This window comes from Coloeus monedula, assembly GCF_965178545.1.
Source record: "Coloeus monedula genome assembly, chromosome: 6".
In the NCBI taxonomy this organism is placed as follows: domain Eukaryota; kingdom Metazoa; phylum Chordata; class Aves; order Passeriformes; family Corvidae; genus Coloeus; species Coloeus monedula.
In genome coordinates this window covers 47,505,037-47,793,394 of record NC_138786.1, presented here as the reverse complement: position 1 = coordinate 47,793,394, position 288,358 = coordinate 47,505,037, and the positions used below count along the sequence as shown (strand labels likewise).

At 42.0% G+C, this 288,358-nt stretch overlaps 1 protein-coding gene across 9 annotated transcripts; it reads left to right on the top strand.

Annotated features, from left to right (window-relative positions):
• Positions 1–62,649: 62,649 nt before the first annotated feature.
• On the top strand, positions 62,650–274,900 carry FOXN3 (forkhead box N3). Of its 9 annotated transcripts, none has more exons than XM_082284249.1 (9): positions 62,653–62,779; positions 100,841–100,965; positions 138,507–139,063; positions 167,320–167,456; positions 198,485–198,549; positions 246,223–246,285; positions 257,237–257,345; positions 264,844–264,867; positions 267,479–274,900. In XM_082284249.1, exons 3-9 carry the CDS (start codon positions 138,521–138,523, stop codon positions 268,026–268,028), a joined length of 1,491 nt encoding a protein of 496 aa, XP_082140375.1. In that variant the 5' UTR covers positions 62,653–62,779; positions 100,841–100,965; positions 138,507–138,520; the 3' UTR covers positions 268,029–274,900. The 9 variants fall into 9 exon arrangements, with proteins under 9 accessions (XP_082140374.1, XP_082140375.1, XP_082140371.1 ...); XM_082284245.1 differs by having other exon boundaries at positions 246,223–246,288; XM_082284246.1 differs by lacking the exon at positions 62,653–62,779 and adding an exon at positions 65,203–65,221 and having other exon boundaries at positions 246,223–246,288.
• The last annotated feature ends 13,458 nt before the right edge of the window (positions 274,901–288,358 follow it).

Here is a 288,358-nt window from a genome sequence, read left to right as displayed (position 1 = left end):
CTAGATATAATCAATTTTTAATTCTGGATGTAAACTTTATTCTTAAACCATTGAGATTATACATGTGGTCAATTTCTGCAGTCTCTAGCAATTGTTTTCAGGTTATTTGGTGGTGGTATTTGTTTTCTGAATAGTTTTCATGTCATGAGTTTCTTAGAGTAATTCAAAACTGAAATACAATATTTTAGGTCTGTGTCATCATTGTACAGTTTAATGTATATTCAAGTGATGTTTCTGTTTACTCTCTGGAATTGCATTGCAACAATATGGAATATTTTTATGAATCTGTTTGTTTCACAGGCTGCTGCTTTGAAAGTCTGAGAAAACGTTCTGATCTTTTGATTGCTGTTTCCATAAGCAGTTTTCATATGAGGTTAAGAACAACAGAGGTGTAGGGGGTGTGGGTTTCCAGTTAATATTATTTATTTTATAAAAAGTCAGTAAAGCAGTCATCTCTGACTCATGGCAGGCAGACAACATGTTATTCTACAGACACTTCGGCATTGGTCAAGTCATAAGGAATAAGTTAAAACAAGAACCAACAGTATGAGAGCCAAGTATCATGTATCTGTATTACTCTGAAGCTTGGTGCATCAAGGAGAGCAGGGAGAGTGTTGTAGCAAGTGGCTCTATAGAGCAAATGAATATTGAAGAAAAGGATGTCAGTACAAGGGTTAAATAGAGTTTGCATACAGTAGACAAACATGATTTGGAAAATTTTATCACTGGGCCACATACAATAGATGATAAAGTTTTAACAGAAAAGCTGGTTTCCTTGGAAATTGAATCCAAACTTTCTGACTGAAGCAGAGGAAAGATAGTGTCAAAAATGTAGAGAAGCAGTAAAGGAAAATTGCTGAATCACAAGGTAAGTAGCATTTCTTCAGTACTTTAGCTTCCTTGAAAACACAAGTTAGATCAAAATGTAACATAATTTGAAATTAGTGAAAAAGGCAGTGGGATTCTTAGGTCCTTTCTCCCTGTGAAATCACCATGGGTTTTCTGAGTAGGCTGCTCCCTATGACATTCAATTCAGATTGCATTAAATTATACAATGAGAAAAGTTATTTTAATGGAAAATGGGCTTTGGATTATCACAGACATATCAGAAGAGTGAAAGGGAGACATCATTATACTTGAAATTAAGCATTAAAGAACTATGACCAGAATCATATAATCACAGAATGGTTTGGGTTGAAAGGAACGTTAAAGATCATCTTGTGCTAACCCCTTGGACAGGCGCAGGGACATCTTCCACTAGACCAGGTTGCTCAATGTCCCAACCAACCAGGCCTTGAACATATCCAGAGATGCAACATCCACAACCTCCCTTGGCAACCTGTTCCAGTGTCTCGCCACCCTCACAGTAAAGAATTTCTTCCATATATATAAATTTCTCCTCTTTCAGTTCGAAACCATTACTACCTGTCCTATCACTACGGTTCCTGACACTGAGTTCACCTCTGGCTTCCCTGTAGGCCCCCTTCAGTACTGGAAGGTTGCTGTGAGGTCTCCACACAACCTCCTCTTCTCCAGGCTGAACAGCCCCAGCTTTCCCAGCCTGTCTTCTTAGGGGAGGGGCTCCAGTCCTCTTATCAGTTTCTCTGGACTTGATCCAACAGTTCCATGTCCTTCTTATTTGGGGGTACCAGAAGCAGAAACACTTGCAAAAAGGACTCCAGGCCTAAATCATCCATAGCATTTGAAATGTAGGAAATATTTAATGAGACAATAAAGGTATTGTGAGAGCAGCAAGGCAGTACTGCTGAACGGCTCACAGTACTCAAAAGCAGTTCAGATACAATCTAGCATGTTAATTCAGGAAACTGCACTCCTTAGCAGTTTCCTGAAATAATTTAAAGAAAATGCACAACTTTTCTTTACTCGCAGTATACACCTAAATAATGAGATAGCAGGGAACCTGATTATTGTGGATTTTGGAGAGTTATGATAGAAATATTTATGAATGCTTAATCTCATTTACATGACTAGAATAAATAGTGAAAAAATTCTGCTATTCATGGCATGTCCTAAAACCAGGGAAATGTAAGTTGCAGGGAAATCATGATTTGAAGACCCAGCCTGTGTGCCTGGCATGCTTCTGTCTCTAAATCAGGAGGACTAGTATATAATATTACTGAGTCTTTCAGTGTGGAAGAAAAAATATGGACAATCAAGAAAATCACTGTAGTTCATGGACTATAGCAGAAATAATTTACTTATACATATGGTGTATATCTCATTATACCTTCCCCTGCTTAAAAAGATAGTTGTTAAATAGCAGAACTTAAAAGGCCATGTATTATGCCTTCACATGTAGGCATTTGATAAATTGCACTGTGTGTGGAAGGTAGGAGCCTCTGTAACTTGTTGTTTCTCATGATACCTCAGTTAACTAGAAACCAAAAGTTTTTAGAAACAAGCATATAAAATTTCCTCAGATTTCAAACTCTATGACTTTTAAAGAGAAATGGTAACTTTTAATGCTGTTTTACCCAAGTTTAAATGTATAATTACTGGTTTTAAGTCATACATTAGAGAAGAATTTATTTGGAAAGTCAAGTAGCCATTTCTAGGACTTTTATAGTTTTTTCTTTGATTTTTTGGGTTTTTTTGAGCAGTAACCAAAATGAACCCCTCCTCATGTAGAAATGCTGTGAGAAGGAACCTGGACATTTTCATTCTCAGTGGTACATCCATTATGTTATATTTGTCTTCCTGTATTTAATTTATATGATATATCTGACATTTTCTCCTCATTGGTCTCTATGAAAACTTCTGCCTGCTAAAACAGATTAAATGAAAACTCCCTTCCCAAGGTCAGCTTCAGTTTCTTTAAAGTCAAAGTGAGGACCATCTATCTTTAGTAGTAAAATTAATAATTGCTAAGAATGTTGGCATAGTGGAGAAATATAAGATAATTTGAAGTTACCTTCTTACTTATAAATATCTGGTGTATGGCTATGGCATCAGAGATCTGAGCACAGTTTAATTTATCCTGGCTCTTACTCAGCTTTACAGACTTGTCCTACTGAGCAAACCTGTTGAAAACCAACTCAATGGCAGTCTCTGCTGGCTCTGCAGTGCATTCACTACTCTCCTTTTTAAGTAATATAAAAGATTGCTTAATTCTCTGATTACCATTTAGGACAGATACTGAATTATCCAGATAAATACAGGGTAGAATTGCAATCTCTACTGTATATTTTGGCATGTTTTATGGATTAATGAAAAAAATATTATTTACCAGATAAATACAGTCTATTTCTAACTGCATGACTACTTTAAGAGATAGGGCCTATGAGAGAGTCTTTCCATACAAAAAGAAGAAATATTATGGCCAAATTCTGTATTTATGCTTTTATTTCAGGAACTTCAAGATCTGACTATATCTAAATTGTTGTGGGGTTAGTTGGAAAAAAGCTGAAGTGACTGATGAATATATGTAGCCGTTTATAAAATAAAAAAGCTAGGCTGTATTTTAATGTGTATTCCTTTCTCAGAAGTACTTATTTCAGTGAACTAATAAACATAAAACTTCAAAAGGCAGCTTATATTAAACATCAGTCTTTCAGGTTATTCATTTACTCCATTCGGATTTATGGTTAAAATATTCCTGTCACAAGTGTAAAGTACCATTTATTTAATCCAGTTTCCTATGAAAATACACTTAGGTGATTTTGGAAGACTTCAATTACCTAATTGTATAAGAGAATAATTTATATCTCACAGTCAGTAGCTTGAGATGCTGATTATTACTCAATTTTCGGTGAAAGATCAGACAACCTACCCGAGGCACTACTACATACCTTGAAATATCTCTTATATTTTGCTTAGAGTGTCAAATGAATAAGTGACCTGTGAAATAAAGATCAATATGCCGTGACATAGTATTTTCATAATCACAAGTATGAATTCATCGTTTGCTTCAGCTAAATGAAAATAAAAATTTAACACTCCAAGGCTATCTCACTTTCAGATTACTTTTGGCAAGATTCCAAAAATCCGTAACTTCTAAATAGACGTAGCGTTTCTTTAGATTACCACAGCTAAATACTTACCCGTTTATTTGTCATTTATTTACAACATATTTTGCTAATCTCTGCTGAAAGGCAGTTCAGAAAGTGACTCTTAATTCAGAGTCAGTTAGTGGCTTTCAGGGTGTTGAACAAATACCATGTAAAGTTGGGGGCCATCTTTCAAGAGCAGCTTCCAAACATTAAAGGTGTGATTTATGCCTGTAACTCAGATATTTTGGGTGAAATCTTTGGCTTCTGAAAATTAATAGCAAAGCTCCCAATAACTTCAGTTTAGCCAGATATCAGCATTAACTTCTAAAACACTCATGAAGTGATCTTCCAGCACTGAATTCTGAGAACTCATCATAATATTAAAAAACTCCAAATTTCGCTATTTGGTTATTATGCAATCTCTCACGCATTTAAATCTGTAATTTTTCTTTGAATGGTCTGAATTACTTGCAAATAGCATAGATTATAACAATAATTACTGTCTGTAAAATATTTTTTTTGTTAAAAAGTTTTTCAGTGGTTGGTCTTTAAACTAAGATCCAGTTTATGCACTCTTTGATACATGGAGTCACTGAGAAGGGTACTTCAGCTATAAAGAGCATCAAATGACTTGCAGGTTCAAAAGAAATAAGAGGCGATACTTAATCATAGAGCAGGTGTTCACACCTTGGGCTTCACAACAGTTCAAAAAGCTGTTAGACAAATCCATGCCATAAATATACATCATCATGACATGCAGACATACATGTGTGGTTTAGAGACTCCTGAATGTGCCAAGGGAAGGTAAGTAAAGGAATTATCACTTCCTATGTCCCTTGGTAAGTTACCTTAATAGCCCATCAACCTCTTTTTTAAAAAACCCTCTTATTTAAGTTCAGAGTTTTCCTAGCTTTGGCTTCAATTTGCACCTATGTGTATGTCATTCCTTGTAAGCACAAAAAGGTATTCACTATCCAAAATACATTTCCTAGAGAAATATTTGTAGTCTTGATTTGAATGGATCAGTTCTCTAATCTCTTAATTATCTTTTTTTTTTCCCCCACAGAGTATTTTAATGTCTTGTTATAAGGCATGCTAGGCATGTTTTTTGGAACTTGTATAGTTACTGTTAATTTTGTTTCTCAATTCTTTTAAGTTCCTCAGTATCCTTCTTGAAGTACAGGCACTAGAAAATAGACACAGTATTTCCTTCCTAATTTTCCTAACACTGTATTCTGAAATAAAATCAGTATTGCATTAGATTTAGATATTATCCTGCTTATACATTCAAGGATTGTACTCACACTCTTAGGTAAAGCATTGCAGTAAAAGATGATCTTCATTTGATTACTTTCTATGACTCCTCAGCCTTTTCAGTTCCTGCTTCCAGGACAGCATCTCCATCTTGTAATTATGACCTGCATTTATCCTTCACTCGTGAATAAGCTTACATTTCTTTGATATGTGGTATTTAAAAGGATCCTTTTAATCAAGAAACTGTCTGGTCTATCTCCAGCTATCACGTTGTCCCTAAAGACTTGATTAAGGGTGACCATATCTCAAAACGTGTCCTTACCTGAAAAGCAATAGATTGTCTTCATGTTTTAGTCTTACACCAGAGCCAAAAATGAGCTGAAGGAATTTAGTTTAGGCATTTCCATAATGTCAGGCTGTCGTTTCATATGTTTATGGGCATGTAAGGTTCATCATTGCACCATGAGGCTTGAACATTGTCTGATCAAGTCTACTTCACAAGAGGTTAATAGTTCATTGATAGTGAAATTAAGCACTAGTACAGGTTGCTTATTGTCAACAGATGAGAGGAATCTTACCAAACTATGTTAAAATTTCCAAAAAGTTTGGAAGTTGGTAGTCTGAGAGATTCTTGAAATAAATGAAGTTTAAAAATATTTATTGAAAGGGAGAAAAAAAAATTTAATCTAAGTAGAACTTCTTCAGAGAAAAGGGAAGGACAAAGTGCAAACTGAATTTCTGTATTTGAGGCTGTTGTATATAGATTATTTTCCTTAACCTTTACTAGGTTTTTCTCAAGGGTTTTTTTAGAATAAGAGTCAAACAGGACATCCTATCCCTTTGTGTAAGACTTTCTTGAAAACTGAATTACCAAACAACTTCTTCACTATAGAATTTCTTTGAAATTTCCAGTGCATCCAAAGGATAACAGAATGTCCCTCTGCTAAAGAGCATGGACCATTTTGGAATTTTCAGTTTTGTCTATGTAGAAGTTACGTCCCATTTTGCATGCTGCAAGGTGGCACAAATACTACCATTGAATGTTAATGGTGATGGCAAAGTTTGCAGCACTATAATTCCAGCAATCTTTTTGTCATCTGTAATTGTTGACAGTACTAATAAATTTTGAATTAAATTATTAATAAAATCAAATTATTAATTAAATTAATTGAATTATTAATAATTAGATTAGGAATAAAGCTATGGTCTGGACATTGGTATAAACCAATGAAATATTTTTCTAAATGATGAATGAATGTTGAAATCCAACAATTAATCAGTTTTTTAATTATTTAACTTTTGTTAAGTGCATTTCTAGTAAGAAAGCTATGGAGAACTAAGACAAATACTTTACAGAATACCATTAATATCATTTTGTCAGCCTAATTTATCACTGCATCAAATGATTTTGCCAAGTGTATTCAATAAAACTTAGCCCTGTGTGTTAATGTCATTAATTGAATTGCTGTCTTCTACCAGCTTCTGTCTCAAAAAATAAATATTGACAGCTTTCACTTTTCAGAGACCTTTTTTGACTATTGGAATATTCACTTTAGGATATAATAACATACAAATTAGCTTATTTTTCTTACAGTCACAAGGAGCAGTTCTTCTGTTAACATAATCTTTGTTTCAACATAAGCTTGCAGCATTTGAAAGGTCATGGGGCACTCAGGGAAATTTTAAATGTCAACTTGCACTATCTTAAGGCCTAGAGGTCTTGGGTTGCATGTTGTACTATGAAACTTTGCCACAGGTGATTGAATTTGGGGAATTAGGCATGAGGTGTAGGATCTAAATTAGTGCTAAATTAGCACAGGTCATACTGTAATTAACTTTTAACTCCTGTTGAATATATATCATGATACTTGTTCTTCTTTTTAAAAAACTGAGCTCCTCATATAGATGCACTATAAAAAACAGTAGAAAACATTTTTTACTTCATTATTTCTTTGTACAGAATTCAAGTTTTAGGACTTGAGCTCTTCAGAAACAATATGGTGTTGGATATCTACAGCTAAGTATAATGTCTGTTTTACATAGTCTTTTGGGTTTTGAATACCAAATCTCTTCCCTTACAGAGAAGTCAATCAGGATTCTGATGGCTGCATCAGCTTCAAAGAATTCGAATCTGCAATGAAGTACGGGCGAGATGAAGTATCACCAATGTACTTTGCCTAAGGAATATTTTCTGGTAAAAAGACAAAGTGAAAACTTCAGATCTCAAGATATTTAAAAATCAATGAAACTTCATTTGTTCCAGCCAGCATTTTAAGAACTTTGACTGTAAGTGTAGCTCTGAAGAACAGCCTTTGAAGATTTACTGTTGACAAGCTGGGTGTATTAATTTACATGTGTATATGTGTGTAGAATGCTTAAAATATTTGAAATCTCAATTGATTCATAATCACCCCACTTAGGAACTGTAACTCTGTACTTTCTCGTTTTGACTTCACAGACAAAAAAGGAGCAATTCTGATTTCCAGTTACTGTGAAATTTACTTGTTCACTTTTTCAACAGCCCTTTGTTGACAGACCAAAATATCTCACACATATAGAAACATGTAGATTAAATTTATTTACAGCAGATTTAAATGCCTGTTGGTTTGGGGTTTTTTATCAATAGTGTATTTGTCTTCCCTTTACTGTTTTACTTACATATATTGTTCTTTTTTATACATTGAACATTGTTTTTAATTTAACATTTAATAGTTAACTGGCTATATGATTTAGTTCTGAACAATTACCAAGAACTTTTTATGTAAGGAAGCAAGCATAAATACTCAGCTTTTAAAAAAAATTTTAATAAAGTTAAAAATAAAATTTTTTAATGTGCATCATGGACCTCAGTCTCGCAGGCTGAAAATTCTGTGTATTCAAACCTTCAGCTGACTTTTAGGCAAGAATTTGGAGATGTACATATGTATATACACTAGCAAGATCACAGAACTTCCCAATAGTTGAGGGACAGTATAAGGTAGAAGCTGTCATTGTCTACAAAGTTGTCTTACCCTCTCTCTCTCTCTCTCTCTCTTTCTCGCTCTCTTTTGTCCAGTAACTGGGAGATGTTCTTACCTGCTGTAACTTTATATACATCCATCCAAGCTGTGCTATAATGAGAGAAATATTTTTTATTCAATTTATTTTATCTGTGATCACTTCCTACTGTCTTCTTGTGTTCATATTAATAGTGACAGAAAATAGGGATTTCTTTATAGGCACTGTCTCTGATCATATGCCCCACTCCATGGCTTCATTTCTGTTTTCCTGCCAGTTTTTATGTTGCTTACAGTAGAGATTATTTTCTTTTTAAACTGTCCAGAAACAATCCTCTCCTAAAGAGAGCCTAAAGACTGTAGCATATACTTAATACTGCTGAAAATAAATAGCAAAATAACAAATAATAATAACAATCAGTAAGAGGAAGACAGTACCAATTTTACCCTTAAGTCAAGAGTCTCCAATTTCTTTCAGATTTCAGTGAGACATTATAGAGTACAATTTACAGGTGAAGTATTTATAAAATGATATCTATGTTTTCTGTTCCTGTTACATGTATGTTTCTCTCTAGGTACAATCAAAGTGAAGTCTTTCTCTTTTTTAATTCCAAGGCAGGTAATATATAAGTAATGAGAGGAAGTTGGTAACATTGAGTGTATCAGCCGATATACCTGATTCTGTATATAAGAACCAGGTATCTGCTAGATGACATGAGTTGTAATTCAAATATCATGCTTTATTTGCTAATCAGTGGGAGCAAACTGGTGTTGCCTTTGAAAGGTGATGGTAAGACATGCTAATAGTTTGGAGCTTTGCCTTAGGAATGCCATTCCCCAATAGATTAATGTTTTCATAAGAGAATCATCATCATAGATGTTAATTAGCAATATCATCACATGCTCTTCTGAGATGCAGGAGATTGAATTATTATCCCACAGGGATAGTTGGTACAGGTCTATGCACAGCCGTGAGAAAATGTAAGACAGTTTGCTGTGTTACTACTTAGACTGTATTTTTTTGTTCAGTAGACCTCAGTTTTCTTGGTGCCTAGACCCTGTACCCTTTCTAAACACTAAATCCATGCACTATTATTTTATTGTGATAGATTATTTTATCATTATTTATTATTTACTTATTTTAAAAAAAATTATTTAGTTCATAAGGAGCAGTTAAAAACACAATGGCCTCCTTTTTTATTTCTAGTATACCTATGATTTGTTGTCTAAATAGTTGACAATGTATATGCTATATTGTACAAGTACAATATTCCCTTAAATATTTTACCAAACAGAAAGATCTTTATATGCTTTTAATAGTAAGAAATTTACATATCTTGTCTATGTGGGAAGGAACTCTAGAGAGGAAAGTGCTCTTATCTCCTTTATTTCCATATGTTCTCAATCCTCATTTTCTCAAGGACTTGAAAAGGTGCTGTGAACTTGAATTGCTGAGTCAACATAAACTCCAGGAGAGGCCAATGAAATTTTTTTAAGATGTTGGAATTTTTTTTAGAAAAGAGCAGATCTGTATTAAAGGATGATAAGTACTCTCATTTCTCCTTCCATGGGGACTGACAGAAAGAAACTGCTGATGACCACAGTGAAGTGGAACTGAGTAGGCCATGGTGACACTCTTTCTCTTGAATACTTGAATGGAAATTAATTAGTAGTTACTACTTGTCTGGGTTTTGGCTAGCAAACTGCAGAAACACTTCCGCCATGGCTAAAAACAGGTAAAATCAGGAGTGACATTTACTAGGTGGTGGCCTATTCTCACTAATGGTTTGGGAAAATAACAAAAGCAATAGCTACCCAGCTGTTGGTTGAATGAGGCTACATGCTCTTCAGTTTTGTTTTCTGCTGGTATTAGAGCTCAACATCAAAGGTCAGCATGGAAGGATTGGCAGAGCCAAGAGTGACGATCAACCACAGCCTACCAGCTGCAACTCTGGCAACTCAGTTTAACTTTGGAGTGACATAAAATGAGACTATTCACTCATTAGCAGGTGACGTTCTTATCTGCAACATTTCCAAGAGTGTAAGGACATCAATGATAAAAGTGATATGAGCTGAGATAATAAAGTTTTTTTGTTTGATCACTGCCATCTTTACCCCTAGGAGCCAGAACTGTCTGAACCTCCAGAACTGAAAAAAAATGAGTTGCAGTAGCTAAAGAGCCATAGCTCTCTACCAAATAGTTATTCATGTGCCTTATGGAACAGGGGATGTTCAGGATTTACTTACCAGAATGTTATACAATCTTTTCAAAGTTAATGAGTACATTTGCTTTCTTACTACATAAACTTTTTCTTGTTTTCTGACACCTCATTTACTTAACAAACAAGATTTCCTTGTTAAAAGTATCCATTAGAAAATATTTACTTTCCAAGTGAGTGATCATCTGTTTAAATTATTTTCAAATGTATCCTTTACATGCTTAGCCAATTGCCACCATCTTATAGCAAATAGATTATATAACCATAAATGTTATCAAAGTATATTTGTTTTGTTCTCCTGGGGCTTCTGTAATTCCCTATAGCTGATGAAATCTACTATTCTGTAATTTCCTTTTAAAGGATTTGAATGGTTGACTTTTTATCATGGTCTGTAAAGACAGCAAAAAGGGCAACCGTTTTAAACTGAACGAGAGTAGGCTTAGTTTGGACAAGTTCAGAAAAGCTGTGAATGCTCCATCATTGGAAGTATTCAAGGTCAGTCTGGATGGGGCTTTGAGTGACCTGATCTTGTGAAAGATGTCTCTGTTCATGGCAGAGGGATGGACTAGATGACCTATAAATATCCTTCCCAACCAATCCCATTCTATGTTTCTATTACTTTATTTATAGAATGAACAATTGTAAAACTGTGGTCTTTGGGCAACATGACATTCCTGATGGCCTGCCCAGTGTAGTATACTGAAATGTGGGAGAGTTTTCACTGAAAAATAATTCAGACAATTAAGCCCAATATCAAGATTGGCCACACATAAATATATTTTTTACCATTTACTTTTTTCCCCCGTCAAGTAATATTTCACCCATTTATTCATTAATCAGAAGAATAATAAATAAATAAATATGTGCAGTACATCATAGAATAGGCAGTATTTCCCTGTAAGGTTCCCAAAATAAAACTTTGTGTAATGCTAGTACATTAAGTTTGTGGCAGTGTTACTGTGTCTTCTATCTTTAATCAGCTGTGTGGGTGGTGGCTGACTAGTCAGAGTAACTAGCTGACACATGAAATGTCACAGTTCAAAGAAAAGCTTTGGCATGACTCTCATTTACTATAATATATCAGCTTTACACTTCTCTGGCAATGAAATGCCATCTTAAAATCAGGATGAATTACAAATGCATTCTGCATTCCTGCTTTGATTCCTTACACTATTCTTTGGGAAGGCTGCCCAAATATAAAAAAAGAGTCAGGCCTGTTTGTTTAACATTTTGTGTAGAGATTTCCAATAACAAATTGAGAAAATACATTGCGCCATTGTCTAAAAGAAATAGCAATAACAACTGGGGGTTTAAATCATAGTTATTTTAGGATACATATTTGAGCCTCTTATTTGCAAGAAGTAAAAAATTGGTGATGAATTTTAAAAGAGCCCAGAGGTTGCACATGCATTAACATTTTGTCTCAAAGCAGTGCAGTTCTGAAGTGAATCTCCTGATCTTCCCCACTTTCTGTGTATTGGCTTGGTTTGCAGAGTCATTATGGTGCATGCAAATCAAGATTCATTCTGGAGGACAATAAGCTAGAAGACCATTCTGGGCTCACATGAAACATGTGGCAATACCTAATAGAGACGTGAGTCTGAACAATGACTACATTGCACCCCCATGAAGTTCTCCAAGCCTTCCTGCCTATGTCAAGCAGTCCAGCTGACCATCAGCAACAAGGCATCCCATTCTCTGTGTCTGGTTTTTCATGTCACTGCCATCACTGTGTCCTCTTGGATTTTTTTCATAGCTCAAGACCTTTCTTAGTCCTTTCAATGGAACCTTCGGATGTTGATCAAAGTTAGAGTGGGGGCAGAGTTTGGCAACCTGTTCCAGTGTCTCACCACTCTCACAATATAGAATTTCTTCCTAATATCTAATCTAAACCTACTTTCTTTCAGTGTGAGACCATTCCCCCTTGTCCTGTCATTCCATTGTCTTGTAAGAAGTCCCTTTCCAGCTTTCTTGTAGGATCCCTTCAGGTACTGGAAGGCAGCAATTAGGTCACCCCAAAGCCTTCTCTTTTCCAGACTGAACAAACCCAATTGTCTCAGCCTTTCCTACTAAATTACTGGTTTTGCAATTAAGTATTTGCTAATGTAGTGAGGGAGTCTGGTGTTTAAAATTGGTTTGATACCCATGCTGTGGAGAAGATCTCAGCCTTAGTCAAATGTTATCCCTCACTGACATGAGGGAGGCCTATTTCTTTTTGTGCCCCAGTCAAGTTTGCATTTGTTTATAAAATTCTTTTAAAGAGTCATTCTAATTTATATAAATTTAATTTACCATTGGCTTTACTATATAAAGCAAAAAGTTGAATAATGTGGACAAAGATGGCTTACAAACTAGCTATGAAAATTAAGACACCTACAATGGCACATCTTAGAATGAGTTACTGTGTTAAAAGACCTGAGATATGTCTCCTGAGAAAAGCCTAGTAGCTGCAGAACATTTGTGCTAGAAAGGAAAAAAACTTTTAAATACTTAATCCTTCTTGGAGAGGAAAGCTGTGATAGATGTTAAATAATTGTGAAATATTCAGTGACATATTGAGATGTAACAGATGCTATGGAATCATGTTATAGTCAAATATTGTACTAATTTTGTAAGTGTCATATATTTGTTAGCATTCCTATTTCTGGCTAAGGGCAATCTTGAGAGTTAGTAATATGAAATCTAGTGATAAAAGAGTACAAATAATGAGACATTTGAAGTTCTGCTTACCCACTCTGTTGGGAAGGCAGCATACAGACATATGTATCTATCTCAAAAGGCCTCTGAAGTTGAATCACATGAAATTCTGACATTTGACAGCACTGTCTTGGAAGAGGAAAGCCCTATTCCAGAACTGATATCCCATGCCAAAAGAAAGCAACCCTGAGATAGGATCGCAAGTATCCTAGATTTTTCAAGTCCTCATTTGGAAGACAGGTAAACCTGACCTGATAAACTAGCATATATATTAAGAACATGTTTAAAGATTTCTTTTTTTTCTGAGAGGGTCTTGGTCTGAATCAATACATTTAATTAAATGTTTTGGGAGGGGAAGTGTTACTTGGTTTTTTTCATAGTTAGCTTTGTGAAATGAAGACTTTTTACTGGATATTTTAATAATACCCTGAAGTAAGACCTGCGTGGAAAATTACAGAACAGTATAAATGATGGAGCCCAGAGACTTTTCTGTACAGAGACAGAATTTCTCCACATGAAAGATCAAAAGCAGAGTCCTGAAATTTAAGATAAATGCAAGAAAATTGTAATTGTACTATGAGACAGATCTGGGATCCACCTCTTCCAAAGTGCAGTCTCCGACAGTTGGTAGAAGTGGTGATGTAGCAACAGGGGTGCAGAAGAGTGATGCCTCCCTAACATGCTCTGTGTGTCCAGCAGCCAGAGGCTCACATCTCCCTTCCATCCTGTACTGTTCTGTAGACGTGATTCTGCTCTCAATCACACTTGCTCCTTTCTCTGTGTCTTTTTTTCAGTCCTTCTACAGTCTTTTTGAGATGATCAGAAGTATGCTCACTACTGAGGTTGTGGAAATAACTGTGGCTTTATATACCAGCATAATAATGTTTCCCATTTTATGTTCTATAGCTTTCATATTAAGAATTTAAGATTCAGTAGTGAAATGGATGTAAGAGTTAATTCAGAAAAAATGTTAGGAAGCAGTTAGATTTCTCTTTATTTTTGCCATGATCTTCATTCATACATGATATATAATTCTACTATCATAAACAAAAATACATATATACAATATAATAAATAAGAAATAAAAATTAGGAGTCAGACTATTTATAATATTTAAGCACCTGAACAAATAGGAAAGTGGATCTTGTAATCTGCAAAATGATTGAGGCAGCAAAGTGCTAGCTTGTACTGAAATCTAATAGTACATCACTTTGAAAACCCTGCAGGATTTAGCCTGCAGTTTAAGGTCTCTTTTTAAAATTAGACACTTCATATGAATAAATAGGAAAAAGAAGAATTTTAAAAATCAGACACCTATCATAGAAAGCCTCAGTCATGCAGTTCACTGAGAACATGAGGTAGATCCTCAAACTGGTACTTGACCACTGGTGGATTTATAAACTATGGAGCAATATAATGCAGAATGCTGCCTAGAAACAAGGTTTGAGTTCCATGCTCTGCTGTGCTGATACAGCTATGCTGCCCTGAGTGGCAGATAAGTCCTCCCAGCATCTGCTGAGAACCCTCTGCTCTCCCATGCTCCATCTGCCCTGTTAGGCAAGGAGTGTTCAAACCTCTATGCAGTGCTACAACCTGGGTGTATTATGATCAGACAGAGTCTGCTTCATAGAGAGGTTTGCTCTGTTCACAATGATCATGAGAACAGCTGCAGACTTCTAAACTTAGCAAATCACCTAAATTTATTGGACCTTAAGAAAAGTGAGTCATACAGATTTATTTAAAAATCATTTAATACTGAAACTTATTAAGTGCTTTGACCAAGACTGGTCAGAAACGATGTTAAAATTGTTGCTATAATTATAATGTTTTGCTCCTTATTGTGAAAACTGTAATGATCTACAATTTGGGATGATGTGTTATAATTTAGATCAGTAAAAGACCAATTTTTAGACATACAGAACTGAGGGCTGTATATCAAGGGTGAGAAATCATGTTGGATCTCTACTTGAGAGTTCGTCATGGCACAAAGAACAGTAGAATCACAAAAAAAAGAAAATTTTGTAACTCTCTGATTTGTACCCATTTGTTCTCCATTGCAGTGATTCATCACTGCAGTTCTTTGTTCTCCATGGCAATTCTCTACCTATAATATGGAACAAAAAAATTTAGAAATGGTGTACATAGGACAAGGGACATAAAGACATTTAGGCACCTTTGTCCTCCTGAAGTAATATGAACTTCAGAAATGCCCTATGGGTCAGGTCTGTAGTCTGTTAAATTCAATAGCCTGCCTCCAATGGTGCTCGTGGGAAACACTGTTTGGAAAGGGCACAGAAGCCAGGGTTCAGTCCCCTCATACTGCTTCAGCCCTGCAGTTCAGTCCCCTCATACTGCTTCAGCATCCACAGACACCAGATTAAGAAAGCTGGAGGGCACTCTGATAGTCTTAAAGACTTATGAGGCAAAAACCCCAAACATTTACTTTTACCAGAATTGCTAAACACAGGCTAAGCTAAACTTGAAATGGCTGGGACCCTTCCAATCATTGTTGAAAAAATAAAACCTAGACTCTGTCATAAGAAAATGTAAACAGTCAAAGACTTTCAAAGTATATTTGTGATCTTTTATATAGATATATCATTCAGTATTGTTTTACAGCATGCTCCTTTCTCCTAGGAAGCGTAAAAATGAGATTATATTTTAGCTGCTAATTAATAGTGTTCCACAGCCTTCTGACAACAGAGGAAATTCTTCAGTGTCAGCTTTGCTCTCCCTTGCACCTACTTTCTTTGAAATTACTTTTATCATGCTTTCAGCAAGACTATAGCTCTTAACAGGGGTCTTGGTATCAAAGATGGAAAGATTCAAAGATGGACTTGCACACAAAAATCCTTCAGTTATATTTTACTTCAAAACTTCTATTTGGGCTAAAAATGAGAAAATTATTTCTCTCAATGACATACCCCCGTATTTCTCAAAGATGTTCCCAATGCAGTTTGTGTATTGCATTAAGTGTTCAAATGTGGTAAAAATAATGAGCTGTCCACTCAATTATTTGCAGGTCTTCAATAATCTGCAAACTAACACAATCATTAAAATGTAACATAATAATAAAACAAGAGAACAACGATGTAAGTCTCCTATAAAACCATTCAGGAATGATTCCTCATAAATTTCTGAATAAAGGTATGCTGCATTACTTTTATACAGTAATTTCAAAATCCGAATGCCACTTGTATGGGATCAAATCCCTCACAGAGGCTGTCATAGCCAAACAACATTAATAGTTGGACTTGGTGACCTTAAAGGCCTCTTCCAAAGTAAATGCTCTCACAATTCTATGATTAATACAGCAGACTCATAATTCCAAGTTTATTTCACGAGGTCTGATTTTTAAAAATGTGTTGATTGACATAAGTATAGTACCATCTTGTGATTTCATATTGACTGGGTATAGTATTCTTTCATGCATTGTCTTCATTTATTATTTATATTTGGTCCTTTTAATGTCATTCTTGCACTGTAAAGGGACGTTAGAATGAGGATGAATGTGCTTTATACTCCATTTATATTCCTAAAATGGAATAAAATGAACAAATGAAGACCATAAGCAAGGTTATTTTATGTAACTTTGTATGTGTTTAAAGGTGTGGGCTTCTCTGTGAGATTGTACAGAGAATCTCAGATTCCAGGAAATACTACATCTTCCCAAGTGAATGGCAATAATTGAAGTACCTATCTTCCATCTCTCACTTTAGAGGTTTTCTTCACTCCCTGTGTTACACAATCGTTATAGATGTGACATCCTGTTATTACATGAAAAAGTGGAGATTTCCAGTAGATAAAATCTCAATTAATACAAGGACCCTTTGAGCGTACATCGCTGGGAAGTGTAGCTAAAAATTCTTCTGAAGGAGAATTTGAAGCCAAGACAAATGTTAAATAGATTGCATTTCAGTGTTTTCCAGAGGTAGCCTGAATCTTCATACTCTTACATTAATGACTTCAAATTAATTTCTACTTTATTTTCTATTTACTTTTCGACAGCATGAATTTAGTTTACAATATTTTAAACAAGATTTAGACTTCTGTTGACAAAGTTGTTATATACAAAGAGGAGGTTTAAACAGTCCTGCTGATTGTATAGGAGGAATGCTGATGGAGACTCACTAAAGGCGCTGCTTTGAAGAATAAAACTGAAAAGGACCCAGAAACAAAGTAGACCAAGACTGCCAGTGTCATGTCAGGCTGGCCAGAGCATCTCAGGACAATTGAGAAACCTTGGAATATGACATTAGAAATGCATTTCAGGTATTGAGGGAGATACACAAACAATTAATTTGTGGGTTTAATATGAAAGGAACTATACTATTATAAAACTATTTTGGGTTTAGACATGATTGTAATAGTATTATTGTAACTGTAATATTTGTAATATTATTTGTGTCTGCTGATTTGCATTTCATTTCACCCAATGTAAATCCAACACTAGCAGGACTACATAGGCACCAGTGAAGGTAAATGTGGAATTTTTAAAAGTATGAAACTTAGAACTGTGACTCACTGAAGTTACATACAACACATTTCTGAAGCCCTTAGGGTGTGACTTGGGACAAGAAGATACACATGAGCTAATTTATGTCAGTGAAAAGTAACTGAAACTAGGATGCTTTCAAATATCTGAGTTAATTATTCTCTTGCTAATTGTAGATGTCTCTATGTTGTGCTCCACAGCAGAGAAATACCCCTGCACATTTTTCAATATCCCATCCATAGCCAGTGGAATCAGAAGTATCAGAGAAGATTTTATTTTGTCAGCATAATCTCGAATGCTGATGATATGTATGAAAACAGTAATCTAGTTACATGTCAACTGTTGGAAGTTTTGTTGGAAGATTTGCAACTACACAAAACATCTTTTTACTTACAACTTATATTTCATTCAAAAACCATTGCTGCCCAATAAACAAGAAATACCATTATGCCATTTTGTAGTCACTTTTCAGAGCACAGCAGTTAATCTAACTCTGCAGTTACACTGTTAGTGTATATTAGAAAATATATGTGATGTTCACTTACCTGCAATCTAGGGCTAGGGTTATCTTAAACTAGGCATTTTTATGCCTTTTAAAGCCGTCATGCTGTAAACTGCATGCAATCCAGTAAAAAACCACTTTTCTTTCCTTTGAATACAGTTGATCACTATTTCAGGAATATTTATCACATCAGCATCTATCCTTGCACAGGATACCAGTAGGCAAAGTACTCCGCAAACACGTCTAAGGGTCTCTGCCTCTCAGAATTGGGTACATAGTTCATCTTTCGTGCTGGTGAGATAAAATACTTACTCCACTGTTTTATGACTGATTTTACTTATCTCCAGCTATGCAAATACTACATTTTTGCATGTTTTGCAAAACCTGTTAACACCCCTTCCTGAATCAATCAACAGCAAACCTGAATATTTCACCTCTGTGAAATAGTCTCTGTTATTATCATAAAAATCACATGGGCAACAGTAGGTTGGCAATATATGTTTGATGTTTCTCCTCCCTGCAGCAGATAATATATGTGCATAATTGCTCAAGTGCCATCTGTTTGCAACTTAAGATGTGTTGCTCATTGATAATGAAAGCACTGATTCGGTCCCACACATAAAATGGAAGTCTGTTTAATACAAGTTTGCATTATTTTATAGGGCCCTGATATAAAAAAAGAGCAATGCCTTGTCAAAACCTTTTAAGAAATGTGTATTTAATAATAATTTTTCTAAATAGAATGAAAATATGTCTGAAAAAGACCTTATTGTTTTGGAATTGAAAAATTTAATTGTTGCTATGAGCATGGAGTGGCATGCTCAGCCCATTTAATCACACTATAGGCCTCCCATAGGGCTTCCCTAGCACAGAGGAAAGGAGAAGGAAGAGTGAGGTTAAAAGGTGGTTGGGGCTCAGGCCAGAGTGCACTGCAGTAAATGGCAAAACTCTCTTTGACACCTGCATATATGGCACTGCCCTTGTCTGCTCAAAGCACGTGGTGGTGTCAGAGCAATTGGAAAAAAACACAGGAAGAAGTGACAACTGAGCAAAAATATTATTTGAATGCACAAAAGACTTGCAGATATGAAAAAAATCCCCTGATAATCCTTTTCTTCATGTCCATTGATACTGCAAAAAGTAATGTGATTAAACTGTGGCAAGTGAGATTTACTTTAAAGCAGGGAAAATTCTTTAATGAACAGGGAGCGACTGGCAGGGATCTCTTCCCTGAAGCAGTTGTCAAATGCCCATTAACAGGGAGGCTCTAGAAGAGGTTGAACACATACCTGCCAAGATAAGCTTAGCCCATTCTGCCATGGGGCAGGGAGATGAAAGAATGACCCCTGAGATCCTTCCACCCCCTGCTGTGGTCCTCTATATTCTGCATGGAGACTCCTCATCTCCAATGCCTTTGTAGCAACATTTGTGCATAACTCGTCATATCAAGGAGCAATGCCCTTAGCAGCTCTTCCCTTTGACCTGTATTTGAGACGAGACAAAGGTGTAGCATTATATATTTAGGTTTTTTAAATCAGTTTTAAAATTTTCTTGTCTATCTGATAATGTTTGTTTTAAACACAGATTATTGCCATTTCAAATGTGTGCAAAAGCAGTGAGGGAGGTGACTAGCAGCTTATTTTTAATTTGCTGCTTTTATTTTCGGGATATTAACATTCTGGCAAGAAATTTAATTGGACTTTTGTTAATTCTCACAGTGATGCTTTGGTTTTTCCTTTTGGGTCTGGAGAGAAAAGCCAGCATCTGGTGTTTGAGGATGCTAGGGACTTACACCATATTATGTCTAATATCTCCACTGTAAATAAACAAAATGAATAATTAAGTGAATAATGAGGTGTCCTGAATGAAGACTTCTCTGACGGTATCTATGGAATGTTTGTACTCCTGTCATTTGTTCTCTGTTGGGTGTCTTGGGCAGCACATTGCCCATATGGATATTTACAATGTATTTTTTTCAAGCAGAACCCAGAAATAATATTAACGAAGGTTGTCAGATATGCAGAGAGGCTTTTGTTCTTCAGAGCTCTATCTGTCTGTAGGAAAGGGGAAAACATAAGAATAGTAGATTTTGTGTCATGGCCCCAAGGACACTGACAGGCCTGACTGCCCCTGCCTGGCTTCCCCCAGGGCCACCCCCACCCTGCTTATGGCTCAGGACCCCATGTCAGCCCCCTGGGCCATCAGCCCCTGCTCCAGCAATGCCACAGCAGGGCTGGTCTCCAGCTGCCCACAGCTTTGCCCAGCCATGGGCTCCGACAAGCCTGGCATAGCTCTGGACCCGTGTTCCCAGGTGGTGTCCGGCCTGAGCCTGGCCTTTTCCCCAATGATGCGCCTGATGCCCATGGCTAGTGCTGCCCCTGCTGGCACCAGCCTGCCCTGCCACCCTGGGGCTGTCCCCAGTGCCCTCAGCCTGCCCTGCCATATCCTGGGGCTGTCCCCAGTGCCCTCAGCCTGCCCTGCCATCCTGGAGCTCTCCCCAGTGCCCTCAGCCTGCCCTGCCATCCTGGGGCTATCCCCAGTGTCCCCATCCCGCCTGCTGCCCCAGGTAGCTCCCATGGCCCACAGAGAGCCACCAGCGCCTTCTGCTGCACAGCTTTTGAGGTGGTTTAACCTCAGACAAAATGCAGACAAGCTACATTAGAGGTGATGTGTAGTCTGTCCTGATAAAAAACAATTCTGTAAATTGTTGGGATATTTTACTGTTCTTGCTGCAGGGACAGACCTGGGGTTTTGTTCGCCTCCTGGATGCAGATGGTTTCCCCCACTGGGTCCCCCTGTCCTGCTTGGCCACCTGAGACAACACCAGGCCTCCTCTGGGGTGGAAAGATGCAAGTCCCCATCTTTATATTTTCAGGACTCCTGAGGGAATGGTGCCATTCCCTCATCAGCTCCTCCCGAAACACCAAGACTTGGCAGCTTGTTGAACTCACATGTAACTACTAGACGGAACTAAGAGACCACAGTCTTGTGAAGAGCAGCTGAGGGAGATGTCATTGCTTAGCCTGGAGAAAAGGAGCCTCAGGGGAGACCTTAATACTCTCTACAGCTATCTGAAAGTTCTATCCTGGTGGATGTTGGTCTCTTTTCCTAGGTAACAAATGACAGGACAATAGGAAATGGCCTCAACTTGTGCAGAGGAGGTTTAAATTGGATATTAGGAAAACTTTCTTTATGGAAAGGGTGGTCAGGCACTGAAACAGGCTGTCCAGGGAAGTGGTGGAGTCACCATCCTTGGAAGTGTTCAAACGGTGTGTGCATGTGGCACTTAGGAACATGTTTAGTGGTAAAGATGGTCATATGAGGTTAATGTTGGACTCTATGATCTTAGAGGTCTTTTCCAACCGTAATGATTCTATGGTTCATGACTCTATACTTGTTGGATGCAGATGGTATCTTCCATACATAACAATTTTGCTATGGATGGAAATATTCGAATCAGTGGTACATCAGTGGCACAAAGGGCAACTCTTCTCACAGTCCATGGAGCAACTAAGGACAGAGCAAGGGGCAGGAGCCGCTGGGTTCAGCCACAGATCTGCCTCAGCCATTGATAAACAATTGCTTATTTTGTCTGTTCATCACGTTTTTAAAATATAAATTGGAAGTAATCTGGTTTGTTGATTTCATTTGCTTTTACAAAAAAAAGGTGACAACGTGAGTGGCTACTTGGTACCTCTGTAAATATGTGGTATCAGGCAAAGTGAAGGTATGTTTGGTTTTTTTCCCTTTGAATACTTTATTAACATTCCTGTGATTAGCACTGAGCAAACTGAGAGCTGAATTTCTGCTGCTGTGCTGAGGCATCAGGAGACATCTCCCTCAGCCAAATTTCTAGTGAACTTTCTGAATACAACAATGGGGCAAGAGCCACAAGATTCCACAGGGGAACACCACCATCTCCTGACCATCCTTTAGACAGATTACTGGGGAAGCCTGACACTGAGGCAGCTGGATTCTTTGTCTGGAATTAACATTATCTCAACTTCAGCTTTCCACCTTGAATGTAGCTGTATTTAAAGAGAATACAAAGTGATTTTTTTTTTTTTTTGTATATGTAATACGACAAAGTTAGCATTTTCTCAGCACTTACTATTCTGAACTGTAAAGGAAAGCTAAATGAATTGTCAAGGAAACATAGTGGAAATTAATGATGGGGATAGAACTCAGAAGGGCTCTGGACATCTGGGCTCAGTGCTCTGCTGAACACCAGTAATTGGTTAAAATCTGTTACTATCACCTTAGGTGAGTGTCCTAAGCTTTTCCCTGACAACTCCACTGGCTGCCAGCTATGCTTTTGTGCCTTCATTTCCAGCCCAAGGCCAGACACGCTCTTTTCTATCTTCTTGGGAAGAAGACTGAGTGGAATTTGCAGATGTCTGCTACAACTGTATCACCTCTTTGCTCCGTCCCTTGTAGCCTGTGCTTACTGCCACTTAGTTACCTGGTTTAGGTGTGTAGTCCCTCAGCTTCCTATCATCTGCTTAGGGAGGAAACTTTAACACCTGTGCTGGAAAACATGTAAAATTGTAAGAAATATTGCCCCTGTCAGTGTTGGAAAACTGCAAAAATCTCACTCTGAACCACAAATGTAGAAAAACAAGTTAAAAGACACCAGTACTCTGCCACGACATCACTAAGATTTGATGAAATGACAGTTCTTAAGAAAAAAAAACAAAAAAAGATTTTTATGTCTGCCTTCAAAAAGAATCTTGAATAACAACTCATATTCCCAGTATCATGGCATGAAACCCTAGACACTGCAACTACACAAAGTATATCTGGTCCAATGTTAAACCACCAGCAAGGACAAACTATTTTTAGAGTTGTCATATATTATTGCACCTGAGCTTTATTGGTCTTCAGATTAAAAGAGGTTTTTCTTCAGAGAAGTTCACTTGAATTTTACACTCATTTACTAAGCCTTATGTTACTATTCAATTTATTTTAAAGCAGATTCTTTGGGGAAAATTAGAAAGCTAATTTGAATTGACTCTTTGGAGATTCAGGCTTAAATGAAGTGCCATAAAATTGGCAGTCAAAGTCAAAAAATAGAATTGAATTCTATACTTGTACTACTCAATGGACACAGGCACCTTGCTCTTTGCTGCTGCTGCTGAGGGTTTTGACACAGTATATTTGAGACAATTGAAACACACCTAAGCATGAAACTTCATGGAAGTTTTGGTCACTAAGGAACCACAGAGTATTGCTTGTTCAAATGATTTTTCTCAGATTATAAATTTATGGCTGCCAGGTTCATAAAATTTGTCATTCTCTCCAGGTTTTCAAAACTAATTTTATAAACTCCTAGTGGCACTAATCCTAATATTGGGTAAGTAATGGTACTTTAGCATCTAGCTGTGGACTTGTCAGAGGAATGTTCCTCACCAACAACCTCCCCTTTCTCCATTTCTAAGTGCACCAGCTCACATTTGGGTAAGAATGTTTTGGGTGTCCAGCAGTTTTAACTCCCAATTTAAAACGTTCTGTGACAGTGTTGAGGTTTAGGTAGCAGATGGGTGGTTTGGGTTTTTTTAAAAACAACGTAATTTCTATATTTTACTATCCCTTGTTACAGGGCATCTAAAATTGTTAACATTTTCAGACAATTTAGGCCACCATGGTAATTCATTATCAAAGTAGTAAACATTTGGTTTACAGGTTTTCGGTCAACAGGTCAAGCCTGTAGACAAAACATTTCAGCCATCTAGAGACATTTTTCTCTAGAAAAATGAGACTGTCTGCTTAACAGAATTTATATTTTTCTGTAACTGTTTGATGCATTTACAGCTTGGGAAATTCACAGAAATAATGGCTGAGGAGATGGTTGTTCAATTTCCTGTCACATAAATTACTGAGTAGATGTTCATTATTCCATCCCAGCACTGTGCTTCCAACCTAATCAGAAGAATAAGTGAGGATATGAAAAGATATGCTGGAGAAAACTCCAGTACCTGCTATTATTTGCTCTGCACATATGGTCCCATATTAGAAATGACTGTTATTTTGTATGAGTAAATATGTGAAGAAATATTTAAACTGGGGGAAAAAAAAATTGCTTTGTTCTTATAAACTTTATGTGAAAACTATTTTACTGAAAGAAACCTTCCTTCTCAGGATTATTTTCTGGTGTGCCTGGCTTTCCAAACAGTATTAGTCAGGAGCAGACATGCTCGTTTGCTTTAGTTCCCATTGTAAGTGTTGGACACCTGAAGTCAGACACCAAAGTTGATATTTAAATGTGGAAACTAAAATCCCACAATCTTTCACACATGCTGTTTTGCTACAACCCTCAGCGATCTCAGTGGGAGCTGTGGCTGCTCAACATTTTGAAAATTTGGCAGTTTAAAGTGACGTGCTTAGTGAAGGAGAGAGGTGTCTCTGCCTTGATCCAACTCAAATGCTCCTTGGAACCAGCTGGAAATGAGGGGGGTGTGCTGCTTCCCTTGTTTGCTGCACTGCTGAGCTGACGGAAACCTATGGACTGCTCTCCTCTGTGCCCCTGGCTTTCTGAAAGCAGAGCTTGCTGTTCAGAAACTTTCAGGCACCTGCTATTCAGAAACTTTCTTCTACCCCTTTTGCTTAAGACATTAAGCAGAATTTGCCAACATGCTGGCAGCCACAAGCATGTCAAGCTGTTTGGCTCTGGGAAGTGGCATGTGGTGCGTACTCTCATTTGTAGGGCAGTATTTTGACAGAGCTGATTGCTGGATCCCTGGAAATCCTTTAGCATCTGTCATGATTACATAAGGAATAACATTTGCTCAAAGCCAGAGACCTGTCCTTAGTGTATCTCAAAGGCTGAGAATCTGAAATTTCCCTCTCTTGAAAATGGAATTGTTTCTGAATGCTTCATGCAACAAGAATATAACAACATGAAGGATAAAGAAAAAATTTAAAAAGTAAATTTCCTTCAGTTGTCTCTGCTTTATACTTCTGTTCTTAATCCACCAGAAGCCTGAGTCTTTCCTGTCTGTGCAGAGCAGTGCTTTGGGAACAAGCACTCACCCATGATGCAACCCTGAGCCAGGCATGTCCCTCTCTTTCTTCGAAATGAGCATGTGAAAAGATATCAGCACTGTCCAGTCCTTAGATCACTGTCTTATTTATATGCTATAATATTGAAATAACCCAGGATAACATTTTCCATAGATAAGCATAGCTTTCTGACACAAAATGAAGTACAAGGTTTGGAAACCTGCCTCCTCCCTGCTCCCATCTCCCTGCAGGGTATGTCCTTCCCTCAAGCTTGGCTTTTCCAAACTGTGGCTTTCAGTGGCTTCTTGGGCTGAGCAAGTCCATGAAACTCTTGCAGTACCCTGGGGAAACCTGCTGCTCTCTGTGTCCCCACAGCTCCAGGTCTGCTTCCTTCTGCCAGCTTCCTGGTGTACCCTGAGGCCTCCCCCATGGCCCCAGCCGATGCTCCCAAGCTGAAGAGGCTCTCAGCAACCTCTCCTACCAACTTGTATAAGGATAAGCAATGATTTGTTAAGAATCCTCTTTTGATCCTGTTGAATTAAGGGTAAACTACAAGCTTTCTCTTTTACCCATTGATCTCATTGGTGATTTTTTTTCTTGGAGAAGGAAATTGGCTGGCAGTTTTGTTACTCAGTTGTAAATAATGATGTAAACTGTTAATTACATGATAGTTGTTTATTTGCTGAAGATTAGTATAGGCCTTTTAAGAACCCCAGGAGCTTTGGGGGGATTATTAAATCATACAGTAAAAGGATGGATCCACACCTGATTCTAAGTGGCAAATTGATTCCAGGTAAGGTCTAGAGAAAGTACGCAAAGAAAATGAAAGACACTTCTTATTTTTTGGAAAAAAAAAGCTGCATGAGAACAGGAACTCACTGCAAACCATTTAAATAATTTAAGCTTTTTTTTCTAATTAGACTGTTATAATTGCAGTGGATTGTCTCTTTTTCATAACTGTGTTTGAGTCCCTTTGCTGATCTGAGCACTGTCCCTCAAACAGGGGGTCTTGTGTCTCATTCTTATTAAGATGGAAACTCATAGTTTTCTCAGGCTTATATCAGAGTTTAGTTATAATGATGACTATCTTCTAATTATAGTTTTAAATAGACCTGATTTTATTTAGTTATTTATTTTATCTTTTCACCAGAAACAGTAACATAGTAAAACCAGATTTGATTATTACCTAAACCTTTGACAATATAACTCAAACAATAGATAAGTTTTCTCTTTGAGTTAAAGAACAGAAGATGCAATTTCCATTCTTTTAGCCAGCACAATAATTTTCTTTAGAAAACCTTTTGGAAATGTTCTTTTACAAGATTCTGACCTTTTTTATTCTCCTATCTTTTAGGGCAATGTGAAAGAAGTAAAGGAGGAAATTCAAGTGCAGGAAGCAAAAAGAGGACGAAACTCAGTAGAGGGTTTTCTTTTCAGAAAAATGAAAATGGAAAGAATTTAACAAACCTTTTTACGGGAAGCTGAGTAAGTACACATTGTTTATTTCAAAACTTCCTATAGAAATAGTAGTATAAGTGAAAATATTCACCATCATTACAAGCTGCCCTTAGGCAGTCTTACTGTAATTATTTTACTCCATGTCTAATGCTAAAGTGTCACATCATGGAGATAAGTGCTTTAGAGATGCCAATAGATAGACTTTTGATACTAAACCTCATGGTATTATCACATAGTATTCAAAGTGATAAAGAGTACAATGGCAAGGGAATTATCTTTATTTGACAGCTGGGAGCACATGTCCATAGCAGAGCTGAGGGCAAAGCAGAACATGTGTGCATAGTCCGTGTGTCCTTCCTGCCCATGAGCAAAGCAGAGAGCCTGGCTGAGGTGCTGCTGCACCCAGATGCAGTGCCCCACACCTCTGTGGGTGTATCAACACCTGACATCCTGTGCAGACAGGGCACTTTGCTCTCTGATGCTTTCCACATATAATTTCAATGGGACATCAATATACAGTTCCACCAACAACTGCCTTTGCTCTCTTTTAATTATCTGATGACCTTGGTAACTCCATTTATTTTATAATATTTTCAAGCTATCTATCAGAAAAGTAAAATCTAAAAGATATGTCCAAAGAACCAGAAAATGTACAGCATAGACATCTTTATAAAGCTGTATTTGTGAAATGACTACAGAAAATTATCTATCACAACATTTACACAACAAGGCTTGAAACAAGTAAATTAATACTGAAAGACTGTACTAGCCTCACAGTAAATCTTTTTTTCCAATATACATAGGAAACATAAAAGCATTGTCATGCCAAGTAACAAATTTCCTTTTCCTCATCTCATAGCAAGACCTCTGACTTGAGCTGTCCCCCAGAATAGTCTGATTTTATCTTTGCTTGTTGTTCACATTAAATCCAGCACATCATTTTTTGACTTTTAGAATCAGGTTGACATTTTATTAGTAGTGTTAGTAAGCAGAAAATATTGTCAATGGAGTTTCCCTTAACAGTTACTTCCTTACATTGTCCTACATGATAATGAAGACATAAATTTTTAAATATCTATGCGTAAGTGTATTCCAAGAAACAGAACATTTGTAGTTCCAGAACTCTGTTCCCTTTCTTAAGGCTAATACATGTAGATGAACAAACTGATCTCCAAAAAAGCCAAGTCACTTCAATGGTTTTACAGTAAAGGTAAGTTACAGCTGCTTCTAATCTGATACATCCTCTAAAAGGCTGAGAAGATGGAAGACCTTTCACTAGACTAAGGTAAGTGCTCCAAGGAATGTGAAACTCAAAAAATGTACACATTTCTGTGACAAAATGCTACACACTTTGTATTTGCTAAATTAATAATAATAGCGTAATTATTAGATAGATTTTATTAGATATACAATAGAATAAATTTTTTTTAATCACCATGTTTAATATGCTTCATTCACAGAACTAAATATAAGCTGTGCTTAGGCATGTTTCAAAACGTACCCTGTAATTATGATATATGGAGGATGCAGGAGGATTGCTAACACAGGTGCCATCCCCCTTAAATTGCCTGGCCACTGCACCATGTAATTGAGGGCAGAAATGGACCAGGATCCATCTGCTTGTGTATGTCAGCAAGGAATTATCTATAATGATTCTTTTCCCATTTATCATTTGGTAGAAGATTTTGCAATAATTTCTTCAGCTCTCATGTGTGCCCACTCTACAGCCATGTTTGCACTGTGTTTCTTTGGCATGTGTTGAAAACAATTATTAGCACATGCTGAAGACTATCAAATGGGATGTTTGCAGCTGTCATTTCCCAGATTATCTTTTGCCTCCCATTTGGGCTGATTATGTCTGTTGTCAGCACACTGTTGGAGGATCATGTAACAGGGGCCAAATACAAGACTCTTCTCACCAGACAGCACTTAAGGGTAGGAAACCCGAGGGAAATTAATTCAGGGGACATAAAAAGAGAAAATAAGCATAGAGAAGGAATAACAGAGTTTTGTTCATAGCTGAGTGATATTTGATAACTTCAGCATAATTTTGCTTTTTGATTAAGCTAATGTTTCATTCAATGCAATTTTATTCTTAAATTACCTACAAATTCAAAACAATCTTCTGACTACATCATCTGGTCTGACTCAGACATGGCAAATACACTATGAGCAACTCCACATTGCTAAGGCACTGGAGCCTGCAGCTGGGGAAGCCTGAGGCATTTCCTCAAATTCCCATTGACGTTGCTAGAAGGTTTTCTTAAATAAAGGAAGTGAAGTGTCTGTGATCAGACTATGTTCCTCATAGGATGGGGATGTGCTGGGAAAAATTCACTGTATCTGAAGGCTTGTCAAAAATACAACCCCCAGCACATGCAGCATTTCACAGCTGAGAGCCACATGGATGGTGGATACCCTTCACCCAGTCCTCTTTCTCTACCTTTTCTTTTTGCATATGTTTAAGGCAGAGAGAAGTAGTTAACAATATGTGGGCTGGGAGAAGTATAGGGTATTACACTCTGAGAGTTAAAATGCTCACAGGCACTTGATGCCTTGCTGCACTGAGAACTAGTCACAAGTTGCTGCTCCTTAAGTCCAGCCGTATGTACTAGTGTGAAGTTTTAATGTGCAAGTAGATAGTTAGACACGCACATTAATATTTCATGGAGAATTGTTAGACTCAGATAAATATGCAAGAGGCTTTTATTCAGATCCAAATTTGCCTTTCTCGGGCATTTAATTAAGTAGACAAGAGGTTCAATATTTGACGCTTGAGTGTAGGTATCCATATGAATTGATACTTCTCAGATAGTGGGTGTTTCTTTAAAATAAATTCTCAATCAAATAAAGGATAAATGAAGTCAGTAGCACACAGGATGTGTCTCAGGTAGGAGAGCAACAAGACAGGTATGGCTCCGCATAACATGCATTTTTTATATTGTGCTCTTCAGAGAGGAGTCTCTGCAGGAGGAGTTTGATGCAATCAGTCACAGCTCTTACAGGAAAACAGGAATTCATTGACACTAATTATGTGCCTTAAGACAGATCTTTATACCACTTCTTCGTCATCTCCCCCTCCTTGTCTGGCAAAATGAGAGTGAACATCAGTTCAGGGTCCTGCGGGGAGTTGTTTTGGCTGGAGCCTGGCAGGCACAGATGGACAACAGGCTGCAGTCCCTGGTCCTCCTTGGCTGAACAACCACACTGGGTCATCTAATGGATACTCAGAGCCATGAGGGCACTCGTTTGCTCTGAACTGCAGCTCCCCTCATTTCCTTGAGGTGACAACTGGCATACTGTAGTCCCCTTCAAAAAAAATTCTCTCTGCTGCCCATTTTAGGTTTGTGACAAGCCTCATGGCCTACTTCTCCTCTTCCTTCACCCACACACAGAGCCATGAGAAAGCCTCTACCCTTTGTACCCACTGCTCATTTTCCAGGTACTGGTGCTCTATACAGAACATGGGTCATTAGGCTCATTCCTGAGCCTCCAGCTGATGATAGGGCCTGGTCCTAAGAAGCCAGAATTGGCAGCACAGGCAAATGACATGGTCAATGCAGGTGGGCTTCCAGCCCACCAGATCTCCCTGTTAACCCGTGGCTAGGTGAGGGTGGCTAGAAAGGAAAAGCCATGGGACAAGGGCAACATAGAGAAACGCAGGGCTCCTGTAGAATTAGCAGGATGAGAGGAATGTTGGCACTGTGGTGAGGCCTTGAGTATGGGCAACTGATGACAGGAAGAGGAACAGCTGGAGAGAAGGGCAGCAAGGCCATTTAGAGCATGGGACATCTGAGCACAGGGAAGGCCTCTGCTGTATCTGCTCCTGGTGCCCTCTGCTGCTGTCCCAATGGCCACACAAGCCTGCTGGTGTCCTGCAGGCTCCAGATGGGCCCCTTTTTTACCCTTCTTCCTGGTGCCAAATCCCTGCTTCAGCCCTTCCTGTAGACAGTCCTTGGACCCTGCTGGGCCAAGCTCTTTTCCTTTCATTCATTCCTGCAATCCCAATTGTTGTATGAACTGAGACTATTTTCCCTACTAGCCCCCATGAAACCAGCAATGCTGCATCCATCTCTCTCTTCCTTGCAATCTCTGGTCCCCTCCAGACTGACAACATGGCTTCAACTTATCTGGATTTCTTCTGTGTACTCTGACACCAGGGTGTTAGATGACTTGCTGGGAAGACAGGCTTCCCACTGCCAATGCCCTGAAGAAAGCTGGTCTGAGGGTACTTCTTTCAAGTATGTGGTGTGGCTCCTTTAAAACCTATGATAACCATGTGTAGTCAAAGCAATCACACCTAGACAGTGGCTAACATTGCAGATGCTTGGGCTCTTTCACTGCATTCCTTTTTTCCCCCTATAGTTTTTTTCTCCCTCCCTCTATTTTGTACTTATCTCCCCACCATATCCAGCCCTTCAGTCTCCTTGCCCATACTAGAAAAATGAGGAATCTATGATAATAGTACAAGAGTGTCTTGTGACTATGACACAGTGGTAGATGGCTCTGACAGCACGATTATGTCAAAGCCAGTGGATTTGAGCCTTTTTTATCCCACAGCTAAGAATCTGACTCCTATTTTCAAAAGAGTAATTCTTTTCAGATTTACAGAAGTCAGCCAATGTCTACTTCTTGCTGCTCCTTCTTCTTGTCAAAGCACTTTACTTTTCTGTTCTCACAACAATCTATTTATTGGAAACAATGAAGGAATTTTATAAGAATAATCTTGTGTGTGAAGCTCAATCAATCCAATTTTCAAGCCTCTTCAAAGTTTGCCAAGCTCTACACTTAAAAATCCACACTTCAGCTTCTCACAGCAAGTGTGAGATGCTTCTTAAATTCCTGGGCAGTTGGAGCATTTGCTGTCCTCAGGCAACATCAATTTGTCCATTACCACAATGAGCCCAAATTGCTCTCTGTGGTTTGATTCAGTTCCAGAGGCAAATTATAAGATTTAGGCACAACTGAGAAAATATAGGTGGGAATTTCAAAAGTTCCTTCCAGCACATACAAGCTCAGCTTCCTTAAAACTGCTAGCACTTGTGCTCCAGGTCAGTCAGTATCAACGTCTGCTCACATAACACTTTATTATACCTCTGTTAAGGTGTGTTAGGAGAGCCCAGCAGGCATACTACTTATTTCTGAATTGACTGCAAGCTAGCGAACAGATGTGATTCCCTCCCTCTACCCTCCTGAAAAGCCATGCGGGTAATTTCACCTGCAGACATGCAGATGAATATTTACTCAGTGCAGGCAAACTACTTACATCTGCTACATTATTTCTCTTGGTTATTTTTCTGACATTGTCAGGAAGGCCTTTACATTTTTTGGCCGAAGCACCTCAAACAATAACTCTGTGAATAAGCTGAGAATGGACAATGAACTCATCTGAGTGATTCATGACCATGGCATCAGTCAGACTAATGAGAGTGCACATTTCTGCCATGTGGCCATTGCTCATGTATGTATACATTCTTCAGAGGCACTCAAAACCCGGGTTTTGCAATAAAAAACCTGACAACATTTTGGCATAAAACACACTAAAAGGAACAATTCCTTAAGGTTTATGCAATGAAAATAATAATTTTTAAAAAGGTACAAAACAAAAAATAAGAGTACGTATGAAAAGAGAAGTTAAAAAATAAGTTGCTACTGTTAAGCAGAAGGATGGAGTACTGAATTTTAATCTAATGAATTCTAAAATAGAGATTTCTCTGTATTTCTGCGCTATGAGAAATAATCATATCAGACAACATATTTTAGAGTTCCTATTCTCTTTTTTTGTGACACTGAGCCTTAGAAAACTGAGATCAGGTCTTTTACTTAACCCTTTTTTTTAGTTTTTACATTTTCGCACTTGGTAATATTGAACTTCTGTATGTATCTGTTCCTTGTCAATGTTACTTCTAGGCTTTGATGTTTCAATAAAATAATGTTTTCATGTTCAATTAGAAAATGCTATCAGGACATACTTGTGTTTAAACACATTTCAGTGGAAGGAATTATAAAATAAAGTCCCTAAAAACATGCTTGTTGATCTCTGACTGTGTGAAGCATCTTTTATCGTGATTATTTTCTAGATTTGTCTCTCTAACATTCTTTTTACAGGAACAGGAAACAATATTATTCAAAACACATTAAAGAGTAGAAAAAGAGCTGATATTTTCTCTTATTGTTCAAATGACATCTCAAGCATAAAACAGAAGGTGAACAGTGAGTGAATATCTCGAAAGCACAAAGCCACAGACTCAATCTTTTTATTTAAAGTGGTTCCATGTGTTGAGCTGAAGTGGGAGTCCCAGATACTTTCCACTTACGAAAATCAGACCAGATCAGTTTAACCTAAATACCCAGAAGTGGATTTGGTAGCTTGACATCTTTGAAAGCTCAGCAGTAAAGTTCAGCCATTTATCCCCAGAAGTTTCCCTGGAGGAGCAGCACTAATTAAGGCCTTGTCACCCTGTGCTTTTGCTCTTCCTTGTTCTTGTGCATGTCTTTGCCTTGGGGACAAGGCTGAGATTTGGTGCATTGAGCACATTTCATCCCTTGGCCAGCAGCACCATGGGTCATGTGCCAGTGTCTGCAGGTCCCTGCTCAGGGTGGGGAGGAAGCAAAGCTGGACCTAGCCATGTAAGGACTGAATTGCAGGACATGCTGCATGGTCTGGGAGCCCCACAGAAGCTCCCTAGCACCCCAGAACCCAGGAGAGGTCTTTCTCCTTGCCAAGGAAGGCTTGTCATGAGGTCCTCCTTCTAATCCAGCTTGTAGATGTCCACTGTAGAGAAAGGTGCAGGAAAAAGGTATCCCAAGACACACCTAACACTGATGGCAGTGATGCTGAGCTTATGGAGCATGACCTGGATGCCCTGCAGAAGCTCTGCCCATGCTTTTAGGACTGAACAGACTGAAGCAGCTGCCTTGTGATACCCATGCACTGGCCCTCAATAGGTGACACTAAAGCAAACATACTCCTATCTCTCCATGAACCACCTGTAAAAAACTCCCTTCTTTATTCATTTCCCTGGGCAAACCAATTTTTCTGCTCTCTTATTGTCCATAATATTATGTATGGGTAAGCACAAGTCTGAACTCTGCTGTAATAGGTTCCCTCACCTTTATGTACCTCCACATGCTGCTCTGTGAAATAGGCCCAGCAGCACCTCCCCACCCCGGACACTGTGCCACTGTTTCTGAAGTGCTTCTTGCACAGGTGATTTTGTAAGGGGCAGTTTTAGAGTGACCAAGAAACATGCCCATTAAGGAATATAGATCCATGAACTTGATGTTCTTAGAGATTTTTTTCCAACCTTAATGATTCTATGATTCAAGTTTTGCATATCAATTACGAATCTGAATACTGAACTGTTTCTGTCTTTATGGTGTTTCTGTAGCTCTAGAAATAGCCTGAGTCAAGAGGCCAGCATCTTGTGTATTCCACGCCCCTATGGCTGGCCCACTGAACTACAGCTGTGTCTGCTGTGAGAACCATGTGAGCCCCAGGCACAGGTACAAGCTGCAGATTGAACACTTCCTCCTCCCTCACATACTACTTTCAATGCAAAGAAAACTGGGCATATAAAAGGCTAGAGAAGGTTGTGGAGAACCACCCCAGTAAACCAGGGACCAGATGAAAGGGCTCACTGCAAAGTGCTTATGCCCACAGTGTAGAGACTGCCTTGGCACTTAGTGTCCTTGAGAACCAATAATTTTTTTTTTCCAAATTTAATTTGTTAATTTATTTAACTTCCAATTTAATTTCTTTGTCAAAATTATAAGGCATACTTGTGTGTAGTATGCTATTTCTTCAAGTAAAGGCATTAGCCCTGGGTTCACAGGGAAGTTCATGTGTGGCAGGCCTGACAGAGTGGGGCTATGGCTTCAGCACACGGTCCAAACATCTTGTGCACATTGTCATAACTTGACCTTTTCATGTGACCAAGGTACTCAGGTTTGGAAAATTACCTCTGAGCATGCAGAATATGTCATTCCATGCACTTTGTATATGCAGTGGTGTGCACATGCTAACTGCAATAAAAGAGATCTTCACACACTACTACCAAACCCTTCAGGAATTTATGAACCATGTGCTTTGCCTTGAAAAGGTTAAGCAGATGAACTCTGACTACCTTTGCACTTTCTTATCATCTTGAAGTTGTTCCCGCCCTTTCTCAAAAAGCAGCCCACTTGCATTTGCCATTTCCGCATGTTGGGATGTTCATTGTAGTATGTTCGCAAGCAGCTAAACCTGTACTGGTGTGGGGAAGACGGACAGTGCCCAAGCCTCAGTCCTAAGGGTGATACAGGTACCAGAAGCACCAAGCTGGCTTCATCCAACTCATCCACACCTTACAAATGTGCCATCAGAGGCAACGAGAAACACCTGCCCTGTTTGTGAGGTGTTGAATGCTCCTGCTAATGTGCTGCCTCTTTAGCAGAGTACTGAGGATTGAGCTCCAGTTAAGGTGACTGTGAGCACCTTGTACACTTTTGTTATTAATGTTGTTGCTGTTACTGTTCATTTTCTTATTTCATTGCTGTTTCCAGTAAATTGTTCTTATTTCAATCCATGATCTTTGCCTTTTGTGACTCCAGTTCTCCTTTCCAGCCCCAACAGGGAAAGGAGAGGGGAAGGAGGGTGTGAACGAGTGGCACATTGATTGGAGTGTTTCGGTAGGAACACTTAATGGGAGAATACCATTCCTAAACCATGACAACATAGCACTGGACTCCTCTGGGCAGAATATAACAGGCCACTGATAAGTGCATGCTGCTGCTAATGGAGTTTGCAAAGCTGTAATCAGTGTAAACACTTTGTGTCTGGCAATTGCCTACACTGGGTAGATTTATGTGTCCCAGACTTTCAAAAGCATCTTCTGCAATTGTGATGGCGTTCTTCTCTCCGTGCTGGGTTTTGCCAAGTTGAGGGGAGCTGTGTTGTCTAGGACAATAATGGAGTCCTGTCTAGAGGAGACATACAGGAATGGCTTGAATGCTGAACCTTGTTCAGGAAAATTGCTCTGAGCTGACCTGTCAGTTGGGTACCTTTGTGTAATAGGGTACCTGTTTGTATGGAAAGGGCCATCTGTGCAATGAGAGCCCAAAGTGAACAGGATGCTTGTCAGAGGCTATGCTGGAGATTTGGGGCACTACACATGCTGGCTGCATGTCTTCCAAGGTTCCTGCATGCAGAGACAAGAGGTATGGGAGATGGGAGCCAGCCTGTCAGAATACTGAATGCACCAGCTGCCAGAGTGTGTGGCTGCCATGGGCTTGGGCCCTGTGACCCAGTGACCCTGAGTTTGAACTTGGATGATTTTTATAGCCAAAAGAGATGTAACCTGTGGTGTTTCTGGGCAGAGCTATTTGCTGATTAACCTTGATGACCTTGGATTCTAATAATGCAGTAATTTTAAGGCTAATGTAGCAAATTTAAGCAGTGAAAACCTTTCAGGTGATACTTGTGTAAAGATTCCACTTTAAAAATAAAGTAGGATTAGAAAGAACATATTAGCTAAAACATTTTGCAGCTATTTTGGACTTGACATCCTAATTCTTGTAAATTAATGAGAGTTATCTGTAATATTCTGGCAAACCTTTCCTTCTCTGTTCCTTGTTTATCAGCTCTATTATCCCTTGTCATGTTTTTAGTCTAAGCTAAGAGACTAATCAGAAGCCAGATGAAATAGCCTGAAAGATCTCTGCTGATTTCAGACATCTCTGGAGCAGACTCTAATGCTAGTAATCTCTTAGAATATGAACCCAATTTTGATGGCATTTATACTGATGGAATAACTGCTTGCTCCAGGAAGTTACCCTGCATTTCCATCATTTAAACTTTTCTCCTTTTATTCACCTGTGCACCACCAGACAAAGCTACTGTGCTTTATAAGCAACAGTGAGTAACAGACAGTGACTGTATCCTCATACCCTCTTTTTATTAAGTTCTAAGCAGATTTGGATGGATAAAAGCTTAATGCTTCAGATTTGCCTTTTATTTGTGCCACTTGTATTTTTCATCTCTATAAAGTAATTTTCCTTCTTCAGTCCTTCCCTGTCCTTTCCTGCGTCTGGCTGCTCCTCAGCATTTTAGTCAACAGGAGCTTCAATTGGTGCAAGCACATTAGGAATTAGCCCAAGAGAAAGTGTGTTATGAGAAAGTTTCCTATTATTTCCTAAGAGAAGATAAAAGCAAAGGAAAGAACCAAGTATACTGAGCAAAACAAGGACAACAGACAAATACAGGAGCAAGGAGGGAAGATCTATTAAACTTGCATTCAACTCGGTGCAAAGAGAAAGGGCCAAGGCATATAGCGTGTCTGCAATTATCATACAGTGCTTTGGGACAGTGATTTCCAGTCTGCTATTTCCCATTTTGTTTAATTTTTAATTCAAATTGTGTACTAAAAATAGGGAGCATTTTGGAGCTGAAAAGATGTGAATGGCATAGGAATAAAAACCAGAAACTGCAAGAGGAATGCTGCTGTAGCTGAAACAGCCCTGCTGGGATTTTTAGCTTTGTGTCTCAGTCAGTTAGAGTTACAAAATGCAGATTTGCCTTATCTGGGTCACTTTGGCTGAGAGAACACATGGTAGTCCCTTTGTGAAATAAACAATTAGCCAGAGCAAGTGGTCATCTGTCTAACTCTCTTTCTGTAGCTACTGCTATTCCCTTCTCTTGTGTGAATTTATTTGTACAGCTGATTATTAATAGCAAGAAGCTTTTAATTTTTGCAAGTTTTATTAAAAATGCTGGAGCCTCTAGTTTTCAATTTGTATCACTGCAACATGGCTTGTTTGTCCAGAAACAGGAGGTCAAAAGACTTTTAGCTAGATATAATTATGAAACCTTATGCTTATGCATTAGCTGCCTCTCCAGGGAAGACTGGAGGATTTTTTGCCTGAAGTCCCAATTCAGCAACTGCTCTGAAGAGATCCCTTTAAAAAGCAGAGCTATTCCTTCTCTAGGCTAAGCAAAAAAAAAAAAAAAAAAAAAAAAAAGCTGAAAAATCAGACAGCAGTTTCATCCAATTCTTAAGCAGCTGTGCTTTACAAGGCTCTGAAGTCCTCCACCATGACTGTGTACATGTGGTGTAGGCACCACTCTTCCCGGCAGCCACTGGAGGTGGTGCTGCCACCTCTGCCTTTGGATGTTCATTATGCTGAGACTGGCATTGGTGACCTTTCCTGAAACAGCCGACTTGGTGTGATAAAGACAAACCTGGAAACTTCCACTTCAGCTTTTGTTTTTTGTCCAAGTTACATGTTTTGTGAATTATAATATTGGTAACATCGCGTCATATCTTTGTCTAGATTTCTTTTTACTTTTGTTTGAAGGATGAAATGCATTTTCCTAATTTGCATATTAAGCCTTGCACCCAGGGAAGCTGAGAAAGAATAATTACCCTGAATTTTACAAAATTGCATCCTTCTTTCCAGAGCTTTTCTAAGGTTCTCCAACCATGTCCAACTGGAAGGATTGTTACAACCTAATAAACCAGCTTCTCCTTTAGAAAATACGGGTTCATCCAACCAGAGCAGAGGGTATTTTAGAAAAAAAATTATTCATATGTTTAATTCTCTGCCATTTTTAAATCTAATAATCAATTGTGGTTCAGAGTAGACAAGAACAGCTAAAGGGGTTTAAGTCAAGGGGGGACTGTAGTTTTCTGACAATGGTATTGGTAGACATTTCCCAGAAGCTGCTTCACAGAGGTGTCTGTTTGCACTAATACAGCATGCTGTTGCTGTGGAAAAGGAAGGCAGGGCTAGGTGTCCTGCATCTGCTTTCCTTGGCAACCCAGCAGTGTGATTTCTCCTGCAGTAAAGTGTGTTGGAAAGCTTAAATAAATCTTTTAGGAGCACGGCTCATGACACAGGCGTGGGACAGTGGGGACATGGCCCTTGTGAGTGCAGGGAGCCTGGGGTGAGAAAGAAGACTCTTGCATCTTTCACTGAAATAATTCCCCAATCAAGTTTTAACTTTAGAACAAGTGGGGAAAAAATAGCTTGCTGTGTGGGATCACCTGAATGAGTGTGCCTTGCAGAGCAGGATATCCTTGATATCCTGATGACACATCAGGACAACAATTCTTTAACACTTACGGAGTATATTTTATCTTCAAAGCTTCATGAACATTAGCTAATTAATCCTCATAAAGCCTGAGGGAGTTACATACATATTGTTAAAATCCACGGACCAACAAAGGACTTCACAGTTGTCACCATGCCTCAAGCTGTGGCTACTGCTGGCATCATCCAGGGCAGGAATTAAGATGATCTTACTAAAAAGCATTCCCCTTCCCACCTCGGACAAGTGGCAGTTCAGTGAGACTCTCGACAGTGATTTAGAAGTTGTGATTCAAAATGAAGCTGGACTACTTCTATCTACCACAGTGCAGTATAGCCATTCACAGCTAATGCCTTTAACCAAGCAGGCTGTGGGCTGCAGCCCAGGGAACTGGGGTGTAGGGCATCCAGGGGTGTACACAGCCAAAATCCCATCAAGCCAGTGCCAGTTCTTGCACTGCTGGAGCCATGCTGTAGCCCTGAATGTTCATCTTCACACCTCAGGGAAATGAAGAGGTAGATTCATAGCATACATGCAGAGAGAAAGTGAGCAGCATTTTAACTCTGCACAAACTGTCTGTAGCTTTATATATCTGTATACATATGTATATTTTGTCCTGCTTCTCTTGCTGCTTCTTCTAGAGCTATGATACCAGGGGTGAAGCAACTGCCTTGAAGCATCTTGCTGCTTGGTTAGAAAGAGTTGCTCCTCCTTAGCATAGATAAGGGCCATCTGTGCACAGCTGAGGCGAGAGAACATTTAGGAGCCTTCCAGGGTACTAAAGACTGCACTTCCTTTGACATCTTTTGCTGTTCTAGCTCATGGCAGTGCTCCCTTTGAACTTGCTGTGTTACGTACTTACAAAAATTAAAGTAGAATGCAATAATTTGTGTAAATAATATGGCCCAGGGAGGGTACATGTAACAGAATCCATGCTGGTAGGAGCCAGCTGATGCTTGGACATCACAGGTCTCTCCACTATGTATCAGTAGGTTTGACATCTGTGTTGTTACATCCATCAGTCAATAAAGTTCACGCTGCCCACCTTTAGAGGGTGAGTTACATGTGAAAAACTGTTTCTCTGTAGTTACCTGAAACTACAGAGAAAGAGAGCACTGGGATTGTGGGGACCTGGGTGGAAACTGCTGTGGTAGATATGCCTGACAGAACAGAGGTAGATGTGGCTACAAGGCAGCAGTTTTCTGCTTGACTGTAAGTCAGACTATGCACCCTGAAGGATGTTTGCTTTTGGCCTGTTGTTAAAGACCTACTATAATAGCAATTCCACTGCCACCTCAGTGAATCTCTTCTAGTGAGTCTCTATCCTCTCTGTGGTTTTCCTAGTATCTAACCTAAAATCTTTCAAATTGTTACTGTTGCTATTACATTCTCATCTGTTACTTCTCCACAATTACTTCCTGTCCAGCCCATCATGGACATGGAAATTATTTCCTTTCTCTGTGTGACAGCTTGGTTGTTCTTAAAGGATGCTGTTGTGTCCCAGCTGGGACTTTTCTTTGATTTAAACAAGCTGGGTTCATTCAGCCTGTACTTGCAGACTGTGGTTTCTAGAGAGCTGATCTATTTTGATCCTTCCATCTGGTATGTCCCTGGTTGTTCCAGGTCCTCCATGGGACATACTGGGGATGTGACCTCACCAGTGCTGAACCAACAAGCAAGAATTACTTCATATGTTTTTAATGTTACCCAGTGAGAGAACTCTGCTTTTTGGGTGTGTCAGTGTTTACTGGGGGCCCAGGATAGGAACAGACCCAGGTGTCAAGGAGGGACAGCATTTCCCAGTAGTCCAGAAAACATTTAAATTATATATTTACCATCCGATTTTCACTTCTTCCCTTTTTCATTGTACCAAGAGTAGTAGTAAAGGAAACTTACCTCTGTTAAGAAATTTCTTCTCTTATAACTTCCTAATTTAGGAATGCTAAAACGCAGCAGCACTAGTGATACCACAGCTGCACTAGAAAATTCATTCTAAAATTAACATACCCAAGACTCAACCAAGTGAAGCAAACTAACTGTAATGAGTGAGTCATGATAAACTGTAGAAAAAAAGAAGTTCAGAAAACTTAGCAGAAATACCAAAGGTCACATGAGAAAGACAAAAAGTTCAGTATGGGAATTATGTTATTAACATCTTAAGTTTTGCTCCTTCAGAAACCAAGTAATGTAATCCTAATTGAAAGTGAAATACAACTATTCTTGTGGAGAAAGACAAAACAAACCAACTAGTAAGCCACAAGTACGCAGAAATACATACATTTTACCAAAATCCTGAATGTGGCCAAGGGGTGTTGGCCCAGATGAGTGGCTGCAACTTGACCAATGGTGATTTCCATGTGAAATGGAAGCACATTTTGACTGGGAAATGTAAAAAGGAAAATAAACATCACTGTAAGAGAGAGGGGATTGTGTTTCATCAAAAGTGAAGTGGTATTTTGGTGACCAGAAAATTTTCTACTTTGGAAAAAGTAGAGGGCATCTTAACAATAGCTGAATGACATTCATGTTTCAGCTACTTCTTCCACTTCCCCAGTCTTGACAAAGAAGCTGATGAACAATCCTCCCTACATTTGTCACTATATGCTGCAGGAAATAAACATAACAAAATTTTATGCAAGGCCTTGTGAAGATGAAAGGTGATTTTATTTTATACAAATCTGTTTCCAGTCCTTCATGTTCATTCTTGCAGATTGTTCATGTATGCACACACACGCATTTCTCGTATGTTTTCACACTCACTCAAGAACCTTGTGCTGTGTGCCCAGAGAGGGAGGGACAAGAGATGCTGAGCCTTGACCACTTACCACATCTCAGCTTTTTTCTTTTCTGGCAGTGACAAACTCCTCTTTGGGTAATCCTTTCATACTCTCTAGGAATTGAGAAATTACTGTAGTGTTAATAGGTTGACCTCAAATCTTGCTCAGTCCTTGCTCCAAGGATGTAAAGCAAGGTTACTCCCCTTTGTATTTGTTTCCTCATTCTAAGAATATAATCCTATGTCCTGTTGAGACAAAAGGAGGACAGTGGCAAAACAGTTGAGGTACATCCTTGTTCCCATCTTGCTGCTACCAAAGTGCAAGATTTCTGCTGATGAGCCATCTCTAATGGGCTTTATTGCAGAGTAGCCAACTGGTCTTCATGGGAATGCACTCCCCAGCATCTACAGCTCAATTTCTGCCATTCACATCCTTGGTAATCAGCATGGGTTATTCTTCTAAACCTTGCTCTCATTTCTTATGGTGCTCTGACACACAGGCATTTCTACTCATAAGTCAGCTAGGTTGATCTTAATAAATATGTCACAAATGTCCACACAGATGATAGTCTGCAGCCAGAACCTTGTAACTTGAGAAGTATTTCTCCAGACTCCCAGAAGCTCCTAATTCAGCAGAGGCTGCCAGATGGAGAGAGCAGCCTGATGCAGCCCAAACACACCTCTCATACCAGAGAGGAAGGGGATTATTGCTGCCATAGTACTTGCTGTTTGCCTTTGCATAAGATCAGATAGGAAGGGCATAGGTTTATTTTATTTAGATAAAACAAGGGCCAAAAATGTAGGCAGGCAACAGTGAAAGCTCTTCCTAAAGAAAAGAGCTATAGGAGAAAAGACCTTCTTAAATTGTTTCACCATTTCCTGGCGCAGAAGATTTGCCCCTGCAGCATCCCACACTGCCCAAGGATGGATGTATCCTGGGGCTTTCTCAAGGCCAGAGCTGTCCCCTCCCCTGCTGGGGGTACCTCACCCCAGGCAGGCAGGTGAAGAGCTGTCCCTCTCTTGTCTTCCCCTCCTGCAAGCCAGGCTATTATGTCTTTTCTCTAGACTTCCAGGCTTGCTGTGTTAAGGATACACAGGCAAAACTTTATAAATTGCAGCCCTTGAAAAAAAATACATTTTATAATCACTTTATTAGAGTTACACTATCCATCCTACACTGAGCTTTTCTTAAAGATCAAATATAATGTGGCTGTTGGATTAAGCATCCATCTCTGTATACCTATATAGTTGGTTTTAGGATGACACCCTTAGTCAGGTTCGTGAAGAGGAAAAGGGCAATACACTAATAAAGTTACAACTACTATATTAGGTCAAAAATATAAATCCATGTGCCAGTTGTTATAACCTAGCTAAAGAGGGGGTAGGAATCCATCAAACTATTTTCCCGGACTTTTATATGGCTACTCATAAGAGTTAAATTAAATGAATGTGTGCGTGTGTGTGTGTACTAGCTAGATTTATAGACTCTCCTTAAAATGTAAGTATTTCAGGTCCTGCTGACGGAGCACAGTAACAGAAGCCAGGATTGTTTCACCCACATAGTTGGCTTCAGCTCTCATGTATTTAGATGCATTTGGCAGTACGAGAGGGGCTCATGCATGCTTCAAACAGCCATCTCTTGGGACACTTGTGAAAATTTGGGGATTTGAGCCTTGAAGCAGCATGAAGGAGGAAGGAAGCTAACGCTGCATAAAGCATTTCCTTTGGCAAGTGCTACCTCTTCCCATGCCAGGACCCCTCAGTGAACCAGAGCCTTCAGGCCACCTCCTAGCTACCACACAAAGCCCTGCTTAATATCTGTGTATTTTTCATTCATTTTTTTTCCTCTGTTAGATATTTTTTGCTAGATCTCTAGCCAGGCCAAGCTAATATAGCTTTGCTGGTTTGGGATACTTGAGGATGTAACCCTCAGTCAACAGAAATTAAGTCCCTTATTCATCTGCCAGTACATTATTCAAGCTGCAGGACTGTGTATACCTGTAAGTATGCACAAGTAAAATAAATTATAAATGCATCAAACTTCATTATCTGGGGTGGCAGAGAGGGAAAGGGGAGATTTTGGCCAGTGTCCAGTCTGACCAGGGTCTGCAGCGGGGTAGGCATTGCAGAAGCATTTCTGTCCCTTTGCAGGAAGCCATTGTGAGCTCTGCAGGGCTTGCAGCTCTGCCTCGGGCACCGCAGCCTCTGTGCCATGTGCCACCTCCCAGCCTGCACAGACACCCTCTCTGGGGTGCTGCTGCCTGCGACGCTCCTGTGCACCCTCCCTGTGGGACGTGAAGTCTGCTTGGGCTCAGCGAGCCCCATCCTGAAGGGCTTTTCCTGCCTCCTAGTCATGCAGCCCTGCTGGGTCTGGGTGTCTTTACCTCCAGCACTGACCCATGCATGACTGATTTACTTTAATATAATGAGTTCTTTTAGCGCCTTCATATTTCACTTCCTTGCCAGGTTCACTCCTCCCAGCCTTGCCTTTCTCTAAGCAAACCAGCTCCTTCTCCTCTGGACTCCCCATGCAGGACACGCAGTCCTTTGGGCCTGGCAGAAATCCTTTCCCATCTGTTCAGGTTTGAATTCTTCTCGTGTGACACCCGCTAGCTGAACAGCACAGAGGTCCACAGGGGGCCCTTCTCAGTGGCTGCAATGGTATGGATGTTTCTTTGAGGAAAGGAAAAAGCATTTCTGAATTCATTTACCACAGTCTAGGAGTGCGTATGATCATCTTTTAGAAGTACTCACCCTGCAGCTGAGTACCCTGTGATTTTATCTTCTTTAATTAATTTTTAGCTTTCCATCTAACTACAGCAGTTTTGTTACCAGCCTTTGCTTTTCCAGATAAATTCAGCCTCTTTCTGTTTGTCTAAGTAATCTAGGTCTTCCTGCATGACATTCCAATCCTTTGCTGTACTAGCACTACTTCCTAAATTTGTGACATCAGAACATTTACTGATATAAATAAATATTTTAAAATTATATATTGATATAGCTTTCTCTTTTTTCTAAATTCCTCTGATGAAATTATTGTACAGGAGCAGTCCATGGACATTACTCCCAGCACCTGCCTCAGCAGAAACCTCTTTCAGCACAGTCCTTCCTCCTTCAGAAGAATATATTATTCAGTAAGATCAGGTTATATTTTATCTCATTTACTTTCATGTCCTCAACTTTTGTTTTATTTAGAAATTGTCCTAACAAATTGCATAGTACTGATCTCAGGAAAAAATTACATAAAATTGTCCAGATTACTTTTCATTTCCTTTCTAGAGGTGCTACCAGTGCTGTTATCCAGGGAGACAGTGCCCCTAGACAGTGTCATTTGGTGTCCTGGTTACTGTGCTGCATCACTCAGAACTGGGGAGGGACATCATCTCCTCTTGTTCCCTCCTTCTCCGCTGAACACACATTTAGGTTTGGAACCATCCTTGAATTACCTTTAATCTTCACATCGTTCCCATTTCAGAGCAGATCCATTTTTCCATTGTTTTCTTTTTATTTATATAGCTGAGGAGCTATTTGTTATTTTAATTTTCTTCACAACTGTATTTCTAAACTCTGACCTTCAAGTCATTTTTCTTTGCTGATCTGTCTCTTTTTCCATTTCATCTAAGTGCTTTGATTCCTTAGACTTCAGGTGATTAACTTTGCTTTGTTTTAAAAGGGACATGGGGTGTTGTGGCAAGAGACATGTCCCTTGCATTGGGATGTGTGACCTGGCAAGGGGCCAAAGCTGTCCCAGTCTTTCTGTTGCAGTGGTATTGGGAACAGGGTCTCTCTTGCTGCCTGGAGTGGGGAGAGGGAAAATCCAGAGCTCCACAGTGCCTCAGGGATTTTTTGGCAGGACATGTATAGGATGGTCCCTACATTTCAGGATGGCTGTGGTAATCTGGGATATCTGATCTCTCTATGAGCAGCAGTCATTTTGAAGTTATTATTCATCCTGTTAGATCTGAAGCATTTCATTAAAAGTTGTTGCTTTTTTCCCCAACTTACTAAATTTCAAGCCCTCTCTAAGGCCACATCCCTGAGTTACTTGGTCAGTTTACTTTCACTAGTTGTTTCCTGGTAGTTAGTTCAATAAATAGTAACAGGTCTATTTTTGTTCATTATTTGATTTAACTGAGCCATCCCATGCCCACTCACTGCAAAATTCTGTCTGTGATTAGCTCTTGTGAGATGCATTCCCCTGCTCACCACTGCATCTTGACTCAGTGTCTCTTTGAAGAAATTTGAGTCTCTGATCCACAAGTATTTAGGCCATAATACTGATGATGGTGTTTGTTCTGCAATTGAGGCATGGAATGTGACATTTCTGTGACAGCATTGTTAGGTATTAGAACCTTTCCTGATGCTGTTCCTGGGGGCTGCCAAAGACGAAGTAGAACCAATCTTTACTGTCATTCCTAGGGTTTACTTTAGTCCCAGCAGATTGCCTCTCATCCATGCTGCCTATTCTCTTTCCTGTATGAACTACCACATCATGTTAATCTGCCATGATAATCTCTATTTCCATGTTTCCTGAACAGCATGTACCTTCCAAGGACTTGTGAAATTTAAGTGATTAAATCAAGTCATTGTTAGGATAGCGTTTTCCTTAGGCCTTTCAAGTCCTTTAATCTGCACTAGTAAAGACTAAGTAGCTCTTTCACTAAATTTTCTTAGCTTATCTTCTGCCTTAGGCTGACAAAAGCACATACTTTCATCTGTGAATCATGCAGTGTTTCAGTTACACCCTTTCTTTTTCTTCTTGCACTGAAGTTTACTGGGAGATCTCAACAAAAACAACATTAATCATTTCCTCTCAGCCCCGCCTCGCTTTAAAGCTTGTTTTACAGATTAAAAAAAAAAAAAAAAGCAGTAAAGTCCTCCCTTGGAAACCTGTTTGCCTTGTGTGAGGAACAGGTATTTCTGGGTCTTTATTGGGAATATCTGAGCTGTACAAATACTATGCTAATGACCACCACCCCTTTGGAGAAAAGGAGTGGTCTTAGCACCTTTATCACGTCATCCCTGCCTGAGGCATGCCAGAGACACCAGCCTCCTTGGTTTTTCCTTGTCCTTTATTATATACTCCACTATCCATCTACTATGAGTCACTCATAAACCTAACCTAATCATGACCAACATGTGAAGAACTAATCTTCCGTTCATAAGATGAACTGAAGTGGATTAAATAATGAAGGCATTGATGCCACTAACTTGTTTTGATTTGTATGTTTAGACACATTTTGAAGTCAACAGGGAGGTATATACAACTTGTTGAGATCAAATATTTCCTGGTTATTATATTTTTTTTTCTAATAAACAAATTCATTTGCAAGTAACCACAATCAAGCAACCCAAGAAGAAAATATTTATAGCATGTTGGCAGTTGAAACAGCTATTTAATTTGCAGTGTGTGTGTCTGTTGTCAGGTAGATCCTTGATAGTGTTTCTCATTTTCAGATCTACTTATTTATGTAATCTTTAGGATTTACCGTGTCATAGAGAAGAATCCATTACAGCTTCTGCAAGTATGTGAGATGCTACATTAGATAACCAAGTTTCCTGAAGCTATTAGCCATATATATTCTAGAATAATTGTTTTTCTTGTGTTGTGAAGGCAAAATAAACCTGCTAAAACAATAGCAGTATAAGTCACTATCCTAAATTTCCCATTAAGTTCTCTTTGCCTGTAGCTCCTCCAGCTGGGGGGAGACTGGTTTGAATGGCTTGAGAAAGTAACATTTCTACCACCCTAATACAAAACAGTACAGGGCCATACTGTGAAAGCAAAGCTCGTGTGTCATGAAGAAAGTAATGTTTTATTGAATCAAGAACTTGATGTGAATTGTGATTTTCAGTTGTGGGAGCCTGTTGTTTATTGCAGCACCACATTTTGTGTAAGTTCCTTCCTGATTTACAGTAATTCACATTGATAGACTTCTAGACTGACACTGTCACCACAAATGATAATTTACAACAGCTTCAGCTCTTCAGTGTTGGTTTTTAAGGACTAAAGCTAAGATCTATTCACCATAAGTAAATCTGGGAGGAAGTTTACTTACTATGAATATTAATTAATGTTTATCTACTATGGGTTAATTAGTTAAGCAGAGTTTTGGGGTTCTGATAACAGGTCAATTTACATGACACCAAGCCTGCTGGCAACAGATGGAGTAAACCTGTCTCAAATGGGCAAAAGGACAAGAAAGACATTGAGTTGCTGGAGTGTTGCCCAGAGAAGGGCAACAGTGCTCTGCTCGTGAAAGTTCTGGAGCACATGAGGAGTGGCTGAGGGAACTGGGATTGTTTAGCCTGGAGAAAAGGAGACTCAGGGGAGACCTTATCTCTATGACTCTTGATGACTACTTGAAAGGAGGCTGTAGCCAGGTGGGGGTTGGTCTCTTCTCCCATGCAACAAGCAATAAGACAAGCGGAAATGGCCTCAAATTATGCCAGGGGTGGTTTAGATTGGACATTAGGAAACTTTTATTCACAGAAAGGGTGGTCAAGCATTGGAACAGGCTGTCCAAGGAAGTGTGACATCACCATCCCTGGAAGTGTTAAAAAAAATGTGTAAATGTGGCACCTGGGGGTTTTAGTAGTGTTAGGTTAATGATTATACTTGATAATCTTAGAGGCCTTTTCCAACGTTAAGGATTCAATGATTCTATTACTTAATTCAGAACACTGAAAATGGTGCTATATGGGTGAAAAGAAACAGCAGTCATGTGCTCAGTTAATTTCAGAGATAAACTTGGTTCTTTACGATGAAACCTGAAAACAAGTAAACATGGCAGAATGGAAAGTGCATAAACCAATTACAAGTGGTGCTTCTCTGTTCTCTCTAATGATGCAACAAAGAGATGTTCAGCTTCACTCTGAAGTTCTTCTCCTGCATTGGTCTTCCTATGCTATAGAGTGAACCTCTTCAATTCGCTACTTTCTTTTTATTCTGACTAATGAGGAGATACTAGTAGAAGTGATTGAGACTAAAGGGTGGAGCAGCGTCTTGTCGCTGAAGAGCATTCATGGAAGCTGAGGGCATGACTCCCCAGCAGAATGAGAAAATACACAGCCGATCATATTTTTCTTTGAGTGTACGAAGAACAGGAATAGCCAAGTCATTACAGATTGCTAACATGCTTGCATTTTTCATGTTATGGCATAAAAAGTTATTATTTTGTTTTATATTTTGTTAACACAAAGCCTGCACTACTCTTGTTTGTGATCCCTGAAAAACATCTGGTTTGTGAGATTATCTCTCAAAAACACTCACATAAATTTATTATATGAGCAGCAGCACCATTGGTGGAGTGGTAACCTCAGCAAGTCTCTTTTCTGGCACCAGCTCTTCCCTCCCTGAAAGTATAACCTAAAAGGCCAGTACTCCTCCTCGAAGAGGGCTGAGTGCGAGTGGGTGATGCTGCTACCCCCTGCACCAGCTGCCTGTGCTGCCTTTGCAGCTGGGTTGCACCTCCCAAGCAGCACAGCTGGTGCTTTCCTAACATTCACTGTGGAGAGGTGTGGCAATGCTGCTGTAGAACCTCCCTCTCTCATGTACCACCAGGTGTGGCTGGCTCTCCCTTTCCTCAGGCTGCTCCACAGTCACCTCCTTGCTGGACCAGCACAAAAACTCTGCGCTCACACAGTGCAAATAGGCCTTCAGCCTAGCCCCTGTCCTCCTTCACAAGCCAGCCCCAAGTACAGTCTGTTCCACACCAGATAGTTCCCAAGGCAGGCCAGTCAGTAGTGCCTGTTGGGCTCAGCCTTCTGCACAAGAGGGTGAAGCAGCTGTTGTCCCCAGTAGGTGAGGACCGCTGTGCTGGGATGCCTCTCTTCCCACCAGTGCCCACGTGCAGAGCACAGCCCCTCCTCAGCCACCCTTTTACAACAGGTTTTTCAAAGGGCCTCTTGCTTGCTGCTGCTCTGTGAAGCTGGTGCTGCTGGCTGCCCTCGCCCAGCAGGCACAGCAGCCTAGTGAGACCTTTCCTTGCAATTTTCATGCAATGGTGTATGTTAGATAAGCCTTGAATAGACTGCACCCACTTCAATTAGTAGCTTGAAAGTGTAGCATACCACAGAAAATAAAACCCTTTTTTCATTAAATTAGGTGTTAGGCACAATGTGAGCAGCTTTCTCCTTCATCTACACCCAGATTTCATCACTGAAGTCAAGTGGAGCTGCATCTTTAGGATTAAGAAAATAATTTGACCCAGTTAGGTGTCACATAACAGACTTCAGTAGATTGCACAGACTGAAGAGAGAGCAGAATGTTACCCATTGAATTTACTATCATGTTTGTTTTGGGAGCTAAATTATTCTTCCCAATTCTGCTAGCAGCGTAATATGCTGTCTCAGTAATGGAAAGCATATGAAAGCAAGCAGATGGTGAAAGCAGAAAAAAATCCCAGCATGTCCTGATAATGTAGTAAGCAAGTTCATTTTTTTGGCATTAGGCTTTCATAACCAAGGCATGGTGATAACAAGTACAGACACATTTTTAGAGCATAGTTCATCAAAAAAATACAGCCAGTTTCATTGCAGGGCAATGGAAGATTACTTTTTGAGACTTCTATATAGATAAAACCTAGATGTGAATGTTGTTGAATTAGACCCATCATTTATTATTGCTAGAAGATGAGTGACAGAACCGATACTGGTCAAAGTGATTCCATCACAGCTCCTGTATTCTCTTATATCATTGCAAATGTAGAGTCTTTTGCCCATTGATTTGCAAATAGGCAGCCATTCTGCATTACAGAAATACCACAGACCCTTCAATATGGGTTGTTATCACAGAGGGCAGTATTGGAAATTCAAAATATTTTATTTTCCTTTAAAAGTATGCACCCTCCAGGTTGAAATTTTGAAGTATGAGGTTGTTGCTTCTTGGATATTTGTGTATATCTGCAGTACATGAAGCTCCCAGTCAGACTCCAGCAGCCTCCTGCGTCTCCTACCCACATGTCCTATTCTTCCAGAACAGAAGGCAGAACAGCCTCAGAGGGAAAAACACCCATTTGTTTAGCAAGTCTGAGAAAATTGAGACAGCCTTGACTGAGCAAAAGGCCCTGGAATGTGGTTTCTGAGGAGGGCACTATCCAGCCTGATGACCTTCAAACTACATTTTTAAGTCTCAGGACAAAATATGGGAAGAAACAATGCCAGATTTGCCACTTATCATGTTAAGATTCATCAAAGAAGGGGTAAATTAATCTTAGTTATGATTTTCATTTGAAGCAATGAGGCCACATCTTCATGTAGCTACAACCTCGACCAACCTCCAGCTTAGAGGAGTTTGTTTCAGACAGAACAAGGAAGGAGGAGACATGAAAACCACTGCTGCAATGCTGAGTTCAAATGCCAGTGTACAGTTGAGGGAATAAACCCAGATCTGACCTCACTGATCTCTTCTGTGGAAAAAAGGGGTGAGGAGAGACAGCCCCATTTCTCATTAAAGTATCTAGTTGGTTACAAGACTTTGTTTTTTCCCCACCTTGTACTAGTACAGCACACTAAGTAATGTGAAGGTTTCGTTTCTAAAAAATATTTCATAAGCACTGCTTCATTCTTGACTTGAAGAAAAAAAGGCAAATGAGTGGTTTTGATTGTTTGATCCATCTGAGGACCCTGTGTTTTCTGCTTCCTGAGGAAAGTCTTCTCCCTTTATAGTTTTAGTAATGGCTTGCTGATTTAACCTCCCCGGAGGTTTCTTCCAGACTTTTAGTATCTTTGGGATGTGGTGGAGACATCATTCAGATTTCTTTGTCATTCCTATGTCCCCTTCATTTCATTACTTGGCAGGACATGGAGCAGGGAAGAAATGGAATTGACAATCATGTCCTCAGGTTGCAGCTGTTTCCCTGCTCCTTTGCCTGTGGCACCATTTTTCCTGATGTCACCTCCCCTTTCCAGGTGTTGGAGACATGGTAGAGCAAGCAGGTGACCTTTTCTGCCAGGGTCAAGTGGCTTTGACAGCCTGAGCTGGGGCAAAGCCTGAGCATTTCTCCCGGCAGAGCCTTGGGCAGGGACTGAGCTGGGGATGGGCCCCAAAACACCTGCTCAGACCCCCAAGCCAGGGCAGGGACAGGCTGGGCAGAGCCCCTGGCTGAAATAGCTGTTGGGCCACTGGCAGCAGGTCATGTCAGAGTATCACCTTCCTCTGCTGTGCTGCCCTTCTGTAATCCCTGAATCTCTTACAGGACAAGAGCCTGAGGTCCCTCCTGCAGAGAATTGAGACCTTGATCCCAAATTGCTTAGGCTGAGCTCAGCAAGCCTGTTTTCAAAGCAAAGCCTGCTCTCTCTGAGTAAATTTCCCTTTCAATTTTTCCTTGAAAATCCTGCAGCAAATGGCTTTAAATGCAGTGTCTGTGTGTAACTGCTCTTTTTGGTGCGTTTCCCATAATGAGCCATAACATATGTGTGTGTCTTTACACACCTCGGAACAATGCTATGCAAGCATTAGGGGATTTTTCTAACAACTAGTGAATGTGCTGCTTTTCACAGCTCACCCAAACACTCCTGCCTGATAAGCCTGCCTGCAGAGGGACGTTATCTGTATTTCTAGGATCAGTGGAAAAGAGAAAAAAAAAGGTGGGAGGCATATCTGAATATTTTAAACTGCTAATTCTGATGCAAGCAAGTCGAACAGAGGACATTTCTTGGATGGGGAAGCCTGAGGAGCTGTGTTTGTGGAGCTGTAACACTGTCCAGAGAAGGAAATTCAGTGAGAAGTGCAGAGCCTTGAACTCTTTGCTGTTTCCTATCTCTGTGCATCCTTGAGTGCTGTTCAGTTTCTCCCTCTGGCAAGCACAACGCCGGTATATCCTCCAGTATAGCCATCCTCAGACATTCTAATGCACAGTAAGTGAATTAAAACCACAGCAGAACCACATGTACTTTGCACATGTGTATAACAGGGCAGGAGCGGTGTTTTCCCCAGTGATGTCCTGTCCTCAATAGCACAGTGAAGTGCAGCACACAGATGGACAAGAGCCATCACTCACCATAGCACGAGCAGCACCTCCAGAGCTGTGCAGGCAGGGTGCTTTCCCTGAGCCTGATTTCCCCTGGGCCCCTGACTCCTGGACTACCCTAGTCAGAAAACACCTTTCTGAAGAATAAGAATTTTGCTGCATTTCTGATTTTTACCTGAAGCAACCCAGCCTGCACTAGCTAGCAGGCACTTTTTAAAAGGATCTTTAGGCCAAGTCCTTCGTATTTCAGTATAGAGCTGCACTGTTATTCAACACATTGCATTTTCCAGGAACAGACATTTCCAGGAAAATGTAGCTGAATATTTTTGCCCAGTGGTGGTTCTTCCATCTTTGGTTACTGTCAAAAGCAAAAGATCTTGCTGTAATCCACCTTCCTGGTGAGGATGAGCCTCTGAGACAACTGTGTTCCTGCAGGAGAAGTGAGGCAGGAAGCAACACTTGAGAGCAGAGGACTGCATGGCTGGAAGGCATGCTTGCTGGGGAAAATATCATGTGCATCTTCTTTTGGAAGATCATCTAAGTCCAATTCTAGCTTCAGCAGGCTCACAGCACCAACCTCCTGATCATGCCCAATGCTGTCACCAACTCCACAGCCCTGTCCCTCTCTCACCTGGACCATGTTATCTGTGCAGAGATTTTTGTCTGCAGCAAAGTCAGGAAAATCATAGTTGTAGTTCCCACAACAATAAACCCAGGTATTCTGAACAAATACTGTAAAAACCCTGAAGTTATTTGCACAAGTGTTTCTCAGTAGACACGTGAGAGACCCAAAGGTATAGTAGGCTTGGAGATGCTGCCTGCAGCCTCCACACCTGCTCCTGCAAAACCTGAGCATACAGGAAAGAGGGGCTTGGGGGTAAAACCTTTAGACAGCTGATGCCAGGCACCAGATGTTCTGGGGAGCTGTGGAGTTTCTGGTGACTTGAGGCCATAATCCTGGTATTGGAGAAAGTGGCAACCACACTCTATGTCAGAGCCAGTGAGCAGCAGGTGTCTGCTGAACTCCACAGCAATGCAGGCTAACCAGCATCCTTACACAACACTGTGTCTTCTGCTTAATTTACTGCCCTTAAGTGGACTTCATCACTTTGGTAGCTGAGGGCTTCACACTTGTTAATGTTTATCTCTGCAGAGGCTGTGTGAAGTAAGGAAGAACTGTTATCCCCATTTCACAGAAGACTGAACCAGCAAGAGCCCATACATCCACCCCAAAGTCTCAGAGTCTGCAGCAGAGACTGTGCCTCCCAAGTCTAAGGTCATAACCTCATTTCCCAGTAGTGACAGAAAAGATACAGAACCAAAATTTCACGGGTAAATAAGTGCCAGGACCTGCTGTCTGGAGTCCACAGGCTGTGGCCTCCCGTCTACAGCAGCATTTGTATTTTCCTCTGTTATTTCAAATATTTTACTGTAGTGTTATCTTGTCTAGTCTAAACAATGGTCCCACTTGCTCCTGAGAGTTGTACTCTGTGAGGGAAAACATTGAAATATGTTATTATCCCCCATGTTTGGTTGCAGACACAGAGGAGTGGATGCTCCACAGTCAGGACCCTACCAGCCCTTTGCCACCCCAGCCTCCACTCTCTGCCTGCAGTCGCACAGTGCAAGAGCCACCACCAGCCCCACAGTCCCTTCCCACATGTTCCAAGGGTGTGCTCCTTCCCCAACCCCAAGCACAGGAACATTGATATCTCTGGAGTGATAAGGACATGTGTGGCGTCAGTGGCATCAGTACAGATACATATTAATGGCAGAAGAGGGAAAAACTGTGTCCCACATTCTGAGATGACCAACCCACTGTAGAGAAAGATCCGAGCTGTGATGTTCCTGCCTCTGGATATGCTCTCTTAAAGCAGGCAGGAGCTCAAATCTCCAGCTCTGTTTCAGTCCTATCCACTAATAAAAACCCCAGGTGTTACTGGAAGAACTATCAGTGTCTGCTTTGGCATGTGAAGTGTGCATCACTTGCCTCATTGCCTTAAAAGCAATAAATCTCTGTTTATCTTGATGGTTACTTAGTAATGAAAACCAGTGGCCAAATCAGTTATCTGAAAGAGGCTAAATGACAACTTGCTCCACACCCTATATAAGTCAGGCAGATAGCTTCAAAGCCCTTATCAGTTCCACATGAATGGGTCTATCCAGAGTGGTTGAAACAAGCCAGCATACAGAGCTTTGTCATCCTGGCACGTCCAAGCCATCCTGCTGCTGACCAACCAAGGACACATGGGTATTTCTTAAGTTTCCAATGTGATTAGACATAGCATCCTGTAACAGTTTATGAACAAACAGCAACTCTATTCAGTCATGCCTTAAAATTTGGTAAATCTCCTACCCAGCTATCTCAAAGCATTTCACAAACCTGGTCCTTCTCTTGACTCAGGAATTCATTGCAGTGGGTAAGACGCCTTCATAGCAATTTGTTTGTGTTTTCCTTTTTCCACCTGCAAATTGGGAAGAAGGCTGTTCAGCCCCCTTTGTGAAGGGATTTGGGAACTCTGCAAGGAGAGTGCTACTTAGGTATCAGATATCAATAGCAGCCTGTCACACTGAATTCAGCAAGGGAACCACTGGCTCTGTTGTTGCAGCACTCGTTGAGGACTCAACTCCCAGATGAATTAAGACTCTCTGTGTGACTGAGTCTTTTTGCATCTTCCTGCCTCACCTGTGAAATGGAGACCATAATGTTTCACTGCATGAATGTTGAGAGGTAGTACATTAATGGTACTGGGACCATCACAACACAACACCGTGCAACAAATAATTCTGCGATAGCCGCACACAGAGCATTCATTTGCATTTGTGTTCAGCAGACTATGGAAGAAACCACACTCTTAACACCTCTACTCTAGGGCAAAATGCTTGGAGACCACATCCAGACATCCAGGTGTCTGCTGAACTTCATGGGGTGTGGTGTCCAAGTTTGGGCTTGAATGCACAGCTAATTCCTACTTAATTTACAATAGCCTGAACTTTAGCATGAATGCCAACCACTGACTTCCTAGGAACCTGAAACAGCTGCCCATTTTGTGCCTTGGGTCTATGTCTTAAAATTACTTTATTGACTGCTGCAATCTACTCTGAAGCTGGAGATTTATTTCTAAAGGAGGCAGGGAAACATTATGTCACCAAACTACTTCCAGTCTTTTCCAGGATTACAAGTCAGGGAATGGTGGGTAGGTCTTGTGATTTCCATCCTACAATTTAAACCAGATGGGCTACTCTTGCAGCATAAACATTTAAGCAAGAAAAGCAAAAAAAAATGGCAGAAGAAGTTCTGTTTCCTGATTAACTGTGTTATTATGACTATTATTATTTATGCACATAAAGCTAGTTTACAAGATAATTTGATCACTATTTTTGATTCATCCCAACAAAATGTGGAGATTTTGTTTTTGCTGTACAATACTCCAGCCCTGTTGCTTGTAACAGGTACAGGGGCTAATATCTGTGAGCTTTCCCTCTTGAGAAAAAACAAGGTGAAGACACAAAATGGAGCAGCTCTTGCATAGCCAGAGCTACTGGGGTGTGAGTAGGACAGGAATTGTTGCAGGCAATGAGAGGGAGGATTTAACCTGAATCAAACCTCAAGACAAAAATGATGAACCCACAAGTCCACACTGTATTTTATTGTTTGTTGCCACCATGTTGTTTATTTGCAGTTCGTCCATTTTGATACAGGTATCAATACCTGAAAAGTATTGAATGTGTGGCTGGCATATTGAACTAATAGAACAGAGGTAAAAATCTCTTTCCTGTTCATTTACCCTTTAGATATGTGAAAGACAAGACACTGTCAGAAGCAGAGGAAAAAAAAAGACCCAGATAATTAGATGCCACTCATCTCAGAACTTGAAAGCCAGTGAAATAACTAAGATGCTGTGAAAAAATATCTGCCATAATTAAAATGGCTGATTGGTGAGAGCTGCAGTGAAGGCCAGTGTATGGGGCCTTGCTAAAAACACTGGAAGGAGGCAGATCGACTTACCTGGGAAACTCAAAGCCAGATAAAGTTACATGGGAATTTCAAATCACAGGCTTGCAGGATGAATGCTTAGCTTCAGTGGCACACAGCAAATTAGCACAACACCAGAGAAGACCTGAAGCTGTTCCTCCACAGCCCTGGGCACCAGAAGATCTAAAATTGACATCATTTGCCCAAGCCATGTCTTGGGAAGCTGTCAGGAATAGCCATCATGGCAGGTAAAGCCCCAAATTTTGACAAATACCAAAGTAATAGAGATTAAGAGATTAATAGTCTGGTTTTCACTCTTTTGACTTTAATGCATGTACTGTTCTACCCAGGTCTGAGGCACTGTGGCAGCCCAAAGCCTCTGAAGCAGATTTGGGGATGGAGTGGCTGAATTTGCTGAGCTGGCAAAGAGCACTGGGAGATCTGTCAGGACAGTTGCAGAAGCCGCTTGGAGCAGCATTTTTAGCACTTTCTGACTGTTCCTCAGCCACAGCAAACTGGGATGCTCTGTATTTTTAATCCATCTCTATGTTAAATATTTGCTTGAACCACCTAAGGAAGTGGTCTGTGCTGAGCGGGGTTACTTTTTGCTGAAGGAGACTGGTGCTGTCACACAGGGCATGAAAATGGTTCAGCAGCATCACTTCAGAGGCAGAGCAGAGCTACATCAGGGAGCAAAATCCTTAACCCTGCCCAAGTCAGACGTAGGGAAGTGCAACTGCCTGTGCTCAGCAGCATGGTGGGAGGGCAGCATGGAGGGTGCCATACTGAGAAGGATGAGAAGTGGGAGAACCATGGAGAAGGGAAAAGGCCTGGGAAGCAGATGCTAATGTGAATGAGGAAGCATAGTGAGCATCCCTTCGTCTCAGGAGAGACCTAGAACAGCCAGAAAAACTGATTGAATATTTGTGGTTGCAACCAAAGTAACAACCTGTAACTACTGTGTAAATTCCAGGATGACTGATCAAAGAATTGAAAAGGAAAACTAATTTTACAAAGCATTGAAAACTACCATGCTTCCTAATGATTCCTTCAGAGAGACAGCTAGGACTAACTTTGGAAGTAGCAGAACAGCTTCATAAATGTTTTCTGGTGGTTTTACATTATTCTAAATTCTGCTTCTCAATACTCATCAGGTTTTTTTTTCCCACTAACCATAAAGCATATGCTGTCTTGGATCCTGGTTACATGAGATTAACAGATAACCTTATTTTTCAGTCAATCTTTCAGCATTTCTGCCACTGGAGATCCTCTTCTACAGCTTCAAGTTGAAAAATCTTTGTGGCAGATTTGGCATTGCCTGTAATAATTTATGAATGTGATGTGTTGACATGTTTATTGTGTGCATACATTGAACTACTTCAACAGCTGGATTGTCAAGACTTGTACCCAGGAGAGAGAAGATGGATCCAGGCATACATTTTTGAGGAAACACTTGGGAAACAAAGCAAGTGCTCCTCACTGTGATGTTTTGGCTGGGCCCGTTAGGCTCACTGGAGAGATTTCCTGGGAGAAATGTGGGTGCCTGCAAAGCAAGACATGAAAGACCCCAGAGAATTTACAGAGGACCAGCTAAACAGAAGTTTTTGCGAGCAATATTCCAAAAAGGGTTGAAAGTGCTCAGATCTGTAGATGTTTAATTTAGTAGACGTTGGCAAGACTACAAGAAAAAGTGCATGTGAAATATTTTTTAACCAATATGCTTTATTGCATTGGTTAAGTGGCTCTTCTGTTTCAAAAATGTTTGGGTCGTGCGGGAAGGCTGAAGGTCTCTCTTCTCAGGTATGTGTGTGAGCTTGGAACATGCATAGCATATGTAGGCTGGAGCTTGAGTTTGGTATAGTATGTGGGAATCAGATTATCCCATGCATGGAAAGTTAAAAGCTCAAGGCCTGCTACAAGCAGAAGGCAAATCAGAAAGACCACTGGCAACCAGAGATATAGCAGTAACCATAAGAACACCATCATCTTTCTTATAAGCCCTTACATACAGTTCTACTAATGACTTTCATCGAACATTTAAGCCTTAGCATTCAAGTGATTCATATTTGTTACAAAAAAGCTGTCCCATTAACACAAAGCACAAGCTGAAACAAAGCTAATGAGCCTTAATACCTGCAGGATAATTCAAAGTTTAAAGGTGGTATTAACAAAAATAAAATAAGGAAGAGTGGAAAAATCCAGTTTCACAATCACACTAGAGAACCTGAGTTTTTTCCTTTTGGATCATAAAATTAAATCTGTTGCTGAAGTGATTCTTACACTAAAGCAGTGCAAGAACACATATATGTGCATAATTAAGTACCCCTATGTGACCATAAAAGGTCTGCCAAGGGGAATGTGAGTGGGACTTGATTCAGCAGCATGAAAGAGGGAATGCCATTCCTGTAATCTCCCTGTATTTCTTTACTTTGATGGGGTTCAGCCTTATGTGGTAGAGTGATGGGGTGTACAGCACTGGCAATGGGAGTGTTCCAGTGCAGAGTCTGGGCTGTGTGCCCTGTGCATCTGAGACACAACAGCAAATTGACCTGGAACCGCACAGGTGTTTATCCTATGGAAATCATACCTCAAATCAGACACGCAAAAAACCTGAGGCAACCTGGGGCAGATATATTAGATATACCTGAAAAGTTAGGTGAATTTTTTATTTATTTGCCTTCTGGTTTTGCAATGTCAGATATGAATGGTAAATGGGTAAGTAGAAAAAAGTCACTGAGTCCTGCCCTTGGAAACATGATCTAGCTTAAAGCGCTGGCATTTCAATCTTTGTGTTCAAATGAAGGGACCAAACAAGTTCCAGAAACAAACAGGGTAAACAGCACAGCTACAAAATGACATTTTGGAAGTAACAAAGGAGCAGTTGTATGGTGACCAACCTCCTACCACAGTTATGCTCATTTTCATGTGGCCCCCATTAACCACACTACCTGTCCTGGGAGTTCCCCACACATCCCAGTCTTGATAAACAATTTTGGAAGTAAAAAAAGGGAATGGGTATCAACATAACACAATGGAGTTGTGGGGCAGGGCACACACAGGAGCAGTGTTAACATCCCATGCAACACCTAGCTCCACTCCTTGATAAATTATCACATCTTGCTACAGCAAGACCTTGAAGAGACACGAGGGGTTTTATAGACGGACTTAGAGCTACTCAGTTGATGCAGTCAAGCTCCTTTTGAGCTGCCTCCCCTGTGAGACTGAAGTCTTTCCCAAGAGGGTTCCCTGTGGCAAAAGGCCTCTCCTCTGTTTGACCCTGGAGCAAGCACCACATTGTGCTGGCAGCAGAGAGAAGGCAGCAGAGACATTTTCTCCTGAGGTAGGAGAAGAGTCACCTGCGCCCTGGGGCTGCTCTGGGGGCTGCAAACTCAGGCCAAGAGACAGAATTAACCCAGGCATTGTTAGCTGGACAGCTTCGATTTACAGACTCTCCAGAAGAACAAGGCTTAATGCAAAACTCCAAGGAAAATTAGATAAAATGGACTGATGTGGACATCAGAAAACTTCTACAGCATAAATCATAAATTCTCCCCAGTTTGGAGAAAGGTAAGAATTTCATCTCCATTAATTTAATCTGGCAGATAGAGATAACAAAGCAGTCTCTACATGGGAGAGTTAACACTGCTTGGATTGATACAGAGAGACAAGATGCACTTGCAGGCATAGGAAAAATGCATCTCTGAGAAAATTTCCACTATTAATATTTTTCCCTTGCAAATGTGGGTCTTCTAAAACACTCTTTTCTTTTGGAAGGATCTAAATGAGGAGGAGGTGGGAAGTAGAGCTACAAAGCATGTAAGAAAGCCTCAAATATATGAGTGGGAGGAAGGAGGAAGAAATGAAAGAATAATGAAGCTTGCATCACTGGAAGCAAACAACAGAAGAAGGGAAATGCACATACTTGTGGCTAAATTTTGAAGGAACTTAGGCTGAGGTTTAAAACGGCAGTGGTTAGCATAGATGTAGGCACAGAGTAATTCAGATCATCTGATCAAAGAACAAAGAAATGTTAGAACTGATTTCATTAGGAAAAATACCTGCCTCAGAGTTAGTGGGTAACCACAGGAAAAAATGCCTTGTCTGTGTTGCTGATATGAAGTAGCCCTGCACAGGGTTATCAGCACCTGTAGTATCTAGGTTCATTACGAGACTTGGGCATGGATTTGGTGGGGCCAGGATTTTGCCCTTCAGGGAGTCTCTGTTGGCATCTGTGAGATTTCCTCATGTGGTGATGATGTTGCAAACAGATACCTATATTTTTAAAAACAATTAATAGAAATCTTGTTATTAACATGGTGCCCAGGGTCCCCAGCTCTAGCTGCATCAATAGCTGAGCCCAAATGCTCAGCTACTCTTGGAGTGTTGTCACTAAAACTAAATCAGGCATTTCTACTTTGAGAGCTTCTCCAGTGGCCATCGCTCCAATGGTTACCCATCTGAACCAGGAAATAAACCTGAAAGAGGAGCCTGGGGTTGGGTTCATTCCACACCTTCTGATTTTTGTCAGTGCTTTGCTGTAAGAGCATTCAGCAAGCCAGGCTGATCTATCCTGACGCAGTCTTTAAAAATTTTGCAGAGCAGTCAGTAGAAAACTTCCAACTGAACTAAACGAGGAACCTGTGTGTCTTACACAGGAATCCTGTGGGATGGGATTGTCTCTGACTCCATGTCACCAAAACCACCTACAAAATGAAAACTGTAACTTTGCTCAGGAAACCCCAGGGTTTTATATTCACTTTGGAATAAACTGAGCCCATCCATCCATTGAAGAGGCGAGCATCAGGGAATCAACAGGAGGTTTTGCCATCTGCACAGACGAGTAATGCGCAGGGATATAACTAGGACCAACATGGGGGCAGGGAGAAGTTTCATGCCAGCAAGTTTTACAAATGGAAAGACTATGCTGCTGCTCCAACCTGTACTGGCCTTTCAAAATCAACTTAGAGACAGCAAGAAAAAAGAACAGAGGAACAATTTTTCTTTCCCTAGCAAAGCTATATTTGATACAGATGGAAAGCCCGATTCATTTTATTTTTTCAAACCAAAATTCAGAGTTGATACTTTTTGTACATTGTTGTGCAATACGCTGGTGCAAAATTTGGGTCTCCTTGTGCCATGCCCACAGCAAAGCATGTTGATATAGTGTTGGCAGTCCTGTGCAGTAGACTAGTGGAGTTTGGGTGGGCAGGAAAAAGAATTGGCAGAACACAGCTGTCGTTCTGTCCTAGGTCCAAGCTCCATGTCCAGGAAAGAATGTATCCCTTCGGGGAAAAGAAAAAATCTCATCCCATCCTGGACCAGCCAGTCCCACATTATGACAAAATAAATCTAAAAGAGTAAGTTAGGCTTTTCCTATGATCACTACAGCAATCACATATACCTCGAGTTGTCACTCTACAGGGTTGGTTAGAGAAAGCTAACTTAAAATTAATAATTAAATGGCCTTTACAGGCTTGACAGTCTCCAGGCGTATGGCAGTGCTGATGGCACCAGCTCCCTCTGAGACCCTGCCAGCCTTTGCAATTGCAGACGGGCCCCGTTCAGCTCAAAGCTCCCCCTCACCTGCCTTCACGGCAGCGAGGCAGGACAGGCAGCAGGGAGAGGCTGGGGTGAGGGCTGCAAAGAGGCAGAGGAGTGGGCAGGTGGAGGTGCACGCACCTTTGGCATTGCAGGCTCTTCTGGCATAGGGAGTTCTCTCTGTTTTCAGCCGTAAATACGATGCAAGGAGATGCCAGGCCTCGCTGAGGCTCCCGGTGGGTAAGGCGGTAAAAAATGAACAGTTTTAGTTCTGCATGTCTCGTTTTTCAACGTGTAAAAGCCCGCCTGCGGTGGCACGAAGGCCGCTCCCAGTCGCAACGAGATGGCCAAGGAGGGCAGCCGAGGTGTGTGGGCACTCACTGGGGGTCGTGCCGCGACGGGCGGCCGGTGGGACAGCGGGCCCGAGAGGGTTCCCCTGAAGGAAAAGAGACAGCACGCGTGGGACCGGCATCCTCCGCCCGAGTCTGCTGCACACCCCGAGGAAAACACCCCCGAGGGAGTAGCACCGCTCAGCCCGCCCCCGCCAGCTTCCCGCTCCCGAAGTTTCCTTCGGGAAAGCCCGACGCGGGCACCCGCCGCCAGCTCCGGGGGGCGGCCCGGCGGGGCGGGGCGGGGCGGGCGGGCGGCGCTAGGGCCCGGCGGGGCGCGGCGCCGCCGCCGGGGGCGGGGTGGGGGCGGCAGCGGCGGCGCGGGCTGCGGCTGCCTCCGGCTGCCTCCCGCCGCGGGGCGCGGAGCGGGGTGGCCGCGGGGAGCGCCCACCACCCCGCGGCGGCGCGGGAGCCCAGGACGCGGACAGAGGTAACGGCGGGGGCGTTTCGCGGTGTCATCGGGAGCGTGCGCGGCTGCCCGCCCGCCCGCCCGGGCTCGCCGCTGTCGCCGCGCCCCGTCCCTCCCGGGCCAGGGAGCCGCGGCCAAACTTTTGGGGCCTCTGGGCCGGCGGCTGCCGCGGGCGGGCAGCGGCGCCGCCCCGGGGCGTTAGTGGGAGCTGCCCCGCGCTGCTGCGCCGTCCCGCCGCCGAGCAGCCCCGCCGGCGACGGGCGGTGGGAAAGGGAAGGAAAAGGAAGGGAAGGGCGCCCTGGGGCGAGCCGGAGCCGCGTGCGGGGCGGCTGCCCGGTCGCATCCCGGGCGGGCTGTGCCCCCGACAGCGCGGCCCGCGGGCTCCGGCCCCGGCTCGGCGGGCGCCGGTGGGGCAGCGGCGCAGCCGGCGGCGGGCAGCCCCCCCACCGCTCCCTTTTGTTCCTGCGTGCCGCCGGCGCTTGGATCCCCGCCCGGGAAGAAGCCGCTCGGTACTTCCCGGGCTCCGTTTGTGCCTGCACACCCGCCTGAAGGGCATCCTCCTCTGGTAGTATTGGTCTGTCAAGAGTCGCCGGGAAAGGGATTTTCCCCTTCTCACAACAGCTCCCCGTTGCTTCCCGGTCTTCAGTGCCGGCTCTTCACTTAACTGGACTTACCGTGTGCTAATTCCTTCACAATGTATGCGGGTGTCCCTGCGCCCTGGAGAAGGATTTTCTTATTGACTTGCCGACTGTGATGCGGCCAGGTATTATTTACATCATCAGATATATGCCTGTGTAAATCTCCTCGCACGGTTACAGTACGGCTGCTCTTAGAGCCCAGTTTGCCGAAACTTTAATTACAGCAGACGATGTTGTACCGTGAATCCATTTCCGTGAGGGCGGACCGATACTCCGGTGGGATAACGGCCTCGCCGAGGCAATCGCGTGTCACGCAGGGACAGATCCTGCTGTTTCAGGAGATGAATCGGAAACAAAAATCAGCAAACAATGAAAATGAGTTTGTGTGGTTTTTGAAAAAATGTGACATGGTAACGTCTGTTAAGGGCACAGTAAATCGAGCGGCAAACCCCCAATTTTCTCTGGCACAGCCCATGAATCAGCCAGTAAACAGCATAAACTGTGATCACTTCGCAGCCGAAAATATCAGGCCTCGCAGCCCTGGCTGCCGGAGCGTTACGTGTCATTAAAGTAGCTCTCTTGGAGAAGAGGGACTGTCCCAGGAGCTGCAAAATCTATAAACACTTTTCTGATTGGTTTAAAAATTTAGACACAGGAAGCGGATGGTATCTAATAACAGACAAGTGGAGACACTGTTGTCATGGAAACTGAGAAGACTCCCCCCACCCCCCATGTATTTAAAAAAAAAAATAGGCAGAAGAAAAAAGTCTGCATATCATCAGAAATGCCTGCAGACCGCCTTGGCTGCTGTTGCCTTTCCCACAGCATCTGTTGAAACCTGAGAACATGCCTGTCAAATCAAGGTCATTTAACAATAAAACCCTGCACCGCCGCCTCCTCTCCTCCCTGGACGTTGTCCCACACTTTCCTTCCAAGGAGGAGTTGAGGAGATGCAGCCACCTGCCCCATGCCCACTGGTGTCCTGCCCCAGCCTGGCCTGCTGCTGGGGAACCTGAGAAAAGGCTCAAAGCAGGAGGACCATGGGGCTTAAAAGGCAAAAGTAACAAGGGATGACTTTTTTATAATCGAATGATCGGGCCGTGTTTCTTTCCATGGGAATCTATGGACATGGGAGAGAAAGCTGGGACTTACCTCCCTCTGTTCCTTTGTATTATGAAGTTATATTAAAATGTAATGATTCAGACTTGAATATTAAGGCTGTTTCACAAATCTGCCTCACCTATTAAAAAAAAAAAAAAGGTGGCAAATGACTCTGTGAAGCCTTGTGCAATGTTTTTAACAAAAAAAGAAAACACAGTTCTGTTATAGCATGCTATGAGGAGAAAAGCAGAGATAGGAGAACAAAATATACTTCATTGCTGCTGAATGCAGCGTGAGAAAATCAGACTATTATTGTCATAAATTAAAGTTTTACTTTGCTGGACTATTGAAAGTTTATTGTGTGTGAAAGAAGAGATCTATTTTGCTTTTGAAGCAGGAGAGAACTATTTCACAGCAAACTCACAAGAAAGGTGTTAATGTTTTTGCTTGTTTTCTTGGGCAACACCAGTTGATTTCAGATGTTTGTGATAGAGAGATGCCTTTGAGTATTCACTGCATTTTCTCCAAAATGTTTCCTTTTGTCGCTCTCTTTAATTTCCATTTTGCAGTGACCAAGCTGAGAAACAGCACTTCAGTGCTTCCCCCAGTGTATAAATCATCACTTTGAAACCTTAAATGACCGGTTTGCTTGCATATTACACTTTTTGCATTATTATTTCTGAGGAAAACCAGAGACTGGTGATCAGGTCTTGCAGATCAGAAGGTAAATCTTACAGGGCACTGGGGTGAAGATGATCAGCAACCTCTTTACCCCCACCCTTGGATCCCCAAAAAACCCAAGGCCTGACTTTAAAACTTGGTTGCAGGCAGAGCAGGCTGAAGGGATGGTAGCAGTGGCTGCTTCTGATTGAGGAGTACCTGTTGGCAGCTGGGCTGGCACCAGGGTGCAGGAGGTGGGACCCCCCTCCCTGTGCTGGGGAAACGCTTAGGGAGTCAGGCAGTTGTTTAATCCAGCTCACTTCTGATTAGACAAATGCTGCTTTTAATTGCTGTGGAGTTCAAATGGAGAAAGTTTGGCTTGGTAGCAAAAGTGTGCTTGCTTCTAGAGGCGAATTTCCTGTTGTCGGGAGCACCCTTATCAGCAGGAAGGTTCATCGGCAGGAAATGTGTCGGTTACTTGTTTTTACACATTGAAGGAAATGAGCTGGATTAGGTATCTTCTAGGTTTACCCTTCATCAGCCTCCATATCTGTGCTACCTTATTTATCTCTAATGATTTTAGTTTGTGAAAGTTTTATGATGTTAGTCATTCCCAAGGGAAATGCAAGAAGTTAAATGGTTGTGTTGTCCTGTCATTTTTTGCTGTTATAAAAACCACCCCACTGGCCTCTCTGGGCTACATTTTCAGAAGTGTCCAATTTGCAATTTCTACCTTTTGAGCCTCATTGCTCATACTCAGCTAGGCTTTTCTTTTTCTTCCCCCATTAAAATGAAAGATCAAAAAATGCACCAGTTATTTTACTAATAGAAGCAGTTCTTACAGTTCTGAACTGCCTTTCATCATGGATCATAAATCACTTTACAGAAATTAATGTTCTAATATCCACAGAAGTTGTGTGAGCATAGGAAGCTGAAACTTTGTGCAGTCCATGTGAAACGCTAAGTTGCAAGGCAAATTAAGAGCAGAGCTGGGAGTCAAATTAATTGCTCCTTAATTAGCAATTGCTAATGGATTAAAACTTTGAAAATGTGTCTGGGTTTCCCAGGCGTACTCATGCTAGCGCACCAATGCGGTGTGTACGTGTTTGGGATGTGGGGCTGGGGCTGAGAATATAAGCAGTGGTTCCAGAAAATGCCAGTCGTTTTCTGGTCCCTGCCCAGCATGGCTGGGATGCCAGGTTGGAGGCTTGTAAGATTAGACATGGCTTGGACGAAGGTCCAGACCAAAGGTGAGAGCTGTGGTTTAGGTCTGTGTGTTCTAGTAAGCAGGGAGGGCCAGGGAAATAAACATTTCTCTGTCAGGTCACAACAGGGTTTTTATGGTGTTAAGCTTTGCAGAGGGTTTTGAGGGGGAAACATGGAAAAGTTATATAAACTTGTGAGAAGCTGCCTGGCATGCTGAATAGCTTCAAGTAGTGGTTTTTGGTGTAGGAGATGTCTTGGTGTTAAGAGCTGTTCCTGGCAGGACAAGCTGCCAGGGCTGTCTGGAAGCCTTAGCTGGACTAGAACTGGACTATCCTGGCTGATGCTGGAATTTGCCAGTTTGTGACTTCAGATGTAACACAATGCAGCATGACTTTGGCCACAATTTTGGCATATTTGTAATGAAACTGCATTTGGCTTGTTACCTTCTCTCATGACCAAGCCAAAGTAAAATTGTAACAAAATAATGAAAAAAAAAAAAAAAAAAAAAGGACTCCAACAGAGCAGTGTTTCATTTAAGTATAACACTTACAGCTGTGTATTTTCAGAAGTGATCACCTGATTCTGGGAAACCAGCCTGAAGCTCTGCAAGGCAGGGTAGTTTTTGGGAAGTGATTCTCTCCTAGAGTTTTGGAAATTCTGCTCCATTTAAAATGCCTCAAGTTGAGCTGCCAATAATGAGAGCAACTCAAACCCTCCCTAACCTCACTGCAAGACTTTAGGTGCCTTTAGCATCCTTGGGACTTAAAATTGTTCTGAACTGAAGCTGGTTGTCCAGCCGAAAGTTTGTACCTTGGGAGCCAGCGTAGCCCATGAAGGAGCAAGGCTCCCTGTGTCCTGTTTGTTGCCCTTGAGGATGGACGCAGAGCAGTGGGATAGCCCTGCACTGGAGGTGGCCGGTGAAGGGGGCCTGGGGAATGGCTGAAACTTGCCACAGCTGGACACACAACTTTCAGGTTGGTTGTGTAGGACCACCCTCACATTAGCCCAGGCACTGGCGGCCACTTGTTTGCTGGGGATCAGTTTTTCCCCACCACTCTTAGGGCAATACGTAAGTGGCATGTTATGCTCTTAAAAACCTCTCCATAAAGTGCATCTATTTTATAATGTCTGCGAAAATTGGACAGGCTAAGTCTACTGGAGGTAAAGCTTCTGCTTATTTTGTTGGACAGTATTTTGTTGTTGCTCTTTTATTTCTTTAGTCTAAGAGTCTCCGCTGGAGATGGTTTTCTCTGTGTCCACACTGACTGCAGGACAGACAGATGGCAAGGCTGTGACTCCTGGTCAGGATTGGTAGGTGCCACTGAAGGGAAAGATCTGCCTAGATGTTTGACACTGGGGTTTTTTTCCCAACATTAGCAGGAATTTACATCAATGATAGCTGATACAATGAGATTTCCAACACTGAATGTTTTTACCTTTTACTGAAAATAGATTAAAGCTGACTAAGCCAGTAAATTCCAGGAGTGGGATGCATTTGGCCTACACCAGTTTCTTCCTTTGCCCATGTCCCGTGTTCTGAGTTGTGGTGGGACCCTGCACTGAACTGTTTGCTTAGGTCAAATGTGAGATTCCCTGGTGGGATCCTAATGGCAAACTGCTTACCTGCCACCAGCTTGCTGATAGACTCCACTCACCATGTCTGGACATACTTACTTTTGTTGCAAGGAGAACACTCCAGACATCCTAGCAGATGTGACTTTATGTACAAGGCAATCCAAGCTAGACTCTGGAAAGCATTTCACAGAATGGCAGCTTTACTGGAAATTGCTTCTTAATACTATTTGGCAAAGCTCTTTTTCTTTTTAGTGTGGTTCTGTGCCAGACCTTTGCCTGCCCCACTGAAATGAGCAGTGGCCTCGTGGCTCCTGTGGCCCTGCCTCTGGTCCCAGGCTCACCAAGGCTCCCCTCTCCAACCCCTGGCACCTCTGCAGCACCCCGCTACAGAGCTGCTTTCTGGTTTCTCTCTTGGGCTTTGTGGAGAGGCCAACCTTTTCCCTGGACAAAGCTGGCTTCTGGCACAGCACACAGACATGAACTCCCCAGCCCGACCCATCCGTGGTAAGCCCTGTTACTTCCCTCAGTGAGATCTTCTTTGGACAAGTCATTGCTGGCTGGGCTTGCTGTGGAGAGGAGCAGAGGCATTAGAGGGGTTACGAGAGGTTATTAGAGATGGGAGGAAGCTGTAGGTCTGACCCATGTAGATTTAACTGAATTATGTCTCATTTTACCCCCAGCTCCAACTTGTTTTGAACTGGGTTTTACAGCAGATCATTTGTAGAAGCTACGCAATTAATATGTTAATTTTAACACCAGATTTTTGTAAAGCTTTTATGTTGGAGGTGGTGAAAGGATCTAAATGTTTTGATCCTATTTTTATCATTATCTTCACTGTGTTTTTCTTACTCTGTGCTTTGCAGAGAGGAGTGAAATTTTAATAATTCACTAATATACTTTCACTTCATTAACATTTTATCATTTTGGCATGGTGCGTATGGTGAAGTCCTTAGTACTCTCGTTAAAGACCTGATCTTACCCCACATTCTTGCAGCCCTCCAGGTGTGGAAAACCCTAAATGCAGATGCTATTCTACTTTTTGGAAAGAGCTTTTCTCTATTTCAAATAGATACTAATCTGAACGAAACATGTAAGGTGTTTTTTGGTGGGTTTGGGGTTTTTTTTTGGTGTTGTTGTTTTGTTTTCTTGTTTGTTTTGGGTTTTTGTTGTTGTTGTTTTGTGGGTTTTTTTTGTTTTGTTTTGTTTTTTTTAAATAAACTGGAAACATTTATACAAAGATAGCTGCAGCGGTTAGGTCAGACCCACTAAGTGCCAAGTCTCCAGCCATTACAAAACATCACCATGTGGTCTAGAGAGTGTGAAGACACAGGGTGTTGTTGTGGTATCCATTGCATCATTTTATACTGTGGCATGTTTGGCCTAAGCAGAGATTTATACTGGTGTTAAAGTGGTTATGGAACTTTCAGCTGACTTGGGATAGCACAGTGCTTGGTATTAGGAGGGCACAAATAACATGTAACACTTGATATAATCTTGGTGATTCAGTACACATATTTGCAGGTGTGCCCACCTTGTGTTAAACATGTGCTTTTTAATTGTGTCTGAATTCGAAATTGGTGTTCAGCTTTCATGGTGGCTCTCCTTCCTTTTTAAAAATTCTATTTTTCTCTATTTTATCATAAAACTCTGAATTAGTGAATGATTTGTTACTGTTAATTAAATAGTGTTAACACACCAGATTATTTCAGGTGTATTCAGAAGGCTTAAGAAGCCAAGCACTGACTTAGGAGTGGGCAGTGGGTAGATACACAGGGCTGGAGAGTGGAAAGGAATGTTCTGGGTTGGGAGCATTGGAGAGCTAAGGGACATGTAAGAATTTCAGGAGGAGTCATGTTTTGAAAAGAGTATAGCTGTTGGGAGTCCAGAGGGCAAGAGATCATAGTAATAAATACAGGAGATGTTGAGGGAACTGGCTAAAGGTTTTTACTTGCCAAATAGAATATATTTGCTTTTAGAGGCACCAGGACAGAAACTCATCTCTTGTAAATTGGTATAATGCCATTTGAGTTAGTGGAATTACACTGACTTACACCACCTGATGGTCTGTCAGGTGGTATTACATGAAGAGTGAGGATGTGAAGAATAGTGGAACTGGAAGAGGTTATAGGCCTCGGCAACAGGGAGGGTGGAAGTTTGTTCAGAAGGGATAGAGAGGCTGGATAAGCAAAGGAAGATCACAAGGTCCATTACAGCTATATTGGATTTGATTTGATGATGAGATGCCCAGCAAGAGATGTCAAGGCAGGCTGAGAGATGGGCTTGGCTGGAGAGGAGAGTCAGTGGCAGAAAGTACATTTTGCATTGGCACAGTAGGGATTGGTGTCAGAGTGAATAAGGTCATGCGCAGGGTGTGGAGAGTATGTGGAACATACCAAGACTAAGGCCACAGCAGGAGCTGGAGGAGAGGACATGGACATACAGAACGATCGCTAGACAATGATGAAGAGGGCCAGAAGACAACATCTCACAAAGCCAAGATTGGACAAATGTCTTTCAGTCTGAAAGGAGGAATAGGAGAACCATAAAATATTATTTAGGGTTAAGAATAGAAAGGGAATTACGTTGACTTCTTTAAAGACACGAGCTGTGAATAATCTCTACTAGTTAGTAAACTTTGAAAAGCTGAACCATAAATAAGCTACATCCTCACTGGTAGGTCTAATTTTTCACTTCCTCACTTCTATTACTGCAAAGTAGTCTCATGTAATGGTGCAGCAGACCATAATGTCCTGGGGGTGGTCACAGCAGCGTCACTAATGGGCGCTGCGCTGTGGTGCTGCTGCAGCTGCGCTGTGCCGAGCTCTGTGCCGAGCTCTTCTGGGGTGACGTGGCCCGGTCAGCCCCAGCGTACCCTGGGGACCCCCAGCTGGGCGCTGTGCCTGCTGCAGCTGGGATCCCAGGGCAGGCTGCAGTCAGGCTGCAGTCATGTTGTTGCTCAGGAAATTTGGAGGTGCTGGGAAGTCACAGTGTTCTGATTAAATACACCATCATTGTAGCTGCAGTTGCTGCACCCCAGATATTAGACCCCAGGTCAGGGAGTGGGGCAGTGCTGAACCACCTGTGGGTATAGGGGAACAGGGGAGGCAGCAGGTGAGTTCCTGCTGGTCTGTCACATCTGGTAGTAGCAGGGCTGGGTTGTGATGAAGAAGGTCTGAGAGAAATATTGCAGCTTCAGTTTGTGTTGTGGCTGAACAGGACATCTCACTCAGGACGTAGTAGCTTTGTGCAAGGAGGAAGAAAAACACAGACCGGAAGAAATGAGGTAAAATGTGAGAAAAATGAGATAAAAATATAGGAAAAAGGAGAAAAAATGTAGAAGTTAGGTATGTGTATTAGGATGGTCACCCTTGTTCACGAGCCTGTCTCATTACTGGAGCAACTGTAAGCCATTCGCAGTCCTGGGACCCAGTGCAACAACTGAAAACAGCCTGACTGCAAATGGGACTGACTTAATTATACCAAGACAAGAAAAGAAGGCCCTGAACAATCCAGCACAAACAGTGAAAAATTAAGTGTGTTTTGAAAATCCTGTGGTTTTTTAAAGCCGGGGTACCATTTCTGACAGGTGGGGAAATCCTCATTCCCTGTTAATGACTCTGGTGATCTCCCAGTCCAGCACCTCAGAAGCAGCCAGCCTGGGTGGAAAAGTCAGTCTCTTTAGAAACAGAAAGCATTTTGGCTTTCCAAGTGGAATGATTTCTTTGTTTCCTAGTTGTATGGAAAGCTGCCATTGCAGCAGTTTGAGAAAAAAGTCTGAGCATCTTGAAGCCAAAATGGTTGAGAGATGACTCCTGGAGAAAGCAAGGAAAGATGTGGTGGGCTTGGAGGTACTATAACAGATGTGAAGCCTTTCACCATGGGTCACTCATGTGGGCTCTCCCCAGAAAGCCGTAGCTCCCCTGTTGCAGTTCCTGTCTGCAGCTGGGAATCCGAGGGCCCGCTCCTGTTGGGGCGCAGTCGCCAGGAGGTGGGGGACTGGTGTGTGCTCCCGCAGCAACCGTGCTCTGGTTCCCAGAGGGCTGGCAAGGAGGCCATGCACCCTCAGCTGTCACCCAGGCTGATTAGAGACCGTGGGTGTAGGATCAGGTTATCTGGTGGTTTGTGCCTGTTCCATTGAAGGAATGGAGCAGATGAGAGGGCCAGGCACAAGTATAGAGCCACCGAGCCCCTTTTTAAGGGTATGATTTTACAGTGCTAATGGCAAAGGCGCTTTTTACCAGAAAAGCAGTGTTATCTTTCCTCAAAGAGCTGCATGAAACAGCCTTTGCTATGCTGATGTTGAGAATTGTATGTCTTGCCCACTTGCCCTTTCGCCCTTCGAGGGTTATGTCCCAAGCCAGTGGACTCTGCCCACTCCCCATATGGTCTGCACTTGGTTTATTTGATCCAGGCTTCCTCCCGTCTTGCTTTTTTGCTCTCTGCTCAAATGAGGATGCCCGATCATGGTGTGATGTGGACAGTTTAGGACACGCTTTGAAATCTGGAGCAGAATTTTTTTATAGTAATTTTTATTCTGAGTTTGTGTTCAATCTTGCTTGCTGCTGTTAGCTACTGCAAGTTCTGTGGGGATACAAGCTGGGACCACAGAGCAGCAGGGATTCCAAGCACCTTGCTCTCTCAAAGACACAGTGTGGAAAAACTATTTTCTTTCTGACCCCAAAAACCTACAGTTGATGTAAGGTATTTGGAGCAAAATTTGCTCCAGTATAGAAGTCTCTATACCAATATAATTATTTGTCCTGCTTTTTGTGTTTCACATGCTTTGTTTAAGCTCCTGTCAGCCGCTAATAACATTGGGACATTGGGAAAATTTGGAAGGTATGCACAGTATTATTGGCATTTTTTAAGCCGCTGCTACTGGCCTGCTTACGTTCAGTGGATTTCTTACTGTCAAAAACACTTTTAGCACATGAATGAATGGGCAGGAAACCACCTAAATATTGATTAATGTTGACAGAAACTTCCCTCCCACCTCTCTCTCATTCAAAACAACAATGATGAAGGCAGCAGAATTCAGCTCTTGGGCTATTGGAGAGATGGGTTTATTTCAAAAGTAGGGCTTTGCTTTTATGGGGGCTCTTGAGTGCTAGTGCTGGGAATCATAGGGCATCCTGAGTCAGAAGTGACCCATGATGATCACTGGAGTCCAGCTCCGGACACTGCACAGAGTAGCTCCAAAAGTCACACCACGTGCTTGAGTGTGTTGTTCAAACACCTCTTGAACTCTGTCAGGCTTAGAGTTGTGACCACTTCCCTGGGGAGCCTGTTCCAGTGCTCAACCACCCTCTGGGTGAAGAACCTTTTTCTAATATCCAACCTAAACCTCCCCTGACACATCTTCAGGCCATTCCCTGAGCCCTGTTACTGGGCACCACAGAGATGAGATCAGTGTCTGGCCCTCCTCTTCCCCTTATGAGGATGTTACGACTGCAGTGAGGTCTCCCCTCAGTCTCCTCTTCTCATGGCTGAACCAACCAAATGACCTCAGCTGCTCCTCATATGGCTTCCCCTCGAGGCCCTTCACCGTTTTGGTGGCCCTCCTTTGAATGCTCTCAAACAGCCTGATGGCCTTTTTATATTGTGGCACCCAAAACTGGCCCCAGCACTCGAGGTGAGGCCGCCCCAGTGCAGAGCAGAGCGGGACAATCCCCTCCCTTGCCCGGCTGGAGATGCTGTGCCTGATGCCTCCAGGACACCCCAGGTTGGCCCTCCTGGCTGCCAGGGCACTGCTGACTCCTGTTCAACTTGCCATCGACCAGGACCCCCAGGGCCCTTTCCACAGCACTGCTTTCCAGCCTGTCATTCCCCAGTCTGTCTGGACATCCAGGGTTGCCCCATCCCAGGTGCAAAATCTGACATGGATTGGTTGTTTCCAAATGCAGGGGACGAGAGGTTCAGCCTAGGTGCAACAGCTGTAGGTGAGGAAGCACCTTATCTTCTACAAGTGTTGAAGTAAGCAGTATGGCACTCTGGAAAATCATTCATTCTGGTGCCAGTGTGGGCATGAATGCTGGCAAAAATTGAACCTTGTCCCTTTTCATGCCAAAATCTATTGATTGCGATAGTCCTAGCTGATTTCAGTGAAGATTTTGCCTCAGCAAATAGCTTGATATTTGATCATCTAAATAGTTTATATTTCAGCTTCATCTTTGTGTATTCAGGGGGAGCTCCCTTGGGATGCAGTGGCAGTTGCTTGTGGTTTTACGGATGCAGAATTTGATGCTCCATTGCCATCACTGATACAGTGATGGTGATAATGGTTATCACTAACTTGTATCCCAGTGGTAGGTAAAGCGTTACTATTTGGCTGTTCCTCAGACATTTTTGCTCTGTCAAGTGCATCTTCCATTGATACCAAAGGTGATTTATGTGACTGTTCCCATTCTGGCAGTGTGAGTGATGCACATATGGCTCTTTGGAGCCAGTGGATGAGACGATCTCATAATACACAGGTGTGCTGCAACATAGATTTTTTTGTTGTTGTTGTTGTAACTGTGATATCTTTATTTTGTTCTGAACAACACACAATCCATTACTTGTTTGTGCAAAATTCAGCATTTTACCAGCCAATGAAGTGAGGAGCAGAGGGCCAGACTCGGGCCCCTGGGAGCATTGTATTGGTCTTTATTGACTTGCAGACTCATAAGCCCGTGGACTGATCTCAAAGTCTTGTGACACTACAGGAGCGAGTGAAGATGGGCTGTCAGCACACTTTTCTCGTGGTGGTGAGCACTGATGTCTATGACTGAACCCAGGTAGCAGCCCTTCCCCAAAGTACTGTCATCAGGTCTCTGTCTTGACCACCATGCTGTACAGAATTGCAAGAACACAGTTGTCTTTATATCTAGTTGGCTGAATTTTTAAAGGAGGAAACAGGCAGAGGTGGACAGCAGGTTCACTGAAGACTTTTTTTTAATAGCTAGTAAAGCTAACCCCCCTAAAATGCCTAAGTATCATTCTAAAGAACTGCTTTGTCTATGAGCTTCAGAAGAAGGAAACATGGTTAAGCTATAGAAATGCATATAAGGAGTTTATTACAATATGTTAATTACCACTGCCCATAGTTATCCATTGTTAATAAAGCGATTTCCTTCAAGATAAAATAATGAAATGTACGTTTTCATATATCTTTGTCAGTCAGAAGCCCAAGAAGATATTCCTGTTCTACTTCTGTCTTGTGGTATGAAGTAATGCAGTTCCACTGAAGTCAGAGGTGGATAGCTGGGGAGAAGGCAGCTTCCTTTTCTGCTAGAGAGCTTTAATACAACATTGTTTTATTTCTACACATTAAAGTTAATAACACAGCAAGTGTATTTTGAAGTTAAGTCTTTCTAGGATCTCTATATGTTAAATATCTGCGAACAAACTTTATAGTTGCTCTATAGGCTCTCATGATATATCATTTTGGACTGCCTTCTATCTATTGCATTTTATCTGCCTGCAAAATCCATTTCTAATTCTGGCCATATCTTCTTTGCGATCACTTGCCAGGAATCTATTCCCAGGATTCTCCTTATTTTAGTGAAATATCTCTGCTTCAGCACCTTTCCCAAGGTGGCTGATCTAATCAGGGCACTATCAGTTATCATTTCTCATTTCCTTTGCTAGCTCTGTCAAATGCAATGCACAGCCTAACAGAGTGACATTCAAATATTCTCAGTGACCAAGGCTATTTCCCTCTCTTTTACCCTGCAAAACTGGATTTGTATGTGGCTTCTTAAGCACATGCCCTTTGCTCTAGGAATGTGACTTATAAAATGCACTGTGGGAAGAGTTAATGTTAAGCAGATGAAATAGCTGCCTCTTTATTCATCACAGTTAAGTTCCATTGATGGTGACCATCTGGATTTAAAATCGCGTATCCGCAACTTTGTTTTTTCAGGTAGAGAAGAGCAATGCTTCATTCCTGTCAACAGTGTAAGAGAGCCCTGTAAGAGAGCCCATCAGAGAAACGAAATTTTTACCTCCCTGTTGCAGAAATTTGTTATCTCCCTGTTGCTAACCTCCATTCTTGTCTTTTTCCATATACATGTTTCTCTTCTAAATAAGTGTGACTGTGTGCAGAGGTCAGCATACACCAAACAGGGTGCTTGTGTTTCTCAAATAAAGAGTCACCTGTGTTGTTGGATCCTCTGCTGAGGTTAAATGTGGTTTCTATAGACACAGGTCCAGCAATAGCATCCAATTTTGGCTTCTATTTTTTTTTTTACCTTGGGTGACAAACCTCCTAGCGTTATCTTAGACTGCTATCACAGACTCATGCTTGTTTTAATAAGTGTGTGGTTAACTATTCCATCCGCTCTGGAAGATAGAGGTATCCTTGTGCATCCTCATAGCCCTTCCTTCTTTGCACCATTTAACACTTGCTGTCACAAGCCCTGCTTTGTTGCAGACTCATTTCTCCAACAGTTTTTGTGAGGGCCAAAGCCTAAATCCTGCTTTTTTAGGAGGAGAGCAGGGAGCAGACATTCACCAGACTGACTGGGAGTGGGAAGAGAACTCTCCATGCACCTGTCCTGTCTGCAAAGCACCATGCAGTGCAACACTTACATGATGCTGGCAGCTTACCGTGAGTTCAGCTCTTGATTTCTTTTGAAATTCATAGAACCAGGTTTTTTGGGTCTTTTTTCCTCCCACTGTGTGAATGAAGCAAACCTGTCATGCAGTCTGCAGCAGACCATCACATGTATTTCATTTCCCCTGTAGCCTATTGCAGGTTACAGAACTTAGTTTATTAGTTTCAGACAGGAAGAGGAAAAATTAGGAAAATGGATTTTAAGCTGACAAAAAGAACCAGTCTGATTTTTTATTTATGGCCCAAGATACAACACCAACCAGGTGCTCTGTGTTCCAGCTCTTTGGCTGAGCTGTATCCTAGATTGGTGAGCTTCCAGGGCAGGGTATTTGCGGTCCCTCCAGGTTGTCCCTTGGACACTGTCCCCCTGGTTGGCTGTGGAGCTGCAAACTGGTGAGCATCTGCCCTAGCAGGGGATGGCAGTGCGAGCATCTGGGTGTCCTTGAATGGTAATTTCCAGTGTGGCTGAATAACAAGGATGGTGTCTAATGGCTTAAAAAGCTGCTCAGAGCGGCATTTTTTGTAGCTATTTCTTCACTGTAGGAAGGTAGAGAAATCTGTGTTAAAATAATAATTAAATGCTGACAGTACTAAATTTCTACCCAGTGTGAGTTGGCAGCAGTTGCAAACCAAAACATTAGGTCATTAAAGAGAAAAGAAAAACCTGATTAAATACTTCTGAATGGTTTTCTGATTAGGTATTCTTAAGCAGAACATGTGGCTGTAATAGGAGGGTGTACTTGACAGCAGCAATTGCTTTTGAGGGGAAAGGTAAAATACTCAAGTTTTAATGTGTATATATGTGTATTTCAAAGGATTTCTTGCTGATCTTAGCTATGAGCCACCACAAAATCTCCCTGCCAGGAAATATGTGAAATCCCTTCAATGTTATGTTTCTGGAAAGAACAGTTAACAGTGACTAATGTGCTTGGGGTTTTGTTTTGGTCTCTTTTTCCTCTTCTCTGGGCAGACAGAGTTGATTTTGCACTTGAGAGTCCAATAGCCATGGTGGACCTTGCTGTAGCATTGGTAGTATTGAAGCACTGTGAGGCTCAGGGCTGGCTGCAGTGTACATCCTGCAGACACAGAGGAGGGTTTCTGCCCCAAGGAGCTTGCCATGGGATGGTATGTGAAGTCAGGTGAGGATTCAAAGGGAAGAAAGAATGGTATTGGATACAGAAACCTGCATTTACTTCATGGCCAATCAAGGCCAGTGGTCCACTGCTCTTAGAGGTGGGCTGAAGGGTTTTTTGGCTGACGAGACTGCAAGTAAAACTTGTCAAAAGGTGCGTTTATAGGCTGCCACTTTGTACCTTCTGTTTCTCCCTCAGATGCTCTCTTTCATATATTTGCTTCAGTGTACTCTGTAGTGATGTTTTAAGGGCTGATACCTGCAGCACATGTCTGGAGCTCCTTTCAGATCCTCTTTAAGGAATGTTGCTGGAGATAGCAAGGAGGGAAGTAACCAGAGTTGCTGGGGAACTTTGGTCACTGTAGCAGAGTTGTGGCTGCTGGCCCTGTGGGAAGCCCTGGGACTTGAGAGGAGTCGATGGGATGCTAAACACCCCCTCTCCAAGTGCCAGGAGCATCTCTGAAAGCTGTATGACTTCCGTGGCCAAAACACACTTCCCAAGCATGGAAGCACGAGTGTGGAAGGATGTTCTGGCTCTTGTGGCTCCTGCTCCCAGTGTATCAGAGCAACTCATTGTCTGGTGGTGTATTTAAAATGCCAGCCCTGTGAGATACTACAGGGTCATCCTTCCCTCTCCCTGCCTTCTGGCCTTTCTTTGCATTCTTTGAGAAACTGAGGGGCAGGGGGTGAGACAGAGGATTCACAGATTATTTCAAACTGTTCTGTTGTTCAAAGATTCAGCATAGGGTAATGCAACTTTTTCCTGTATTATTATACTCCTGCCTGCACCCAGGTGTATATACGTATGAACAATGGTCTCACAAACATAATTTCTGCTACCTCCAAGAGGTAGGGGAAAGGTTCATCTGAAGGGGTTTGAAGAAAGCTCAGCGTCTTGTGCTTAAAATTTTACTCAGCACTTCTACTGGACTCTTTTAAGGTCAACTGGCATATTCATTTTTCCCTTGGGAGCTGTATAAGTTACACACTTTTTTTTTTTCTTCACTATGCATTCCAGAAAGGAATTTCTCGGGAAGAGTGGTTCTATAATCTTCAGATTATCTGTGGTTTATTTTTCCTCCTAGATATAGGGGCTAAGTAATCTGCTAACCGCAATTCAGGCAGAGCTGGGGTTTCTGTATGGGCGTATGTGTGTCCAGATTTGAGAACTACTGCTTTTAGCTGCAGTGTTACAGCTGTATGGCCTGAGCACATCAGTTATGTGGAGGTGAGTGCAGGTGCTCCAGTGAGCCTGGTCTCTGCTCAGTCAGGTCCTGAGCCCCCTGGATATACCCTGGATTTGGAAAGCAGAGCAAAAGGCACATTTCTGCAAATGTTAGAGCAGTGGTTTTTTGCAGTTAAATGCAGTGACCAAGAACAACGGAAAATTTTGGCTGTAATTCTCTCCTGTATGAGGATGTGCCAAGCAAAGAACAGATGGGGTCAGGGGACTGCCTGTGGTTGTCTGGGTCTTGGGCTGCCTCCTTACCAGCCCTGGTGGGAGCAGAATGACCTGCTCTCATGTCTGCTGCCTTTGCTGCCCTGAAGTTCCTGCCTCAGTCACAATCCTGCAGAGTGGCACACACCATGATATCCCTCTGCAGTGTGCTGTGGGGGAATTAAAGTCCCCCTGCTCTTCCTCATGAGAATCTTTCTCATGAGAATCGGCCACCACTACGCCTTAGTGACAGAAAGTGGCTCTGAGAGCCTGGCCCTCGTATTTCCAAGTTCATGGGTCCTTGTAGTACTAGCACTGGGTTGAGACAAACTATTTCTCTACTGACATTAATGTACTTGACCCTATAGAGTGCAAGGTAGCCAAGCAATTACAGGCCATTAATCTCCAATTGCTCTTGTCAAGTATTATATTCATTAATCTGGGGCCAAACAGTGGTTTAGTTGTCAGCATGGACTATGATAAGATTTTTTGTCTCCTGGTTAGTGCTGAGTTAGTATCTAGTTAGTAGCTTTTGCAACCCTGTAGAAAGATGCCCTTGAATTTCACCAGTCACTGCTCCAAAGCTAAAGCTCCGCATTGGTTCTTCTACTAAATGTACCTTCAGGACCAGCTCCTTTTCCTGTGCTTGCATGGCTGGTTCAGGGAAAGCTGGCCGATGCACAGGTACCTGTAGGCAGGGGCTGCCTGCTTTTAGTTCTACATGGTGCATCGCTTTAGTCCAAGACATCCAAGAGGCAGCTCCCAGACAGGCTGCTTTTTCAGCCTGTGACCTTTTTGGGCACAACTGGAAGGGAGGTGGGTTGTGTTGTTTCTGTACACATTCACACACTGATTTTATTGCTTCACTTAGCAGAGGAGGAGCACTCCAGGCATCCTGCAGCAGAAATTCCCCTTATTCTTGGACACTGCCCAAGGGTTACTCATCAGAACAATAATTGCTAAAAAATAAGAATGCTGAGCAGTAAGACTCGTGGAGTGCTTTGATAAGCCAGGCTGTGATGATTGTGTACAGAGGGGCATCCTTTTGTTACTTGAATGGCTATAAAAGGCTTCAATAGCCTTTCTCTGGCAAACTGCTGGTGCGCATAGTTGGGAGTTCATCTGAGCGAGTTTTTCAAGCTCAGTGCCAGCATACACATGCTGATCTGCGGCTGCTCCTGAGGTGAAAACTGTTTATGTTTTAATGTATTAAGTTCTGCCTGCACCCTTCTGTACAGAAGTCTTGTTTTGAAAGTATAAGAAAAACAAGAAGGAAGAACGTGGAGATGTTTTAACATAGCAAAAAGCGTTTTCTTCCTACACAGTGCCATTTCAGAGAGGGAACAGCTTCTCCTACAGTTCTGTTTTGGTCTAGGTCTCTCTCTTCAGAGATTTAAACATATGCTTATATCAGTTCCTCAGCTGGTGTGTATCTGTTGACATAGTGTATATAGTGACGTAAAGCGTGGTCTGCATTTACACCTGATGTGTTTGGCATGCATCTTCAAACTTAGCAGAGTTCTCAGGTTTTAAACGTGGTCCTTTAACAAAGCTGTAGCATGAGGGCTTTGGGCTTCTTTGTTTTTGTGAGAAGAACATTGACATTATTATCAATAGTAAAGGAAAAAGATTAGGAAGTTGCTTTTTATCCTGACATCTATAGGATTTTTTTTGTGTTTCACAAAGCAATTGCCCTTATGCAGCAGATGGGAATCATAATGCTCCAGGTGGAGCAGGCTGTGGCACGCCTGGAGCAAAATCCAGATGTGCTGCGTATTTGTGAAGAGTTGGCCCTGCAAGACTTGTCCTTCTCTCGGGGAGCTGGTTGCAGCTGGAGGCAGGTCCATGCTGGTGGGGCACACAGCATGCTCTGGTTTTCAGATCTGGGGCAAAGCAGGGATTTCCAGAAGTCCATGAGTAAAGCTGGAGCACAAACCCATTGAAAATCCATGTGTGTCCAGATAAGTGGCTGCGATCACTCACAAGCCATTGCTCTACTCAGCAGAAATGGAAAGGAGGACATTTGGGAACTGTTGGGACTGCTGTGCCAGGCCATGGGAGGTTTTGCTTTCAGGTTTTATTTGTCCATGCATTTTTTTCTAGCTGAGGTAGCATTTGAGGAGATAGGGTAGCAACTTGAACCTCTGTTCAGGCCATCTGTAAAGAAGATGGTAATTATCAGAAACTGGGATAAAATCCTGCTCCTAATGAAGGATCTCAATGGCTTTTGAGGATGCTGAGGTCATCTGTGGTAGGTTGGCCTCATCAGCTCTGTTAGATACTCTGTAAAAGACTCTGTCAGGCCACAGGAATGTAGTTTTCTAATTTTGATCTCTTGATTGCTCCTGTAGCCCTGATTTTGTTCTTGTTTTCTCCCCAAATCTAAGCAGTGTTATGTTTTTATCCTATGTCCCGTGCATGTATTCTTTTGCTAATGAAAGAAAGGAAATGATCATGCTCAGATTTCTGTCTTTAAAAAACAAGAGAATCAGTTTGATTCTGTTTTATTTTTGATCAGGTTACAAGGGATAAAGTTGACCTTGTCTGAAGATAAAGGATTAAAGTTTACTAAGTGCAAAGTGATGTGGAAATCAGCTTGGGTTTTTTTCCTGTAAAATTTAGAGGCATCAAATAAGCTGAAGTGATTTTGGATGTGGTGTTTGGGACTCTTTTTTTCCCTTCAGTTCTTCAGATTTGTGCCACAGAAGAGCAGGTTTTTGAAACTGTTGAGTGGAAATAAGTAACGCCTAAACTGTGTTGTTTGAGTGTAAGACTTCAAGCTAGTTCAGCTGTTAGGACCGCTCTTAAATAAGAGTCCTTTAGGCTGATGTAGGTGACTTCCTGCCATAAATACCGTGCAGTTTCTATTTTATGTAATTTAATTTCATTACAAAATTTCCACTCGTTCATCTGCTCTGCTGTGATTTCTTTGTGTATTGTGAAAGGAACATCCATGACAGGTTTTTTTGTGGGCCTACATGTTACCAACTTGCTCCTCAAGACCTGCCCCATGCTGCAGTTGTTCCCAGTCATAGGGTAAGGCAATCACAAAGTATTCCCATCCCATGGATGCATCCTTTGCTTCTCCAGCTTGGAGACTGCAGTCAAACAAGGTGATTTTGCCTGCCTGGATCCACAGGAGTCAATGCATTTTGGTTGCAGTACTGAGGACTATGTAATTGGCAGTTGTGGTGATGAGACTAAGACTTCAGGGTGTTCTGTCAAATCTGACAGGGAGTTGCCTGCTTGCTTTTTGTTTGGCAGTTCACTGTAAAACCACAGCTACAAAAGGCTGTTTCTTTTCTTTTTTTTTCTTTGCCTCTTCTAGGCAACCTAGGGAGAAATCGTTGATGTGCTCCTGTCTGTGGCTCATACCTGTCATCATGCTCTAGACAGACATCCTCTTTTCTTCCAAAATATGGAAGATTTCCAGTTAGTTGTGTGGAAATTGGGGAGGGGGTAGTATTTTTTTCCTAGCCTCTTCTTGTTACTCTCTCATGTAAATTGTTCATTGTTTTGTGTTCACTGTTCATACTTGAAGATTTTTAAGAGGAGGATTGATACTTTGAACCCTTAAAGAACAAAATTAGGCAAGGTAGAAATGGCTGTGATTGCTGCTTTGGTCTATGATGCTGTGCTCTTTTCACTGCACCACAGATGAAAGCCTATGTTTATTCCTAAAAAAAAATCTGATGCTCACCTGAGTTCAGTTATTTACTTGGAGGAAAAAAAGTTCCCTTAGACATGAGAAGGCTGTTTAAAAATCTGTGTTGGACATTTTAATTGCAGCAAGCTATGAAGCCTTTGAAGTTTTATTACCTATTATGTACTTGATTCAAAAGTTGCCTTTTGCAATAGCTTAAGGTTTTTTATTTGCCTGAGATTATTAACATTTCTGTTTCAAGCTTTGAAAGAGAAACTCTGAGCATGATTATGAACATTAGGTTAATACATAATCCCCACTCAAAGGTTCTCCTAGATTTCCATGTGCTTGTTTAGAGGCCATTCAAAGGTGCTTAGCTTTAATTGCCATTATGTGAGCACACAGAAATAAGGACCCAAGAGTCTTATCAATTATTCTGTTCACAAATTCGTTTTTAGATCGTCTCACAGCTGTTCTAGGTTAAATTTGCATTGACGTTACTGAGACTTTTAAATGTATTTATCCAGTTGGGCTGAAGATTCTATTGTCTCCTTATTTAGATGCTCAGTGGTTATACTTTTCTTGGTCTTTGTGCAATTGCTGAGGATTTATTTTTTGTGGCATTGTTTTGGGAGGTATTTTACCTGCATGCAGACTTTTAACTGCTGACATAGAAATTATAAGAGGCCTGTTTAGAAATGGCAAAAATGTTTGAGTTTTTGTGGCTTTCAATGAGCTGCAAGATCTTAAATACTTGAGTTGGAAAGGAAAAAGGAACCTCATCTTTTAACAGTCTTTTCAAATATTACTTGGAGGACTAGAACTGGGAAATGAAACGGAAAGGTGGCTGGACCTACATCTTCCACCATCAAAGAAAAGCCTTTTCTGTAGTCACGGCTCCTATAAAGATCTGTGAAGTTCATGGGGGAATTCAGAGTGAGTTACTGTCAAGTAAAAACTGGAAATATGTTTCTAGAATGCAGGAAAGGACTGCTGTGTGGGGAAGTCTCTTAGGTGCAGCCGGCGCAATACCAGAAGGTCACAATAAGGCTGAGAGAAAAAAAAAAAATCAACCATGTGTTACACTGCAGAACAGAGTAGAAAATATATTATGTGTTTATACTGTAAAATCGAGAACAGACATGTAGAAATCATACAGAAATACCCTGTACTTCATGCAGTGTGTTACCCAAATTATGAACAGCTTTCTGGCACTGAAGATACTAACACCAATGTCCGTAGCAGTAAAACATGACAGGCTGAATTCTGTCACATCAGAAGATTTCAAGCCATCCCTGGCCTTGCTTGTCCCAGCCACGTGCATCACTGAGCATGGGGCACTCCGGAAGTTGGGTTTGTGCTCTCTGAGCTATCCATCCTCTCATATGAATATTGAAACCAATCACATGGGCTGGCTGGGAGTACAGAAATGCTGGTTTGAGCCCTGTCTCAGCCAGATGTTAGGAGCACAAGAAATGCCCCAGTTAATTGGAATTAGTTATTTGAGCTCAACACCCAGCTGTCAGGCAGGCAGTGGGAGATGCCACCCAGCAGCCTCCAGCCCTGTCCCACTGGTGGTCCCAGGCTGGGTGGTGGGTGTGCATGTTCCCCCAGCAGTACTGTCCCTGCTACTGCCTGGGGGAGCTTGCACTGCAAGTGATGCTGATCTTGGAGAAATAAATAATGCATGTGTGGAGGGGTATCTTCATCAGATTCCTTCACTGGCCTTGCAGGTCTGAGTTTCTTGTCCTTAAAGGTACTGTGTTGTACTCAGTGTTGTACCTGCCCAAAGCCTTGTGTGTCACTGTATCCTTGGCATGGCATTCACCCGATGGCATGGCCTCTGATTCCCATTCAGCACTAAAGTCATTTTCCATTTTGCCTTTTCATATTTTTTTAAAGAACTTTTTTAAACTCAGGGGTTACTAAAACATTTTCTGTTTTATTTTTTTAACATTAATATTTTTTTTTTAGTTAAAATTCTCCTCCTTTCTGACAAAACACCATGTGTGTGTTTGGTGAAAGAAGGTTGATCAGTTTTTCAGTAAAAAAATTCTGTTAGAATAAAGCTTTTCATTTGCAAAAAATACTGAGGTTACGATTTTTTGGGTCTCAAGCCCAGTACACATTTCCAGGTTTTCATGGAAAACAGTCTCCCCCAGATTTTCTATAGGAAAGGCAAGTGCAGTTTGTCATGAATCCCAGCTAATTTATTCCCTGTTCCATAAATGTTATTCCCTACCAGTCCAAAGGCTGTCATTACGCTGCTGTCATTAACCATCTGTTTAGCATGTAGAAGTCCTCGGGGCAGGGATCGCATCTTTGCTTTGTACTGTGTAAAACTGAGCCTGTGGCTAACACTTGAGAAACAATTAATGATAATGCAGCTCAGTAGGGTACTGGGATACCAAGCTAATAAGAGTGGTATAAATGCCTGGCTGGATGGGATTAGAAGGAACTTCTGTGTCCCAGTGGTGTGTCTCCAGCAGGTGAGGGGAAATAATCTTGAAACATTGTATGACAAGGAGCAGTGAAAAAATAGACAGCATTTCTGAAGGATGTAAAAGAGAAAAGAATGAAAGAGAATCACAGTTTGGGCATGTGTTATGCTTTATTATTATTATTTTAATGAGATTTTTACAAACTAAATATATTTTTCTCTACCATAAAATAAGGGATCACTTCACAACATTGGTATCATTAGTGCCTGTGTTGGTTGTCCTTTGCATGATCTTCTGCATGCATTATAAGTCGATGCTTTATTGTATTTTCCTTTGTATCTTAATGAACCCTGTGTGTTGGGGAGAGAGAGAAAAGCTCAGTAGATTTTCATCTTATGTTAATCCATCAAAATCAAGTTTGCAAGAGATGCAAGAGATGGAGGAGGTGCGTGTGTGCGCGCAGACGTCAGCGCCCAGCCGAAAGCTTGCCAGTTGCCCAGCAACCTTCCCGGAGGAAGATGGATGTCCTGCCACCCGCTCCGCTTTTAGCTGAGCTACAATATATTCACGGCCCCGCATCCACTGCGCACGCAGGGGATGGGCACGGGCTCAGCTGCTGGGGGCATGTTGCCTTTCTCAATGGTTGGCTCTTGTGCCAGGGCTGGAGAAAATGTGTTCCATGCCATCCTCGTTAAAACTGTTAATTCGGTTGACTACATCACGTTGGTTTGGGAGCAGGTGCTGTGAGCTTGTTCACACTGATGGTATTGCACTTCCCCTCTGCCAGCTCTTAAAGCCATATTGCCAGCAGAATCTCCCTCCTTTTCAGAAAGGTCCTTGTCTGTAGTAACAAATAAAACCATGGGCTGTAGGAGCTCAGCAAATGCTTTGTGTGTCACTGACCTCTCTCTCTTTGGTAGTTTCTTTTGTTCCTGAATTGGGCTCAGCTAGCATAGCCAGGTCTGACCTCCACATTGGCTGTGTTTCCCAGTCCTGTGGTTGACCAGATTAGGACACCTGGCCACACACACAGTGGGTCAGGCACGGTTAGGTTGCAGCCTTAGAAACCTTTGGAGGAATCAGAGAGCTCTTTGAAGAGTGTTGTGCAAAGCCAGCATTTTGGTGCCAAATAGGACTTGATGGTGTCTCCTTAATTTTATGGAATATTTAAATATTATAGGATGCATTTATTCACTATATGGATTCCTTTAGAAGGTGTGTCAATCTTGTTCTCAAGGATGAATTTAAAATCCTTGCACATTTACAATGGTTGGACTAAATCCTGCTGAAAAGCTCACACAAAATCCTACCTGTGTAATCACAGATATCTTTCATGGTCTGCTTCTGGTGCCTTTATTTATGTTGACAAGCTTTTTACTTAGGGTTTGATTCAGGAAAGCAGTTACGAATGTACTTGACTTTAAATCTTTTTATAGGCCTGTTGAAACTAATGAACTTCTTGACAGGTTGAAACTTGAATGTATGCTCTGCTGGATCCGGACCTGTGTGAGTGATGTTGAGAGTGCAGGACCTAGGAGTCTGAGGAAGGCAAAAAGGGCTATGCTGGCATAGGTGCTGTTGTATCAGGTTCTTTGATCACTGCAAATTAGGGTATGGAAACATAAAAGGGTTTACCAGGGAAAGCACCAATTCACCTAAAGGGGAAAAAAATTTGCAGCCTCTTAAACTGAGAAAAATCTACCCCAACCCAAGAAACATTGCTCTGCTTCATCTGTGTTGCTCTCTCCATCGCCCCCCGGCGCAGCTGTTTGTGGGCATGCAGCTGCTGTGAAGCTGTTTCTTGCACCTGTGTCCTGGGTTGACTCAGTCCATGTGCCCCTGACCTTAGGGGAGCGGGACTGCCTCTGAGAGGTGCTCACAGCAGCAGTGAGCTACACGTGGGAGGGCAACATGGCTCTTGCTTACTCTGCTTACTCTGGGCTTCTATATGTGGCAATTATGTGTCATTTCAAATGCACTTTCTGGTGGCAAGCTATTTATCAACTGGCTATTGAACTTGTTATTTCCTGAAGCATATAGTATGTCGCTCTTGATTGAAAAGCTGCTGTTCTGTCTCTTTGTTCTTCCACCTTGCAAAGATTCTTTCTTATTCATTTTGTTGAAGTCCTTCAACTCTAGATTGATAACCTCTATCACCTGAATGGTGGAGCTTTGTTCAATGACAGCTGTTGGTTTTGTTTGTGCTGTTTCTAAAACGATTGTGTACACAGTGGCAGAGGAAAGTAGCTGGAAGTGGGGCATTGGATGCCTGAACTTCAGAAGAAGGAACATTTTCAGAATGTGAGTGTGCTTATTTGTTGGGAAACAAGTAGGGACGATGGAAAACTAGCATCTTGTTTACCAGACAGGAGCCTGGATAACAGCAAAATGCTACATACTAAGATTTTAATTGAGTGATTCACAGGTTGTTGGGGAAAAACATTTCTTGCAGTTTGAAAGTGTGATTAGGGAACAAGTGGTTTGTGTCCCAGTCTGAGCACAACTCTTGTCATATTCATTCCTGATTATGAGATTTGTGTCTTGTAATCTCTTTAGCCAAATTCAGCAGGTGTGGGTCCCACTCCTTTTGACAGAGATAATGATTTGCTGCTTATGGGTTCCCATTTCAGGAAAGGTCAAAGAAAGATTTTCCTTCCCATGGTTAAATCAACTTTTTTCTTCTCTTTTCATTGAGGAGTCAAATGGGAATGTGCCGTAAGCTGCATACGGAAAAGAATGGCAGTCAGGGTCTGCGCAGGGAAGTATGCTCACCCTTACCAGTGCTGGTCCTAATGAGTACGTCATTAATCTGTACTGTGAAGACTCCTGGTGAACACGGTTATGCCCTGTCACCCTGCCTTTACTCCATGTTCTATAAACACAAACCAAAAAGGACCGTTATCTTAAATGGATTTATATGATAAGAAACTACCTTGTAGTAGGTGCAGGTAAATGGTTAGCTTAGAGCCTTTATTACAGATGTTGGAAGTGTTCCAGCCCGGCTCTCTGTCCTGTGTGGTGGGACTCACCTGGCTGGTAGGTGTGGGTGCACGCACCCAGGCAGGCAGGCAGGCAGGCAGCACCCCTTCATAGTCCCCAGAAAGAAATGAGCACTCAGGGTACAAACTGGCTCAGCCAAAGGAGTGCTTCTGCCCAGATGATTCCCTCTGGGAATGCTGCTCTGCCTCTCTCCTGGAGCCCAGGTGACCAGTGCGGTGATAGGCAGAGGTCAACACTTCACAGCATCTTGGATTATGTGATGCAGGTCACAGGTGTAACACCAAAACAGGCTCACAGTGTCCTTTTACTAGGATATGTTCAGAGCTTTCTTCTGCTCGATGCTGGGTATTTCTGTTGTCCCATAGGATGAAAAGGAATTGAGGGCACACAATACAATCCATGACAGTGTCCTCAAGAAGTGTGGAAGGGTAGAGGAGCAAGGTAGCTGATCACAAAGAGCCACTAAAGCAGCAACAAGGATATGTTCTCTTTTTTGAGACCATTTAATCTTTTTGAATGAGTAATTCAATATTTATAATATTATAGTAGCTCTAATAACTTGCTTAAAAATTTAAAATAGTTAATGGGTGAAGTGGAATAAGCATGTTTAATGCGTCTCACTGATCTGCTGCTGTACCTCCTGCTAGAAGAGTTTTATTTAAACACGTAATTTTCTCCCATTTTAACAACACTGACTGGAGCAAGCATGCTGGTTCTGTGTTGCCTTGGATTGTATTTGTAAAGCTCCCTCTCTGGTGTGTCCCAGCTATCTGGAGCACCACCTCCTTACATCAGATGAATTATCCTTCAGCAGAGGAGGGCTTTTCAGCAAAATGCATTGATCTGTCAGGTCCTTTTTTGAAGATGCAATACTAGGATCTGTTGTGGTAGGTGAATTTTGTGTATTATTTTATGTCTTATTAGATAAGGTTCCCTTAATTCCTGGGATGTTAGCCCCAGACTCAGTCCAGCTCCCAGGGAAGTGATGTTTCCTGCACTGCTTTCCCAACTCAGTAGAAAGCTCTACTGTGCTCGAAGACTCAAACTGCTGATCACAGTCATCAGTTGGGCACTGCTGGAGATACTGTAGACAGTTTGGACCTGTTCTGTGTGGACTTGGTGAGTTGAAGACACCGGTCTGGATTTGATACAGTTGCGTGGTACAAGGCTTACAGGGACAGCCGTGTCTTGCATTGCTGAAGACATGCACTGGGACATTTTGTGGCAGTCTCCATAGCACTGAAGGCTTCATGCCTGGTGGATTGCATGGCTACTGCTGAATGAGAGGTGATAAAACAGAAAAAGTTGCAGCAAGGTCACCATCTGTTAGAACGGGGTGGAGATTCCTACCCAAAGTTGATGGCAGTATTTTCTTTCCCAGAAAGAATTCAGAAGGATTTCTGTGAGATAGTTTAGTGCTGGTGTGAAATATAAGCCTGGCTGCAGACTTCGTTGACTGACAGGGAAGGGTTGGGAGCAAGGCAGAGCATTCCTTAAAATGAAGGGACCTGCTCAGTGTGAGCAGACTCCTTGGAGTGCTGTCCTTTTTCCACCAAACTCATCTGTGCCTTCTTGGTCTTTGGCTGGTTGGTCTCTGTCCATGGACTGACCCTGCTGTGCGTGGTGAAGTCCAGGGAGAGCTACATGGTGTGTCACAGCACCCGCAGTTCAGTCTGTGCAATACGCTGAAGTGAGGTAGTGCTTAAACATTTTCTGGTGAGTGAGTGTAGATTCGTTATGGTCAAAAATCCTAAAAGAAGTTGATACAGATCGTCTCTGGTCTGCTTCTGTTAACTTCTTAAGCCTCTTGGAAATTCACAATGAGCAAATGTGCTCAAGAGGAAGATCCCAGGTAACTGCCAGCAGCTTAGCCTGACATCAATCCCAGGCAAAAGAATAGAACTGAGAGAGGATTTAGAGAATTAAAGGTAGGGAATATAATTAATGCCATTCAACATTCTTTTTTGGAGAGTGTGTCTTGTCAAACAAACCTGATTTATCTGATAAGATTGCAAGTTTGGGGGATAAGATAACTGTGTAGATATAATATACTTTAACTTCTATAAGGCGTTTGATTTTATTCCACATGACATTATTATTAAAATATTAGTACTATACACTTTTACTGAAGCATATCTTAAATGTATTAAGAACCAGGTAAGTGACAGAGCTCAAAAAGCAGTTGTCAATAGGGAATCTTTACTGAATGTGAACATTTTTTTAATGTAACTCTGCAGGGATCAGTCAGAACCCTTATGCTATTCATCATTTTTGGCAGTGATATGGAAGTAAATACAAAATTATTTCTGATAAAATTTCTGGGTGACATAAAGATTGATGAAGTGAGAACGAGGGCAGTAGGATACAGTGCTCTTGGTTAATTGTCCCTACTGAAACAAAATTCCAAAATTGCTTTAAATCTAATTAAATAAGAAAGTTTTTGTGCATCTGGAGAGGAGCACAGCACGGAGCTGTTGCCCAGCCTGGAAAGCAGAAGGTTTATGAGAAACCTTTCAGTGTGATGGCTCCTGGAGAAATGGCGCTTTCCTAGGGAAGAGGCAGTTTGTCTGCAGGATCCCATGGCCTCCCTCTGACAGTGGTGGTTGTCCATGGCTCGGCAGAGATGCTGTTAGAGGAACCTCACGGAGGAGTCTGCTGATGGGAAATGACTCTTCATCTTCAGTGCTGTGGAAGGCCTAAGAGAAATGTGGATTAGGTACTGGTTAAATTTCTGTCTTTGGTTGTGTATCTGTGAGGTCTCCAGTATGTTTTCTCATTAACCTTTGTCCATTGGAGGTTTTGAAGATGCCCTGTATCTCTATCATGGGAATCAGACTTGGCAGTAGAGTTTAGCCTGAATATGGAGCAGGGTCCATACTTGTGAGACTGGCTTGCAGTTCTCTGTTAGCACCTCCAGACATAAAGTAGGCTGCAGCAGCAAAGGGCACACAGCACTGAAATGAGAACACAGAGGTGTCGCATACCCATGGCATGGCTGTATTACTTTAGAGGCTCTTCTTGGCTGCACAAACTCACAGTAGTTGCTCACCATAGGTGCACGTGGGTGTAATCTATGTCATGCCAAGGCTTTTCCTGCTGGTGAGATGAAAAGAGAAGTTGTGTACCCAGGTGTGATGCAGTGCACCTCATTGGCAATAGTGACGTAAGGTACCCTGTTATGAGGGCCATACCAGTGCCAAGAGTCTTCAGCAGTGGCCAAGGGTAAGTTCACAGATTCTGTAAACATCTTCAGACTTGTTGCATTTTGAAGAGAGAGATTTTGAAAAGGCAGAGGAGGTGACTGCTCTTTGGCTACTGCTTTTAGCTTTGACTGAGCCAAATCTGCTTGTGCATGTAGTGCCGGAGCCTTCCTTGTTTCCAAAACCTGACCGCAGCATCGCAGCATTACAGAGTAATAATTTACACTGGAAAGGACTGCTGGTGGTCCAGCAGCCTGCTAAGGGCCAGCAAAAGCCAGCTGCTCCCAGATGGAGATTTCACAGCCTCTCTGGCTCATCTGCTCAAACACTTCACTACCCTCATTGTAGTTTTGTTGGGTTTTTATTGTTCATAATCCAACTGAAACTTTCTGTGCTCAGCTTGTGGCTGTTGTCTCTTGCCCTGTTCCTGTACTCCTCCAAGGGAAATCCACTCAGCCTCTTACACCCTCCCATACCCAGGTGGTTGTAGACAGCTCTCCCTGGAGCCTTGTCTTGTTTTGACTGAAGAAGCCCTGCTCCCTCAGCCTCTCCATGCATGTCCTGTCCTGCAGCCCTCTGACCATAGCAGCCCTCAGCAGGTCTTGCTCCAGTACTTCACTGTGTCTGCACCCAGTGCTCTGAGGTTGTCCCAGTATCACTGAGCAGAGGCAAATGGCCATTTCAGTCAACCTGCTGTTATGCTTTAAAAGGGGAGAAATGAAGGACAAAAATTGGTTTTATTGCTGTAAAGCTTAGCTTTTCTCAGCAAGATCTCAGCATGTGACTGTTTTACCACCCATGCAGGGAAAGTGTGTGGGGGGCAGTTAGACCAGAAGTATGTGTCCTTGAGGCAAACAAACCAGCAGTGAAGTGTCCCCTTTAAATGTCCACCTCAGAGTTAGTTGTGGCTCAGCCAGCCCTCTGGGATCCTCAGCTGTGTGACTGCCTAGCACCAGAGGTACAGTGAAGATGGAAAACCCTGTGATGAGACTGACAGGAACTTCAGCTCCAAATAGCAAAGTGCACCAGGCCATGGTCTGTCCTTCCCTGTGCTGCACCACTGCTTGATGTCCAGTGCACGCAAACAGCTTCTCTCCATCACTGTTTGGAGGACCGGGGGCCATTCATTAACAAACCAACTTTCAGCGTAGCTTTCCAGCCACAAGTTTCCCTAAGCTAAAAGAAAACAGTGTATCTTACTAAATAAATGATTAGACGTCAATGATTTTCTGCCTTCTAGGGCAGAGTTATTTGGAAGCATGAAAGGAAATAGCTGCAGCAGTATAAAACCGCTGCCCTTTGCACTTGCATCTTTCCCACAGAGTAATCCTTCATTCATTGTTTACTTAATGAGAAAAGAAAGAGGTTAATTTATAAAACCAATAAAAAACAGACAGAGGACTTTATTTGTGGAACAAAAAACTGAATTAAATGAACAGTGTGTCCATTAATGCTGCTAATTGTACTATGCTCCACTGTGGAAAATACGCAGGTCTGCTAGGATTCTGCTCTTGCTGGTGGAGCCCACAGTCTGTTTCCAGTGAGGGTTCAAGTCAGCACTCCATGGCAAGAGTTTCCTAAAAACTTTTCTTACTTGGTAAATTAATTTCATCTCCCAGTCTGTGATGGTCTCAGCCTCTCAGAGGTTTCTTAAATTTAATAGGTAAGTATAGGAATAATTGGCAGAGCTGGTCTTGCTGGTGAGCACTGCTGTCTGAATCATTTGCAGATTCTTGTGCATCCGTAGAGATCTGCTGCAAGGAAGAGAAAGAGGGACCACTTAATCCATTTTCCCTGCTCCAGAGAAGTCTGTAGTACCCATGCTAGAATTTAACAGTTTCTAGGCTATTTCTCTTGGCTGTAGGATATTGCAGAGGTTGGAATTAAACCCACGTGGGGGCAAAGTTTTGCATTTCATCTGTGTGTTCCCTGGTAGCTGTCTGTCCCTTTTTGCTAGTCATTGCACATCTGAAATCTCCACCATCCCAGCTGGGGGTGGAGGCAAGGTAGCTGTGCCCTGATGTAGATGGGAGAGTGTTAGATCTGCATGAATGAGGGTTACTTGGTGCTGAGACTGGCTGGAGGCTGAAGCTGCCCATCTCCCTCTCTTTCCTCAGTCAGCCTACAGATGAGGGAGGGGACAGGGGGAACTGGGCAGGAGTGGGTCTGTGATGGAAAGAGGGATCAGTACGTGAAGGCATCTATGAGTAGTTCATGAAGACTCCTAAGAATAACTTTTGATTCTCTTTGGGAAGCCGAGGATCACTGTGAAGCGTAGATGAGGAAAAACATGTCTGGAAAAAAGAGAGTTGTTTTGCTGGAATTCCCTCTAGTGATTTAGAAGATTTTGTGTTGGAAAAGACACTTTCCTCTGGGCTGTAACTGAAACTAAAAGAAATACATAAAGAAGTTTAGTCTATTTACTGAACTATACCAGCTGCCCTGTGAATGTTGAGGCTTCATGGAGCTTTGAAGTCTCCACTGCCACCCTGCTGAAAGGAGCTTGGGAGAGGTAGTTCTTCACTAACTTCTCATCACATTTGTCAGCCAGATTGATCTTCAGATTGTGGTAGCAAGAGTGAAATCTAATTTGTGAAAACAATTAGTGAAAATTTAAACCAAACTAGTACCACAGACCATGTGCAGATTTTAATGCAAAAGAAAGGCCTGGAGCAGAAGATTTTTCCATTCTTATGTCAGGCAGATTCATGACTTTTGAATTTAATCTGCAATTCGTTTTATTTCTGACATTATGGAATTCTACTTTTTACTTTAAATAAGACTTGTTCCTATATATGTGTATTTTATATGTATATAAAATACACGTATAAAGTATATGTATTTATGAATATAAATTAATACATACTTATTGTAAATGTGTATATATATGAAAAATATGTAGTTGTTGCTGCAACATAGCTTACTGGCACACAGACTTATACGCAGTCTTTGGAAAGTGGGTTTTTTGAAATGCTGCCGTCTTGTTGAATATTCAAAGAACATTGTAATTATTGCTGTCAATATATTTTAAATGCTCAGTGGAAAAAGTTGCAAACATTTTTGTTAGAACATGTATTTGTTTGTAACCTGTTCAATACATCACCTATTTGTATGCCAGCTGGCTTCTTTTCAAAAACGTACTGTTGAGAAGATATATATATATTTATCATTGTGATATATTTTTATGCTCTTGTCACACTTTAATAGAGATCTAACGCCTCCATAATATCATCTGGAAATATCTGGGAGACATAAGACTATCCCTTTTCTGGATATATTGGCAGAATTGCTCTTGGCTTCAGTTTGGGAATGCAAGTGATTTTTTTCAGTTCAAAGTAAACGTAGTTGTGCTTGCCAATGGTTACATCAACATGGTAGTGTTCATTTTGTCTGGAAGGGACTAAGCTGTGATGTCTTCATGTCTGAAACTGTGGCTGTGGAGCGGGTCTGGGTCCTGGGGGTGGACAGCCAGGCAGATGGAGTCTGTGGCTGGCGGCGGCTCACACAGGGAGCTTCGGGTTGAGGAGGTGCCTCCAGGCGCCGTGTGCTTGCTGGCTTCTCATTGTCTTCCCATGGAGCGACCTGTGGTCATGGTCCTTCACCTGATGATGCCAGAGGCTGCTTGTGCCTCGCTTGAGGTTTTGAGCATTTCAGAGTGTTATTTTTAATGTTTGTGTTTCAACACAGGACTGCAAGTTGGGAGGGAAGAGTAATTTTACAGTATAACCAATCTCTTTGTGTGAATATCACCTCAAAGGATGTCAAGGGTTGTGTTGCTGAAGCTGAGCCTTCCTTCTGCTTGGTGCCAGCTGCAGCTCATTTCGACTGCCTTCCAGCCTGTGCGGCCCCCTTCCTGCTGGGGCATGAGCCACTGCATGGGGTGGCTGGGCAAGTCCTTCTGGTGAAGCCCAAATCAAAGTTAGGATCTCTAAGAAATCTTTGCTGGCTACCCAGCCTCTGGGCCCAGGCAGTCAGTGAGTTTGTCTGCTTGATTTTGTTTTTATCTATTCTTCTTCCTTTCTGACAGCAAGGGTGATAAATGTTTTTAGTGGAAGTGGGGGCTATCCAGCACCAGAGGTCATTTGGCTGGTAGATTTTCCCTGCTCACTTAAAAAGTGAGGCTGGCACCTCTCGGAAAACATCTTTCCTATGTCAAAAATACTTACCTATGCTTTCATGCTTGTGTCCTTCAGAGCAGTTCTTCAGAGCAGTCTCTGAACAGGAATGAGAAACCCATCTCTCTGGTGGGCTCTTTCTCTCGTAAACTCTCCTTGGACTCTGTTGTGGTCTCAAGGGGGAGGCTGTGGTGTTTTATGGATGCATTAAAAGTGGCTAATTTTTTGTTGGCTATTCTGCTTAAATCTGGAAGAAAACTGTTGTAGGTTGAGATAGCTAAAAGTGGCTGTCTGTAGTTAGCGTGGCAAGGCCTGTGGGCAGGATATCTTTGGCCCCTGCCGGCCGGGCTGCGTCATCCTGCCACAGCAAGCAGCCAGAGGGAGAAGAGAAACCTGAGATGCACAACATGTAAATACTCCATAAATACTAGGAATTTGGCAAGGAGGCCAGCAGTGGCTTCCTCTCTCCCTGAAGATACCGCCATATGCCCAGAGATGAATCCAGTTATTTCAGCACTGTTGGCAAAACTAGTTTTCAACCTCCCACTGCTCCCAGGCTGTGCACGAGCACTGCCCTGTCTTCTCGGGGCCAGGGTACTGCAGGGTAGGGAGGAGACATGGAAGATCAGGGAAAACGGGAGTAGCATGACCTCTGGTGTATGAGCCAGGGTATGGGGCAGACAAGGTGGTGGAAAAGACAGCTGCCTTGGGCAGTGCATTCTCATGCACACCATCTCCATGACCTGGTTTTGGGGTGCAGGATTGAGGCCAGTGCAGGGGATGAGTGCTGGAGGCAGGGCACACATCTCCTGCTTGTGCCCTGTCCTGCCTCCTTTGGGTTTTGAGATCTGATAGCATTGTTCCACAATATGGAATAGCCAGAGGCAGATCACTTTTGTGACAAATTACTGCAATAAAATTACAAATTTATGGCAGTCAGAGATCTAGGCATGTGCCCATAATTTTTCCTTGCTGCTGTGTATTGTCTGGTCAGATGGCACGTGAACTCAACTGATCTGTAGGAGAGAGAGATAATGCGGGGAGCACTGTCCCTTCCTGCTTAGCGCCTTGGGCCTGACATTCTGCCCTGGAGCGTGGCACCGCCAAGGGTGCGGGGCTGGTGAAACACAGTGGGGGCTTTTGGGTGGGTTTGGGCAGTAGGAAACAACCTACCACTGCAGCACCTCCTCTGAAAGATCTCATTTATCAGCTTGTGGCAAACCTTGTGGTCCTGCTTGTCAGTGGTACCACTTTACTAGCCCTGTTACTGCAAAAATTGAAGGTGCAAGGTGGGTTTTGGGCTTTTTTGTGGGTTTGTTTGGGGTTTTATGTTTTGTTTTGTTTTTTGTGGGCTGTGGGGTTTGGTTTTTTTTGTTTTGGTTTTGTTTGTTTGTTGGTTTTCTTTCCTTCATTTTTAATGAGAAGAAGAGATACTTCACTGTATAGAAATGTCTGGGTCAAGAATTCACATCCAGCTCCTGGTTCCACTCTTCTGTACATAGCCCTTCTCCCTCCACACCATCCGTCTGTTGAAATTAATGCTTTAATACTCTTTGCAGGGTAGCATTGCTATTTATTTATTCCAATGTTTAAGTTTCTTTTCAACTTTTGGGACTAAGCTGGAGTGCCCATGCATCACCGTGGACTGTGAAAATCCCAAGATAGCATATGACAGGCTCTTGAAAACGGGGGAAATATGTGAAATTCTGGTTTTGCCTGTGGTTTCCTTGGCTTGCTTTCCTGGCTGTGGCTCCTGGGGGAGGGGAGGGGACCAAGGCCGTAGTTCCTGTGACCAAAAAGCAGAGAACGTTTGGTGTGCAATGCCCCAGTGGATACCACCTTGCTGCTCCTCTGCTCCTTGGAGCCCTTCCCTGCGGGCTGTACCCTGGAATTCAAGCACAGTCTCCTTGGAATAACCTTGGAACTGCTAGTCTTATGACTTGCATGGCTTTTTTCCCCTTCAGACATAGCCAGAGCCTGAGACCGTCCTACAGCAGTACTTCTTTAACAGAAGAAAGATTAGAAGTATCATAACCCAATTAGCAATCCTCCATTTCTCATCTTTATCTGCCATGGGGAGCATCTCCCAGGGTGGGCTCAGGGTTGTTTGGATCCTACCTGAACCTGCAGCACATCTTGGGAAGCCTGTTTCTTTCTATTGCCTTTCTTTGTTATATTCTATTTTCTGTCTATGCTTGGGGGGGGTGTGTTGTTTGGGTTCTTTTTTACTCCAGTTTAGCGTGTGACTCAGCACTGCTGTTTGTTTTGTTCTGCTGCTGGTTTCTGCATTCCCCAAAACCTCCTGGTGCTTTCAGCTGATAACACCAAAGTGTCTTACCCTAAATTTGTGGCTGTGATCTCCCTACCAGCCACCACCCTCCTTTGCCTGCTGAGGTCTTCCCTTGGCCGTGCCAGCCTGTGGTGGAGACCATGTTTACCTGGAGATAGCATGCACATTAGCCAGTAATTGTCACATTAATTGCATCCGTGATAACTGCATGGTATCAGGCAGGGTTCATGCAGAGAGATTCCCCTGCTTCCCCCACTGGCCTGGCTGCCCTGGCCCTCTGTGGGTGCCCACTCGGCTGCTGGGGAGCTCGCCTCCTGCAATGAGTATCTGGAGGTGGTGCTTTCTTTCCTGTGTGTCTGGATAGGATATGTCCTTTTTATTTTGCATCCTGGAGCCTTTAATTACTCTCAACAAGTCCCTTTCACACTTTGAAAATCCTGTAGCAATTTCAGTTTGAATTGCTTTCTCTGAGGCTTTGGTTTAGATGAGTGCACCTGCTCTGGGGTTCCAGTGGTAATTGGGCTGTAATAGTTATGATCCTTTAAATGCACTTAAGGTACCATGAGCTTTAAGAACTGATAACGATGCAATCTGGCATCTCAGCACCGGTTTTGTGTTGTCTCTGAGCATTTTGGTTTAAATTGTATTGTTTTTCTATTTGTGAAGATTACAAATATTCACAGGTTTTAAAACTTGGATGTATTTAATCAAATGCTGCCCTGTGTTCATGTACCCATCCCACAGATCTGGGTCCTGGGCTGCTCCTCATTTCCCACTCTGCCAAACCCCTGCTGAGCTCAGTGGGAGTTTTGCCAGAACAAGGCCCTAAAAAAGAAGTATGACTCATTTGAGCAGTTGTGCTCATTTGTGCACCAGTCCAGGCTCATGTTAAAAGGATATTAAACAAAAAATACTAAAGAACCTACTTGTCTTGTCCTTGCCTAGAGCAAACATTTATCCTGGGACTGGTCCAGCAGGTTAAGGATGCCTTTTCCTCTGGTTTGTGTGTTACTTAGGATTTTGTGGTGTGGATACCATTAGAGCTTTTAAAGTTCTCTGCTGTCTTAATTCCCCTCTAAGGGGGTGGAACAGGGAGGGGGACAAAGAAAAGAGAAAGACATCTCTCTCAGGCATGTACAGTAGCAAGAGGTGTGCAGCCTGTAGCCTGCTGCTGAACTCAGAATATAAAATTTCCAAAATTACCAGTTATGAGTGTGATAATGAACTGAAAGTAAATATGGTTCAGTTTGCTGTGAATCATTCTTGGGGGGTTTAATTGGACTTGGATGAGCTGGCATTGTTGCAGTGCAAGAATAGAGTTGTTTCAGAATTAGACAGGCATCTCTGCTTGGCAGTGCAGAGCTGCAGCATCCCAGTGGTACTGGGGAAAACTTGCCCTCAAAGAGGCTTCCCAGGATGGCTTGAGGAAGTTCTCTGCGTGGGGAAGGAGGCAGCTGCTCCCACAAGCCTCGAGATCTGGGAACTCACCTGCTGCTACCAAACGCTGTCTCACCTCTTTGAATTGCCCTCAGATGAACACTTCGAGTTAAGGTAGTCCCTGTGAGATGGAAGGTTTTCCTTCACCAAAAAAACCCTCTAAGTTCTCCTGGCAGGGAAAAGGGGCCATGAAATTATAATAATGGTAACTGCTATAATGAGATGTTGCAGTAAACAAAAACAAGCATTTTTGTGCTCTTCCTTCCAGCAGGAATTTAAATTTCCAAAGCAGAACCACCTGCTCAGAATGGCTCAAACAATGTGCTACATCCAGGCAAAGAAAATACTTTCCTTAGGAAAGTGATTGCAATTTAGCTCCATGAGAGGTATAGGTGTGGGGTGATGCCCTAGTGTGATGTTTGACTGGTGTAGCTTGGCTGTCCTGGGATGTGCAGAGAACTTGAATATGGGAACTGTCCTGTAGTGGGGAGACACAGAAATTGTGTATCGCCCTCTTTAAAGCCATGATCGTGATTATGGGATGAGGCAAAGAGATTTATATAAGCCATTCTCATTAATGCCAGTGGGAATTACTCAGAGCTATACAAGCGCGTCACAGTAAGAATGTGCCTTGGCAGTTCACTATTAATATTTGAAGATATTGCAAGCAAAGTCTCCTTCTCTGAGTCAAGCGGGCAAAAATTAGAGATTTGGCAGGGGGGTCAGGGAGGGAAAATTCTGTTATTTTAGTCTTTGGAGAGGCTATAGAAAGGTGAACCATTCGTACATACAGATCCTCAAATACAAGGAATTGCACATGTATGTGGTCTGTTAACTGTTCCAATGGTTATAACTGCAGATATTTAGCTACTGTCTGCTGGTTACTGATGGGCAAGAGCCCACCTCTCCTTTTAGGAGCTGCTGACCATCTTTGCTGACCCACTCAGGGCTAGGGCTCACCATGGGGCAAGAAAGGCTGGTCCCATTCTGCTTGCAGTTCCTTGTTGTACTGAAACAAGATGGGCAGACTCTAGGCAGCAGAAGCAAGGCATAAGCAAAATCAGAATTTGTGATTTTAGTCTTGTGAAATATCTCAGAGAGCTTGATTCTTTTGAAGCAGCCATCAAAGTGGGTAGAAAGGACTGTGTATTTATGTGAGGTACAGTGAAAGGCAGACATTGACTTCTACTTGATGTTTCTGAGTTAGTCATTATTCCTCTGTTTGGTTTGTATCAGTAACAAGCTTTCAAGTTGGTTTCTTCATAGTTTGGCTTTTTTTTTTTTGGCTCAAGTTGGCATGATGTTTCAGTCTTAAAACGTGAGTTCCAGTAGGAACTGTTATTGTGTTTATGGGTCCTGTCCTGCAATTTACCTGGTACAGCCATGCAGATGCCTTCTCCACCCTCCTTCCATGGATGGCAGGCCTGGGGCTGCAGCTGGTAGCTGTGTGGTGCTGTGGTGCTTGTCCAGTCCCTGTAAGAACTGTGGCTAGTTGCTGCCATGCTGTTTAAACTAATTTTCTTTATTATTATTAGCATTATTTACGTAACTTTTAATGGAAATCCCATTCCACCTAAACAAGATAAAGTAAAATTTACTATTCCTGACAGATGTTGACAACTTTGGAACAATGCAGGACACGCTGATTGCATCCGTGCAGTGCCACTGGCTTGGAAGAAGGTTCACCAAAGCAGACGAGTCCTGCCTGTCACCCTGTGGATGATAAATGCCGGAGGTAACCTTTATAACAGCACGTTTCAGGTGACAGTCCAGCCAGAAGCCCAGGGTTCCCTACCGACAGGTCCTTGCTCTCATGGCTGCACAAGTTGAAGTTCATCAGTTTTCACATACCCAGCAAATGAACCGGTGAGGTAGAAGTCAGTGCTGTGGATGGCTTGGTGCAAACCACTTTTATAAAAAGTCCTGGGTCCTGGAGATCATCAGCAGCTACACATAACACTGAGGATGATTGTGCGTACCCTCAGCTGAAAGCAGAGGATGAAACTAGAGGACAGCCACAGAGAAAGCGCATTTCTCTCTTTTAGCTTAGCAGTGGCCAAATCCTGACCCAGTGTCTATACCTCTTATCACCCGTATATGGCAGGAACTCTGATAGGGTTTAGCAGCACAATGGTATGTGCTGTTTTGATACTTCAACAGAGATAACAGAATGCCTAAATAAATCCCGTTTGATGCTTAAATAGGGATTTCATCCTGCTGTGTCTGTAGGCAGATACCAAACAGAGTTTATAATTCACTGTCCAAGAATGTGATCCTTCCTTTCACTTTTTTTTTTTTGCATTCCAGCTTGCAGTATTTTAACTAGGTAGAAATTATGGAAAGGAAATAAAGAACATAGTCACATAATAGTCATACAGAATAAAGTTAGCAGATAATTAGGTGTTGGAAAGCATGGACCTAAGAAGGTCCAGTTACTTCCTTAATACTGATATTTAATTGGACATTAAAAAGTAGAAATTCTTGAATGTTCACTGATTTCCTGTTACTAAAAACCAGTCAGACCATGTGAGGGTGCATGTCTCCCGTGCCTTGCTATGTGGCAACAGTTAGAGGGTAAAACTCCCTGAACACCCCGCCACTGTTACCATCTCTGCTGCTTAACAGCTGTTAGCAGCAGCTGGGCCCAGCCAGGAGCACCACACTTCTGAGGCCAGAGCAGCTTTTAGACTACAGCTAAAACTTCTACTACTTTTACTATTCCTCCTCCTCCTAGCTGGAGTGACTGAAGCCAAGCCAGGCTGCAGGAGGCTGTCTGAAGTGTGCTTCCCTCCTGAGTGCAGGCATGGGCCAGGAGTTGGAGCTGGGGACAGCTGTGAGCACCAGGGAGAGATCCCAGGCGAGGGCAGCTGGGTTGTTGGAAAAAGAAAAAGATATTTTATTCCAGCAGCTAAAACCCTTTTGTATTTTGGTTTCTCTTAGCAGCTATCCAAAACATTTGGGAGAAAAGCTGTCTCTTTATTAAATATTTAACACCCTTGCCTTCAGCTGTGGGCTGAGAAAGCTCCCAATCCACATGTGAGTCACCAAGAACTCCTCCAACAGAAGCAGAGGAATTCCAGAATGGAGATTGCTAGAAGAAAAAAAAAGTTTGTTGATCTGGAAAAAGTCCAAAAATGGTTCACATCTCTTGTATATCATAAAGTGAGCACTGCAGTCAGTCTGGTGTGTATGTGGACAAGGAGTCATGGAGTCCCAGATCTGAAGTGGAGAAGCTCTCATTATGCTAGGGAGCATCACACCCTATATAATAGAGATGAGAAGTACACTCAGTAACTGGTCTTTTATTAAATGCTGTCTGCATTTGGATCCTGACATGCCGGAGGTGACAAGGTGTTGATCACTGCTTCCTGTAGTAGTTTGTTCCATTGGTGAATTAGTGCTAGTTTTAATCAGTCTGGCTTTCACCTCCATCCATCCATTAGCACACATCTCTCGGCAAAGCCAGGAGATCCATGATTTGGAGGTGCCCAGCTCTCTCAGGATGACAGTCTGGGATTCATGTTCAGAGAGGAGGAGTGCAGGCTCCTGCAAAAAGAGCGTATGGTAACAAATGGTGTGATAAGAATGAGTTGTGATAACAAGAAAGGTCACGGCTATCCTAGCACTGCTGGTGGTGAGCACTGTGCTTACGTGTACTGTGCAGGCATGGAGCGTGTGATCAACTCTGCTTTTTATTTCTATTAAAGTGACAGGAACTGAATGAATAAAATAAGATTAAACTTTTTTAGCATGTTTCTCCCTTTGGCCAAATTATTTTGTCAACATCCCAATGAATTTTTCAGCTGCAGAGATATGTGTTGATCTCTGCCCCATAGCCAATTACAGAGGCATCTCCAGCAGTGCTTTTACACCTCTTACCACTGTGGACCACTTAAAAATTTTTACTGGTGATGTGGGTTCCTCGTATAGCAAACTTATACCTCCTGACAAGAGGTTTACTTCTCCCATTACTATTTGCAGATACTTAAATGGGGTTCACGGTATATAACAATATTTTCACTGGTTAAAAACCATTGGTCTGTGACACAGGTAGTTTCTGTGCACTCTGAGATCACTCCTACAGGGAAGACATGGCCACTAAACATTTTCTTAGGCCATAGGCTCTGAGTACTTTAAAGCAACTTCTTGTAGCTTATGTGCCTGATTCTTATTTCAAAGCAATGTTTCTATATTGTCTTGTTTTGAGCTTATGCCTGATTTAAGATTATGAAAGGGAGATCCTTTTTCTTCCAGCTGTTGAGCTTAGAAGTGCAAACCTTATAGCCTCACCACCTAGCCCTGCATGGTGCCTATTGGAAGGTGAGGGGTGACACCAGTAGCACGTGTTAATAACACATCCTCAGTTGGGCAGCACTGACTGGCCAACATAGTCTGGTAAAAGTCACTTGGCTCCCTTGACCAGAACCTCTGCCTTGTGCAGGTGGGACCTGCGCAGCCACCTTTTGTGTGGGCGTGCTTTTTGGGTAGAAAAGGTTAATAGATTTGACTCTTTCTGTAGCTGGCCTGTGCTCTGTCCCCCTATCTGGGAGGAGTAAATGAGGTTGTCGAAAGTCAGTTTGAACGTTAGAGACTGAAAGTGGTCAGATTCAATGGGCATTCTGCAAATAACTGGAGACAAGATGATCAGGAGATGGTTTGTACCAGCATTATCGAAAATATTAAGACCCTTTTAAAAACTCATTGACCAGATGTGCTGCATTGTGTACCTGGATGAACGTGTATGTAAGGACTCCTAACCAGGAAGAGCTGGTGTGGCCATCCACCTGTGCCTGAGCTGGCCGACACAGCTGGCAACCCCATTCCCTACCCATTGCTCAGATTGCCCAATACCGCAATCGCCAGCTCTTTGATGAAAGGCAGGTTCATGTATCAGATTGTTGAGCATTAGGCATAGGGGATTAGATTTGCAGTGTAATCTTTCTGTAACATGCCTCTTGATCCAGAGACTGTGCTTTATAAAAGAGCTCTTTTCTCTCTGACATTGTGGAGGCCTGCTCAGGGACGACTATCTTCTACCTTCATTTGGAGATAGTAAGGCTGCTGCTGACCTGATGTTCGTGAAGGTCACAGCTGCACCAGGCAAAATTAGTTCTGTGCAGGACAGTTAAGTAGATTGGATTTTCTCAGTTGTAGCTGATTTGCTTTCATCTGGGTTCCTCTTGCAAAACCATTTAAAGTCCATTCCCCTCTGCCCCCCACTGCCTATTTATGGGAAAAGATTGGAAGGAGGATATTCCTGCCTGGGGTCCAATTCTGCTTCAAGCCCTATTCTTATATCTTTCTAGGAAAGTGTCTACAGAGGCTGGGGCAGGCTGTGTAATCACTCTGGAGCCTTGGGTTGTATTTCATCCCATCATGAATGTTGTAGGGCCAGGCAGGATGGTCTTCCTCTGTGCCAGCTGATTGTAGCTTTGCACTGTCTGCTTTGGATCCAAAACCCCGCTGGGACTCTTCTGTAGATTTCTGGTATTGTCGCTGCAATTTTAACTGAGCCCCTTTCCAGTCCAGCTTTTTTCTGGAGCCTGATGAAGCCAGGTAATCTGGGTCAAAATGCATCAAAGCCCATGTCTTCTAATCAAGGAAAAAAAACTTCTGAATTGAGCACCAGATTTGACAGGTTACGTCTGGCCACTAGGAAACCTGTCAGCTACCTGGCTGTGCTGGTAAAACATGACATATGGTTGTGCGTGGGAAGCCCGTTCCTTGTGAGCATGGTGAGGTACAAGAGGGAGAGTGATTTTCACCTGGCTGCATTTTACTTCAGTGACTTTGCCAACGGGATGTAATTATGGTGGATCTTTGCCTGCTGCCTCAGGTTACAAAGCAACCACTGATGGAAAAGACCTCTTGTTTCCAGGCATCCTCTTCTTTTCAGTCCTTTTTATTGTAAGGTGTGGTGAAACCTGAAGTCTGCAGAAATTGTTGCCTGCTGCTTTTGGGAAGAGAGAACTGGAGGTTGTGGCGGACAACTGACAGAGTGAGGGCTCTGTGACACTGATGACAGACTGTGTGATCCCAGTTCATCTTCACAGTGTGAATGGGGAAAATTCATAGGTAGATTTGCCTGAGGGCCTGGCAGGGGCATGTGGTGTGTGAAAGGGTTATTTCCTTCTTTGCAAAGTCACCTTCAGCCTGTCAAAAATCTTTGCTGCCTGGGACTATATGGAAAAATGGGAGTATGGAGACAATTGAAGTAAAGGAGAGGTATTCTGTGGTATATTCCCGCCTCCCCAGAACTGTAGCTGATCAGAGTTTAAAGGAGATGAGCTTTAATTGCTCCCGGAGCTTCATGTCTGTCCTCTCTGGATACCAGAACAGTGCTGGCAGCACTCCTGGATCCTGAGGAGTAGGGTCCAGCCTGCCTGGGAGAACCAAGAGGGCAGGTGTGTGCCCCAGTCCATGTGTGCCAAGCAGGTCTCCTTGACCTGGTTGCTCTGATCAGCTGTATTAACACAGACTGTTACAATACAGCTGATCTGGGCCTGTGGCGTTCTGCAGACTGGCCTGGAACTGATGCAGGAGTGTCCTAGTGTACAAACTGTTGAAAAAGAGAAGCACTAAAACAAGATTTTTGTATTTCATTTTCTTTTCTGAAAGCTTTGCTCACTACCCCGTCCTGTACTGCATTGAAAACATGTGATAATCTCCATTTGTCTTTGGCATTTTCTCTTGCTTTTTATTGGCATCTCCTCTGATGTTGTGACAGTATGTCCTGTGCTGGATTACAGGTATAAATACTGCTTCGGGATTGGCTTTTTAGTCAACATGCATTTGGGAAAGGTGTTAGTGGCTGTCGAGGGGGCAGTGTGCAGCCTGTGAAGGTGCAGTAGTTGGAAACATCAGCATCCTTTGTGTCTGTGTTTCAGAATAAGTCTGAGGCATGAGGATTTTAGGTTTTCTATTCAGACAGTATTACGTTAGGAATATGAAGTATTTGACAGTTCTCTTACATTTACTCTTCTAATGTCAAAATGTGTCACATCTGGTATTAATTGGTGGAAAATTATGGCTTTACCAATTTGATTGTCTGGGAAAATTGAAGAGAGTGTAACATAATAAATGAATGCCTATTAATCTTTAAAATTTGTCTGTTTACTGTCTGCTAAAGTGCTTTCTGGTGCTTTCTGGAGGTACTATTACTCATGGAGAGGAATTCCTACCTGGGAGGGCCATGGCCAAAGTGTATCAGGGTCGCTAAGGTGAGGATACGGCTGCAGAAGTCCTGGGCCAGTGATAGCTCAGACACCCACCTGAGGAAGGGTCTCCTCCAGGGAGGCAGGAGGCTGCCATTTGTTATTAACCCTGTGGAGGTGCAGGCACACACACCATCCCTATTCCCATGTGTGTGCCAGCCTGTTCCACACAGTCCTGGGTGTGGGGCAGGAGCAGCAGCACAGGGACATGGCCTTTGCTCTTCTCTTTCCCTTCACCTGGGGCTGTTACCTCCATGTGGGTTTCTTAGCCCAAGGCACAGGCTACTGCTTCATTGATGCCCAACACAAATAGACATATTTGTCCACAGTAATTGTTTTAATCATTATTAATGAACATTAATTTCCAACCAGAGCCCTCCAAAAGCCCTGATTTTTTCAAACTTGCTGATACAGGAGCATAGGCAAAAGAAGCCAGATTGTTCTTCCTGGGGTTGCAAATGAAACAGTTTGTCTCGCAGGCGTGTGGATCAAACCCAGAGCAGAGATACACTTTGGCAAGGCACTGTCACTCTGTCCTGACAACCCCAGCTCTAATGAGACAGGCCTCCACTGTCTTTGCAACTGACAGGCGGGCAAAGCAGAGGAAGCTGGTGGCAGCATACTGTTACTTGGGTACTGTGTGTGGATGGTGACAGGCTCAATAGCTTTTCTATCAAAAGACACCCATGTGTTTGTGAAAATACATTTTTGGAGGATCAAATACCAGGTGCTTATTTTAGTAGCAGAAAGCCCTGAAACATGCCAACTCTGGAATAAGCTGATTCTGAAAGCTGACATATTCTGTATGATTATTCCAGTATACGCCATCTGTCAGTAGCATATCCAAATATTTATGTATTTTGATTATTCTAACTGTTACGAGGGTACTGAAGCTCATAAATAATTTCATTTTCAGCAATCATTTTATTACTCTTCCATGGTTTGATAATGACATTTTGCCTGTTCCCGTTCAGTCTCTGACACAAGGAAGAGTCACAGCATGGCTGTGTAAGTGACAGCCTTCTCACAAAAAGCCTGTGGCCAGGGGATGCCTGAGTCTGTGTCCTCCCTGGGTCTGTGCCAGTTCCCACTCCCTTCATCTCCTTGGGCTTCAGGCTGTGCTGCGCTTCCATTCAGCTCCATCCTGCCTTGTCAAGTGACTGTGCTTAGATTGGCAAATGATATAATATGACTAATTATGTTTAATGCAGATAATGTCTTATAATCAAAATAAAGAGTGGATTGCAAACAGATCCTTAAAGGGCACCAGGCGTAGAATTGACGCTGTATTTATTACCAATAACATCGCTGAAGTGCTAACAGCTGCTCAGCTCCAGCAAGTGCGGCCCCTTTGCAGAGTTTTCCAGAAGAAGGGCTAAGTGTATCAGAAGCACATTACTGCTGATAATAGTAATTAGTTCAGTAGAGCTCAAAATGTTTTGTAAAATATTATTATCCTGATTTTGCTGCTCTGCAAACTGTGTCAGAGAAACAGCCTCCTTGGCTCAGAGGAGTCACTGCTGGCTGTGGGGATGGCCCTGGTGCTGGTGCAGGGCTGCTGCCCTCTCCTTAGACCGCATTGCTCTCTGCAGCTGAGTCTAGAAATCTAAGGGGTGTGCCTTCTCTATCTCTGCCTTCATTTTCACCAGCGTTAGCAAAGAGCCTTCAGTAGATGGAGAAATGCACTGATGTGGAAGTAGATTTGGGTGTTAGATTTTTGAAAAGCTATTGTTAAGCTGGGAAAGGAAACCACAAGCTGTAAAGGTTGACAGAGCTCCTCTGTAAGGGACTCTTATTTTGCTGTGTACATTTGCTTTCTCTTGCTTACTAAAGGGATGAAGTGCAACCTAGGTTTCAGGGAGAGATGGCTGATTAATCTGTCTGCCAGGTACGTATGGAAATAAATTAGCAAATATTGCATCTGGGATTAGACTACAGCAGAGATGATAAATTATTGCCGTCTTCCATGGCTGTATTACTGAAGCTTCACTGGGTTCCCAGTACTCAGTTACTTGCTATTCACATGGTATTACCATGGCTGTGGGATGGAAAGCCTCTATATTTGATGCATTTTTCTGTGATAGGCTAGTTTGAGAACAGATCTGGCCAGACCTATAAGGATATGCTGTATATTTAGATTAAGTAAAAGCAAAGAGATTTGATTTAGTTCTTCTGCTCTGCATGAAATTCTGCTGGTTTCTGAGGACAGGAGTGCTCAGAAAGGAGAAAGGCAAGGACCTGCAAGAGGTTTCTCCACTATCTGCAGTCACCCTCCACCCTTTATCCCAAATAGCAGAGTTATCTATGCTAGCACAAGGTTGTGAGGCCCTGGGAGAGAACATTCTCTGGTTTAAACCTCTCCCACACCCCTGGCTTGACCCAGATGTAGTTCCAGATTGCACAACTCCAGCTTATCTCTGAGATCAAGAGTGAGATGGAACATCATGGGGGCAGGTAGCATTTGCATTGAATGCTAATACAGACTTCTCAGCTGTGTTTCTGCTTTTGCTGCATTTCTCATGTCTGTTTAAACTGATGCACAGCTGATGGGCTGGCAGCTGAGACATACCAGCACTGCCTACAACAGGACATGCAAATGGAGTAAATGTGACAGCAGACACGTGGTGTGCTGCCTTTCTGGAGGAAGAAGGGGTCATGCAGAAGTTCTCATCAAGTCTGTGGCATATAACAGCTGTGGTGCAGAGGTGCCAGATCCTGTGGCACACCAGGGAGCTGCGGGAGTGGTGGCAGCATTGCTGGAAAAGCTGCAGCTGGTCTTTTAACAGGGAGTTTGCAGCCAGTGTGGAGACCTGGTGTCTCCGGGTTGACCTGCATGGGCCTTCCAGGTCTCAAAAAACCAGTGCTCATGCAGGCTGGCTCTGGGGCACAGGGTGGAGATGAGCAGGACAGGATGTTTGTAGAGCTGCTGGGTGCTGGTTGTTTTTCAGCTCCCATCTGTGGCACTGGCGAGTGGGCACGAGCCTGGCACAGGGCACAGACAGCCATAGGACCGGTCTGCTGCACCTTCAGGCTGGGCAAGGTGAAGTGCTGGGCTTGAGGGACAGTTACTGAGTGACTGTGACCTCTGGTTTTCTTCTCCAGTCACTCCTTGCGGTGCGTGAGTCAAGCACAATTCGGATGTGTTTGTAATTGAGTAAGGCTAACAAGAACAGCGCCTTTGGTTACAAGATGCATGGGTGGATGCCGAGCTGTAAATCTGAGCTAGCGAGGACTCTGAGAGCTCTGTTCAATTAATCCAAACACAGAAATATTTACTAGAAATAGATCTATTTTCCAGTGACTTTATTTGCAAATTTTGGTTAACAACAACAGTTTACTCCTAATATGATCATGTCAAGCAGCAAGTGGGACTTACTGTTGTTCCTGGCCTTTCCCACAAAGTGTTTTGAGCAGAATGCAGAGTGAGTCAAAGGAAGCACTGGCTGATGGATGAACAGATTGCGGCACAGCCATCTATTCTATTGCGCACTTCCAGGGAGAACCCAGCAAATTAGATGTGCCGTTTTTAACTATGCAGAGAAAACTAAAGAAATTACGTTATGAATGAAAAATTAGGTGGAAATGTCTACTGTCTCATAAACAATTCAGGAATAACTCCCTCTAAAATATTCTGGTTTATGCACGCATTTAATTTGTGCTCTGGGAGCAAAATAAAGTTGCTAAGATAAAACATTCTAATAATGATTTATGTAAATTTATTTGAACAAAGCAATGATGTAGTTGCCTATAGCAAATTGTTTGGAATGTGAAATGGTATTTACGAACTGCTTCTGTCTATATGAATACAATGGATGATAGGAGAAGCTACATGAAGAAAACAAAATTTTGCATTCAAAAGGGACTCTGATGCCATGTCTAGTGAGCAGGACAGCCAGTTGAACAGATTGCTGAGAGTCTGATAAAATAATCTCTAGCTTGATTCTTCCTAGGCTATTTATAGCACGTGTTTAATTTAAAATTTAGGTATGTGCTGCAGATGACCCTAACAATTATACCAGGGCCATGTATGATAATACAAATTGTTTGCCTCGCATTGCACATATGCCAAAATCTCAAGTTGCTTTGCAAGGAGAAAATCAGGCTCCATATCCTCAAAATATGGCTGAAAATAGGAAAACAATTGTAGTCCCCAGCTGCTATGGGCATATGGGGCCAAATTTATCCCATCTGTTGAAGGTTATGGAGTTCCGCCAGGGATGACTTTGATCCCGTATGTCTAACAAAGTGGAACCAATATGTCAATATAAGACATCTTGCTGCTTCTGATGTTCTCCCAGTAAAACATCACCATTCAAAGTGGCGTGAATTTCCCAAGTGCCCGAGTCACAAACACAATCACGGGGGATATTTCAAAAGTGCTCTGATTCTTGCTGTGTTGATGTTAAAGCAGTGAACAACAAATTGGCTTTTTCCTCAATGAGGGCTCGAGCCTAGGAGCTGCTGGTATAAGCGAGTGTATATCAGCCCCAGGCACAGAAACCAAGGGCCATTTGAAGCATTTTAAGCAAAACACTGCAGGACAGAAAGCTGTTTCTGCATTCAGGTATTGCAAGGCATGTTTCACTTGAAAAGCTTTTTTCAAATCAGGAATGATAATGCCATGTAGAAATAGTGGGGTAATTTACTGTATTTGCTTTGGCATACCAGGGCATCTTTAGATACCTGGTGATGGGCAGAGACACAAAGTCTGCATTCAGCTTCAGCCATTTACAAGTTTAAGAGACATTTGAATCCCTTGCTTTGAACAGGGCTAATTTCCTAGTTCCCAGCAGCTACTCTCTTGGGGACTAGAAGGATTCAAGTAAAATGGTGCTCTGTCATCTGACTGGGTTCTGGTGACGTTTTTTACAGTTAAGTTCCTCCTCATTTATTCTGGACAAGTTCTAAGTGCCAGGTGTAGGAAAGCTATGTTTTCTGCTCAGGGCTTCACTGGTGACAACACAACGGTCTTTCCAGCACCAGGCTGGTGTATTAAAGGCAATAATGAACAGAAAGTGACACTCTTTGGTCTAATGCTTACAGTAAGGCTGTTCTTTTGGGCTCTTCATGCATATCTGAGCAAGACTGGGAAAATCATGTAAGTGCTGGCATAAGAAGCCTGCAAATTAGAATCTCTGACCAAGCTGGTGTTTATTTCCAGCAATGCTACGCTGGACTCTGTGAAAGGCAGATCTTGATAAACACTGTTCCTTAGCATAGCTGACAAAATTTTACATAAAATTATCCTGGGAGATGATTGTACAGTTTAAAATGTGACTGCAGACATTTATAATCAAATTACTTTGCCCCCATTCAGTATATGGTACCTTATAAAGAGGATTTTGAATGGCTGTGGACAGAGCCACTTCAGTCTCTGTTTAGAAAGCACATAGGTACTGTTATCCTGGAGTGAAGAGGTATGAAAGTACAGTGGACTTGCCCCACAAGCAGCAAATGGAAGATCATCTATTTTGCTCTATTTATTCCTTTGTGATCACTCTCTTCTCCCTGGGGCTTTCTCATCTGCACACTCTGCATTACTTATGGACTGCCAAGCCAAATCTCCAAAGACATCTGAGAAAACCTGACAGGTTCAGTTTCAAATCTCTATCAATGCTACATTTCCCTCCAAACCAGAATTAGCCCCTGGAAATTGGAGTGAAGCTGTATGTACCTTTTGTTTGGCTCTTTGGGAGGCCGTTCCTTTGCCGCAGCAAATCAAAACCAGGGAAATCACCAGATCATTTGCTGAGGTGGCACATCTCCCTCCATAAATATGTGGTTAATTTTAATAGCACAACTGTTTAATGTGCTGGGTTATAGCTAACACTGTCTATTACTTGTAATGAGCTAAACTGGGACACCTCTGTCACTTGAGGGTGCTACAGCTGAAAGTCGGGTTTCGTAAGAAGCTCTTGATCTGTCAGTGGCGACCACAGCTCTCGCATCCTCAGCTGAGATAAAAGCACCGTTTGCTTAACAGGATTGAATTTTCCTCAGAGAAATAATTGAAACAATAGGAGAACCACCCAAACCTGTGCCGAGCATTAGCAGATGGGCTAGTTTAAAATCGATCCATTTGGAAAGGAAATAATGTGCAGATTGGTCAAGGTAATGATGGTATCGGATGATAAAATGGACGCAGGGGTGGAGAAGGCTTGTGAGGGATATAGTGTCACCTAAAAGCTTTGCAGAAGTGCTTTTATTACCCTGAATCAGCTTGGTTTTGCACTGACACTTAGATGTTTGCAAAGAATTATACCTGCTTCTGAGATAAATACATCTGACAGTGAACTCTTAACCCCTCTTTTTCAGGCCCCTTCTGAGTAGTGGCTGTGGAGAACGAGATGCCTTCAATTTTTCCAAATACAGAGTTAGAGAAAATGGGGTGCAAAACCATGGTACATAATTTACTAGTGAGCAGAACACTTCAGGAAAATTAGAGTCATTATTGAATGTAATGAAACCTGACAAATTAGTGTTTCATAGGCCCTCCCTGAGATTAGCGTGATCCATTAAACATGCTGACTGCTAAATGGCGTTGTCCCATTTCCCCATAAGAACTTGAGAAATTCTGAGGTAACTCTGGCTAACAGCTGATTGAAAGCACCCAATCAAGAGCTCCTTAAAGTAAGAGGAGAAATTATCCTGATTAACATTATTTCCAAGAAGGTAGTCTCTAAGTAGGCTGTAAATTGTGTTAGAAGCATTTGGGTATTGCAGGGAAGGCTGAATTTGACACTGAAGTGGCCACGAAGTAATGTACGAAGTGGAGTGATCAAGGCAAGAACATTTTGTTGATTGTGGTGGGAAAATTGAATTACTCTCAGTTGCATAGCTATTCAGAATATGGTACACAGTTTAAAAGAAGAACAAGCAAATACAAAGAGCAGAAAAAGCCCCTTTCACAAATCCTTCTTGCCTCATTTATATCTTGTTTTCACAGGGAATGCTGTGGCAGGCTGGTCATGATGCCTTATCCATTATGCTAAGACATCCCACTGATGCAAACGAAATCAATACAATAGTATTCCTTAAAATAATTGCTTTTTTTTGACTGATTCTACGTTAAAAGCAACCTTTACACGACAGCCATTAGCACCTGAGACCTGGTCACTGGTGCTGACTGAGCTCTGTGAGATAAACGGTGAAGGGTCTGTGTGATAGAACTGGTACTGAATTTCACAACAAAGCGTTCAAACTGGGAGTCAGTGAGAGAGTGCATAAATTGCCAGTTTGGGATAGAGGGTTTTTATCTTGTGGAAGAGGTAGCACATGGATATTCTCTAGTGCCTGCTGCTTCAGGAACCACCTTAAACAGCTTTCTTGAGCAGAGGAGATGCTGTGTCTGTAGATGAACACAGTAACATTCCAGCACAGGTGAGCCTCTCCCTTGGTAAATTGTCTCAAAATCCAAATCCCACATCTAAAAATGTTATACAGTATATGTGTGCTCAAGCAATGCACCTGCAGTTTAGTTTTGCTTGTTCCATGTCTTGGTCAAACCCATCACCCATCCCATGTCCCAGTTTGGGAGGTCCTGCATGCTGCCAGGCACAGTCTATAGTTTCAGAAGCTTCCAGTGCAATGATGCATGACACTGAAATGCAATAAAATGTAAAACCTGGGATAATGGCAGGCATTCAAAGATATTTCTGATATTTCTGCACCAAAGATTTAAGTGAAGTGCTAAAAGGCAAATTAAAAGACCCACATGACTACAATTTAATGCTAAGAGCTGTCTAGTATGGTAATGTCATCTCATTTCATAACATCCTCAATGACCAAAGCTGATCCAGATGATTGATTTGTTGTAGCTTTTCAGGATCACTTATTAAAAATGGCTCAGCTAGTGGTGCTTTGGGTGGTGTTTCAGCCAGAGCAGTGGGTACTGGTACAGTGTTAAAGTGCCATCATGCCATGTAAAGAAGAATTAAAGGAAGAAGCTTTGGAAGGTTGAAAAGGAAAACAAGCACTTGAAATACAAATAAGATTCCTGTAATCATACCTCTGCCTAGGAGTCTATCAGCATGGCTGGTGTGGTGCAGAGCAGAACATGATGAATGTGAACATAGACCCAGAGAAGTTAAGTTTATTCCCCCCTAATCGAATTGCTTATAAACATTTATAGTGCCCATCCCTGTAATATCTGAGCTCTGTTTGACATTGTTGTTCAGGACTAGCAGCTCATGCTTGCTACCAAGAGGAGATCTTTAAGGAAGATCTCTGTTGGTTATGATGTAGCTTATACATAAAAATATTTACAGTAGCTGCTTACATCTATCCTCTTCTAAAAGATAAAGCACTTGAGTGCAGGCTGACTGCCTGCTACCTTCTCATCTCCCTGACGTTCGTTATAAACCGAGAAGACAAGTTTTTTAAAAGCTATTCAGATGTTTTGTGCCGTAACTTTCTCCAGTAGATATATTCCTATTGATTGCAATGAAGCACACAGAGTAGAACAGAACAGATCAATTGAAAAGTAAAGTTAAGACAGCAAGCACACTTCTTTTCCACTTACCATAATGGAGGCAGTTAGGGCTGGATCTATCCCAGGTGTAATGCTGCTGAAGTCAATGGAGTTGTACCAGCGATGAATTTGGCTCCCAGTGTTTTGTTTTGACCTTTTCAGAAGGTTGCTCTGCAGGAGTGAAACTATTACATACAGCCAGTGATACCTTAAGTCGAAATATAGAAGAGGCAAAGCTAGTGTGCATAGCACCTTTTTCATTAAGGAAGAAGCCTGACTTTTATAGAGTAAGGGCAAAAGAATTGATTCTAGGTAAGTGCTAAACTTAGTCTCACGTTTCCCTGGTGAATTACAATCCCAAGTTGGCCTGAGACTTGAACATCTCTGTGTTTGTGCATTGCTGTCTAGAAGGGGCTGCATTGTCTTTCTGTATACCTGTGCATCAGAATGGGTTTGAGTTGGATATCAGAGCCTGCAGAGATACTATTCATCTACCCACCAATGATCCATCTAAACCAACTGAACATACTTCTTCATTCAAGTCCTGAAATTGCCTGGCAGTGCTCAGTGTGACAATCTTTATTAGCTGGTACACTTGGATTTCGGTAGTTACCACAGGTTCTTCACACACTGCAGTGATCTCAGGAAGGCAGGGACTTCGGAGTACTTTCAGTCTCAAACCGTTCTGTTTTACATCTTTGGGTGCACTAATCCAGGCTGAGAGAGCAGCATGTTCTGTGGCAGCTGACAGGCAGCAGTGCAACTGAGAACAGGCCCTCCTACTGTGTTGCCCTCCACTGAAATTTCCAGTGGTCTCTGAGAGCAGTAACAGTGAGCACTGTCCACAGGGACAGGGGTTTTACTAACAAGGACAGAGACAGGAAAGCTCTGGCTCCTCCTCAGATAGCTGAATTAGCAAGGATGGCAGAAGTCCACAGAGGGGTATCCGAGGTGTGCTGCAGGAGGTCCCTTTGCCTGCAGTGGGATCAGGGCAGCTAGAGCAAACACTGGTGCTGCTGCTGTGGAAGGGAGAGCTGTGGGAGGGGGTGCCCAGAGATGTGCCGCACTGTCACACTGCCTTGGCCTGGAGGTGTTGCTCAACAGGTGCTCCTGGGGTGGCTGGTTGTGTGCTCCTACCCCTCTTCTCATAGCTCCTTTTTTTTCCTCTTTCTTCACGTTCAGGTCTCCCCTTCCCTTTCCTTTTATGGCCTCTTCCTTCCTCCTGGCCTTCCCAACAAAGCTCTTCCCCAGCTGACCTTAACACACTGCTGGCAGTAAACTGGCACATGCAGCATGTCAGTCTGCTGACTTCTGCAGCCCTAACACAGGCTGTGGGCCTTTTGGGGGGCAGGGTCTGATCCCACATTGCCTGGCTCAAGTGGACCAAGACATCCCCTTCCCCTTAGCTACTTGTACAGTAAATACAGTGATTTGCAACAAGTCCAGGTTTTCCTGGTGGGACAGGGAGGAGGAGTAAGTAGGTCTAAAGAGTCCTTGAGCCACTTGGACCTACCCAGCCTGCACGTGAGGTGAGAGGATTTCAACACAGACAACTCTGAGTAAGACCATTCATGTTGATGCAAAGTTTTTAGTCAAATACAATCTCACTATCCTCATTTGCCCTATTTCTTGCACCTTGTAATTCCTCTGCTAGGTGAGGTTTGAGTTCATCCCTCTCCAAGCAGGAGACCATGAAGTAGTCTCCTGCAGACTCTGTAGAGTCTACAGCACTGTGTTTACTAGTTTCTTCTAAAGTGTTATCATAAATAATTAAAGCTAAACTGTGCTTGTTAAATAAATGAGGAATGCACATGTTCAGATGCATTATCTATGTTTTAATTGCACTCATTTGTTGATGCTGTCCTTGGGTAAGGAGGCAGGAGCCTTCTGCCTGAATGAAGGACTTGGGAGCTGCAGGATCTGGGCTGAAGGAGTGGGCTCTCATTTGTTTGCCCAGGAATTTTAAAATTAATGTAATGGTGAACATCATCCAGTGCATGAGATGATGTTTGTGGTGAGAGGTGCCATCCTTCTGCTGTAGGCTTTGAAAGTGTGAAGAAACTACTTCCTGGGGTGAAATATTTACAGAGGTGGTTTCTCACATCCAGGCTGCTGTTCAGGATGTGCAGGACAACCAGGTGAATCCCAGTGTCTATCACGTTTGCAACCATGTGTGTTCGTGCTGAGGACTTTGCAGTGGGCGCTGCTCACGCCTGCCTGGCACAGCCTGCCTAGGGCTGGGCTGGCCCCAGGGCTCCCTGAGGTGTTCCCTATGCTGCTTCCTGCACCGGGGGCTCCGGTTGTTTTGTTTTCTCCTACAATGCTCTCACGTGCTGTGGGTCCTGCTGTGCCTGTGTGACACGAACAGGTCAGTGCCTGTGCTGCCTGTGACCCAGCAGGCCCCAGTCAGCTGCCGCCACACACACTGCGCCCCGCAGGGTTCACTGTCTGTGGGCTGTAGCATCCCTCCCTTCCAGAAAGCCATCCAACTTCGTCTTAGAACTGATTTTAAAACTAACTGCTGCACAGAGTCTCACAGCTGTCTTGATTAGGGATTTGAAACTTCTGGACTCAGGAACTCTATCTTCATTAGGAAGATCTGTTTTTATAATAATTGTCTCTAAAGGGGGCCTGGGGGATTATTAAGAGATGGCATTCTTTATCAGTAAAAATACCATGAAGAAATTTCATAGACAAATGTTGATGTTCTGGATGATGTAAATTTTCTTCTGCAAGGAAACAATTTTATCTAAAAAGCATAATTATCTTAATAATTATCTTGAACACTAAATGGGATTTTGAGGCTTGGTCAGGATTTTCTAGGTGCTTGACACCTGCAGTGCTGAGCAGCTGGGAAAGGTAAGGCTGGTTATTTGGGGAAAAAGCCTGAAGACAAACCAACAGAAAAAAGGATGTGGCGGAAGAGTAGTAGTAGTGTCATTGGTAGGGAAGGGCTTTGGTAGAATCTGACATTTAGAACACAGGCTAAGTTGGAGAGGGATGAACTCAGGCTGCACACACCAACTTTGGAGTTTGAGGGCTGAATGCTGATAGAATATGGCAGATGTAGAACAAATAAGTTTTGTTTTATTTATTTATTCATTTATTTATTTAACTAGGAGGTTACAAGGGGGGCTAGTAGCTATGGGATCTTCTGGACAGTGTGATGAATCAGTAACCAGCAAGAGGGCTTGCTGGCAGGAGGTGAAGGTGTAGTAAGGCTGCCCTGGATTAGGAAGAGATGGACAGAACAAGGTGATGAGGAAAAGGAGTGGGTTGCTTGCTGAATTTCTGGAGGTTTTCTAACTACAGAAAGTAAAGTGAATATCAAAAGCATTTGGTGTGTACCAAAAGCAAGAACAATGCACTGATAAAAGGCAGCTGTAAGATCAGAGTCAGATGTCTGTGTCTATGGTCACTGAAGGAACCTAGGTATCCTTAAGGTACTTCCCCACATCATCTAAACTGGGTTTTATTAAAAGACGTCTGTCTTTAGAGACTACATGCTAATAGAGCAAGAGGGAATGAATTGTTTTGCTTTTTTTTTCTGTACCTGAGCTTTGCCTTTTTGATGTTTATTTTGGTTATTGTGGCTTCTGAGGCATTTTTAATTAGTATTTCTTTCTTAAACAGAGTGCCTGTGAATGGTTCAGAGTCTCGTGTCCGAGGCTGCAGAAAATATTTTGCTGAAAAGGAATAGGAAAGTGAATTTTCTGAGGAGATAAGTTTTTGAATGTTTGTTTGTATCTGCATCTAGAAGAAGGGAAATGATTATTTCTTATGGCAGCTGAGATGGTCATGAGGAAAAGGAAGCCATTATTAATTAATCATCAATTATTATTTTAGTACTTATGTAGCACTGTGTGACTGGTGCCCCACAGGGATGGCGGATCATCTCTCTGCCTGAGGAACCTACATTCTAAATTTAGCCATGGTGATGGCTGCTCATGGAGATGATGTGTTTTCATCATTCCCTGCTCTGCCTCAGCTTTTCAGTTGAATCCCATTTTAATTCCCCATCCCCAGCAGAGGGGAGCCTGCACTAAGCAGGAATGGTGAGATCAGAGTCTAAAAGAGCACAATCAATGCAGTAAACAGAGAGGCAGGATTAGAGGTCTGATCTCAGTGTTACATCTTGCAATCCTTACCCTGAATTGCAATAATGTAAATAAAATCTTACCAGGAATAAAGAGTGCCGGATTTGGTGCCAGTTTGGAAAGACCTGCCCTTTCTGGGCCCTCAGACTGATGTCCAAGTAAAATTTTGAGGTTTTTTTCAAAGTCCTTAAATTGACACACTTAATGGTGAGACCTGGTCTCCATGGAACTGGTGGCAGCCATACTGGGTTGTTTCTCTTACTGGTGTTTTCCCTGACCTTACCTCTTGCTGAAGTCCCGTTGCTATTTCTGTGCACTGAAGCAGGTGTTTCTGGATGCTGTGCCTAATACTGCACTCTGCTTGCAGCAGTCAGTAGGGTAATAAACTCTGATAGATATGTTCTGATAAAACCCATATATTTAGATCCTGGGAATTAGCTAGTACATCGCAAGAGTTGTATAAGGTGGCAGTTCAGCAAAGTGTCAAATTGGACTCTGTGATTCAAAGAATACATTTATGTGGCAGCCACTTAGAGTGGATTTGTAAAAGCAACTGAAAATATGTAGTACTGCGAGAAGCCAGTGTTTATGTGAAGCACCTATCATTGTCAAAATGTGGTGCAGTGGCTAGAACAGAAAATGGGAGTCAAACAGTCTAGGGTTTATTTTTGGCTCCAGCATATCTGTACTGAAGTCAAATTAATTAGAGCTAAATACAGTAGTCTCTCCTTATATAGGATTTTTGATCCACTTTCAGAATTCTGTTAGAGATACGTACTATTTTGTTTTTCTAGAGGATGATCTGAAAGCATTGAAGGAAGTTGCTACATTTTGTATTAATGTATGCAGATTTTTTCCATAAGTGTGTGAGTTAGCATGAGATGTATGACTTCTGTGATGGGAGGGATAAATGCGTGGAAATCCATAGCTGTTGCCAGGTGCCAGTCTTAATCAGAAATCTGTCAGCTTCAGTGAAATTTTGCATAGATATTTTCCCCAGTCAGGTGACCTACTTAAATAGAAGAAATACTGTATAACAGTCTTACAGATGTTTCTGGGCAGAGAGTCCCTGTTCTGCAGAGTAGAAGTCCAGGATAAAAAGACAAGTTTTCATTTATTGGTACATTTTCATTCATTTAAATAAAAAATTTGAATAAAGGAAGATTAAATATTTTGAATGTGACTTTTGCTTGTTAAAAATGATTCTTTAAAGAACCAAACCGAAACAATCTGATGTCTCCAGAGGAATGCCTGCGTAGTGCTCTGCAAAAGGTATCCCAGTGAACTCCAGGGGAGCTCTCTTGAAGAAGTTCAGCCTCCTGGACAGTGAGTTTATCTTTGGGACATTGTTTACAGGACATGCCGTGGTTTGGCTGTCCCTACACTGTACTGTGCAGGGGATAGCAGATAATCCTTAGAGACTTCCACACAAGAGGATGTTGTGGTTCACTTTTGTTTCTACTTGCTTCTAAGTCTAGATGGTTGCTCAAATGTACTCCCAAGAGTGGAGGCAAGAGACAGTCTAAGCATATGGGCAGGGGATTCTGCAGAGACAAGATTTGGCAGTGGTTTGATCCCTCTGGGCTGGCTCGGGTCTCTGTTGCACTGAGTGTGCTCTCTGTCTGCATAGAGCTGGGCACATTCCCTTTGGGGATCAGTACCTCATAGAAGTAGGACATAATCACCTAATCCAGTACTTGCAAAGCACAGTCCTGAAATAATTCACAGAAAAAAACTGTATAACAGGGTGTGTTACTGATGAGAAATGAAAAGCAGAGCTATCAGAGGAGAGGGAGATACCAATCTGGTTGTCTATGTTGTCGTCTCCTGCTGGCAGCAGAGTGGGACAGGCACGGGACTAAGAGCAGCCACAGCTGGTTTGGCCATTCTGGTTTGCGTAATGGCCGAGGGCCAGAAACACCCAGGACCATGTTCATTTCTGTGCAGGATGGTGCCCCTAGGCAAGACAAGCACCTTGTAAGATGAACATTCTGCTGTGACTGCCCTCCCTTCTCACAAGCCTTGTGTCAGTGGGGAGAGAAGCAAACCTTCAGGCAGGGCTGTCAGATGGCACTTTTGAAAGTACCTGAAGGCTGAAGCAATACTAACTTCACTGAAAGTCATTTAAAAGTCAGCGGGACTTGGGCTTTTAAATCTTTCTAGTGCTTTTCTTACAAGTTACCATCAGTATTTGAAAATCTAATCTACTGGCTGTGCCTCCATTGCACAATCCATCTGCGGATCTCTAATCAAAGCTGTAAATATCTATAAATCTGTAATACCTTATGAATTTTCTATATTGACTTGAATTTTGGGATGTTTACTGTATGAGTATATTGATTTAGGTTAATAGGAAAAATAACCCAGTTAGTAATAAAAGCTGATGGTAAATCAGCCCAGTTCAGCCGAGTGACAGGCAAGGATAGAGAGATCCTGCAGGCCAAGGCCAGCAAGTCAGCATGAGTGGCTTGTGTGGCCGGTCCATCTTTTCCTCTTTCTTGGGGCAAGGAAGAGTCCAAGGGAGATCTGTTGAGGGGAGAGCAGTGTCTCCTGATACATGAATCAGCTGTAGTCATGTTACCGTCAGGTGGCACAAGATACACCTGTCTGCTCTTCTTTAACTTGCTGTTAGGCAGTTCCTTGGATTTAAAGGCACTGTCATTACGCTGTCCCAAGCCACTGACTGAAGTCCAGTGGAGTCCTCGTAGTTTGTTAGATAAATAGAGTTCATTCTCATCCTCCTTCTCATCTCAGGGTTGCCTCTCCTGGTAGGAGCAGCTGCTGGATTGTGCACTGGGAAAGAGAGTGATGCCTCGCACCCCAGAGAGGTGCAGTCAGAACAGCAGAGGTGTCACTCACCACAGCACACTTCACCAAATCCTGGGTGCATGGGGGAAGGCAACTGTAGGTTATCCAATTCAACAACTGTTACGGACCCGTACCATTTTGCCTGAAGCCATTCTGTAGACTGCAGGGAAAAATATTAGTGATCTGCAGGAAAAGCCAGACTGCCTGACATGGATGTAACGTTAGGCTTAGCTGCAAGACCAGAAGCAGTAGAATCTGTAACCCGAGTGTCTTCTTTTCTGGTCGAACTCACGTTGTTCTAACTCAGTCTTTTATCCTTGTGTTTTATAAAGCAAAAGAGCTTCTTTTCTCTGTTAATTTCCAGTATATTACTTTCTTGTTTTAAATAAAGCTCTCCTGCTCTATTTTTGAATAACTAATGAGTGAAAAATGACTTTATTCATCCTGGCAGCAGGACAGCAATTTGTTACACTGCCAGCTAGAAGACCTGGATCAGAAACAAATTTGGGTTCCCAGGCTTTATGCCAGAAGAGCTGAGACATATTTTTGAGGTGATGTACTTGGACTCTAGGGGGAAATTGTTGACTGAACTGAGCTGCTTTCACAAACATCCTGCCATCTGAGCCTTGACACACTGCTGGTCTTTGCCTCAAATGGGCAGGTCCCCTGCCTCGCACTGTGTGCTGCAGCTAGGAGCTGCTCCCAGGAGCTGCAAGCACAGGTGAAGGATTGAGGATGCTTTCAGTGGAAAGCATTCACACTTATTTATCACTTATTATTCCATTGATCCAAGCACAAGGATCGGGTGTAATGACGACTGTGGATTGTTGGAGGGGTGGTTGTTGCCCTTTCCACATGGGGCCAGAGCTGAAACTTGAGTAGAAGATGACGCAAGGCCGTTGCTTCCCACATGACCACCCTGGACTTGACCTAGCTCCACACCACCCTTTGAAAACACTCTCTCTCTGTTGCTTCCCTGTAGCCCTTCCCACCATGCTCTGTGGCCCTTCCTCATCTCCCAGACCATTTCCACCTTGGCCATGCTCTTGCTATCTTGGGCAGATGACAGGTGGAAGCTGGAGGCATGGACTTAGAGTGGAGCGGCCCTGAGAAGTTTGGTAACTCTGAAGCTGCAGCCTTTTTAAAGGACTGAACCTGCGTAGGGCCTGATCTGTTACAGTTCCTGTTTGTGTGAGGCAGCATCTTCCAGCTGCTGTTCTCTTCATGGATAAAGATATCATCAGCTGGAATGATCTGTTTCCACATTTTGTGTAGACATATTAAGTGCTTGGAAAAGCTCCAGGCACTTCAAGTGAGTCTGTAAGGGAAAAAGCTACAGGCTAAGACTACAAGGGAGAGCATTAGGACCATTTTATTGAAAAATAAATCCCTTTTATCTGGGTGGACGCAATACTGATAATTATGGCTGTATGATTAGATGGTCATTGATAGGTATGTTTATGTATTATATTCTGATGTTTATATACACCTGTAGTTATTCAGAGGGTGAAATGCAGATTATTAGTAGCACTGCTGGAGCAGTAAGAAGGCACTATAAAATCAAGAGAAGTGCATAGGCCTGAGTCATGTGTCCTAGATATATGATAATTACCATAATACACAAGAAATAGGGTTTTCAAGCAAAGCTATGAGGTGACACATTTAAAGCAAAGGAGGAGGTTTTTTTCACACAGTAGTTAAAGCATGGAACTTCTTGCTACAGGCTGTTGTTGATGCTGAAGCTTACAGGAACCTTTTTGATAGGCGGTAGAATAAAAAATATCTTTGGGTTTACAGCATAGCACAACATCTGATTGCGTTTTTAGCTTCAGCTTTTAAGCACCAGGTCTCTGGAAGTACAGGAGAATGCTGCAGAGTATTGCTGTGCATTTGCCCTGTTCTTCCTTAGGACATGGCTGGAACCAGGATATGGGCAAGAGGAGCTTTGCTCTGACTGACTTCTTCAAATCTTACAGTAAACATTAAATGGAGTTATGTGACAGGGAGGTAAGGAAGAAATAAAGGTACAGGGTTGGATGCTGATTAGCACTGGCGTGAATCCAAGGATGCAGTCAAATAGTGCACAGAGCCACAGAGCACCAGGGTACCTAAGGACAGCTTCAGCCCAGCTCCCTAAGGACTCTGCAGGCACCAGCATCACACTTCCCACTCAGTAAGGTGAGCACAGGCCTAAATTTCCACCTGGCCAGTTTCAAGATTTTATTCCATCTGCCTGAGCTATGAGAGAAGAAACTGCTCAAGTGGAACCCATTAACTTCAGTAAGGACCCCCTTTGAGTACTTGACAACTAAAAACCTAGTCTTGAACAGAGCTGAGCACACACTTGCCATGGTGTGCATTCACACACATGAATACATGTATCACCAAGGGCCCAGTTGCAGACCCACACTTGACATGTGGGTGCAGGATGTCTCTGGCACCCTAAATCTGATGTGGTGTATGAGAATTCAGAGTCAACCCTGGCTGTGTACAAAAAGCATGGAAGACCAGAGCTGTAGCAGAAGAACAGGTAGTAAGTTACTGATGGCAGTGCTTGTTTCAGTCCATTTGTTTTGCCTTCTCCAATATTGTAGAGTGTCGCTGTTGTACCAGGGATGGCGAGAATAATGACGTAAGTTCAGTCCAGGAAGAATAGAATTATTTAATAAATTACAAACTCATTTATTTAACTTGGTTCGCTTGAATGGCATGAGGCCACTTGTCCCTTGACAATCCACCTCCCAGAGTGATTGGCTAAGACCCTATAACACCCATTTCAAAATATTTTCCTCAGTCAGTATCAACAGACTGTGCATAGCAAACAACAGGTGCAAGATAGAGTCTTGGTTTACAAAAACCTCTTCACTGTTTTCAGTTAGCCTGTGTGAGAAAAGCAAGACTTTCACAGGATGGTGGCAGAAAGTTGGAGAGTTTCTCTGCTTCTAGCTTTTCAGCATCCACAGTAGAGGTTGTGACAATGGACAGAAATACATAAAAGTAAGGGTGGTACGTGTACTCTCTGGCCTCATCTGGTCAGCACTTACAGATTTTCTCACTCGGCAAAGTGGCTACCCTGTAATCACTGGAGCATATAAATCTTGGCTCTTTTTGGACTGGGACCTGTGCATGGTAATGGATGAGCAGGGAGGCAATTTCTTTTATAAGGAGGTGAGCATTATGCAATTTAAAGGTGCCACAGTTTTTCCTATTTGTTGAATCCATGAGTTTTTTGCTTTGTGAACATCTGAATTTTCTGATTGCTGGTAAGAAATACCTACAGTTTGTTGTAATAATATGACCAAGTCACAGAGTAGCCCAATGTTCCCCACTGATTGGCATACACTGGGGTCTTGAGAGCTGTGAAATTATGTTGTTTGGAGAGCTAAGAGGAAGGAGGAGTAGCAGGAGTTTTCCAGTAGAGGTAATAGCCACAGAGTGTCTTTGGATTGGGCTGCATTTGCCCTGGTACCCAGCATAATCCAGCTGCCTTTGCCTCAGCGGCATCAGCTGGCCCCAAGGTGGCGGTCAGCGTTAGCCGGTGCTGGCTGTGTGCGCTATCATGGCACGGGAGTCTCGCAGGAGTTTGCTGAGACCGGTATCTCAGGAACCCTCCCAGGTAACCTCTTAGGTCAAAGTCGTCCAGGTCACTCTCAACAAGAGTAGTGGCATTGACCAGTCGAGAGATTCACTGACACTTGTAGCCAAGTATTGACTTTGTTGCACGCAGTTAAAAGCTGTACCGCCAGTTTGTTTGCTGATCCTCCCCCAGATCTGGCATTCCTCTGATTATGTAGCCAACTGTAGTTTGTTATTATTTAGACCAAATCATGCCTTGGGCAAAACTGGCATCACTGCTGGGCCTCATTAGGGAAATGAAGAGCAGGGTGTGGGGAGCCAGCTGCAGGAAGTGCCACTGTTTCCCACTGCTGGAACTGGGAGGCGGATGCCCCTTGCCAGGCAAGTTAGTGGGGTCTGTGGTTTCAATGTAGCCCTTTGGCAACACCCTTCAGTTACAGGCGGCATAGGGATCTCACCAGGTGGAGAGATTTTGTCCTGGTGTCAGCTGGGATAGAGTTAATTTCTTTCTAGTAGCTGGTAGAGGTCTGTGTTTTGGATTTAATATGAGAGTAATATTGATAATACACTGATGTTTTAAGTGTTGCTGTGCCGTGCTTACCCTAAGTCAAGGACTTTTCAGTTTCTCATGCTCTGCCAGTGAGCAGGGCCAGAAATAAACTGGAAGGGAACACAGCCAGGACAGGTGACCCAAATGGGCCAAAGGGATATTCCATGCCATCAAACATCATGTTCAGTATGGGGGGAGATGGCTGGCAGGGGCTGATCACTGCAGGAGTGCGGGCTGGGCATCAGTTAGCAGGTGGTGAGCAATTGTATTGTGCATCAGTTGTTCATCTGTTATTTTTATTGTTGTTGTTGTTATTATCTTTATTTCAGTCATTAAATTGTGCTTAACTCTTGAGCTTTACTTTTTTCCACTTTTCCTTCCCATTCCAGTTGGGGCTGGGGGCAGTGAGCAAGTAGCTGTGTAGGACTTAGCTGCTGGCTGGGGTTAAAACACAACGGCTTTTGTTAAGTCAACGTGCATGCTATGTGGTGTAGGCTGCTCCATTGCTGTCTTGTGTTTGCGTTTTTCTAATAGCCATTTTAAAGAGCAGTACTAACAGGGCAACATGGTTTCTGTGCATCTCTGGTGATTTCAGAATCATGGATTTAAATAAGTGAAGACTAGTCACATAGTTGTTCGTAGGTGGGAAAGTCTTTGTCTTCAAACAGTGCAGAATTTCTCAGTCTGCTTAGTTACAACAGTGACAGTTTGGAAGAAAGAGAGTGATTAGTGAAATCTGCAATACTCATTTCATTTGCAAACTTCCTTTGCTAGCCATTTCTCTTTTCTTGTGTTTAAATATCACCTTGATGTTGCCTTATGTCTCCCACACTTTACCTTACTTTATACCCTACTGGACTTTAGCTATGTAATTCCTGGCTTTCCCTTTTATCTAGTTGTTCCCGACCTTTGGAGTTGATTGTGTAACCAGAGGTGCAAGTAATGTTTTCTCACTGAAGATCAGACACATCATATAAGACATTGTCTTCAGTGTCACTCTGTAGTTCACTCTGTCTTGCTAGTTCAACCCGCAACAAGTTACTAAAGTTAACTTATAAATGGTGTGAGTAATTTATCTTATGAAAAAGGTAGTAGTGTTTGAAGAGAGTAAATGCCTGTTCCAGCCACCACAGCAGCAAACTCCACCCCTCGTGCTGGTAACATCCAACCACTACCTGCCTCTTATTTCACACTAAACAGGATAACAAAAGCATTCTTACGAATGGACTGTTTCTAAACATGTCAGAAGCTTTTTTGGACCAGCACCTAAGAAATGAAACTGTTTTTTTAAGACCTGTGCTTTCATTTTGGCACAAATTATAGATGTTCACAGAAGTGTCAATAAGTGCAGGCTCTGGAGATGGGCTGCTTCTCATTAAACATGCATATGCTATTGTCTTCTTACTTCTTTAGACTTGGCCTTCATTTTGAGGTCAGACTTTAATTTCTGAAGAATGTAATTTAAAGCTATGTATAGTGCTTTGTCATTACCTGGAACTACTAAAGAAAAAGACTTGGCACTGGCAAAACAAATATGTAGGAGCTGCAGCTGCTTTAACTCTGCTAGGGGCAATGGAAAAGAAGGTCTAAACATTTGAGTGATTTTAACAAGGGGGCAGAAGCAAGTGAAGTGTCTGTTGCATTGCAAAAAGTTTTACAGGCAGAAGCTGACAACACAGGAGGCTGCTGCTCCCTGTATTTAAAGTTTGCTTTGCCATTTGTCTTGAGTGGGTTCAGTGTTGTAGTGAATAATTTATAGGCAGCATGAATGAGCTCATTAGTCACCTTTTCAGAGCTTAAGTGAGTTTTGTGGTTGTCATTACATGGGTCTTCTGTTCACAGGCACGACAGAAGGACGGCTCGGCGGCTGCCTGGTTTGTGCTGGCACAGCCCCGACTGGTCCGTCTGCTGCTGAAACCCCAACTCTGGTGCCCAGCAGTGGTCTGATAACCTGCTGGGCTTTTTCCAGGGATAGCTTATTTCTTTTTTCTTGCATGTGATGTTTGATTTGATATTGTGTTGTTTTCATGTTGGGGTTTTTTTTTTTTTTTGTTGTGGAAAAGAATACTGAAGATTATGTGACAGGTGATGTGGAACAGGTAAAACCCTCTACTTGCATACAAGCAATAAAAATGACCTTCCTCCTTGAATGTTCTTAAAAATTTTGTTATAGCCTGTCTTGATTTTGGCTGTGATGGAGTTAATTTTCTTACTAGTAGCTGTTATAATGCTGTGTTTTGGATTTATTATGAGAATGACATTGATAACATGCTGCTGGTTTAGTTGTTGCTGTGCAGTGCTTACCCTAAGTCAAGGGCTTTTTGGTTTCCCATGCTCTGCCAGCAAGCAGGTGCACAAGAAGCTGGGAGAGAGCATAGCCAGGACAGCTGACTGCAACTGGCCAAAGGGATATTCCATATCAAAGAGCATCACGCCCAGTATATAAACTGGGGGAATTGGCTGGGAAGGGCTGATCACTGCAGGGGGATGGGCTGGGCATCACTCAGCAGGTGGTGAGCAATTGTATTGTCCATCATTTGTGTGTCCATCTTGGGATTTATTTCTCTCTCTCCCTCTCTCATATCTCTCTTTTCACTACTATCATTAATATAATATTGTACTTTATTTCACTTATTAGGCTGTTCTTAACTCATAGGTTTTACCTTTTTGCAATTCTCCTTCCCGTCCCGCCGGGGGTGGGAGGAGTGAGTGAGCATGTGCATGGTACCTAGGTGCTGGCTGGGGTTAAACCACAACATAGCCATAACATTTTTTTGTCCTTGAAATGCTTATGGAACTAAACTGTGCTGGAACTAGCTGAACCCAAGAAAAGGGCTCAACTATCAATGTTTGCAAGACTGCAGATTTAAAGAGAAAAACATTCCCAAGATTATTTCATAGTGCTTTGGCAGCTGAGGCCCACCCCGTCCTTGTGGCATCCCTGTGAGAAACCTGTGGAATGTGAAATTTTCTTGCAAAAAGTCTGTGAGGTACCAGATGCAACATACCTCCCAGATCAATGCAGCTGCTCACTGAAGTTATCTGTTGCCAGAAAGACTGGGGCAGTGCCAAAAGGCCCGGCAGAAATTAATGTCCCAGTGAATAAGTCAGTCCATAATAATAACGCACTCTTGTCACCGTAGAGAAGCCAAAAGCTGCTTGCAGGGAAACCCACATCAGGACATGAATGTAGCAGCCAGAGGGGTGGTTCTCTGGCCACGGAAGTTGCTGCTGGGATGTGGGTACTTCAGCTGTGCTGTTTTTCTGTGCCAGCTTTCTTCCTTCCTCCCAAAATCTGCTTACCTGCTCTGCCTGGTGGCTGCTCTCCGGTTCAGCCTTGGAGGCCACCTCACTTGTGGCTGTGGAGGGGAGCACAGGACAACATAGAACCTGTCTGCAGATGGCACTGACTCTTTTTAGTCCTTCCACTGCAGTTTTTCATTGCTTTTCATTCCTCGCTCCCTGGTGCTTTTGGTGGGCTGGTCTGTAGCACTAAAAAACCACCAAGGATAAAAGTCTGCTTATTCATTTTATGGCACCTTGTGTGTTTCCCACAACCTGCACCCTTTCAGCATCTCTTTGCAGACACAACTGTAGGTCAGCACAGCCATGCTTGTGCTTCATCCCTGCGCCACCTCATACAGGCTCTCGTAGTTGTCTCTGTGTTGTCACAATCTGGGAATCTGCATTTGACAGGATTTCCTCCGGGAACAGTGTTCAAGAAATGTACAGGAAGAGTAGAGCCAAGTATTGAGGAGAGGAAGGGACCCTGGAATATCCTGTGCTGCAAAGAGCTGGAAATCAAGCTGGTACTCCCACAAGTGTAGTTGTGGCTAGGAAATGCACCTGGCACAAGCAAATGGTCAGAGGAGAATAATTGCTTTCTGGCTCACAGCACTAGTGATGGTAAACTATGTTTGGTGTCAGTTGCCGAGAACTTCAGTTGATGAGATGTGAACGCAGACTTCACTACCAGTGAGGTCCTGTTGCAACTTAATTTTGCATGCCTAGATACACAAATAAAGGACAAATTCATAAAATTATTGATGAAATGGACCATTTGTATTCAGGAAAGCTGAGGCAGAGTTTGAGATGTTGACTTGAAATAATTTTGTCTTAGTTTTAGAAATTCCACTTGGAAATGCAGTTCGGGAGCTTTATAAAAAGAACATGCTTCTCCATTGTAGTTTTCCCCCAAAACTTCTGATCTTTACTTGTCTGCAGTGTTAACTGCTGCTTTTCCTCCATGCTGCTTTTGAGAACAAAAATACAGTTGATTTCTGGTTCTGCTGATTACTTGTAAGTTTTTAATCTGCCAAGTGGTGAATACTGATGTTGAGATGCGCCAGGCCACATCTTGTGGCATTACACCTTTACAACAGGTAGCAGAGTCTGAGCACCAAACTCCAGAAAACAGTTCTTTCATTTTTCAGCCTCTTTGAACACTGCAACTGCACCAGAAATACTGGCTTGTTTTACAGTTAATGTACTAACTGATTTAGTTAGGTGAGTTCAGACCAATATAGCCATCATAGCAGAAGACTCCAGTAAAGATAGGTTTATCCCAGCAACATTTTGCTTTCCACTGATTAGGCTACTAAATAAGGTGCACTGGCCGAAGCTTCCCTTTCCCATTATAAGCTAGGTTTGTGCTTGGGGTCCTTGTGTGCTGGGTAATTACACTGTGAAAGCATCTCTCATATGGACCCATTTTAACAAATATATGTAGGACAAATGAGCATGCATGATGCTCTCCTCCCACCATGCTCATGTACTGAAACACAATTGCTGGTAGCTTCTCAGCTGTGTATAATTTTAGCACTAAGTATACTCATTTTCCTAGAAGCTGCAAGCAAGTGTTACTACAATAACATTGCAAATGTGCATACATTAATTTATAAAGGAGTTAGTTAATAAAAACTGTGGATTTTATTGGGAGAAATTAATTTTACTTTAGCCTGTGAAACAGAAATGCCATAGATAGTTTTGTTTGCTCACACTTCTGACAAAGCTTTGTATTGGAGCTCCTTTTCTCACAGATTCAGTTCTGTTTCCGTTGGGTTTCACTTGCTGGGGAAAATGAGAACTTGAAGAGTAATTAAATGCAAGGTTGGGAAAATGCTTTGTAAATCTGATTCCATGTTCTCGAGTGAATGAGCAAAAGATCTATTGGTTAAGCTGGAGTAAACTGGGCCTTCATTGCATGTGCAGGTTATAGCTTAGTGCTTGCTGTGGGTGAAGAAAGGGGAGTGAGTGCATGCTTGCAAAAGCCCTGGGACAGGCAGGCAGGGTACAACTGCACTCGGAGTAGCTGTGAAGCCAGAGCTGCTCTCTTTCAGGGTAGCAGGGCACTGTTTGTCAGCCCGTTAGCTGTGTTACCGCTGTACAGGGCAGAGACTCTTGACTGTTCTGGTACTGTTCCAGGAACTCAGACACGGCTGTTTCTCTGCCCCAAAAGCAGGCATAGTGCAAAAACAAAACCAGGCTGGTCTGCTGTGGTTAAAAATAAAGAAGTGTTGATATTTCAGGAGAAGAATGCTGGGAACAGGAGTTGTGAAAGAGGAAACGAATAAACACATACTGTATTCATGATTTAGTTTTTATAAGTTCTTGAAGGTGTCCAATGTGCTTGTGCTCTGTACAAGATTAAATCCATTGCCTCAGAGAAAACAGAAGATTAGAAATACCAAGACTGATGGGGACACGCCAGTCATTCTGCATGGGAGAAGAATTGACACAAAATGAGATGGTCAGTGTACAGGTGTCAGGGCCTGAGCTGTGTCCCACACTGAGGGTCTGATCACAAGTGTCAGCAGCCCTGTCCACATCTCTCTTTGAAAAGTACATCAGGACCCTTAAGAATTAGGAGGGGGTTTTTGTACAGCTGCGTGTCAAATTCTAAATCCTAATGAGCAAGCTTTGCTGGCAAATTTGCAGCAGACTTCAGGGAAGAAATCTGACTCTGATGTAGAGAGAATAAACATTGGCAGGACACCAGTCAATAAAGATATGGTAATTGGAGACCAAGTTAGGAAGAGGGGCTTAAAGGTGAGGATAAATAGTGCAGGACTGCTGAAGTGTGGCAGGTGCGGCCAGAAGGCAGAAAGTAGAAGTATTTAGCAAGGTCATGTGACATGAAGTCCTGCTTTTGACTGGGACAGTGGTGCTGTATTTTTTGATTTAATACGAGAACTCTGTTGATATCACACTGATGTTTTAGTTATTGCTGTGCAGTGCTTGCCCTAAGTCAAGGACTTTTCAGTTTCCTGTGCTCTGACATTGAGCAGGTGCACAAGAAGCTGGGAGAGAGCATGGTCAGGACAGGGGTCCTGAACTGGCTAAAGGGATATTCCATACCATAGAGCATCATGCCCTGTACATAAACTGGGGGGGAATTGGCCAGGAGGACAATCAGGGCATCAGCAGGTGGTAAGCAAATGTATTGTGCAATATTTGTTCCCCTTGGGTGTTATTCCTCTTTCTCTCTCGCGTATTATTACTATCATCATCATCATCTTTTATTTTGTTTGAATTATGAAACTATTCCTATCTTAACCCATGAGTTGAGATAAGTGGTTTTTTTTGTTTGTTTTTTTATTCTGATTCCTCTCCTCACTATGTGTGTGTGGCAGGGGAGCAAGTGACTGTGTGGTATTTAGTTGCTATCTGGGGTTAAACCATGACACATGGTCATAATACTAGCAAAGAAAGATGTTCTCAGCAGAGATGGAGATTGAGGGAGGAAGATGAGCCCGTGAGCCCATGACCCTTGCTGTGCTTGTGTGCTTGATGGCTTGTGGGAAATTTTCAGGGATTCCAATCTAGAGGAGGATAAGAGATAAAGGAGTATAGGGAGATGGCTGGAAATCCTCATTAAATAAGATACTGCAACATCTGCAGTTGGTATTCTGAAATCTGAGTGGAAAGATTAGACTGTTGTATATTAGCCCACAAGGCTAAAGTGCAGCTCTGCACTGTTGGAACTTCTAATCAGCCTTCAGTGCGGCAAGTACTTTGGTCTTGATGTACAAACAGTTTCATCTGTCAGTGTTGCAAATCTTTTGCTAACTGAATTAGTATTATTGCTGTCTCAGAAATAGGGAAATCAACACCCTAATAAATTTGGTGGCTTGCCTGAGATTACAGCAAGTATTTAGTTACTTGATGGCCATATATTAGTTGTTCTGCTGCTGCTGTAGTCGCTAACCCAGCAGTTAATGTTCTTTCAATGGTGCCGTGTGAGGCTGTGTGCTCCTTTTTTACATCAGTCGTATTAGATACTCCAGCAGTCAGAAGTTTGGGATCAGTCTTCCCAAGAGGTAAGATAGTAGTGTTTACCTTGTTGCTGGTATTTTAGTGCTCTGCAAGTCAGCAACTCCAGTTGCTGTTGAGCTCAGGGGCTAGTGGGAGCCAGCGAGAGGCTGCCCTGCACTGCTGCCTCTCACGGGGCACCAGGCAGGGTCTGCCAGCCCTCTGACCCAGCAGGCAGCCTGTCCCCCTGCTCTCGTAACCTCCACCACCTGCTGCCGGCCCCTGTGCTTGATCGTGCTGGCTTTTCTGTCTGCACAGCAGATATCTCACAGTGGCCCTTCAATGCAAGCTTTAGTGTGCACTCTGGGGAAATTCCTACCTGCCATGGAAAAACCAGAAAACTCTGAAAGTGGTCATATTCCACCAATATTGATGGGGAATTTAGCCACTGATTGTGAACAGAACTGAGCTGAATAGGATGCATACATAATACATTTAGGGTATAATTTTCTTTGCATACTACCCTGCATCTCAGGAGGCTTCCCCCTTCTCACTTCAGAAATACTTCTCATTAGCTGAATTCTTCTTGGTAGTCTTTCAAGACACTTGACTTTTACAAGTGATAATAAATGCAATAAATCTCCTTGCTTGCCAATAAAGAGGCATGTTGATTCACTCAGAAAAACGTCTGAAGCATTTGGAGTAAATTCAGGTGGGTGGAGTTATGGCTTGATAATTTAGTTTGGGTTTGAAACCAAATGGCCATGAGATAAGAATTGTGTAAACTAATGGTCTTGATGACTGTTGGAGTGTTAAGGCTGGTGGAGTCACAGGGCAGGATTGCCAGTGGGTAATGATACTCTGCTGCCTGGTAGGTATTCTTCCCATTCTGCAATTCAGCTGCTGGTGTGTCTTCTTGAAAATATGCAAGAATGTGAAATAGCAGTTCACTGGGTAGGGGAGGGAAAGCTATCGGCAAAAGAAGTCTTAGCTAGTTATGACAGGAATTTCTAGTTCCAGAGAATCAATGAAATGCTTCTTATCCCTGCACTTTGAGAATGAGGTGGTTGCCACTCTTATCTAAAACGGTGAATTTTGTGAGTGTCAGAGAGATTAAAGGAGGTAAGCCATCCATTGGGAAATAATGCAGAATTCCTGAAAGGTCTTGAGGCAGTTGTCCTAACTTTTCTAAATAAAACAGCTGAAGTGTTTTCCTTCCTGGCTTAATGACAATTTCTGTGTCCAGGGAGGACTGCAGTGGGAAGGATACCTGTATTTCTGACTTAAATGATATTGTTTCTGCATTTCTGCAGCACACATTTTCTATAGCAAAAGGAAAATCCGTATTAAAGTATGCTAAATCTGCAAGCCTTGTTTAGCCAGAGCGGAAAATGTTTGGTTTTTGTGGACCAGCTACAAAACAATTCCATGTATTTGTTTTACGGGTAGACAGCCATACTTTAATTCTCTGCTGCAAATCACTGAAGCTACTTGAGATCTGGCATGTAACATAGAGGAGACTACGTTCAACTAGTGCTGTCTAGACTGGGAAACTTCTTTATTTTTAAATCAAGTTAGTTCCTTTCCATTAATTTAACTGATGGCAAGGGGTTTTTACTCAAGTTAATACTGGTTATGTCAGGGAATGATAGCAGAGGGGAAAATGCACCATTTTTCGTAATTGAGTCAAGCCTTCTTTTAAAGCAGATTTCCTTCAGGAAATATTTTTTCCCTCCCCCGTCGTCAGGTACTGCAGATTTCTGCAACGCCGTTCTCTACTGTCCACCGGGAAGACCGACCCTCAGCAGTGGCCGCAGTTTCACGATGCCCGGAGCCAGCGGCAGAGCCGCCCTGCGGGATCCCGCGCCTGTCGCTGCCCGCACAGCCCCGCACGTCCCGGCTCCCGCTCACACAGCGGGGCAGGTGCCTGGCACCGGCCGGCGGACTCGTTCGTGTGCGCCGCCGGGCCGGCAGGTCCGCCTGTCCTCGGCAGGAGTTACCTGCCCACTGGGAAGATGTTGAAAGATACCTCCCCCGCTCCTCTTGCGGGAGAGGTACAAGCAGGGCTCCGCTGTGCTAAGCCGTGGGCTCCTGGGGCTCGTCGGTGCCCTCGGTGTCCATCGCGGTTCAGCCGGGGTCGGCCTGGCCGGGTGGGGGGAAAGGAGACTCTCACAAGTGGGAGCGCCGCGGCTGCCGATTCTCCGCGCATCGAGACTTCCCGAGCGCCTCCCGCCCGACCGCGGACACCCGCCCGCCCCCGGCCAGCCCCGCCGGCCCCGCACGACCCCGACGCCGGGCGGGCGCCCTGCGGGAGGGCACGGCCGGGTCCCCGCTGCCGGCCGGCAGGAACCACCGCCCTCCCCCACCGCCGGCGGCCCTCCCTTCCGCGGCTTCTCCCGTCGCGGCTGGCCCAGCCCACGTTTTCCCTCTCTCCCCTCCCTCCGTGGTCATGTGTCGCCTTTTTTGTTTGCAGTGGAAACAATTTCTCGCTCTCGGGCTCGCACCGAGGCGGACCGCTGCCCGTCGGGAGCGCGGGGCGGGCGTAGGGCGGGCGGGCCCCATGCAGGCTGCGGAGCCCCGTGCGCCGGGACCCCCGCGGCACCCCCGGGGCTCGGGCTGAGGCGGGGGCGCGCCATGCCCGGCTCCGTCAGATGAAACTTTGTGCCGTTGCCATGAAGGGACCGCGGTGAAACCGCCGCCCCCCGCCAGGTAAGTTATTGTTGTTGCTGTTGTTGTTGTTGTTGTTGGGGGTTGCGCGGGGCGGTGCGGACCGGCCGCGGGGAGCGGCGCGGTGCCGTCCCACCCGGCTCGGCCCGGCCCGGCCCGGCGCCACAACTTGGCCGGGAGTTGGTGCGCGGCCCGGCGTGCGCGCCGCCGTGACCTCGCCGAGCCCGGCCGTGCCCGCGCCGCGGGGCCGCGCCCGGCCCGAGCAGTTCCCGCCGGGGGTCCCGGCAGCGGCCGGGCGAGGACCTCGGGGCACGCGCGCGCACGTGCAGCGGGGCGCGCGGGGCCGCGCGGGCCGGTGACACCTGGCCGGCAGTGGCGGGGTGCGCGGCGCGCGCCGCCCGGCCCGAGCAGCTCCGGTCGCGTGGCAACGCCATTGATTGGCTGCGGCCGCGGCCAATGGGCGCGCGCCCCCCCGCGCGGCGGGTGCGGTGGGAGCGCGGGCGGGGGGCCCGCCCCGGTGCGCCCCCCCCCCGGCCGCGGCGGGCGCGTGTGCGGAGCGCGTCCGCCGGAGCTCCCGCGGGTTAAACGCCTTCGTCCGGCCGTGGGCTCGCCCGTGACCAGCGCTCTTTTGTCTGCCGGTGGGGCGCCGCTGCAGCCGCCACGGGCCTCGCCGGCAGTCCCCCCATAACCCCCACGTATGGCCCCAGTCGGGCCGCGCCGCCGCGGGGCCAGCCCCGGGCACCCCGCCTGCCCGCGGCGGCCTCGCTGGGAGCCGCTCTTCGGCCGGGCTCCGCCGGACTTCCTTGCCGGCTCTCCGTGCCGGCCCGAGGGCGCTCCGCGGGGCTGCGGCCCCCAGGTCACCCCGCTGCCTGGAGCGGGGAAAGAGAGGGGAAAAAAATCATGAAGTGATACGGCCCTTTGGGAGGATACTGGCAAATAAGGAAATTAAACAGAAAGAGAGCAGCATGTTGTCATAGCAACAGTGCAATTAAATTACTTTACTGTCAGCCATCATATAATTTTCCTGTTTAGAAGCTCATGGGACGGAACTTCCATTTGGAGTCAAAGTTGAGTGTGCGGCGTAGGTAGGCAATGCCAGTGCCCCTGCACGCTGGCGATTGCCTTGTTTACCTTCTGCTTGCGCTGGGTGCAGTTTTGAAAGCTAGGAAGTGGGGCCGACTCAAGATTGGCCTCCTGGTGTTTATGTCTGCATTAGTATTTTTTCCTTTTCCACATACTTACGTAAAACTGCACATTTTCACTGAGCATGTTGAGTGTATTGATGGGCTTCTGTGCAGAAAAGTTTTGTGTGTTTCATTTTTAGTAATGTCTGGTTTTGTGTGACTTCTTTATAGAAAGACCCAAGGAACTTAAAGTTTTCATTCTTGCTCATTTATGACAGCTAAAGTAAAGTCCATTATTCCTCTTGCCCATAATGGCTGTGTTGCTCTATTTTTCCCTGCAGATAGATAGTTTATTCTGTTGTTACCTGTAGCTTTTTTTGCCTTTCATTTATGGTATCCTTTGTGTGACTGCATGACTTCAGGTAACTGCTGAGGTTATATTTTAGGTACAGGAAGTCATTTTGTTTGTGTTCAGTGTTTGTGCAGAAAATTTTGTCCTTTTAAATTCTGTTACTAACTCTGTTCAGTTTTTGTTCCACTTCTGTTCACATCTCCAGACTTAATTCCAGGCAGTTTGACTGTATGTAGAAGCTAAGGGAGCCTGTTTCCTGCTTCTGAAGTAGAATTGCTGGGCTCATCTGCTTCTCTTGAGTTGGGCAGGGGCCCAACTTTAGTTTGCTTCTGAAACACTCAGGTCATCCCAAATATTACTGCTCACAGGTGTCCCTCCAGGGCCTGCTGGTGCAGTACCATCAGCAGCTCATCCCACCTCTCACAAGCCATTGTTGAGCATCACAGGCAGTCCTTCTGACTCGTGTTTTCTACCATGTTTGAAATACAGTTCAGCTTATGTTAAAATCTTCTCTGTTTACATACATTTTTAAAGTACTCTATTGCTCTGGCACTTGTTTCCCCATGTCTTGGCCCTGGCCCCTGAACTACTGGGTGTTGCTTTCCCCCTTGCCTTCTCCTGACTTTGCTGGTTTGCTCTCATTTCTGAGTTTTGGTACAACCAAGTCAGACAAACCAAGGATATTTGTCTGCTTCAGCCTTTAGCCAGAGTGATTATAATCATGGTGCTATTGTATTGTCCTCAAACATGAAACAGCTGAAATTAATCTGAAGCAACTGGCCTTAAATCACTCTTACTTTTTTTTTTTTAGTTCACATGCTTATTAAAGTGTTACAATTGGAGTATTCAATGGTTTGAAAACACCTCTTTATCACTAAAGAGATACGTCTTTGAGATTTGCTCTGTGGGGCTTCACATACATGAAGCAGAACTGAGGTGTATCTGGATTATCATCTTAACCCATCGACTGAAATTTCTTCCCTTGTGCTGACTTTAGATTATTTTAGTCAGCAGTTGTGGATGAGTATTATGTGAAACTGTCATGTTTAATACAGATGGCAAAAGGCCAAGTGACCAGTTAGGGAAAAGCTGTCAAAATGTTACGCAGGACCTTTTTATGAACTAACTTTTCTCTCCTTCTCCCTTTCTTTGGATTTACTCTCCCAGGAGCTGCTGTCTAAATGGGTCCAGTCATGCCTCCCAGTAAGAAGCCAGAAGGCTCAGGAATTAGTGTTCCCAGTGGATTGAGCCAGCATTATCAAGATAGCGATTTATCAAAGGCACTTCACGATGACGAGGACCTAGATTTCTCTTTGCCTGCCATCAGATTAGATAAAGGGGCCATGGAAGATGAAGAACTAACTAATTTGAACTGGTTACATGAGAGTAAGAACTTGCTGAAAAGCTTTGGGGACTCAGTGTTACGGAGCGTTAGCCCTGTTCAGGACATCGGTGATGACACACCGCCGTCTCCTGCCCACTCTGACATGCCCTACGATGCCAAGCAGAACCCCAACTGCAAACCTCCTTATTCCTTTAGCTGCCTCATATTTATGGCCATTGAGGATTCACCAACCAAAAGACTGCCCGTAAAGGATATATACAACTGGATCTTGGAACACTTTCCATATTTTGCAAATGCGCCCACTGGATGGAAAAATTCTGTGAGACATAATCTATCCTTGAATAAGTGTTTTAAGAAAGTGGACAAAGACCGAAGTCAGGTGAGTTTGGAACTATGGGAACCTATCTGGCTCTGAAAATATTCACCTGCTAATCCCAGAATATGTCCTTAACAGTGAAATACAGAATGTGCAACGCTGTGCCTGGTAACATAGTTGATTAAGTTCAGAGAGCCAGCATTTCTTTAGCATTGCGCATTCTGATTTTATTAAATTCATTGTCTAGACATCTTTAAGAAAGTGCTCAGTGTGTGTGTGTGTGTGTTTTTTCCCCCCAGCTGGTGTCTTCATGCATAATGGTTAAATACTGTTTTTAGTTATCATGCTGTGGTAATGGTTTCCAGCTATACTAGATGAATGTAATCATGTTATAAATGGGCTGCTTGCTGTTCTTGGCTTATACAAATGTATAGTGAAAGGGTATGCCTTATGTAAGAGTCCATCTCTATTGCCCTGGTCTGTGTTGTAACCCAAAAAAGCTTTTCTTTCTTTTACACAAGGAGGGTAATGCTGATGAAGCTCTGTTCCATTTCAAGCAGGTTTTAGAGAGACTCTTCAAAGAGAGGAGACAGGTCTGGCATCAAAGCTGAAGGTTACCATTCACCAAAATTCCTGGCATTCTTTGGGCTCATGTAACTTCTGCAGCTGGTGCAGAGCAGAAGCCCTGGGAGCACATCTTTGCTTTTGTATCTCTGTTGTTGTTGTCTCCTGGGTTCATTGCTGATTTCCCAGCAGCGTCTGCAGGAAGAGAGGCTGTGTGTAAGGGAATGGGGAAGCAAGCGGAGCAGTGGGGGCAGCCTTCTACTCCGTCAGTCTGCCTGGGAGCAGGAATCAATTTCTGAAGGGGACCTTCTCCAGAAGCAGTGGTCTGGATGAATCTTTGGCAAAGTATGAGTATACTGATAAAAATAACAGCTTGCAGATTAATTTCATAGGCCTTCTCACAGGTTAGGGAAATAAATAGGTAAAATCACATCACTCGTGGTCTGTCTCTAAAATTGGCTGAAGATCAGAAAGTGAACACCTCCCCCTGGCAGAAACAATAGATGCACTCAGCTTTTTTGTATCTCAGTGAGATAAATGCTGGGATTGTCTTGTAACTTGTTACCCTGAAACTAGACTTCTCTTGGTGGTGCTGTTCTCCCTATTTTGTGTGCAATTTAACTTTAAAAGCTGTGGAATAGAAGCTCAAGTAACTCTAGAGGAGGAGTCATACTCTATCCTAAACTAGCAACTTTTCATTTTAGATGAGTTAACTTTCTTTTCTATGGAGCTTTCATTTTTGAAAGGATTGACACATCTATCTTCCTTTTCTTTCTTTTTAAAAAGTATTATTACCTGGAATCCACTGTCCCCATATTGCTGATCACACACTGTTTGTTGGTATTTTTATCAATTATTTGCTGTGGAAGCTTGTGTGTGAGACTGAAAAAACCTGTTCCTGAACTGGATCTTGTTTTGTGTAAACCAGAGTTTTAAATTCTGGTTTGGAAGTGAGACTGTAATAATAAATGCCACACCAGACTTATGACCCCGTCCCAGACTGTACGAAATCTTCACACAATGCTCTTAAAAAACCACCAAAATACTGTAACTGGCAAGGCATGTGTTTCACACTGCCATTTGTGTTCTGTTCTGTCCCTCTTCCTCTGTTTACAAGTTGACTATTCAGATTTCAGCTTCCTTCCTATGAGGAACTTGTCTTCATGTCTTTCTGTGAAATATCCGGCAGTCCACTGAGCTCATCTGAACAATACCACACTGCACTGCTGCTCCGTGGGGAGGTGGCGCAGCACAATGCATGACTGGTCACCCACGTCTCAAATTCGTGGTTACAGCCATGGTTACACAGCTAGACAACAAGGTGTGGTGGGAGGCCTTGCCTGTATGAATAACAGGGTGGAGTTTTATTAATTCCTGGAAAATCTCAGATTATGTGAAAGAATTTCTTGCACTTCCCGAAGATGCTAGTAAGCAGGTAGCCAGCTTTAAGGTGAATGAGATGGGAATCTCAAATGTAAAATGCACCACAGCAGGTCATTCAAGTCCCTTGCTGGGTTTTTCCCTGTGTCCTGGCCAAGGGATGTGGCAGACAGAGTCCTGAGTTCAGAATTGGCCCTTGGTCAGAGTTGCTGAATCAGGTGCTTGACAGCTAATTGCGGACTTGGAAAGCAGTAAATGTCAACTGATGGCTTCAAAAATGCCTTAGTGTGTGTCCACGCACACTTGGGGTTGATTTGGTACCTTGCAGCAAATACCTCTGCTGTTCGGAAGGAAGGTGTCCATCTAAAGGGTTCTCTGGCTTTGGTATGGGGCTTGGGGCAGGGGAAAGAGGGGCTTTCATCTGTAAGGAATCATTTTATGCTGCTTCTCCTTTGCAGACAGTTTTTGCAAATTGCAGGTTTGGAGTCTGCCTGTTTTACTGGTTTTGCATGAAAAAATCCCCCAGCATTTAGCAAATGGCATGTTATGAAATGCTAACAAGATGGGCTCTGAAACATGTACAGTATGGAGGGAAGGAGTTAATCAGTGCTGGGAATTGCAGGCATTTCCCGGTTGATGTGCATTGACACTTTGTGAAAAGCTAGAAGCTTTTCCTCTCATAGTTGTGCTTTCCAGTGTTTGTTTATGTAGCCTTTCAGTAATCGTTTTTCTAAAAAAAGTTCTGCTGAACACTTAATTCTTTTTTGAATTCCCTCTGCATAGTAGTTTTCTCAGTCTTGAGTTTCACTAGTTTATATTCGTGGGGCTAAATATGCATCTAATAGTCTGCAGCTTTTTCTGCCTGCGTATGAATGCTTGAATTTCCTGATGCGAGATCATTGTAACACAGAGGAAAAAAAAAGACAGGCTTCATCCCCATTGTGGTTTTTGACTTGCCCTGTCCTGGTGCTTTAAGTCTGGTGTGGAATGCTGGGAAAAGAGGATTTGTTTTTACATTGCTGCTATTCCATTTCAGCTGCAGTGCCATCAGGCTTACCTGGCAAACCAAAAGCGTGGCTGTTAGTGTAACTGCGATGAGGCTGATCTGGGTTGAGACAGACAGCTGGCTGGAAGAAGGGAAAATGCTGAGCCCTTGATTGTACAAACCTCTTTGCATTGAGCTCAGCAGTTTAATAATAGTTGGCCAGAGTATGAAGTTATCACATGATGGGGAGTAGATGCGGAGTTCCCTGGCTTTGTTTGTACTGCCAGACCTGTGAATTCACTTGTTCAGATTAATCCTATTGTGAACATACAGATCTATATGTCCTGTAGTCTGTGTCCCACTTAGTACAGCCCGTTAGTCCATGACTTCCCTACCATCTGGTCCTTGGCTATAGAGAGGAATTTTTCTTGTATATGTGTCTCCATAGCAACGAGTTTGCAGTTGATATGGAAAGTAAGCAGTTGCCATAGCAACGGAGTTACTGATGTGGCAGCTTCTCTGCTTGCAGGGAAAGGGCTAAGCTAGTTCAGACCCATTATGTAGGTTTGCTGTGATTATAGCTATGCCCACTAGAGCTGTTTGAGCTAAGGGGCGGCTGAAAAATTTTGTTACAAGCCCTATTTTTGCCTCCCTTGAAAATCTGATTTATTCGTATAGAGATTCCTGCTTTGAACAAAGGCTGGTAGGATTGTCTTTCCAGGGTGTGTGATGTGTCTGCGCCTTTTATGAATTCAAACTTCCTCAGTCATCATTATCAGATGAGGGGAAATGATGTTTGACCTTGCTGGCTTCGCTGCAGTATTTTTGTCTCAGTGAACAGCCTGTGGTTATAAAGGTTGGAGTTTTTGTCCCCTTGCTCCTCTCTGCTATCCTGCTGTTTTTTCCCTGCTCTGTGCTTCTTTGGGCATCCATCCTATCAAGAGGACTCCTCTTTGTGTCTGCACTGCGTTGTCTGAGATAGGGAAGCACACACATGCTTCTGGCTGTGTGCACGCTGAAGAAATTCAAGCATCTGAAAGGTTTATTTGGCATTTATGCTGAGGGACATCTTAATAAAAATGTAATGAGGGTAAAGGATATGTTTATGGGGATGGGAGAAGAAAATTCTCCTCGCTTGATGTGGAAGTTATTCTTAGAAGTACGTGGTCCATAACTGGGTCATGGAGATCCAGCCAGGCTCCTCCTCTGTCTGGAGCAGGCTCTGAGATCTGAGGACTCCCGAGTGGTCCTTGAGCTTTGCGAGAGCTGATGTCTAACTTGTCCTCATCTAATGCACTCTCTCTCATAAGTGCTCTGCCAGGGCATCTTGACAGGAGCCGTGGGGAACCCCTTTGGGCACAGGAGACTTTTCAGGAGTGCCTCTTGCAAATGTCTCTCCTCTGATACGATAATGTCTGGGGTTTTGACAGGTAAAATCCTGTGAAAAGATCAGTACTAGACGGAGTGAGAGGAAAAGGACCCTGCTTGTTCTTTCTTAGAATCTCCTAATCCAATCTGCATATGCACAAAGGTGAGGGAGATGGGACCCTGCCCTCCCTCTTTTAATGTTGTTGAGAAGGTTTCCTGTGAAAGTTCAGTGTCACACTGGGGATAGAAATAATCTCCTCTGTTTTTAATGTTATCACCTAGACTGATCCAAATAACAGAAGTGTCAGAATTTCACTGCAATTATAATGGTTTGGGAAGCAAAAGTGAAAAAATACCAAAAACCAAACCCAACAAAACAACCCCTCAGATTCACGTTAAAGGCTTCAGGTGATACTGACTCCATTAATAAATTAATGTCCTAAATAAGCTGGTGCAACTGTTAGTTTCTTTAATTATTAAAAGGATATTTTGTGGTTTTAAACTGGAATTTGTCTAGTTTAACTTGAAATGCATTTTCTTATATTTCTGTCTGTCATACCAAAAAGCTCTCTAATATCAGAAATTTTCTCCTCAAATTGGTATGCAGAGAAACAAGGGTCATCTCTTTCTAGAGAAATCGTAGAAGTCTAGAACCATTCTGTAAATGGAGTTTCAAGATATTAGACAATTTATGGAGACCTCTTCTTGAATCCTTTCCCTTTTGTTTTTGAATTGCAAACCCCAGAATCATTCAGAATATTTAAATAATGGATTTCCTAAAGCTGTGCATGGAAATAACACTCTTCATTTCACTGGCTTCCAGCTGCTTGACTTTACATCAGAGCTAACTCTCTGCACTGGAATCTGCCTGAATTAACTGTTTTAGAGCTGTAGAAAGCATAAGCAGTTATTTTCAAGTAATGATGAAGAGCTGGCAGTATCCAGGGATTCCTCTGAACCTTATATGTAAGGTATTTGTGTTATCTTCCTCTCGGTTAAGATAGCCTGCGGGCAGGTGCCCTGCTGCGTAACTGAGGTGTTGGTTGCACAGTGACAGGCCATTGACCTACCAGAAAGATTGGCCACTTAGGTTAAATAAACTGGAGTAAGGGGCCCTGTCTGTGTTCATCACCCACAGCAAAGATGATGCAAAGTGTGTTAAGCATTGCTGAAAGAGCATGGGAAATCAGGAGTGAGCTGCTCTTTACCACTGGGCTTGGGCCGTGGTGAGGTTGATGAGTCCATTTCTCAGCTGTGTTTGCACTCCCTCACTTGGTGACTGTTTGCTCCACCACCTTCGTGGCACGTGAACTTTCTTGTTTCTGTGACAAACAACTGATCTGACTGGACTTATACCTTTCCCTCTTCTTTTAATTCTTGTGTTGCTTTTCATCTTAATTCCTCAATTCAGGTCACAGTGCAGTCCAGCTAATAGTTGTGCTGACAAGGGGAGTAGAGATGATGGGGAGGCTGGGGATTGCCAGTTGGGATTGCTGAGACAAGCCATTCCTTACCGAAGAAGGGCTGGCAGCTGCATGATGCATGACTGCTTGGTGGGGTAATGGATGTAGTCCCTGCCACAAGGTAAAGGTTAAGGCAAAATGAGAACAGAAGTTTAAATGCAATGGGAGGCTTTCTTCTGCTGGAGATGTTTGTTTTGTTCTCCCTTTAGGAGCAGGACTGTGCTGTTTGTTGTTCAAGTGGCCTGTGTTAGTGACTCTTCTTGGTGTTTTACAGTAGATTTAAAGTGATCAAAGTCTGGGCTGCCGTTCTCCTGCATGAACCCTGATGAACCTGGCTGCCTGTTCCCTTTCCTGGGAGGTGGAATTGATCTGGGGCTGTATTGCAAGCCCCTCTTCAGTTCCTACTGGCACATGTGTCACTATGTAATGAGCAGGCTGAAAACTCTTTGTATAGTTTAGTTGGGGTTATTTTTCATTGGGCTAATTTAGCTGGATTCATTTTCAGCTCCTTTTTTAGTTCATGGTTACTGTGGTCAGAGGAACACCAGTGTCAGCACAGGCCATGGGCTCAGCTCTGTTTAATTTGGCATGAAGCTGTGCCTGGGGCTTCCAGCCAGCTCAGAGTTGACCTGGTGACAGGAGGAGAAGATTGGGAAGGGAAGGGGTGAGGGATGCTCTTACATTTGAGAGCACAGGCTGCACTTAAACCAGTGGGGCTGCTTGAATACGTTCCGTCAGGTACATCCTTGGTGCTCGATTGGGTCCATAAGATATGGGTGAAATGGTTCTACAAAAGCTGCACCAGGATGTATGCACGTGTGTTTTTTCAAGATTTGTTTCTCTGTATTTCCCAAGGTTCTTAATTTTGGCAGTAGAGGTGGCTCTGTGTGAACCTGTGCTGTGCATCCTCTGAAAAGCTGTTATGGAAGAGGAAAGGATGTCTATAAAATCAATTGTCAGGCTTTATCCATGCTGCTGTCATTATGTCCTCATCACCTCCTATGTTTCTTTCCAATTGTCAGAGAGATAATGAAATGCTGTTGTCACTGCCAGCAAAAGAAGCACAGATCCTGGAGCTGCACTCTGGCTTGAGCACAGGAGGCCTTGTTGATGACGGGCTGAAGGATGTGGGCACACAGGAGCACTTTTACATATCTATTAGTGAATGTGGCAAGACATGCCCCTGAGCACCAGGCCCACGGTGGTGGCCGTGCTAACTCTGGTTGTAGCTGAACATCAGGGGTGAACTGGGCTTGCTGGTGTGGCTGAGTGTATGCACTTCTGTCTTGCACTTCAGTTCTTTGGCAAAACATAAAAGAATCCATTTTAATTACTAAATATGTGTCCCTTAGACTTACTCCTTCCTTTTCTAAAAGGGAGGTGTTGTACGTTGTCTGAAAGAGCCCAGCAATTTGTGCTGTGTGGCTTCTTTTCCTGGATGAAGACCTTGAGAAAAAACATTTAAAAGTCTTGGTCATAACTCAGCAGTTGAAAATAATTGAGGAGTTGAGAATACTCTTCAGGCAGCCTGAAGTAGCCTTTCAGTTGCGGTAGAAACTTCCTTTCTTTGCTCTGGATTCAGGCAGTTACTGTGTCTCCACTGAACCTTAGTTCAGTCCTGCACCACCTAAAGTCATTCGCACAACTGGCCTGGTGGGCTCTGGGTGGCAGTCTGCAGGTTGCTTATACCTGCTCCTTCTGTGTTATTTTCAGCTGATTGCTGTATCTTCATCATAAATCTAGTTAATATAAATGAATGATATAGAATAACATAAGGCAAACTCCTTATGAACAATGGACCCTGTGTGACTTTTTAATTTGGCTGGTTGTCATTTGTATGTTGGTCAGTGCTGGGTTAGCATATAAAAGTAGTTAACTTCTGTCATTGCAAGACTGGGCAGACTTGCTGGATGAGGTCATGGTGCAAGCACTGCATGTAGCTATAACAAAGCAGTATGTCATGAAGCTCAACAAGTCCAAGTGCAAGGTGCTCCATCTGGGTCGGGGCAATCCCAGGCATGAGCACAGACTGGGAGATGAAGTCATTGAGAGCAGCCCTGCGGAGAAGGACTTGGAGCTTCTTATGGCTGAAAAGCTGGGCATGCGCCAGCAATGCGTGCTTGCAGCCCAGAAAGCCAACTCTCTGCTGGGCTGCATCCACAGCAGCGTGGCCAGCAGGGTGAGGGAGGAGATTCTGCCCCTCTGCTCTTGTGGGACCCCACCTGCAGTGCTGCATCCAGCTCTAAGGCCCCCAGCATAGGAAGGACATGGACCTGTTGAAGAAGGTCCAGAGGAGGACCATGAAGATGATCAGAGGGCAGAAGCATGTCTCATGAAGACAGGCTTGAGAGAGCTGGGGCTGTTCAGCCTGGAGAAGAGAAGGCTACAGAAAGACCTTGTTGCAGCCTTCCAGTACCTAAAGGGGACTCTTTTTTAAGAGGGAGAGGGACTTCTTATACAGGCAGAGAGTGACAGGACACGGGGGGAACAGTTTTAAACTGAGAGATTTTGATTAGGTGTTTGGAAGAAATTCTTTACTGTGAGAGTGGTGAGGCACTGGCACAGGTGGCCCGGAGAAGCTTTGGGTACCACATCTCTGGAAGTGTTCAAGGCCAGGCTGGATGGGGCTTTGAGCAACCTGGTCTAGTGGAACGTGTCCCTGCACATGGTGACTGAGTTGGAACCAGTTCATGTTTGAGGTCTCTTCCAACCCTAACCTTTCTATGATTCTATTCAGTTACTCTTGTGAACACAGATTTGTTTAAGAAAAAGCCCCATGTGCCTGCCTCAGGTTAAGTTTTGCTTAGCAAGCATCTAGGGAAAGATGTGACCCATGCTTATATGTATTTTTAAGCTAATAGAGCTTTTTCTCACTAAGTAATTTGCTTTTATGTTTTGATACATAGTCTGGTATTTTTAACCAATACAAGTCTGGTAAAGGTCTTCTAGGTAAAGGAAGATACTGGGGGAACTTCATTTTTATGAGGTACGTAAGAATTTTGCTGGTTTTGTGGTACTTTTAGTTTGTCAGTTTTTAAGGAGTTTAGAAACAGTGAGATTTTGCTTTCTTCAGTAGTAGCAACTGGCTTGTTACGATTCAGTAGTTAAATTTTGGTCTCAAGGAAAAAGCTATTTAGCTTCCTAACATCTGTCATTCAGTTGAGTTCCCGCTTAGTTTAAGTTCCGTCCCCCAACTATTCGCCAGCTGCTCCAGTGTCTCAAAGCTGGCTAAAATTGGGGTACCCTCTCAGCTCCAGAGATAAGAAATGATTATGGGTGGGCTGGGAAAGAGAGGAATTGCCAAAATTGCTTGTCTGGCAGTGCTTCATTGACAAGCAACAGAGAAACATGGGTGGTTGGTTCAGGTGCACTTACGAGTCCCTGTCCTTGACACTTGAGCTCTGACACCCTTAAAGGTAAAGTGCATCCTGAATATGTGCCTGGATGCTTTATTCAGTCTTGTAGCTTAGTTTTTTGGACTTAATTCATGTGTGTCTTTTCTCTGGCTTGGAAGAATTCAGGCACAGAAGTAATACCGTATGCTTTCTTTAATAGTGGAGGCAAAGGTGGCTGTTATGGAGGACCAGGCATGTTGCTGTTGGAGAGTGGCTCTGTGGGTAGTTTCAGCAGTCTGCCTGCCCTGGGACTAAATGGCCTCATAGGTGAGGGCAAGAAACACTTTCTTCAGGTGTACTGCTTTCAGCAAGAGCTTCCTGAGATATTTTCCCTGTGAACAAAATTAGCATCCAGGACTGAAGCTCACAGCAATTCTCACCTTTAATTACTCAAGAGGGTGTAGAATACTTTGGCTCTGCCATGCCATTGTGTCCATGATTCCTCTTAGCCTGCAGCCTTCAGATCTTAGTGATCAAGTGGCTGGAGCTGCTGAGATGTCTGGTAGTCGGGAGAGTGCACTTACACATGCTCATTGTCACTGCTGTGTCTGGCCATTTATTGCAATGGCAATAAAACAGTGGTTATCCTTTCTGGAGAATAAGCACATTTATAAAAGTCTCGATGCTGACAAGGTTTATCTACATGCTGGCAACAAAACTGGCTTTAAAAGAGTCCTAAATTTCTGGTAACTGTAAGTGGTGTCAGTCTCATCAGTGGTAGAGGTCATGTAAGATAAGCAACAGGGGAGAGAAAGAAAGGGAGTGACCTTCCTGCTTTGGCATACAGCTTTTTTTCCTCCTGAATTTTTTGTGGGTCATTGTTGGCCCTTCTTAGCCCGAAACATTACTTGTTTGTTTTTTTTTTTTTTTGTTCTCCCACTGGTTTGGACTCCTGACTTCACAAAAGCTGCTTTTGATTTACTCTTGAGTATCAACAACAGAACTGGGACTGAGGGCTGTGGAAAGTAGCTGATGTGGCCATAAATGATGCCTCTGGATCCTGCTTAGTTATCCATAATAATAATTTTGAAGACAGTATGTTTTAATTAATTAATTTTGTTAAATTAATTTATTTCTGTTTAGTTCTTCACATTCCATTCAGACTGTTATGGAAACAGTCCTGGGAACTAGTGTAGGAATTTGTGGGAGGACTCATTCTAAGGATCTTACATGTGAGTGGGTTTTTTCTTGTTGAAGTAGAAAAGAAACCAAATTGCTGCCCTTAGCCAGTGACTTAAGATACCAAAACACTATCTACAGCATGCTGAATTGCTATATTTCATTGCAGCAGTGAAGAGTAGCAATTTACCACTAGCTGAGAGCTCTCAGGATTTTGAAGCACCAGTGTAACTTGCTGAATGATGACTGTTGGTAAGCAGAGGCACGAACAGGCTTCTGTACAGGGAAGTCTCAATGGCATGGAGAATTGTCTGTGGCAGTACGTAGAGCAGAAACTTATTGATGGGATTTTGCATAAGAGAATCTACTTGAATGGTGAATTCACACTCATTCAAGCTTTGAGCAGAAAATTAGCCTGTGCTCCACAGCTATGTTTATGAGATCCCACAGCTGCCTACCTGTGGGAAGGTACTCACTGAGATAAAGCAACTATTATAAATGTATTTCTGACTTTACAGTTGAAAAAAAGTGTCTACAGTGCAACTTGCAGGGGCTGTGGGGGTTAATGCAAGACTAGGGTTAGTTGCTGGCATACCTTATCTCAAGCTTTCATTTACATATTTTTGTCTCTTTTCCTCACCGTTTAGTGTGGAGAGTGGGAACGCTTACCTCTTGTAGGTTCTGCATGCGTCAGTAAAAATAGGGAAATCATTCATGAAATGTCTTGGTTTTACATTAGCGGGAGGGGTGTTAAACATCACTGTTAAGGTTAGTGGTTCAGAATGTAATAAATGTAGCACTTCTGCAATTAGATATCTTTTCTTAAAATAGTTGGGAAGAACTAGACAGACCTTGCAAGGACAAGATCTTCATCCTTAGGACTAAAGTCCTTCCCATGCAGGAAAAGCTGTATTTGAAGGATTCTTCTCAGTACCACTGCTTTGCAGTGGCTGGTTGTGTGCAGCCTTCTCAAGCCCCAGAAAAACAGAATCACTGCACTTCCAGAGATCATCACTGCTCCTGGGAGCACTTTGCAGGCTTTCAGAGAGAATGTTTGACAGGTTTAAAAACTGCCCACTGCTGGTATATAAGGAGCTACAATTATGCTTTGGGTGAACACCCTGTGCCAAAAGGTATTCAGTTCTGCAGGAATTCCCTTCAGACATAATATTTATAAATAACTTTAACTGGAAATAATTATATGATTCTTATATAATTCTACCCTTCCTGAAGTACTTGAGGACTAAGGGGCTATACATGAATAGAATCATAGTCATGGAACATCCTGAGTTAGAAGGCATCATTGAGTCTGACTCCTGGCCCTGCACGGGACTCCCCGAGAATCACACTGTGTGTCTGAGAGTCCTGTCCAGACCCTTCTTGAACTCTGTCAGGCCAGTGCTGTGACCACTTTCCTGGGCAGCCTGTTCCAGTGCCCAACCACCCTCTGGGTGAAAAACCTTTTTGTGATATGATGGTGTAAGTAGTTTGCTGGCTTTCCTGTGTAGCTGAAGTAAGAAGGAATGCATAGCGTGTATGGAAAGTGCAGGTTTTCAGTCTTCAGTTAGGAGAGATGGGAAGTTGGAGAGTCAGGATGTGGCTGAGATGGCTGAGAGTGAGACAAATGCTGGCATTTGTACTGTTGTGTGGTTTGCTTTGAAGCAGTTGGATGAACTTGTCCAGAATCTTTTTTCCTGTTTGGGCAATTAATGTAATGCATTTATTGTTATGTAATTAGTCATTACACCAATTTATTTGTGTTTTCTCTCTTACCTTTCTTCTATACAGGTGAAGGTTTTCCCCTTCAGTGTTCAGGGCTAACTATACAGACCTTGCTTTTGTAAAAGAGTGTAGGTTTGGTTTACAATTTTATATTGATATGTAATACTTTCTAGACTTTTAGCTGCATAGCAGAGAAAGAGGAAAGAAGCTATTATGGAGACAGATTGCACAGAGGACTCAGTCCAGTACTAGCTCCCAGCTTGTGAGGCAAAAGCAATTTTATTGTTCATGATGTACCTCCCTTTTCTGCTTAAAATCTTTTTTTTATCTATCTGTATATATGTGTGTGTATATAAATATATTTCATATAAAAAAAGCATTACAGAGTCACACTGCTTTTTTAGATCATCCAAGCACTTTTAAGATAAAATGGTAGCAAAAATTGGGTAGAGCTTTCTATTGCTTGTGTCTCTGTGCCAGGAAAACAAGATGCTGTCATAGTGGTACATCTTGAATCACAGAATATTCTGTGTTGGAAGGGACCCACAAGTACCTTCAAGCCCAGCTCTTAAGTGAATGGCCCAGACAGGGATCCAAGCGGCAACCCTGGCATTATTAGTACCATGTTCTAACCACCTGAGCTAATCTCTGCAAAGTTTCCTTGGAAAAGATGTCTTGCCGCAACTGGTTACCAGTTAGTCTAAACAGATGACTGTAAATTAAGAATCTTAACTAACCTGAACCACCTCTCTTGTTTTTTCCGAAACAAATCAGTATTTAAAATGTAGTAAAACACCTCCACTTTGACTAATTTTTTGTTGTTTCAAGTTTTGCTAAAACACCCGTAATATTTCACTGCCTTTTGGGCAGTGCTGCATTTGTTTGGAGGAGTAAAGTTCCTTGTTCTTGGCTTAGCAAGTCTGCTTTGATGTGTCATTTGCTGTTAGTTTTTAGAGCTGACTAATTTTGAATTTGCGAAAGCAAAAATGTAATTATGACCCTTTCCATTAAGAGACAACTTTTTCTGTCATTCTTGTTCGAAAAAAAAAAAAAAATCATTTAGGAAGCTTTGATTTTAATTTGTAGCAATGAAATTGTAGAAAGGGTTTTGCTTTCTCATCCTTTTCTTCTGTGGCTAGGAAAATGTCTTCCTCCCACCAGCTAAAATTCTTGCATTATTTTAGTTTCAAAGTAAATATGCTTATGATCTAACCACTTTTGCTAATTACCTTGTGCTCTTTCACCAGCACTCAAGTTGTACTCACCTTCCAGTAGAGTCCAGTATGCCAGAAATGCATTTGGCTGGCTTGGGCTGATGGGACAAGAGTCTGTGTCTTAATTATGGTAGAGTTACCCACTTGTGTGCCACATCATCTTATATTTATTCCCCTTGCTATTTATAATACAGGGTTTGCAAACTTGTTGGATTTGCACTTTGAATCTTTAATTTAGACATTCATTTAAGAGGGGAAGAACTTGCTTCATCAGTAAACGGGCTTTTTTTCCTGTTTTGACTGTCTGTTGATTCCTCTTGTTTGTCATCAGGTGAAAAATAAAACCATTCTAGAGTGGTTTAAACAGCTTTTCAGTCCATGCCATGTGTAGCTTCACTCTTCTTGCACTGTGTACCAAGACATGCTTTTGTTTGGAAAGGAAGGGAATTTTGCAATTGCCCAAATAAATGTTCTGTTTGTGTTGAATGGCTTTTAAGTTAGACCAAGTAATGTTAGCATCTAAGGGTGTGTTTGTGTAATAATATGAATGGACGTGATAAGAGTGGTGTGGGAGGGTATTTATATAGAGATTTGTATCTTTAAAGTTATGAAATTGGCTTAAAAATCACGTCATTTAAAGCAATGAAGGGAGGGGCTGTGTGCCTTATTTTAGAGCTTTTAAGAACTTTTACAAGCTCTTTTATAGAAATGAAGACAGCTGGAAAGGTTTTGTTTTGCCCCCCAGCTCAGCTCCCCTCCCTCCCCACCATCTCACGACTTTCTAATAGAAACATCTAGAATACCAACGTGCTAAAAATTCTATGAATCAGCAACATTAAAGCGAGATTCTGGAGATTGCAATAAAGCTGTAATCTGTCAAGTTTCTTTCAAGGTCTTCTGTTGGTGGTGTGTTTGGTATTGTCTGAGAGAGTCTTTTGCAAGAAAAACACTAATTACAGAAGTCCTTCACCATGCAGTGCAGCTGTCAGCATTTGTGGTCGTAGGGTGCAACTATGAAGAGAGAAGGACCCTTTGGAGCAGCCAGCCCTTTTTATGAGCTGGTGTAACTGGCTTCCTCTTGCGGGGGCAAGCAGTGGTGAGTTTTTACACCGTCAGCATGCTCAAGGGCTGGTTACTGGTTTCCAGCAGGATTTGGTACATAATGCAACTCTGAGAGGTAAGATGACTGCTGCTAAATTGTTTCAGTACTGGTAGGATGAATGGAGTCAGTATAAGGTGTCCATTCCTTTTTTGTTCAGCCTTTGGATAGGGCCTTCAGCAGTTTGGACTTCATTTTCTCACTGTGCATTTTTCTCTGTAGGGGTGTTTGTATGTTTTTGGTTGCTTTTCACCTTCAGATACTCAATTCCAATTGCTATTTTTGTGGTCCCCCCTCCCCCCCCCCCCCCCCCCCCCCCCGTTCTCATTTTTTTGCTACCTGCATCATCTCTAAATGTAACTGATCATAAACACTTGTCTGAGGAATGCAGGGGAAGTGCTTTCAGTCGTCGTTGCACTGTACTGAAAGTGCATTTGCATTTTGAAAAAGAAAGAAGTTGCAGCCTTTTTTTGAAGCAGGATTTTCACTCGTAAACTGTATGCTATTTTTGGCCTGTCAGCTATGAAGGCTTCCTGTGTGAAACTGATCAAGGAAAAGATCACAGGAGACCTGGAGCAGTGACTCAGGTCACAGCAGGCCTGGTTGCATGACACCTGTGTCATCAAAATAGCCTTGCTTTGGCATCCCTAAATGAGATTTTCTCCTCCTTTAGATGGTAGGTTTGTTCAAAGGCATATTTGAGCTTGAATAATTTGGAAGAAAACAACTTTTTAACCTTCTGAGAATATCATACATCTTCTCTTCCTTGTTACTTCTGAACTCCTCACAACATCATCATCTGATGTTGGGCAAGTTGTCGATTTTCATTACTGGAGTCTGCTCAGAAATTGTTTCTCCCTGTTTCCTTCCACTCCAGGCATGTTAAGTCAGATAAATTCATACACGGATGTTTAATCACTGATCACTAATCATCCTTGTGCAGTATTGATCAACAGCCTTTTTGTATGCAATGATCAGAATGAGTAATAGCTTCCTAGTAAACATTGAGGAGTGGGAGGTGAAGATGGTGACTTAGTCCCATGTAGAAGTTGACGCAGCTTTTTTCCTGAAGTTTCTAGACTCCATCCAACTTATTTTCTCCTCACCTTCTCCAAATTCTGTTTCTCTTCTTGTTCTGTTCAAGCCAAGCATAAATCCTTCTTTCCGTAGATGGTGTGTCTTTCAGCAAGTGCCCCAGTCCCCTTCTCAGGGCTGCTGGTGCTGCTGAGGTTGTCCAGTGTCTCGTTTTCCTGAGGAGCCTGTCATTTCTTCTTTCAGTATGCTACAAGCACACACAGGCTTCCTATTTCATGGGGGCGTCCTGTGAGCATCACACCTGAAAATGAAAAATGACTGCTTGTGAGATAATTCAGTTAAAAAGAAGCCAGGGAAAACCCAAATAGGCTGGGCTGTGGTGTGTAGGTTGAAAGCTGTTTTTTACCCCCTCCTTGCTCCCACTCTTTCCTAACTGGGTAAAAGGCCCAGTCTGTGCCTGAACTTGCTATTCTGAATAACCTGTTATCTGCACACAGTGACTGATGCTCACATCCTGTTTGCTACCAGCTTAGAGCGTGCCGAACATTCCTATTTCTGCTGGGTCTGTTTCAGTGAGTTTGCAGTCTGGCTCTCTGCTGTTGCCTCTCTCACGTGCCTTTTGATTCTCTCCTGTGAAATTGAGGAAACTCACTTTTTCTTTACTGTTTCTATGAAATAGCAAAATCATTGTGGGATTTGGAATGGCATCTGGAAAAATGAGGTAGACTTTTAAATAGAGAAATAATTTATGCTGAGTCAGGATTTGTTAAGTATTTAGACTTTGATTAATGCTCTGCTAATGTAGAACTAGTCTGCCCAGGAAATAACATGAATAAACCTGTGAATTCTATTCTTGCCAAGATGTGGGTTTTGATCAGGGATTTGCTAGCTTCCTTGGAAAAATTGTAGATTTAAATATTCCTTTTTTGCACAGCAGTGAGTTCAGATATTACTTCTCTAATGTAATCACTTTCCTGTGTTTAATAATAAACTATCTGCACAATTTCAGATATGCTTTACTGATGGAGGTGCTCACAGATGCTGATTATCCACTCTAAAATACACTTGATCGAGTGGCTCATGCTGCAGAAGTTTTCCATGCCAAGCTTTGTTGTCTGCCACTTTTAGTATTTTACCAGTTGCAACCTGTGTAGCCATCCTTGCAAAAATACAGTCACCTAAAAAACCCAAGACAGAAAAATCCTATAGTTGTCAAGTCTATTTTTGAAATGGCTGTGTAGAGATAAATATTAAAGGGAGTCTTCTTACAGTTTTAATGAAGCTTCTTGTGAATCAAACTTTGAAGACTAAGCAAGTTCATCTTCTTACTCTTTTTACAAGCCTTTGTTTCTGCAGCAGATGTAAAGTAAAAGTGGGAGAAAATATAAGTACATCTGAATTAATGGCTTCCACAGTGAAAAGCACCTGCATTGTTCTTTTTAACTCACTCCACCTTGAGGATGATTTGGATAAGACCTGACAGTGTAGCTTTCTTTCACCCCCTGCCACTGCATGCTTCTGCTGAGAAGGACAATTCTCACCTGTTTCTCCCTCCCTGACTTCGAAGGCTGCTCATCTCCTGGGGCTGGATGCAGGTTCCCCAGCTGTGGCACAGTGGGTGCAGCTGCCCTGCCCTTTCAGGGAGGGTGAGGGGACTGTCCTTGCTGCCAGGGTGGAAACGCTGTATTTAAGCCATGTGCCACAGCATCTCCTGTTTGTGCTTGTGGTAATGCCATGGCCCTGGTTATGTCCAGCCATCCATGGGCTTGAGCTGGTGTGGGAAGAAGCTTTGTGCGTTCATGCACTGCTGCCAGAGGAGACCAAAGGTACAGCTAGGACTGGGAGAGGGTGCTTGTAGTGACCTGTGGCATGGCAGTCAATGGAGACAGGTAGGTGGCTTAGCAGCCCGCTCCCTGCCTCTGCTTGCATATATAATTTTCTTGCCATCTTGAGATTGGAGCCTCCTTATGCTGGAAGGCTCTGGTGCAATTGAGGTGTGTTTTTGGCTCTCACAGGAAAGCTTTTATGGCCAGCACTTCAGAAGACACAAGAAGAGGTTATTGCTTAGGTGGTAGTGTTCTGACTCTGCAGGTGGTCCCAGTGAGGGCTTGTTGCTCTCTGTCTGGCCATGTGTAGGTTTCAGTGGTGTGGCTCTCAGGTGAGATTTCTTTCTCAGTTTGGGTTACAGTAAAAATGAGATGCCAAATCCCACTAGGTGAGGAAAGCCCTCTCTTACAGGCACTGCAGTTCTAGTCCCACCAGAGTGCCCAGTGTCTAAGAGGGAGTGTGCTTACTGTAGCTGCTGGGTTTTGACCTCCCCACAGGAGGCTGGTTTGCTCCTAGAGCTGAACTGGTCTTTCCCTGTTTTGTCTTCATTGTAGAGCCATTGATCTTACTGTTTAATTTAGGAGGCATTTCTCCAGAGGCTTGTGGTCGTACCTGGTGTTTGGGTGGAAGGCTGCTTGCAAAAATGCCGAATTGTGGTGAAGTCCCAGAACTTTTTGAGTCCATGAAGTTTCAGCTTATGACATTTGGGCTGTTGAGGCCCTGCTCCAACGTGTTTTTGCTGATTTGGACTGTGTGAATGAGATGAAAACTTCACTGCAGTCATGAGTTGCTTCATCTTGGAGGATGTTTGCAGCACGGGGAGATGTTTTATTTTGCTTTCTGGGGTTTCATTCAGCCATGAGAAGGAGGAGGAGGAGAGAGAAAGGATAGTAAAAAACAAGTATTTCTGAACCTAGCATAGAAGTGGGACACAAGCAGAGTAGAATGTGTATGTAAGTAGCCGAAGTAATGTGTGTGTTGATGGGTGTGGGTAGCACTGAGGTCTCTGTTGCAGGAGGATGGTTGTTCTTCAGGGTGTGCCTTCTGGAGGTGACAGGGATCCTTTGAGGCTGCTGAGTGGGGCTTGGGATGGAGCACAGCTTTGTTTCTGTAAAGAGCCCGGGAACACTTGGAAACCCCACATCCAGGGAGCCTCTCAAACCATTTATCAAAGTTGCCTATCATGCACACCAATATTAAACACTAAGCAAGGAAAACCCATACACTAAATAAACAGTTATGGGGGAAATGGTGCAAATCCATTAGCTTTTGTCAGGTCTTCCTTATTTCTATTTTTGTTTGTCACTGATAATGGATTTAGTACAACCTACTCCCTCTCACACATTTCTGCTAGCTGTTAACCCCTTCCTCTGGAAATTCACTTACTGGCTTATTTTGTCATTAATACAGTGACAGGCAAAAAGTGACCTGCAAACCTTTAGCACAGATATAAGTGTTGAATAATTTTTTTAGTATCTGTTATGTGAAGGGTTGCGTTTTAAGATCGTCCCTACGTTTTCATATATGATGTAACTATATATTTGTAAGAAAAGGCAATTCATGTCTTTTCCAGTTGTAGATAATGTAGATAATATGAAGGGCATGGATAACCAGTGGGTATTTAAATAAGTGCACCTCTAATACGAAATTAGCGCACCCCACTTAATGGGGTGTTGGTCTGGAGTCTCGGGGTTTTTTTTCCTTTTTGTCTTGGATTTTATAGGTGACCTTGGGGATTTTTTTATTCTTTCGGTTCTGCATCTTCTCAATTTTCTTTTCAATAGAGTAGGGATAATTATACTTTCCATGTATATACAGAAATTCTATAGGCTGAAACAGCATTATTAATGCTACTGGCTGCCTAATCTCCTCAAGTATGCCTGTGATGGCCTGTCATACTTACAGGCTTGTCTTCTGGGCTCTGCTGCTTTCCCAGCCCAGTCTCCCTGTGTCTGTTTGATCTTGCACTTTGTTCCTCCCTCACAGTCTCTCAGCCTGTCTTCCTCAGCGCCCAGACTTTGCCTAGCCTGCAGAGACTTTGGGCAACGTCTGGGGTTGCTAGGTACTGGCATGAAACAACATCTACTTTATATAGGAGCCAGGCGTTGTTTAAGGGCAGTTAATGACACTGCTTTCTTCAGCTGCTTGCAGGATTTCCGTGTGGCAGCCTAATAGCTTCATAGGGTGGTTTGCATGTGAACTCAACGAGGACATATCTAACAAGCCAAATAAGACTCTTGGAACTGGGTGACGTAGTGCAACACCTCCTAAGCCTGTTGGAGGAATCGTTTTATGATGAGGGCAGTGGGAAGCTGATGTGGTGTAGGAGATCCACTGCTGTATGTAGGCAATCATTTTGTGTGGGCTTACCTGTACTAATGGACATGTGCTGGAGGAGCAGTGGACCAGATGTGCCCATGGGCAGTGGGTCACTGTGATTGAAATAATGATAGAGAATCATTCCCGACCTGTTGTTGAAGTGCCCCTTGCAGGATCAGGAGCCTGGACTCTGGAGACATGCTTTGGGCTGGCAGTCTTTGGCTGCAGCTCAGACTTGCTGGGTGTCTAAGTCATGCACTAGAAGACATTCCTAACTTCTTTGTACACATGAGGGAAAGTGCTGAGGTAAAAAATTGCTTAAAAGCCCGTGAATTCCTTCATTTGTGTAAAACCCAAACGCAGTCAGTCCCATGCCCACTGTTTCTTTGCTCTACCTGGGGCAGGTAGACAAGCCCATAGGATCTGTGCCTTTCACTCTGCTAATGGGGCTCTCTCTGCAGGTTTGTGGGGGAAGGGGTGGGGCAGCCTCGGAAGGCACGGCTGCAGAGGGCAGGGCCCTTCACTCTGATAGCACATACAAGCCCAGAGGTACAAAGAAAACTTCTGGTATGTCTTGTTCTGGTGAGACTTGAACTCCTTTAACACAGCCCATTTTGGTGGCGCTTTCTTGTGTTACAGGGTATCGCATTGCGTCTTGCCTCTGAAATAGGTTGTGTTTTTTGACTGCGGAATACCACGGCCTTCCCTTTTCTCCACTGTTACTTCTCAGTGCTGATCTGGCCTCTTTATTCCGTATCATTTTTTATTTGTATGCTTGGCTTCCTTTTTGTTTTATTTCATTTTGAGATAAAGTAGTCCTTTTCCTCTCTAACCATACTTACATTCTCAGGGAAGTAATATATCCACCCAGCCTCTTCAGTCAGAAAGATAGTGCCCATTTTGTGACTGGAAGAACAGCAGACATGGAGGTGGTTCATGCAGCTTCATCACTTGGGGAAGAACTGGGCCATTTTTATAAAATCAGATCAGGGGATTAAAAGCTTGATGGCTGGGTTGGTGGCTGGGGTAGCTCACTGAACAAGTGAGCTAGAATACCAAGAGACGAGTGCAAAAACAAAGACTTGGACTTGCATGATTTGAAGTAATGGATGTTTTTACTTAGAGCAAAATAAGATTTAAAAAGCCCCAACCTGTTGTTTTCTTGAGAAATGCTGATGATTTTTTGATGCAACTGGCTTACTTGGGTTGAACACTGTACTCCAGCAAGCTTTCCCATCAAAACATCAATTTCATGCATTAGGTGAGCATATGTTTATGGTCATGTAATTGTGTTTTAGCTAGTCTCTTCACGCTTCTTCACTTTTGTGCTTGAGCTGAGCTGTGACTGCTGCTTTACTGAAAAAAACGTTGAAAACATGCAGGAGAAGTGTTTGTGAGGGTTTTGTTACGCTGCATGCAGATACTACTTCAGATTTACTTCAGCTTGGTGTCAAGCTGTCACCTAACATTGCCAAACTTTCCTTGGAAGAGCAGGGGAAATTTCTAGCTCTCTTAAGTTTGTAGGTCAGGGGGATTTTTATGAAAATTAAAAGCTTAGTAAGCAGTTGTCACTGTCATTAAAATGCGGTCAAGGTCTGTAGCGCAGTTCTTTAAAGCTGGACATAGAGAATTTCACTGGTCTGTGCTAGAAATGTTAAAAGAGAATGAAGAAAATCTGTCCTTAAACTGCATGAATAGTTATTTGTAATTTTTATGTAAGTTTGCAGTGAATCTGAGGAATGCGTTTTGTAATAATAGGAATCGTTGGCAGTGGCTTTGTTTTTCTTTCTTTAAGAATTCCTTAGCTGTTGTACTTCTTAATTAAAAATACCCAAAAAACAAAAACCAAACCAAAAAAAACCCCAGAAAAAACATAGCTGACCTCAGATGATTCAATGCTTTGTGTGTTTCTGTGAATAATTGTTTAAAAAACAGAGTAACTAGAGAACCCACCAGACTCATATGCAAGGTATATGCAACCTGTTGTAGAGGGTGAAATTTTAGTATTATCTGTGACCACTCATAAAAAACTATTTAAAACTGGAGAATCTATGTAGGAGAGCAGAGCAAGCAACATTATGTCCTTATTGATAACTTGAAATACCAATGAGTAAGGATAAGCAATAGAGTTTTAAACCAGCAGACCAACTCTGGCATCTAATCTTAAATCTTCCTGAGCACTTGCCAGACAAATAGTTTAAAATTAGTTATGTAATCTATTTTCCAAGTTTTGATACTAGTATGCTAATTCTGCCTCATGTGAATGAAGGAGCTACAGTTCTGAGTTAGTTCTATTTTAGCAGCGATACCCTTCATTTGGAGGAGCATGATACTAAAATGAGAGATGGGTAGTTGAACCAAAAAGAGTAAGGCATATTTTTCTTGTCATCGCTGTCTGCAAGTGAATGGCATAGAGCTGGCCTTTGAGCAGTGTTCCTGGTTGCACAGGTTCTCTCTCCTTGGATATTGAAAAACATCCCTGCCCTTGCTGTCGTAGTGCTGATTCAACACCGCATCAGTGGTCACAACAGGCTCGCGTTTTCTACTCTTGGTGAATTTTGCAGTCATGAACCGCTTTTTTCCCATAGTGCCAGCACAACACTTGAAACCTTCAAGAGTAGAGGTGTATTTAGTGAAGGATGTGTAATCTATGTTGTATTGTGGGATGGCTTTGAAGTTACTTGGCAGGTTTCTTTGCTTAGTACAAGAAAGTTATTTAAGCAAGTCATTCTCTCCTGAGGTGGATTTTGGAGTGATTATTGTGTTCCTCTTGCTGCATTTCAGAGTTAAAGACAGGGTGTCATAAAGTACAACTTGGAAAGTATTTTACTTGCCTTCCTTCTGCTTCTCCATTTCCTCATGAAAATACCTCACTTTTCTTGTTAAATACATTTTTTCATAGGGCAAGAAAAGGGGAATTTGTATTTAGGAGGAATTCCTGATGTTAGTTTGCTGTTCTTGGGAGCCAACCAGAAATTTGTTTTAGTCAAGGTTTCCAGAATTGCTCTGTCTTCTGCGTGACTGCAGTGTCAGGTGGTGAGTGAAATACCCTGCTCCTTCTGTGGGTAGACTCTTCCATCATGCCTTGTTCTCTTGGGTGCTTGTGCAGGTCCTTGCTGCCTGACAGCCTTGAGTGTGCTCTCACCACCCTCAGAGGCTTCCTGCACAGGTGTGAGCAGTCAACAGTGTCAGCAGTGTCTGTGAGGAGGTGGCTGATGGCTTTGTGCTGCTACATTAGATGCGGTGCAGACATAGAAGTTAAGAAATGTGCTTCTGGTGTAAAACAGTTTCTTTTTCAGATTCTGGTCCTGGATGTAGTTACTCAAATGGTTGTTTTAAATTCCGTGGTGACATGGATAGTTCTATTATACAGTTCTTTTGATCCTATAGAAACACTTCCGTGCTTTCCCATGGATAAGCTTGGTGGCAAATCTATTCGAAAGGTTTGCTTCAAGCATGCTGTTGCAGCGCAACTGGACACAATGAGCTCAGGATAAATATTTCTTTAAAGTAAGAACTTTTAATAGCCAGTAATCTCTCCACTATTACTTTTAAAGAGGTCACCTGTTGTAACAGCAGTAGGTTTCATCCACAAGAGAAAACCTTTTGATGGTGAATTACTGGCAACAAAAGGTTCCTCATCACTGAAGGTGTCCTTAATGATATTCACAGGTCCTGTGTTAATGACTGCAGCAACCTACACCTAGTCAGGCAGGGACGGATGTCACAGTGACGGGATTTCGGTATTTGATAGCTTGGGGCTGCAGATGTTAGTTGGAAATGTCCCTTTTTGAGTAATACGAAATTTTTGCTTTTTCTCTTTGCTTTTGTGGTTACTGAAGCCAATGTGACATATCTCTCAGATGGTGTACATCTGCACCCTTTCAGTCTGTGTAGCTGCCTGATTCATATTGCTGAACATTTTGGTTCAGAAAAGCCTAGCCATGGCCACTCATCCCCTTCTGATTTGATAGTGGAGAAGTAAAATACATACCTATTCAGTGGGCAGCTGTTTGGGAGCAAGGTCCTTAACTCAGCCATTTTAAAATTCTCAGGCTGCTGTCACAGCTTAGGTGCCTGAGTGGAGCTGTGGAGTCACTTGTGGGTGTATTGTTTTGGTTTCTCTCCTCCCAGCCTCCAAGCACCTGTGTTGGTGTCCAGCATCTTGGTGTCTCTGGTTTCCCATACACAGCCTGGCTTTTCCCTCAGGGCTGTCTGCCAGCCTTGCTGCCCAGCTCACCCCAGCTCTCCCCTGTACCCCTGCTCTATGTCATACTGGTTTTGCCATTTGTCTTACAAGCTGCTTTGTGTCCAGCTAGAGTCCTAATTTTCCTTTTTCAGTGTGCTGTTTCAAGAGGTGCGTCAGGATGTCACCAGGGCTCCTGCTGCAGAAGGGGAGAGCTCCCGTTCCCTTCCCTGGCTCCCCACATCCATCCCCTGCTTTGCCACAGCTCTGTGGATGCTTGTCACACCTTTCATGTGTGCCAGCTTAATGAGTGTAAATTACATCAAATTGTGTGAGAAAAACAGTTTTCTTTGAGGAAAATGACTGAAATGGTTTTGTGGAAGAAGGGCCAGGCACATGCAAGACATCAGGGAGGAAAAAATCTCCCTTTTGGCAGATTTCCCTTAGGGTTCTGTTCCCTTGGGGACCATCTCGGTGGTGATGCTGCGGTGAGAGATGTGGATGCCTGGCGCTGCTCCTCCCTGGTGCAGATTCAAAGTGAGCATGTTACCAGAGCTTCAGAAGGGGAAATTTGGAAATGCCAACATCTCCCTGAGCCCACGTTTTGTGGTTTCTGTATCCTCTCTCTTCCCAAAGCTTTGTTTTGGCCAGACTTGTTTGTATGGCAGTGAAAAGAGCAACTCTGTGAAAAAGGTTGTATTCCTAACACCTTTCAGGTCTGTGCTAAAATAACCAGGGAATAAAATTCTCCAAATAAACATTACCTGAAATTTTTATATAGATGGACATAGCCTCCACAGTACCAAAATCTGGCCACACAAACCCAATACAATGGGTTGTGCATCTTTTTCCAGCCGCTGGTCTTGGAAAGAGCTCAACACACAATTCTTTTAATTGAACTTTGGGCAGACAATAGCTAATGTGTAAGGCCAGGTAGTTAATTGCAGGGTATATGCAGGCAAAGTCTTTATAATGAGGAGTTTTACTGGTGGATAATGCTATTAACTCCCAGCTATAATAGCTGAAAGAGCTGACAAGCAGCATTTTAATTATTTTAAAATTTTAATCTTTTTTCAATTCTTCTAAAAAATGACCAAGCATTTTTGTTTAGATACTAATAGGTTGTGTAAAGTAGTATTTTAAACTTTTACATGCAGTCCATTGGAAGAAAAAATAACTGAACATTGAGTGTATCATGTACCTTTTCATGGCAATGCACTGGCTTTAGTGGCTGGGAGAGAATCAGAATTGTGTATTTGAGGCATGAGAAAGAACAAATTTTTTTAAAAAATTGGGAGTTAGCACACAATATTGTGACACAATCTGCACATATATTAAGTGACATAAAAAGGAGTAGCAATTTCTCAATATAAAAGATATTCAGGATTTTTTTTTTCATATAAAGTATTCAGTCATAAACTTTCATGGGGTAACTCTGTATATTTCTCTCTCCATTAGCACCTCTGAAATAGTTTAGCCTCAACTGTAGTTTATTCTTGGACTACATGAAGAGGACTTGTAGTGACATTCCCCATTTTTTAATCACCTTAACCAGGAATCAGTGCAGAAGCTGTAAGCTGTGGTTGGCAGGAGGGAGGTGGCTGTGCCTGGCCCTGGGAGAAGGCAGCATGTCAGGAGGTCTGAAAGCACTCCAAGTGCTGAGATGATCAGGGGGCTGTTATCCACTCCTCAGTCACTTGTTGCCTGGGAGACAAATGTAATCCAGGTTTTTTTTTTTTTTTTTTTTTTTTTTTTTTTTTTTTTTTTTTTTTTACCCTTCCTTGCTGGTTTTTGATTGGAGTCACTATTGACTTTTGGCTTGGAGGAGCAGCACGCCAAGTGTCATAAGATGGAAATTAATCACTAACCGATGGGTCTGAGCTCCAATGATTTCCTTTCCCGTGATTGCTCAGTTTATAGGAAGACTAATGACACATCTGAACAGACAGTTAACAAAGCTCTTCACACCTCCTGACAGTCAAGAAGGTTTCTTAACCAGATGTCACTTCAGTTTTCCTTTTTATTCATGCTCTGTTACGTGATTGTGGAAAAACAAAAATAACTCTTAAAAGAGAACTTCACAAAGTTGGCGATCTTTGCCTTAAATTACATTTGTTTTTGCTGGTAAATGATAAGTCAGCTCAGTTGCAGTGAAAATATAGCAAATCTGCCTTCCCAGTGTTTTTTTTTTTTTTTTAACAAGGAGTGGACTTCTCAATATTTTTTGTGAGAGTTCCTGTTTTTCAGCGAGATTATTTTTGGCTTTTGCAACAATATAGGCAAGAGAAACAAATTCATCTTAGCAGTAATGAAAGGTTTTGAAGTTACTCTTAAGTAGTGACTTCATATTGTAAGGCACTCAGCTTAAACTAACTGATGGGGAGAAATCTCTTCCAGGTAGATGAAAAGTCTGTCTTGGAAGTAAGTGAAAAAACAGAGACGTTTGAAAACAATATGTTGTGTTCCAGTAAGTACAAATAAGGTAGATGGTATTTAAGTGTGGCTTTTTTTTAAGCTTATCCCATGCTGTAAGAAGTAAGGAATCCAGCAAAGGTTTTCTCCTGAAAAATGTTCCTAGTTTTGCTCATTGCTTGCTTAAAAGGAAATTTTATGTTCTTAGTCTGGGTCTTGGATAAGAGCGTGGAAGTGGAATTTGGCAGGTTTGGATTCTATTTTTGAATCTGTCCTTTGCCTAAAAATCACTTACTTGGCATATCATGTCTCTGGCTCATTGTCCCGTATCTAAGAGGGCTGATTGTAACAACCTCCTTTTTGCAAACTGGTTTGAGACATGTGGTGCAGTTTCCACAACTGACACCAGCACTGGATCTTTCAGTCGTTGGCTCTGGCAGCTGAGATGAGAGCTGAAGAGTCTGGCTTGCTCTCTCTCTGGCCCCTTGAGTCTTGGGCTTTTTGGCCATATCAGGGCCTTGCTTCAGTTCACATGCTGGAGTATGTCTCCCCTTAGACTCTTCTGTGGCTTCCTGTAGGGCGCCTTTGGGAGGTAAAAGGACAGATGGGCTTGAACCCTGGAAGCCACCCTGAAGAGTCTTGACTCCATGCTCCTGTTCTACCAGAGCAGCTTGCAGAAAATAGTTTCTTCTTCGTGTCCACCAGCAGCTGTGCTTCTTTCTGACAGAAGACTGTCACAGCTCCTGTGGGTTGTGCTAGCTGCTCTCCTTTTCTTTCAAGCCAAGTCTCACGTGGTGCTGGGCACTTTCTAGATGCACACACAGCCATCCAGTGACATCGGGGAAGACTTTCCTTTTTCATTTGTTTTTGGGGAGGAGAATTTAGTGCAGATTTACTCTCTGTAAGCACTTTGCATGTTGCACTGTGTATCCTAAAGCTGTCCATGAGGCAGAGGAGCACTTAGAAGGTGGTAGGGCAAAAATAATAAGTTTTTTGAAAGGAAACAAGTGTCTGGTTTTGGTCTTCTGTATGGTTTAAGAAAATAATGTCCCTCTTCTGATGTGACTCCTGTGTGTGTCTGTGCGTGCTTGTTCTTTAACATGTTGACTGAGAGCTTTGTTTCACTGATAAAAGTTGAAGCAGAGAAAAGGGATGGTCCTGGGTTGAAAAGCAGCTAGAGGCCGTAATACAGCCTCCCCCACCGGTTCCAGAAAACATCAACATTTACCAAAAAATCTTACCATGTCTTGAAAGCCTGCCATTGGAGTTCAGTCAACAGTTAAGATTGGTGTTTGTTTTTATGGATGTTCAAGCAGAGCAAGACTGCTCCTGAGCTATCATTCCATATGCTTTCATAGTGAAGCTGAGGCAAAGTTTTCATGTTTGTTTGAGAACTCACACAGACCAATCCAAAATATTGTCAGCCTGACCTCTGATGGGATTGAGACAATGAAATTGCACTGCTTGTAACTGCAGAATAAACACTGAATTTTAGTGTAATCTTTGCCTTGCAGATTGACCGCTTGTGTTGTTCCATGTGTCTAGAAAGGGTAATTACAGTAACTGTTGTTTTAGCTGATCACAATTTCACAACACCCTTAAATGGTTATACTCTGATTATACTGTGGGCTTTTTTTTTTTGGTTTTGGTTGGTTGGTTTGTTTTGGGGGTTTTGGGTGTTTTTTTCCCCTCTGGGGAGAAAAGATGATTAATTTCCTCTTGTAGTATAATGGCATTGATGTCATGTGGGTTGGAGGATTAAGTCCTTTTATTTTTAAAACAGTTGCTAGGATGTTTAACCCCCTTCTTTTAAGCCTTGTTTCTGTTTGTATAACAGCAAAAGGAAAAGAAAACCACTTCCAAAAACAAGACACTTCTCTTCAAAGTTTCTGTTTAACAGTTAACTGTAGCTTCTTATTTTTCCAATATGCAGTGATGGGAAAATTGCCAGATATTATTAAATCATATTAACTAGTAACAAGAGAGAGGGGGGAAAAGAGCAACCAAACATTCATTCGTACTTTTTTCCCCCCTCAGAATTGTGATTTAAATCATACAGTCGTAAAACATTATTAATGGAGCAATAATCTCTGGCAAGCAAATTATGTTCACTTCTGTCAGACAAAAAACCCCAACCCACTGCTTTTCCTGACAAAAACTACTAAATAAATAAGGCTGTGCCATCAGATCAAATATTTGATTTTTTTTTTTTAATTCTTTTCTCTTTGCAGAGTATTGGAAAGGGGTCCTTGTGGTGTATAGACCCAGAATATAGACAAAATCTTATTCAGGCTTTGAAAAAGACACCCTATCACCCATATTCGCATGTGTTCAATACACCTCCCACATCTCCTCAGGCATATCAAAGGTAAGAACTAGATGCATTTTACAACTCTGAATGTTTTCCTGCAGTGTTGTGTATGATTCTTGGGTAAGACGCTAAATGTAATTAAGCAATGCAGTTTGGAATGTGCTAGTGCAGAAACCCCAGGAGTGCCAGTGGTGGCCTGGCCTTGTTTGGTGTGTCCAGGACACCTTTTACCTGCCCATGCCCCTGCTGGCACCAGCGAGTTCCCCAGCAGAGCTTGCAGGCTTCCTGCCCTAGCTGCTTGGCAGAGGAACGCCTGAAATTAAAATGCAGATAAGCAGATGGAGAATTCTGAAGAGCCCACTTATCCCATTTGGTGAAGGCACAGTTCCCTCACTCACTTAGAGGAGATGGGCTCATTCTTTTCCCGGGAGAGCTGCAGGGCCAATGTTGCCTGTGCAGCCATGAGATGTCCACCAGGTAAGCCAGTGCCCAGGTGGCTTGACCAGCCCTTGGGTGGTGGTGGGGTGCCAGTGGTGGCCCTTAGGGTTAGCCTGGATTTTCTCCTATGCTTCAGCGAAACAGGCATGAAGTGGGGTTTTTCCATTTGTTTTGCATTTTTTCATCTGGCCTTCACTAATGACCAGCGTTAGCAAAGAGACATCATCTATAGCTGCCATCCAGAAAGCAGGAAGGCAGGCGCTGAGCATTGGTAGAACGGCTTTCTCTTGGAAGCTGCTAAGGGCCAGGAATGCCGCTTATGGCCCGTGCTGGTTCACCTCCCTCAGGATGGGGAAGGTGCGATGAGCCAGCCGCAGCAGGGCCCGCAGCAGCAGGGATGGAGCGGTGACGCTGACGGCTCTCGTGGCGGCTGTGGTGGTTTTTATTATTTTTCCGCGTTAGCGTTGAGGCCGGCGGCCAGGGAGGGCAGCGTGATGGTCGCCGTGGTGACGGGGCATCTCCCCGGCAACGCGCGGGCCGGGCCGGCGCTGCCGCGTCACGGGGCCGCGGGGCTTGGCCGCGCCGTTGCCGCGGTAACGGTGGTCCCGGCACGGCGCTGGGAATGGGGACCCGGTGCCCGCTCTTGTGTCGAGGGGATCCCCCCGATGGCCGGGGATTCCCCTGGTCCCCTGGATATTCCCCTGGAAACCAGGGGTGACGGTGCAGCCCGGCTGTCCTGGTGTCCCATGGGGTGCTGGGGAAACACTGTCTCTAGTCCTACCTGTGGAAGGACCCCCCACTACTGTGCTCTGCAGAAGGACAGATAAAAAATTTAGATAATGGATTAAAACTGTAATTTGTGCATTTGAGCAAAGCATGTTTCCTGGCCCTTGCTTTATTGTTACTGCTGCCTTTTAAAGAGTATTTTAATTATGCTCATACAGATTTATTGATAAATTCTCCTATTGAGTAGAAGTGTAATGCACATCTGACATAGAAATGGAGGGATTTTGATCCCTTCTAATCCCCACAAACAAAAAAATCCAGCATATACATGCAGCTGAAAGCCAGAGGATCTCCCCTTTTTTTATGGCTGAAGTGACTGTTGACTCAATGGGCTGGATTTGCCAGAACTGCTGTGCAATTTGGTGACAGATGTTGCTGGCAGGAGCAATGACATAGACAGCTCTTATAGGCTAGGCTGAAGGAAGCAATGCAGCAGCACTTGTGTGGGCAATCCTTGCAGGGATGTGCCCTTAGAGACACCCTGTTTGGGTGTCAGGGAGCGCACAGTGGGGTAGCAATCCTGTGTCCTGCACAGTCACGTGCCCACTGCTCCCCATCCTCATTCTGCACAGCCTTGTGCCTGCTGCTGCTGCTCTGTCCTTGCTGTGTGTGGCAAAGGATGCCTGCACAGTCACAGACCTTGGGCAGAAGTTACGCTGCCCTCTTCCAATGGGGTGGGTGTCCAGAACCTCATAGCCTGTTTTCATGAGCGTGAGAAGAGAGGTGTACTGGCAGGTGCCAGACAGTATGGGATTTAAGAAAGGGGTTTGGATCACTACCTGCTTTCACCACTGCCCAGAGTAGCTGAGCAAGGGAGAAGGAGGGGTCTAGCAAAACACCAACAAGCAAGTCCCAAAACTGAAAAGGAAACTTTTTCTCATTGGAACCCATGGGATGTCCAAGCTGCTGCTACACTGCTTGTGCTGCCAAGTGCTTTGGAGTCTTCTTTGTAATGACTGCATCATAAAACAAAGAGCTTGTGTGGTTGCAGGAGCAAATGCTTTGCAAATAAAGACCAAGTGGAGGCCAGGTTTTATATGAAGAAATTGTGGTCTCACTGTTACTCTTAGTTGGCTATCTTTCAGCATTTCCACTATTAAATAAAACTCAATCTCTGCATAGTATTCTAAAATATTTTTTCATTTGGTTGCTAATGACTAGTGAAACATCAACGTAAAGCTGGTTTAGGCGATCAGTGACTTTTGAATTAATTCTGGATTGGCAGTTACATGGTAATTTTCTGAATGTATTTCCAATAGATTCTCAACGAGTTGAACATTCCGTGTGCATTTGGAAAAAAACAGTAATCCCATATGTAAGTGATTGCTTTCTCATGTGAACAAAGGCTTCAGTAAGGGTAGAAAATGTAAATCCACTCCAGCATAGTCAGATCTCCAGAGCAATACATCATCATGGTAACAAATTTGAAGGGAGATTTTTCTTATGGTGAAGACAATACATTTAGAAAAAATCCTTGGGTGGCAGAGGTTTTGCTGTCTGTCTATCTCATGTAATGGAAGTCCACAACTAAGAGAAGCTATGTCACTTGATATTAATGAAATATATCTGGAACTAGATAATTTGCCAATATTATTCCTGTCTCTAGGAATGGGATTCATTGGAGGAATTACAAGGTTTATAAGAGTCAGTTGGTGTGATTCCACAGGGGAAAATTGACCTATTCCTTGTCTTTATCAGATATTTTAAAAGAATAAAGATGCACAAATGAATCACGTGTTCTGTTTAGTATCTGCATAAGCAGTTAGGGTTGAATTGAGCACAGAGTGGAGGAATGCACTGTAAAAATATCCCAGACAAGATGATCACTGAACACACAAATTCTCCTTTTCTGAGCAGAGTTAATTTTATCAGATAATTTAGTTTCATGACTTCTGTAGAGCATCCTGCATAAACATGACAGGGGTGGACCTTTTATGAAGGAGTTTCATGATGTGAACCCACACATTTAGGTGTCTGAGTCAGTGTTACACCAGTATCATTTGAGATAAAAATGACTCAAGCAACAATATTTGGACTGCATTGGGTTCCATGTATATAGAAGACATTTTGGGGGAAAAGGCAACCTTGCTGTGTTTTTACATAAGAAGGAACTTCAGACTGCAGTTGTCTGAAGTGCTGGTTCAATTCAGGGCAAAGATTATATGTAAGCTGTAAGAAGAGAAGAATATGACAAGGTGAATTATTTAATTTTAATTAGTTTGGATGTGTATTCTTCAAAAACAATACTCAAAACAAACAAAACCCGTTGGGTTTTAATCTGGTTCTTCTAATTGAAGCATATGTCACGACGCATGTCATGATGAATTTCAGGAGCAAACTAACACTGATGCACATCATTACAAAGGAAAAAGTCTGTCTGGTGTGGAAAAATAGGTGTTAGACTAATGTGTTCCTTTTTAAATTTTACAGTTGTTTTGGCAATAGCAACTTTGAAATGTATTTATAGACACAAACTTGGTTAAGTAACTGTACAAGTCAGTGCCCTGATACTTCATCTATTTTTTTTTATTTCCAGCTTTCTGACTCAAAAAAGCGGGGGGGGATTTTCTCTTCTAGTAGTGCTTGGAGGAGATCTTGAAATGGATTTTTCTCTGCGTATATTACATGGGGCTATTTCTCAATTGTATTTCTCTTTCTCCTGCTGAAAACTATCCAGAAATGTAATCTAAAATAACAGAAATTATTATTTTCACAGAGTAATAAAAATACTTGAAAATTTGGGTGACTATATACCCAGGAATATTGGCTTTATAGATGTGTGGATAATTATTTCATGGCTTTTCATTTTTTCAGTGTATTTTGCTAATTGTAGTTTGTTAGAGCAGTGTCAAATGTTGACAGACCTGTCCTGTAACTGTTGAAATTGCTGACATGACCAAGATAGAAACTAAAGAGATGTTACTTTCTTGAGCTGCCCCAGACTGCCTGTTCATAAAGGCTTTGTTCTGTTCCTTGTTGGTTTGCTCCTTCCTGTTGGAACAGCTCCTTGGGTGAGCTTGGTTCTGCTTCAGCAGGGATTGAGGCCCCAGACAGACCTGAACTAGATTTGTGCTTGGCTTTGGACATGGAGTCCACCTGTGCACATCATAGCACTTCTGTCAGAAAAATACATCTTCTGGCCTCCATCACTGCAGTTCAGCCAGGCTGCCCTCTGTAGAGAGGAGTTGAGCCTTGCAGGGCTCGAGCTAACAGGAGACTGTGTAGCAAAAACTAACCTGCAGCACAGTTTTGGTGGTTGTAGATTCCATTCGCTGTATGTGGCATCTGCTGGTGGTTGTGGAGCAGATGCTGCTGAGCCACCTCGCTGTGCTGCCGGGCTCCCAGACAGTGCTGCAGCCTTGGTGATGGAGGAGAAACAGGCCCTGCAAGGAGTCAGCACCTCTGCTGCTTGTGTGGATTCAATTCCCAGAACAGTATTTCATTTGAGTGTGCGTGGCTTTGTCATCTGGTTTTCCATTCTGCTTCCCTTGTTGAAGTGTGGGTTACAGAGGTAGGCCAGTGGATCACAGAGAGCCTCCAGGTCCATGAGTGACCACATGTTTTATGAAACATTGCTAGTCTGGGATTTGAAAAATTTGCAGTGGCTTCTGTTGTACTGAATTTAGTGTCTCTTTATGACATTTCCTTTTGCTACCATTGGATTCCCAAAAAAGGCCATGAGCTCCTTCACTTCTCCATTGATTTGTCTTTTGATACCTCTTTCTGATAAAAATACTCTTTATCCCAAGGTTGACATTAAAAAGGGGGACTTTGTAATTATGAACTCTTGTCTAATTTCTGAAATTTATTCATAGAGACACAGTGAAAGATTTGTGAAACATGGTGGCTAAAGCTTTGTTCCTGAAAACCCAAGTTTCAGAAATGACTCTGAGAAAGTGGTGGCCATCACTGTGACCCCTGTGGTAAAGGGCAGGAGAGGTGGCCTGGGCATGCTTACATTTGCATTTGTCTATTTTAAGATTGAAAGCACGCAGTGTTGCCACTCAGTCCTGGCTTTCTGCTTTCATCTCACCAGTACAGGCCCTCCCAAGTGCAGTGCAGCCCTGCAGTGGGAGCTCCCAGGCAGTGCCAGTGCAGGGCCCTCGCTGCACCAACACCCCCAGGTCGCTGTGCACTGCTGCAGCAGCACCTCCAGCAGTCGTGTTGGGACTGCCACGTGCTGTCGGGATGCAGTTTGGATACAGCTCCCTCAGGATGGGGAACTTGGAAGCTGTTCCAGGGATGTGAAACGGACACGTGTTCTCATATCCTCTCTGGAGAGGGTGGCTGTTACAGATCAGCTGCTGAGGAAACCGCTGGAACAACTCCTTCAAATATTTGCAGGTTTTGATTTTACTGTCACAGCTTCTGCCTTTCATGTTGTTTATTGAAGCTAAACCTGCATTGAAGTTGTAAGTTATCATATTAGACAAATTGTAAGCACCCTTCCTATCTGTACACTTTATAAGGTGAGATCAGAAATACCTATGGCCGTTTGGGGAAGCTGGTGAAACAACTTTTTCCCATTCACTGAAAGACTCTGCAGGGTGTCTCACTGCAAGAAGGAATGTAGAAAATACATGGTTGTCCTTGGCAGTCTGGAAACATGGATTTTAATTCTGTGTTATTGTTTCTGCTTTTGATAGGAAATGAAGCTGATCATAGGGCAGTCTAATACTAATTTCTGTGCATATTGCAATCGCTTTGTCAAGAATGATCTAACCATTTTACTTCCTCTGCAGAGTCAGAATGAGTTTTCTTCTCTTGGTGTGATGTTAAGGTGGAGTCTTTAGGGAATTTTTGGTTTGCTGTTTCTGTAGTTTTGTAGTTTGTGAGATCACAGAGAACACAAGTTCTTTTAATGCACCATCACATGCCTTAATTTGGAGAGCATCTATACTTTGGGATTATGCTGCTTTATTTCTGTTTTCTGGCAAGTTAGATAATACTTGTTTAGTTCAGTGTCAGGTATGAATAGCAAAGAGAACTTTTGCTTGAGTGAATGTACTGATAAGTGCATAGATATTTGAGGATTTGCCAGTCCAGGACTTGGTTTCTAACATATTCTTATCAGTTCTCTAACCATTAGAGTTTTGTGATCCCACTGAACAGAGTTTCAGGAAACAAAACAGATCAACTCTTCTTACCTTTTAAAAGGCACTTTTTTTTCTTCTTGCCTTTTTTTTTTTTTTTTTTTTTTTTTTCCCCCCCACCTTGCGGTATGAAGGATGTGAAAGGAAGAAAGATAAATTTGAAAAGGTGGCCACAGATCCTGGACAGAAAAAGAAAAGCAGAAAGTCTGAATGTGATCTCTCTAACACAGTAGTTTCACGCAGGAATGGCTGGTAGAGATACAAGTAACCCTCTAATCACATTTTCATTCGTCTCAAAATTAGTGAATGCTTCTGAGCCTTCTCAGCTGAAATATTTTCAATTCTTTCTCATTCATACCCCCAAATCAGAAGAAATGTCAAATTTTCCATTGGCCAAATACATGAAGATTTGGTTGAGCCTTTTTCTGTTTGCATGTGTGTAGACTTTTGATAAAGTACTGTGAAGCAGGGTCCTTAGTCTGTCATGTTTCTCTAGATGCCAGGCAAACACCAGCTCCTTGCTTTGTGTTGTTATTTTTCATAGTTCCATTTGTTGAACTGTCTTTCCAGTTACTTGGCTTCTTAGGCTCTTTTTCCCGTCCTCTGCGCTTTCTGTGGATAAATATAGCCTTATTCCAAAGATAACTTGGAATGGTACCATAGATATTTCCACTCAGTTCATGGGAAAAAGAAAGTCTAGGGATGTGTTTTGAAATTTTTGTTACTTTGTTTGTAAAACCCTCTGTAGCCCTGGGTGTTTCTGTATGAAAATTTTTAGAGTGGCCTCATTGATAGAGCTGTGAGTTGCTGCCTGCAGAAGCTTGAAGCACATGGGTGCTGTGCTTCTGAGACTTTGTTCTTCTGCATCTCCTCATCCCTCTTCCTTGCTGTCCCCAGAGCATGTGCTGGTGCAGGTAGGGCAGGGTTGCCCAGTGCATGAGCTACGTGGTGTAGCAGAAAGCAGAGGGTGTGAGGGACACATCGTCTGTGGTCCCTGGGCAGTGTGAGCCGATCTCTCACCTTCATCCCATTAATAGCCATTGCATCACTGTGACAGCTGCAGCAGCTGTGTGGATGGGGAAGCCTGTGCAGTGTTCAGTAACAGTTCACTGAAGTTCTAGTAGTTGAAAATTAAGACTCAGGAGGGAGTGTTTGTGCAATGAATGGTGGTCGACACAAGCATCGTGTTTGTTAGTCATGTAATTTTACAGCCATGGAAATCATCTGACTTCTGCATTTGAAAACAGACCTGTGAAACTTGGGAAGCCACAAATGGTATCATAGTGTGTCACATCTTACTGCTTGCTGTTGGATTACGAAGAGTTTTTTTGTATTTCCATAACTCCAGGTAAATTTTTAAATTTCGTTTTAATCGTGCTCTTGCTTTTTCTTTTAGATTTTCTTCACTTCTCTATTAGTTATTGGACTTTCCTTTCCTTTGGTGCTTGTATAAAGAAAAATTGACAGGGAAAGTCACGCTACGTGTAGCTCTATTTTAAGACTGGTGTTCATAGAACAGTTTCTAATGTTATGCTAGCAGTGATAAACTTTGAGTAAAAAATATTAAGATAACTTGAGAATCTTTCAAGCAGTAGGTAAGGGATGGCTTTGCTTGTAATGGTTATGATTTTAAGGAATTCTACAGTTTAACTCTTTATTGTTTATTTAATATTTGTTTAAACTCAAAGTAAGGGGCATTGACTTTTTTGAAGAATTGCAGCTCCCTCTTAAACAAAAGCCTGTGTGGACCTTTCATCATTTCACCTAGCATTTTAATATATTTTAGGCAATAGAGAACATGTTTAAAATGTGAGGCAGCTGTTGTAGTTTATGCAAAACTCCCAGTATTGGTGTAACCAATTTGTTCCATATGTAAACTTTCTTCAAGAATGTCAGTTTTGCACACGGGTTCAAAGGCCTTGGCTAGGAGAAAAGGCCAGGCAGACTTGGGATAGTCTACTTGAGTCCAGGAGCTGTAGGAGCTGATTGCAGGTGACCCATCTTCTTCCCAGGTCGTAACAGAAGGTGACAGATGTACCATAAAAGTCCTGGTTGTCCACAGAGAAATGTCCCAGGAGATGAGCATGGCCAGTGAGAACCATTTCCTCTTCTCTGCATGGTGTTAGTGGGAAGCAGAGCATAAGAGGGGACACATTTCACTGCTGCTCACAGTATGACTGTGGAGAGTGCTAGCAAGGTGGTGTCCAGGTGATTGAGGTGGCCCATCTGGCCTTGTGTTAGCCAGCAGAGGTAAAAAACTGAGCTAGATGGTGGATGCTCAGCCGGGGCTCTGGGTCAGCTGGGAAGACCTTGAACTTCAGAGGAAGGTAGACTTACCTTTGGACTTCACGGACCAGCTGGTGTTTGTTCTGAACAAAATCCTCTGATTCCCTCATCTCCTGGTTATAAGGGTCACCCAGGTACTAAGCCAGGCTTGCCCCAATAGTATTTCCAATCATCTTATACACAGTTAAAAGAAAGTGCAGTTTCATTTCATACCTGTATTGGGTATATCCATAATCCCTGCCTGTATATTAGACCCAGTTTTTCTCGAAGTATCAGTCAGTCTTTCTGTGAATTATTTTTTATAAAGCACAGATGTCCTATTTCTTCAGTATCTATGTGTGTTCAGATGAAAAATTTGAAACAAGTTTTAGTGGATTAGTCTTTCTGAATCTTTATAGACCAAACCACTTTTTCTGAGGTGTGTATATACAGGGGGCTGTATGGTGGTAGTGTAGTATCTGTGTACTTTAGTATTCTTTCTGGAGAAGGCAGGTTTATTAATTTGTTTGAAGAAAGTACGTTTTGGCATAATTTCTTTTGTTAGTATTTGAATGCTTGAATCATGATTTTTGTAATCATTAGTTATGACTTAACTTCTGATGTCAGAAAGCCTTAGCTCAAGACTGGAGTTGTCACATGCAGGTTGTATGTCACGTGGTTGTGACCATGTTTTTTCTGGCTTTTACAACTCTATCACCATGACACCTGGATTCCTATTGTATCCAGTTTTCAGTGTGTGTGAATCTGCCCTCTCCATGATCCTAAGTAAAAGTGATATTCCTCCTATTTTGGTGGAACTGGCTTTTGTAGGAATAAAACTTGCAGGTTTTGCTAGAGTTGTTTCCTTTCACAGGAACCTCCAGGGTTCAGATGAATAAAACCAGAAAGGGCTTAAATGGTATTAAAATGTCTTTCTCTGAACTTTTGAAACAAAAAGCATAGAGTCTTTCTTAATACAAAAACTTCTTTTCACTTGGGTTTTGAATTTTAACTTGGGAAAATCAAGCTGCTCGTGTCATCAGAATAAAGTACTTACATAAAAACTGGTTTTGGAGGTGTTGGAGGGTCCTTAGTAGAGAAATTTCCATTCTTCTCAAAGTTCTCTGTGGCTGGGAACACAGATTGTTTTCCTCACACATTCACCTGTTCTGGAGTAAAAGAAGGGAAGGTGAGAGGTACATCTCCAGTGTGTCCAGAGCTACAGTGGCATGATAAAATGGTTGTTCCCTTTCCCCTTTGCGAAACAGAAGTGCTCAGCTCTTGCACTTGTCCTGTTTCAGTAAAGCTTTGATGAAACTCTGGAGGTTATATTTGATTATCTGTACTGTATTTTTTCACAGATGTTTTGACTTTATTTTGGAAAAGCCATAGTTCTGTCAGGCAGTTTTGGTACAGCAAAAAACAAGTGAGAATTTAGGGGCCATGTTTTTAGATAGATTTAAAGAAACTCTTGTTGGCTTTCTTTCCATTCCAGGTGTCCCTGAGAGCAGTCTGTATGCGCATGGTCCTTACTGGTGGCATTTGTCCTGTTTCTGAATTGTGAACTTCCTTGGTTTTTTGGGTGTTTTTTTCTTTTGCTACTGGTTTATTAAATGGGAATGGGATGCTTAGACAGGCTGTGAATTACTAAGTGGAACTTAGTGGTTACCACAGGAGAATGTTGAGGCTAATGATTAAGCGGTAATCCCACAAAAGGTGGAATTTTATTTAATTGCTATGTCCACAGCTAGTACAAGTGCATCTGGAAGAGGATACTAGTCCTTGTGGGATTTTTAGGTTTAAATCAACATCTCCAATAGTTCAAGTCCATGTGGGCTGTAGAAGCAAGCACAACGTTTACTGTGCTATGTTATGTTGCTCTTCCACTTTATGTGAAAAATTCATCTCTGGCATTAGGTCGTAGAAACCCTGGACTAAACAGGCTGTGGGTTTCATCCAGTTTGGTGGTTTTCATGTTGTACTTTTGATAAGATTCCCCATTTTGTGTCTGAGGTTTTTTTCCCTATGACTGGATATGGTTTTAGTAATAAATGTGCAAATCTCCGGGGGTTTCAGTGCGCAGGTATGTGTATATACTGCAGTGTACTTTTTATGTCAAAAGGCAGCCAGGCTGCCAGGACAGCTGTTTTCTCTTGCACTTAGAAACAAAATGTACTGTTTTAGGGCAGGTGACCTATTTTCATTACTAAAGAGCAAATACTCAGAGAACAGTGATAGGAGAATTGCTTGAGACAACTAGTCTGAAGTGGGTTTGTGCAGGCAGTTTGACCAGCAAACACGTTAGGGAAGTTGATTTTGTTGATGAATAACTTGGGGATACAAGAAGGGGGGAGCATGGGTAGGGCTGCAGCCCAGCTCTGTCTGTAGGGTGAAGTTGTTTGGATTGTCACATACACCTGTGTATCGGTTTACAAGGGAGCCTGATTTCCACCTCCAGGCTTTAAGATCCTTTATTCCTTTGTGAAAGGCAAATGACTGAAGAGATTGGCCAGCTCAGATATGAGTGTGGATCAGAGCTTTATAAAAGATCTTTCCTTTCTTTTCATCCCGACTCATTTCTGCTTTGTTGGCAATCCCCTCCTGTTAATTGCCAGTACTCACTCTGTCAGCTCATCTGTATGGTGCAGTTATGTCTGGTAATTTTTTATTGCTTTGCTCTTAAAGCATCCAAGGTAGCACAGCCCGTGGGTCTTGCTAATACAATTGTAAATGTATTTCTTTCTTGGCTTGCTGCAGCATGCGTGCACTTGTTCAATTTTCCTTTCATTAGCTTGTATGACATATTTTTGGTATTAGAATTAGGACTACATGGACTTTATTTGTAAAAGTGGAATAACTGTAATTTATTATTCTGCCCACTTTTAAAGGTAGTAGTCAGTGTCCAATTTTATACAGCTTGTGGGTTTTTGCATTTGTTTCTTACAGCCCCTTACACCTGACTGCTGTTGTCAGTTGTTCTCTGTACTGCAGTTTTTAACCTCACTGATGGGTTCTCTGTGTTGTCTGCCTGGGTGATATAAATATTGCAGAGCTCTACGCCTCTCACTGCTTTTTATTCTGTAACTATTTTTATCACAATTGCATTATATATCCTTCCAAAAGAAATTCTGTTCAAACAGTGGTTACAGGCTTGGTGGAGAACTTCCTAAGGTTAGTTTGGAAAGCTAAGGTGCTCAGAACAGATTTTTTTTGACACTTCCCCTTCAGTGTTTAGAAGTGTGTATAATTCTGTGGTTTAGTCTAGTGTGATGGTGGTGAGGGTGGTGGTTTTTAAGACAGAATATATGGAATTTGGAAAAATGAATTGCATAGTAGCGCAGATACTGAAGGTTGGGTTATTAAAAATGTAACGATGCTTTCAAATGTCCATGGAGCATTGGGAAATCATAACTGATGGCAGTGCAGGATGCAGGTTCCAGTAAAAGTATATGAAAGAGAAATGTAAATTTAGCAAATTTGACATCACTTGGGTTTCATTAATTTTTATATTTAATCTGGATAAGCAGATGGAGAAAAATATACAAACAAAAAGGAATTGGGTTATTTTTAATTATGTAACTTTCCTGAAAAGACGCTTTTTTTTTCAGGCAGCTGTCTGATCAATGGCAGAATTCATAACAGCTCCCCAAGTATTTAAGGTCTCTATTAATTGGAGTTCCTTTTCTATATAAAAAATTGTTCTCTCTTTAGCTGTTTTGCATATGAAAGATGAAGACGACCATTTTTTCTCATGAGATTAAAAAAATAAAACAATTAATTAGAATGAAATAATTTTCTAAACTTAAGGGAATTAATAACAAACAAAGCTTCTGGAGTAGCCAGCTTTTATTTTGCAACTTGCAAGTATAATATAATGTAAAAAGAAGGCTTTATACAGACACATTTATTCCATGATAGTTTAAGAGCCACAGTCAGCTATATTGCTAAAGCAATGTAGATCTTTTGGATATTAAGTATATTGAAAAGGGGGCAGTTTGTATTGATGAACTCTATAGTTTGTAATTATATGGAATACGAGCTGTAGGACTTTGGTTTGTGTTGAGTGGCACAGCCCAAAAGAACCCCAAAAACCAAAAAGGTAATTTTTGCCTATTTCTGTGCCCATTTGCCGTCCTTGGTCCACTGCAGTGGATATAAGAGATATGAGATGGTGCCTTAGAAGAGTAGCTGGCACTCTGTGGGTGACACTCTCAGACACTGTAGTTAAAAACCCTACTAACAGTTGCTGTCTGATCAGTTAAACCCCCCCCCCCCCCCCAAACTGATAGAGGAAACTTTTCACAAGCTCTTTGGACTCTTCAGGACCCTCAGAGCAGTATCATGTGATTGTTCAGGGTTGCTTTTGGGCTTTGATTTGGAGGTTTGTTGCAGGGGTTTTGGTGTGTTTTCTTTGTTTTTTCTTTGCAAACTCATTTTGAGATGTTCTTGCTGCCCTTGTACAGTAGAAACTGTCCTCTTAGTTGTGCTGGTGAAGACACTTGTGTAGTTGTGCTGTAAGCGTGTTCCTGGTGATTTGTTGTGGGTTTTTTTAAGATATTGGGGCTTGTCAAGGATGGGGGATTTCCTGAAGCATTGCTACCAGAGAAAGCACGTAATTGAGCCAAAATCTGACTGTGATGGCACAGTGCTGTGCTAGTAAATTTATGGTACACCTGGCTCCCAAAGCAGAGTTTCTCTCCAGAAGAGCATGGAGGCATCATCGTGCTTAGTATTGACTCAGTTATAATCTGGTGGGTGTGTGTGCTAAAAATCTGCCTTAAAGGTTTCTTGACTTGCAAACCTGTTTTTTCAAGTCACTTAAATGCTATAGAAAAGTATTCCAGTGCCAGGTGAAGCAATATTTGGGGGAAAAAATGCTTTACCTCAACTTCATGATTCCTTGGTGTTCACAAGCTTAGTGAGAGATGATCATTTGCATGGCACAGCTCAGTGTTCTGCTGTATCTTTCAGCCTGATGTTCTAATGCAGGAGCAGTGCAGCAGCCTGGGCTGGCACAGGCATTTGGACCGCGCTGAAGCAGACAAACGCTACCCAGGGACTCTGACCTGAGGCAAGGGGACTGGCAACAGGAACTGGTCTTCACTTGCTGTGTTCTGATTACCAGGTTTCAGGCTGCAGTGTAGAAAAGGGAGATTGCTTTGATTCCATAAACAAGTTAATAATATTGCTCTGTAGACACAGTTGCTTGATTTCTGTCTCTCTGCTGTCTCTGCTGCTGTTGTATTGCTGTTGTGAACAGATTTTGACACTAGGATGGAAAACTTCGGATTTTAATAGTACATGAGAAGGAGACAAATACACAGACCCTGGCTTACCTTTCTTTGGTCACTGACCAGGTGCAAATAATCAACTTATTAGACTGAATTAGTCTTTTAGAGGAAATTGTCTGAAATCCATCTGGTAGGGTGCTGAAAAGCAGACTCAATAAAATTCTAGAAAATTGACTGTAGGAAAGAGTTTTCTGCTGGCAGAAAGCTGAGTTGGATGACCTGAGGAAAGCCCTTAGTCTGAAATTTGTGACACAAAGGCGAACAGAAATAAGTGATGGATCCTGAGCGCTTTTCAAACTGCATTTTCAAGAAATGTAAAATCTAAATGTCTTTATTCCAGCTGCTCTATAACATGAATTCCTCAGCAAGGTGTTGCATTGTGAATGGCTTTAGTGTGGCAGGAGAACCTAGCATTCCGAGGACAGTAATATGTGCTGAATTAACTTATTACCTTTAACTTACTACCCATCTTAACTGAGCCACTGAGACAGCACCTGATCTCAAGCTATGGTGCTAACGAAGAAAAATCATCAGTAGTTTTAGCTCTGTGCTCATACTTGCTATCAATTTCTTTGACTGGAGATAAATGACGTGTTCTTACTGTGTAACAGTTATGTACCTGCACCATTCTAGAAGGTTCTTGCTGTAATAGACTGCTTTTTTCTCCAGTGGTAGTGAGATGCTGGCTGAGCGTTCCTTTCTACACATGTATCTTTGGTGTTGCCTCTTTGCAGTAATGGTAGATTCCCTAAATCTAGTGAGATTTGAGTGTCTTATGTGCTGGCTTCTGCTGGAGTCTTAACACCTGACAGCTTGTCTCTCACTGGTGCTCCACAAGAAGTGTTCATCTTTCAGGAGAGTGAAGCAAGTTGTATCATTTTCCTTTTTTGATGCTAATCCGGTCTCTGTAATGTATGTCCTTGCAGATGTCTAAAGACAGTAGTGAGTAGGAGTGTGGATTTAGTCCCAATTGTGGTTAAACTCCAGAGCACTGGTGGGGGGCATGATAGAAGCAGTGTGTATCTCAGATGGAGTTTCTTGTGTTGCCCTTCAGCTTCAGGACAGTAGAAGGCACTATACAATATCAAAGTGTCAAAACTTAATGTGTACACTTGGTGATGTAAAAACCAAAGAAAACTTCGAAGCTTTGAAAACTTCTGAAGCTTTTGGCTTATTTTGCCTGAATCAAAACTCAAGGTTACCCTTAAGTTTGTTGGAAATGAACATCCATTGGAAACAGCTTTTTTATGGTTTTGTTTTAATGCACTTCCTAGATTGAAGTTTCCAAATACAGAAAAACTAATTTTGCTTCCAAGTCTGAGAAAATGTCAGAAAATGGAAAACGGTCAACCCTGCTATTCCCTTGGTAAGAGAAGTAATTGTTCCTTTTTGGCACTACCTGCAAATACAGTCATGAGCTGAAAAGTAGCAGGCTTTCTTAAATCTCCTCTTTGCTTGTTATTCCTCAGGGAATTGTATTCTGGAATGTTTCTTAAACACAGACTGTCCTTTAACCACACCATCCCAGTCCCATCACTTTGACACATTTCTTGGCAGCTGCTGCAGGTAATGTGTGCAGGGTGCTCCTCGTTTCCCTCCTTCCTGCCCTGGGGAGCTCTGGAGGGGCTGGCACTGTCTGCACCACCCTGCGTGCCTGGCTGGGAGGCTTGGCCCAGGCTTGGCACTGTGCACATTGCCCTCCAGCCTGCACATCACCCACAAACTTGGGGAGCTTCATGAGCAACAGTGAAGCAATTCTCTGGCTCTGTGAAATCGTACTGCTCATGCTGTGCAATTTAAAGACAAAATGCTTCCTGCTAATTATTAACAGTTACTCTGTAGGAACAGACTCATTATAGGGGCACTGAACCCTGGCCTGCTGTCCTTTTCGGCACCTGAACAATGCGGTAGGGAGGGGAAAAAATGGCGAGGGAAACTGGAGTGCTGGCACCAATTAGTCCCGAGATTAGTCTTGAAAGAGGATTGCAATTTCAAGGCCAAAAAGAGAAGGGAGTGGGTAAAAGGATTTGAAATGAGATTATAGGACCTAAAAGCGCCTTTCTTTTGTTAGGGAAATAATTCAGCAGTTTTGCTCGAGCCAGTGAGACAATCCAGTTTAGTGTCTGAAGCAAGAGATGTGTGTCCTGTTGATTTTTAAGGTTCTTTAACTAAGTTGATCCCCGGTTGCATTTGTTACTGCTTCCTGTGAAATCCAAGTGTTTTCAACAAACAAACAAAAACATGGAGGAAAACTATTGCCTCATCAAAAGGCCTGTTGTTTTTCAGGAAGCTTATTTGTATTCTATAAAAGGGAAGCCAAGAAAAGGAGGGAAATTGAACTCCCTCTTTTCCTTTGGGGGAACTTTTTTCCTGGTGGTTACTATGAAACTGGCACTGGAGTCACCCTTTCACGACCCATCCTACAGGATGAATTTCAGTGCCAGTTTTTGTTTGTTGGCCTGCTCAAAGATGCAGATCAGGCAGTTCCTACTTCAATTAAAAGCACCGTCTCCGGTCAGTGCCATAGTGGTGAACATCATTCTCTTCCTTGGAGAGGGAAGCAGGCACTAAGCCTTGCTGCCCTGTTGAAGAGACCATAATACACACTCATGTAACACCGTAATGGTCTGGGACTGAAGACTGGAGCTTGCTTGGAGACGGCTGAAAGAGAGATCTTCCCTCTTCCTCTCCCTCAGAAGGAGAATTGAAAAAGAGAGAATTACTAAGAAGAATTACAGACATTGTGAACTTAATAGGAAATGTTTTGATGCAGTCTATTCATGTAAGACTGCATGAAATAGTGACACTCCTGCCATTCCCAAGAGGGAAGCTGTTTCTCTTGGGGTGACTTAGAGTCAATAGTTGGGTAAGGATCACACAGCTGTTATGTATTACCAGCTTTTTTCTTTCTTTACTTTTTCAGTGGAACTTCTTAGTGTGAAACACCTATACAGGCAGGCTTGAAACCTTTGCTTTCAGTTTGATGTGCCCACAAGTTTAGGGAAGTCTCTCATCATGAAGGTGTTATGAGTTCTGCCATGCTCTTGATTTCCCTTCTGCATTTCACATAAGCCTTTGTTAAAACTGCTTTCATAGGCAAATAATATAATCATTAAGGTTTGAAAAGACCTCTAAGTTCAATGCTTAAAGCTGTTTTCCAGTGTGGCACTGAGAGGTTAGCAAGCATCATCTTGCCACTCAGGCTACTGTAACCAGAATAATGGGCAAGACTGGGTTGTCTGGGGAACACACAGAGAATAACAATAACCTTTCTAGAATCTAGACTGAAGGGACCCTTCATTTCTAGGCAAAGCCATTAAAATAGTGCATTCTGCATACATTTCTTTGAGCTGAGTTGTAATCTTTGGACTTGTTTATAACCAAGTATCTTAGTATCCAAAGCCCTTGTTAAATGCTAAATTTTTGTCCATTTTGTTTTTATTCCATTATACTTCTCTCGCATTATATGTGTCTGACTTGCTGCTTTCTAGCCTTAACAACCTAGTCTAGAGTCCCTTCAAGAAAAGAGGGAAAGAGACTGAGAGACAAACCCGTCAGCTGAGTTTCCACACAAGTTGATCAAGAAGCACAGGCCCTTGTCCTGTCCATAGGATTTGTGTAAATAGCTTTAGTAAGACTTTACTTGTGAAGTTATCCCATTCTGAGATGCTAAGGGCTGTAGAAATGAGCCATAAAATTTCTGAAATAGAATAAAGACAATAATAAAACCCAAAAATAGGTTCAGCAGAGGAGCTAGTGTGGAGGAGGAGATGCTTTATGAACAGGGGTTGGTAATGACAACAGAATGGCAGGTCCTCTTAGGAGTAGGACAGAAAAAATGGTTTCAAAAGGGTTAGGAATGGAATGAGATGACAGCAATTTCTTCTGAAGGCATCGAAGGCTGCTTTGCTTTGAGCCATGTTTCTCTGTGATCGGAAATTTAGGTGCAGACATTTCTAAAAATGAGTTGTTGGCTGAGCGTGTTCCAGTTGAACTGAGAAGCGCAGGTGTATTGGCCGCATATAGCAGAGGCAGCTCTCTGGATGGTTCAGTCCTGCAAATGGCTGAGCTTGCTGCTTTCCAGTTCATGCGTATTTACTATTAGCCCTTTGTGTTTTGGCTGGAAAATTCAGTGATGTTCTGCACACAACCTTATAAAAAAGGCTTAACTATCAATGAAACCACCAACGTGAGAATTAACTGGAGTGGTTTGGCAAAGTAATTTGTTCCATTTTTCCCTTCCCCAGTTTGTCAGAATTGACATGTGAAGAAAATATTTCTGCTTAATTGGTTGTAGTAAATGGCTACTTTATAAATTAATTGCTGTGTGAATGTTTGAAAGATTGTGTCCCATTCATTTTATGACTGATCAGTATCATTTCACTAGAATGAACGAGCTTGCATCACCTGATGTTTGAAAAGCATAGTTCAAAACTTTCTGTGATTTGCTGCTTTAGAGGGCTCAAATGCTGTCTGGGGGCATCAGGGTGTCACTGTCTCTTTCTAAACACCAGCGTACCATAAGTGATTGTTTCCTGTAATCTAGCTCACTGATTTTCTATCCTTGAGGTGATCCGAGGAACAGCTTTAGTCCAGGGATTAATTACATGGAGAGACAGTGCATATACATTCTTGAGCATATTTTTGCTAGTTAATATTAATTAAAGGTATTTTTCAACTGCACAGCAGATACCAATTCAACTGAAAGGAGAATTATACAGTATCTGGTAGGTAACCATGCCCATCCTTAGCGGGTCCTTTTGGTGCCTGCAAAGATTGTGCTCTTCATTAGTGAAATACCTCTGGTTTTAGAGTTGCCCACCAGCCGATGGACCTCCCAGAACCTCTTGGTTTGTTGAGGAGAGAACTTGTGGTTTCCTCCACTGGCTGCTAAACCAGAGCTGTTCAGGGAGGGGCACTGAGGATTGCTGAACTGCCGTATTTGGGTTTATTCCGTAACTTTCTTGGGCTTTACCAAGAAAGAGTAGATGGCCTAGACTCTCCCTCTGTGGTTTTGTGTTTTGGCACAAGGTTGCAAACAAACTGCTGTAAAGATACATGGAAAAAGGAAACTGATATTTGTGACTTTTTGTGACTTTTTTTCACATTCATAATTTTTTTTTTCAACCTTCAAAACATGGAATCACAGTAGATAAAGCAGAGATGTAGAAACAAGTATCTCATTGCAAAAGCAATTGTAAAGCTTCACCTTCATATATCCTTTATTCCTACACCTCTGCTTTCTATTACAAATCCCCAAGTGAGGAGCACTTAAAGCCTTGTCTTACTGAGTCCATCCAACTTCTGCACAAACAGATGAGGAGAAGGAGGAAACAGAGGGAAACAGACCACATCATGTATTCCTCCAGGGAAGCTGAGATTTGTTGAAATGACACTGTTTTAAGACAATTTTGGTAAAAGTAGTCTCCTTTTTAGCAATACAGCTTTATCAGTCATACGAGAAATCACTGGCCTAAAGGTAGAAGAGAGACTTCTTGCTATAAATTCTGTGAAGGTCAGCTTTTCTTTTCCTCACTGAGTTCCTTTATTCATGTAGATAATACTGTAACTTGAGAGGATTATTAGAACATTATTAAGCACAATGTTAGTATTCTCAACAGGCTGAACAGCTGTTCATAGAGGTAAGGATTAGGGATAAAGATGCACACTGAATTTTATTTCCCATTACAGGTGGGAGTTTTATTTTTCTGTTAAATGAAAGTGGCTAAAATTAGTCAAAATTAAGTCCTCTGAGTATTTGTCTACAGTTAGGTGTGCTGAATGTATGAAGTCCTTTATTTCATAGCTCTGCTTTGAAAATTTTAAGTAGAAGGTACTGGAAGTTGGGTGCTATGGTTATTGCTCCTGTAAAATTAACTAGGATCACTCTTGTTCTGGAGAGCAGGGAAGTCCAAATCACACAAGCTTCCTAACCACAGTTCAGTGGGATTCTTCATTTTGTCAGAGCCTGTAGAGAGGGAAGGGACTTTTGCAGTGTAAGTATCTGTGAGGTCTCATCTGCTCTGCCCCTTGAATTTGAGGCCTTGTTGAGTTGAAGAGTTCTCAAGAATAAGTGGAAAATTTTCATCTTCTCCTGACTGGATTGAGCTGATAGAATAGAATTTGGTCAAACTTGTGCCATTTGCTTTAAATTTATTGTAAAGTGGAGGTCATATTAGAATTCATCTTTTAATTTCCTCTGCAGTCAACCTGAAACATTTGGGATACCTTTAGGAGAAAAGCTGAGCTACTGTAGGTGCAGCTAGTGTGAGTCAGTCATGAGGAGCCTTAAAAACAGCAGTATGGGCTCTGGGTTGTCAGCAGGAGCTGAGAGGAGTGTGTGGGGGCTGGTCCTGCTCTGCCACTGTTTACTGGGTGTTTTTGGAGATATGTTGTTACTTCTGTGTGTATGTTTTCCTTTCTCTGAATGGAAATGATTTCTTTACAGCTCTGTGGGTGGGAGAGTTGATATAGGTGGTGTCTCTACAATGCTTCTGAATGGAAAAGAAGCTATATTCTCTTTTGTCTTTTTTGTTGCATCTGTAGACCCAGACCCTGGGGTGAAGCAGCCTGTTGTTGGATGCTGTAGGGTTTTTTATGTGTGTATTGGTATGTCTCTCCCCCATTCCTAAACTCCAGCTCTCAGTTCTTCAAAATGAATAATCTTGGGAATATGAATGAGTGAAAACTGACACATTTTGATACTAAATTTTTTATGCCTTAGCAGTTTATTTCTAAAAATGTATCTCTAAGGATAACACGTTATTTATGCGTTAAACTTTTGTGTTGGTGGTAATCCACAAACTATCTGTCATTTATCTTTTGAGCACTTTGCTTGCTGTGCAGTAGGGTCCTCAGGCTCAGATCTTCTGGGGAACAAGGGCATGACCATTGAATTCAGGACTCATGTAATAGATATGCATGAAGAGGTAGAATTGATATGATAAAATATGTAATTGAGGCTTTTCAAATATGTGAATACTTCTGTTTTGATGCTGCTGTTGTCGTCATCATCATCGTCATTGTATTTTCTGCTTTTACATAACTTTCTGACATGTGCATCAAACACTTTGGTATATGGCCCAGTGAATACAAATCTCTGCAGCCTCCTCTGGAGCAGTTTCGCAGATCCTATAAGCACATTAAGCTTCCCAGGGAAAAATACCCTTAGCATCTGGGAGAGGTTAAATGTTCCAGGGGAGAGGTTAAACATTCGTTTGTCCTGTGCTGCTGTAATTCCAGAAGCCAGATTAGTTTTGAATCATCTGAACCACATTCATTCAAGATTAATGAGAAAGACCAAGTATGGAAAATTGCAGCTGGTAAGCGCCCTGGCTTTGAGCAAGTGGTGGAGGGGGAGCTCATACTGGCAGCAGCCTGCAGGTCATGCTTAGTTGTAAGTTCCCGTAGTACTTACGTTGGTGGAATGGGGAATCACACCATTCCAGATAAACAAGCAACATTTCAGCAAGCAACATAAAGCAATTGGTGGAGGACACACACAAACACACACACAACTTTAAGGCCTTACCCCCCCCCCCTTTTTTTCCCATCTATTTCTGTTTCATTTGAGGTCAGATTTGCCCATTTGCATATGCACGTTTATAACTTTGTGCATGTTCAAGGTACATTGGTGTCTTTAAAATGAACAAGTGGTGTGTTCTCAGGAATGGGTGATGAGCCGTTCCAGCAGACGTGTGCATATCGTCACCCTCAAGTCCAGCGGACTGACAGGCCATGGTTAAGCCATGGTTAGAGACGTGAGTAGGAGCCTCATGAAGGAAATATTTCTGAAATCCGAGCAGGTCTATCAGCAAAGCTGTTTGAAATTCTACAAGATAATAAATGGAGAATTCAGGACTAGAATAACAGAAGTAAATTGTGTGACCTTAAGCTTTTAAAAAAATTAATCAGTTTAGATTTGGGAGAATCCTTCTTTTAGAAGAACATTACAGTGTTGTGCCTGGTTAATAGCTCTGCAGTTTCACTGCAGTTCAGTTGCTCAGGTGGTCAGTGTGGATGTTCTCTAGAGCCTTGTCTGTACTGCAGTATTAATTATTAGAGCAGACTTTTTACATTAAGTTTAAAGTGAAGGTGGGCCTTAGGTATAGACAATTTCTAGGATTCATTTGTTTTCCAGAACCTGAGAATAAAGAATTTCTTTTCTTCCAGTGCACTATTAAGCAAGTAAAACCAAACCAGAACTGAACCTCTTGTTTCCCATCACTTGTTCTGCAGCAAATGGAAGCAGAAAACTTAAGTGCTTCTTTTCTGATTTTGTAGACTAGAAGAGAATCAAACTTCTCCCTGCTGGCCAGGTCAGTGTTTGATGCTGCTGTAGCCCAAAAGAGGCCACAGTCCTCTGTAGACTCAGAGGCTAGTGGCTGTCTGTAAATGGAATATTCTATTCATCTGGGCTTCAGAGCACTGACTTGTGGTTCCTGCTTGAGCTGGCACAGGCACTCTCTGTAGCACAGGAGCAAGTTTAGGTAACTCTGAAGTTTCCCCTGCCTGACCAGTTATTCATCCAGCAATAGATAGTCTAGGAACCATTTAATAGCAGTTGTCAAATAAGGAGAAATAGAGCACTTTAGCATGTGAAGTAACCTTGTATTTTTCCTTACTTCAAAGCAAGGGAAGTGGGAACAAATAACAACTATGCTCTAGAAGTGAGCTGTGTTGGTCCCTCCTTAACTACATGGACTTCAAAAGACTATTCCCCCACCTATTGTGTTGTTACTTAACGATTCTTTATTCCTGCCAGAGATATGTAGTCTGTGTCAGTAAGCCTGTTTTTAGGACAAAAGAAGAAAAATAAAATTCAGATAGAAAGGATGAAATTACTTGCCTGGAGTCACTGTGTGATTTCAGTGGTAGAGGCAGAATTAGAACTGGAGGCTGATAGACAGCCTCTTCCAATTCCCAATGGAGACAAATTTTTTTTAATTAAAAGTAACATGGGACGGTTTCCTCACCATGAATTTTCAAATATGTCTGGACATTCTCCTGTTGCAGTGTTCAGCTGTTCTATTCAAGATAGAATTGTCTTGTGTTCACAAAATACATCTTAAAATATTTAAACACAGATTAATGAGAGATTTTCATTTTGCACTGTGAGGCTCGTGTACCTCAAATAGCCATCTCTCTTGAAACAACAACTCTCTAGAAATTACGATCTTTTAATTTATTTAAACAAACCCTGTGTTGTTGTCCATAAATAAATCATATTCAGCTCTCAGCAAAGATCAGCATTCTGGCTGAAGGCTACAGGGTCTCACGGAGGGGATGAGAAGGCTTCATACATCACACTAGCAGTGAGAGGGGCCTTTTGAGCACCACAGCAAAGTCATTGATTGGCTCCAAAGGACACATGACCATGTTTTTCTTGAAATTAGGAATTACCATTTTTATCCCTGCTTCTGGAAATGCGAGAAGTTTTTTTTTAACTTTTCTTCCCCCTGCTCCCCTTCCATGCCTTCCCCCCCCCCCCCCCCCATGTTCTTGGTTAATTACTTAAAGTGAAGACTGTGCCAGGAGAATGGCTTTGGCTATCTGGAGAATGTAAAGATTTGACCAACTTTTCACTTCATCCTTCAAAAAGCATTAAATTTTGTTTTCAGGCATTTTGTTCGTGAGTGGCTTTCATCAGCAACTTTTCTTTAGTCTTTAATGAAATTTAGATATATTTCCTTTGGCAGTTGTGTCATATAGAAAACTTCTTTAGAGTGCGCAAGGGATCAAAATTTTATTTTTCACTTGAAAATGTGTTAGACACCCTAGAGAAACCAGGAAAGACTCCATCCAGGAGCTTAAAGTCTCAATCTCACATGTTGCAGTAAGTGAGAGATACCAAGAGACAGTAAAAGAGGGAATTGCAGAGAAAAGAGAAGCATTGCCAGAATATTAGATTAGCAGTCATAAATTAAAAATCTGTACTGTGAATTCACAAAACTCTTTAACAATAATGTTTTGTCAGTTACGGAAAATTTGAGGAGATGGAGTAATGGGTTTATATATTTAAAATCTCTAAAGTAATCAGTTTTCATTGAAGTCAGGAAATACCTGAACACCAGCCTTCAAGATTTTTTAAAAATGTATTGTCATTGGCCTGGGTTAGTAGAGGTTTTTTCACTTTACTTGGAGAGGAAGCTTGCTTGTTTTGTTGCTGGGTGATTGCTAATTGCAATATTAACTGCCAGCTAGCTGCTGGCAAGGATTAGACTTTTTCTTTTCCTCAGTAGCAAAACACAAGTATTACAGGTCCAGCAGTAAATAAATACTTCTGTATTGCTCAAAATGTATAATGACAGTGATCAATTCATTAAAACAACTATGGTTATATACCCAGACAGAGAGAATTAGACCCTCTTTGCAGTGCAGTAGTGTTGTTCGCCCCCATGCAGTAATGGCATTAAAATAGAGTGTAGAAAAGGAAGCTGATACAACAGTGGAAGGATGTGAGGTCTCCAGTGCAAGCAGTGAAGAGCTGACAAGTGTTAGAAGAGTCACCAATCAGAAGGAGCTGCTGTCTGTCTTGTGTTCACTCTGCAAGCTCATGGCAGTGTGGTTTGGACCAAGTGACCTCCTCCTGGGCCATTCAACAGCAGCTCTGCAGACCATGTTTGTTCAGCACAGGAGCCAAGAAGGCTGCTCACCTCTGTAGTTGGGAACATTTCCCATGCCTTACGCAGGATGATTGCCGTAAGGAAGTACTATTCATCTTCCAGCATCAAGGAATGCTGTATTCCCACAAAAACATACTTTAGCTTTTTTCCTCGGTTACAGCACCATCCTAAATTTACTTCTCAAGTAATGGTAAAAACCGAAGTCTTCCAGCTTAGTTGGACAACCATTTATATACCTTATAGTAGCAGTCTGCACTCTGCTGGCATCCAGAGCTGAATGTGCTTGTCAAGAGCATCATTCCCTGCTGCATCTAGATACAGGGTTTGATGGGCTCCATCCAGATAAGGCATCTACAGCTATTGTTATCAGCAACTTGAACCTAAGACTTACTGTGATTTAGTTGCTTCTCAGAAACTTTTCAAAGTGGGTTTCTATGCCTGCAAGATGCTTCTTTGGTTACTCTTTGACAAAATGGTTTGTTGCTTCTAGATTTGGTGTCCTTGAGATTTCCTTCAGTTTCCTCTTTGCCAGAGGGAAGACTTGGCAGAGGAGCATTTTGCACTGTGGATGGTTGGTAATGGAATACTTACAGCATGGGTACAGCAATGCCTTCTCTCCCTTCACCTAGCAGCAGCAGCCTCTGTTCCCAGGAATTTTCAGTTGCATAGCTGTCCTCATAACTGGCATTTCTCCTGATATGTCTTGATAACTCCCAGGGCAAAGGGAGGTGGTTGCAGTGTATTGGGTCGAGCTGGATGTAGAGGCACTTCAGTAAATCATCTTTTCTGGTTCCCATCATTTTTGCCACTAGTAAGGGTTGGAGAGGACATCCTTTGTTTCCTTGCTGCCTGTTTGTGGTCTAGCAGCTGTTTGCCTACTGCAGGCTGTGTTGGGTATTTTGTGAGCAGCAGCTTGTTAGCTTACAGCTGACGCTGTTCATATTTCTGTCCTTTACTGACCTGTCCTGCCCTGTAGTCTAGGCTTTCCTGAGAGCCAGGATGTACTTTGGCACCAGCCATGCCCCCAGCAGCTGATTCTGTCTCCTCTTAGCCATAGTGGGCTAAGCTGTGTGTGTGAAGCAGTTTCCCATCCTCTCCACTGAGCTGTCCTTCATTGGGCTAGTAAGTCCCAGCTTCAGAGGCCTTTGAAATTTGTGTTCAGGGGCTGGTGTTGTCTTGTACATTTGCTTTCCCCCCTTTCCGTGTCTTCCTGCTTTACCATCACTCTGTGGACATATTTGGTAACATAGTCATTGGCCTGTATTTATTGCCTGGCTTCTGTGTTTTCATAATCCCTTAATTGTGGTGTGTAGTCCCACACAATTGAATTTGGTTTGAATTTTTAGTTGTTTGGGCTTTTTAAATCTATTAATCAAGCCTCTCTGACAAAGAGGCCTGTGAGAGCTTTTGGCATAGTTGTGAAATACTGCAACTGTGCAAGAGAATTCTTACTCTGGCTTTTTTTAGTGCTTGGCTTTAAGACTGCAGTCTCCTTGCTCTAATGTGAATTCCAGAAGACAAAGGATTTATGTTTCCTTTTTTAAGTTTATTTTGAAGATTTTTATAAATGTCCGCCATACGTTTTGATAGAAATAATTGATTGGGGGGCTAACACACATTGTTGCTTCTGTATGCCCTGGGAGCTCCTGGTTGGACTGGCCAGTTGCCATGAACCCTCACTGGCTGGACAGCCTTCATATTGGCGTGGTTTCCATCAGAAACTGTTCAAATCAACACATTCCTGTAGAATGTTTTAGATTTCAGCAAAGCAACATTTTCCTATGGAAAAGCCTTTCCTCAGAAAAATCCCTGCAGTCAAGAAGCTTCCCATGTGTGGGGCCCAGTGGTACAACAAAGTTTCCTGCTGGTTGTGTCTTCAGAGAAAGAACAGTTCATTGCTTGCTTTGAGTGGAAATCAAGTCCCACTTGCCATTAAAAATTGCTAGCACATTCACGGGAAAGGTGGGCTTTGATCAGAAGTGGCTCCCAGTTCCTTAGGGGTTAAACACCATCCCCCATCAGTTCTCTGAGATACAGGTTCAGCAGGCTGTGAATACTTCATTTACTGTGGTGGTGCACAGATGCCACAGTGCCAGTGACTATGCTTTGGGGAGAGGTGGACTGTGTACTGGATGCGTCTGAACTTGTACCCCTGGATGCTGTTTTATGCATTTGCTACAAATACTGTTGCAGCCTGGATATCCTGTTGGCTGAGGGTATGCTTCAAACAATAGTATTTTCTGAAAATCAAACCAATGCTCCTTAGCAGGTAACTGTTGATGTTTCATGTGTTGTCTAATTCATAAACTATACAAATTGTTCTTTCAAGATGTTTGCTTGAAATATCAACTTGTTATGGTTGATCAAGGTCCATCTTCCACCCACCCCTGCAAGTGCCCTGTGCTCATCTGCTTCTCAGAGTTAGGCCAGACCAAACGTGTGCATAACAAATATGTATTAGGCCCCAAGTTTCTTCACAGTGAGATAACAGTTCAAACTATTTACTTCTTTTCTTCCAAGAGATATTACTTCAGTCAATGTGTTTAGTTGGGGAAGAACTCTTCCATCAAGAATGCTAATGGCATAAATGGTAATTTTATATCAGGTATTGATTACAAAAGAAAATCATAAACCCAGATTATGCATTTTTATTTTGCCTAAATGCAGAATATACTGTTACTTCTGTAGGAGAACCAGCCATTCTTCTCTCATAACTTACAGGCTACACTGAAGAAACAATTTGTTTGAAAAAATGTCTGGGATGGACCAAATGTTTTGGGTTTTTATTGATGGCCTTTAGAAGAATGAACTTCTTCGAATGGTTTCTTAATCTGGAACAGATACGAAGCAGCTTTTGAACACTTTAAAGTGAGAGATAGTTCAACCCTGTGATTTGTCAACTTGAAATATGTTTTAATAATTAATGCCCTCTGAGACTTCACATGGAAAAGTTTGGGGACAGAAAAAAAAATTATCTAACACAGATCAGACATAGCTAAACTTCAGCAAAGCCCTGCAAACACAGAAGTTTGTTGTTTTGAAAGGCTTGACAGTCACTGCAGTACATTATTTACATGCTTTAATTCTTTAACTTCCTTCCCTGGGAAGACACAGTTAATTTTCTCAGTTCATGTTTGTTCGTGCTGAATCAGGTGGAGATTTTTATGAGAGTCCTGGGCCTTTTTTTCAAATTGGAAAATAAGATAAATCACTATGGCTGTTTCTCTAGTGGAGACATTTTGTCTATTCAAATATATATGCTTTTCCCACTCCTTTAACCCTCTTCCACCCACTTAGGACAGCCTGGGAGTGAATTTCTTTTGCAGTGTCATCAGTGTCATTTCAGAATTTCACTTTTTTTTTTCTCTTGGGCTTTTGAAAGGTGTATCGTTGCTATACTGTGGTTTCTGACTGGCAAATCTGTACAGTGTCAAGACTATGCTATGGCTTTCCATTTGTAGCCTGATGGGTCCTGTTCCAGAGATTGTGCAGGACCCTGATGCACTGTAACATATGTTACAGGAGTGAATCCTACAGGAGTGTGAATACCCTCAACAGCTCTTGACCTTCCTATGAGTTGAGGAGCTACACTGAAGAGCAGGTGCTTACTATAAGGAATGCAAACAATTGGTTGCATTAAGCACTATGAAGTGAGCGTGTGTTCAGACAAGCATATGCCCCCTGCTCTTCAGCACTTAGAATGTAGACCTACTTAACTTCTTTTTGTTCATTTTGTTTCCTCTCTCTCCCTCTCTGTCTCAATTCCCCATTTTCTTCAGGAGTATTGAAGGTTTTTATTACTCATGTAATTGCTTTGGATCTATATACAGTCCTTATTTTAACATGGTGAATTTTTTATTTATTAGCACAAGACTATCTGCAGAGTAATCGTGGAAGCAATGGGTTTTTTTCTATATGGCATTTTATCAGAACTTTGCTAATGCTGTCAATGTAATAGACAGCACCTGTTTTCATTTCGTTGCATTTTGTGTAGCAGTCGTCAACTCAAGAGGAGACAAAAGTAGCTTTGAGTAGAAATGGAATGTGGGGCTTGGTTCATGCTTTGCATCCACAGAGGAAGGATTATCTCCTTAAAAAGGCAGAGTGCCTTACAGCGATCTTATTGAAGGATATTTAGTCCCTTGCTTATAAATTGTGCCTGAATTTGGGCATAGGGCAAATATTTATATATTGGTAGCATTGTTTCACGATGCTGATTTCAGTAAAAGCTTAGAATATGAAAACACCTATGATTGTCTTCAAGCTGTAGAGGATTTTGAAACCCGTTTCCTGACCACAGGAAAGACTCTGTGGCAGCCTGTCCCTACCATGTGTCTTGACAATGCTGTAACAAATTGTTACTTCCCCCAGGTACTGTGGTTTTAAAATACTCACTGTGCCTGAGCCCTTGGATCCCATCAGCAAAATCCTACAGGTAGCGTCTCCTGTTGAGGATTGCCCACACAGCAGGAGTGGAAGTGGTGGTGACATTCCTTCTCTGGGCAGCACAACCTGCAGACAGCCATGGAGAGGATGAGCTGTGCCATAGGGGAAGGAGGGGTACACCTGGACTGCAGTCAGCGGCACTGTTGGGAGAAGTGTGTGTTGGTTTGTAACACCAGCAGCAAATTAGACTCCAAATAAGCCAATTCTCTTCCTTCACCTCTTCCGGTAAGGGACGGACAAGAGCAGAGACTATGGGTTGAGGTAACAATTTACTGAAAGCAAAAAGCAATAGAATAAGAAGTGCACAATAACAACAACAATATTTATTCCCAAGGTTTACAAAGAGAAGAAGCTATTTTATCCAAAATAAAGGTATTCACTACCGTAAACAAAAACAAGATGGTAGATGCTCCACCTATGCTGTAGGTCCATGTGGCTTCCCCAGACAAAGGCAATATGGTGGTCATTCCTGTGCGTTCCTGTGGTAATTGAGAACATCGGCAAGATGGTGAGGGGGCTCCTGTGGATAGCATTTTCTGCCACCCAGCCCAAAACAGCTAAAAACAGTGAGAAGCAAACCTCCCATAAGCTAGGTCATCTGAGTCGGGTTGTGCTGCTGCTCCACTGGGTTCAGTTCCTTGCAGTTCCGGCAGCCTGTGCCGCCATTTCTACCGCTCGGATGTGCTGGAGGTCAGTCCCAGGGTTGCTGCTGGTTTCCAGCTGTTCCGCTGTGCTCCTTTGGGCTTGGTTTGGTTGGGCTCCTTTCGGCTCCGCTCTATGGGCTCAGCTGGGTTGGGGTCACTCCCCCACCACTCCTTCCTCCCTGGCAGCCTCCATGCCAGCACTGTCTGTTCAGCACTACTGTGGATTCACATTTTTGCCACTTTTTTCATCACCATGTCTTGTAACTGTGTTCCAGAGAAAACAGGAGGGGGACGAATTGTGGTGGTAGGGCCCAGGTCCTCAGAGGCTGATCCCAACACATTACCACCGTGGAGGCAAAATGGTGCACTTCTGGTGGGGCGCCCAGCTTTTCCTCCCAGACCATGCCTGCAGCAATGATGTGGGAGATGTAGAATAACAACTTGGCCCTGCCCTCTTCCGCAGCCAGGGCAGGAGCAGGGTCACCTCACCTCGGTCCTCTCACCGGGAGAGGTGGTGGCAGGCAGCTGCTGCAATGAAGCTTCCTCACAGCATCCCCTCTTCTCCAGCTTGCCAGCACCACAGGTTGTTTGAGCTGGTGCTCCACAGTCTGTTGCCCCCTGCACTGTGGGGCTGCTCCAAGGCATCGAAGGAAACAAGGTTCAGATGATCCTGCTGGTGTTCGCTCCTCTTCCCTCTCCTGTGTTTGAAATATTGTTGCCTTCAGCTGCACTTGTCATAGGAGAGGCTTCTTGGAGGCCATCACCTTCGGACAGCCTCTGCATGAGCAGGAGGTGAAGCAGAAGAGGGACCTGGCCCTGTGTGAGTTCAGGGCAGGGCCTTGGTTCAGGCGGGCAGTGACACCGGGCTGCCCCCATGGCCACTGCCCTGACAGGGTCTCACAGGAGCCGCTGTGGTCACCGAGCGCACCGCAAAGGCCGAGATTTGTCAGTGCTGGTGCTGGAGGACAGTGTGTTGAGCTGTGTTTTCTGGTGCCGTGAGGGGACCTATGCATGTGACGGGGTTCAGTGGGTGAAGCACAGGAACTGCCTGGTCTCTGGCCAGGGCTGTCCTGGGCAGACACATTAGCGTGGGACAGCGTATTGTCACGGCTGAGTGAAAGCCCTAAAACATTTCAGTTTTTAGCAAGTATCTTTGGGAAAGGCCATATATTTTGCTGTACTGAGAATTCAGTAAATAATTTTGACACTGATTTGATGTTTTTTATTATTTATTTCTAGTTGCTTTTTTCTCCCTTCCTCCAAGAGAGTGTGGGTGTGTGCTCTGCTGAGGAGGTTTTTCCTTGTGAAGAGAATGTCAATCTTGAATCAAATTAACCTATTTTTAACAGGAAATTTTAGACCCTTGCTTGAAGGCAAAAGTGTCATGATGGTACATTAGCTTTAAGAACAAAACAGAATTCATGCAAATAGTAACTTATAATTGCAACTTATAATGCAACTGTGATTTTCTTTACACTTCTTTCTTATTCCCTTTAGCACATCAGGTCCACCCATTTGGCCAGGAAGCACCTTTTTCAAGAGAAATGGAGCCCTTCTACAAGGTAGGTGGTAGATACTATGTCTTGGAGTAACTATTCTACTTGACAAATAACTTCTGCAAATTGCACAGCTTTTTTTGATACTCACCCAGCAAGAAATAACCAAATGTTTTTTTGTTTCCTTTATCCTGTCTCCTTTATTGCACATCTGGTGCCTTGAAAATGATGATTTACCACGGACAGTGAGTGTAGTCTGTGAAAGTTGCTGCTTTTTTTCTTTCCTCAGATCATTAAATTGCTTGCTGTAATATATGGTGAAGGGTTGGTTTTTGGTTTTTTTCCCCTTTGTGTGGATAAAGAGTGCCCAGAAGGAAATGTTCCAGGAACACTGCTTTTAGCTCTCTGGATGAAACAAGGTTGTTCTTTGAGAGAGATCCTTTTCTTCACTCCTTAAGTGTGCTGATAGCAAAAGGTACCGGAAGGTAGGTAGCCATGATGTAGTGGGGAAAACAGCTGCAGAGTGTTTGTCTCAAGAAAGCTACCATGTTTAACAGTGTTTATATTCATAGAACAGTGCTAAATATCTAATTTCCGTTGTATGGACAACATAAACAGAAGCTATATGACTGCAGTTTTGATAGCTGAAAATTTTCAGTCTATCTTACCAGACTTCTTAAAATAGTTTTTCACTGCTATGTCTGTTTATATTTCTACCATTGCGTACATCACTCTTAATGGAGGTGTCTTAGGAACATAGAAGGCTGTGTCCCCAGACCACAAGTGTTTCTCTATGGTGCAAAGTAACTTCCACCACTGAGGATTGTTTTATGGTCTTTGCAAGGATTTATCCATGAATTGTCTCACTATTTTGTTCATTCTCCTGGTGCCAAGACTTTTCTGGTCTTTCTTCTGGCAGAAAATGCTATATAATGTTCTCAGGAGCATTTCTCCCAATCAGCTTGGATGGAGCTTTACTCATGGCACACAAGCAAGTAATTCATTGTCAGGCAGTATTGTCTTCTACACACCAAAGTAATCCAGCATTTCAGGTTTACCTGAGAATATTTTTCAAGTGAATTCCTTGCACATATCTAAAAATTTGCAGAATTCTATTTAATATCTATGCTGGGATTTGTTCAAATGAATAAATACATTAAAGCATTCCGATTATTTCTTAACACTATGAGATGGTATAAATTGTAGAGTTTAGCAGCTTTTGGCTTTAGTCTTGATCAGATAGATCTGCTACCTTTACAGTCCTTCCTAATGAGAAGCACTGGATTTAAAATTTTTTTTTGTAAGAAAAAAGACCTATTGTGAAATAACTTGATTTGTTTCATTTTTTCAACAATTCTGATTTTAAATGGGTATCTGCACATATATGGTCTTCGTAATCTGAGTTCATAAAATATAAACTTGCTCTGTCAAGTCTATATAGCAGATACGTTTTACCTTTTCTTAAGATGCAAGATACCAGGAATTAATAACAGCTATTTTTGTAGTCCTCCCTATCTCAGTTGTTGCGTAAAGCCATCTCACAGTAAATAATACACTGTTCTCTTCCTTCTTCTGCCTTCCACATTGGGATGGAAAATCTAAACCCCCAAAACTTTGCAACATATTAAAAGAAATAGAGAAAAGAGATGACTGCCTTTTCAAGCAACTAACAAAGCCAAACAGAGCTTTAACTGAGTTGGCATTCTGCGTTGTCATTTCAAGTGGAAAACGCAGCCAATTTGGACTATAATATGCGTGATAGAACTGAGGTTGGAAGGATGAGAGAGTATGAAGAAAAACTTAATTAAAGTAATCTTTTAACACTTTCTGGTTATAATTTTAAAGCAAGAGGATAAATCAACCAAGCCTTCCTTTCTGTGTTTTTGCTTTCCTTTCTGTCTTTCGATTTTTCCCTACAGTAGGCTCTTTAATGTACAGGCTTAAGCAGATTGGAAATAATGCCTCCACTACTTTGCTGCTTCTAAGTGTCTTTTTCCAGAAGACCTGTGTAGAGGAATGGTAGCAGTGCAGGGAGGTGTGAGACAAGGTGTAGATGTTTGTCGTCTATGTAACATGACCATCTGAAGTCTTTTTCCAGTGCTTATATTCAGCTTAATGCAAAGAGGAGAATGAAAAATTGACTCAATTATTGGTTTCAAGTTATAGTACTGCCTTTTGATTGACAAAAGTCACAGTAACAAAGGGATTTTAAACTATTTTTACTTCATAATTGTTTTACTATGTTGAAAAGAATGTTCACTGTGTTATAGACAATAATACAGAATAATTCTGTAATTTCAGTAAATGTGATACTCACATGCACTTGTCACACCTCATTTCTTCTGAGTTGTTAAGAAAAGTGTTCTTTTTCTGGTCTGAGGAATGAAGAGAAAAAAAAGTCCACAATGTAAGTAAGTAGTGCTTCTTTTTAGCCAAGAAGATTTGTAGATATTCCTGGTTTCCATTCATTTTATATCAGAACTATTTGGCAAAAGAATCTTAACCATTGTAAAGAGTTTAACATATCTTCCGAGAAAGTGACTGAGAAAACGGTTATCTGTGTACCTCAAAACAGCAAAGGAAGAGAAAGGGAGGCTAAAATTCATTGTAGCTATTCTCTGTCCTTCATGTTTTTGACATGAGCAGGGTTAATTCTCTGTTACTTTCTGGCTGTCGTTGTATTTATTGAAGAATTTTGAAATATATATTTATGCCATTCTTTTTTTGTCTATGATTTTATTAGATCCAAGGTGGCTGCCTTAGTTTTTTTTGTGAGGATCATGGTACTGTAACTCTCTAACCAGTTACTCTGTATTGTGTAAGTCACCTGCCTAGGTGCTTTTTGCAGTCGTGAACTCCTTCCGCTGGGTGACGGTTGCTCCCTATGTCCTTGCGCTGTTCGGTCTTCTCGAGAAGTCCCATGCAGAGCTTAATTTAGGTAGGACCTTCAGTCTTACCAGACTCTCATGTCTTCTCTCAAAACTTACCTGTGTGTCCCTGGAAATTGCTGTGTTCTAGCCTTCTGGATTTCCATATAAAACAGGTTTTTGCTCTTGCTGCTTTTCTTTTTCTCTTGTTTTTTTGTAGCTCGTTATTGTACATATTGTGTGTTTGTTTCTAATCATGGCTTAATTTTTTTTTAACCTGCTGTATGTTCCCACTGTTTTTTCTGTTCTGATCTGTCATAACACATTCATTTTTGTATAATAAAATACATGTCAGGAGAAAGTCCTTACGGTGGAAAATATTTAGACATATTCTAAACTCTTCAGGAACTTACACTGGGGGAGATAGGTGGGGCCATAGTCACATTAACTTCAAAACCTTAAAACTAATATATGGTGTTCTGAAAAGGGCAGTTCTGTTGCCTCTACTCTGATCTTGAGTGTTAAGCTCATGTTACAGACTTGAGCATGCAGTTGCTCACAGATCAGTGGTAATAATAAAACTATTTTGCTGTCAATATATCTGACATTGAATAAACTAAACATGCATCTTCAAATTACCTTTTAGCAGCAGTCGTATAAATTTCAGTGGCTGAGTGCCATCTGTAAGATGTAATTGGACTGTGGAGGGGTTTGGTTTAGTTTCTTATAGTTGTAACTACCCTTTGGGGGGAAAAAGCCCCAAAACAACAGTTATTACTCTTTTTAAATCTTATTTGCCCTCACACTTTAATAAATTAAATGCAGCATATTGCAATGCCTTTTTGTATCACATTTGTTCTGTCTTGATTTTTCTTCATCATCTGGGGAAGGAAGGTGAATCTGGGTCATCCAGTCCCTATTGCTGTTGAAAAAAAATAATGGAGGCGGGTGTCCTCACTGAGACTTGATGGTTCCCCTTCCAGTTGTGCCTGACCTACTGGAAGTAGAGCTGCGATCCTTGCCATGCTGTCTGCTTTTTTGTGTGAGCAGGGTCCTCCACTTCCTGTTCTGACAATCAGCACGATTTAAGTCTTCTGCCTGTGGATGTTACATCAAAGATATCAACTCTTTCTTCAAAGATCTTGCAGACCTGGGTTCACACGTGCGAACTGGATTGCAGCAGTCAGTGAACTGAATTCAGACAGCATGGCTTTCCTTGGAAGTCATGATTCTCTTTTAATGAGGATGGAAAAGAAAGATTGGAAAAATCCTTTGCCTCGAGAATGCAGAAGGGGAGGAGTGAGGAGTTGCATGTGGCCTCTGGTCCTTCTTGGCCAAGGGAGCCAAGAAAGGAGGGATTGCTCTCCTCAGATTTCACAGGCTGCTTAGTTCTTTCTCTGCTAGCAGCTGCAGAGAATAGGCATCCTCATGTGCCAGAACAGAGCAAGTGATAGGATGCTTACCTGGGGATGACTTATCCTCTTCTCCTCTGGGAAAGCACTGTATGAGAGAGACGCTTTCTTCTCTGATGCTTGCAGCAGCCTGTGTGCGATCTGCCTTGGTCCAGCTGCCATGGCTGTAGCTGGCACCACCTGTGAGAAGCTCTGACAGGAAAGAGTTGGAAGACACTGTCTTCACAGGGTCAGGTGTCACCAAAACCAGCATGAGATGGAGACTCCTCTGCTGCAGAGTAGAAATGGAAACTCTGGGCACTGCTTCTCGATTGACCCTTAATGCCCTCAGTCCAGGTTGATGGCTTTCACATTTTAGTGTGACACCTGGCCATAATGTGAGACTTTAAAGAAGGTGCCAAAGCACGTGGATCGCTTTATTCTCAGTTGAGAATGATGAGTTATTTGAGCTAGAAAATTGCATTCCTAATAGGAAACTTTATTTTGTATGAACTGTGGACAGACCAGAAGTGGGATGTCCTACATAAAAAGATGAGGAACCAGTTTATTTTGAACATGTGCATACAATTGTACAGAGATCTTTTTCTTCTCTAATAAGCTTGAGAATCCTTGAAATGTCCAAAATAAACCATTTAATCTCTTTTCCATTCAGTATTTGTAAGAAATGAGAGCAGATTTGGGACTTCACCTTCCCAAGCGTTAGCTAGAAACAGTTGGTGAGGTGGAAATAAACCAGCAGGGAGGAGGCAGAAAGGGGGCATTTGTTGCTTGTTTCCCTTGAAAGGGGAATTAGAAACTTTCACTCTTACAAATGAGGACATCCAGCCTATGTTTTTATGTTAATAGTGGTATTACGATAAGAGTGTAACAACAGCAGGGCCCGGTTTCTTTGGACAAGTATTGCCCACACCAGCTACTCAGCCTTTACTCTGGAGAAGCTGGGAGGAGTTGTTTTTTTACTTTCAAGAGGGAACTTGACCACAAATTCACTAAGAGAAGATGCCTGTGTGCATGCAGCCACATGCATTTTCTCACTAATAATGTGAAAATTTGAAATATTTTTGTCACCACCACCAACAAATAGCCAGGAGACCCTGCAAGCTTAGTGGCCTTCTTTCTCCTGGTGGAAATTCAATTCATCTGCTCTTTCCACTGGGCAAGCAGAACAGGTCCAAGTCCTAGGCATATAGGGGAGAGAGCCCATCATGGAACACAAGGTATCTGTACCTTCTGGTGCTAACAGGGCTGAGGAAAAGGAGGAACAGGGGAGAGCTGAAAGATGAGAATCTTCAGCAAGTCTCACATGTGCTTAACCTTCAGAATTGCATGTCACACCTCAGAAGAAAACCAACCTTGGAGAGAAATGCTCTCATTTCTTCTACTGCCTAGAGGTGCAAACAAAAAGAACAGGGCAAGAGAGCGTATCTATTACAGATAATTTAATATTATATAATACTAAATGTCATGGTGACCATAAGAAAAAAGCCAAAAGCAATGCAAGATAATCCAGCCTTAGGATTGGTAGATTTAGGTGCTGTGATCTATAACACAGTCTTGGGCAAGAGTCAAAGGCCCAAATCCAACTAAACATTAATTTCTTAATGCATATTTGGGCATCTCATGTTCCCAAGAATCTGAATACATTTTGTTGCTTTGGGGTTATAAGTTCTTGATTTTGTCCTCTGTGAGATGAGGATAATAATGGTGCTTTTCACTGCTCAGAGCTCTCAGTCTACAAAATATTGGCTCTGCATCATATTCCAGTGCTCCACTAATGGAATAACTTTAAACAGGGGGAACTTAACTGTAAAAAGCAGTAGAGCTGTCCATTAGCTTTTGCGGGGAAGTGTATTTTGGGTTTTGGTTTGTTTTTTCTTTTCCCCCTAATTGAACTCTTTACTCTGAGAGATACACTTGGAAAAGGACTGTGCAGATATATGGGGGGTTGCGTGTCTAGTTCCAATGTAGTTACTTTCATCAGCAGTCTGCTAAACCTTCTGACTTCATCATGTCTTCAGCTTTTGCTTCTCTGAGCTGCCATTCCACTGTCTTTGAAACAATGGTGATAGTCATGTTCTGTTTGCTGGTGACTTAGTTTGGGTCAACTTACTGAATTAACAGCAAAGCTACTATCTCTCCTTGTTAAAATAAATCACTGTTCATTCACATGGCATAATTATTTAAATCAGCTTTTTCTTTTTTTTACCACCCCCCCCCCCCCCGCCAAGGATACCTGACAATTTCAGGAAGATGATTCACATGGTGCTTCCGTAGAGACTGAATATTTGAATAATTTATTTATTATTAGCATTCAGTGTGTTTGCAGTGGTATTATTGAAAAAATAAAATTAAGTCAGAAGGGTTGTGCAGTGTGTCCCTAAGGGTGTAATTTGAACAGCAGAATTTTCCTTTGTTTGGGAAAGTGGGTAAAGTCCTAGTGGGGCTGCTGGGGTCCTGAGGGTGCTGGTAAGGGCTCCTGTTTGTCAGAGGGTTTTGTAATTGTCTTAGCACTGTACAGTCAATAAAAAAAATCCCAATGACTGACTGAATTTTTTAGTGATTCATACAGAAATGGTGACTTTGGGGTGACATTTTTAGCTTTGCATTCTGTGTAGGGTGTGTATATAGCTGTGCAGTTTGTATGTAGTCTTTTTATTCCTATTTTTCTAGTTGAGTATATAAAACATGGCAAAAGCTGTTATTTATTAAATGCCTAAAATGTGGTCCTGCTAACATTGATGTTAGAGCCATTAGTAAGGAAGTGTGACCTCTGGCTATTTATATTCCCTGTGACCAAAAAATCTGAGCTACCTTTGGTCTCTGAAGTTGAGAAGGAAGAAAACAGAACTCTGGCAGATGGGTCTCAGTAATGGTAGATCACGTTGCAGAGTACACAAAGATAAGTTAAATTCCTGATCTGTTTAAACTTATGTAACTTACGTTTTATATCTGCATGGGTGTCTTTACTATCTTTACAGATAACTCTGCTTATTTTGTAGCAATCCTGTATAGTGACTTTTGAAATTATTATGTCTGAGTGACTCAAGATGAAGTTTACTGACTTTGTTTACGTTCCTTGACAACTGGAGAGTGTGGATGAGTGCTGCAAGGCAAGTCCTACCACAGTATTAACCTTGGGCAGAGGTTCTGGGCACAGGTCTACTTGCCTATTCTACGTTCAGTGTCAACTGCTGTGTGAGCAGTGGAAGTAAAACAGCACTTTGCTAAACACACCAGAGAGAGAAGTAACTGCTGCTGCGGCAAGTTCCTGCAGTGCTGGCCTGGCTGCCTCAGTAAGTGCTGTAGTGTAGGAAAGAAAAGATCAGGGAGGATACCCCTGAAGCATGAAGGAGGTGAGGAGTTGAATGGTCCTTGCCCTGGCAGTTCAGTGCTGAGGTAACCTACAGGTAGTGTTTCTCCAAGGATGCTGCTAAATAGCTTCAGATTTGTTCTTTGTGTGTTTTCAGGTTGGTCCTGCAGGTGATGTGGCTATGACTTTGCAATTTGAACACTAGAATCTACTTCCTTTAAATTGCCAGTAGCTGATCTCAGCTTTTTTAGGGAAAGTGTTTTTTGTGACTGACCCTTCTTGTAGGCATCAGCACACATGCTTTTGTCTAGAGACATGTCCCTCCCACAAACACACATATGGGACTGACTTAACAGTGGAAGACTGACTGTGTTGCTCTTGGGTTTGAGTTGGGTGAAGGAAGATGGAGATTAGATTGAGCAAGAGAAATGACAAGTTCCTGTTCAGTGACTTTTTCCTTTACTAGGACTGCCAAACATCCTCCAGTGTTTTCCTTTCCGTGCCAGGAGTTGTAGTCTGCTGAGAGAATGAGTCTGCTGAGGGCTGTTTGCCTGTTGCGATTGTTTGCATCCAGGATTGCTGGGCACCTGGCGGCACAGTGAGAGCATCTCCTAAGGGGCTGTCATGTAGCTGGGAAGGGTACTGGCTGTGATCACTGCAGATATGGAGACAAGTCTGGTGGCAGCTGGCGTCAAACCTTTCCTCTAAGTGAAGTTTGGGGCTAGGTCGCTTCTGGCTAGGCTGGGGCTTAGAGCAGGAAATTTCAGTGGCCTGTGACAGGAACGTAGCACACCACCAGTTAGATCCCATTTTATATGAGTTGTTCTCTGAACAAGTCACAGCTAGGAATTAGTGGTAAAATTTGTATCGTAACTTGGAAAATGGTAGAGTATGGAAAGATTTATTTTCTGTAACTGTGAAATTATTGTGACTATTGCCATCAAAATCTCTGGGCTGATGAGCTGGAGCATATGCTCCGTGCTGAGAGCCTGTGAATGTTTGGCATTCCTAAAATGTGAAGGTGGCTGATATTAGAAGCAATCTTGGCTTTCATAATTCTAGAGTCTGAGAGCATAGCTGCAAGAGAGGCATAAGCCTGTGCTTTACATGGAGATTACTAAAATAAGAATAATTTTGCAGTTGTGTTGCTATGAGCAGTTTTGGTGATGTGCAGATTGCTATGAGCAAGGGAATGCTGTTGTCAAGTTGGGCTGTTCCTTGACTACATCAGATTTCTTGTGCCAGACCTATATTGGGAAAATTAAAACAGAAGGTCTAGGAATTTTTAAGATGCTCTCTTGCTATGACCTGCTTGTGTGATGAGCGGTCACCTGGTTTTGGATCCCTGGGGAAGCCAAAGCTCCCTAACTAGTAAAAAGAAGAAAATTATGGGACAGTGATGGTGATCAAGTCCAAGGAATGTTTGTGTCTTGTGAGTTTTCTTGTATGCTGTCTGTGTTAATGTTGGTCATGGTTAACACTGGCAGTAATTTTTCCCCTCTAACAGGCTGGAAATTTCTTCCTGTCAGTCAAAGCAGATCTCTGTTCTCCTGGTAAATTCTTGATTATATACAGGGCATTTCTTAAGAATCCAAAAATTGGCAAATTAACAGAAATGGAATATTGCCAGGAGAGCTTAATTTTATTTGAAGTGTTGGAAAAAGTAGAGGCTATCTTAAATTGATTGGGTGGTCAGTGGCTTGCACATTTCACTGCTATGCCTTATTTAAGCTAAATGTGAAAAAATCCATTGGTTTCAGATATTGGAATAAATCTTGCCACTAGAAATTCTTCAGCTGTGCACTTGAGAGTATGCAGAGCTCCGGGATGGCCCAGTTTGTTCTTACAACTATGAATTAATAATTTGATTTTCCTGAAATTGATACCAGACTAGAAAATGAATTGGGACTGCAAGAGGAGAGTAGGCAGGATTTTTTTCTTTTTCAGGAGAAGTACAGTGTGTTAAGAAACCCCAAAACCAAATCTAGGGCATCTTTTGGGGTAAGTAGTGCTTTACACTACAGGTTTCAAACTACTAGAAGTACAGCTGCCAAGATAGTAGACTGTGAACATGAACCTACTGTATACAGCACTTCTTCCTCACATCCTTTGTAAAAGAAATCGAAGTTTTACCTGGATGTTGACAGACAAATTTTTACAAAACAGTTCTCTCTAATCAGCAGAGTGGGATAAACTCATTTCCTTACAAGTGTAAGAGTTTGTAAGACTTTTAGACTACAAAAGAATTTATCCTCTCTTGAGTGCATTTAATACTGATCACAAATTAGCACAGAAAATGCATCTTTTCTTTAAATTGTTTTAGGACAACCTCCGTCAACTTGGAAATAGGATTATAGGATCTTTGGCTTCATCTACAGGTTATTTCTCTTAGTTTCCTTTCTCTTTATGGGTCAGAGTGTCACAGTGCTTGTAATTGTATACAATAAAGGTAATAAATTCCGTTTGTCTCTGCCAATATTTGTTTCTGTGTCTAGCCTGTCATTCTGCTCTCTGCACGAGAAGGATAAGGTGAAATTGAAAATAAAATTGTTCGTACAACGATGGGAAATTCCAGTCCTGATTTTTACATACACTCCTATTTTGAATCAAGATACTAACACCACTTCCTGCATAACTTCCATTTTTACATTTCAACATCCATGCTTTGCATCTTATAAACACAGTTTATTTATTTTGTGTGAATTTATACACTGTTTTTCATTAAAATAAAATAGGAAATGCTGCCGTTGAGTTTCAACACTCAGTTTCTGACAGTAATATGTCAAGTAACTTGTTTCGCCTGAGAATACGTGATCTTTTTTGGAGATGAAAAAGTAGCTAAGCCCAGACCTACTTGATCAGCTGTGTGTGTACAAATACTTCTGTACCTGTGTGTATATTTCAATAAATGCATTTAAATATCGATATATGTAGTTACCTAATGTATTGAACATGTACAAAGAAGTACACAGTTATGGAGAAAAATTTCCCTTTTTGTGCTAAAGATTTGGTGCGTCTGCCCCATTCTGATTGTTGTGAATGGGTGGTTTGGCCACTTAAAGAAACCTCATCAAGGATATTGGCAAAAGTACGTTTAACATGAATTTTTAAAAATACAGCTTTACAGAGCTGGATGGCAAGGTTCACTGCATTACCTACTGCACAGGTTAAAGCAAACAAAGGAGGATCACATAAGAAGCAACTCTGAGTGATTTACATGGAAGCCAGGAATGCAGAAGGGGTAAGGGTGCAAAGGATACGGAAGCAAAGATAAAGGTGCAAAAGGGTTTGGCAGTACTTAATCATTGAGTATTTGAGCATGTACAAAGTGATTCAGTAGGGTTCACTACAATTATAACAATGACTTAACTGGAGATTTGGGATAGTAACATTCATACCATAATCAATTCACACACACACAGGTAAAATGATAGGTGCACCTATCTCTGTGTGTGTAAAGGTACCTGTCAAAGATTCCTCTCAGGTTCAGAGAAATACTCATATCAAATCCCTTTGAGTTTCCCAACAGGCTTGAGGAGCACTGACATGTCTATGGGGGGTGACTTTCAGCCCAGGTCTCGTCATCCATAATGGTGCTTCAAGTACCTTGACCTTAAGGTTTGCGGGCTCTATAAAGATCTTTATCTCTTCAGTATTTTGTGTTTCTGTCAGTTCTTCCTTTCAGTCCTCTGGAGCAAAACTGAAGTTGTTCCCCTAATGATTTTTCCTCCCCACTCCCCTTCAAACAGTTTAAGTTTTGATGACCACAGTTGACATTGTTAATGCTTGAGGCAGTTTGGAGTTAAATAAACAAAGTATATTATAAAATTGTTTTGTTTTTTAAAAAAATTGTTCAGACTTGTATGACCATGAATTCGTGGTGACATTCTGTCCATAACAACTTATTCTATTACCATAGATAGGTTTCTATCTGTGTCTTAGGTAGCAGACACCTTATTTGCTGCATGAAGTCTCTATAGGGAAGTCAAGGTATACTTCTGGATCTGTGTCTTGCAAATGTTGCTGATGAGAGAGGAGACTTATTTTGTCTCATTTTTTTTTAATAATCATAACACAACTTGCCTTGGTCACTGAGAAACCACAAGCTAGGTCTGCATTTTCAAACTCCTTGTAGAAATGAGTTAGCGGCTTAAAAGCATAAATTAGCAAATGCTGGCCAAGATACACAATTGATTAAGAAATTGAGGAATTTCATATGTTTATTTATTTTATTGGGTTGGAGTCAGTCTAGGAGGTGTTCTGGTTATTTGGTTTTGCTTTTTGGCTTTTGTAGATAGATCCTTTTACCGTGCCTGTAACTTACTTGCTGCTTTAAATGGTTTACAGTGTCTTGCACAAATACAGTGCTTTCTACTCTCCCTGTGCAAATGAAGCCACTATTATTTGTAAAAAGATGAGGCTTTAAACGTGTGAATTGTTGTATGAGTAAAGAGTTTGACAGGACTGGTGCAGAATACAGCACTGATGCTTGTTCTTAGCACTTTGGACAGTATTAATCACTGACAAGGCTACCTGTGTACAGCATGGGTGTTCAGCGGGCAGTTTCATACAGAAAGGTCCTTCTACTTAAACTGATTCTCAAAATACCCAGCAAACCCTTTAATTTCCCCATACCATCTGTTGAACAGCTTAATGCTCAGAGGCAGAAATGAGACAGGGCAGAACTGGATGGGGGCAGAACCTAGTGAACACACAGTATTGCAAGGTCATGACTCCCTGGCTTTTCGGTTCAGTCACGATGGGGCTAGCAGGGCTCCGATTACTTCTGAAGGACAGGATCCAAATTTACTGGAAGATTTCTGAAATGAATCCTTCTGAAATTTTGTTCCTAGGATCAGCAGTTACTCTTTTGCCAGACTTGCAAGTGATTTATTTTGTAAACATTCCATGATTTGACTGCTATCTTTAGAGATGCCCCTCTGTCTACATGGAGATGTTTTTCCTTGAAGAGTGACACACATTAAACTCTTCCAGGTAGCTCTTAGTTTTCGCTCTTTAGAGGATGGCTAGCAAAGATTATAAAACAAGCATTCCTGAGTTTTTTCACTGATGTTTTACTTTCTCTGTGATTAACTGGAACAAGAAATCTTAAATCTAGAGCAAGAAAATGAAATATAGAGGTCCAGAATGAGACTTGCTAGTACACAAGACAGCTGAACAGCTGTTCAGCAATCTACAGATTGAGGAAAACAGCTTAAGATGATGCTAGTGAAGTACTAGTCTAACTAAAGGCATCTCTCTTTTTTTTCTCAGGGTTTTGTGTTTTGGGGGTTTTGGAGGGTTGGTTTTTTGGTGGGTTTTTTTGTAGTTTTTCTGAGCAAATAAAGATGTAGGCAGTACTTTGAGTGGAATAATCTGTAATAATATTTTATAATTATTTATAGTTATGAATAATCTAAAATAATAATAAGGAAAAAAGTGTAACTTAGGAACAGATCTTCAGAGTTCCATAAAAACAGTTGAGTTTCTGTGGATGTTTTATTCAGCTGGTAAACCTGTTTTATAAGCTAAAGTCCTTTTCCACATAATATCCTAGGGAAGTGCACTCTGTAAGCCTGACAGGAGTAGGGACAGCTTTGCAGACACAAGACAATACACAAAGAATCTTAAAACTGCTCTTTTGAACAGCCCATAACTTGCAGTTCAGGGCATACCCAAGCATTGTAGCCCCTGGCAAAGGGTCCTGAGAGGGGAATGGAGCTTCAGCAGTGCTGGCTTGGAAAAACTCAAGTTTCATTTTGAACTCTGAACTCATGTGAGCACCCTTGTCTGTAAATGTGTAAGCCCTCCACCACACTTTCCACATGTTTTTATTATACGTATATTAGTTCACAAGTAAGTAGATGAAGGTTGGACTACTCTTATCAAAGGACATGAAGTGCATGAATCACTGTGGCAGCTGTAGTTGGCATTGTGAGCCTCCACTTGTATGTGTGTGCTGGTTAAAACAGCCATCTACACTGCTTTTAGGGACTGCCTGGTGTGCTTAAGTGCTTGAGGCATTGTCCTGTTACAGGTATCTCTTTCAACCACAGCTCACCTGGATTCTTCACTTAGGTTGTTTCTGCAGTATTTATTAACAAAAAAGCAGGAAGGGAAATGCTGTTGACTTTACATCAGAAGTCCACAAGCTTAAGCCTGTAGTAGTTCTTCCCTGCAGGCATGACATTTGGTCATTCAGAAGCAAAAAAATGCCTGTGTCCTAAGTACCTTCAGGTATGCAGACTGCATGCAAAATAATAAACAAGAGTTTCCTGCTGTCCTTGCTTGCTGGAAAGCGGCAGTTGCCTTTGGCCAGGAGACTGTCCGCGTAGGGAAGTCAGTCCTTGGGGAAGGTGGTGATCCTCAGCTGGCTGGTGCCAGGAGGCCCCTTCGAGGGGCAGAGCAAGGTGGCCTTTCTAAAAGGAAACTGTCAATTTGATCCCACAGTTCCCTGTGAGCAGCTACTGTTTTGAAAAGAGGCAATTTAAAAAGCAATGTTGGAGACCTGTGAAAGGAGAAACCAGCTGATGAGGACTAATTGGAGTAAATCAGCATTAAAGATGTCTTTAGAAATGCATCTAGACTAACCTTTCTGAGAATTCGGATGTACTTTTTCTCTATGCTTGTATTCCCTGAACTGGCAGAGAACAGTTTTACATCAAGTGCTAAGTTTCTTAAATGACTCAAGATTTAGCTAATTCTCATAAAACCAGAACAAATGCTGAAGTTTGTGAAGATTTTGACATGCTGTTCTTGTTATACCAACACAAAGATTCATCCCAGCTTTCACTGCACTGCTTTGTGATGGTGGTTTCACAAGTCATATTTGTTCTACACTTGCTGAACCCTGCCAGGCTGCTGTTCTGCCATAATGCATTCTACTGACAAAGCTCACTGTCAGTTACGTTAATTGGCTATTGGTAGTGATTTGTCTCCTACAAGTCAAATATAGGCTGGAAAAAAAATAAGCTTATATCTTTCCATGCAATTTTAATTCAGCTCTCCTGTTATGTGTACTTTAGGATACAGATCCTCTTATTATATAATTGCTTAACCTGTGGGGTTTTTTTCCCATTAGTCTCTTGCTTTATTCAGTGCATTAACTGTGGAAACTGAGATTTGGAGGACTACTTAAATCTGCTGAAATGCAGCATTTTCTAGCTTTTAAGTGCGTCACCCTTTGGTGGGTGGAGTTTCTTGGTTCTGCCACCTTCATGACTTTCATTTAGGTTTGTTATTTTATTTGTAAGAAATTCTAGACTCCATTCTGTCACACTTCTGCATCCTGCTTGTCAGTTCTGAATGAGATGGAATGAGTTCATATATTGCACTATCTGAGGGGCTCAAAAAGTAATAAAAATGGAACTCTTGAGCACCCATTCTAAAAGCTTAAATCTACTCAGCACTGAGGTATTCATTTAACAAAAAAGAATACTTAGTTGTTCAGTTGGGGGTTGTTCCCTTTGCCCATGCAAGTGTCATTACTCAGTATTTCATTCACTAAAATTGAAGCTCTGGGTCACTTATCAAGAAAAACCATTTCCATTTTTTAGCACTTCATAAGCTTGTTACTGTAATAGAAATATATGTTACGTAAGTTTATTCAGGCAGTGCTTTTCTGTAGTTGGTATGGCACGTGACAGAAAATCAGAATGGGAGACCTTTGCCCTGTGATATTCAATGTCTAAATTTAACATGTCTAAACAGGACTGCTTAGATAATTTTTTTGTTTTAATTCTCAAAAACTATGAAATTTTTTCAGGAATGATAAATTACTTGGATTGTGATAATAACTCTGAGCCACATACAGCACCTCTCACTCTCAAAATACTTTCAAGCATTGTCTAACTAAATCACAAAGCATCCCTTTTAGTAGGTTTGGGTGAGCACCAGTACCCCTGGCTTAAATGGAGGGTTTGAGCAACTTTTTAGCACAAGCCTATGCCTGTCAGGTGTGGCAGGAGCCACAGGATTACGGATCCCTCCTTGATTCCTCCGTACTTTTTAAAAATTCACCTTGAGAAAGATTCCCATCATAGTCTAGAAATGTGCCCCAAAATTGTTAATTGTTAATTATCTGCTTGTACATTTTGGACATGAAGTCTCCAGTGAATGAAAAATTGCATGGTCTCTCAGTTGGTTAGGAAACCTGCCACAGAAACTTGCCACTTGTCTTTGCTGGTAATGGACTTTTACTGCAGGATTGCTTTACGGAAGGCCAGAAATAGACAGGTATTAGAGGGGGGGTGGGACTTTCTGCACTTGGCCAGATGAGAAGATGCTCATCATGACGGATGAGTGGAGAAAGGAACTGGGGAGTAATGGATTATCTGTGAGAAGTGGTTATAAATCTAATTAGTACTTCTATGACTAGAGAGTTATCTTTTTGTTTCCAGTAATCTGTATGAGTCTTTACTGCAGGCATGGCTGCTGTGTAAGAACTCAGCTGGCTTTCATGTTTCAAACCCCAGTGACACCTTCTGCCATGGGTTCCTGAACTTTGGCATGTGAACTCTGAAATTTCTGTCAGGAGACTAAGAACATCTCAGGTGTTGTCCCTTGGGTGTCTGTACTGGCATCTGGGGCTGCACATACGTGTGCAGATCACTCTGTACAGCTGTTAGAGCAGTCACATAAGCAAGTATGAGGTCTACAATTTCCTGCAGTATTTTCTCTATTTGAAGTACTTGAATCACAGAGTACTCAAATTAAGTAGTTCATGCACTTTGGAATTGAAGAGACTGCCTTGGAGAAACCCTCCAACTGCAGCTGAATTAATGCTAACCAGGCCTGAGGATTGCTAGAAATAAATGGTGAGTAGATGAGGGGCTGAGAAACCTGGCAGAGTTTCAGAATGCAAAGGTGGGGTGGCTGGGGAGCATTATCTTATCTAAATGGTAATTTCTATTCTGTGCGTTAATTAAAACACATAGTGTACAAACTAGCATTTAGGAAGTCTTTTGGAGGATCTTTTCCTAAGGGGATGTTTTGGAAGTAAATTGTGAGTTGTACGTGTCTGCTCAGTGCAGCCTGTAAGAACTGCACTGAAGCAAACAGTCCAAATACACCCTCTTTAAGCAATAGGATCTTATGTATGTTGATAGTTTTGGGAAATTGTTTTTGTTTAGTTCCTAATAATATATTTTGGATATCATTATGTCAGAGAAAGATCAAAGCCATGTTCATGAATCAGTAGACATTAACAGTGTGACATTGGGGAATCTGGCTTGAGAATACACAAGGAGTCATAAATTTCAAAAGCAAATTTTCTGTAGGAATTAAGACATTTTACTTATTTCTTTACTTATTTCGTTACTTATTTCTTAATGATTCTTTCTCATGAAGACTGCTTAAACTTATTCATGAACCAGTTTGGATGAGTTAAACCTGTTATAGGTGGATCTTATTGTCTGTTTATTGTAGGTATAGAAACAAGGTTCCCATTTAGTAACCAGAAAACATTTACATGGCAGGCATGTTTTTTGTTATCTTGTCAGTTGTACTTTCTTTGCTGTCTTCCCATGCATTCATGACTGATTTGTATTCATTTTTGCTTCTGCGTAGCATCCCTTTTTCTGCATCTTGGGTGGAATGATCTCCTGCAGTGGAAGAAATAGCTCCTGCTGATATTTTATTGGCTACTATGCCTTATTATGGAACATAAGCACAAACCATGTCAAAAAAACCCTCAAAAAACGGACAAAACCCAACAAGTCCCTCTGCAAAGTGTTTCTCTCTTGTAAAACAGTAGAATTTCTCAGCTTTGTAGCAATTGCAGTGACCTTGGGTGCAGCAGGTGAATAACAATGAGAGCCAAAGAACAGTCTTCCACTAGGTTTAGAAGCAGGGGTTTTGGTTTTCAAACTTTTTCAAAGGGTCAAATATTTCCTGTCATGGGAAGAAGAAGTTACAAATGCCTGTGTGGAATTAAAAGGGATTTGGAAATGAAATGCAGCCCTGTGCCCCAAATATGAAATTGCATGTGGCTTGCTTGGGCATTTCAGGAAAATCCACTGATCCAGTATCCTAATCTAATCCAAATAATGAGATTTGAGATTAAGGTAGGCTATAGTCATCAAAACCAGAACAGGTAGAGATAATTTTTGTTCAGTCTGAACCCTCTCTTACTATGCATAGGGTTTTTTTCCTCCTTGTGAACCGCTGTATCTTTCACTTCAATGATTAATCTACAGGCAGAGAGCAAAAGTTATTAAGGCTAGAAACAGACAAAAAGATAAATGCTGACCTTTCTAATTGGCTCTTGAAACCTGAAATATTTACTGCGCAGTTTATAATGTTATGGATTTATAATGTTTGTGGAATGATTTGTCATCCAAACAAAGTATTTCTTGCTTCTTCATGAAGCCATGCTAACCTCAGATGAATAAATATCTGTTGGTACCTCCACATAACAGACTTATTTGGCATCATAGTAGGAAGAAGTCTAACTTCCAGCTGACTCACAATAAACTTCAGTAGCCAAGTATACTTCACTGTTGGTTCCCTCACTTGCTTTGCGAAGTGCAGTTGTGGCTGGAAATGAATGTTTCGCTTCTTTATCTGTCTTTGGCACCAGGAGTTAAGACTTAATCATTCTCTGCATTGATGGGTAGCAGAGCATAATGGATCTCCCAAAGCTGACAGGGTGGTATTTTGTTCTTCACACATGTTCTCTGGAGTTACTGGAGAGGGCTATAAAACCTGTGATTCTTTGCTTGACTGTGGATTGGGATTTTCAAGTCTACCTCAGGGGTGTGTGGAGGGTGTTCTCCGCTGGTACTGAAGCTGAGATGTCTGATAGTACACTAAAAAGCGTGACAGCGTCAGCACCGAGAATGTGCTTGTTTTAACTGTTTGCTGCAAAGTAGCTAGGATTAAGTATTTGCATCGCACTGTATTACAGCACATTTTATTAATAGAGAATAGTAACTTCAGCATTTCACTGGCAAATCTGTAGTCTCTCCTCACAATAAGGACTCGCTAAATATGATGAAATGGATTGCCTTTGTTGGAGTGTTGGTCTGTGAAAAGTGGCTGTGAAAAGAATGCCAGAAAGTACTGTATTTTACAAAGAGCTGGAAAATAGACAAGCATTAAAAAAAAACAAAAAAGACCTTTCCTGTGGCTTTGCTGCTGTGATAAATGCAGTGCATTCCAGGGACTTATGAAAGTGAGTCTTTAAAACTGGCCTAACACGCGAAAGTGCAAATGCACTGAGCTAGTCTTGAAAAGTAAGTAAAATCACTTTGACTTTAAAAGGAGTGGTAAACTATCCTGCTGGGCCTCTGATGGATAAATGAACATTGACGTTTCAGAATCAAAGTATCCCATATAAATTCTTTCTTAAGTATTATGTAACAGCTGAGGATTTTAGGAGAATTATCACGTAAAAGCCTGATGCCTATTTAATAAACTGATCATTAATTACACTTAAACAATTTACTTCTGGGGTGAAATGAAGAGTAGCTTTGCAGCTCTTTTCATTTTAATTGCCGCATCTATTGCAAGCCTGAGTTTCTCTTCCCTCCTGCATTGATGCTGCATGCATATTTTTGGCAGTGCTGTGGCATGGCTTGGTTGTATTTTGGAGGGGTGATACATGCCTACACCATGAAGCACTGACTGGTTTGCTCAGGAGAAAGACCAGAAGCAAATTCTTGAGTCACTCTAGCTGTTTTGGTCATGGTTTCCTAGCCATGATTTCCCCTTTTATCCCTATCTCTTCTACCACTTCCAGTTAAATGATGTAATTGTAGAGGAAGGCACCGGTCATTGTACCAGCCTTATAAAAAGAGGTGTTTCTAGGTAAATTATGATTGGATTTGCTCAGAACCTCTGCTGTGGCTCACAAAGCGATCCATCAGTTCCTAGGAAGTTGTCCAAAAGCTTCAAATAAGGTGCCATCTACTTAAAGTTTGGGACCAACTATCAGTTGTGTATTTGGATCTGCAGTATACTGTGACAGCCGCTTCAACTTTGAACTTGTTGCTCTGAAGTGAGAAGTAGGCTCACACTCAAAATATTTGAACTTCAGAGTTGCCTCAATTTCTCCAGCAAGCACTGTCTGAATCAGAAGAAAAATGGGCATTTTATAGTTACAATTTCCAAGGCATGGATGTCCTGACCTAGAAGGGAGATTGTGGAAATAGGCACAAGTGTTGGTAGAGAAGGAAGAGTTAGAACCTTACCTGCCATCAGGTAAGCAATGACCCAAAGCACTAGATGGAAGTTCAGTGAAAGGTAAGAAAGTCAGTATTATCTTGTTGAACTAAAACCAGAACATCTTACAGCTTCGTTTCTTCCTGAAAAATCTGGTTTTTTCCAAGAATAATTAACCCCAAACTTTGCAATGAAGACCTGAGTTTCTTGTTATTCAGAGGTAAGTATAAAATTTTCATTTCCTGGGAGTGTAAAGAATTTCAAGGTAATGATACTCCAGGTTTGATCATAATTCCTGCAGTTGTTTTTTCCTGTGGCCATTAGTGGAACAAAAGCAAACATGTTGCTCCTACTTGAGCCGCTGGTATGAGGCTGCGTGCACAGCAAACATTGCTGGATGTTGGTAAGAGCAGTTCAGGGGAAATTTTGACCAGTTCTTTTTAGGTGGAAAACATTATGTTTCCTCCCTCCACCAACCTTTTGACAGTGCTGGTTTGCTTGGTTTTTTTGGGAAGTCCTGATTTCACAAAAATATGTTAAGGAAAACTACATGCACAAGGTTTGCACTGTGTCTGATACAGAGAACAGTGTTCAGGTGTTGTCTTGTCTAAATACAGGTTTTAATTGTTTCCTTTCTTTTATAAACAACCTTCAGGGAGCGATCTATCAGCTGTCAGAGCAGAATGAAAGCTTCTCATACACAGTGTGTGAATACTTGTACTGAAGCCACTTCTTTGTTACCCACGGGCTGAGTCCTGTTATCAACCTGTGTGTCTGGTACACACAGTGCAGTGATCACTGGCAGGCTTATCCATAGGTGCTGGAAGCACCAGCAGTGATGTTCCTGTGTCACGTGAAGAACTAACTGTTCAGCCCCTGGAAGTCTGTGGAGTTAGAGGAGCTTTCACCAAAGGATTTAAGACTGCACGTGTTCTCAGTGAAAGAAATTTTGAGAAAACTTTTTCCATAAAGACCGAGAGTTTGCTGTGGTAGTGCTGACACATGCATTTCATGTAGCTGTAGTTTGAACAGGCAAAAAAGAGCTTGTTTCATAATACTGGCATAAACTGGGGGCTTTAAGCTTAATTAGGGCATGTATGTTGTAATATGAATTGCAGGAGGGGAAAAGTCTCCAATATTTAATCATATTTGTACAACTTTTTATACAATAATTACGTGTTTTACTCTGAACATCAAGTTATATTGGGAAGTAAATGGTATAGGCTGTCTGAATTTTAAATGTGAGCAATGTTTAAAAAGCAATTAACGCAGAGAGGTGTGCTGAGTGATAAATGGGGGAGGAGGCAAGCAACTGAAAATGAACTGATCTTGCTGCAACAGTTTCATGTTCAAGAGATGCAATAGGGAAGCGACTCATGCATTGGGTGAATTTCTGCTGGGCTTTTGCACAAGACAAATCTTGGGGCAGGACAGTGTATGCAAGGCTTCGTCTGGCAGCTTTGATTTTTCCCAGTGGCTCTTCTTTGCCCACAGTAAGGACAAGTGTTTAATTACATAAACGTCATGTACTGAATAAAACATAACCAATTATAAAAAGTTCAGGTTTTACTGTGAGTTTGGAAGACATTAAAGAAGTGAGATTCTTATGGGTCTAACTTTTTCCCCCCAGTGTCTCGTGGACCTGTATGCAGCACTCTTGACAGTTGTACAATTTACAGCTGAAAATAATTAGAAGAGGTTGCAGCAGTACTGTCAGGTTATCGAAGGGGCCTTTTGACTACTAATCAACTTAAACATTTTCTTTGTATGCAGTTCTGTTGCTGGTGCAGGTGTGTCTGACTGCCAGTCATGTTACGGGGGCAGCACATGTACAGGAGCGGAACAGCCCCCTGTGGCTTTTATTTAGTTGGATCTTTCAATCAAGCATTTCCATTCCATCCAGAACTGACAGAGCCTGATGTAATAGAATCTGTGAAGTAAATTTAGAGAGATGCAATGGGTGATGAGTCACAACTTTAGTTAATTCAGTGAATACTTTCTGGATTTTAAAATGCTTATTTTGTCTGTAACCTAAAAACTCTTCCAAAATGTTGGGCTGGTTTTAATCCTTTATGGTGTTCAGGAAGGAGAATGATTTACTGAAGTTAGGGAGAGTAAATTATGATACTGATTCAATTGCCAAAAGAAAAAAAGAAAACTAAGTTTCTGTACTATATTCAAAACTTAAGTTCTTTAAAGACCTTCCAGATTTTTAAGCTTCTAATTCTTGCAAGTGCAGTAGAAATTATTTAGTATGTGAAGCACCAGTGTTTTGAAATATGAGTCACCTTTAAAAGCATTGCTGCAATTGCTATATTTAAAAGTACTTATTTGGAAATAATTCAGAGCTTTCTTACTTTGCTTTATGGCTTGTGCTATATTTTGTTCTACAAGAAACGCAGAACTGTAGCTTTACCTTCTGAGTACTAGGCTTGGGCGAATTTTGTGTTGGTGTTTGTTAATGTGGTTTTACAGGTAAATTTTACAGGTATCTCCTTACAGATACACTGTGTACCACCAAAAAGCATTTTGCTGGCACAGCTGCATTTACTAACCAGAGTAATTTGCTTCACAAGCATCATCAAATACAAACTGGCATGTGGTGACTTTTCTCCATGTTGCACTGTTCCTCACTGAGCCTTGGTACTTGCTGAGAACTGTCTGTGATCTGGTTCCTTGGAAGTGTGAGACTGCCTGCCAGGATCATGCCCAGCCCTGCTTTATTCTTGCCCCCAGCTTCATCCAGAGGTGCCGTGGACGTGTCCCTGGCTAGCGGTGGGGCAGGATGTTGCTGCACTTGAGAGCCCATCAGCAATATGCCAGCTATAACTGCGGAAGTTGGAACTGGCAAGTCTATTAATGTATTATTTAGCCTTATTAAAACTAGCAAATAGTTCAGTGTTGTTACTGCTGAACAGCTTCTTGGCTGTGCAGGTAGGACTGCCTTTTGATGAAGAATTGCCACTATTTAAAGCATTTGAGAGCACAGTGATAATTGCCACTATTTAAAGCATTTGAGAGCACAGTGATAAGTAGAAGCAATAAGCAAAACTCCATAGCTATAGATTAGATCATCTCTCTATGGAAAATTATTACTGGGAATGTCTATGTCTTCTGACACAGTGCTGCACACCTTGCCTGTGTTGGTGTGGTTTGTTGGTTCTTTGCTGTCTTGCAACAAAAGCTACTCCAGACCATTGTTGCTGTTGCTGAAAATGGAGCACAAGTTTCAATCAAAAAGCCTTTCTGAACTTGAAGTTGCAGCAGTTACCAAGGAGGGTAGAAAATCTGTGTTGCTTGTGGCAGTGTACCAAGAAACAGGGGGAATAAATGGCAAAGTGTCATAAAAGGAGGTTACAAGAATTGCCTATGCCATTAGTTATGGTGGGATTTATTTAGGAACAAAGACACCATATGTGTTTGTAACCCATTGCTTATATTGTTGAGAAAATACGTAGTATGCTGGCATTTCTTTGCCATAATTAGTTTAAAGTACAGGTGTAAAGGAATAGGGCATGGATGGTTTTTTCCAAGTCTTTGTATATTATATGTTTTTAAATGTTTTGTTTTATATTGCCAATCCGAAGTGCAGGTCAAGTCAGCATTGCAGCAGCCACTGTGTATAGGTATATGAAGAACATAATTTTGTAAATATCAGTCAGTGATCTTCAAGTGTTTTATGGAACATAACATAAAAGGCAGATTCCTTGCCAAAACTTCCTTTCTCCTGGTCTTCTCTCTAATGTAATTTCCATCAGTAAAAGAATAAAGAGAGCATGATTTTGGGCCCATTTTGCTTGGCAGTGCACAAAGGAAGAGAAGATTGGGGCGGGGGGTTGAGAGTGTTCTCTCTCAGCTACTTCACACAAAGAAATACTGTAGTGCTTTCAGAAATCTCTCGGTACAAATGCCTGCTGTCACAGGCGATCAGTGTAATGCCATTTTGACACAGCTGTACAGAATACTGCAGTATGTTATAAGATTGTTGCCCTGGACTTAGTACAGGAGGTCTGGAACTGGGCAAGAGACATAAGTGATTTTTCATACTCAACATGGTTGCTGATTGTGGAGCGAGAATGGTTTCAGTGAGCAGCTCTTTGGAAGCAATGTTGTGTAACACAACATTAAGTGCACTTAAAGGACACTCTTACCTAGTGCAGAGCTGCTTGGAGATAGGCTGGCTTGAAAGGACTGAGGGTGTGTCTGTCTGTCTGTCTCTCTTTGGGTCTGTGCAGTCATGGCATACTGTCATACAGGAAGGGGTAAGAGACAACCTCTACCACTTGCACGGCACTCATGTTGACTCAGCCTTCTGATTTTGTCAGTGAGTCTTATCACAGGCCTGATAGTTGAAAATTGGTTTGGTTGATCTTTCCCTAGGTTGAATTTAATCACAGCAACTTGGTTGAGTGCTCCATCTTAAAAGGGATCCAAACAGTGTAGGAGAGCTGGACATTTTGGGAGCTTGTTATTTCAAGCATTGATGTCCATAACGTAGATGTCTGTCCTACTGATGTGGCGTCCCAATGTGGTAAGTTTGACTGTAGAACATGGAGTGCATGGCTCTGTGTGGTGCTGGCAGAAGTGTTCTCTGCTAGTTCTCTTAGCAGTAGCCAAGCTTTTACTGTGTAGAAGAGCTGAACCATCAGTTTGGAGGAGTGAGGAGGGAAGAAGCCAGAGAGCCACAAGCACTGCCTAGAGCAGGCAGTACTGCTGCCAAAGAGAGAACAGCCGTGACCGCGAGCAATTATCCCGGTTCAGCAGCTGCCTAAAGAGGTCGGGAGGAGAGACTGCGCTGTGTGCTTGGCATGCACTAAAGTTGTTCTGCTGTTGTAGCCCTGCACGGGGAAAAGGCAGAAGGTAAAGAGCTGAAGTTCCCCATGGCTGTTAGCATAAACATATGCACATGGACATGCTTCATGCTTGGTAACTTATATCCCTGTTGCCCTCTTTCAAATGATCTGTGTAATACTGAAAATGAGATAACAGTAAATAAAATTCTCAGCCTGTTTTGCAACTGTCAGTAAACAAATGTCTCCATTTTGTGTTATGTGAACACGTTTGGTTATTAGATGCTTGCTGCAGTCCTGTTGCTTGATGCTCTTTGTATGTCTCTCCTTTTGGGATGAGCACATACGAATTTTCTCTCCTAATTACAAATTGCATTGCTTGAGCTAGTTTAGTCATTATAGGAGTGGCCATTACTTCATTAATGTGTGAAAAGAAAAAAAGATCCAACTCACTGGACTTCTGCTGGTCACAAGTATTTTGAGGGCAGGTGGCTTTACACGTAAAATTTGAATATACTATATCCTTTATGCTCAAAACATGACGCTTCTTCCTTAGTTGACTTACTGTGAGAACAACCTCTAGATCTGGCTCTTTGACATAAAAGAGAAATGGAAAATTTTATCCAACTTATTTGTGTTATATTGAATTCCATCAGATTTTATTGGCATTCTTTCATTTTTCAATTTTCAGGAAAGTAGTTCATTTAAAATTTAATTTTGAGATACGGTTTCTTGATGCTGGTTCAGTATTGCAGCCTGTTCTGTTTGAAGTATGCCTCTGGTACATGGCCCAATACATCATGGTGTCAGGCCATGAGGGGAGAGGATGTTTGGAGATTCAAGAGGAGGCACAGGCCCTTCTGTACATTTTCATGTTTGTTTGGGCTCTTGTTAATATCAGCCATTCAATTTCCAATGCCGGTCTTGGGGGTTTTTTGTTCTTTAAGTTGAGAAAACACATCAATATTTGTGATTCTAAAACATTTTGGAACAGAATTGGCACATTTGTTTGCTAGTATATTCTAGGAAAATTGCATAGGCATTGCATGATGAAAACAACTGATTTTGCCTCTGGGTATTCCATTTTATTTACATCAAGAAGGGGAATTGTGATGTGCTAATGAAGGGCATGCTATTTGTGTGAACTGTTTCCTTTTTTGTCTTTCAGTCTGGTGTTTCCCTGCTATTTTGGTTCTCTCAGGCATTTATATATGGTCAGTTTAACAGTTTCCTTCAACAGTGTTTGAGGTTTTGCACATTCTTTTTGGTGCTTTCTCTTGTATTTCCCTTTAAAAGAAACTTCTGTCTGTCTACAGATAGTTTTGCAGCTTTGCTCAAGCTGCAAGGTCACAAATTCTGTACATTCAGGTGAACTGTAACTTTGTGTTTAATCTGGATCCGGTTTTGACTTTGCTTTTAAACATGGTTCGTGCTTTACTTTCATAATAAAGTCTTGCTGGCTGTTTCTCTGCAAGTACACTGTGTTCTTTTGTATTTGCTGTTGGTGTGGATGTAGGCTACAACTAACACAATAAGAAAAAAGCGTTTTTATCAATGTTTATATAAGGCGTGGTTTATTTTTCCACACTGGATGTGTTGTTAAATAATAAGTGCTATAGCACAGTGCTACTTCTAGTTAAGTTTATAAAAGAATATACATCACTTGAAGGACCACGTGGGCTTTTTTTTTCCCCTAAACTGTTGCATGGAGAGTACTGTTCAGTATATAATGTGGTAGACTGCAGTGTGTGTTCTTTAGATGGAAAGAGAGATAGATATGATATTCTGGTGGCATGTGTTTAATGAGTTCTGGGGATGTGAGAGTGAGTTATGGTTTGTGGACATCTATGTATTAAAAGATTTGAAGTAGTTCTGGAACTGCATTTTTCCTCCCCTTGAGTAGAACAGCCTGCACTTGTGAGGGCAGAAGGGGGCAGGTACCTTAGCATGGCACGAGAAACAATGATTCCTCCTGCATATTATCTATAGCTTTGGTTTTGTTTTGCCTCATACTTGGTTTGATGTGGGGGGCTTTGGGGCTGCCTTCCTGCTTTGGTGGCTAGCTTCTCCACACAGGCTGGATCTGGCTTTGCCACCAGCTGGAGGAAGAGGGATGTGCAATTACAAGTTGGCTGACCACTGCTTAAAAGGAGAGGTAAATGCTGAAAAAACAGGGCTGCCTCCTGTCTGGCTTAGCAAAATGAGGCCAGATGGGTATTTCAGTCAAACAAAACACGTTCCTCAGAATGATTTAAAGCACAGTCTGAAGCTGTATGTGCAGGGTGGGGAAGAGGTTTGTGATGAGCAGATTATTTCATCCAGCATCTGTGAGAGATGGGATATCCCCCTCTCTTCTGTGATTTTTTGTTTTGTGCTTAAGGAAGGTGACTTTCAAGTACGGCACTGTGCTTCCTGTCCTGCCGCGGTGACGGCTGCGGTCCTCTCTGGTGGTGGACTGCTGCCGGTTGCCATGGTAATAAAAGACCTCCCCAGCCAAGGCAACGCTCCATTGCTCCATCGCTGCGTCTTCCCTGGGAATTGGCTGCAGCAGCAGAGACATCTTTCCCTGCTGGGGAGCCGAGCTGCCTTTGAGTATCCCATGGGTGACTGAAATGTACTAACCCTACCTGACGCGATTGGGGATTATAGGATCAAGGTGTTTATTTTTAGTCTGAAAGCATATTCATTCAATATCATGGCATATTGAAATACATCTCTGCTCTCATGTGGAAAAACACCCATTCCTGGAGTAGTGTGTTTCTTCTGCTTAGCAGGGATGCTTTCCCCTCACCTGTTCCCACGTCAGAGCACAAGTACCACACTGGACTTTCTTAGCTAGATCAATCAAATGCTGTATATATCGTTGTTCTCTTGCTTTGTAAGTAACATTTCAGTACTCCATGAGCAAGTATAAAGACTGTTCTTATATAAGCCACTTCAATTGAGCTTGTCGACTTCAATATTCCTTTCTGAACTCATTTGCTGCTCTTCAACTTCAGTGACTTCAGCAGCATTTCTGATGCACAGGCTGGTAAGGGAGGTTCACATCTGAAATGCCCAAGTACTGCAGTGAGGGGCAGCAGCCGGCAGCACTCCCTTGCATGTTGCTGTTTTTGTGATGTGGCCTTTCCATCAGAGGATAATCCTGGTTAGCACATGGTCCACATACCCATTGGTAGGAAGGGAAACTGAAAGCTGCTTCTCTCTACAGACAAAACATGTTCCGAGTTTCAAAGCTGTTACTTTTCTCTCACTCTCTCTGCGCACATAGGAGTGTTGCACCATCAAGTTTGATTCTTACAATTTTTTTACCTCATTTCACCTTCTCTGGGTGCAGTCACAATATATAAAGCAAACAATGAAGGGAATCTTCAGTAGGCTTTGTTTGAAAAGTTTTTATAATATTTTATTTTAAATCCTTGCCTCTATGTGAATAAAATGTAATTAAAGCAAGAGATGCATAGTAAATGGCGCCAATTCAGAAAAAACATTAGCTATATATCATGAAAGTTTTTATTTCTGAAAGCTCTAACTTTGTAAAAATATGGGAAGGCAATGGAAATAGAAGCCTGGTTGCACTGTAAGTAGTGCAGAAGTATTTTAGTAACTCTAGGACTAATGAGTAGAACATATTTTATTTCTTTTAGTTTTTTTCAAGTGGCATTAGTATTCCAAACAGCAAAATCCCTGGCTGGAGAATTGTAGAAATGATGATTGCTCATTAGCAAATAGAATACAGATGTTCTGTTCAGTTTGCCTGAGTGCTTCACATAAACACCTTGGGGAGTGACTGGCACAGAGTACAAAACTTGATAGCTTAACAGTGTGCTAAACACTTCGGAGCTGGCAATAGAGGCAGAAGCGTACCATGTAATTTTGTAAAATTTCATGTAATTTTTAATCATTTGTAGTGTTTGTGTAACGTGACAACTTTCATGTGCAAAGTGCGGGGGGAGAGGTGTTTCTACAGGCCTGTAATCAACACCAGAAACTAGAGTTGGGTCAACTCTTTGGAGGTCTGTTTGTGTCTTTTTGGTTGGCTTTCTACCTTCCGCTTTCAAAGGAGCAAATTTCCATCCCCCCTTGACGTCTGTGAATCTCGTATCAGTTGTACATCTTTTTATTTGCCTGACCAGTTGCCCAGAATTTCTTGGGCCTCTGAGATGGCATCTTTTTGGTTCTTTTCTCCTACATCTTCACGTCTCGGCTCCCTTTCTTTGGTTCTTCCATCCTCACCCCCACAACAATAATCCCAACAACGTTTTTATCATTTTAATTAATTTCTAATCATATATGTGCAGCAATTGTTTTCAAGGCTATATTAAATAAAGACTGGATTAATAACGCATGATTAAGAGCTTTCTGATAGTTATGTGTTATATCCCATCATGTTGCTAAATTCAATTTTCTGCCAATGCTAGCGGTGCTTAGGGAACAGCTGAAAGGGTAGATGCCCCATCTCTGCTCAAAGAGCCAAGTGAGTTAAGCTTTCCTGTGTCCCTTGCTCTTGGATTCTGCTCCATGCAGGATTTTTTAAGAGAGAGTTCCCTTTGAGTGAAGATGCAGGGAATTGTTTGGGTTTTAAAACTCATTTAAGAAATTATGAATCTTAGGCATACAATTGGATGGACTTCTAAAGGAAAGAGATTCCTAGCTGTGATGTTACTTTGGCCTCTTGCCATGATGTGCGTTTGTGTTGTACTTGTTTAGTTGCCAGAGCCAGCCTGGGAAGAAGCAGAATGAATTTTGAAAGTTTCAAAATGCATTTATTTTTTTAAAGAACATGTTGGTTCCAATGGGTTCTTTTGGGCTTTTTTGATTGGTTGGTTGGTTGGTTGGGTTGGGGTTGGGATTGTTTTGCTGGTTTTGTTGGGAATTTTTTGTGTTAGTTTTGTTTGGTGTTTTCACATTGGGTAAGAAGTCTTCAAATTGCTGCCGTAAAGGCGGGGAGCAAAACTGTGCTTCAAAGCACTATCTATTTCAGACTACAGCTGAACTACCATAAGCCTGACTGCCTGCTGCAGCTGTGCTGCAAAATCATTATGCATTAGTACATTCTTGGCAAGCAGTTATTAAAAAATAATTTTGTGGGGGCTTATTAGACCATTTAAGGTAGCTTTTCCACCTTAGTGGAAAAGTTCTCAAAGTATTAAACAGTGCTAGTGCTAGAAATTGATCACATGATACAAGTTAGAAGAAGGCATTGGACACCCAGAGAGCTGGTTACAGCCTCAGGGTTTGTTCTTGTGAGTTCCCACCGCCCATTTTGAGCAAACACTCGAAACTAAATGGAGCTTACTTGTGTTAGTTTGCCCTGCTGAGTTGAAAACAATCTGTCTGAATGTAAAAAACCATAGTAGGTATCAAAGTTATACCACTTCTAGAGGCAGAATCAAATTAAAATGAATGGAAACAAGTTGGATCAGCATGAAGTGATGCTGTCTGTAAAGAGTACCTTGCATTTCTATATCTTTTCACAGCCGTAATTGAGAGAAGAATATCGGGCAACTTCACTTACAAAGCTGCTGTTTGCTTCCTCCTATTGCCCTAAAGCAAACAAAACAGGCAGGCTCCCAATTTGGAATTTATTGAATGAACCCAAATCACTTATGTGGTGTTTTTAGCTGTAGTGGCAGCAAGGCAAAATAGGTGTGAAAATATTAGCCAAACAAAAAGGCAAAAACCTTGGCCCTCTTTTAAGGGTTTGGAAACCCATTCAGGAGTTCATCAGTTATTTGGGCTGCGGGGTAAAGGCATGTAGGAAGAAGCAAGCTAAAAGTAAAATGCTTCAGCTGTGAGTTGTGTAAGAATACTTGGGATAAAAATTTCAGTTCTAGTGTTAGCCCTTCCTTTCTGTTTCTGTTTCATTGCACCTTCAGTAAGTATTGAAAATCACATGAACAAATAACAAGGGTGTGAAGGAAAGCACGTTAAAAAAGAAAATTAATGACTGCATTAGCTTAATGACTGAGAAACTGTCCTGTATTGCAAAGAAGGTATATCCAAAACAGGTGTTAGTGGGGACATAAGGTTTCATATTCAATCACATTTTAAAAATCTGAGAAATTGTAGAGTTCAGGCCAACTACAGCAGTTATTGTCAGCCAAGACACATGCAGTAAGAGGCAGTCTTTACCTCAGAAAGCTTGCAGAGTGAGTACAGTACCAGCCAGGCAGCCTATGCAAAGGAGAAGAATTAAGTGTCATCCATTTGGAAAGGAGGATGAAACACATTACCTGAAATCACAGTGTCTGCTTGGAAATAGGATGTGAATTTGAGGCTGTGATACTCCCAATGTTTTTCTGGCACAGGTTTATGTCTAGTCCTGTTGGTCTTGGTAGACCTAGATACTGGTGAAGAATAATTGTTCCCATATATCTTACTGTAGGGTTCATCCTTGAATAGGGATCCAGGAGAGTATCCAGATGGATTGAGCCTTTCCATCACTGCCTGGAGGTCTGATGTACTTTACTCTGAAATTGATAAATGGAGTGGTAGAGAATTGTTCCTGTGATATGAATTATTCCCACTGTTATTAAATAATAAACATGACCACAGCGACCTACTCACTCTCTAAACTGGATTCCTTCTGTGGTTTAATCTTGGTAATGGCTTCATATTTGAACTACAAAATGTCATGGGTGAGCTGTGGGCTTCTGAAGACGGGGCAGCAGAAGGAAGGTGGTGGATTGATACCATATCATGTGTATCATAAACGAAGGTAGTAAAAAGCCTCAGGAAATTACATTTCTTAAATAATGCAATCAGAATTGCACTTAGACAGAGAAGATTGCTTTGTATTTACTAGCTGTGTTTACTGCATTTTCTAATGTGCCTAAGGAAACTTCAGGAAGTGGAAAATGGAGTTCTAGACCTGAATCTGTACAGTTACTTTTGGGAATAACACAGAAAAATGAGCGAGCTTGACTTGCTACACAGCAGATGCCAGGGTTATATGATGTGGAAGGAATTTTTTACTTTTAAACCCTTTCATGATGACATGCAGGGGAGAGGAAGGAGGGGCTGACATAAGTGCCCTTAGGTTTTTTAACCTCTTCAGTGCTCTGAATCCAGAGATAGCAGTTGATTCATGTAAACACAGCCTGTCTTCATAGGTGGACTCTACCAAAACAATAATTAAATACAGTGTATGTTTCTGGATTAGAGCTAAATGGGAACAGAAAATAATACTATTTATTCTGTGGTTTAAGGCCACACTGCTATAAACAGAAAATGCTACAAGTGGAGAGAACTGAATTTGCATGAATATAGATGGAAAGTACAGTGTGTCTTTTTTGGTATTTATGTATTATTTAAAACAAGTTTAGCAGACTATAAAGCTTTTGATTATAGTCAGCTTGTGTGTTCTGCTACATTGTGCAGCATCTCAAAATAAAATGGACCAGCAGTTGTTTACAAAAGCTAAAGACTTTCAAGACCAAGCTCATGGGAGGAGCAGATGGTATTTGGGCATTGTGTTGTAGTATTGCAATCCACTCAGTGCAGTGTTGGGCTGATTCATGGAGTTCCATTTGCATAGGCATCCTAGTGAGAGTTTGAATGAACTTGTCTTTTGTGCTGTCTTCAGTAAATGCCATTGACTGCTGCTATATTTAAAGAAAGTGACAAGAGTGTATCATAGCCTTTATTGAAATGAACCAGTGTTCTTTGCAAGCAGTGATCCTTCGGTTCAGGAGAGCTTTTCTGTATTAGCTGTGATAAGGTGAGGAAGCCATGCGGGTAAGGTTCGGCTGCAGGTGTTTGGGATGGGATCACAGAGGACTGTTGATCCCCCATGGAGTGCAGACAGCCCAGGTGTGCTTCTGAAGGGCAGTGTGCTGCCTTGGTACCACATGTCAGTCCAGGATCTGCTTCATTGTGCAACTAAAACTCCTGCAAAGAGAAGTGTTCTCACAGCCCTGCAGACAGGGTGCTGCCCCCCACCACCTCCCCTTCCCACACAGTGTGTTGGGGTGCTTGAAAGTTTCAGTTGGACAGGAGGGGAATGTTTTCTTCTGTAATTTAAAGGGGTTGAAAATACTTTCTTGCCAAAGGGAGAAAAAGGGAAGGAGGGTGGTGGGCTACGGTAAAGGGGGCACAATGTGAAACCTCAGGTGACAAGGTCTTTGTGGGGTTTCTCTTTTAGGCACTAATAAACCTCAGGATGACTTAATATTCAAAACCTGTTGAACCTGTTGGCAAGAACAGAGCCTGGGATCCTCATTGCAGAGGGTTTGTTTGTTGCTACTGACTGCATTTCAATTGCCTAGTGATAGTGTTTGTTTTCTTGGAATTTGCTTTCTTGTGCAATGTTCCAGCAGTCCTGACTGCAGCCCTGCAGAGGTGGAGTTGCTGTGGGCCAAGGTACGGCAGGGCTGCAGGCACCCCACAAGCCCAGCCCTGCTGCCAGGAGGGTAACAGCAGAGAAGTGTCGTGGCTTCAAAAGGGCTGAACGTGAGAAACGGGGGGAAACTGCAGTTGCTTCCTACTCCCACTGGCAGGCATGGTTGGCATTAAACCCGTTGCTTTTATAGGAACAGGCTGACCTACTTATTAAGGCATTGTATTTCAGTGTTCAGCTATGGCTGTCTGCCCCAGAAGGGTTGTGTTTCCAACCCAGCGATGTCCCAGCCTTCTGGGAAGACTTGGACAAGGCATATTGATGTGTCTGTCCGGTGTGGGGAGCTCTGGTACCACAGCAATGGGCACCACATCTTATCCCCATGGAAAAAGGGGAAAAGCCTGCTGAAAGAACTGATATATGCCCATGAGGAACAGTAAAATACAAATAAAATCGGAGAGGATGATATTTAAATGTTACAAAAGGTTTTGACAAGGAGTGTGTTTTTGATTGCATTCTGTGGGGTAGAATAGCAAGCCATTTGCAGCAATAGCTGTGGGTATGCTTGGGGTATCTTAAAGGAACACTGTTTTGCCAGCTTGTGAAATTTGGAAGTGATTGTAGTTAGCTGCCCTTCCCTAGCCACAATCGTAAAGCACGGGGAAGGGTTGGTTTGTGAAGAACAGATACAAATCAGTGAGCTGGGAGACCACCAGACGTCTCTGTGGGGTCAGGGTGGAGCTTCCTCTGCATGTGGTCAACTGATGGCTCTGTGTTTATGTCAGATTTGTGCATCTCATGTCATGGAGATGATGGCATCAGCCATCATGGGAAGCAGTCCTGCAGTTCTTTCCAACCAGAGCTTTAGACTATTATAGCAAATCCAGATTTCTGTGAGCAGCTGTCAAAAGTGTAGTGGTGGATAAGTTGAGACAGCACTAAAAAATGTCCTTTCTGCATCAGACCATTATTTCTGCCTCTGCTCTGGGAGCTTTTCATTTTTTCAGAGCTGCTGGATGTCATGTTGCTACACCAGCAAGAAGTATCTGCACCATCCATCTGTAACAGTGAACTTAGATTCTCTCTGCTGCTCTTACTGGAATACATACACTTACATGACTTTAGAATAAAAAACTGATTTGCTGCTCTGACAGGACCTCCCCAGTTATTAAAAATTTTTTTTCTGCTGTTTTTTATAGAGGCTCTTACGAATATATCTGTTAAGTTTCCATCGTGGAAAACTGAAATAGTTGTCCAAATAGTCAAAGCTTTCCGAGAGATTTCCTCCAGTTTTGCCCCTGAAAAGCTGTGATGTCCTTCAGTATTTGCCATGTAGGCTTGGCTTTGAGAACCATGGAAGGAGGAGTTCTTGTAGACATGCTCCACCAGAGTGTTATCACAGATTTTGCAAAATGCACTTTTCTGCCTTTTGTGCTTTTTCTCCAGTACCTTGTACTTACATGCATGTCTCTTTTTCTTTAATGTACACATACACCCTTGTCAAACTACTTAATCTAAAAGTTTTGAAAGAAAAGAGAGAATTTCTGTGTTTAAATTCTTGAGAGGCAGTCTGCTATCATAACGATAGAGCTGTAGGATTATTACCCAGAGATACAAAATGACAGACATCATAGTTAATACTCATCAGCATCCTTTCTAGCAATCTCAAAACAGTCCCATCAGTAAAAAGCCTAAGCAAGCTGTGCTGCATTATCATGATTGAAGGCCAGATCAGATTTGATGTTGCTACCTGACATGAGTAGAAAATAAAGTTTTCCCACTTCTAAAACTAACTTTATAAATACACTCTTTGTTACATTGCAAATACATCTTCACACTTCTATTAAAATACCCACTAGTGACATGAAAACCAACCTCAAACACGTTCCCAGATACTTTGCCTTGAAAATAAAAGGAAGGGAGCTGCTTACCTTCATCTCTGGTAAAGGAAGATGTAGCTCACTGCATACCCAGCACTAAGAGTTTGCGGGTTTATGAATTCCATTCCAGGCTCTTTCCAGCGAATATCAGGTCTAGCAACACTGATTTTTAATCAGGCATAATTACCACTCTGAGTCTTCTTTGAAACAAGTGACTGTAAAGCAATTTTAAGGCTTTACACTGTTTTCCATAACTGTATTATAGTGTACAATAGCACTTCTTTTTCTACTCTAAGGAGTCCTGTAACTATCAGATCTGTAACTTCGCTGGAATTTCACTGACAATTTTGCATAAAATAGAAACATCTTCATCGATATATTTCCAAAGGAATAATATTTGTGGCTTTTATAACAAAAGCCTTACAATTCTACAGTGTATCTCCATTAGCATTTGTTGTACTGGATGAAACGTTGGACCAGATTTATGAATAATTGTTTCTAAATCAGGGCATCAGGTATTTGAAAGGGGAAAAGGATCCCTATAATGTTTTCAGTTCTGTTCCTGACTGTGTGCAGGACAGCTGTTTGCTGTAAATGATGGCACTAAAATGAAAAATAAATCAGAAGTTTTTTTCTTTTTGCATTTGCTTTTCTGGGGGTTTGCCACCCTTTCCCTTTGAGATTTCCTTATACCCTGCTGGAGACAGGAAGGAGAGAAGCAGGGAGATTTGGAGTAGGAAGGGAAATCTTCAACAGGCACACTGGGAAGCTTAGCAACTTTTCACCTTCTGGAGGAGAGGTGCATTGGGAGGGCCTCTGTACAGAGGGCTAGTGGGTTGGTGGGTCCATGTGGCACTCCCAGGAGAGGGCAGGCAGTCATTGAAGATGAGTACACAGAGATGGGAAGGGGACAAGGCAAATGTGTTCTCTCTGGTTTGTTTTGTAGTAATCAATCTGATTACCCAACATTATTAAGATTCGTTTTCCCAGACAGCCCATGTTTTGCTCTCAACAGACACTCAGATCTGATGCACAGATCATGGTAGTAAGTTGATTTTGCACTGGCAGAGGTAGTATGAACTGTGTGCTGTATGTATATGAAGTAGAACTCCCTGAAAGGCCAGAGAGGTGCCTTTTTGCTGCACTGACAAGATTGCAGAAACTGCTGCTTAAAATCAGTAAACCATCTCTCACTAGAGTTTGTTGGAATTCTGGAGTACAAAAGGAAATGGGGAGCTTCTTCTCTATTTGGTTATAAACACAAAGTTGACAAGATGACTAAATACTTAATACAAGCAAGCTCCCTGTTTCTTCATGGCAACTTTTGCCTTGCCACCCACTTGGAGCAAGGACTGCTCCTTCCCACCAGAGACATGGCTGCTTGCTATCAGGAGCTGTGTTTGGTGGGCTGCAAGGAAATGAGATCTAGCACCGTTGAAAGGTGTTTTCTTCTCTGGCCTTATTGCATGCCCATGAGAATTGTGCAGAACATGCTTATGATTCTTGTTGATGAAAGCACTCATCCGTTAGGAAACTGTCCTGAGCTATAGCTAAGCTGCCCAGCTGTTCTAGCTGGGGGCTGAGCCCTGCAGGATGCTGGTACTCTGATCCTCTTCCACAGATGCTACTCATTCTCTGGCGTAAATATACATATAAGTGTTTTCCTGGATTACAGAGACAGCTCTCACTACTTTCTGGATAAAGCTTCATTTATTTAGTTTTTAAATTTTTTCTTAATGTCCCACAACTCATTTTAGGCATGGCTTGTACACATGATCAGTTGGGTCCTTGTTCAGCATAAAGAGAAGGGGATGAGAGCCTCCTAGTTTACTCACTCCATTTTTTGCAATAAATACTCTTTACATCTTTCAGCTGATGAGCTGAGTCTGCAAAAGAATTCTGCTTGTGTTCTGCCCATTTCTTACTACTTTGGTAACATTACCTGTCAGCTAGTGGCCATTCAGAATTCAAGGAGTGTGAACACAATCATTCATAGCAAATCAGAGGTTAGCAGAAGTGGAATCCTGTGTGTCTCCTTCATTTTAATTAAATTAATCAAAATGTAATAGATAATAGTAAAAAGTTATTTCAACCATTTTGGCTAGAAAGGAGCATTGTAGTAATCAATCTGATTACCCAACATTATTAAGATTCGTTTTCCCAGACAGCCCATGATAGTTTACCAAGTTAGAAGCATCCAAGGGGGACTGTAAATGTGACTTAGCAGCAAAGTCTTGTCTTAGTGCTTTCTCTTTAGACTCTCAAATCAATTACTCTTGCCACATTTGAGTTCATAACATTTCATATTTCCTCTGCTTTTGAAATGCTTAAGTAAAAATGCCAGTGATGACAATATTGAATTTATATGTTTGCTAGTATATAGTATAGATGGTGCTAAATTAACATTACCAAAGTGCTTAGTGGAATATCTGACATGCATATGCAACTGAATTCAAGAAAAATGTAGGTGAAAACAATTTTGATAGGTTTTTTCAGGTTTGCAGCATATCTTCTATAAAATCTCTTCCATTAAGTATGGAAGTAAGAAACAAAAAAACTTTGATAATTAGGAAGCAATGTTTAGTCTAAACAAATGGTGTTGCAGTTCTTTTAAATAATTCCTATTCTTATGTATGCTGTTTAAGCTAAGTTAAAGCCCCAGCCTAAGGCTGGCTCATTTCTCTGTGAAGTCTCTTCAGTGTTCAGCCTGTGCTCACCCTGTTGCTTTGATCAGAAGCTTTCGCTAAAACAAGCTAATGTGGTTTCACAATACTGACTGTTGTAATTTGAAAGTAATTCTGCTACTTCATGGATTCTCTTGTAGACATCAGCAGTTAGACTGTCAGGATCTTCAAAGCCTATTTTTGTTTTCATATTTCATGATAACAATCCTTCAAAAATGGCATTGAATATTTCCTGCACTGCCTTACCATTGGCCTGAGTCTCATCCCTCAGCCTGCTTGGGAAGCTCTCTGGAAAAAAAAGTCAGAAGGCCCTAAATACTAGATTTCTGCTCTTCTGTCATTTCCTTTATTTGAAAATGAAAGAGGTTTAAAAGGAGTATTGCAGGAAGAGTGGAACCAGTTTTGCAGATGGTGGCGGTGTTGCTGTCTTCCTCCATTGATTGCCCTCAGAGAAGCAGAAGAGCATCTTGTTCCAGCCATGTTGAACAGCACTCCCTGTGGAGAGTGCTCAGTCATCATCCACGTCAGAAGTCCTTAGGATCTCTCCATGTACTGTCTGGGGCTGGCTCGCCGTAATGCAAAATGATGACTGTCTAGTGCTCTGACGGAAAGTAGACCTTAGTAGGCTTCTGTGTGGGTAAGTTTGTGTCTAGTCCTGTTGGTGTTTGGTAGGGATACAGTTGCAAAAGATTGGCAAGGGAGACAGAGTTGCCCCAGCAGGGTTTTCCAATGTTTTTAATAATGGGTTTTCAAAACTAGTAATTTGATTTGTTGATTGATCAATTGATTGATGGATTATACTAATGACTGTTTGTTCTCAGTCTTAGGGAGAAGGGAAGTAAATGGTACAGACTTTGATTTTTCTTCTTGTGTAATATGCATGCTTGACTGGTACATAACTACCAACAGAAAGTAATCTCTTCTCTCAGGTGTGACTTTACTTGAGAATTAGCACTAACACACCTTCATTTATCCACTGGGGATAAATCCACTTCATTTGTCCTCCTGGGGAAAAAAATCACCTAATCTAGAATTGGAGGACATGCCTGGGCTGACTGTATGGCACGGAGTAGAGCCCCAGCAGACTCTGCCTTCCTGTCTACCTGCTAGTTTGTCATGCTTATCCTGGCTTTTTTTAACATACTTCTGGTGACAGTTCTAGCTGTCCTGCCTTCATCCACACCTTGAAACCCAGGATTGTCCAGCATACGTCAAAATGGGAGCTGTTGGGCTTGCAGCCAATTTTCCCAGCCTTTCCTAGGTTCACAGAGAAGTCCCTGTGCATAGACCTCCCTAAGCTGTGGGCTAGCGTCCTTTCTCTCTGGTTCTCTCAGTCGCCCATGTACAAGGCTCTGCCTGCTGGCACCTCTCTGCACCTTCCTGCCTGGATCCGCTCCACTGTCTTGCAGAGGAAAGCAGAAGAGGAAAGGTGAGAGTTTGAACAGGAATGGAGTAGGCATGGAGTGCCATAGTAGGAGAGGTGACATCACTTGCAAACCAGGTCTCACAGAGCTGGCCCACTGACTTTTCTTCATAAGTGCCATGGTTCCAGTGCTACTGGAGTAGCTCCTGGCCAACTCGTCTTCATTGCACTGGGAGTCTGCTTTAAATGCTTAAGGCTGCTGCCTGGGCTCAGGCTGGTACCATATGACAGCTGTGGGCTCACATCACCATTCCGCATTGGTATGAGGCTCCAGCTCAGCAATTGTCCCCTCCAACTGCAGACAGCCACTGATCTTCAGGCATCCTGCCTGAGTTGAGCAGCTCAGGGCACAGAGCATGCTGGAAACTGATAGGCATGGATTCTGTGTGTCCATAGCACAGCCCCTAAGCTTATTGCAAGTCAGCTTTGACATGAAGTGGTGCAAGGTCCACTCCTGCAACGTCAGACATCATCCTGGTGCTTCTGCAGGTTTATGTAGATAAGCCTTTGTGCAAATAGGCTTTCACTGGCATAGTTTCTTCATGGCTGTGTTTTGTACTCTTTCCCTCTCTGTCATAGAGTTTTGCAGAGAGCTTACCTGCCCTAGAGGAGCAGTTTGGAAGGCAGCTTCTGAAGAGTCCCTTCCCCTGGGTCACATTGTGAGCCGCAACACGCTGTAACTACTTCTGAAAATTCACATGCAGACTTTTGCTTTGTTTCAGCTCCTGTTAGAAGAGTTTTCTAGAAGTGTTCTAGTTGCTAGTTTTGTCTTCAGCCGGTGTTGACTTAATAGTTCTTCTACCTTGCTTTTTTTACCCTTGTATCCCATGATTACCTCATATTGATAGTCTGACTTCCTCTCTGCCTTTGTTTTGCTTAACTGAGCAAGCCAGGCTCTCTGCTTTCTTCCCTAAAGTCAGTTTCCATGTTGGTTCCGTTGTCCAGCTTGTTTCTTTCCGGTTTTTGATCTTATTTTCAAAGACTGCATCTTCTCTGCTTTTCTCCAGATACAGGTTTGATCTAGGTGTTGGCGCAGTGACTTGCAGAAACTGCAGCTTTCCCCAGGCTGAGGTCTAGAGTTCTCGGTCCAGTCTGTTTTCCAGAGGTTCCACAGGAAGAATTTAATTCATCAGAACTTGCTCTTTCAAAATAATAGATCTTAAACAAAATTAGGCTTGCTGTTATCCTTCCCACTTAATCTAAACTGAATCGCTTCATGGTCCCCTGTTCCAAAGTCATCCTCATTATTTAAGATAAAGAGCAGAATATAATCTATTCTAGTTCATTCAGCAACATGGATAAAGAAACTTGTCAGCTGTCACATCCAGGAATAACTGGTCTTACCATAGTTAATAGCATCTGTTCTCCAATCTGTACTGTGAAGTTGGTCTCCCTTGTTGAGTAATTCCCGTTTCTTGAATGATGCAGAGCTCTGTCCAGGTCTATATCTGGTGTAAGAAGTCAAGAGCAGACCCAGAGTCTGTCTTAGCATATCTTCTTTGACCATCTGTCCACAGCATTTCCAAACATTTTCTTTTTTATTCTGTTTCCAAAGTATACTTTTTCTTAATTGCATAACAGTATCCTACCATATAAAACCTGTATTTCTTTTCTTTGAAAAGCACAGACCTTTTGACACCTGTTTCACTAATAATTGCTGTTCCACCCTGTTTGTGAATTTTCCTGTAATAGCACTAGTGCTTCGAGTTCCTCTTCCATTATGGCAGTCTGCCTGTGTTATTAGCACACAGCTATTTTAGCTGCTGGATTTTTTGCTCACCTTTTCTGCTCTTATTTTGGTTTTAGACTGCATTTGGCTCTTACACTATATACAGTGCTTTCACTGGCAGTGTCACATGCCTGACCCTTTTCTCATCATTAGCGGCAATTTTTTTTTCTTCAAATCCCTGAAATACCCTCTTCACTATTGTTTACATGTTTATCTGATATTTCCCCCTTTGCTTTCTGGATCCTAAAACTACTGGGGAATTTATGTTCACCTCCCCAGGCCTTCCCTTGCTGTGTTCTTGGTGTGGATTGTGCCGTGGTTGTTCCAACAGTTGGGATATTTGGGTGAAGCCCTGCTGAAGACTCACCTTGTAATGAAAGTATCCAGAAGCCAGCTTTTCCTTCAGAACTGTAGTGGCTGAGGCAGGAGGACTGGAGACACTTCCTCAAGGGTCACTCAGACTAAGGGAAATGCATTGGGTCTTTTCCACCTGGCATGTCCTGCACTTGCTGGACTGAAAGCGGTACTTGGTTCTCAAGGCCTGGTGGACACAAATGTGTTTTGAAATAGCAGTGAGAAGGAAATGAGCTTAGAAAAACACTGATATGGGACAATATGGAGTATGATTTCTTTGGTCTTAAATGGTCAGAGTTTTGTAAGGGACTTCCTCCTGATCAGAATTTTATAGAGGACTTCCTCCTGCCAGCCATCCTCCCACTTTGCTGGAAAAAAAACCTATTGTTAGCAGCAGGGACATTATGAAAGCTTGAGCAATGATGACCTTGATGTCCCAGAGATAACACACATCTGCATAACTGGGTACAAAGAGCATGTGTGTTTATGTGTATGTGTATTCTTCAGTCAAAAAAAGTATGTTTGCAACCTGTAAGGTTGCAACGAGTTACAGCCCTCATAATCACATCTTCCACTGTAGAAGCTGAGGCTGCAGCAGTCAGTTCAGAAGATGGTTGAAATTCCTGATCACAAATTAGGTAAGTACATGATGGAACAGCAAATTGTTTCTCTCTTCTGTGCTAGTTCACTGGCTAGTGTTTTCTCTAGCTGATGTTTTCTGTTCAGTACTCCAAGCTGCACAGGCTGGATGACGTCAAAAAACTTTACTGTTGCGTTTGTGATTGGTAAATTTTATATTCACATCCGTCTGCACTGAAAGTTAAGCTTGCCAGTAATGTGCATCAAAATGAAAAAATAATTTTAAAATACAGGAACAAAACCAAAGCAAAAATCTCCACCCTGTTTTTAAGCAGAGCATGTGCTTTAATATGTCATCTTTATGTGTAAGATGTATATCTCATCTCTCTTTAGTCAGGTGTCTCTTAAAATATTTTTATTTTGCACTGGTAGAATGACTATCAGTGTTGTGAGTCTGTCTTTAAAGAGGTGAATGATCTTAATCTTTACTCCTGAGATGGAAAGTTAGGGTGCTTTGGTTTCCTACAGCTTTCTAAATGGTAGATGAACCTCTTTGAGTTTGTGCATGTATAAGACCTTCTGTAACTCTTTCTACTATCATTCTTTTTATTAAAGCTAGTATTTTTAACAAGAAAATATTGTAACTGTTTGGTTTACAGTTTTTAATTTCTGATAAAATGGTATTGTTAGAGAATGGAAATCGTATGTGATGCTTCATGACAATACAAATGTAACAAAATAGAGGAGCAGGAAGGAGGTTTCTGTTACAAATATTCTGTATTTTTTAAAATTAGATCTGTCAGGGTACTTGTGCCATAGCTTACTTGGCAGTGCCGGAAATGAACTTAAATAGGAAAAACTGTTAGTTCATTTAGACCTGTGCCTTTCTTCTTCTTCTATGCTGCATACTAGATCCGTTTAAAGGAGTGGGAGATGCTCCACTGTGACTTTGCATTGCTAATGAAATTGCTTCCTCCTGGCCTCTATTGTATAACTTCCAGAATTCTCATGTGTGGTCTTTCATGCACTGTTGTTGAGATATGAATATAATTTCTTGTTTCTTCCTAAGATCTTGGTTCTGAATCCTACTGGTTTACTGTACACTTCCACAAGTATTCTGTTTATTTTAAGAGAACTTCTCAGCCTTATTTAAATACTTCAGAAGTGGACTCAGTGGCATCCCACACCAAGGAGTTTGACAGAGTTACAGTACTTACAATTCTCTTCAGGTATTTCTTTCTGTCCTACACATTGCAACTTTATTTTAACAGCTGTATTCCTATTCCATCATTAGGCAAAATAAATTAAAAATAGAAAAGAAAAAAAAAAGAAAAGAAAAAAGCAAATGGGAAAAAAAGCCTCTACTCTGTTCATTATTCTCTATGTTTTTGACCTGACTCATACCAAGGTTAACCATCATGATGTGGGAAGAGAAAAGGCACTTCTGTGAACAGATAAGTTAAACAGGGGCAAGCTGCTATTTTCTCTGTTGCAGTTTAATAAGCCTGAAGGTAAAAGATGGAAGACAGTGTTGCTTTTGCATCATTTTTCTGCTGATGAAAATTGAAAATATCAAAGAATAAAATCACTTTTAAAAGTGTAGGAATGGGCTATGCTAGAAAGTGAAGCAGGGAGTGGGTTAAAAGACTGATCTTGTAGGCAAGAAATAATCTGAACTTCTGCCTTTTGAGTACAGTGGCACTAGGTTTTAGGCATTCCATCTACAGTAGGGACATACAAATGGGAAAAAGCAGTGGAGGATGCTGAGGCAGGAGTAGAATGGGCCAAAAACTAGCATACTGAATGGTAAAGTGAAATACTTTGCAAAAATAGTTCTATTCTAGATGTAGTAACTTTAAATTAAAAGAAGATCTTATAAATTCCTTCCTGATGAGATAACATGGCTATGGTTGTAGTGTACAGATGGTGCAGTTTATTTACTAACTACATTTTTACTTCAGTTGGCAGTAACGTTTTTTTAATACCTAAATATACATCTTAAGTGCCTCTCTCTAGGCATCTGTGCTGGAAAATTCAGGCCGTGGTTGGTTTGAACTGCTTTAAGCTGCTATTTTCTTTAAAACCTTACAGTATAGCTGTAAAGATAAATATCCTCTAGTGAAACCAAGAGGGCACTATGTTATCCTAATTTTTATTTAATTGGAATGGGATGGATTTGAAGGGTTTGATGAAACCAGATCAAAGTTTGAAATAATATCAAAATAATATGAATTACTATAAATCACTTTCTCTCTCTGTGAAATGAACTTGGATCGGAGATCACAACATATAAAACAACAGCTGTCACATCTGGCTTTCTCAGGTACATGTTTGATTTTAATTATTTTTTGTGAATTCTGGAATAATGAGTCTGCTACCTGAGGGCTATCATCTGCATTGCTTGTATGTAATCTCATGCTAAATATTTCATGCCTGCCATTTCTCCACTTCACATGTCTGTGCAAGACAGATTCTGATCTATACAGGTAACATGCAAAGCGAAATTTGGCTCAAAGTACATCTTGACAATATGCAAGTATATAATTCCACAGAGTGATAAACTGTAGGTTAATTTTTCAGTGAAAGAACTAGGTGCTGTTTGCAGATTTGGTGTTCACTGTTGAACACTGCTGACAAGGGGCATGAATCTAAAATGCAGCAAACAGAACTGCTATGAGGTTCATACCTCATAGCAGTTGGTATTATCTTATATAATCATTGATTTTATCTTCATGAAAAGAAGTTTTGTGTTTGAAAGCAATGCTGGCAAAAACACCAGTAGGCTCACACTGCGAGGGGAGGTACTGCAGCTGTAGTAGAATTCCAGCCCCTTGATGGCTTTCATGCCTTACAAGTTCTTGTAAGTGCTTAAGGTTTCTCTTCCAGGTCCTTTCTGGTACCTTGTGATGGACCCTTGGTGCATGAGGGACCAAGTACTGAAACTTCAGATTGTAGCAGAGTGTGTAGCTGTACAGCAGTTGTTCATCAGGAAGAACTGGGGCTGCTAGCAATTTCTGTCATTATTTTCTTGTCACTCTCCAGTGTTGCCTGTTTGAGACTTTGACATACTTCTTTGTACAACACCCACAATCCTTACTTTTCTTCATTGTTCCTTCCTTCCCTCATTCACAGGGAAGGCTGGACATCCTCTGCTTTCCACTGGCAAAAAATTAACAGTTGATGTATGCAGTCAGTTTGCCATTTACTTCAATTAGCAAAAAAATGAACCAGAATGCATTCATTTAAATACTTAATTTTCTATGTTCCAAAACTTTGTATGTAGTTATTTTTAACCTGGTTTCCTAGGGAAAGATGTTCCTGCAATCATATTTCACTAACCACCCACTGTTAATAACTTCAGGAACCTTTGTGCTGATCACAGACTTCAGGTAGGGCAGAGATCTCAGTTCTGAAATCCACAGCTTCATAAACACAGGCCAGGTAGAAGGGACAGGATCCAGTTACCAGCTGGTGGGGATGCAGCAGTAAACAAGGTCAGCCCTTACTGCTACAAATGAGAGAATCCACATGGAAGAGACTTCAGAAGGATGGCAGCTGTGGGGAAAGGGCCAGGGTCAGCATGGGGGCACTGGTGGGAACCGTCAGCCAGAGCCAGAAGTGCCAGTGCCAGCAAAGGGCCCTTCAGTCGCTGCCTTTGGTGCTGCTCCTCATGGCTACTTCTTCGCTCTTCTTGACAATCTGCTCAGGAGAACGCCTCCAAATTGTGAAGGCAAATGCTGCAAAGGAACGTGCCAGCTTTTCAATCTGCCCTCAGTTGTTGCCTTCTGCACCTCTTTGTGTGGGCTCAGACAGCTGCCCCTTGGCCCTTGTCTCACATGTGCACCAGCCCCTCCTTTTTCTTTTTTCCTTACAGTAGGAAAACCCAAAGCACATTTTCCTGGATCCTGCTGACACAACCCTTCGTGCAAGCCTCTAAGCTCTCTTAACCTCTGCCAGGGTATTATGGAATAGCTGTCTGGTTTCTTCAAGAATATACCAATAGAAACAGAGCTAGGCACCACAGCAGGCGTGGATGGGCTGTAGACATGGCCACGCTTCGGGAGACAGCTGCTGCAGATGCAGTCCTGTGTTGTGAGCAGCTCGTGTTCATATCCTACGTCATTGCAGAAACACGGTGTTACCGTTAGTGGTCCAAAGGCTAAGAAAATGCACCTTTCAACAGAAACTGGTTGCATCAATTTTATCTCAAATCACAGAGTTTGTTACACTAACAAAACCTGAAGTCATCGGGAAATATGCTTTTCCTAGTTGTGTTCTTTTATTCTTTCAGCAGAAAAATTAGCATTATACTGCAATGTCATCCAGCGAAGGCGACCATATTTGAATGAAAACAAAAGAAAATTTAAGAACAGCCAATAAATACTGAAGTTGGCTGTATGAATTATGATACACTAGATTCAACTTCTAACAATCTCCTGATTTTATGGTATAGAAAAGAGGGAAGATTTTTAGTTTGATTTGTCTTTATTTCTCAGGCTTCTTTGCTCTTTTCTCTTGCTTTTAAACATTAGATAGATTATTCTTCTTTAGTTTGACAGCACGCACTTGCTGTGTGGTGTGTGGATCCAGTCTTGCAACATGGCACGTATTTGGGAACTAAGCTGTTTGGAAATGGCACTTTCAGCATAGATTACTGCAGCAGGAAGGCTGCTTTTGAGGTATTTTCAGACTTGAAGATGAACCTAAGTTGGTAACGCTGCTTTTTCTTTGGAAAATGTTGACCTGTCCAGAAGATACAGGCACCTTTTATAGTAAGTCTGCTGCTTCTGCTTCAGCTTTATTTAGACACCTGCTACACTGTTTCTCTGTTTACTGTTTTAGGAATTAAATAATAGAGTAGAAGCCTTTAGAAGAGTGTTTGCAGCTATTCACAGAAAAGTGGTACATACTTAGACTAATAAAAAGTTCCTTTTTTAATTCACCAGTCAAGTGAATTTCTGTTTGGCTTAAGCAGATTTTGAAATCCTGTCTACGTCATTTGTATTGTTAATAAATTACAGGGCTTCATACCACATCACAGTCCTGGGAATAGATTTGAAATATATAAAGACCAAAAATACAGATATTTTTTAACAGTGCTATGTAATTTTCTGTCATAATAGCCCAAATAAAGTGCCATGAAGCTAATAGTAGTAAATGAATTTTTTTGGTATGTGATTTGGTATAAATACTGACAAGCTGAAAAAACCCCCAACCCCAAACAACAAATGCATACTCATTAGTCATTCAGTTTAGCAGCACAGAGGCAGCAGTCAGCCAGGGTGTGCGTTTTTATGTCTGCTTCAATTGCACACTTCATTTATTTGGACATGGCATAGGCAGCTTTCTCTGTCACACAGCATCACTGCACGATTAGCAAGTTGCGCCCCAGGGCAGCTGGGACGCTTTGCTGGGGCAGATGTTCTTTTCAGCTTATTCAGTGGCCGTTGTGGGGTTGTTTACTGTTGTCATAGCTACCTGCATTTCCATAGCAGCCGAGCTGTTGTGTGTGAAGCAAGTGAATATAGTTATAAAAGGATCATATTTTGTTCTGTCTCTATAACTTACCATCTGTCAGCTGACTGTTCATGATTGATTCAGAAACCAGTTTAAGAATAACAGCAGCCAGATGATCATTTTTGCTTATATTAAAGTGACAATGGATAAGGATGCAAATAACTTGATGCTTCGGTGAAATGCTAGTTTCTTTTTTTTTTCTTAATTGCAGCAGTTTGTCTTCCAACACTTTCTCAAACTTTACTGAAATCTTTCTTGACAAATAGAAATGACCAAGTGTCATCTTCTGTACTTGCTCAGGTGTTCCTTGTGCTTTCCTTCAGCTGTCAGCTCATCCCTCTGTGTTGCTTCCAAATTGTGATGTTGCACCTGCTTTCACAGAATCTTTGTAATGAAATCTAAATACTCTCTACAGAGTTAAACAGGGAATTGGTGAGGCTAAGAGCTGAGGTATCACGCATACACAAGCACAAGCAGTGCTCGGTGGCATAGATCACTGCGCTCTGTTTAATAGTGGCAATGGGATACCATGCGAGTTTGGGGGTAAATTTAATGTGTAGTCAACAAGCCCTCTGAATAATGAACTCTCACACCTTTGCACTCGGAGACGTGGTCGAACCTATAGTTTAGCAATGGGGGTAAGAAGATTAGCCCAGTTGTAAATAATGTATTTATTGGTTGATTTTTCCAGATCCTGACATTGATGCTGCCACTGCCATGATGCTTTTGAATACTCCCCCTGAGATACAAGCAGGTTGTGAGTAGATATTTCTATAGCATATAGCAACATAGACGTGTAAAATTAATATTCTCTTTTATAAGTATATACAGCATACCAGAGAAAAAGGATTTAATAAAGAAATATAACTTCCCTTGCAGACCCTTGCACTTCCTTGACCCTTACATGAGTATAATTTTGTGGTTCATATTACATTCTTTGTTACATGAATAATATTAATCTGTGATCTCTAATGTAAAAGAGAGGTTATTGTTATTCATGGCATACACTCAAATGAGTAACATACTATTATCCATACTGATAGAAAGACCTCAAGCAACAGCCAGGAGAAAGGCAGGGAGAGAAAGAGAGCAAGAGAGTGAAGGGTACGTGGCATATGGTTTTGTTTTCATTTTGTTTGGATTTGACTCCCTTCGTGTGAGTTACCACAGCCATCTGGATACTTTCCATTCACTTGGGCACTGTTTCAGCTTCTTCCTTGCACACATCCTGCCGTTTTGCTTTTTTTTTTGCTCTGACTGATGCAAGGCAGTAAGCAGGCGACAGGGAGCAAAGAGAGGTCTCATTTCCTGCCAATACTGTCCTCCCTGTTCTGTGACCAGACCTAAGGTTTTGATGCTGTGTATTAATAGAGCACTGAAGAGGCCTGGACCCCCACTGTACTGGGCTGTGCAAATACTGCAGGAATCACCCTGCCTCACAGAGCTTGCAGTGAAGGTATTACAGGAATCCATAGTGGAATACAGCTGCACAAAAACAGGGAATACAAGAAAACAAACATATCGCTAGTCAGCAAGCATGGCAGTAATGCCAAGTGACAGGCAGCTCTAAAAAATAAAGGCAGGAAGTTAAAATAGAAACCATTACCAAGACTGTCTAGCATCACTGCTATTGTTCAAGCCTGGGCAACCAACTCCAAATTCCAGGGGAAGCCTTGATTTGCACTTTGATACTCTGCCTGGGGAAGAGAGTCAATTACCATCAAAGCATTTCCTGTGCAGCTGAGGAAAGCTATTGTCAGCCTGCTTTGTGACCCTGCCAGAGGAATGCCTCTTGAGAAGCTTCTCTCAGGAGAGTGTGATGTACCAAGAAACTGTTCTAGAAAGAGAAGAGTGGTCCTTATCCTCCTCTCCTAAGCAGCTTTCAGAGATGGCGCGTGGTAAAAGGGTGAGCAATCTCCACTATGTGTCAGTAGGAAAAAGGAAAAATTTTATTGGGAAGAGGAGGTTACCCTTGGGCATAGTGGGAAGAATAAAATGAGACCATTTCCAAAGGGTTGCAGATTTAAAGAAGCCAGATTTGTGGGGTAGAGAAGAAGGGAAAAGGAATTGGTATACAATCAAAGTGCAGGGTAAAAGGGTATATGGGAGAAGGAAGGGGACGTAAGTAGTATGTGCATGGAAAAGGATGGAGAAAACACAGAGTAATATGAACTCCTGGAGGAACTGGAGAACAGGAAAGGATTGCAGACAAGAATGGGAGGAGATTCATAGTACTAAACGTGTACTAAACATGCTGCTGATTTTTGTCATGTGCACATGTTTGCCAACATTGCAGTGTGAGTGATTTGAAGACTTGTGCACTGTCATTTCATAGGTATCATAGTTTGATAGTTTTGGCCTATTACTGTTACATGCTCTGAGGAAGGAAATTCTAGCCTCCTATGAGTTTGGCATATCTCCCCACCCCGTGCCACCTTCCAGTGGGCTCTTTTGTGAGGATGTCAAAAGTGACAGGGAGATGAAAGCAGAAAGATGACTCCTCATTCACACTGCTCCCTCCTTGATATCCATGAGTAGCAAGGCCTTCCTCTGTGCCCTTAAACTTAAATGCAGGGTCTGCTCAGAAGTTCACGAATCTTTCTAGACACGGGTAGAATTGCCAGGAGGAAAGGTCAGAACTTTTTATCGTAACCTCAGAGGCCCTCTAAATTATGAAGGAGAAATATTTTGGCAGGGATGTGTGAATGGATACCTTGAAGAAGTAAATCAGCCTGCCCTATCAGTTGCAGCTGGGTCTCATGTGCCATGTTAGGAAAATCTTAGGTAACTTAAAGCAAATTAATTGCTACTTTACTTTTAAGAAACAATTGCATGAAAAACAATCACATTTAAAATTAGTTTTCATATAAAAGGCAGGTTGGCTATGAAAGTTTCACTGCACTGCTGAGCATCATCTGGAATTTCACAGTTCATTCTCTGTTCTGTCAGTGGCTGCAGTGGTCTGTAAATCAATCTGGGAATTACCAGGGCAGTAAATGTGCTGATACTATTTGATCCCTTGAAGTCTGAGAATTCTGTTCCTGGTATCAGACTGTGGTGTCAAGTGTGTGCGTAAGGGCTGCAAAATGCCCCATCTTCTGAAAACAAGATTTGGAGAATGAAGGACATAGTTTGTAGTTCGGCCACAGGTGTTAATACCTGAATGGAAACCTCTTTTGGTCTGAGAGTCTGGCTCTGAACATGCCACTTACTGACACAACAAGGAGTCAGCTGGAGGAAGAACCTGAGGTCATTTCACCTTATAACAACTTTACAACTCAGAAAATTTAAAACTCTGGTCCATTAAGACCATTGCCTGTCCTACAGACATTTAACCATTGTAGTGACAAGTGGATACCTCCAGGGCAGATTGTGACAGAATATGGATTCATTTTCTGTGAATGGTTACATGCATTGGCTTTTGAATTTGAAGACATCTTGGATTAAAAGCTGCTTTTCGAGTGGTGTAAAAACCCATGTTAATCTAGGGAGTGTGGGTGCTAAAAGCATCTTTAGATTGAAGTTAGCTCCAGCACTTATTCAAAGTCTTACTGGAATTTATACTGTTAATATGGTCTGTCAGAAGGGAATCCTATCTCAGTGGTATTAGAAAATCCAGAGTAAACTATTCCTGCTTTGTAACAGATTGATTAATTAGCTTTATGGTTTTAAATGACCATTTAAAATTCCACACCCATGTGTGAAACACTGCCAGCAATCACAAATGAATTCTAAAATCAGCTTTTGCTTTTATATGAAATCTTGACGTGGTGTCTGAAAAACATTGCTTACCATTTACCCCAATTCCACCATTCTTTAGTTTTCATTCAAAGAAACAAAAAGGCATAGTAAAAGAGTAAAATACCGTTATTAGGATTATTTTGTGTTTATGTGGATTTTACTGTATAGACTCATAAAACTGATTGTTCGCATTGCTGCTAAAGGTTAGGAATATGCAATCATAGTTACAGTGTTAACATCAGAAATCAGTTTCTCAATTATTAACATTTTGCAGTATATTCACAGACCCCAATACTTACTGACTGTAACTAAAGGCAAAAGTTCAAAGTAGCCAGCTGTGTACAAGTTTCTACTGAAAACTGCAATCCAGCTGGCATGAGGAGTTAAAGCGTGAAAGATACTGTGATATGCTAAGAGAGAGCATGTAGGAACATAGATTTAATGCTTTCAGTTTATTTATACTTATTCAGTTTATACTTTCAGTTTCAGTTTATTGAAGTCCTTGTGTTTCATCAGGTTTTGTAGGTTTGTGTTTGAAAAGAAAGACCGATTGGAACACCTGTTTCCTTTAGATGCAGATATCACAATTTACAAATACTTGGGATTTTTATTAGAAGCCAGTTCATGAATATTAATTCCAAAATAAGTGACTTGCATTAAAAACTGTATCTGGACCTGCAGGGCACTGAGTACTGTCTGGGCCACCTTGGGCAAGTTGCATCAAGTTTCTGGGCCTGTTTCCCTCATGTGAATCTAATTTGGAGGGAGGACAGAAGAAAACAGGATGATGAACAAATGGTAGAGCTCCGTTTAGAACTCATGGGTGCTAAATCAGTGAAGTCCATGAGGTAGTTTTGTACAGTTGCATTTTTGTACAAAAGACTTTCAGTACTTCAGTTCTTACCAATGTCTTGAAAGTTAATATTACTAGCTGTCATTCCAGCATAGTATTCCCTACTCCTAAGAGTGTGGCATCCTGAGCATATCATTAAGTCTTGCCAAACTATGATGTTTTGCCATGATTGAAATGGAGATAGGTCTTGGTGCTTTTGCAGCATGTTTGAATTCCTGAGATTCAAGTCACTGGAAGCATGTAAGTAACAACACCTTCTTAATTGTTGAGGTCATCCTGAACTTTGAGCCACTTGCTTTTCTGGAGGGACGAGTAAAGAAGGGACTGCATTTTAGTGTATTGCTGCTACTGCTGGTGAAGAGTGCTGTGGTCAAAGGGATTATCCTGGAAATACTGATTTAATCCAAGAAGCTTCTCAGTGCTATTACACATAGCTTCAAATGCATGCATAGTCCTTTGTCCGTCGCTGTGTAATTTGTGTATTGCACACAAATATAAGTCTATTGCTCAACCTAAAGTTTAATATGCAAACAGCTATTAAATAGTGCTCACAGAAAGCATTTGACATCCATCTTCTGGTTTCAGTACTGCTCATCACTACTCACTTGGTTGGGTTGGCTAGAAAGGGGTGGCCTTCAGAAGACTTTGCAGCACTGGTTTTGTGGGTGGTTCCTGACAGGAGTCTGAAGTGCTGTGGTAGAGATGTTTGGGAAGATATGAGCGTGGAGTTTTGCTGGGCGCTTCTTAAAAGATAGGTTTACCAGGGTTGAAACCAGTGTCTCTCTGATTTGGAAGTCTTTATTAGTCTTTGCCTCAAAACATATAAAACGCAGACTAGATACATACACTGTAAGTTTCATGGGAGGAGAAGTAATTCCCTAAAGAGATCTTTATGCTTCACCTCTATACTTCTAAAATTGTACCCCAATGAAATTAACTTTTTAAGATAATGCAAGTGGATTGTATTATGTGTGAGACACAGGAATATACAGGAATGAAGACCAAAAAAAATTGCCTTAATGACAGTCAGAAATTCTTCAAATAGGATAAAATAGAACATGCTGTTTTCTTGGAATGTTTTTATTGGACATGGAACTTGACAGTTCTCTTCATACTGCTTATGGACAAGTCACTTACTATAACTTAGACAGGTTCCAGCCTAACTCGGAGTATCAGAAAATGATAAATCATTGAGAGTAAAATGTTTCATAAAGTTATTTTTGCTGACAATTTTGTATCAAAGCAAATACTAGGAAAAGACATTTTCATAATGTTCAAACTTCCTGTTGCTGGGTTTTGTTTGGGATTTTGTTTTGTTTTGTTTTACTTTGGTATTTAATATTGAGCCATTAAAGTGAAATAGAATTGGAAAGAAAGCTTACTTTTATGAAATACTTTCTACTTCTTTTTCTGTACTCTTCATAATGCTTTTAGACTAGGTATGAGTGTGATAGGATTATCAGGGTACATTAGTCTCCCCCACCTCAAATTTTTGTTTAGAATAAATGGCTTGTTGGATGCATGCTAGATTTGCAGTTTGTAAGGACTACAGAGAGTGGAATTTAAGAGCTATAGAATTGTCCTTGAGCAGTAAAATACAGTTTGGGAAGATGTCATCAAATTTATGCCTGGGATAAGGTAGTTGAATAAAATTACACATTTGACAGAAAACATTTGCTTTTGGCAACTTCTGATGTCCCATCCACTATACATCATCAGCAGTTTCCTACTTTGAGTGCTTGTAGCCTGATATAAAGTATTCTGGTAAACACTGTGCTGAAAGAAAGCTTGGCAGAAAAGAGCTGAAGCTGACAGATATTAGCAGAAACTCAGTACCTCTTGTCTATAATGGTTTCTTCTGTGCTACAAGAGCTGGGTCAGGGAAGAGGGCCCTGAGATCAATGCATGTGCCTCATGATCACAGAAGAAGCAAAGAACCAGTCTATCCCTAAAGGATACTTTCATACTCGCACATTCCACTTTTTAAAATTCATTTTTTAGTAAATACTATTCATTCTTTCTTACTAAGTATTGGCTACCCTGAGCTAGACAGTTTAATGAAGTGTATGTTTGTTTCCCAGATCACACAAAGAACGTTTGTTACCCAGTTCATTTTCCTGATTGACAACAAATCTCACTCCTTGCTGATACTTCATTTAACTTTCACATGCCAACATTTAACCAAGAAGTTAGTTTCCTTTTTTAGTGAGCTGTTGGGGTGTCAGTGTGTCTGGTGGCTATCCATTCCTTCCTCCTTCTTTTGCATTTCCATTTTACCAACTTGCTACATTGTGTGTTTGACAATCAAATCTTCAGAGAAGAACCCAGTCTGACATGGTTTTTCTGACACTGTTGTGGAGATCTTGGATGAGGTGGCTATCTCAGCCAGAGTGGGAAGCTTGCTTTACCTGCACATGCCTGCAAGTAACAGATCAGGGATGCAGTCTGTTGAGAGATGTGATGAAAGAAGTCTGTAGTTGGAATAGTCTACTCAGCTAATGTGCACACACAAGCATGCTCTGGATTAAAATAGTCCTGCACTGGCTGTGGAGTGATCATGTAGCCATCTCCTTGCCACCGACAGACCCTGAGTACAGGCTACAAAACAACACTGGATTTTTGAAGTGCCTCTTAACACTATGTGAACATAGTGCCTTGATGGATTCAGATTATGCTATGTTCTCCTACATGTCATTCACTTTATTGTCTGTTTAACTAGAGCATGAAAGTTCACTACAAAAGGCAGATTTTTTTCCCCTTGGAGAATTTCAGAGGCGTAGTCTTGATCTTTGACATTGGGTGCATTGCTTTGCTCCAGAATTAGCCAGTGGAGACTCAACTGGCTGAGTCTACTCAGGTCGTGAAATTCCACCAGAGCAGCGTAAGATCCAAAAATCATTTCCTCATTCATGCAGCAGATGAGGGACATTCTCTGTACACAGTTTAACTCTACTCCAATGAAAGTATTTCCTGGGTTTAAGTTTCCTGAGAGCAGAGTAGACCCTTGAAAACATAGCAGTGATGAAAGTTGAAAGGTGAATATAGATTTTGTCTTTTCAGACTCTTAGTGTTTCACTGGGAACATTTTGTGAAAAAAGAAACCTTCATCAAAGAGATGCACAGGTCTTCTTACATTGTTTTCTTCAGCTGAGTTTCTCAAACATAAACGGCTTTCAGGACTTGCACAGAAAAGGTGTAAATTACATTTCACACTTCTGCCTAGGAATTGGGAACCTGTAACCTGCCTGTACTATTGGTTAAGGAAGCATTAGAAGAGAGGGGTCAGGACTGTAAGGTGTTAGTCCAGACTGGTACTGATTGATGATATGGCTTGGAGTAAATTATCTTACCTCCACACCTTGAATCTTCAATCTAAAATATAAATGTCTCACCTCAGAGTATGGGTTTGAAACGTAATTAAAGCTTGTGAGGCGTAAATGTATCTTTGGAATAAAAGCACCACATAATTTCCAGTAAATAATCCACAACCCTTCAAAAGCACCAAGATGTAGAAATAATTCCTTGAATATGCATACAGCCTGCACAAAGGCTGGAAGACTCTGGGTGCCAGGGACAGTGTAATAGCAGTTTATATACATAATAGTTTTTACATTAAGTAATTAATGGAATTTTTCTAAAGGATCAGTTTTGATGCTTTAAATGCTGTAAGTAGAGATGAATGAGCAAGAAAGATCAATCTTACCATGGCACGTTGGTAATGTGGATAACTAGAAATTAATACCTTTTACCACTGGATTATTTTGATCCCACTTTCCATTTTAGGATGTTGGGGTGGTTTTTTCCTTTATGGTTACATATATTTCCTGCAGGGATACACTCCATAGTCCAGTGCCCTCCTTCAGTGGTCCCTTGTATACAACCTCTCTGTTTGTCTGTCTGAGTGATGTAGTGGTATTGCTGCATCATAATTCAGAGAGTCCAGGGAAACAAAACAAAAAATCAGTAGCAATAACACTGCTGTTGCAAGCTGAAATAGTTACTGAATTCTGAGTGATGATTTCATTATACAGAGCTGTGATGTACTTCAGAGAAAAATTAGAATCACAGAGTCATGACTAAGGCCTCTTCTGGCCTGAATAGTCTTATTGAAGCCTTTCAGTGAGTGGTGGCATGAGGCACAGACTGGTCATGATGGAAGTGAATTTCATAGATGGAACAAGAGACCAAGTTGTCTCTTAGGGGGTATTTTCAGAAGACAGCAAACTTCTGTATTTTCTTTTTGTACAAACATTTGTTAATTCTTGAAGGGAATGTGTGGAGAGAATGTGTGCAGGGGTGGGGGGAGTGTTTTAAATATGAAGCTTTTTAAGAGGGAGTTTCCTGGATAGCACACTGTGACTTACAAACCTGCAAAGGGTCAAGGAACATGAGGGACGGGTTCCAGTGAGGGTGTCAGTGTATAGAAATCCTAAGCTGTGAGACTTGGCACTGTATTTGATATAGATATAGGTGTAGATACATATATAGGAGTGCAAGGAAAGAAGGAAACTCAGAAGAGATAAAGAAGGAAAGACAGGAGGCTGTTTTTTTGAGAATTGGTGAGGAAGCAAACAGGATGTTTTAAAGAAGCAATAGAAGTTGTCAATAAGACAGAGAGTAGGAGAAGAAAAAGAATAAGCATCAGTTAACTCTGCCAGCAGAACAGGATAATTAGGTAACTGTGTAAAGAAGAATTTAGGCATCAAGGAGCCTGTTGCTCTCTTTTTGCAGTGGCACTTCCAGTATGTTTGCTTTGAAGTTTCACAGTGTATATTTAGGCAGTATCCATAACTAACTGACACGTGGTTCTGTGCATATGCATATATGCTTCATTTCAGTAGAAAACTGTGGTTTGTATCACAGTGAAGAGAAAATGCCCAGATCTTTCTCAGTCAAAGCTCCTGGTTCATTTCTTTTGATGGGACTTTGTAAACATAGAAAAACCATACTGTGTAGTGCAGTATAAAATCTGTCCTTCTTAAAAGTTGGTTGGAATAACCATGCCCGTTGGAAATTATGTCTTTTTATTGATCTTTTGGTATTCGGTATGTTTATCTGCTACTTTGAATTTACCTGTTACCTATGCATTTTAGGTTAGCCATATCCCTGAGCTGACTGCTTTTCTTTCATGACACTGGTGTTTTGGGCATCCCAAGGTCAGGCTGTTGAAACAAATACAATAATAAATTCAGATTTTTGAGTTTTAACATGAAAACGTTCCTCTACAGTATGTACAAACCAGAACATCAGAGCAGTGAAAGCCTTGCAGTGTCCCCTGAGTGAAACAGGTTTGATCAATTTCCCATGAACTAGCAGTGAAAGAAAAAGTGTACAGACTAGTGAAGTATAAATAGCAAAATGCAATTTTAAAATTATTCTGGTCATTGAAAGCTGACCCAAGTTGTTATAAACTAGGTTCTGTAATTTTAGCCATTTGAGGCTGTACTTAAGCACCTAAATATAAATGACCTGTTCTTCAGAGGTGTTCAAAAGCAAGGGTGGGTGTAACACAGTGACAGGATTTGATCAGGGGAGTGATGTGCTCTCACAACCAGGGGAAAGAAGATTATTTTCCCAGAACTGATTTGTGTGGTCTGGAGTGAAGTAAGGTGAGCACCAGGACAGCAGGAGGGGAGTTGTTGATCTGGCTGATACTTATAGGAAGTTGAAGTGTACCTCAGCACCTTAGAACTACCATACTTCTGAGACTATACTCACCTGCTTCACAATACCCTAGTATTTCAGAGTGTGAGTATTTGAAGATGGGCATGTAAAGTGTACGTGTTGATTCTGAATAATTTTTCTAGTCTCCCTGTATTTTGTTTAAAAATAAATTCTGTGGGTGTATATAAAGGGATATGGTTTACATTTATCTTACATGTGTTTATATAATATCTGTATATTTAAAAATAATACATAAAGAGTAATGATCATCATGCTCTTTTTGGGCATTCCTCGTGGGGGGAAGTTATGGTATGAATGATGACTTACAGTAAATAGAACATCTGTGAACTGGCTGGCTGTGGATGTTAAAGAAGCGAGTTTGGGTGGAGGCTGCAGGGAGGTTACTGTTCCAGCCTGAAGGGACATAATAGCAGTGCAAACAAATGCCATTACGTGTAAGTAGTCCCTGATAAGGCCTAGACTAAGAACTGTATTTGGTGGTCCTGCATCTCACAGTGGAGGAAGAAAATCATGAGACCTGCTAAGGACACTCTTCCTTTGGTAGTGCCTGGGTAGTGCTTCTCTGCTATTTGTTCAGCTGTCTGCCCTGGGCTGCGCAGGGTACAGAAACATGCCTGGGTAGAAAGCACGTACTTGGTTGTAGGTTAAAATCCTGTTGGTCAGAGCTTCAGTTTTTGATCTAAAGCCAAGTGGAATGGCCCAGTGAAAGGTCTTGTCTGTAGTGGTCAGTACCTACGAGTTCAGTGTCAGTGGCATCAGCCCGTGTTGGGTGAGGGGGCTGGACTGTGGCCTGGCCATGTGCGGGAGGCACAGGACTGCTGCCAGGCTGTGTGGCATGGTCACTGATGGCCAGAGACAGGGCCTGATTATTGCTATGGAGATAATGCCATTTTAGCCTCTTCTCTTTCTCTTCCTGGTAAATACATATTTGTAGTTAATATTTTATTTTGCAGAAGACAGGGGGCCAAGATACTGCTGCTCAGAAAGTAAACTATGATGATAAAAAGCTGTGAACTGTGATCTTGCAGCGAAGTACTTGTGTTCTGTTTATCTGTAAGGGATCATTGTTCCAAAATAGTTCCATCTGTGCTCATAGCTGGTTTTGACTCTAAGCACATGCATTCGCAGCAGAACAGGAATTACAAAACAAAAGTGATTCAGTTGTACAAGGAATGATCTGCAGCAACTAGGTCAGGTAGTGGCTTCTGCAAGCCATGTTATCATTGGTCGACATTAAAATAGTGTTGGAAATAGCATGGCACTCAGAAGACTCGAGGCTGAGATGTCCAAGGTAAGCAGTGTACTGCACGAGCCTCTGTAATGGTTTTTCAGTACATTGAAAAGCTTAAGTTCCACATTTTGCTCCTATATTTTTCTAACTTTTCCTTTAAAAGAAAAAAATGTTTTATGTTTTGTTTTTTTTTAGTTCCTTCGGGAGTGATACAAAATGGAGCTCGAGTACTGAGTAGAGGAATATTTCCTGGAGCCAGGCCATTGCCAATCAACCCTATAGGAAGCATGGCTGTCGCAGTAAGGTAAGAGTGGCTCGTTGTGGGATCTGTATGAAATAAACTAGTACTTTGCCAAAAATGTAAAAGTATACGTAAGCTCTGGTAAACGGGTATTTTGCTGCTTGCCAATACTTCTGAGGTTCTAAATGAAACAAAACTCTGCCACCTAAAATTCTTGGGTTATCATCCTTTGCAGGATAGTTATGGTGTATCTGTCTATTGCACAATGGTTTGTAAAAATCGGTTTTATTTTCGCTAGCAAATTGCAGGCAGTTTGTGGTGAGAACCTCCTATAGTGGCGTGTTTCTCTTAAGTGCAAATGCTTTTCCCTGCTCCCGCCCTCTCTCCCTTTTCTTAAAGACCTTTTCCTGGATTAATTACCAGAGAGAAGAGTATCAATAATATTAAAGCAAATCTTGAAAGCTATTTGAACATACAGCTGTCGTTTTGTTATTAACTTAGATCTTTGTGAGGCAGTTTCTTTCACTACAGTTTTATTTCAAGGTTATACTGAAACATTCAAGGGTAAAATGTTGTTTAAGATACTCAACTATCAGGAATCAGAGCAGTAAGAGACATCTAGTGATGGCAGTAAGAACTGTGGTTCAGTGGTTTGTTTTGCTTAAAGCAGTGCTGGTTTATTGGTGGAAGCACAATTTGCCTCAGGTGTAGCTCCATTTTCTGTCAGTCACAACAGAGATTAATTTGGTCAAGTGTACTGCCAGTGCCCTCCTCTTTCAGAACTCTCAGTATCTGCAAAAGCTATTTCAGCTCAGGCAGTTGGGTATTCTGGGTGGGGTTTCATAATTAGTGCTGACCTCGCTTTACTGGGCTGTTCCAATTACACTCTCTTTTCTCTGGAAGAGGCTGCAAGGCAGTGAAATAAAGTATCTTGGTGGGTCTTATTCCATTACTATTTACATGGGGGGCTTTTATTTTTTATCCCTTTTCAGAATCAGTGTCTAGCCCTTTGGGTGCAGTATTTCCATCCAGTAAATGGAGAGAAAGACAGAGAGAGCCTATGACATTCATGTACTCCTGATGGTTAAAATGCAGAGGGGAAGACACTAATTGGAATAAAATCCATATCTTTTGATGAGCAAGTTTTTCAGCTGTTTTTCCCATTTGCTACACTGAAGGGATGCAACCCCAAGGGTCATCCTCCAGAATTCTGCAGAGTTCCTCTCCATCTCTCTTTACCACAGCTTGGCCTTGCCAGCGGCAGGGGTCAGCTCTCTTCATCAGCTTTGCCCCTGGCTTTACCAGGACTTGTATTCTGCTCCAGTGAGGATTGCAGAGCCGTGGGACTACTGAATCATTAATTATACATAATTTTTATGAGGTGTCGAAGCTAAATGGAGAACATAGTGGTCTGAATATTCTCTCCAGAGTTCATCTGCATTTCCTGCTTAGACTCTGTTTCATAATCAGAGTCGACTCACGGAGGAGCTAGAACTGTTCTACTTCCAGGCCACTTGAAAACTTACTTTTGTAGGCATCCTCAAATTGCTGTGCTGTAAAGCTGTATATAGTTCAATTTTATATGTTTTCAAAGAACTGTTTCTCATGTTTTTTCCTTGCAGGTAGAGAACAGGATCTTTACCAGCTACCTGTTAATGTAGAGTTGGGAAATTAGGGATTTTACCCCTCCCTTGCTTATGTTCTTTTTGCTGTGTCTCACAGAAAAGCATTTATAATTAGTTAATGCAGACATTTCTAATTCTTTTTGTTCTCTTCTCCAGCCTTAGGCAGTATTAGAAATAGCTTGCTATGAATATATTCCTGGTGTGCATAATGTCTGCTTATATTTAAAATCTCCTGCAATATCCCCTCTTTTAATTCTTGAAAGGCAGATGGAGGCACAGACAAGAAGCTTTGAAATCTTTTGAGAAGTTAGGGGACTCCCTTCAACAGAGCAAGTTCAGCAGGAAGTTTTGTCTTGTTTCCCTCAGGGATAATACGATTCAGAATTTCTTTAGGAAGAAGATCAGTCTGGATTCACAGTGCTTCTTACAACATCATCTGGTCTTCTCAAAACTGGATACCTCTGTTATCAGTTCCTGTGAAAATTACACCGTTTCTTGGTGCCAACCCCTCTCCTCAGATACACAGGGCTAAATAGGACCTGTCATGTTGAGCTTTCATGGCATCTCATGAGAATAACTTCTGCTTATAATGTGCAGCAGGGGAAATTTACCACAGCATCCTTGCAGCCTTCTTTTGCAATTAAGAGTAGGAGGACTGCTCTGATTGTGCTGTCATTCCTGCATAGAGGACGAAGGTCCAATCAGGCTGGCAGGGGATGTTTTCAGACTTGTTTAGGTGCAGGAAGGTTGATTTTCCCTGCTAGTTTTTACCAGGAGGGAGGTCTGGGCAGCCATGGGAGGTGGTGAAGTCTCCTGTTAAGTTTTCTGCAGAAATTGTGTGCCTCTGCCTATATATTGAGAAGCCAGACAGCTTCTTTCTAAGACTTTTAAAATCAAATGTATATTTTCTTGAGAAGTGTTCCTTTGGTGCTGTAAATGGAAGGTCTAAAACCACCTAAAGTAGGTAGTTTTCATCATTCTCATAGAGGAGCACTAGCATTTTATGGGTAGCAGATAGTTGCATAGTAAATTAAACCTCTTAACTGTTTTTCTTTAGTTACCATATGTAGGAATCACAGATTCTCCTGTAAGGTGCTGGTCTTCTGTTGGGACTTTCTTGTTGTCTGAGCTGTTTATTTCATTTTGTGTCTTATTTCCTCAATATCTTAATGGTCTTTGGTTTTGTTGTCCCCCAAGCTGGTGCAAATAACTTGCAGTATGTTGTCCTGTTGTGCAGTGCCATTAGTGCCAAAACACAGTAACAAAAAGTTTGGTCTTGGGTTAAATTCACAGTTGTCGTTAGGTGGTGTGTTTTGACTAATCTGTTACTCAGAAAGGAGGCCAAAGCTATAGCACTGGACTACGAAGATGGAATCTGTGATTTCTGATGTGTTAGCTCCCATCAATAGGAAAGTTTACTGTGCTGTTCATCTTCAATAGTGTGACTGAATGCATTGGCATATTTTGTTCCTGCACAAGGTATTGATGTGTTGCTCTTCCCTTGCAATTACATGCAATTGCTTTATATTTTATATCTAAAATAAGGTACAATTGAATTAAGTACTTTGGGTTAAAAAAACCCTCCTGAAAATTATTTAACAAACATGATTTTCCGTGAATAAAGAGTTGCAATTGAGGAGATCATCGTTATTGTGGAGTGCATTTGGTTTAAATTGCACAAATAGGCCTTTCATTCCAAGCTAATCTACAAATGGAAAGGCATCACACACTATTTTTACTTTGAAAATCATCCTCTGGTGTTAAATCTCCACAGCAGAGCATAATTGGATGTGTTTTGACAGTAGCTTTTTATTTACTTTATTCACACCACTTTTAGCTTGTTTACCATCCATATTTTCCATGTTGTGGCTGACAAGTCTAAGACCCACCCAAAGACAGCAGGGAAAAATAGTGCTTCAAAGCTGCACAGCATGTAGCATGTCTCTAGCATGAGATCCATCATATTTTGGGTATATTTTTGGCAGACCATATCCCCATATAGTTCCCTGAGAGAAACTAAAAGTAAATGCCGTGATAGTCTGGACATGTAGAAAAGAAAATACTGACTGGCAGAGGTATTCAATGAAAGCAGGCAAAGCCAGTAGTTCCTTATGTGCAGCAAGGAGTTGGTTGTGAAAGTGAGCCCTTGCAGTTCCTATCATCATCCATTGGAAAAGATCTTTTAAATGTTTTCCTAGGAGGACTTCTGTGTTTGCTTTGGTAGGGACAGTCAAAGTGGCTGGTGCATATGGCATCATGTGTCTTGGCAAGGTGCACGAAGCTCCTACCATATATAATCACCTTGCACAGGAGTCAGGTATTACCTGTTACATCAGCCTCGGGAAGAGCACAAGCTTGAAAGTTGATCTCACATTTCAGACTACATAACGTCAGTTTCTGTACATCCATCAGACAGCCTCCACCATAATACTTGTGATTTTCTCCAGTTACCCATAGTGTGTGGGTGGTTAGTGACTATGTCTGAGTCCTGCTGCTGTGCAGTAGAACTACTGAACCTAAGCTTCATCTGCCTAATGTGGACAGATCCACTGAGGTGAGGCTGATGGAAATTCACCCCACAGAGAATTTTACCAGCTGTTTAGCATAGGCCTTGTAATTTGATTCAGGTTATTTTACAGAAGATGTTTTACAAAATAGCCTTGGTAAGTTTTTTTTTAAAAAACTTCTTTATGTGCTACATATGCCTAGGTAATTGGTTAGATTACTTTTGGTACAGTTTGTTAGAAATACCTTGGATTTTAAATTACTGCAGGTTAAAAATAAAAATTAATGGAAAATTACATGTTTTTTTTCCCATTTTATCCAATTCTTCACAAAACATTTGTAGTTTCTCTGTCCTGGTTTTGGCTGGGATGGAATTGATTTTCTTCCTCTAACCAGTACAGAGCTGTGTGTTGGATTTAGTATGAGAATAATGTTGATAAAATGCTGATGGTTTAGTTGCTGAGTAGCACTTGTCCCAAGTCAAGGACTTTTCTGTTTCCCATTCTCCGCCTGTGAGCAGGTGCACAAGAAGCTGAGAGGGAGCAGGGGCAGGACATTCTGTAAGGGGAATAAAGGGATATTCCATACCATAGAGCATCATGCCCTGTCCATAAACTGGGAGAGTTGGCAGGGAGGAGCTGATCACTCCTGAGGGATGGGTTGAGTTGGGAGCAGTTGCATTGTGCATCCTTTGTCTTTCTTGTGTTTTATTCCTCTTTTTGTTACCTCTCTTTTCCTCATCTTTGTCATTGTTGTCGTTCCTGGTTATTATTTACTTTATTTCAAAGTGTTCTTATCTCAACCCATGATTACCTTTTTCCGATTCTCCTCCCAGCCCCCCCTGGAGAAGGGAAGAGCAAGCAACTGCATGGTACATAGTTGCTGGCTGGGGTTAAACACAGACATTCTCAAGGAATCTCACAATTACCTGTAAATTGCAAACAAGCTTCCCAGAGAATTTCCCTCAGTAAAAAAATACTTCTATTCAAGTTTCCAAGATAAAATTTTTCTTTTTCATGAGGAAAGCAAGTGCACCTGCACTGGCAGAGCTACAGCTCTTCCTTGATTTTAGGAATTAAAAAAAATAAACAAAAAAACCCCAGAAAAACAACAAAACCCTCCAAAATGCAACCCTAACAAACCTTACCTACTTCATCATGAGTAGATTTTAAAATACCTGTTCTGCTCTTAATACCACAGCTCCTTATGCAGCTTCTGATCACTGGGGCATGACAAGAATGAGTTTTGTGCTTAACTTTTTTTGAAGATGGAAAATGGTTATTTAGGTTTATTTTTATTTTAAAATTATAGGGCAATTACTAGATTATTCCTTGGGCATAGCTTTTATTATTGTGACTATTTCTCATGCTGGCTTTATTTTTGCTTCTATTTTCCTCCTTTGAAGCAGCTATTCAAGCAGTGATTAAATAAACCAAACATAAGAAGCATGTGCAGAGTAGATGCCAAAGCATAAGTACAGTTATTATCATTCACTTACATTATCTGTGAACGATTATTTTTGCTTAGATAAAGGAATTGATAGGTATTTCCTTTCATAAATTCTTAATTGTATCTTTGTAGTGCTTATCACTGGCGTGATCAGCTTAACAAACCCCAAACCATCCTTGTTGCACTGCGTTCCCCTCCCCACCTGTAACGGGCAGGATGAGTTACCCTTGGGAGCCAAAGGAGTCCTTTAATAACTAAAGGACAATAGCGCTGACTTTCTTTGCAAAATGCACAGGGCTCCCTGTGTCTTAACATTAGATCTGCTGTTGATACTGCTGGCAGTTCATGAATGGTATTTACTGTAGTCCTTTGCACCAATTTTTCTCTGAAGTACCTTTGTAAGAGCTTCTGTCACTATTGTGAGCAACTCACTGTTGACTTTTAACTTAGTAACCCCAGACAGGAATTGTACAGCAAGTGAGCACCACTTATATTTCACATGCTTGCTCATCCTTCTGTCTGCTGGTCTGTAGTGGTTTTAAGAAGCAGTTCAACTAGCTGTAGCCAAAAGTTCTGACTGTCCTGAATTTCCCTTTGAAATAAAAAAAAAAAAAGTGTTGTTTTTTTTATTTTAGCAAACCTGGAACATGTCAAAGTCTACATACCCAGCTTACCTGTGCTGCTTTCTTTGTATCTTCTAACTGTGTATTTCCAGTTACATACAAAAACTGTCATCTATGGGTACACGGTATCTCTCATCCAGAAGGATCAGAGGTAGATTAAGGTGATATTTAAACTCCACATAGGTTTTTATTCATCAAAGGAATATACCTGTCTCAAGTGTGAAATACAGTAAGTATTTTTCAGCAAAACCTTTGCCATTTTACAAACAGAATGTGATTACCTATCTTTCTTTCAAGCTAGCAGAGAAATTTAAGAAGATATGCCAGTACTTGGTAAAATGACAGACTTACTTTTGTCTCATCCTGAGGAAGACCTCTCTTTGAAAGGCAGAGGTACTAACACTGTGCAAAGGATATTTCCTCTAACTTGAGACCCAGCTGCTGTGAGTCCCATCTGGCTTCTGATGACATCGGTAGCAAAATTCATATCCATTAACAACGGGAATGAAGTCAGACTTTCAGAAGTCCAAACTTACACCTGCACTGCTTGAGGATTGTGTCATTCTGCTACAACCAAATATTTAAAAAGAATCTGTGCACATTGCTTTAGGCTCAGATCCCTCAAGTAAATAAGACAGTCCATGTCAGTAAGCTGAAAAGCTCTAGAGACTGTCCCATGGACTTTCCTGAAAGAGCAAGCCACTGCTTTAAAACATGAATATATGTCAGTTTCTGGGAATTTTGAAATAAAGTTCTGAACAAAAAAAGGGGAAAATGAGGTATCACTCAAAATAAATTTCCCCTCATTGTTATAGTAAGCACAGAATTCTTAAATATCTTTTCTTCCCCTCCATAATTTAAAAATACTCAACATCAGAGCAAGTGCTTGTTAATCTATTTGTTTCAGTAACAAAGTGAGAATTACAACCAGAGCTGTGAGCAAAAATAGATTGAGCTAGCCAAAATCTGTCTCCTGAAACCCAGGGGAGTTCTGTCCCCTGATGGTCTAGATTGAACTAAGTAGATCACAGATTTATTTTGTAATGAATATATGATGGTGTAAGAGCAATGTAGAGCTTGAGAATGTCTCAGAAGTGTGTGTGGAATATGAATTGTTCAGATATTAGTTCATTCAACTCTTAATAATCTGCTAATATCAGTTATAAGTAATTCATCTAATGTGTGAGCTATTGCATATTAAGATACAGATCAGATTAATTTACTTTCAGGGTACATGACTTTTGATGTTGTGAATATCCTAAAGCACTCTGCCTGTATAACTTTTTACTTTTCTGCAAATATCCTTTGCTAATTCTCTCCTTGACCTCCTTTCTCTTCCTTTTGTATTTCCTCAAGCAGAACTGGTTGGAAATCTTTCAAAATGTAAGTGAAACACAAAGATTTTTCTGAGATGCAAATGCTGTCCATTTCCTGACCAGTTCCACCATAGAACCCTTTCTTGTGAAGTGTATTGGTATTTCCTTTTCGCCCCCTTTTTTTTTTTGAGCAATTCCTTTTTTGCACCTCTTTGTGAACTTCTGTTTTTCTTTACCAGCATCTCTGCAGACACTCACTGTGGGATGCTAACCCCATAGTACACCTTCCCCTGGGATGTCCCTCTGTACTCCCCAGGCATTTCATTCTATTTTTATGCTGATTTGGAAGATTTGGGATCTGGATTAAGTCCACAGGCAGAGCTTTTGAATCCAAATTATAGTCCCCTTATATAAAGGCAACACTGGAGACTCCGGAGTAGGGCAAGTCAGGGATATTTCTTTGGCACGTGGTTGTGCTGCTCCCTGGAGCTGTGGCTTTCCTTTTATTGACAGTCTCGTGGTACAAACTAACAAGAGTAGATCTAGATAGCATAGAGGGCGTCTTGGTTTAAATCCCATCCATTAGAAGCCTTGTTCACTGACAGTCAGTAGGAATCTCATTTGAGTTCCCACCTATTCTGCCCTGTATTTGTTTCCTTGGAGCAAGAATTGATTGTTATTTTTTAATGGAAGATTAGTAATGTGTGCTTTTTAGTGAGCCAAATTGCTCTGACTTTCAGCTGCCTAGTAAAATCAAGTAAGTTTAATTTTATGCTAATTTATGATCATTTTTAACATCTGTAAATGTAAATTTACCCAAAAAATGAAGAATCTGTCACTTAAAATGCATCACATGCTTCCTTGTAATGGCTGATCTTAAGGAGTTGGTTATAAATTCACCTTACAACTAGCTTAGTATGGATGATTTCTTCTTCTAAGCATTTGGCATCCTCTAATGACAACCCCTGCAGTTGCAAGCCATCACAGAGTAAATGCAGCTGGCTTGCTGCACAATCATGAATGACATTGCACTTAGTTATTAATAATTGAAGGAGCTTTGTGTATTCCTTCTGGGTTCTATACGGAATTTATGGATCATACATCTACTCAGAAATCTAGGCAAAAGTAATTTTGTTGAGCAAAAGAGGTTGGCAAGAGGCTTTCTTTGCTAATAAGTGTACCTTCTATTCTATACATTTCTTTGAAAACACTGTAAATAACATTTGGAATGACCGATGAATTTGCTGCCTTCTAGCATTGTCCTGTCACTGATTCATAAATGCAAGGGGGTTTCTTATCTCAGCGAGCTCTTGCAGCCAAGGGCATTTAGATGAACGGGAACTGTGAAATTATATACCGCTCTTATTTTTCCCACCTTTCAACCTTACATGTCAGAAATGGATAACACTCTGCTGTTTCTTGTGTGAGGAAACCATACATGAGATCCATTGCCTGAAACCTAAAGTACTTTCCCTTTTTTAAAGTAGAAGAGCAGTAATACTCTGGACTTGCCACTGTGCCATTCCTTTTAAGAAACATATGTGTTCAGTGTGTGCATTTAAGAAAGGGGTTTAATCCAACACTGCCACAAGTGTGCAAAAGCACTCCAGTGGTAGCACAAAGATGGCAAGAGAAAAATCAGTTTTAAATCAGTTTGTCATGTAATGGTTTAAAGAGCCTTCCTTTTTTGTTGGATTTTTTTTTAACAGACAGGTTCAAGGCTGGTAAACTGGCAGGTGGCAGTGATGATGGCTTCAGTCAAAGACAAGCATCATACTCTCCTTCTTTTCAGAAGGAGTTAAGTATTGCACAGAGTCAGTGCCTTCTTAAATAGTATTGTAAGCATGATGTTCTGTTTTTTAAAGTCAATGGCGATGCTCTAATACTTTTCAGTCCAGAAAAAAAACCTGTGAGTTTTTAAATATATCATGCTGCAGTAGTTCCCACAGCACAGGGTGCCATAAAACCAAAGGAAGAAATGACAACTTCTAGAGAAAATCCAGATTTATTTTTTCTACTGCTTGTTTTGAACATGTTCTGATATTTTCTTGGCAGCTAGTGGCTTAAGATTGTAGTGCTTTTAAGGTTATTTATTAACTGATCAGAATCAGAACTGGGACTGGACCTGGTTGCTCCTTTTCTTGGAAAGAGTCCTAAATAAAAGTTGTTCCACTTCCAGGAGAAATACCTCCTGCACTTGGAATGCTAGAGCTGGAAAGTGTCTTTCAGAGGAGGCAAGGAATTACCCCAGAAAGCTAGTGTCTCTTCCCCACGTTTTTGGTAGTATCACTTTATATGAAAAAGAAGAGGAGCTATTTATGCAGCTTATTAGAGTTTATTTATCCAGCAGATAAAATAATGTTGGGAGTTTTTAATTTTTGGAAGTGTAAACTATTACATGAAATTTAAATCAGTACTGTTTACACATCATTTATTTGTAACCATCCCCTACTTGTTCCTGCCTCTTTGTGCTGTTTTGCATCCTTTGGCTTGTTTTGTATGTCAAGTCCAATCTATGAGCAATTAGGCTTTGAAACCAGCTTGCATGGACATTACTTTGATAGTCACCATTTCAGTTGTAATTTCAATTTATCTGTCAGTTGGCTTTATCATCTTTTGCTTTGAAGCAAGATCATATCTCTGTGGCTTCTAAGACTCCTTGGATTTTTTTTCTACAGGAATGGAATAACAAACTGCCGGATGCGGACGGAAAGTGAACAGTCCTGTGGCTCTCCAGTTGTTAGCGGTGACCCAAAGGAGGATCACAACTACAGCAGTGCCAAATCTTCCAACCACAGGAGCACATCACCTGCTAGTGACTCCGTTTCCTCTTCCTCTGCTGACGACCAGTATGAATTTGCAACTAAAGGTAGCCAAGACAGCAGTGAAGGAAGTGAAGTTAGCTTCCAGAGCCACGAGAGCCATAGTGAAACAGAAGAGGAGGACAAAAAGCAAAGTCGGAAGGAGACCAAGGATTCTTTAGCTGACAGTGGATATGCATCCCAGCACAAGAAAAGGCAACACTTAATGAAGGCAAAAAAAGTACCAAGTGACACACTGCCTCTTAAAAAGAGACGTACAGAAAAGCCCCCTGAGAGTGACGATGAGGAGATGAAAGAAGCAGCAGGATCACTCCTGCATTTAGCAGGAATTCGATCCTGTTTGAACAACATCACCAATCGGACGGCAAAGGGGCAGAAAGAGCAAAAGGAAACCACAAAAAATTAGAACAAATCAATGATTTGTTTGAACTTACAAAGTTTTGTTTCAGCACGTCAGGTGAATTCTAATGATTTGTGGCAATATCAGCAATTTTTTCCTGTTTTGTTTTTCTTCTATTTCTTTTTGTTTTGTTTCTTTGGGGTTTTTTTTTCTTTTTTTTGACCCTTAAGATTTTTATTTTTAAAGGAGATCGAAGCCATAGAACTCATACTGACACTCAGCTAATTTACAAAAGCTTTTCATTTTTGAAGACAAAAAGTTAACAAAAAAAGAAAGCCAAAATCGCCATTGCTTTCTCCAGCTTGTCAAAAATGCATGGTTGAATACGCAGTGATATCAACATTAATGTGATGGGAGTAAAATTGGGCACTTGGAAATCCCTCTTATAGCAGAAGAGCTGTGCATAATTTAGTATTCATTCAGGCCTGGCCCTTAAGAATTTTTTTTATGGCCTTACAATTGGGTTAGAAGCGAATGTGAATAAAGAGATTTGTGGGAAAGAGGAGGCGCGTACTTCTCAACCAAGAACCATCTAGTGGCACTTGGATATGTTGTGCCATACAAGTCTTTGGACAGCCACTGGTGGCAACCGTGCAAGCAGCAATGCACTTCTAGTGTGTCACGTATTCTGTGTGGCTCATAATGTGACGACTGATAACTCTTAAGTTTGAGGAAATTTAAACTATGTATGCAATGGGTTTCAGTGAAATAATGAAATGGGAGGGGGGTCACTGTTAGTAGCATCGTTAACCATTGAACTCTGTCTTCTATATTAAATTGAAAGAATGTTCAAAAAGCCATAAGCCTGAAGATTGGCACTGCGTGCAAAAATAATAGTAATAGGGAAAAACAAACTATGTCTTCTAAACTGCCTGAGTGAAAAGCAATCAAGTCTAAGAAATTGCAGTAGATACAATGTACATCAGAATCTTTCTCTGTGGATCACATCCTTGATCTAACTGGGGAAACAAAGCTACAAAACCTGCCATTAGTAGTATTCTGTATTTAAAAATAGAAGGAAACCATACTGGTGAACAGTAAAATTCAGAAGTTCAACAAAAGAGCTCCTACACTGCCCTCAGAAATGAGTATGCAGTGACCATCAGTCAGGATTCATCTGTGCAAAAATAAAACAAATTTCCAGATTCAACCAGCATAGCCAGCAGAAGAAATTTGATCCACATTGCATGGATTCTTTAGGGAACGGGGGAAAACAAAAAAGCAAACGATTTTTTTTATTCAAAGATGACAAAGTTCTTGTAAGGTAAATAATGTATTTAGCATGAAGCATGAATTATTTTCATATAAATATAGAAAATAGAGAAAAAGGCTATGCCTCTAATTTTTAAGCCCTTAGGCTTAGAGTTTGTTTTTGGGGTTTTTTTTTTTTTTATTTTGTTTTTGTTTTTCTTTTGATTCTTTTTTGTTGTTGTTGGGGTTTTTTTGAAGCAGGTGTTTAAGGTTTAACCTTCTTCAGGGACAAACACTGACTGTTGGGGAACTTACTCTGCAATATTAAAAAATAAAATCTTCATGCTCTGGTAGGGCTTGGATGGTTGAATTATACTGCCTTGTCTGCACATTCAGCCCCCCTCTCCCTACTTCTGTTTAAAAAAAGAAAAAAAAAAAGAAAAAAGTAAAAGTGTGTCCTTTCTTCGTCTGTACATGTGTAACATGACGCAATAATCTGAGGGCAAATTTAGTAGTGAGTGTGTATGACATAATCAAGAGAATAATGGGAGGTTAATTGAGGAAAACTCTCTGATTTGATTCAGGAATAAGTAGACAAGAAAATAGCTTTGCTAATTTGCCATGAAAAAATGAAGTTAGTTAAGAGCCTTATGGAGGTGTCTGGATAAAAACCAGTGTTACAGAGAGTGTAATTCAGGTACAGTGCTACTCTCCTGGTAAGGATAACTATGAGACTGAAAATCACTACAGCAGAGAGAAGCTGTGAAATAAACAGAACAGTCTCTCTCACCTGGATTCTTGCATTTGGCATGAAAAATTCTACACTTAGAATATCCTAGAGGCAAAAAGAAAATCCCAAGAATCAACCACTTAAGAGAACAAAGTGGTTGGTTTCTTAAAGAGTATAGGTTTAGATTTATCACTAACAGCTGTTTCAGGCAGCAGTTTCACCAAGATGGATCTAGTTTATGAAGAGTGAGTTTAAAAAGGGTTTGACTTCCTACTCAGTGCAGTGAGCTAGAAGTTGTATTTGGAGATGCCTGTGATGTGTGTGTTCAGTTAGGAGGTGGAAGGACTGGAGGGCAGGCTGGTCTGGACCTGGTTCTGTGCTCCACAAGCATTTTGTAAAGAACAGGGCAGCACGACATCTCAGCCAGCATGTCCTGGGATCCAGGAGCTGCCTGACAGCTGCCAGAGCTCAGCACAACTGCCAGCTTTGGAAATAAGGAAGGAGAGAGCCGTGGATAGTGCAAGAAACAGCCTTGTTCCTCTCAAGTTTGCAGAGGCCAATGCATGCAGGGTTTATTCCCAGCATTAGTTAAGTCAGGAGTACATAGATACTAACTTTTGTTGGCTGCCTGCAGCCCTTGAGATAATGTTGGGGAAAACAGGAAGGACCAGTCCCTTGGCCAAGTAGCACAGAGATGAATGAGCCATAACGTTTCCCTTGTCAGACTGGGATCATCAGCTTCTTCCCAGGTCCATGCTCTCTACAGCCAAAGTCTACAGGCAGTGAACCACACAACCCTGTACAAGAGAACTTGTTCTTCATCTTCTACAGACTTTTGGGAGAGTCATTTGAAATAGAAAATACTACAGTATCGCTTTGCCACCACCTTTGCTCATAAACGCATAGTTGTCTCAGTTCAGGAGTGGCTTAATACTATCAAAAACAGCACTGAAGAATCGAGTGGCAGAAAATACAAGCCATGGCTCAGCATCTCTGTCCTCCAGGGAAAGCTACGTGTTTGTGTGCCAGTGGCCAGATTCTGTCCACAACACTAATTCCAGAGCAACTTCTCTGATTGCAGTGTGTCAGTGCAAATGAGATCAGTATCTGCTGAACAAGAAGTACCATTCATTAATGTGGACTCTTGGTGGCTAAATATATAATTACCACTAGTATTACTCATCTTAGAAAACAGTCATTTTGCATAAATATCTAATTAGGCAAGTTATCTTTATGCAGATATATATATAGATATATATATATATAACACCTATCTAAGACTTCAACAACTCCTCTATATATTTGCTGGTAAACCTAAAATGTTGGCAAGCATCTATTTTCATGTAAAATTTGTTTCTCCTAGTCTGATCTGCTAGGAAGGTATTCTTTGGTAGGATTTTACAAAGTTATGTTCAGGAACCAGCAGTTTAGGCTGCCATCAATGGATTATTTCTGGTGTTTAAAAACAACTTGTCCTTATTGATGCTTACTCTGACTGTTGATGAGAACTACATAATTTGGATTTTATAAAATATTTAGGAGTCACCTTTTAAACCATATTTGTGCCTGGCTGACAGTGGCAACTTTGTCAGAACTGGTTCTACTCCATCAGAGAAGTTCTCTCTTTTTTTTGTAAGAACTGAAATTGATTTGTTTTCCAAGAAATGCAATGTCGGCTTTTAATGGAGTTGTCTTTACTTCAAGTGAATGATGTCAAAACGGAGTGGTAATTGCACTGTATTACAAACTCTCTCACTTGCCAGATATGAGGTGGTGTGGTTTTGCTTGTTGGCTTTCCTTTTAAGCCATTTTGGGGTGAGAAGTTGTCAAATCTCTAACTTTCCATTCTTCTCACTCTATCAGTATTGCCAAATTAATGTTTTTCCAAGACAGGTGGGGGCTAGGTCAGCAAGTATTCAGTGGCAAGTTTCACATAGGCATGAATTGTAAGGGTTGCTGGACTTCATGGCGGGTTCCTTTGGAATATGCCTTTTGCAGCAAGAAGCTCTTGCAGACCAGAGCTAATGCCATAAGCAGATTTCACCGGTGTCTCCAGGGAGGTGAAATCTGCTGATCATGCTTGCATTCTGCAAGCAGCTGGATGTCCTACTGCATTTTGGTGCAGATTCTCCTTGCATTTAAAAATGCAAGCACAGGTCCTGAACAGCTTAAATGTATCACCCCATAGCTGTTTCTGAAAGCAGTCTGCTGCTGATCTTCTCCTGGCAAAACTGGCAGTAGTTCTACGAAGATCACAGGGCTTTCCAGCTGAAAAGCCAATGTGGGAGCAAGGAGGTGTGCCCTGTAGGACTAGAGAACTGTCCTGAGACTCTGCTCTTCTCTCCAGCAATTAAGTTGAGGTTCATATTCTGGTTCCTCTCATACCTTAACGGGAGAAGGGAATCCCAGAGGAGATACACTGGCTGCCAGTGTTCAGCTGAATTACTGTCTACCTGTGGAAAAGATACAGAAAAAAGCTGGAGGCTGCATTCTTCACTGGAGTGAGGTAGAGATACATCAACATATTTTAGCAGAGAATGAAATCCTAAATTGTACACCAAATGGCGCCACAGATAAAATTACCAAAACAACACTTTGTCCTGGTTTCTTGGTAGCGGTAACTTACTTTCACTGAGATTTTGGCTCCCATCCCAATCCATATAAAGAGGTACATCACAGAATCATAAAATATGCTGAGTTGGAAAGGACCCATCCGACTCCCGGCCCTGCACAGGACACCCCAAGAATCACACCATGTGCCTGAGAGTGCACAATCTGAGGTTTTCTGGAACTTGAAGGTGTCTGGTCTCCTTTGCAGTCAGTGGAGCTATAGACACCCAAGTGCTCCTGGAAGCCTTTACAGTTTCACTACTACTATTATTATTGTTATTACAATTTTTGTCTTAATCTGACCATACGCATTTTTGAAAACATTACTCTCCCGTGCTCCAGGATCAAAATAAAACTACTGATAGAATGCATTTCCAATGCAATTTACTTCACTTCATGGAGAATGCAAACCCAGCTCCTTTGGGCACATCACTACTGCCTGAATAGCTCATTGGCATATTTTATAGGAAATATTTTGAAACATTTTCTTGACTTTGCCACCAAAAGAGCATTTGAACCATGCGTCCTCCTGATGGTAACAGAGTATCAGTGTTGACCGTCTGACCAGTTAAGTTTTAGTAGTGTTCTTCACAGCCCTCCAGTAATATATCAAACACTGTTATGCACATAATGCAGCACTGTGATCTAATTTAAATAATACTTTTTTATTATTTATACTACTCTATGTAATATACATCAACACTTTGCTATATAACCTAAGTGATAACCCTCTTCTTAGTTACCTGCCAAACTCTGAATTTCTGTTTGGTTTATATTGCAATTAGCACAGTTACCAAGTTGTAATGATGTCTCTTTTCCTTTGAAATGGGATGTGTAAGTCAAACTATACATTTTGTGTGTTTCTGTTTTGAGATGAAGTTTATAAGGATTTACACACAACATTCGGTGTTCTGTATAAATCTGCATACGTTTGTAAATTCATCTGTTAATCCCCTTTTATTTAGAAAGTTTTAATTGATGGTGGTTTATTAGGGGTTTTTATTTTTGCATTTTTATTTTTAGTACTGGTTATTCTTGAATTAAGCAGAGACTTGTCAGCTGGGTTGCTTTATCTTTGATCATGTACATGACCTTATAATTCTTCCACAGTTCAGCAAACAAGTACTAGCTTCACTGACCAAAAAAAAAGTCTCAACCTAATGTGTCTATGGTGCTGTATTTTGCTGGTATACATTTAAAACCAGAAATGATTTAAAGGTCACTTTTGAGTTATTCTAATAAGTAGCCTTTCCTGGTTTGGGGAGTTTGGGTTTTGTTTTAGCATTGAAAACAAGGTATATTTATCTGAAGCTATGTAATGGTTTTTCTACTGTATCACATTTCCTTTTGCAAAGAGGGGAATATTGACGTGATGTAACATCCTTTCACAGTCAGTGGAAGGGGGTTTTGTTTCACTTTTTTAGTTTCAGTGGATTTCGTTAGGCTTTGGATCAGGCCAGCAGTTACAGGAGCTCATCATCTGAGGGTTTAAGGGATAAATGACAGCTTGTGCTGGCCTTCAGTGCTAGAAGGGATTTTACCGAATACTAAAACTACATGCTGGACTCTGGAGTGGCTGACAATCTAGAAATGGGAATCTTTTTCATTTGTTTACTCTGGCCTGAAATCCTAAGACCTTCTCTTTTTTTGTTTGGATGACATTGAACTTGAGTACATTTTTAAGTTACTAGAGCATTGTACATTTTCTGAGTATGTGTGTGAGACAGCAATTGAAAGTCATACCTGTATCTGATAACCAGTTCCATGCCTGCATCATTCACACTCACTACTTAAAACTGCCATGATGTAAAATGTTGGGGGGAATGATTTGTGTGTGTATGAAAAGCATTATGAACTTGTACATTTTTTTATACTCTGATCTGTAATTTCTGAAGTATTTTGTTTTACAGAAAAAGTGATAAAGCAATCAAAAGACCAAGAGATTTAGTATCAATGCTTAAGGGTCACAGGACCTTAACTGGCCAATAAGTTAATTTAGTACAGTGATAAGCCAATTTTTTTTCCTGTACTTGGTGTCTGAAACTGCCAATTTCATCAATATTAAAATACGAACTGTGACGGGGAATGAACAGTGATGTTAAGTTGTATTTGTGTTTACCTAAATGAGCAGTCCGAAGGCAAGTGCAATCAGCTGATCTTTAGGAAATATGAAATTGTTGATTTAGAGGCATACTTGCATTTTACATTTTCTTGATGTGTAATCATATTGCCAAAGACAAACTATTTCATCAATTATTATTGTAAATAACACTTTCCCAAAACCTACCATAAAGTTTCTGTGATGTATTGTCTTCCAGTTGCAATAAAAATTACTGAGTTGCATCAATTGAAGAAGTGTATTTCTCTGAATATTGGTTTCAGAATATGCCCACGTAGTAAGATGGAACAACGGTGGTTGTTTTGGTTTGGGGTTTTTTAACAAATTAATTCCTTCATTATTAAGTAGTTCTGGCCCTTATGGGATGTTGCCTGTATCTTCACTGCTGCAGATACCAGCTCATGTTAATTTCCTGTCATGTGCAAATGGCTAGACAAATTAAACCATGTTAAGTTAGGGTCTGATCTTCCTTTCTCATCAGTTTTGCAGCCCAGAAACAAAGCTGAATTCCTTGGGAATTGTTGGGGTATTTTTTGGGTTTTTTTTTTTTAGTTAGCAACAATCAGAAGAGATCCAGTAATAAAATGTCTAATGGCATATATATAACATCCTGAAAAACATAGCTTTGTAATCTGTGCATCAATCCTCCCACCTAAGTCTAGAGCTGAAGAAAACAGTGCAAAAGGATTCTCTTCAGAGAATGAGTAATAGGGGGTATAAAAAATTGTAATGGTCTCATAGCTTTCTCCAGTTAAACTGAATAGTAAAGCCTTATAAATCACACCATTCCTCAGACCCTGTCTTTTGAAAGTGTTCTGTTAACAGCCCTAAATATCTGTAGGTTAACTTTGAAAAGGATTGAGAAGAAAGAAAGTTGCCCAGTTCTTCCATCGAACTTTCTCACAGCTGGTTTGAAATGCTGCTGAAGCAGCGAGTGTGGTTTCTCAGCCATGTAATGAGAATGTATGGCTGCTGAAGCTGGCACTCTGCTGACCTTAGAGTGTCCCCCTCTCTTGTCTTGATGCCGTCCAGAGTGGTTGGTATGGGAGACTACTGCACCAGGCTTCTGAGGGACAAGATCTATGTAAACAGGTCCTGGGAGAAAGTGGGGCAGAAGAAGCAAATGTCTGAGACATACGCAAAAGAGCATAAAAGTGCCCAGGCTCAATATCTGTCCAGGCAATTGCTACTTCCATGTATTGCCTGGAAAAGTTTGTTTGTAACCTATCTTTGGTGCCCACTGCTGCTGCAATTAAACAAGGAGAGAACACACTTGGCCAAGGAGATGAGATGAGAGTAGACTGATGAGAAGGCAAAACCACTTAACTGTGCTCTGAACCGTTTCCTCTAATGGATCCCCCCTCCCATCTGCCGCCCGTTAGGCAAGGATCACACAGCAGTCAGTGGATGGATCCGCAGTGATGTGTGTAGAGGAGCAGGGAGACCCTGCAGTCTCCACAGACCATGTACAAACCAGTGAGCTTGCCAAGAGGCCTGGTCATAGGCTTGTTTCAGCATAGGGCATTGCAGAAGCGTCTTAAGCCATTTAGCTCAGGCATTCTATCAGAGCTGCTCTGAATGCCAGCTGTGCTGCTGACTTCAACTGCAATTTACCTGGTATGGGCAAAACAGTTCAAGTGGTGAGTTTTACGTCATTGCCAATTAATACATGCTTCTGATCATTCATTTAGGTATTTAGAAAGGTCATAGACAACCAAACACTATATAAATACCTGTCCTACCTCCTCTCCAGACTCAACACCCTTATTTGCACCATGGATTGTGCTTGATTTGCCAAAATGCCTCTGGCCCCTGTGCAGCATGGGCAGGCGAGGTGATTTATGTACCAGCTCTTCCTGCTGCCCTTTCTTCAGGGGTGTCCCTGCTCCAGCATGCGCTGCCTACAGCCACTCCAGGAATTCCTGCTCTGGCGTGGGTTCCTCAGGGGCACACAGATCCCTTTCTGATCTCACGTGGGTCTCCTGCAGACCTCTGTGTGCCAGTTCCTTTGTAAAATATATCTGAGGAGGAGCACTCCCCACCCCTCTGACTGCCTACAGCAGTGGCACCCAGTGGCTTGGTCTCTCCTTTTTGTTGACCTCGGTTCAGCCCTCGGTGGGCTGAAACCAGCTGTGACCCACTCCTGGCCAGCTGCCACAACAGGTGATGCTGCCACCCCTGTGCTGAAAGCTCATCTCCCCTGGTCACTGCAGCACCTCGGTCCCTCAGCACCTCAGCCATGGTGGTGTTCAGCCTGCTCAGGGCCTGCCCTGGCCCCGAGGAACATACAGGGGCAGGTGCCAGGGCTGCACTCTGGGAGTGCCCTCGGGGGCTGCATGGGCAGAAGAAGAGCACCAGCACACCCCCGTGGCTGAGGCGCCCACCCTGGGTATGGGCACCCGGCTGCCTCTGTTCTCCCAGCCCTCACATGTCTTCCCTTTAGCACTCCATAGGCAGAATGGGATGGCAGGGCTCCTGCCCCTCCTCACCACATAGAAATAGAGGGGGTTGTGTAAGTGTGTAACATGGGGCATATGAGGCCTATGAGCTTTACACTGCAAATTTTGGCTACAGAAGTCCAAACAGCCCAGGCAGCACAGGCCGGCTGCTTTCCACTGAGACTGTGGATCTAACGCATGGCCCCATCCAGAGACATCCCTGCATTCTCGCTGAAGTTCAGCAGCTGCGTGGCCAGCAGTGTGAGCCCCAGGGACACAAATAAACAAGAAGACCAAGCCCAGGGCACTCAAGGGAAACATGGGCCCCCAGGCTCACCCGCCTTGCTTGCAAGGGCAGGTGCTTCATGGGTGTCTTGCACAAAATGGTTACACACAAAATGCCCGCATTCGTGTGGCCTCCATGTCAAATTCCTGTCTTCACACAACAGCATCTGGTACTATAGACTCCCTTGTGAAGAGGTGGCATTAGCCCCTTCTGTTGGCAGAATGCACACTGGCTGGGGATGTTGCCTAGAAAGAAAAAAGAGAATGTAAATAATGACAAAAGGCTTTGTTCTCTGTGCTCCAGATCCTGTTATGCCAGGAAATGAAGTAACAATTGATTCTGTGATGTCTGCTTCTTAAAGAAATATTATAAAAGAATAAACCTTCAGCTTTAACACAGTGCTTCGAGTGGACACATTCAATCCATGTAAGATAATTAAAGGGTTTTTAAACTTCATCATAAAGTAGAGATGATTAACAATAGTGAGAAACTTTATGGATAACTCTCTACAGCAAACATCTGTCAGACTTAATAACAAGCATACAGTCTGCTTTTCATCTTATACTGTTTGACATAATTTTTATTGGCTATAAATCTGCAGGGTTTGTTTATATTTCTATTTGCATTAGGATTGGTTGCCACTTTATATTTGATCAGCAGAGCTGCTATTCACTGTGGTGTAAGGACTCAAATAATGATTGTGTATATATAGCAAACTGAGCATTACAGTGCAGGAGACTGTAAACAAAATTTCAAAATCTCTGCTTATCATCACAAGCAATGTTCTCTCCAGGTCTTTAATGACAATCAATTTCAAGAGGCTTTTCCCAAATAACTGTCATTGAAAACAACAGCATATTTTTTGTTAGCTTTGTCCTGAAATGCAGCATCTTCCTGCTGCTGAGATACAACTTCTCCTTATCTGTCTGTTTTCAATCAGTTAGACAATACACAAAGGTAGCCCACATTTTACTTTTCCTGCTTTTTTTAATGAGCGGTAGTACATCAACAAATAGGAGGAAAACAGTCCTGGTAGGTGCACCATAGAAGGCAAAAGCTGTGCATCGGGGACGCCCTGTAAAATGGCTACGTGTTGTGGGATGATGCAGCAGATCCCTCCTGAGCTGACATTTCCCTATGTACAAACCCAGTCTTAAAAAATAAATGGTTTCTTGGCAAAATATGATAGAAAAAGTAGGATGAGTTAGAATGACAATGAAAAGGTTGATGACGTGGCTGCTTTGCCCTTAATTAGGGCAGGCAGAGAACCTTTTAAAATAGTACAGTCTCCTCTCCTTCCTTTGCAGCTTTGTTTTTTCATCTCTAAAACACGGATCAGTCTGTGATGCAGGGACCTGGTTTTAATCATCGTCTTACATAATCTCTGCAATCATAGTAAAGAGCAGTGCTGTTCAGTGATTTTAAAAATAGCTTTATTCAGCTATCAGCCTACTAATTAATACACTTGCTTATTCCAACCTAGTTCATTCACCATCTCAGTTACTGAAGCCACACTACCTGGAGTGTAATCAAATGCAACTGGCTTTGCCTGTTACGCCACTGTAAGAAGCAGATCATCCATCAGGAGAGCCACAGCTCCTGCTCCTTGTGGTCAGTGCCTGCTGTCTGCTCCTGGCATGGCAGTGAGGAGCCATGCTGCAGTGAGATCTAGTGGGTGATCCACGATGCCAAAACAAATGGATTTGGGGAATATTGCCTACAAGGCTGCAAACAGCATTCAGTCAGCCATTTTGGGCTTTGCAAGCAAGGTAGGGGGAAAGGGGAAAAAAGGCAAAGGAAAGAAAAGCTCCTTTTCTCTGCTGAGAAGGAAGAGATGACAGCATGGGAGGTTCCTGGTGCTACCTGAGGCGTAAAGGAGTTGCACATAGGGAAAGGACTGGGAAGAATCCCTCTGATAAGCAAGTGCTCAGCATCTGATGTAGGAAGTCAATGTGGTTTTGTCTCTGTTAGCACTTTTTCCTTTATGAGGTGCTTCTCCCTCAGCACCTTTTAAAGTGTTTTACCCACTGTAGAGCATTGTGGCTGCCTGTTCTGTGCCACAGCTCCTGCTGTCCCAGCACCGTGTCTGCTCCTCACCATGTGCCCAACCCCCCCATGTGACTTCTGCGCCCAGGTACCAAGCTTAAATGACACTAAAGAACTGCCTGGAGGGCTTTACGGAACCTCAGGCTGAAGGCCATTACCTCTGTGGGCTGGATGGAGGACTTGAATGACCTGGGAGACAATTAGCAACCGGGTACCAGGTACCATATTAGGATATACCTCTCCTGCTGAAAAGTCATGTTTCTGTCCTCCTTTCTTCTTCCTCACTATCCTGCTTTGCTTCCTTTTGGGCAATCCTAGGTGCTGGCAGACTGGCTGCTTTAAACAAAAAATCTGGGTACTAAGGACCTTTCACCATTTTTGTTATTTCTGTTTTAAAAACAGCTATTTGCAAACAGATTCCACTGACTTAACCCAGCACCATCTGAAGCAGTTCTCACCTTACACAGGTGTTGCGTTTGCTCTCATAAACTAGAGAGTAAACAAATGTGAGATCAGGGTGCTGCTGAGATTCGGTGAACTAGAAGCCTAATTGTTTGGGCATTTAGTACTCCCACGCTGACAGGAGCTGTTTGCTTGCCCTGCTGCTTTACCACTCCCTTCCAATGAGGCTGCAGTAAAATTAATAGTATGTGACAATGTATCTTACTGGAAGCAAATCAGTCACCTCCATTGCTCTGGTAATATCATCTCCACAGACAGTGGTGTTTGCAGTGGCCGGAGGGACCACATGGGGACCCCGCTCTGTAGGACAAGTCACTGCTGAGGACACGCAGCTGGGCATGGCCAGCGAGCCAGGAGCAGCCAGGTGGTGTAGTCTGCTTTGGGTGGCCTGTGTGAGGGCTAAGTACCAGTGGCCACAAAAAAAAGATTAATTATTTTCAAAAGCTGGGAGATTTTTTATAATTTTTTTTTTAAAAACAATTCATCTTGAAACAGCCAAGCAATAACTTGTGCCTGGCTGTGTTTGCAAGGTAGAATTATAATACTTTCTTGTTCAGGGACAGAAGAAAAGATTATTTGGCAGACATAGCTTGTATCCCTTCAAGTGCCTCCAGTTGTTTATTCACGCAGACTGTAAATGCCACTAAAATACATGAGAGCTTGCTATGAGGACAACTGTCTGATGTGCATATAAATAAAAAGACAAACATGTTTCATTTTCTACAGAAGACATGTTACTTTAACATACAGATTTTGAAGCAAAATGAGAAGCTTGAAAGTGGCTGCCGAAGGAAAGGGTGGGTTGCCAGAAGGATTAGCCCCTTAGAAGTTTTGCTTACTGAGGCATGGCCAGGGTTTGCCAGAGAAGACTTAGCCCATTCCTAATGTTGAGGTTAGGGTTAGGAGGGAGACAAAGCCTGGAGCCTCAGCCCAACTCAGGCTGCCAAAGGGAAGGGGTTTGTTGCCAAGACAGAAATTTTTCTTGCGAGCAAGCATCAGAATTTTGGGGCAAAGGCTCCATCCACCCCTGCATAGGGAGTTGAACAGAGCTGGAGCTGCAGCATGAGCAGGGTTGCAAAGGGGCTGCCAGGGGACAGGATAATAAGCTGAGAGGGTCTTGCACTGACAACTTTTTTACGTGGGCCAGTGTGTTTTGTTTGCATCTCCTTACCAGTCAGTCCTACCAGATTGCTGGGTTTCATCTCCTCAGTCTGCTGCTGATGTATAAACTCATGAAAAGGACCCCATTCCCAATCCCTAAATTATCCAAGACATCTCACTGCCTGTCTGTCTTTCAATTTGAACTTTCAAACTGCACATTTTTGTCTCACTCTCTGACTGTCACAAAAGCAAATACTGTGTGAATTTATCGTAAAAAATCATTCATTTAAAAAATACACAGCTCATCTGAGTCTTAGTCATCTCTGGCAATAGAGGCTTTTGTTTTCTCCTGTACTGGAACTATGTAACCCAGAGTCCGGATGTGGAAGTTAGTTGCACGTCAGAGAAGTGTGGGGAGATGGTGCTGGTGAGGAAAACCTTCAGCCTCTCAGAGATAATGCCACTCAAGCTGTGGGGAGGACAAAAGACTGCTTGGTGGGACCCCTGGCTGTGGGTACCCAAGGTGGTTGGTGCCAAATGGACGTCAGCACATCCCAGCTGTGCAGTGGTGGATACTTCAGGGCAAAATCCTTTTCAAACATAAAGGTCTCCTGGCATACTCATTTCGTTCTCTTTGTGGCCTTTCTGGCATAGGAAGTGTTTATTTCCATGACATGAGCAAACACCAGCTCCAAACTGAGGTTCTTGCTGAAATAAAAATGCAAATGTTTGTCTTGCACAATCAGATTAATGTCAGGGCACCTTAATGGGCCTGACCAGCCTCATCTGGGGTCTCCACCTACACACCTGCCTGTGGACTCAGGAGCCCCAGCTCAACTGAGCCCTGGGCTGTCAATCTGTGTCTGAGTGATGTTACAGCAGTATCATTCTCTAGCTCAGGCAGAGCTGTGCCTGTTCCTGCCCAAGGATCTGTTGATCCAGACCCTGACCAGCAGACTGACTTCCCAGCTTGACCACAGACCTGCCTCGTCACTGGGGACCTGCACAGCAATCACTGTGCTGTGTCCAGCCCTGGTTACCTCACTGAACTTGACTCTGATCTACTGATTGGCTTCCCAGAAAGATTTTGGAGCTGCCTTATAACCACAGTGTTGCGTTATAAGATCTGAATTCTTGGTAGAATCTGCAGGTTTGCCTTGCTCACCTTGCTCAGGTACTGTGGGGCTGGGCGCTGGCTGGAGAGGTCCCTGACTCGTGGGGAGCAGGTTGCCTTCATGGCACCGAGTTGGGACCAGGCTTTCTTAGCAAGCTACAGGACTTGCAGACGGGGCATGCTGTGCTCTGAAGGTAGCACACAATTTGCTTGTCTGATCTGTTCAGTAGGCTGGAAAATATAAGTAATTCATTCAAATTGCTACTGAAAAAAAGTTGCCTAAATGTCTAATCAAGTCCAATTAGAAATCTAAATGGATTATGTTTTCCATCAGGATCCAAGCAGCCTGTTCCCACTCCCCAGTGCTGGTGTGGAAGCTGTGGTTTGGCACCCCGTAGCCTTGGAGGTGTGTAACCAATTTGGGAGGTAAAGCAAGAGGAAGCAGAACTGAACCTGTGCTCCCCCCATTACCTGTTTTACCTGTTCAATATTCATATTCTCAGGTGAGAAAGAAAAAAGCATGAGCTGATTGTATTTTTGGCATTTCTCAACTATGACCTACTGGTCAGGCTTAAGTTTTCTTAATTTTAGTACAAATAATTGTCATTTTGTCAATATTGGCCCACAGGTACAATGCTGGTAATCTTGCTGGAGATGCTGCCATCCAGGTAACCAGACTGTCAGTCATGGTCCCATTGGAGACTGCAGCACAAATTAAAGTGGCCAAAGAGCAGGGCTGCTCCTTTAATAATGCATGGCTGCAGGTATGTCCATTTACATTTGGTCATTTTTTACAATTTTAAACTAATAGAAGATTCAGTTACTTCTTTTCCATGCCTGTAATTTTCTTGTCAGTTCCCTGCTTCCCTTTTCTTTACACAGGCTATTCTGTACCACGGTGGCACATAATCTTTGCAGGCGCTCACAAACACATGGCAATGATTTTGCCCCTCTCACCCCATGCATGTTTTCTCATTTTGCTCTAATGAAGCATCTTCTGGGTGGGGTACTGCAGATCCCATTAAATATGCTTCTGTATCAACACTGCTCCTAAGCAAAATATATTGATTGGTGAAGCTTTAGACCTACTTTAATCAAGTAATCTAAACAGGGCTTAAGCTTCAAAACCCTGGTGATGCTCCTAGCTTCAAAGCTTTTACTTACACTGAATTAATTTATCCTGGATGTTCTAATGCGCTCAGCAACCCTATAGATTATAATGTTAGAGGTTGCAATCATGGTTCTGATAATATTCCCTAAGCTTGAACTGTATTGATCATAAGGTAAAGTCAGAAGCGGGAGTGGGGAACACAAGGAGAAAACCAAAAGATTTTATTTGAAGCAGGGGTGAATGTGTTCGCCCCTCTAAGCAGGCTGCTGGGAAGGAGGTGTTAACAGCCACAGAAGGCTTATTCTTTGGGGTCTTTTGACTGAAGATACATTCTGATATGGACTGAGGGTCAAGTGCTCATTTCCAGACTCCTTCTTGCATTATATTGTAGGTGTATCATGTCATAAATATAATTTGTAGTCAAAGGGAAGGTTAGTTTGGATTTCACATGTTGAACATCAGTACAAGTCACAGTATTAGTCTCAGCTATACCATGGTGAAAGGGAATAATGTTCTTCCCAATCCAAGCAAGAGCTAGAAACCATGATGTGCTGCTATCTGATGCTGAACTATGTGCACTAATGACACAATGGATGTGTGCTGAAGGCCTGATAGTGTTAGGTTAATAGGTGCCTCAGTGATCTTAGAGGTCTTTTCCAACCTAAATGATCCTGTGATGCTAAGAACCTTCTCATCTTTACGAATCAACATGTTCATATTTGTAAGAACCAGCAGGGCTCTTCCATGCATCCTAGTGATGCACTGAACACCACAGGGAAGGGTCTAACCTGGTGTGTGCTGCAGTCTAAAGATGCCATTAAATTGGATTGGGTTTGCCTGGCATTAGTGAGACATGAAATGTGTTTAAACAAAACGTACCTGCACCCACTCCAGTGTTGATGCAGGGTCCCTCTGGGTGGCAGGCATATAAGCCAGTGGCATCCAGCAGTTCTATTGGAAACACACAGGGCTGGCATCCTGTGCTCCTGTTGCCCATGGCAGAGGCCTGGTATGGTCTCTGGATAGCTCTACCCTGGCAGAGCCCTGCCTGATGAGGTCTGCAGAGAGGCTTGGCCACAGGGCAGAGTTATTGCCTGTCGGTGGAGGGTGGCAGAAAGCCCTCTCTAGGCAGCTCCCAGAATTTCTTCAGAGGCCAGGCCCTAGCTCCTGCCTGTTTTCCAGAGATTATCTTGAAAACAGCATATTGGTGAACAAATTAAAATATTATTTAAAGCAATGATAACTTCTATGTTTTCATTAGGTAGTCAGGTAAAGGCTCATACTATTTTGAATAAAGACTATCTCCTGCTTTATGAATCTCAAAGACTATGAAGCGATTTCACACAGAGAGCTCTGATTACTACAGTAATAATTTCTTCTACCACCCTTTCAAACACTTATTAATAGAAAAATGTCAGTTCAAACTGTCTTCACATCACACAGAAAATATCAGTGTTCACAGTGTGAACTTCAAAATCGTATCTGATTAGTTAATGTCAACAATTATTAGTGTACTGTCAATTCAAATTTCTACTGTCCTCCATTGATCTCAGTCTCCATATACCGTGCAGTGCACATCACTTAAAAAGTAACTTTCCTCACTGGCTAGGGATGACTTTCTGTCCTGCTGTCAACTGGTAGTAAGCAAAACAGGAAAAATTGGCACATTTTCCTGTGCATATTTCCTTGTGACAGGCTCCTACCTTGCTACTCAGCACCAGTGGGACAGCATCTTTAAGGATACAGAAAGTCATTCAAGAGGGGAGCTGGGAAGTGATAGCAAGGAGAGCCACTTGGTTTAGTTTCTTCTTCTCTCTTTTCATAAACCTTTAGGCACACACAGATGGCACTTTTCTATTTTTATCATGACAGCGATGACTGGTGCCTCCTATGAGAAAAGACACACAAAAGAAAAAAGAAGCTAAAAGGTCAGTTGTAGTCTAGGTAGGATGGTGCTGCACTGATAGTGCTGCACCTGGTGTTTGGAAGGCATCAGAGCTTCTATACTATTTCTTTCTTTTAGTCTGCTAGTGTCAGGAATGATATTCCTCCAAGGGGAAAGGTAAGGCAGCCTCTGGCGCTTTGGCATTCCTTCTCTCAGTCCTAATTAAGCCTGAATGCTATTTACAATACTATTTAAATTCCAATTGACTGTATTGTGACCAGCCTAAGCTTGCTCGGTTTTGCACCTAGGTTCCAGAATGGGTTGAATTACTTCATGGCCACTGTTTTCTGAACAGGGTTAATATGGAATGTAGCTGCCAAAGCCATGAATGAGTGGAAGGGAGGGACTGACTTTTAGCTCTGCAAAATCCACCTCTCAGGTTCACAGGTACTGGAGAAGCCCAAGGAGCCTCAGTCCAGCTGATTAGTTTTGCTTAAGGTAATACAACCTTAGTCTTGAGTAAATGTGGATTCCTTGCACCTGTATCTGAATTTATGGTATGGCTTATTTCTATTTTATTTCCAAAACCCTCAGAAACTCTATATACAGAGTAGACATATGGACTCCTCATTTCTCTCCCCCTGTTTTGTGCCTGCCTCCCCCCTCAGCAGTAATCCCTTTCTTTGCTGCACGCAGTAGAAAATGAGTGCGCCTGTACCTCCTGTGCACTGCTGCCAGGCCATTTTACGTAAGCATCTTCTCTGCTCCCCGTGGCAGGACAGCGTGTCCTGCTGGAGCCAGTTGTTGTCTTTAATCTCTGAACGTAAACACACAGATTACATTCCATTCTGTCACCAGTGTGCACTGGGTAACAGGCATGCTGTCATGTCTGTGCTGCCTTCCCTGGGCTGTGCTACTGGCACCAGATCACTTGCCATCAATGATATATAGGCTGGGATAAGTCTTCCTTGCCCCCTCTTCCCAAGGCTTTGACACATCAGACTGCTCCATTCAACCCTCTATGGGAAGCTTTAGCATCATCCTCCTACTCATTCAGGGACATGGGGACATCACAATAGACGAGCTGGGCTCTCTGTGGCTTTGGTCTCTCCTTTGCCCTTAGAATTTTCCAGTGTTTGACCTTCATGGTAGGTCCCCCAGAGTTACCAAAGAGTGGAGAAGAGGTTTAAAATGGAACCCAGCTGTCACTGAAGTACTGCCTGGTCTGACTGCTCCAAACAGCTTAATGACAAAGAAACCAAAATGCCAGAAATGTCTCTCTTGGGCAATTCCTTCCCCCACCCTTGTTCTTCCACTAGCAGAGCTGTTTTTAAGACAAGAGGTAGAAATATGTAGCTTGAGATTAGTCAACAGCTGGACTCCATGCAATGTTTTCACTGCTAGGGGTAGGTGTGGGAGGGGCAGGTATGTACCCACACAGACATAGATGGGGGAATACAAGCTACAACCTGCTGAGTTGCCAGATGTTCCACTTGCCTGTATCTATCGTGCTGTGGCTGCAAACTCAAAGATGGAGTTACAGCAAGATCTCAATATGGGGCAGGTCAAGGAAGTGTGGTTACAGCAGAGGGGATGGATTATCATGGTGATCAAATTGGATCTGCATGTGACTCCTCACTGCTGGAGAGCTGCAGGCAACATGAACTTTTTAAGTGCAGGGGCTCCCTTCTACCTGGTGCCTGGGGCTTCCAACTCTCACCATGTTTGTCTGAGACTCACACCTTGCACAACCATTGAAACCCTTGCTGCAGGTTTCTGGACTGGGGGATTAGCAGCTGCTTGCACAGGCCCTTTTTACCTGATGGTCATGGTGTCATCAAGTATCCTAATATTGCGGAGGGAATGGGAATTTCCTGGGAAGTTGCAAAGTTTTCCAATTAAGTTCTCTCATTTTGTATTCATGTGCCACTTGCAAGCAGAGGGTGGCAAGGGTGGGGAGAAACACCATGGTTCATTCAGTTATTAAATTAATAAATATAGGGAAAGGGTGGACAAAATGAACTGATTCCCTCAGTGTCTCATCATTTGACCTGTATATATGCCAGGAAGCAAAGACTGGGAATACTGTACTGCAGCTGTGCTGGCCACTCTGAACAAAACGAATTTAGAGGGCTCTAATTTGGGAATTCAGGCAACTTCTCAAGCTCATGCTGAAGCATGGGCAATCAAAATGATGCTGCAAGGAACAAACCCACAAATGGGACTTGATGCCCAGCTCTCCCATCATCATTGCACAAGACTGGAAAATTGGTTGGCTTTCTGCATGATGGGATCCAACAGTCTGCTTTACTAAGTACCAAAGCAAATTTCTAACACAGATTTACTGCTGTGAACAGGCTTACCAAAGTTGAGGAGGTTGACATAATGGGCAGCTTACAACCAGTTAGCTGCATTTATTGTATGGGATCTATTTTACTGTATTGCTAATTTATGTTGGTCACACCAGATAAAATTTGCTCATAACCAAAGCCCAAGCAACAGAGCAGGCTACATCTCAAGCTGTGTACTAAACTGCTGTTTGCTTTCTTTCTAAGTCTTTGTCTTTCTCTCATTTTCTCTCTCTCTCATTCCTTTTTTCCTTTCTTCATGCAGAGAAGAGAAATGACTGCTAACGAATTGCAAGCATGGGGTATGGAAAGATCAGTTAATATGGCCCGAGTATTCAGTAAAACAAATACATTAAAGTGATCAAGCAATAAATGAAAATAGACCCAAAGAGCAGGTTCCACTGAGAAAACATGTGAGAATGTAAATTAATGTGACTTGATGAAACTTGAAATGTCATAACACAGCAGGGCATATAACACATCAGAAGAAATGTGAAAATTATACTTTTTCCTGAAATCACAGTTTTCAAAAATAAGTGGCTTTTAAATTCTTCTAAAAATATAATAAAGGAATTAGTGTCAAGAAAAAGGTTATTGTTGTTTATCAGACTGCAGGCTCATGGTGGCTTTTCACAAATATCCTCTTTTATTTCTCTGACTCTACAGTGGGAAAAGAAAAATCTGAAAGTCTTTCTACTTGTCTGGTTCCCTCTTCTTAACTTTGCACAAGGGATATTTTTAAGTTGTTTGGAGTAAGTGAATAAATTGCATGACTAGCCCATGTGTTGGGAAAGTCTTTCCTCTCTTTCCATCATAAGAGATTTTACATTTTTCTGCTGGTCTCGATGTTGGAATGTGGTCCTTACTGGGATCTGAAAAACTAATTAGGAGGGAA

What these genes read in the sequence shown, in the direction of transcription:
- FOXN3 (XM_082284248.1), top strand. Translation starts at nt 138,521, where the DNA reads ATGGGTCCAGTCATGCCTCCCAGTAAGAAGCCAGAAGGCTCAGGAATT. An exon ending in TGGACAAAGACCGAAGTCAG is followed by an intron (nt 139,064 to 167,319) that starts GTGAGTTTGGAA and finishes TTCTCTTTGCAG; the next exon opens with AGTATTGGAAAGGGGTCCTT. An exon ending in TCTCCTCAGGCATATCAAAG is followed by an intron (nt 167,457 to 198,484) that starts GTAAGAACTAGA and finishes TATTCCCTTTAG; the next exon opens with CACATCAGGTCCACCCATTT.